Source organism: Colius striatus, chromosome 16, assembly GCF_028858725.1.
Source record: "Colius striatus isolate bColStr4 chromosome 16, bColStr4.1.hap1, whole genome shotgun sequence".
NCBI classification, from domain to species: domain Eukaryota; kingdom Metazoa; phylum Chordata; class Aves; order Coliiformes; family Coliidae; genus Colius; species Colius striatus.
Window position 1 is genome coordinate 16861371 of NC_084774.1, and position 286771 is coordinate 17148141.

General features: G+C 38.3%; 3 protein-coding genes and 1 long non-coding RNA gene across 23 annotated transcripts; 3 read left to right on the forward strand and 1 right to left on the reverse strand.

Annotated features, from left to right (window-relative positions):
• The first annotated feature begins 1890 nt into the window (after positions 1–1890).
• On the forward strand, positions 1891–132214 carry SULF2 (sulfatase 2). Of its 6 annotated transcripts, XM_062009247.1 has the most exons (24): positions 1891–2054; positions 7019–7097; positions 60512–60648; positions 70682–70863; positions 72284–72531; positions 77509–77748; positions 90472–90623; positions 93971–94140; positions 98113–98263; positions 100052–100227; positions 103258–103386; positions 104336–104392; positions 105092–105221; positions 115310–115517; positions 121609–121852; positions 123606–123702; positions 125390–125484; positions 127737–127796; positions 128224–128393; positions 128883–129025; positions 129233–129356; positions 130055–130085; positions 130372–130428; positions 131402–132214. In XM_062009247.1, exons 5-24 carry the CDS (start codon positions 72357–72359, stop codon positions 131430–131432), a joined length of 2640 nt encoding a protein of 879 aa, XP_061865231.1. In that variant the 5' UTR covers positions 1891–2054; positions 7019–7097; positions 60512–60648; positions 70682–70863; positions 72284–72356; the 3' UTR covers positions 131433–132214. The 6 variants fall into 6 exon arrangements, with proteins under 6 accessions (XP_061865231.1, XP_061865233.1, XP_061865234.1 ...); XM_062009249.1 differs by lacking the exon at positions 60512–60648; XM_062009250.1 differs by lacking the exons at positions 1891–2054; positions 7019–7097 and adding an exon at positions 50303–50331.
• Positions 132215–133609: 1395 nt separating this feature from the next.
• NCOA3 (nuclear receptor coactivator 3) lies at positions 133610–209503 on the reverse strand. 8 transcript variants are annotated; one of them, XM_062009241.1, is made up of 28 exons: positions 209386–209503; positions 208722–208864; positions 203659–203839; positions 197700–197821; positions 197516–197561; positions 189933–189974; positions 158146–158221; positions 155634–155741; positions 154488–154660; positions 153534–153634; positions 152634–152808; positions 151893–152081; positions 151541–151642; positions 150597–150737; positions 149781–149928; positions 148422–148810; positions 147330–148210; positions 146198–146333; positions 144905–145096; positions 144143–144382; positions 142651–142777; positions 141989–142160; positions 140812–141108; positions 139619–139723; positions 138943–139168; positions 138543–138717; positions 137786–137927; positions 133610–136862 (listed from the first exon to the last, which is right to left on the reverse strand). In XM_062009241.1, exons 8-28 carry the CDS (start codon positions 155720–155722, stop codon positions 136851–136853), a joined length of 4212 nt encoding a protein of 1403 aa, XP_061865225.1. In that variant the 5' UTR covers positions 155723–155741; positions 158146–158221; positions 189933–189974; positions 197516–197561; positions 197700–197821; positions 203659–203839; positions 208722–208864; positions 209386–209503; the 3' UTR covers positions 133610–136850. The 8 variants fall into 8 exon arrangements, with proteins under 8 accessions (XP_061865225.1, XP_061865227.1, XP_061865226.1 ...); XM_062009243.1 differs by lacking the exon at positions 203659–203839; XM_062009242.1 differs by lacking the exon at positions 197516–197561.
• A 10209-nt stretch (positions 209504–219712) lies between these two features.
• LOC133626966 (uncharacterized) lies at positions 219713–232457 on the forward strand. The gene is made up of 3 exons (XR_009819860.1): positions 219713–219791; positions 220961–221107; positions 231801–232457. It is a non-coding gene; the product is annotated as an uncharacterized LOC133626966 (long non-coding RNA).
• Positions 232458–235908: 3451 nt separating this feature from the next.
• On the forward strand, positions 235909–284379 carry ZMYND8 (zinc finger MYND-type containing 8). Of its 8 annotated transcripts, XM_062008789.1 has the most exons (22): positions 235918–235982; positions 236265–236386; positions 245717–245787; positions 253868–254016; positions 258416–258634; positions 259465–259578; positions 260509–260601; positions 261721–261808; positions 262417–262472; positions 264106–264183; positions 265036–265151; positions 265397–265878; positions 266850–266990; positions 269886–270038; positions 270880–271383; positions 273145–273519; positions 273861–274051; positions 275081–275161; positions 276202–276280; positions 277766–278005; positions 278160–278317; positions 278622–284379. In XM_062008789.1, the coding sequence occupies exons 3-22, from the start codon at positions 245763–245765 to the stop codon at positions 278634–278636; spliced, it is 3357 nt and encodes a 1118-aa protein (XP_061864773.1). In that variant the 5' UTR covers positions 235918–235982; positions 236265–236386; positions 245717–245762; the 3' UTR covers positions 278637–284379. The 8 variants fall into 8 exon arrangements, with proteins under 8 accessions (XP_061864771.1, XP_061864778.1, XP_061864776.1 ...); XM_062008787.1 differs by lacking the exon at positions 236265–236386 and having other exon boundaries at positions 235909–235982; XM_062008794.1 differs by lacking the exon at positions 236265–236386 and having other exon boundaries at positions 235909–235982; positions 282950–284379.
• The last annotated feature ends 2392 nt before the right edge of the window (positions 284380–286771 follow it).

The following is a 286771-nucleotide window of genomic DNA, read 5'->3' on the forward strand; positions in this document are numbered from 1 at the left end:
ATGGGTCTTCTAAGACCTTAGGGATTTAAAAAATGTAATTATTCCAGCTAATGCATACCAATATTTTTAACTCTACTGAAAGTAAGAAATGGGAATGGCAAGAAATGTTTTCTGGGCTTATTGCAGTGATGAGCACCTGCTGCACGTGGAAACCACACTAAAATAGTTTTTGAATAGTTTTCTTGGAGGTAGCAGACCCCAGCCTCATTGAACTCTTATAATTAGGCACTGCAATATTTTTTTTTCATGAGGAAAACAAAGCTTTTCAGGGGTACAGTGCTCTTTATCATGAACTTTGTGGAAAATTGTTAATTCTCCCTGTCTTTAGTCTCCTGGCTATAATTGCTTACAGCTTTACCTCTGCACACACTATTAATGCACCGCTTGACCAATTAGAAAAACAGGCTTATTCTCTGACAGACTTTCACATAGGATCTTTGATGACTTTAAGATGTTTGCTATGATATTTGACAGAAAATACTGCTTATTTTTCAAACCTCATTTTAAGCACTACAGACTGCCAAGTATTTGATGCTTAGAATGAAGCAGGAGAAAATATTGTTATGATAGATAATGTTTGGGTGACTACATTCAAAGATGTTATTTACTAGTTCTTTGTTATGCACAAAATATTACTACTACTAAAGTGCACTTCTTCAAGTATGACTATGCCAGATCTCACAGATGAATGATTCACAAGCACGTTCAACAACTGCCCAAGGTCACATACTAAGAGAGTACCAAGTAAACATACAGAAGAAACCCCTAGCATGTTGCTAGTCTATTTCAATCCTGCCCTAATCACACCCATGACATACATGATACTGATAATGCATGTATAGAGAATTTGTCATATTTTAAAACTACACAAATAGTAGAAACTGTAATGAGCATATTTTTAAAAGGGTAAGCAACCTTTTTAGTAGCTGTTTTGCTTCTGAAATACAAGACTTCACAGTGAAACAGTACTTCAAAATTTAAGGCATAGCTTTTTATATTTAACAATAGTGTTCATTACAGCAGTGGACTGAGACATCACTTACCTGGAGGTGCTTTTGGATACTGTAAAAGTTTCTTGTACATCTGAACAAGTTACTCATATTTTCACTATTTCCGAGGCCAGTTTTTTTCCTATGGATCATTCTATTTCCAACCATCTTGACTTTTAGATTTGATGATGGCACGCAAAGAGCATATATTTCATACCTAGGACAACTGGTTTAAGACATTAGATGGAATTTCTATATAATAATAAAATCAATAACATTCTTAGACTAGCAAGACAAAACTTTGTGGTAATGTTAGATACAGTATCTCACAAAATTTTTATATTGAGCTTTGATTAGTATATACAAGGGAATAACTTAGGTTTGAGAATAGCTTTGTAAGATTAATGGAATATTCATTAACTAATTAGTCATTATAGTAATTATAACTGTATAGAAACTGTATTTGTAATGACAAATTGTCCATTCAGGCATTGCACATGCATACACAAGGGCAAATTCTCCATTCAGGCATTGCACATGCATACACAAGGGCAATTTCATCTGTCCGGAGTCTCCAAATAATCCAAATCATTTCATTTTGAGTACTTCTGAGATCTCTCTGTAACAATAAGATAAATATCAACTGTGTTGAGATCCTTCAATGCAGAGACACATGCTTCCTAGAGGGTTAAGAAACGTATCCCGTGTGAAGCTTTATCCTAGCTGCCCATCTCTCCGCGCGGGTGCCTGGGCGGGAGCCCCGCGCCAGGGGCGGCGGCAGCACGCCCGGAGGAGGCGCCTCGCAACAGATGGTTCCAGCCGCTGCTGGCCGCGGCGCATTGGCCGGCGGCGCGCGCCGGGCGGGAGGAAGGGCGGGAGGGAGCGTCCGCGCGCAGGGAGCGCGGCGGCGGCGGCCCGCGGAGCGCAGCGCACCCCCGCACCCCGCTCCGGCCGCTTCCCGCGGGGCTGCTGAGGCCACCAGCTTCCCGGGGCTGGAGGGCGCCTCTCGGCCGCTGGGTGCCGGCGGCTCCGGGCCACCTGTGAATTTTCCGCCTGGCGGGTGCCGTAAGTAACGCCGCCTCCGCGCAGCCGGGCTGCGGCCGCCGGGAGGGCTCCGCTGTGGAGGCGGGGGGCCGGGAGGGCTCCGCTGTGGAGGCGGGGGGCCGGGAGGGCTCCGCTGCGGAGGCGGGAGGCCGGGAGGGCTCGGCTCCCCCGCTGTTGCCCGCGCTTGGGGCGGGAGAGCCGGAGCTGCCGGCTTCTCCTCCGGTTTAACCCGTACCATAGGGAAACAGAGGTGTGGGGGGAGTCCTTCCCCTGGGCGGGAGGCTGAATCAGCGTCGGGAAGATTTTTATCACCTGTGAGGAAACCCCCCACGCCGGTTCCTTCCTTCCCCGCCCCTGTTCCTGCTCTGCCGGTGCAGAGTCTCCTGCGGTGAATAGTTACCGGGTTTTCGTCCTCGTTGCTCTGTGCAGGGGCAGAGCGAGCTGGGGAGCTGGGATGCGGGGAAGTGACTTGCCCAAGGTCACGCAGTGAGGCAGTGCTTGAGCTGGGAAATAGCGCGCGCTGTGCTAAAAACTTCTGGTTCCCGGTCCTGTGCGGGGCTGTTCACCGGCACTGCGAGGCCGCAGGGCTCCAGGTGTACGCACGGCAGAGTTGTAGCTTCATTCTTTTGTTTTGTTATTTGAAGCGTGATGTATGGATGTGAAACCATGTCAAGATGCAGTGTCTGTGGCATCTACTTTGCCTTCTCCAATCTGTAGACATGTGAATGAATGCACGTAGGCTCTTGCTTTTCTGTGACTAATGTTAAGTTTAATAGATTGGTGTTTAAAATATGATGGTTTTTCTTTACTTTTACTGTGGTAGTAAGTAATGTTTTTGCTATTAATAGTGAATGTCTTCTCATGCCATCAGACTGTAGTTGTGAAAAGCCCCTCAATTGGCTGTCAGCTGCCTTCCAAAATTAATCTGCAGCTTTTATGCTCAATGTATATGAGAGATGTTAAGCATGGTGGGCCATGCTTTAAGAACGTAGGCACTACAGTATGATGTGATTAAGAGTTCTCTGAAGGATGTGACTGGAGTGATTGTTTTACTGCTAGCTATATAAGTTTCCTCTTCTTCTCCCTCTTCAACTGTAATTTTAATGAGTTTACATAAAGATACATTCCCCCTAATGTTTAGTGTTTATATTGTTTCTCATTATATGGCAATGAAACTGACATGTGCAACTGACATGTGCAACTGACATGTTCTGATAATACATATCATGATGGTCCTCAAAGTCAATCCCCTTCATAGAATTTGGTTGATCCTTGCATTTCATAAGATGTCCTGCAACAGTGAAGAGTTGGTGTGCTGTTCAAAAACTAAATTCCCTACCATCTTTCTCAGTTTTATCTTAACTGTTCTGCTTGGTTTTTGGGGGTGGGGAAAAGGAGTATCAGGTTTAGGAAAAGTGTCAAAATATTAATGTAACTAGGACAGCCTTATTTTTAATCTATATTCAGAAGTCCAGGTGAACTCTGGACTGCCTTCAGCACAAATCAGGGAATTCAAGACAAGGTTCCTGGCATTGTGGGATTTTCTTACTGTGGATGTTTTTTGAATGTGGAAGGGTTTATATTTCTTTGTTTTAATCTCAGTCAGAAAAGGTGATATTATTCCCAAAGTACTTAATAGGTTTTTTTCTTTTCCTGGACTTTGATATTTGTAAAAACTCCTCTTTGTTATGCTTTTATTTTGGCTATGGAAAAAAAAAAAGTGTGAGCAAAAGGGTGAAATGGTCTGCACCAGTGAGCTATTCAATCCACTTGTTCAGATAAGAGCTCAAACAAGTTTGAGGCAAGTTCTGAATGGTAGTTGCTGCTTAGTACACGATGCCTTGGTTCCAGAGTATTTCTGGCTGATATTTTTGTCTTTGGTGTTTTTTGTTTTCTTTCCCCAGTGTTCCTATACCAGCAGCATTTGAAGGACTTTCTAAAGAATCTGGCTCTTTTTTTTTAATGACTTTTTTTGTCAGAGAAAGTGTGTAGAAGAGTTCAGTGGCTTAAGTGAAAATGTCATGGTTCTGCTCTTAAAAAGCTGTATTCTAGAAAACAGTGTGAAGACAAGTTAGAAAATACAGCTCAGCTGTGCATACAGAAGGTTGAAAGGGCAGAGTTACACCTGAAGACAACATTGCAATGTGTGTTCTGCCATTAATTCATTGGATGAATCTCTGGAACTTGCTATATGTCTAGAAATACCATAATGCAAATGTTTTTTGTGATCTACTTGGATTCTTTTCTGACTACTCCAAATCTTAACACATTGATAAAAGTGGAGGCAGCTCTAAGAGCGTAGATAAGTGAGTTCCAATTAGGGCCCCTAAATCTTTATCAAGTGATTTTCCACTTGTCTGATAGTTTAACTACAGAATCAAAGCAATCTTAAAACACTTGATTAAATTTTTCTGCTTGTGATGTTTGCATGGGTTATCTTCTTGGTGCTGTCTGCTGGAGAACAGACTTGCAACCGATAGAGTTTAGCTATGGTACAAGACCATATAGATTCTGTAGCTGTTCCCAGTAATGGTGTTAAATTAGCAATGTCAGCAATAGTAACAAATTTCCTCATTCAGACAGTGAGACTTGTTTGGTAAAAGGATCGTTAAACATATGCAAACATCCTATGTTCAGAAAAAGGTCTTTAGGCCCTGACAAATGATAAATGAGAAAATTACAGGTTGTAGGAAAATGTAAATACCATTATTTGGAAATTTGTCCTCTGGCAAGACAAAAATGTTCCCCTCTAAGCAGTGAAAGATTCATTATATTCATTATACATTATATCATATGCAAGAGATTAAGATAAGGGCTTACATATTACGTCCTTTTCCATCAGATGACTACATGTAATCCAAACTTGTATGTTAACTGGTGAATATATTTACTGTGGCTTTAGGGAAAGGCTTAATCTAGTTTCAGATGATCCTTGTGACTTTCTTACTCTTTGTTTGAAACTGTATAAAGATTTGTAGTGTCAAGTTAGAGTACTAACTCATCGGCCTCAGAACATAAAAGCTTCAACTATGCAATGTATTTGCAGTAGCTTGTTACCTACTGCAATTCATGAGGAAATTTTCTTGCTTCCTCGCCAATGTTCTAAAGTGTGATGGAGTACTGTACTTCAGCCACTGCTGTTTATCTCATTAAAGCCATGCCTGAAGTTTCTGTGCTATCCAGAAATAAAACTATATTGTGAGTTCAGTCTTGTACTGTTGCTGCAGTTTACAAGGAACCAGAGAAACTTGATATTTTAAAATTACATTCATTAATTTTCACAGATGCAAAACATTTTGCCAATCTTTGCAAGAATAGAGATATTGCAGGCAATTAAAGTAACTGTTATGTTAAATTTTAAAATCTTAAGAAGGTTGAAAGATTTAAGTTTTGATTAGCTACCAACAATATCTTTCTTCCCTTTCTCTGGAAGCCAGATTTTGCAGCAGCAAGCCTATAGGGTTGTTAAAACCCTATTGGAAAAAAATCCACCCCAAAGCACACAACCAGATTTTTAAGGGTTTTTTTTTTTCAAAATTTGGCTGATGAGTAGAATATCTGATGCCTCTGTTCTTGGATGTGTACTAAAGTAACTAACAGCCAAGCACAGTCTGACATGTTCATAGTTATTTGGATACCTCTGAGATGTGCAGCTGTATACTGAACTTTTAAGTCTGATTCAAAACCAAGTATTTTAAGCAAGCAAATATTCTGCAGCACAACAGGACCTTTAAAAAAAAAGGGAATACTTTGATTTTTAAATGAATGCTGAACTGGGGAAGGGGAGAGAGAATGGAAATAGAGCCTGAATTTGGCAAGTTTTGTGCAGGAAAGTGTCTTGTATGCCCTGTGATATTTTGGTACCAGGAGATGGACAGAGCACTTTGGCTCTGGTAATACTTAAAAGCTCAACCTGAAATCAAATACTTTATGTAAGTCTTTGGCTATGTGTTTAGAGATTGAACATCTGGTTTTCATCCCATATTGTTGGAAACTGTCAAATGTTATCATTCTTTCCTCTTAAGGATCTGTCCTGAAAACAATACAAGTACTCCCTAGGAGAAACCTAGAGGAAAGGAGTTAAATGATCTATGATATAAAATAATTATTGCCCCAATAAGGAAAGACCTAACTAGTCTCCTGGAATTAGATAAGCTAGATAAAATTTGTTATTTCTGTGGGACCTAAGACTTTGAGAGAGCCTGTCATTTCTTTCTGCTCCCTTACAAACAAGGTATTGTGTTGTGTTACTTGTTTCTAATGATCTTGAGCAAGGTGTCCTTATAATAAGCTTATAGTATTTCGAAGCTGGCAGGATGAACATGCACTATGTGTTTGCATTTTGCAATGAACTTGGTCTTCTACTGTGCTGCATTTCAAAGAACAGGAGTGCACAGTACAGTTGTGAAACCTTATGAGAAGTTTAACAGATTGGACAGACATCAGCAAGGGACAAGAGCTCTACACACCTCCTTTCTCCCCTAGTGCAAAGATGTAGGTTGGCTGAACTCCGGCAATCCCTTTTTTTAAGTCCACCCTCTCTGATCAGGTTGTACTTGATTGAATTGCTGAGGTGTAAATAGATAATGCCTCCTACATTGTTACTTTGAAGGTGTACTTGTTAGAACCCCATATCCCTCCATTACTGTTCAGCAGTTCAGGGAGTAGGAGCATTGTAGTGTCTTAAATATTAATTGCAGTCTTGCAAAGAGGCACTGCTACTATTCCTGTTTTTCAGCACATGTAGATATTCATTTATGCAGGATTTAGTGTGTTGTTTCTTTAATTTTCACTGGTATGAAATTAAGAGAAAGAGAGTTTCCAGAAAAATTCTATGTCATCTAAAAGCACCCTCAGAAAAGACAACTGGAAGTTCTGTACACAGACCATAGCATTCTAAGATGACTTGCTAAAGTACCATGAAAATGATGCTGTCTTCTGAATATGCTTTTTTTATTAGGTCTTTTTTTGTCTTTTTTTACTAGGTTACTTCTTACCTGATGGATGTTCCTAGACTGAGAATGACATGGCGTGGAGGACACTGCAGTATTTAGTCTCTCTTTGGTATGTTTTTCACTCTTCATAACAAAATGAATTGCATTTATAATGTGAGTTTTTGCAGATGTATCTGTGAAATAATGATGGGATGCAAGAATATGGGGCTGACTTCATTAAATGCTGTTATAAGTACAATGACAAAAAAAGGCTGTTGCATTTCTATCACATGAAAACTTATTTAAAATCATTTTGAGGAGGCAATGCCTGAAGCCTCTGCATTCATTAAATAATTACAATTAGCTGTTAAAATAAGTAACACAGTTCAATAAATCCAGTGATCTCATGAGTTTACCTGTAAGAAAACTTTCTGTTTTTCTCAAGGCATTAAAACTTGCATTTCTGATATGATTGTGAGAACCTATAGGGGAGCTGAGTTCCAGGTAACTTCTGAAATTCTCATACCTAGTGTAGTGGTTTAAAAATATGTGCATTGTTAATGAGGAAGCACGTATAAATCATCCATGTGAGGAAGAGTGCAGCTGTGGAGGTTGTCTCGACTAGACAATACTGAAAGGTGACTGAATTCTTTTTAAATTGTGTGCTTCTTAGTGGCCATAAAATAGATTCTTCAGTACAGAAAACTCTAAACTCCTTATGTAACAGGAAAACTTAATATATGCTTAAAGACCCTGGTGAGTTTCATCCCATTGCTTTTGTGGATGTGGAATTGTTGCCAAAAATATTTGAGTTCAGCTGGGTACAAATCTTACACCATAAAAGACTGATTTACGTGGAGTGAAGTGGAGTTTGCCATAGGCAACTGAAGGATAAGCATAAGTCCCTTACTTCAAGGCATTCTTTGATTCTGTTTTCAGTCAAATATCAGGTACTTTAGCACTGGTTGCTTTCCAAAAACCCCTTGCCACAGGTGAAGGCAATACCACGAGAGATAAAGTATCTGCAGGTTGTGTTAGATGAAGTTTATTTCTTTGCAAGGATCCAGCATATTGCCAGTTTTCTGTGTTTCATCCATGAGCAGGAGATAATGTTTACACTTGGGCAGTCAGCTGAGTTGCAGACATGGTCTCTACCTGTCAATTACCAACACAAATTCCATTAGGAACTGGGACTCAAAATCTAGACTTCCAGGGTAGGCTTTACTTGCCTGAAGCCTTCACTACTTCTGTGCTGTAAGGCAGTAATTTCTGAGCACTGTTTTAAGCCTCATGATGAGCAGCAAGGCTTTTTGCTCTTCTTCCTGTCACTGATACTTTAGCTTAGATTTATTACAGTGGGTTTAGAGCCAACAGCAGGACTTGACTAAACGAAGAGTGACAGGTGTCTGATTCTTACATTTTCTATTATTCAAATACTTCTAAAATAATTACCTCTAGGCCAGATGCTTGGCTATTTCCAGTCCCCTGCCATTTCTATTTTGCTTTAAGGCAAAAAATCAGGAGTTCCCTTGCATAGAAAAATATCCAGCATAGTTATAATGCAATCTCTGTGTTGAATCTACTGCCTCAAATCCTGTTTCCTGATTGGACCAGTTAGGTATCCAAATGGAATTTCAGATGCGAGTCACCTTCAAGTTAGTATCTTTATTTTGTTCCTGTCTCCAATCTACTGTTCTACCAGAGTTGGGGATTTTTAATAGTGTCTGTGGAGACTTTTGAAGGTAGCCAAATAAAGAATATAATGTCTGTGGTGTTCTGAAGAAATAAACCACTGTGAGGCTACTGGCTTGAAACTGGTTTATTTTTAAATTTGCTTTCAGATAACTAAAGATAAAATAGGTCTTTTCTGCTATTGTAAAAAAATCAGAAAACATTTTTGTTTTTGCATGTATAACGTAGTGTGGCAGTTGTTAACTGTTGACCCTGCCTTTACACTACATGGTTTTTTGGAACTGAGTGAGCAGTCAAGCAGAAGCCACGCTGAAGCAACGTCTCTGATGAATGACATCTCAAAGCAGAAAGAGTGCTTTTTAATAACTTAAGGCATTGCATGTAGAAAGGGAAAACAAAGGCTCTGCAGCCTGTACATAACCCTAATTTCTGAAAGTGTATGTATGTGCATGTGTGTGTGTGCGTTCCTAGTTCAAAGTTAAAGAACCTACAGAGAAAAGATGGTGAAGCTGAAACTTCCAAGGCATTTGGTGTTTTCTTTGACTGCTATGACAGATAAACTAGGTTCATTTAATTACATGTGTGAAGAAATTTAATGGAGACTGTGCTTATGTGGCAAGAAAACTTTGTATAAAAGCAGAGAAATTACTAATACTAAATTTGAGTTCTTGATTTACATATTAGCATATGATAAGATGTTTCATCCTTCATCAGCTAACATGCAGTTAGATACTAATCTGCATTACTAATAACTCAAGCAGCCCTGTAGAACAGATTGCTGGTGCTGAGCACCTGACACCCATGCTATGTGTTTTGTGGTATTTTTCTGTATACCAGTTGGGCCCTTTCAGCTGAATTTGAATTAGCTTTTGTCGTAGGTACATCTTCTTGCTCACTTTCATCCAAAAAGTGTCCCGTTTGTGTGCATTGGGATGACTTGGCAGCATAAGCCAAAGCACAGGGAGTGAGGGCAGCTGAGAAGTGTGTTGTGCATGACAGATAAATATTCAACTGAGTTGTTTAAGAATTTCTGCCAAAATCATGTTTTTCATTGGTGATATTTTGCCCTGAAAGCACTCCAGAATAGATTTTGTCTTACAAATTATCAAAGAAATAAAACCAGAAATACTGGCTTATCGAACAGGGTGACTTTTGCAAGTGAGTGCAGTGAAGGGATGATGTCATCAATGATGTGAGCAAAACTACTTCAGAAACACTGCATTAAAAATTACTTATGCTGCCAAATATAGATTTAATCTTCATTTCTTTACCAGCTTTGAGATGACAATGAAAGAAAGAATAGCAGAATTTCCCAACCACACCCCCCTCCCCCTTACTCTGTTGATGAGGAGCCCTTTCTGCACACATGGTTACATGATTTAAGTAACAAGAATCCACAAGTGCCCTGGAAAATGTGACCTATGAAGAAGGACTGAAGACTGATGTTTAGCCTAGGAAGGACAAGACTGGAGGTAGACAGGAGTTTTCAGATGCATCAAATATAAAAGAGGAAGGGAATAATCTTATTTGTTGGAAACAGGACAAGAAATAATGCCCTTAAGTTTCACTAGAGATTACATAGCCAGAAGAGCTTCTTATTCGCAAATGTGGAATAGATTTTTGCAAGGTATTTGAAACCTCTGGAGGTTTAAGGGGTAGATAACAGAGGCCAGAAGGGCTCAGTGTAGCTGGATGTGTCTGTGAGAGCTAGATGGATTGGACAGTTTCTTCAGGAAACCCCTCTAGATCTATTCAATGATGAATAATAAAACATTAGTTTATCTTACATGAGCAGTGATCCATACTTTTAATTCCTGATGTGCAGTGTACAATAGAAACAGTGTGACTAAAATCTTAAAGACAAACTATAGCCAGGGTTCAGTCTAGTGAACTAAGAAGTTGATTCCTTTTTTTTTACATGTGACAAATTCCCAACTATTGGAAAGTGATGTTGATTTAAAACAAACCGAAATGAAGCTCTCAGTTTTACAGTGTGCTGATTGTCCTCACAGAAATGTTTGTCAGCCATGTAAATTAAGTATCTTGACACTGGCATCTAGCACATACATCTCAGATCCTAAGGAATGCAGAAGTTATGTGATATGGCATTAAGCGAATTTTTAGTTATGCTTTTTAATTAAAATTCCAACAAAACCCAAACTTGAGAAAAGTTGAAAGTTTCATAGGTTGTTAAATGGTTTTCAAATGTCTGGTCACTCCAGAACCTGATTTTTAAAAATCCACTCTATGGGTTTGTCTGGATGACTCAGTTCATTTGACTGTTGATCACACTGTCTCATCAGAAAAAGAAATCTCAGAAGTAGCTGAAACAATTTACAGGCTAGAGTTTAAAAACATTGAATCATGATATGCCAGTTTCTATACTGTTGATTTCCTCTACTCCCCGTCCCTTCCTTAAACACTAAGAGAAAATTATCTGTCTAGTTTTGATTTATTTTGCACACCACAAACTAAGCTTGTTAAGTCCAAGTCAATTATAATGAAATGTTTGAGCATATGTCAGCTTCCCAGAAAATTGTATTGTGCAATCCAGCACTTGACTATTCTGACAAGCTGAAGAAATGTTTCCAGTAGAGGAATCAATCAGAGGAAATGAGTCATCTGTGGGGAGAGGGGGAAAAAAAAGGTAAAAGTATTGCCCTCTATTTATTAAACTTAATTTACTTTTAACTGAACTCAGCCTACCTCTAGAAAGATTGTAACCTAGAGTAGCCTATGACATTGCAAAACAATGTTCAAGTTTGTTGTATTCATTGACTGCATTTGGCTGACAGGGAAAGATCAGCAGCTGAGGAAGTAACTTCCTCTGAACCTTTGATCCCAGATTCTGTTGCTGCTCTTACAGTAGCCTTAAGAAGAATAACTGTCAGACTTCACTTGCCTAAGTGTATCTTTAACATTGCATCGTGTTGTGAAGGAAATAGTCAAAGTTTATTTGTTCCATTGTTTTATCCCTTGTTGACAAAAGAACATACTCAACTTGTTCTGTATTATCCTCTTTCCTTCATAAGCATGTGTTGTGTAGAAACCACTGATAGAAAAGTTATTGCACTTAAAGAGGAAGCCTCTGAAGAACATGTCAGCTGTTCTTTGTGGTAGCAGCCTTAAATAGAGTTCCAAGGTGAAACTATTTACTGCAGATATGAACTTGTCATCTTATTTCTAAAGTAGGATATGATCACTAGATTACAGTAAACCTATTCTTGGCACATAAATTGTGGGAAACAGAAGGCTGAGATAAAAAACCCCTTTCAATACTATGCAGTTGGCTGAATTCTTTTGATATGTCAAGATTTAAGTCATTTCTTTTGCCTTTGCTTCTTTAGAACAATGTGTTGTGTTACAATGTGTAAGTAGTTGGTCATTCTAAATTATAGTAGAACAAGAGATGTAGCTAGGAAAGTGGCTACTGTGGCATGCTACGTTCGTATTTGGGGACGGGAAATATTCATTTTTGCCTTACTAAGTAGGGCAATGATGTTGTGTAACTGTTTCAAGACTTTCTATTTTGAGTTGATTTTATAAGCAATACTATAATGCATATACTGAAGGTGGTGATGATGATACCATTTGAACAACAGAGTACCTCAGTTTGTTTCAATGTAAATTGGAAAATAAATTGCCATGTATTTTATTGGTCTACTTTTGAGGTTTCTATATAGATATTTTTAAAGTAAAAATAGTACCAAGGACACTGAAGATGGATAACACTGATCTAATCTGGTATTCTCATACTCAAGCAAGGCAGTCGCAAAGATCTGTCAAGTGCAGTATTTTATCTCTGATTGTGGCCAATAATAGACACTTAAGCATGCTCTCTACAAAGGTAGAGAGAGCCATGCTATTGCCAAGTCCCTCTGGCTCAGCAAGTTCTACAAGTTATATAGTGCTTACACTGTTGTGGTTAATAATACTTGATGGATTTTATTTGCCTGTAAATGTATCTTTCCACTAACTTGAACCCATTTTACCATTTTAACAGACTGGGGGCACTTGTTTTTGGATTGTGATCTTCACAAAGACTCCTGAAGCTTTCTTCTGAGTGGTAGTTCATAGCACTGAGTATGGATGAGTTAAGTGATATGAAGAGGCAGGAACTAGCTTTAAGATAGTTGAGTAACTGTGATTAGAATAAGAAAAATAAAAAGACAGCCGCTGAAAAAGTGTAAATTTTTTGTTAGGCACAAAACTGGCAGATTCAAAGATAACATTTCCACTAAGGTATATGAAAGTTACAGAGGAACTTTCTCCATGACTTAGCTTTCCATTAACAAGTGCTCCTTTATTTAATAAAAAAGCCTGTATTCTAAGTCCCATGTGAACTTTGTGTTCAGAAGAAGCAGCAATTAAAATTGCTTATCTTAGTACTTACACATGTACTAGGTATACTATGAAGGTGATTTTGTTGAAGTTGGAATATGGTAGGGGTTCTTTGACTCTTAGCAGGCAAAGAGCTGAAACAGACTGATTTCCCATGAATACCTTTTTGTAAACTTTGTTTCACAGGTTGATTTTCTGCTGTATTCTAAAAAGATGGCTATAGTTGGCTATAAGTTTTGGATATTACTGAGCATCACACATGATCTATTGGAGAAAGGGGGGAAAAGAAACTGCAAACAATTACAGTAAAGTAGTGACACTAGAGCATATGGTTTGGAGGCCCTATTGTATAGGGTGATGATTTGGTTGGTGGAACCTCTGATGTTGAAGTGCTTTTACATTTCATGTCATCTGCTCTAGACACCTTCCTGGAGAAGTTGTGTATTCACATGGTCATGAAGCTAGGATGGGTAGTACCACAGAAATCAGTTTAGTTAAACATTGATTTTATTGATTTTTTTTTTTTAATTAGGATCTTGTTACAAATTTCAGCATGAGAACTCCCTGAGCCACGTTTCTGTAGCTCTGTAAGGAGTCAAGAAGGAAAACATTAGGTTTACAAGCTCCTAGTGCAGATACCATCTATTTCTGAATTCTTGGAAAGCTTTGTGCTTATAATAAACATCAAAAAAATTCTACTGTAGCAAATCTTGTTTTTTAAAAGTACTTGAGCTCTTGCTTTTGTTCCATTTCATGCATGACATGGAATAAAAAGGAAAATTTTAAAAAAAAAAGACACATTTGGTTTGAAATCCATTATACTTCAGTGTAAAACCACATATGTGTTTTTGCTTCTGTTCTTTGAGCTGTTAAGGTACAAATTTTTGAGCTTTTTCTACAGTTGTGCAAGATAAGATTAAGTGATGCACAAAGTCATGTTTTTTAATCTTAGTTAATTTCTAGCAGATGTAGCTTTAAGAGAAGTCACCAAACAGCAATGCAGTCTACATTTGCAACAATACACAAACATCTCTGACACAAAACATGGCTCCTAATACTGGACTATTGCTTGACAGCTTTATTTTTTGAGCAAATATTTTGTTGTGCAAAACATGATCTAACATCCGTACACAGGCAGGTTTTTCTCCTAGCAAATTGCACATTTTGCTTTGTGCCTTCCAGTGTATACATCTTAGTGTTCTATTCATGACCATACAAAGCTCTAAATAGAACTTGTCGTTTGTGTCTCTCATGAATCATGCATTCATCAGTATGTGTGATACATTATTAATCTCTAATCTGAGGATTCAAGTGTTGTCATGGAAAACATGCATCTTAGCCTATTTTGATACTACTAAGACAGGAAAAAAATACCAAAATCACTCATTACAGTTATTTTTCTTATGAATGGCTTAGATGAAAATCAAATTGCTCTGTTTAAATACTTAAAAATATATTGGAACACAGATGAAACAATAATACCTAAGGAGGAAGATGGGGGTACACAGTCGCTTGATTTAGCATTGTTCTGCCTGTAAGAACCACCTGCCATTAGTTAAAGCTCATGCACTTGGATCATGAAGTGCACCTTTTTTTTTCCCTCTAGGTATATTGCAAGCACTGCCAACTGTAGGAGGAGGAAAGATTGCTTTGATTTTGTAAAGCTTCAGTGGGACGTGTTGTGGTGTACCAAACTGTAATAATGTCCCCCAAGTTTACCATTGTTTTTGTTGAGAGCTGAGATACAGGAAAAGAAATGCCAAAACCTACAAAATGTGTATAAAATTTCCAAGAAGTTGTCCGGACACTTCTAACTCTGATCTTTAGTTTACTGATCTGAGACAATCAATTAAAAAGAAATAGAGATTAGTTAGCTTCATTATGAAAGTGTGAGTGGCCGCTTGGACTTTCTGTAAGCTTGCGGAGTCTATAGAGAGAGGAAATAAGCTCAAATTCAAAAGCGGTAATGTAGCCAAATTTTGCATGACCATTTTCAGGCAGATGTTTGTATTCTGCACACTGATAATTTAGTGATATTTAATAATGGTAACTTAGGATTTCAGTGAAGAATAAATATGAAGAATCAAATGGAGACTTGATCATCACCAAAAGAAAATTCTAGAGAATGGTAACGCTTGTTCAGTGATAATGGAACAGAGAAGATACCCTAGAACCTGCTGGTGTAGTTGGTACACCTCGGACTGTTCTTAACACATGCTGTTTCAAAACAGAATAACTTTTGGAGGTAAAACTGGATATGTTTTTAAATCATCTTTGCAAGAAGTTAAAGGGAGACAGGAGTGGAAGGACTTGAACAAAAAAAGTTTGAAGCTTTTGGTCTTTTCAGCTGTCTTTACTGTTCTCAGCATACACCATCGCTGTCTGACAGTCTCACAGATTCTGATTTGCAGTGCTTGCCTCCTGATAAGACCTCTCAAAGTTCAAGGACTTGTTACATTAGAGATCAGTATGTTTGTGTAAGTAGAGTGTTTGAGGTGTGTGCTTCTGTGTGATTCTTATGTAGGACAAGCCATTGTGAGATTTCCAGGTGGAGGGGGGGAAAAAAGTTGATGTGGGAAAAATATTGCCAGGGATATTCAACTGAAAGGGAGCTGGGAGAATGACTCCAGCTAAAGCAGAAAATGTGGCTGCTATAAATGGCAACGTCTGTTCAGGGAGCTACAAGCAGATAGGACTGGACCACCAAATAGGTTTGTTCTAGTACTTCCTGGAGTGTGCAGAAATAATTCCTTTGGCTGCTGATAGGAAGTGTTTGAACCCTTAGCATTAAAGATCAAACTGATCAAACTCATGTTGAAACCCAGTGTTTTGGACCTTTTCTTAAGCCATGTCACTTTTTTTAGTCTTGTGTATTAATTACTCCCTTGCCAGCCGTGTTTTGGGAGAGAAACCTTACAGAAATATTTTCCAATGTAAAAAAAAGCAAACTGTACACAGTGGTAAATATTCTGTCTTTGTGTGTGTTTCCATACTTGCATTCAGAACAATTTTGAATTGTATGCCTGTGTGTGTATACACCGTACTTTGTTTCATCAGAATAATGTGGAGTTAGTTAAAAGTGGTATGAATCATAATGACAGACTTGGTGTCTTGGTATCCAAGATACGTTAACATGCTGATAAGTTACTTGTTTTCCTGCTGTGAGAACTGGTTGCTGTATTTGATTCTTTAGCTGAATACAAACTAAATTAAATCTGCAGTGACCTATATTGTGCTCTAGCTAATGACCCAGTTAACCTCTGGTTAATTTTCTGTCTCTTGGTGTCCTGGGAACAGGGACATGTTTACTTCAATTGCCACAAACCTTTAGAAATGTGCCACTGGCATTTATTATTCTAGAGCTGTGTGTTTTAATAGAAATTAGCTAATGGGCCATAGGGGTCTGCAGAAGTTGTAGAATGCCAATGAGGGGTTTTCTTTCATTTTTCCTCCGCCCTGATTTACATGACTAAGGTTTTAGCTTTTCTTGGTTTTGTTTTTGTTTCTTGAGTATTGATCTGTCTCCTGTGGAGGAAACAAACTATTTGCTTAACGTGCAGGAGGACATTATTGTTGGCAGCTTCCCAGAGACTCCTGTCTTCTGCATGCTTTAAATTAAACTAGAACCAGTACAGACACTGGTAGGGAAGTTTGCAACTAATTCAATTTCATTATTGCGTGGCTATATCTTGCAAATAAATCTGAACATAACCCTAAAATAGTAATAATCAAGTTCTTGTCTAAGAGCAGATCTGAATACCACTTTTCTGATGCAAATAGGATTCTGTGGCAACTGGGTGGGCTCATTGATAAAGCACACATTCTTTTTCAGGAAATGAAGTTACACTGATACACCAACTGGCTGAGCAAGGCAGAATGATTATCCACACCCAGTTGTAGTTACAGTCTGTATTGTAAATTTATTGGCTAATGCATAGTCCAAAACAACCTGAACCTTTTTGGATACATAGAATGTCTACTACTTACAGGCTGAGGTCTTGAGAATCAGCTGTTCTAGAGCCAATCCCTCCTGCTTTGTCTGTCGCTTCAAAGTTTTTACCAAAAATTTCCTTTAGAAATGAAATCCTTATTTTTTTTATTTTGCACATGACAGCAACAAGAACAGGTAGGAACAGCTTGTCAGTGCTCAGCCTTATACTACAGTCTAGCTGTTGGGCAGAGAGGAGAAGGAAATAGTGGTACAGGAATCTGGAGTCTTGTTGGCCATGTAAACAGGTTTGGAGGAGTATGGAAGCTTGGACTGTTTTGCTGAGCTATAGGATGCTTGTTTAGACACTTGTTTGTTTTATCTTGGGACATTTTGTGACCTAAGAATCACTTTCTGATGATCATATATTGCAAATATGTAACACTGAGAGGCTGAGGAGAATTTTCCATTACCAGATTCTTGGGAACTTACTCTGTTCAGCCAGGTGGCTTTAGAGCACCAGACAAAATAAGCAGGCTCTGTGCCTTGGGTATGCTCTACAATTTTAATACCTCCAGCTACCTCCACCAGCTGAGGGAAACTTGCATTCTCTTTTTTATCTGTCCCAGTTTTCTTGTTACCTGTTAAAACCATTAAAAATGGAAAAAACATTCCTGAGACAAGACTGTACAAATGTTATCACTTACTGTGAAACCACTGCCATCCAAATAGGACTTCATGTTTATTCTATCTGGTGTTAAACCAATTTCCTCATCTCTTCTAAGAGGCTCTGTGTAAAGGATCCATTACATCATATCCTACTGGGCACTGCAATCCTTCTCCCTCTTATTGTGAGGAAAATTACATGACTTTGTAGAAATAACACTGAAGTTATGATTAGTTATGTTGTTACAATGTGGCTTTGTGCCTGAACTTAAATGATGACAAAGTATCCTATATTCTCCTCGGTTGTGTTGGTTTTGTTTTTCCTTGTGGCAGAGGAAGAAGCAAAGGACAACCCTCTGTGCTGTTCTGTTTTTCTTGAAAGTAGTCTAAATAAATAGTCTAAATAAAAGCAATTTTAAATCACAAGATATTGAATCCCTCCCTCTTTACTGGAGCATCTTGCAAATGAAAACTTTTTCTGTTAGTCATCAGAAAGTACAGGAAATTCTATGTACAAGGGGAGCTACAGTGCCCCGCAGCTTAGTCCCTGGTCTTTTCTGTTTATGAGCTTATTCTGTCAAGGTCTGTTAGTTTTGGTATTGTTAGTGGTTTAACAGGATTTCAGACTTGTTGGTGGTCTCCATGGGTCCTTTCCCTATTTCACCTCTGAGTATTGCTACTGCCAGAAGAAAAAAGCAACTGTGACTGAGAAGATTGGAATTACACACAGTGTAATTCCCTTATTCATAAATTTATAAGGGAATTGCTTCTCTTGGTTAGTGGTTGAGAGGAACCAAATCACAAGCTTTTGTAAGAGAGGGAATGTGCTCTTCAGATACTTGAAATCTTAAGCTTAATTGTATCCCTTTATTGTCTTGTGTTTAAAAGAAAATCAATAAGGGAAGTTATTCCAATGTAGATGTATGTGATGTTTCTATTAATTTGTACAAATCTGCAATCAGTGCTATTGAACCAGTGTAAGAACATTATCAGACTGAAGGTCTAACTTGAGTTCTTTCGAGTCCAACTAAGAAAAATGTGTTTAGTATATTATACTGTTCTCTGGATAATGTTCTCCTGTGGTATGTGTTCAGATTAATTCTTGTGGTTAAAAATAGTTTTGCCCTCTTTTGAAGTGGCAGTCTGTATTCATCTGTTACAAGTATTTTCTGAAGAACTTGCATTGTAATGCAGTGAATTACGATCAACTTTTGAAGATGAAGTTATGAAAGCATAAGTAAGTTGAAGTAAAAAGCAAAACATTTCTGAAATAGAATTTCAGAAAGAAATTATAGAAATGCTGTTCAGTGAATATGGCTTTGATTGTGTGTTTGCAAAATGGGAAAAGAGCTTTCTAAAAAGTGTTTTGAATGATCACAATGGAGTTCATATAACACCTGACGAGCATCATCAGAAATAGCCTCTCTAAACTTATTTTGTTTATAGAAAAGCAAATACCTTCCCAGTGGTTCTTTATTTCAAATGCTTAACTGAAATTTTCAGAGTTTCTGTTGTTTGATTTCCTCTCTTGGTGTGCTTTTACATTGACACCTACGGGAAACTTAACTGTTGCTGCCTACAGTGGGAACACTTCAAGAGAATGTAGATAATACCTCTGTTTGCCTCAAAGACTGAAAATAAGTCTTCTGCAGTATAGGTATAGTATGAGGAAGGTAATCTCATACATTTGTGCTTGAAAATCATTCCTCTTGAAGTATAAACACTGTAATGGAAGAACAGTCCAGTACTAAATTTTTATTTAAAGACAAATGCATCAAAAAAAGAGGCAAACTAACAAAAAAAAAACCCCACAGAATCTTAAGAATTGCAAGGGACCTCAAAAGGTCATCCAGTCCAACCACCCTGCCAGAGCAGGGCCACCTAGAGTAAGTCACACAGAAACTCATCCAGATGGGTTTTGAGGAAATCTCCACAACCCATTTGGGCAGAAAAAAACCACCAAAAAACCCCCAAATAAACCAGAATTGGATTTTGGTCTTGCAAACATAACTCTGAATAGTCTGTTAATGGCATTTGTGAATCTGCTTGTTTAGACTGATGAATATCATTTCAAAGTCTGTTGTCCTGGAAGTTAAAATGTGAATTGGCATATAGCTTTAGATGTAAGCAACACAGGATGTTAGTGCTGTCTGGTTTTGCATACTGATTCCATTAATATACCCAAATTTAATGTATTGGAATCTATAATGTTACAGTTTTCTTTTTAAACAATATACACAAAATCTCTAAAACAAACCACTAAGCTTTTAATATTCATCTCCCCCTTTTTCCTCTTTTCACCTCTTGGTGCTCCCTGATTATTGTAAGCAGGACAGAAGTTCATTTGCCAAGTTTTCAACACATAATGCAGAATTCAAGCAACTTCTGTTAAGCCACTTTTCTATAAGGCAGAATTTAACAAGACATTAATGCCCTCTCGAGGTTGTGCAGGTGCTCAAGATAACACTAGTTAAGGAAACATCTCCAACAACTGTGTTTTCCTAAGCCACAGTGGTGCAAAAAAAATACCTTACTCAGAATCTTTATGGAAAGACTACAGCATGACTGTGTCAAATTTTGTTGAATTAGTTTTCATGGTTTCAGCTTTTGTATATATATAGAATAATTTCCATTTTTCTGTTTCCCCATCCAACTGTGTTGAAGCCTGCTAATGTCGCTTTTCTATAACACTTTGACTGTCAGAGTAAAACTCGGTAAATGGAGGTGATGATGTATGGAAAAATGTTCTTGGTTTGAAAGGTGGGAGGAGAGCTAGCTGTCAGGACCATGAGGTTAATACCACTTTTAGTCTATTTATGACATATTCTATTCTTGCCCTGGTATTAATTTGGAGTCGAGTGACTTCAGTACAGTTGCACTAGTATACTTAAATATGAAAAGGCACTTAGTCTTACCTCTTTAGATCATTTCTTTTTGAAGACTTTTTGTTCAGTGATCAGGAAGAAATCTGGCATTTAGGCAGATGTACTCTACTGTGTTTGTTGATGCTGGTGCCACAAGTAATCGTCTTCCTATGTGTCTTTGTGTGGGGTTTTTTTTTTTGTTAAAACTCAAAATGAGTAATGAGGAGAACCTAGTAGATCCAGGAGATGCATTGCTCCCTTCCCTGTTGTACAGTGCTGTGGTTTCTTTTGTTCTCAGATGCTGTATTTCAGATGCTGTGTTTCGGCTCTAGCTGGTGAATTTTCTGAACAGCATAGAAGAGACTGTGGTATACTGTAAATCTGAGGTCTCCTTTTAGGTCTGCAGTCAGAATGCTTGACTGAGCCACAAGTGAATGCATGTGTATGTTCTTGGCATTTAGCCGAGGCATGCTTAGTGCAGGGAATAGCCTTGCCAATCTTGTAGTGTTGCTGTAGCTGTGGTCATTTGTCCAAGCAATCCATATGTTTCCATGTGTTGATCTGTGTGTTACAGAAAGTTGGAATTCATTATTTTTAATTTATTGTGAATTGTTATTAAAGGAATGTGCATTTCCCATAAAAATTAAAATGCAGATGCTGATCATTCACTTACACATTGAACTTCAAACTTTACCTCCTACCTTCTTTATTCTGCATCTCTTTATGATACCAGCTGCAGACAAAAGTCAAAGAGATTTCTAGAATTGTATTAAAACATGCAATCAGAAGCACTTTTAAACTGGTGGTATTAGGAACTGCCCCAGTGCTTAGTTCAGATATGACCTTGCAATGCATAAGATATTAGATACACGCTGATAGAGAAAAAAAGAGATCCACGTTCAATATAAATGTAAAAAAGCTTTAGATACTTCTGATTATCTGTTGCTTTGCATGAACAACTACAGCAGCTTGCAAATATGAAGGATTTGGCAAAGAGAGCAAAATTGCAAATCCTTTGCAATAGCCCTGCACTCAGATTAAGTTCCTGTGAAATCTCCCCTCAGTTGCTAATTTCACACTCTGGGGATGGAACCGTGGACAGTTTCTACCATATAAATCTTGTTTTAATAGCGAGTTCCCTGAGCTTTAAAATTGTTGCTTTTTGATAAGGAAATATTATGTAATGCATTTGAAGTAAATATTGTAGGTTGTTAAATGTTTTGGTTGGTAGCTGTGGCATCCACAGCAATTTAGAGAATGTTGGGAGAATGAGACCCAAAACATATTCTAACAGAGCAAATTCTATTTACTGTGGCAGTTATGAGCGGGAGTAATACTTGAAGTAGCTTATTAACATCTGCTTTATCTTTATTTGGCAAATAAAACTTGATTTTGTAACATCATTTTATATGCCACAGGAAAATAATGTAAAATGAGTAAAGCAGTTTATGAAAACTTAATTTTTGATGTATAATTTTTTATGCAATCTTCACAAGCCTTCTGGATCCTTTTGTTTCAAAAGGATATTCACAGTGGTGGCAGGAGTTTGGAGCATCCCTTTTTGTGACAGTATCTAGCAACAGGACAAGGGGTAACGGGATGAAGCTGGAACATAAAAAGTTCCATTTAAACATGAGGAAAAACTGTTTCACAGTGAGGGTGAGGGAGCCCTGGCAGGCTGCCCAGGGAGATTGTGGAGTCTCCTTCCTTGGAGGGCTTAAAGACCCACCTGGACACATTCCAATGCGACCTGATCTAGGTGGATGTGCTTCTGCAAGGGGCTGGACTTACATATCTCTAAAGGTCCCTTCCAACCCCTACTGTTCTATGATTCTATTCTATGATAGAACAGTGCCCCTGAAGCCAGAGTTGGTAAATGGTATGCTAGTATAGCTAGCAGTCATACAGAGGAGGGGGAGGACGCAAACCTGGTACATGGGAGAATGGTGAAACTGAAAACTTTCTTCCCCATGTTAAAACATATGCTGTAATATAGCCCCCAACTACAGGAATGTTTCCATTTCAGCATATCTCTTTAAACTAGAGATTTGTTTTCACATCTTTCATCTGATCATTCTATGGCAATTTTTGTTCTTCTTTTTACTTGTCCTGTACTTGGAATGGCTACATAGAAATACAGAAACTTCCAGCTTTTGTAAGAAGCTGTGTTTCAATCAATTTCTTAAGAGGAATAATATTTATTTCTTTGTAAAAACCTGCAGCTAATTCCACTTGTAAGTTTGTGATGCCACCTTTTAGTAAGGGAACCTGCAGTGACATGTCTGTGCCAGAGCTCTGTCCTTTTTAAAGCTAATTCTTCATGTTTCTCTAGACTCTGCCTAATGTATGTTGTGTATGATGAACTATCACAGTCTGAATGAACTGTGCTTCATATTTAAGATGTATTTGTTTAACTGTGTAAAAATGTAAGAGACTGGAAAAGCCCTTTCTCTTGATAACAGGTCTGTTCTGAGTTCCTTCTGAGCATTTTGTAGTGTTACTGAAGTTGTACTTCTGTATGGTACTTTTTGTGTGTACTTCTCTGTCACAATATAATTTTAGTCTAGAAGGGGCCTATGGAGATTGAATTCTTTCCAAGCAAGAGATTACTTCAAAATTAAATTGTAATTCATTGCTCTTGTCCTTTTCTTATATAGAGATTGTCTCCTTCCAAGTTAGGTGCAGGTGAAGCAGTATTATGTCTGACATATCACTTCCATTCAGTCAGCTTCTGTTATGAAGATGAGCATCCCTAATGTCTCTGATACTCTTCTAATGCAGTTCTCCAAATGACCAAGTCTAGAATATTCTGCAAAGTATGTGCCAAAGAGAATGAGGAGACAATGTGGCATATGTGAAGGTACATGCTGTTACAGTTCATTCATTTTACTAGATTGTGTTGCTATACTAGCAGAGCTGACCTGTGTAATAGTCTAAGGTAGGACAGAGTCAGTCTCTGTAAGTTATTACCCAACCTGAAAAGAGAGAACTAAATGTGCTATAAGATGCAAAACAAGGGAACTGTGAGCTCTTTGTTTTGCTGTGGCTGGATGGTGGTTATTTACTAGTTGGGGGGATCAAGATGAGTCATCCTGTCATCTGTAACTGGAAGTTGCTTAAGGTGGTTTTGGCTGTCTGAGTCAACGATAATGATTAGACTATGGTTCCCATAGGCTGCAGAATATTTTATCCCCTTTATCCTTGCTTGAACTTATGTGCTGTTTCTTTAGCAGCTCTGTTTTTTGATGAGCATGGTTTCAGCTTTTGCTGAGTTCAGTGAGAGCCTGTTCTTATTGAAACTTTATTTTTTACTAATAATTTAGCCATCAAACATGTTGCATCCTGGTGGCCAAAAAAGGAGTTATAGCTGAAAATTTTTGGGAAGGATGTGAGATTGAAGATGTCCAGAATAATCTCTTCTCTGTTCAGTTATTCATGTAGAAGGGATGTGATGATTGGAATGAAGGTGGAAACTCTCCTGTCTGAATCTTGTAAGTATATTCCAGTTTAAACTGAAACTTTGCAATACAAAATTAGGGACAAGTATCGGACAGTGTACTATCGAATAATGTATGTTTAAGTTGTAACAAGAAAAAATGTGTGAAAAATGATAGACATTTGTTAGTGTCTACAGAAAAATACTGAGATTTTTTTCTACAAATGTACATTTTCTTTTCTTAAGGATTTTTTGACAACAAAAATACCATAGTCCATAATACACATTTATATCAAAATCAATGTGCAAAGCATGTGATTAAAAGACAAACACAGTTGGCCTTTCAACATCAGTTTTAATTGAGGCTGCTCCTACATTCTGTACACTTCAAGCGAACAAATGGCAGTATTGCAGTCCTTCAAGAATTAATTATCCCTGATGATTGCCATTCCTATGCTTCCTTCTTATCACCCAGCAGGTTTGGAGCCACTATTTATTTATATAGAATATTTCATTGCTTTGAGGGGAGGGTGGGTGAGGGCATTTAAAAATTTACCAGCTGTTTCAGGTCACTTACAGCTTAAGCAGCTCTTTTGTTTTGAATGATTTATTTAGTTGGCCTCTCATTGAATTGTCAGCAGTTTACAGAGACTGTAACCATGTGAGGAAAAGATCCTAATTTGTCAGCTTGAGAAAGGGAGTTGTTTGTAGACGGAGAGCAAAAGGAATTAGTTCATTTTTTGTCTGGCATGTTGGCTGTCCCCAGATGCAGTACTGAAAGGTTGCTGTCAACCATGCATTTGTGATTAGAAATTGAAAGGAGATGAGTGTATGAGGTTAAAGGAAGGCAGCAAAGATTGGAATAGAATATTTCTTCTGAAGACGTGAGAGAATGTACATCTGTGCACATTTTATGCCTCAGAGGGAAAACTTGAGGGAGTTGTCAGAACTATGAGCAGATATGAACCAGAAGCTGAGGTTTCCCCCAGCTTGAGAATAAGATAGTATATGATGTTAAAAAGAAATAACTAGAGAATGATAAATAAGATATGATTGTGAAGTATATACCTCCAAACTGACTCATCTGCTATGGCAGTTCATGACAGGTTCAGATGTATGCACAGTTGGCTTTAAAAAAATGAAAATTGAAGAGGGCAACAGTAAATAATAAATAAATGTTCTACAATAATGTTGCAGTAATTTGAGGCAAGCCTCAGAATTTCCAGGAATCAAAGAAGAATTACAGATAGAAAATATATTCACTTTAGTTATATGTGAACTACAGTGGTAATGTCTACAATTGCACTCCATCAGAGTGACTGAAAGCTTAGAAGGATGTTTACCTTTGCCTGTAGGGTAGCATGAGAGACACCATCAGTCACTATCAGAAACTGTACACCATACAAGCCTCTGCCTGCTATCTTGGGTGCATAAGAACTGGATGGCATTTCATTCATGAGTTCTTCACTTTTTTGTACAAGGTCATAGCTCCTTGCATGACTATAGGTGGTGATACAGGAGACAAAGGCATGTGGATGATGGCATGTATTACAACATGCAGAAAGGACAAAGAAGGGGAAATCAACTGGTGTGCTGAAAGATACATTGAAAACATCACCAATTAAATACTGTTTTATCTCTGAAAATATTCTAATATTAAGAGTTTTTAAGAATATGCAGTTGTTCTCAGATGTGAATAGTATTTGTTGCACCAGAAACAATTTTTGGTGCTATGGCCAAACTAAATTTCTTCAAATAGCCAAAATACGAAGGCTGTGAATAGCTTTCTTTAGTGTTTCAATGGCACAAAAAAAAAAAAGGCTAGTGCTGCATGTAAGTTCCAGGTAGTTTTAACGGAGATTCCAGCTCAAAACATATTCAACAAAAGTAGAATCTAGGAAAAAAAAGTGAAAAGTGGTTGCTTTAATGTTTCCAATGCAGAGTATTTTTTAAAATCAAAATATAAAACAAGTATCAAGGTCTATCTGTATGTGGTCCTGATGTGAGTCCTTCTCAATAGTATGCAGTGAAGAATTTTGTTTCCAGCAGGACTTTTTGCATAACTGAGAAGGGAACAATGTTTAATTTCAGTAAATACTAAAAATTAAATTCATGCTGTACAAAGCAATGGAGAGTATTAGGGTATGTATATAGAAATAGTTGTGCTTACTTTAAAGTCTCTAGTGGAGTTGGAGAGCTCTTGGGACTAAATTCTGCAGTGCTGTGGTGGTACAACACAGCTGCATAGGTGGAAGTAACGGCTTTGTTAAGTGCTGACTCTTGTTCTCTTGGCTCTGTTTAGTAACAGTGTGTTAATGTAACAGTATTTCTGTTCCTGGAGTAATGAATTGGTTTTGTTCTGATTAGGTATGATATTTTCTCTTTTTCTTTTCATCTCCTAATAATATTTTCTTCTTTGATTAGAAGCTCATGTATATTGTCCTGCATCCTTTTCACAGTTTCAAAATACAGTTTTTCTCTCTTCATTCCTCCATCTCATCCAACTCTGGGCCCTCCTTTTCCAAAAGTAAGACCAGTGCTTTTGTTTATTAATTTTCCTGATCCATTTCAGTGCTGACTTGTGTGCCCAGTAGCTGTTCTTTCCTCACTAGATTCACAGCCCCAGTCTGTCTCTACTGGATATTCTCTACTGATTCTAATTTCAAGGAACTATACAGTTATTTACAGTTTTATGGGTATTAAAGAGAGGTGCCTTGTAAAATAAATAAAAAACAAAGAGAAAAAGAAAACAAACCCATGTAACAAATACAATAAAACTGTTCTGTTGGGTAAATTGATATTTTATCTGAAAGACTTCATCACCTTCCTAGTTTTCAGAATTATGTAGGACTTGGCTGTGGAAATGTTGACCGTTCTGCAAGTTTTGTGGTATTTCAGTAAAGCTTGGGTTTTATCTGTGTGATTCTCACATAGCCTTCCATTTCATCAAGGTTTTAGTTTCAGCAGAATTGTAAAAACACTAAGGACAGTAAGCATTCCTCAGTGCTGGATGAATTATGACTTTCAAATGTTAAAATATTATCTGAATTTGGTTTTGTTTTAAAAGCTGCTTAATCATCTGGGCTACAACACTTTTATTAGAGCTTTTAAGTGTGGTCTGTCATGTGTGGGAATAACTAGGATTTCTGAGGTGCCACAGATGACACAGCAGAAAGCGGGAGTTACTTTTCTTCCATGAAGAAGCTAAGTATGCTCTTCAAACCAGATAGAAGGCAGAAATCCTGTGACAAATATTTCAGTTATTTAATATATAGCATCAAAAAGCTATGTTGATTGTGGGTCACAAGGAAACTGATACTATGGTAGAAGTCGGGAGTATTTTGGCACCAATCTGCTACAGCAATAAAGTTTTGAATGAATGTTGTAGTTTTTACAGGAGTGCTATAAATTAACGTCACACAGAGTCACTGAATCTCCTTTAATGACAGCATATTTCACCTTGTGAAGGCCCCTTTAAGAAATGATTCTTTTGAACTTCTGGTTTGTGATGCTTCCCTTTTCTCCTCACCAGGACTCTGGGGATCACAGAGGGCAAACAAGTAAAGAAATGCTAGCAGTTTTTCTAGGAGATAGCTTGTATTATTTTAATTTGGGTGGGGGCTTTGTGTGATAGATTTAGTATGACTACTTAAGGCAATGTATCAAGCAAAATTACTAAATTCTAATCAGGTTTGTCTAATCGTAGAGTCATCTGAAGCTGATGGAGTGGACCATGGTTCAGTGCTATTAGAGCTACAGAAATAGGAATTTATAATACAAAGCAACCTTTTTTGAGATTGATGTCAGTGTGGGCTGTCAAACTAAAAAAATATATATTCCTGAATGAACACGGAATTCTAGCAGCATGCTTGAATTTAAATTTCCAGTGATCACTCAAGGCATGGTAAATCTGATGAAGATTACAATGGTCCTATGCTGTGGTCAGAAAAATGTCGAATAATCTGCAGTAGAAACCAGTTTTCTGAACTCAAGGAAAATAGCAAGCACACAAAGGATGTAAGCCTTGTTTTACATTTGTGTGTATGTATAGACACACACGTGTCTGTATAAACAAAGACAAATTTCTGTTTGTGGAGGTGCACATGTGGATATATATATCTGCATATGCATTTATACATTGAAATATTTAAACAGACAATTTCCTTCTGCCTTTGTTCCCATAGTTAGTAGAAGAGGTTTCATCTGTTAATAGTTTCAGGAAATGTTGTGCACTCTGTCAGTCTGGGGATGGAAGTTAAGATCCACGTCTCTACCTGCCTGCACATCTGCCAAGCTATTTGAGCATACCTCCCTTCCTGAATGATGAATCAGCAATAAGTTCTGTAGTACTGTGTATGACATGACTGCGCAGTAGCTGATGGAAAGAAGCCTTCTGAATGACATGGCATTCCCCATGTATTGTGCTTGGGCTCAATTTCTTCAGTCTGAGGAGCACAGAGTAAAATCTTCCATTGTTAATATCTGGAGTGTAAGTACTACAAGTTCTCTTGCTCTTTTTTTGACTTCAGCTGCTACTACAAAATAGAGAAGAGTTAAAGAACTTACAGTCTAGATATGTGTGGCTCTATTTAAATTTGGTTCCTAAATTAGTGGTCCCATCTTTATTCCATTTCCTATACACTGAGTGTAACGTTACAGCTTGGACATCTAAAAAAGCAGGCTAATACAGTATAATGGACGAGTCTTCACACTTCTTAATATTGGATATTTTGTCCAAATTATCCTTTTGTGGCAGAAAGATATAAGAAGTTAATTATATGGAATAGATAATACCAGTAACAATAATAGTACTTTTATCATTCCCTTTCTTATGAGGAAGAAAGTGCTCAGTCAGTAACTATGTAGATGACAAAAAATATTAGTTATTCAGTCCTAGATAATACATAGATATTCCATTTCTTTTTCCCCTTTTAAAAAACTAAGTCTGTGCTATATGGTATAATCAAGTGGGTTGTTTTAGCAACTGTGGTAAATCACATGGTGTTTTGTGCTGTTTTGACTAGTTTGACTTCTGAGAAAATGAGGAGATGTGTACTTGTTCATAATTAATATCAGGTTTCAGATTTGATTATTTGATTGTAGTCAATACTATTATCAAATAGTATCATCATCAGATACTAATCATAGTCTGTGCATTTTTCAACTGCTACAGCTGTGGTTATACTAAATAAATTTGGAAGTCAAAAATATCATCCTGCTTAAAGATATTTTCATATGAATCATAAGAAAATCCTTGTTAGAAGTAACCTCAGGACATCATCTCATCAAGCTCCCTGTGCAAAGCAGGATCAGCTGTGAGGGTAGATGGGTTTACTCAGGGCTTTTCCAGTCTGGTCTTGAAGATTTCCAATGATGAAGAGATAAGTGTGTGGGTTTTAATTTTATATATACATATAAAATTAAAATAAAGATGTATTAAAAATTATCTGGAAATGTAATAAATACAATTAAAATGTATACCTGTATATACATTTACATACTTATAGAATCACAGAATGGTAGGGGTTGGAAGGGACATTTAGGGATCATCTAGTCCAACCCCCCTGCAGAAGCAGGGTCACCTAGAATCAGGTCACACAGGAACATGTCCAGGTGGGTCTTGAAGCCCTCCAAGGAAGGAGCCTCCACAACCCCTCTGGGCAGCCTGTGCCACTGCTCTGTCACTCTCACGGTGAAATAGTTTTTTCTTATATTTAAGTGGAACTTTTTGTGTTCCAGCTTAACCCCATTACCCCTCGTCCTGTTACTAGCTACTATAGAAAAGAGGGATGTCCCAACCTCCTGACACTCACCCTTCAGATATTCATAAATGTTAATAAGATCACCCCTCAATCTCCTCTTCTCCAGACTGAACAGCCCAAACAGCTTATAAATGTATGAATGCACAAATACAAATGTACCCATCTATAACTGTACACTTTAATACACAATACTCAAATGCTCAAAAAACCAGCTACAAGTGTTAAACAACTTCTGACTTCAAAGTTTGATGTAGAAGGATGGTCATTAGGAATCCAGTTGTGAAATTTGATGACTATTCATGATCTTGCTGGGCTGGGACTTCCCTGAGTAACTTAAGTTCCAAATTACTGCCATGTTCAAGCATGCTTTGTAATACTGGATTAACTGTCTAATAATTCTTAATACTTAGTGATATAACCAGTTGGCTTTCTCCTGCTAGTACTAGAAATCAGTGGTGGTTCTGCATCAGCAGGGATGTAGGTTTTTATACTTTTGCTGTGGATATGCAGTTAAAGCTTCATTTCAGAGTGATCTTCTGTGCATTGTTTACATGCAACATAAGCCTTTAGCACACCTGTGGCTTTTCCTAGAGGAAATAGAGGGGAAATTTTATGAAATCTTGAACATGATTAAAAGTTACTCTTGGAAACAACACAGACAAGATCCTTGGGTGAAAGAGAGAAGTGTTTACACCTGTAGCTACCTTTACTTAAGACAGGAGGAGCATATTCTGTTCATAAGCAAGAATATCTGCAGTACTGAAAGCAGAGATGCAATATGGTCAAATTTTGAGGAACATGATCTTCAACAGGTAATATGGCTTAAGGCTGTATGCTCTCATGTCACTGTTTATGGTACTACACAGCTTGCAGAATACTTGAAATATTTCTGGTGTTGGTGACACCACAATCTGGAATTGAAACTTCTTAGCTAAAGGAGAAGAGACAGCTTGTAGACAAGATAGTCATGAAACATAGTAGCCAGGCTCTAATACACATCCTCAATTTTATCATCCTTTTGTGTCTCCTTACTTTGTTAATTGAAAGTGACAGTAGCATTTAGAATGAAATCATGAGGAACTGAAGAAAGAATAGCATGCCCTCCCCATAAAAACTGCTATAGAAATCTTCTCATAAATTATTTTTATTATTGAATGTATCATAAAAATTTCCCCCCATTTCATGCAACTATTTTGCAAAATACTTCCCTGCAGATCCCTTTACACTGATGTGACCTTATAGTTGATCAGGATCCATGTTTTTAATGGTCTGACATAGTAAAGATTTCTTCATAAACACTTTCCTAATTAAACTGCAGGTACATTGGTGTAATAACACCTTGATAACACATATTTCTCTTTAGAAGAAGTTGGTTTTCTTAACTGCAAACATACTGGATTGTTGAGCTGTGTTGTTGATAGCTGAAGATGTCTTTGCATTGTTTATGTAAATGTGAATAGTAACTGGGGCACTGGGAACTATCCTTGACGTTAGAGAAAATAAAATACTTGAACTACTGTGCATAGCTTCTGCACATGTGAAGGACTGAAAAGTAAAATGTTCAAAGGTTTGCCCCAAAGTCAGAAGGACAGACTGTTGTCAAATCACATGATTTTTCTGGTTACATGTGATCAACATGAAAAGGGGTGCACAACAGGTTTGAATAGGGAAGGTTGTGTGTTTAACTTCAGTTAATCATATGGGTGATTTGTTCTTAAAATAGCTTTTTGAAGTTTTAATGTTTAAGATTCCCTATAGCAACAGTCTGGCTATAAAGCCTCAGAAAAAAGACAGTGGCAGACCTAGTGTTTTCTCCCATACCAGGTGCCTGAAGATAGTTACTTAAAGGGTGATAGAGAAGGAATGACAAGAAATAGTTTGTACTTTGGCCAAGCAAAGTGTTGGAGTATCTACTCCATTCGTTTCAAATGCATTTGACCTTTTTTTTGTGTTTGAATATTTTAAATAATAGCAGTTTTATGTAGTAGTTTCTCTAATCTCCATTATTAACTGCACTGTTATTCATCTTTCTTAGAAAAATTCTTTTTCCAGTTCATGGGTTGATACTAGTTATGATGAATTTACTGTACGACAGGCTTGAATTCTGATCACAGTCTGTGCTGCGTCTTCTACAACTTTTGGAAGTACAGCCTAAAGCTTTGGATGGAAAATTTCACTTTAATACAAAAGCAGCTTTTTATACATCTTCAAAGATGAAAAAGAAAGAGGCTCTCTAAAGACTCGTGAAACAAGAGGAGGTTTAGGGCTTAATTACATGAACATTCCTTGCATGTTAATCATTGCCATCTTGAAATCTCACCTTATCCTGTGATAAAGAATATTGTTAGAGAATAAAGATCACAGGAAGCCTGACTTTTATTCTGAAGTATTTAAATTTTTAAGATGTTAACTGATTAATTTCTGTCTATTAAATAATACAAACTAAAATCTAGTCAATAAAATTTCTGTTTATATATTTAAGTTATCATTAAGAAAAGTTCTTGTTTTCTGCTGGAATGATTTGGCCTTCTTGTCTGGGATACAAGCGAATGTGTGCAATTTTCTCAGCTATGTTTTTTCCCTTTCCCCAGTTATTAATCTGAGGAGAGTATCCTTTTTCATCGTGTCCCAGAACAGCCACCGTTTCTGTAGATAAGACCAGTGATGCGTGGTACAAACAATCTGAGCTCTCATAGATCATGTGCAACATCTGTTTTTATTAGAGATGTCTGAGGTGCAGGGATGAGCAGAGAGAGTCATACTGGGAAATAAAACATCAACAAGGAAAAATAGCTGCTGCTCTTAGTTTTTCAGTTCTAAATTATTTTATTCAATATATACTACTGCGTCAGAGGATGGGTGGATGTTAGATGCTGTATTGCTTAGAGTGTTTTGGACATGGATTTGATAATTTGTAGTAGCTTTTAAATTCCACACAAAATACTCTTCATTCCTTAGGTGCTTCTCCTGGTGTGACACTTGTGTACCTCTGTTTACTAATTCTCATTCTAAGCATTGTAACTCAGATATGACCATACGCTTCTGTACTGAAAAATTTGGAAATAATATCTGTTGTAGGGGGAATATCTAGTTGGAAAACAACACTTACTCTTGAATTGATATATGAACTATGTGTATAAGTTAAGAATATGCATCATTGGGAAAGAAAGAAAGAAAGAAAATAAGCACAGCGATTTGATTTTGCTTGCCATTACCCTTTCAGACCCTGAATTACAGTTCAGTGCTAATGGTGCCACTCCACAGTAAGAGTAATAAGCCTTTTGACTTCTGAGCTGGAGTTTACAGGTAAAAAAACCTGAGAAAACAGTGGCAAAGCTCAAGTACTCTCTTCTTGAGTGTAATGTAGCACATGGGTGAGCTATCTCATATTCTGTTGTAGAATTAATTCTATGAAAAGCTTTGAGAATCTTGGATTTTGCAGATAGATCCATCAAATCTGTAAGAAGCAACATTATGTTAATCTTGCCAGTTTACTGTGCTATCCTTCTTGATGCTGGAATGACAGACAACTTTCAGACAACTACAAACATTGTGTCATTCTGAGTCAGGTTTTTGACTCTCTGAGTTATCTTAGCTTTTCTTCTGATGCTGAGGGACTAATGGTAGCCCTGAGAACATCCTGGGACAAAGGCAGATGAAAGATTTTTAATTGCTCTGTAAAAATGCAGCTCAGCAACTGTATGAGAATCTGTGTCTATCTAAACAAACACACTTGGTTTTATTGTATTTCTGAGAAAGCAACGTTTTTTCCCTATCTTCTATTCTCTGTTTTCAAAATGTCATCTTGTGAGAAATGAAGGCTGACCTCTGCTACTTGATCATTTTCTACAGGACAGTTTTGCATGTTACCTTTTAAATCTCTTCTGTATTTTAATCTTGCATTCTAGAGTTACATCAACATGATTTACTTCGTGCTAACTCTATTTGCAAAGTGTGCAGAAACTCAGAATGCTACATTAATCTATCCAGGAGCTACGTAGGTTTCTCAAGCCCTGTCAATTTTAAACTAAGTGATATCTGGGGCTTCCTTGCTTATGACTAAAAAAAGAGATAATTTTTTGTAACAAGCCTGGTTTTCTCTCAGAATATGGAAGAGATCATAATTTACTTAAGCTGTTTGCCTCCCCGTCATTCAATATGTGATTACTGTTGGACTTGAATTCTATTCTGACATTAATGCCTCTGTGCTTTTATTATGAAATTAATGCTAGTGTTTTCACTGTCAAGGTGTCAAACTTTCTCCTGATTGTTTTTGGAGGCACCATATTCCTCCATATAAATAAACACTGAACATGAGTTAATCCCTGCTGCCAGAAGACTAAAGATGTAGGTGACTCAGGGCAAGACAGTGGAAATCCAATTTATTGGACTGTTCATGCATAAAAATAGTGTGACCTACATCATGCTTAGTAATTTTTAAATGAAATATATTTCTAAATCAGACATTTGAATGTTCAGAAAAACAAATATAATATGAGTCAGTGCAAAATAGGTTTATAAGAAGTGTGAATTCTATTTGCCACCATTATTGCTAAAAATTATATTCTTATTTTATTCTTAGGAGTTTTAATATACTCTGCCCCAGACTGCTAAAAGTTTTATTTTGGTGAGCTTTGCCACTAACGTGTTAGAACAATTCACTTACAGTGTTGAGATGAGAAGTACCAGAATAGAAATTACTGCCTGTGGTCTGAGCAGGTTGCATAATGCAGATCTCTGTGTAGGAATTTTTCATCATTCCCATTATACAGACTGTAATACTTGACAGAAATTAATAACTTTCTGAGACACTTTTTGAATGGAAAAGATTGTAGTTGCACTTTACAAGTGATGAATTTAGACGAAGAAGAGTCAAAATGTCCTTTGTTCATTTTTGTTACTGCTGCCTTTTTAGGTGGGAGACTGCTTGGGTGGAGTTAGTTTGCAATGTAGAAAGGGCTATATGAGAGCAAAGACACTGAGTTCAGCCACAGTTGGAAGTTGTCATTAACTTTTCAGAAGTCTCAGCTCAGTCCTCTCCTTTCCCTTTCCACTGTAGAGAGAATGAGGAGCACATAGTCACCACCTGTGAAAAGTTTGCAGTTGAATTAATTAACCATGCTCAGATTCAGGGCTCATTAATTGTGTTAAGCAATGCTTTAGCGTACTCCTTGTGTTCGCATTTCTGGAACTAGTGTATTACTGCACTGCATTGCCATCTAAACATATCAACCCAATTAGACATAGCAGATTGTAGCAACCAACAGACATGTCACTTAGCTCCTCCTAAGACATTTTTACTGACAGAGCTGGTAAGTTGTCATGCTCTGTTAGAACCAACACTAGAGGAGGATGAAATGCACACATTGCACACAGTGTGACACGTGTTTGCTGACAAGGGAATGGTGAGTCTCAGGAAGTGCAGGTTTGTCCTCTGCTTTTCTCTTGGGATAATTCAGCAGCAGAGTATCCAAATCTAATACAGTATCTTTTGTTTGCCTCCTGCAATGATTTACTGTAGTAACAACTAGTGAAATATATTACTGCTGGACAAAAATTGTGCATAGAATTTATGGACTCATCAATATGTTATATATTTTGTAGTAGTGCAAGAAAATAGCTGGGTACTGTTTGCCATATTGCTTATAAAAAGCCAAAAGTACGTATAATCAAACTGAGAGTACAAGTAGTAGGGAAACTTGAATTTGGCTGTAAACTATTTACCTCTTCCTTTGATTGCTGGGGAAAGTTACTAAGCATGTTACTTAATTATTTCTGGTTTTCAGTTATGCTGATTCAGCTTGATCTTGTTAAAGACACAAGAGGCAACAGATTTATCAGTACAATGCTGAGGTCATATGTTCTAGGAAGAACTGCTTTTGGGAGACAAAATATATGTCGTGGATCTTACTGATTTACTTCAGTATCTGTCAGTAGGACGGGACAAATTGCAGGAAAGCTCAGCAAGACTTTTGTTAGCCTTGCTTTCTGTAGAAATGGTAGAAGTTACTTTCAGTCCTTACTGAAAGAACACAACTGCAAATTCTTTAGGTTGTTTTAAGATATGAGCCCTTTGTAAATTAGTGTTTTTCTGAGGTTTTTCTTATTTATGTGGATACATAATTATTGATACATGAGTTAATGTGTTTCTTATTTTATTAGAAAACAGGAACTGAGTTTAAAGATCCAGGCTGAGTAGTTCCCTATTTGTAGGGTTTATGCTTTGAAACAGCAGCAGTAGCAGTGGGTGACTCTGCAAGTGCAATATGGCTTAACTGGGATGAAAAAACATGATTTATACAGGAAACATGCTGCTTTTGAATACATTGACACGAATCCTTGTGAATTAAACTATTTAATATATGAAATGGGAAATGTCCTCTAATCTTCCTTTTGAATGAGCCGTGAAATAGGATCCATGAACAGCCTGAAGTGTGAAGAGGTTACTATGGCTTAGTTACAACATTTTTTATAAGATATTGAAAGATTTGCACCAGCCAGGAGCTTAAAGGAGAAGTTATAATCTATAAAATAATGCTATATATATCTGAAAGTGTCCATTTTTCATGGCAAATTCTTTCAGTAGTCTTTCTGAAAGCGATCTTGACTCCCTAATAAATGCATAATGTACTCAACTACAAGGTACCACTCTAGTAAAAAATGGTGAACTGTGTTTATCAGCTGCACCTTTTTTTCAGAAAACACAATACTCACTGCTGTAATAGACACTGGAGTGACTACAGTTGTGAGTTTCATAGGTAGTCAACTTTTAAAAAATTATATATATGAAGTAGATTTAGATGAAAAGTCCTAAGTTTGTGATGCAAGCTTCAGGACAACTGAATTACTAAGACCTGTATCAGAGGGAAGGTTTAGATTAAATATCAGTAAAAAGTGCTTTACTAAAGGTGTTACCAAGCATTGGAACAGGCTTCCCAGGGAAGTGGTGGTGTCACCATCTCCAGAGGTATTTAAAAGACATGCAGATGTGGCACTGAGGGACGTGGTTTAGTGGTGGATGTGACAGGGCGGGGTTAATGGCTGGACTCTATCTTAAAGGTTCTTTCCAACCTAAACAATTCTGTGGCTCTATAGTAAACTATTTTTATAATGCTTTGATTTCTTAATGTGGTGCCAGTTTTTAAGCCTTCTTTTCCTTCAAGCAGCATGTTTTGTCTGACATGAAACTGTTGCTTCTGGCATGCAAATTAATAGTATTGGCTGAATAGTAACTTTTAAAACTTTTCTTAATACTTGTTATTATGATATTTTACATCTTCTCCACATAAGCAACTTGATTTAAAAGCTAAACCATAGCAAGTGAACAATACAAATCACAGTTTATTCTTTGAACGACTCTTTAATGATCCACGGGTTTCTGTTGTGTTCTGTTGACAACTGATAATCTGATGTGGGCAAAAGGGATTTAAAATTATGAATATAGTTTCTTGATACTGTTGCTTTTCAATCAAGTAGTTCTAAACTATGGTATGACTCAATAAAACTATCAAATTTGTGATTCCAGTGTTCTCTGCTGCTGAGACAATCTGCTAAGATATAATTGTTTGGCCATGTCTCATTTGCCTTGGATTAAAGAAAGCCTGTCTTCTGTCCCTCATCAATTTATGACCTGTGGTCCAAATCTGAAACTAAGGCAGTGGGACTCTGGCAGTAAATAACAGAACAGTGTAATGCAGATGTATCTCTTCTGATCTTCACCATTTGCATTAGATGCTTTTCTTCTTAGGTACTTCACTCTGGGAGTTTTATTGTTAATCTCTGACTCGTGGAAGGATGTTCCAGGAATGACTGTTATGAGTAAGATTGGTGCAGTACACTGGTCCTAAATGCTGGTCTTTACAATAAATGCAGATGACAGATTGGTGTAATTAATACTATAGCTGAGCTCTAGGCCAGGTTGAAATCTCTAAAGCATGTCCTATCAGTTCATTTACCCTTTATTGGAGCAGGGGAGCAAACATCTGTGCTGCTTTTTGCTAATTACCACCGATGTTTCTGTTTAGACAAGCTGTTCATATTCCCTCTCTCCTGTACTGCTCAATTTGTCTCTTGCATTTTGAGACATCTTTTGTCTTTATCTTTTCTCTCTGCTTTCTGAATACCCTAAAGTTCAGTTCAGTATGTTTTCTCTTTCTGCTCTTTGCTCTCTCTTTCCACCCTTTGCCCTGTTATTTTTGCGGTTTCGTATCAAAGAACATGGTGCAGGTTAAATGCACGTATGGAGGTAGAGAGCAGTAACCATCAGTGGGTGGAAGTAACAGTCTTCATTGTGCCTTTGTCAGTCTGAAGATTTGGCCATCTATTTTTTCATGTCTGGAAGTATTCTGTGATTCATTGTCCTCAGCAAAGGAGGAAAGGAAACTTTCTTGTTAAGAAGCAGCTAGAACCACTTGGTGTGGTGTTAAAGCATCTCATTTCATTTAATATAAACAGTTGTGGAGTACACTGGTGGTTGGATTTGTGTTCATGCTTTTTATTTGGTTAGTAGTAACAAACTCTTATGTCATAAAAGTTGAGCAACTCTACTATTAAAAAAGTTCTCTACTGCAAGAACTGGAATAAAGATGAGCAAACTTTCAAAACTTTTAGGTTCCACTGTGAGTATTTTGCACAGATTATGTTGTAGACCAAGGAAGTAATTGCACAGCCTTTGAAACTGATTGAACTTAAGTGTATGGATAATGAGAAACATTCTCTAATTAAAATAAGTTTATTTACAGCACCAGCAGCTGCTAGTTATAGTGGCTGTGAACTTCTTTATAGCTGTTCCAATCTTAGAAATTTGGAGTGTGTAGGATTTAGCTTTGCTACAATTCAGGCTTTTGGCAGTAATATAGAGGCTATACTCAGTCCTTCAGAATATGAAAAAATACACCAGAGTAGATTTAAGAGGCTTTTTAAGCAAAAAAATCCTGAAACCCTATATAAAGCAGTGTTAGGCATTGTCTTTGATTAACATACTTACTACTGTTCCTAGTCTGATAAAGCTAGAGAGGGAGAAAAAATTGCTTAGCAGTTCACATGTGAGCTAATAGAGAAACCCATTATAAGCTTAATTCTAAATCATACAGAGAGAACACTGCTGACCTTGCTGTTGTCTGTGGCTTTCAGTAGAATTACATCTTTATTATGATTATTTCCTCCACTGTCCTAAGAATCTAGCTTTGTCTCTCCTTTAAGTGGGGAGTTGTAATGGAAATCATTGCTACGTTTGTGTCTCATGCTTGGCTTTTCTACAGCTAATAATACTGCTAGTAAGAGTTACTCATGGATAAATGTGCTACAAATGCAATTTCATTATACTTCTGTGAGTTCCTTGACTGTATTTACAGTACAGTGTGTGGTCCTCAAAAACTGCGACTTTGCTCACTAGAAAATTAAGCTGAAAGGGTTTGGGAAGTGAAAACTGATTGTAACCAAAGAGAGGCTGATGAAAGAGATACGAGTGTCTTTGTGAGAGTTGCAATTTGAACTTCTTCTGAAGGGGCGATACAACTGTTTTAACAGCCGAGTTTCTGGGGGAGTGAGATACTTAAATGTCGACCCACCCCACGTGAAAGTTAATTTTATGCTTTTAAAGTTGAGCACTCAAGGGTTTCAACAACTGAGGGTTTCTAGGCAGGTGAAGTTAAGGGACTTGAATTCTGTTCTAGCCTACCTGTCTTTCCATCCCCCTTTCACCTTTCTGCCTATTATAATTAATTAACAACAAATGAGTGCTTCGGCTCTATTACAAGAGAGGAAACAGGTTAAGGATATGTGACATGTTGACTCTGTGCCAGTAAATTTATGGAGCATTTTAGATGAGTTCTGAGGATAGTATATAAGAATATAGTTCACTAGAGACTAGTTAAAGATGTGTACTGTTTGAAAGATTCATTAGTAGGCAGTTGGAAGTTGAATGATGATAGATGTTTTGTAAGCCACAATAAGTTTTGCTTTTCATTTTATCTTTAATTTAGTATTACCATGTATTAAAGGCAACACTCTTAAAGAGAAAGGATCATTAAAGGTGACTGGGACAAATTACACTGTCTGTGACACTTGTAAAAGTAAATGGATTTGATTGTTTAACAGAGTGCATATTTATTGCATAAGACTTACAGTTATTGCAGTGCTCGAGGTCAATAATTTTACACTTTTATACCCTATGAAAAAATAGTATTTATATCAATAATAGAGATACCAAATTATGTCATAGATCTTTAGTTTCATTTTGTTACAACATGGAACACTGGTAGAGTTAAATAGTCTCAAGTAATCTGCAATGGTACAATGTTTTGGTGAATGGGAAATACCTTATACCCAGCTCAGTAGCAGTTTGCTACTGAGATAGCAGGCAAGTGAGCTGTTTGACATTCTTTTCATGGTTTTCTAACCTTGTTGAACTTTTTATCTTTGGAAAGAGAAATATGATTTTGTCTAAAGCTGACATTTGTATTATCTTTAATGGCTTTTGACTCACTGGAAAAAGAAAATATTCTAGTACAGTACAAGGCTCTGCACAGTATAATCCACTCATTTTATATGATATAGTTAGATGCATCTCAATACAGGTTTTAGGCTGTCTTAATGCTTCTGTGTCCTTTGGACACAGATGAACAGGCCAATATGCTTGAGGAGGATTATTAGGGTGACTAGAGTGTGACGTGCTGGGCCAGAAAGATATTTAGCTTTGGAAGAAGAGTAGAAGCAAGTGGCACATGAAAGTTTATGGTTTTGACCAGGTGCATTGAAAGTAATAAGAGATGACAGTAAAAACAGAGAGAATGAACTTCACAGGGCTGTGGATCAAAGTAAACTGTACTAAGTGAAAGACTGGAATATGATTTGTGAAGCATCCCTAGTACTAGAAAGTGGATGAACTGAATAGTAATCAAATATGGCACAAACACAATTCATGGTTATACCCTTTATTTTGGGCTGTCTGTAGAGCTGAGTAGAGATTAGTTACAATTTTATTCTCTGTAAGCTTGTGTTTGTACCCATGAGCTTTGCAAACATTTTTTTTTTAGTTAACAAAATTGAAGTTGATATTCTGCATTGTCAGGCTTTAGGCAAGGAACTAGAGTGTTTATGCCACGATCTAACACTGCCTCAAAGGTGTTACATATTTCTGAGAATATCTGTGCAGCAGTATAGGCCTGTTAAAGAGGTGCATAACCTTTATCTTTGCTAATTTTGGGTGGATTTTTCCCTTTCAAACTGAGTTATTTCTGTAAAGCACAGTCTGAAGCTGTAATTAGTTATCAAAGCCCTGCTGGTGAAGCCCACTCTGCTCCAGAACATAACAATGATCTGTTTGTTACCTGTAATGTCATGACTTGTTTCCTTGAACAGTAATTGATGTCGATTGTAGATGATGTCTATGAACTTGAAATTGTGTTGTTTATCTGCTAGGGACCTTGACAGTGTGATCTTCTAACTCAGTCACTGTGGTATAGATTGCATCTGTAGTGCAAGAATTGTCTAGGGACATAAATTACAGCAATTAAAATTAGCTAGAGGAGAGAGAATGATGCATTATTAATTGGCATAGTCATTAAAAGGCTGCAAGGAACCTAAAAGAGATACAATGTCAATACTCAAGCACTAAAAGTGACAAGCAATGTGCAAAGACCAATGATTGTATTCAAAGCCCGAGGTCATTAAGACACAGGCAATTACATGGAATCTTATAACTATGGGTTAAGATCACTCCAACATACTAAAAATATGTAAAAATGGAAATTTTTCAAGAATGATAATATTCAGATGACTGCTCTGAAGACTGGAGTAGTGCAATTAATTTCTACCTAAAGAATATGTAGCACTTTCTTTTGAAGAAGCTGAAAACAACAAAGGATTGTAAGGAACTCCCATCACCAATTTGGTGGATTTAAGCAGAAAAAAACCCATTTGTCAGCATTAAATATAATCTGATGTAAGGAAAGATAAATCTTGGTACACTGAGGAATGAAGATTTAATTAAGAGTCTCTTTATACTATAGAAACAAAGTCGTGCCTGTGTCTTGCTGAGAAATATGGCAGTCTGAATAATCAGAGGCTCATGGTAATGCAGCTGTATATCAGCTACTTAATTATTTATAAACCTTCTTGTCAGTGAGTTTCAGTGATTTACCTATCTCAGCTAACATGCCTTATTAGAAATACTGCTTGTTTTATAAAATAGTTCATTTATAGTGCTGTAAATGAGAAATAAATGCTGAAAAATAAGTGTCTTTCATGAGAGAGAGCTTTAATAATTGATTCACAGTGGAAAATAAACTTTAAATACTGGAGGTGTTAGGACAGCAATGTATTTGTTTTGACAGCTAACGAGAGAGTGCCTGTCTACTAGGCAGAGTTGAAACTCAAAAGAAAACATCTGTTTCATTTTTTTTTTCTCATCTGAGGGATCCTTGGAAAGTTTTGTCTTTTCTTAACTCACCAATTCTTCCCTATTCTACTTGCTAAGAATTCAGATTTCTAATGCATCCTGGTCTAGGCCAACATTTAAACACTGAATGTGATTAGCTTTGCAGTGCAGATGCCGAATTGAATGGCCTCTGTTGATTCATAGATGCTGAGTAGTGTCAGAGTTCAGTTACTATGCTTTCAGGAAAACCTCCTGTTGCCAAAATGAGCTTGCTTTCTTTTTCCAAGTTGTATGCCAGAGTCTGCATCAGCAGGCAACTGGATTCAAAATCGTAAATGTATAGCCATTGAAAGTACAGCTACGTTTTCTCTAAGAGCAGCCACCCACGTATTAGTTCCTCCATTAGTAAGTTAAGAGTCTGTCTGTTTGCCTATATTAGATACATATCTGTTTGTTTAAATAGAAGTTTTTAACTGGTTAGTATCCTTCTGAGCACTGAGAACCAGATATGTCATAATTCTGGCTGTGTAGTCTTCAAGTTATGGTTAAAAATGATCATGAACTTTTCTCCTCTTATCTCTGAGGTTTACTCTTGTGATCAGAGTAGTATAGGAGTTTGCTGTTCCAAATACAGTGGTTTACCACTATCACCCTGAAATGTACCTGCTTCGTTATAACCAGAAGTTTATTATTTTGATATTGAATACTTTGCCTATGTGTTACATCCTTAAAACTCTGCACTGATTTGAATTAACTGCTTAGTAGTCAGAACAGGTATAGTATGATGCAGTGTACTTCATCATTGGTTTTGTTCTCTCTGGATGTTTCTATGATTCAGTGCACGATGCCAACCAGGAGCTGTGGAATTCAAGGTCTCTGGGGTCTAAGTAACTAGCAAGCTTCCATTATTCCATTCCTGGCTTCCATTAATTTTGTTGCTGCTCTTTTCAGACTTTTAGGCTGCTTGGGGAACTCATTGCTGGGAGCTGTAATCATGTCAATCATTGGAATTGAACTAGAATGGTTCAATATCCGTTGAATATTCTATGGTGAATATTCATTTTGAGTCATGTAGGCAAATAGGTTTGGCTCTTGTGTTAAAACTATGATAGTGAGTGAAACAAGTTATGGAGGTAAGCAACTGGGAAACAAAGATTTGAGTCAGACAATTCTGAAGAGAGTTTGTCTGGAGTATAGCAGTTCCAGAGGTTCAGAGAAGCACGATTTGTGTGTTTGGCCACTGCATAGAGATTGCCAATGTAGGATAATGATGTAAAGAAGTGGTGGTGACAGGTTATTTGCCCTGGGACAGCAAGTAATAAGCCACAAATAGCTTTTGTTTGCTTAAAGAAACATTGCTGTTCCTGTGTGATTACCATCTTTCCTTCTAGTAGCAGCAGTGAGCCAGTTTGGGAAAATCTAGGTGGTGTGCTGGGGTTCTGAAGCTGACCAGTGCTACGTGTGACTGACTTGCCGAAGTTTTTGGCAGTATGAATGCTGGGAAGTGGCTGTTGCCTGGGACAAATTATGGGAGTGTAATCATAAAGCAGTTGTCAGAAGCATTGGCTCAGGAGGCTATTGACAGCTTTGTATAGATGAGATTCCTGGTTGAGATTTGAGTCACATTTGTCCATCCTGTATGTCATCAGGATAGCAGGGGTCTGGTATTACCAAAAAAACACAGTCACCCACCCAAAAAGGAAATACATGCCCACCGACTCAGCCATGTTCTCCCTGCTCCTTTGGCACCGACTTTCTGCAATGCAATGTAAAATGAATTAAATTGTATAAAGCCAACCAACAGGCTTTACTATTTACACTTTAAATACAAAATAGCAGTCCATATTGAAGTGGCTTTACTGAGATTTACTGCTGCTGGTGGTACAAGCACTGAGAATTTCGCTTCAACTTACTCAAATTATTAAGTATGATATGGAAATAATTATGTTCTGTTATTGTAGTGTTGTGTACTTCACAACATCTGACTGCAACAAATATATAGTTTGCTGCATACTATCAGAAAAGTATTTCTTGTAAGCATGGTCTCAGTCTGCTTCCAGACCTGTGTTTTCTGTTAGTGGGGAACTGAAAATCATGCAGAACATGAACTGATAGGGTTGTTAAGATGAAGACACTTTTTTTTAAAATGAAATACATAATGCTGTAGTGATCAGTGACAAACATATTATTTATATCCTTCTTTTCACTGAAGGCAGAATAATGAAAAACTATACAGAACTTTGTCTCTTCCCGGTCAGTAGCTGGTGAATAATACCCCTTTAATCTAATTGCACACAGCTATGGAGGCAATTTTTACTTCCCTGACATTTGCTCAAAACTCCTCCATTGAAGTTAGTTACAGCATTACTTTGAGCAGCTCTGACTATCCAGACAAGTTAAGAGAGCTCATGAAACGCCTTGATTGAAGCAAGGTTGGAAGGTGATGCTGAGCTTCTGTGATGCCTGTCAGAATAGTTGCTTATTGCACTGTTTCTTTCTATTTGAGTAAACAAGAGGCACTTGCTCACAATTGCTGAAAAAAATAATAGTTAAGAAGAAAGAGATACCAAATAAAGTCTTTAAATGAAACATATCTTTTCAATGTTCTTTGAAAGCATGATTCTGATAACAATTACAGGACACTCTTACAGACCACGGGAAACAGAATACACATTCTTATTACAGAAGGAATAGGTGATATTTCCTGTAATTGCATTGCTCACTCTGCCTTGCAATATTTTAAGGTCTCTTTGACATTTTCTGATGATTTGACACTGTTGAATTTTGGAGGAAGACTCTATAAGTCTCTCTGTTTAATCTTAGAATTCTTTTTCCTAGAAATGTGTTTTGCTAGGCAAAAGAGTGATTTGTACTTTTTGGTCCCCTGGGAATATCCACTTTAATTTTCAGTTTACTATAATTTGCTATTTTTGTTGACTCCTAATTTCATTTCATCATAACTTAGTGTGTTGTTTAGCTGCTATTTCCCAAGATCTGCAAGTCTCCTGCCCTGATCATGTCACTTTTGATTAAGCAGTTGCAAAGCCCTTTACCCGGCTTCTAAAGGGTAAAAGTCAAAAATCAATAATGTGCCAGTCCTCCCCAAGTGCAGTAGCAGTCAGAGGTAAATGAATGATTAAACATGATGAATAACTGTGTAATGGAAGACGCAAAGTAGGGAAAAGTGCTCACTTTAGCCTAAACTCAGAGATTTATTGCTGAGTACTACAAATAATGGAATCATCAATCTTCCAAGGACTAAAAAAGGCATCTGCTGCAGTCAGTTTAAAATGCAGCAAAAGAAATCTTACCTCCTCATCATTGCTTGTTGTGGTCCAGTTGTTGTGTAGTAACAAATACAGGAAATCAGTGTGTAAACTTTGTAATAAAAATTGGGTGGTTTTTGTGCAGTTTAAAGTTTAGACTGCCAGAGACAATAAAAAAAATCAGTATCAATTACTCTGAGTGTGCCAATATGCCAAGGATGCCAATATTCAAATATTTAAATGGTACCAAATGACTGATACAGATTAGCTTTGCAAGGTGGGACTGAGGTGGTAATTGTATTTACTAAAGGGGGGGGGAAAGGGAATATTGCTTAAAGAATGAAAAGAGAAAATTTTCAAGGATGTTAGGCAAAGAAGATAGTTTAGAATTTAAGAGCTTCTGTGGAGTAGTGGGAAGAATTTAATGATAGATGCTCAACAATGCCTAGTGTTTCGAAGTTAACTCTTCACCTGATTATCAGTGAAGAAGACTAGCTAGTCTTCTACTAATTCATACTCTGATCTATTACTCTTCTGTACTCTTCTCACCCCAAGTACTTATTGGGGAATCCACTTCTTTTGCTATCTTCCGTAAATATATGGAATCGATGTATACAGCTCTCTTCTGGAGGATGTGTGTTGTCTCTGAGGAACTTGAGACACATTTCACTTTTAGTAATTCTGGTATTTAATACATGTTCACAGTGAGATCAGGAAGCTGGTACAGAGTGGCCTGGAGCCATCTTGGATCTCTTGATCCCTTGCCCACTGACACTTCTCAGCATTCTGGCAGCGACCTCTTTTTCATTTATTACACATACTATAAATTTGCCATGGGCTTCAGTACTGATCTTTTCATTAAAATCAGCTATTTTAATTTTAACCCTTCTTGCTTGAAAGAACAGAACTTGTGTCCTGCGGTGTTTCCCAATTACTGTCAAGTAGATAATCCACCTCTTTTTCTTCAGCATTCATGACTGAACCACAATGCAAGAAATAAAAAGCTTTCTTGAAGAGTTTGCAAAAGCATTGTCAGAAACTGTATTCTATCAGTAAAGAGAAAGAAGACAGCACAAACAAAGGCTGAGGCTCATTTGCTTCCTAATCCTGCTGAGTAGGGTGTTATCTGTGTTCCTGGGCAGTTCATTTATGTTTGATGTCATCAGTCAGGCTACATCATTAAACTCCTAGGTCCATTTGAGTGGCAACTGCACATATTAAATCTGATGTTTCTTAGTGGCTTTCATTCTGTGTCTGATTCTCATATTTTCTGTCTTTTTCTGTCTTTTGGAGCTCATTTAGAAGGAGTCTAAACACGTGGATTTATTTACTGTGTATGTGGACAGTTTAGATTGATTTGATCCATCTTTATTCCTGTCTTTCTGCCGGTCTGGAACACGGCAGGGAGAAATGTGTTCTGGCACACACTTTCTTGGGTTGATGTTTTCTCAGTCCGTGAACTAATACCAGCAATACTTTTGATGTAAGATGACTTAAAGAAACCAAACAAACAAAAAACCCAAAAGGCAAGCCCTAAATTTAGATTTATAATTTGAGAAAATAAAAGATTCACTAGAGCAGGGTTTCCCTCTCTTTTTCCCTCGTATGTGTGGAGTTTAGAGGCGGAGCGGTGTTTTTGCTTAGAGGTGGCCTGTGCTGCAGCTCATGCCATCAAATTTCTCTGCCTTCAACGGTGAAATAAATGGTCAGTTGAGCTTCAGTTCAATCTCTTAATCTGTATTCACTGTAGTGAGTACTGACTTGTATGAGTTTCCCCCACTTTTCTTCTGAGGTGAAAGTGACTAGGTTCCCATTCCATTTGGTACATCCCCTCTGTGCTTTACTGCAGCAGCAAGAAAGTGGGGGTGGAAAGCATGGAGCCAAGTCAGAAAGCTATGGGCACTGTTAAGATATGGACTTTTAGATTGCTGCCCAAGGAATTCCTCAAGTCTCCTGAGAGCTGCAGCTCCATTCTGTGAGACTTAACTTGCATTTGAAGCTTTTCACAGAAGGGCTTCCCTAAAGCAAAGTCTTGTGACATTGGGCCCTGCAAAGACAGACCAATGCTGCTAAGCAGGTGACAACAAAATGGACAACAGATTCTGTCTTCCTATTGAAATTTTTGTGGCTTTTCTTGTCACAGCAGCTCTTAAAGTGTTTGCATTAGCCTCTGCCACAAGTCTCACCTTTCACAAATGTTTGAACTGCTTGTGAAACCCAATATTGGGATCTAACAGAACAGTCTGACTTGCACTCCACAGACTCTAACTTTGAGGGCTTAGAGTGGGACCAGGCAAGAGGAGTGTATCTGTCTTTCCTCTCAGTGGGCTTGCTCTGTGTTTAAAGTATAAAGAGTGCTTCAGGCAATCTGTAACCAAATGAAAGGCACATGAACTTTTCATTCCCTATGCAGCTGAATCATTGGTGGATTGGACATATAAATAGGAAAACATTTCCTATGTTTTAAAGTGACCCTGATTTATCAGGGCTCAGGTGAATAGCATACTACCTCCTGTCTGAAACTAGCCAGGAATAATCTTTCACACTGCCATGAAAAGGTGAACCCGTCTGGTTCTTTCTGGAAAGGCTGTTAGTGCCTTGCAAGGGACCTCTTAAAATGCAGAATCTTCCCCCTCAAGCATTATAAAAGAAAAGGGTTTTTTTATTCAAACTCCCTTTGAGGATCTCACAATAGCTAAGTGAAAAGTATATAGTTTAAAAAAGTTTTATTAAAAGAAAATTCATTGTATTTTACTTTTCAGGTTTGAGGAACGGGAAGAATATTAGCTGCCTTTTCCTAAGGTCAGGCACTTTTCCTGTACAAACTGTCCTTTCTCAGAGACATTGAATAGCAACCACTATTTTACAGCCTTGAGACAGAGAGGTAGAGAGCAGGTTAGAGGACTTAACTCTCATTCCTGCTCTGTGATGCAGATGTTTCTGTGCAGGATCACTGTTTGTGTTTAACCCTGTGACTCAATGTCAGGAGCAGTGAACTGCAGAGAGCCTCTGACACAAAGGACTGTATGTTCAGCTCTGCCTACCGCTCCATATTGTGGGAGCATATGTCTGTTGTGATAACGATGTACTGGGAGGGAAAGAGACCCTTTTTTACCTATATCCTGAGGCTGCTGTTTCTCTTCTCTATGCATCTGAATTCAGAAAAGCACAAAGAAGTTCGGAGAAGTATTAACTAAAAACGGAGGCATTGCTCAGCCAAAGGCAGCATCCTGCGTTGCTTATCTGTGCTCACACTGAGGAGCATTGGCACGAAACCACCGTTTTACAGGGAGGTCAGTCTGAGTATCTAACATCTGTGGTAAATAGTAGCAGTAACAATTGGGTCCTGTTGACTTTCTTGGTCATGAATAACTGCAGATCTACAATTAAACATCTTAGAAACGTTGACACAGGTTTTTTCTTGTGTTCCTTGGGCAAACACGCATACAATGAAGTCTCAGGTGTTGGTAAATCAATTGACTTAATCATAGATAAACATATGAAATTATCAATACCTGTAAAAGTTGAATTTGATTCTTTTTCTTGTGCACATAAAGTACATTGTGTTTCTGTCTGCAGCAAAAGTTGCTTAATACCAAATTTTTCTCTCCTCAAGGCAAGTTCTATCTGTGCATACCGGAAAGTAATTTCTACATCATGTTAGAACCCTTATTGCTCTTTGGAAGGCTTGGCTTCATGAAATCTTGAACAATAGGGTAACCATGCCGATCATCCTGTTCATTTGCTCCTCTCAAAATGTCTCATAGTCTCAAATTTACTGCATGATACTAAAATCCCTCAGCAGCTGCCATACAGGACATCCTGGAAACTGCTTACATTGTAAGAAACAAATGTCTTTCCTAAAAGTTCCCTACTGACATTGGTGGAAGAGGCTTGAGACACATGAGATAATTTGGAAAGCAAGTTAGAATTTGTCTGCACTGACATGGTTTAGGTGGAAAGTTGCTGCTGGATCAGTTCTGGCATCATTCTAAAACATCTAAACTTCTGTTTGATAGGAAAGGTATTGCTATACTCAAGAGAAAGTTCTAAAAGAACATTTATTAGATAAGAAATTTCTCATTCTTTAAACATTGTTGATCAGTTCATCTGAAAGAAAACTTCTGGAAATTCTGATTGACAAGAGTATGTATTTATGTACTTCTCTACAGAGGAGAATGAGCCTTTGATTAGTTTATGCTGTTCTGTCCTCCTTGCCAATAACATTTTATTTACTCAATAACAATTTACTTGTCTCTTCTTAGTAGACGAGTCACTGTGCACTCTTTATGAGTCAACTTCATTTCAGTTCACTATATTTTACTGATATGCACCCACCTTCAATACTCAGAAAAGAGTTACAGTTCCAGGCCAGATGCCTTTTCCCCTTGAATGTCAACTGCATCTTCGCTACTGTTTGTCTCTTGGGAGCTGCTTCAGGAGTCCCTAGTGTTCACGTGACATCTTTCAGTGCTGACCTTAGCTGCATTAAAAACATGTTGGAACAGACATTGTTTCAGAAATCCTTAACAATAACAGCACCTTTCCACAAATGCAGCATCCATTAATCACACAGTGGACATTATTTCAACGCCAAAGGCTAGAAGGGGGTGGCCATACATCTTCATTGTTGCTTATCTGTTAGTGTCAGTGCACCGATATCAATGGTTTTTACTCAATATGCAACAGTAGGAACATGTATCAGGAAGGGCAGATCTGATGGTTATTCTCAAAGTTAACTTGTTAAGTCCCTTGTTTATTTTTTAAAGGACTGTAGAGGTTCTTATTCTTTGAGCTTTATTTAGTGAATGCTCAGTTCGCATTAGGATTTTTTTTAATCTTCTGAAGCCTTAAATAATTAAGAAAAAATCGTTTGAACATGCACCTATTGACTTTCTAGCTACTACCAATGACTTGAAATAAATAAATCATTAAAACATTCTGATACTTCACAGACAAAAGCGTGCATTGATGAGGAACGAAGGACTTGTTTCAGTTAGAGGAGCAGTGAATGCTGTTGGAAATGACAGGTATGTGCAAAAATGCAAGCCTGCCATATCAGACTCCACTCTAACAAATACCAGTACATTTCAAAGGGCATTTTAAATGGATTTGTTTGCATTACACTTACAGCTGTTAGAATTTCTTGTAATGTTTTATCTTCTAAATGATGAAATTGTATATCAGAAGAGCCAAAGGGAACTGTATTTTAATCAAGGTTCCAGGATGCTGCGTCCCACAGAAATGCATAAAAAGATGCAGCCTCTGTTCTCATCTAATTTGAATACAAACCGTAAGTGTGAGGCTGGAGGACAAACAATATGGGTTGAATTGTCTGTTTTCTGTGTGGCTTTCTACATAAACTAGCCCCCTAACAAGAGTTCCATGGTGTTTTCTGGTTTTCTTTAAGATAGCAAGACTCCTAATTATAGATACACCAGGCAAATCAGGAAATGTTCAATATAGGAAATGAATTTGCTATTTAAGTCAGAGTTTGGACTGTCATGTAGGGCTTCACAGTTGCCTCGTAAGGCCAGTGTATGTACTATGCCTACTTGATGCCTGCTCAGAGCAACATGGTTTACAGGAGTGTAAACAGATTAGTATCCTTTCTCTAAAGTATCTGCCACATATTCACCATGCAAATCCCTAGAGTGTTAAATATGCAATATCAGACTCATTTATTTAAAGAAGCATTAGCACTGAACTCTGTGCTGCTTTGAAATAAAAAGCTTTTCTCCTTAAGTTCTTTAAGAAAATGATGACCTCAAAAAATTTTTTTTGATATATTTCTTAAATAAATGTGACTGTTTTGTGACTTGTTTCTGTTGTCTATTTTCTGTTTATTTGGTTTAGAAATGAACAGTTTTGCTAAAGGGTTCAGTTTGGTGCTGGAATTTTCCAAGCCTGAGTTTAACTGAATATCTTGCATATAAACTTTGTCTCATTTATTGAGCTTCTCAGGGCATATTTCCTTTGAAAGCTCAAAGCCTTCTTGTAGATGCTGTATTTTTTCCTCAGACAGTGCAATATGTGATGATAGTTCTTCCTGGAGACATTCAGAGGACAAGCCATGATTCACTTTTTTTTTATTTTCACAAGAGATGTACAGGATTTCAAGAGAATTTTTTTAATGCCCAGTTCTGTGTCAATTCAAACACACACACCTGTATATACTCACATTAAACACTTCTAAAGCTGGAAGTACATTTGCAACCTGTACTTACATCTAGCTCTACAACTACCTAAGGAAATAACTTTGGGCTCTAAAAAGACAAGGTTGTATCTTGTGACCTAAATGAAGAGCAGTGGTAGCTGAAACAGGAAAAAAGCGCCACAGATGTATAGTGGATATGCTTACTAGTGTTACAGCAGAAAACTTTGTGCCTGGTGTCTTATCCCATTGAAAATAATTAATGGAAGGACACAGCAGCATACTGCTTACCAGATACAACCTACTTGTTTTTTCTGACATTTAAAATAATAGTATAGCCCTAGCTGCTTTGTCATGCTGCTCAGTTAGGTTTCCCAAGGAGCTTGCATGGGTAAGCCCCATAGTGTTTATTGCAAAAGTGGAAACTATATAAACAGAAACAGAATTTCAAAGTTTTCATTGTTAGGAATGTCAGTAATCATTATTTGGCCTTTCTAAAGTCATGCTAAGGCGAGTGTATTGCTGTGATGAATATATGCTGCTGCTATATAACTGTTAGGGTGGCTTTCATTTAACACCTCTCTACTGGCAGATACCTAGGTGAGCAGTTTCCTGCATGCAATCAAATTTTGTGTGCTAAGCTCTGCAGAGCTCAGAATAAATTCTGATCACAACCTTACTGCTTGAATTCTGTTATACATTAGAAGTACCTTCTGTAATGTTTTTTGGCTTTTCAGGTGCTTCTTAGTTTGGAAATCAAGTGATTGGGCCTTTTTTTCAAGCAATGGTGCAAGCAGTATCAGAGTCTTGAAATTTAGTTTTAAAGTATACTTCATATGAGGGGAAATTCTTGTGTTCTAGAAACTGGGAATGTAGTTCAGTTTAAAAACCTTTTATGTTCGTGCATAATTGTAGAGAAAAGTATTTTTATGAAGAGCAAAGGTACTTAGGGTGGCACACAGCTTTTCATATTAGGTGAGTCACAGTTAATTATTCAGAAACTGTAAGCTAGTGTTTGCTGAAATGCTGTAATTTGACTTAAGGTCTGACTGGAAGAATATGAGCTTACACAATGTAGGCTCTGTGTAGAATCCTTCTCTTTTTTTCCACTTCATTTTTTTTTAAGGTGAAAGTTCATGGATTCAGCACACTCTGAGTGTTTGCAGTGTACCAAATATGCTGCAGAACAATAAAGAGAGAACAGAACTGATGAATAAGAATAGAGAAGAAAATGTGAAAATACCTAACTAAATATGGATAAATGCTTGTCAACATGTTCTGATAAGGCCTTCATTTTGACAGGTAAAGATGAGAGAACCTCAGGGAGTAGAACTGATATGAGCTTTGTGCTGCGAATAGACAGTGCTCCAGTTTTGGGTGTGCTGTAAATTTACGACTCGTCTAGTAATCTGGAGCAAGGGTATTGGAAAGATGAGATCATTTGTCATATCCCAGAAACAAACAAGCCTGCTAGCCATCAGGTTCCCTGGCCTAAAGTGCCTCAAATTTTGGAATGGCTTTTTCAAGTGTTGACACTGTTCTGTTCCTATTTGGTTTTTATACCATTCAGATCAACATCATGTCCTCACATGTTACAGTGTGCTGACATGGAAGTAACAGTTGTCCTTTTAGATAATTCTCTTGTTCATCCTCAATTTTGGTAGTGGATGTGCAATGGAATCCTTGGTTTCAGTAGATTTAGTTTTTTGGTTTTAAAGATATGTTATATTAGATTTTTTTTAATTAAAAACCCTAAGTTTGGCACTCACTTTGTTCTCAATGGAAGTGAGATTGGATTTTTTCTGATTTTTTTTTCACCTGGAAAAGGTTTTGTGTATGGATATGGAATGGATATGTATATAAATTATATTTCAGTATGGATGTGACATGAAATGGATAGCATTACATGCTAATGTAATGTATGTTACTCAGCAGCTCAAACTAGACGACAGGCACTGCTGCTTTCGAATCAAGCACAGTGATTTTAAACAAATTGCCATCCTCTTATACTGGCATCCTCTGAAAAAAATGAGAGTAAGAGTGGCCAGTCACAAGAATCCCAAAGAATAGGGGAAAATAGATGCAACAGGGAGGTAAAGTGTGAGATGAATCACAGTGCACAGTGTAGTGGTATGAAATATCTGACATTAACAAGTCCAATTTTTTTAAGGAAGCTTTATGAGAGGGAGATAGAAACTGTTTTATCTGTTCTGTATATTACTAGTGGCCTTCACCTTTGATAATTGCTTTGTATTACTGTTAACATTTCTCAGATTTGTTGCATGCTTTCTGTTACCTTTCGGTCTTCTAAATGAGTAGTGGAAGAACAAGGTGCTTTTTGTGCTTATAAACATCTGAAGTAATTTAAAATTGTAATAAACAAACACATGTCTTCCTGCTTGAAGATGCTCTCTAAGGCACCCACTCAGGCTTCATTGAGTTCCCGAGAATTAGTTACTTAATCTGCTTGACCTTTGTGGTAAGTCATGGGAAGACTGTTCCCGTGTGTACTTCTAAGTCAGAAAAGGTGGAAAGAAGTATTAATAAAGTTGTAAATATCAAAGGTTCTGGAGAGTATTTGCAAGCTTTTGAGGCTGCATCGTGGTCAATTGATGGAGTTATTAAAATGTAAGAGATGCTAAGTGCTTGGGAGCATTGTCCACGTTTTTGAAAACCATTTCTTCATTAAGAAGAAGATAATTTGAGACCCGAGTGTTACCTATGTTTGTAGCTTCTGTGCATTCCTGTGTTTGTATCTGTGCATTTAATATGGAATTGCAGCATTGTCCAAGTATTGTTATGTTGTGAAAATGCAAGTTTTGAATTATACACATTTTAGTTTTACTTGAAGAATTCACAATACTTTATTTAGTTTGTCTATTGTAGTTTAGTCTTTTTAGCTTAGGAACTGCTGCAAAGCTGTTGAAGTCGCTCAGCACTTATTTTTAGAGCTTTAGGTCAGCAGGAGAACTTCTAATGCTCTGTTATAGCAGAGATAGTGGTATAATGCTTCATTGTAGCTACCAACATCAATCTCGTATGCAGCTAACGTTATGCCCCTAGGAATAGCCATCCTTACTGTAATGCTCACTCTTTACGATAATGTGTCCAAATGGGGACAAATATTTCATTGCTTAAATTACAGAAGGATTCATCATCACATAAACACAGATGTAGAATGACCTGTAAGACTGTTTTTAAATGCAATACACTTCAGGTTGTAAAAATTAAGAAGATTGGTTATTCTCATCTTACATAATAGTACTGCTAAACTGCAGTGCCTTTTCATGTACACTGCCTTTTCATGTACACTGCCTTTTCATGTACACTGCCTTTTCATGTACACTGCCTTTTCATGTACACTGCCTCAGAGCAGTGTAGTTGGACCATTCGTATGATGTCTATTTCAGTAGAAGTGGTTTGGGGAAAAGTACCGAGGTCATAGATTGTTTATATTCACAGAACCGACATGGAAAGGGGATGATTTGGGACAGACGTGTATCTCAAGTAAAATCAGAAGCAGCTAGACAACATAAGGTTTAAAAATCCAGCTTCAGTTAATAGTATCTATATACATGCCATAACTATTTGCCACAGTATTGTTCCTTTCCATTAAACTGATAAAGCTACTAAGAAACATAAGCTTCTGACTTACCTTAGTTCATCACTGTTACAGTCACTGAGGCAAATCTAATGATTTTTTTCTCTGAATTCAGCACGTTGCAAACTGAAGGAAAAGAACTATCTGCTATAAACTTTTTGAGAAGGCTTGATTGATATGAGATTACTGTTATAAAAGGTTTAAGGAGCTCCAGCTTTGTAACACAGACTGCTAAGTAGAAAGTTTCCATCTCTTTGCCTTGTGGTTAGGTCTGATAAGCAAATGTTAACACTCCCACTCTCTAGTTCTGTTTTAAATCAAGGAAAGTAACATTTGCAGATTGCATTTGTGATCATTAAGATTAGATCTGTGCACTACTGGATTATCTAGAAATATAAAGTACATTTAGATCTGTCTTTTTGCCAGATTGAACCAAGGTTATGATTTATTCTGGTGAATGGGAGACGTGATACCTCATCCAGTGCAGTCTCTTGAGTTGAAGTTATTCCAGCAACGTTTTTGAACATATCTGAACTAACAGGATGGTTTAGTGTCAGCCCTTTTCTTATAGGTTTGATCCATTCAGACCATCTTATAGTTTAGTAGGTTTCTTTCTTTTTTAATCATGGTTCCAGCAGCAAAGAATTTTCTTTCGCTTAACTTGTGATTTGTACCTCTAGATTTGTCAGTCCCATGCTCACAGCTGGGACTGTGTGTGGTAATTAGAACTTGCAGAGATTGTTCAGGAGAGAAGTAAAGACAAGATGTGCTATTTGAAGAAAAGGATTCTAGTCTAAGAAAGTAGTGTTTCCAAAAGTCAAAACAAGCCCTCGAGGTTTCTCTAATGTTCAAATCTGATCACAGGGTGAAAAATGATGAGCAAAGCTTTCTAACTTCAGATGCTGTTAGCAGCAGTGGAGTGTCTCAATAATTTGAAGAGAATGTACATGACACATATGTGTCAGCATCCTCAAGGCAATTCATAGTTAGATACAAACTAGTATAGCTATTGAGATTTTGTGAGCTATCACCATTGCCTGTTATGAACTCTGCAATGGACAAATCTGCATTATGCTTAAGTTTTAATAAACGTTTTAGTTTCTTAAGATCTCTTACAGCAGAGGCACCTGTTTAAAGATTGCTGGAAGGGACTTAGTTGGGACGTGGCATTTTCTTCTGCATCTTGAGCACTCGGCTGCAAATGTTTTCCGTCTTTCTTGGTTCTTGGGCTTGGCGCCTGTGATCTTGTTGCTTATTCCTAGCAGGCAGCTAAGCCCCACACAACCGCTTATTCACTCCCCCACAGTGGGATGGGAGAGAGAATGGGAGAATTAAAAAGCAAAAACTTGTGGGTTGACATAAAGGCAATTTTTTAATAGGTAAAGCAAAAACAGCAGCAAATGTGTGGCAGCAAAGGAAGACCAGGAATTAGTTCACTGCTTCCCACCATAGGCAGATGTTCAGCCATCTCCAGGAAAGCAAGGCTCCATCAGGTGTAACAATTATGTGGGAAGACAAATTCCATAACTCTGAATGTTTTCCCTTCCTCCACATTTCCTCAGCTTTTTACTGCTGAGCGTGATGACAGATGGTCTGGGATATCCCTTTTGTCAGTTGAGGTCAGCTGTCCTGGCTATCTCTGTGTCGCAGAGGTCCGTGGGCTTCAAGATGGAAACTGCTAACCGAGCAAATAGAACAGTGTTTTGGAGCCCAGAATATCTGTCTGTTCCTAGATGGATCACTGACCTGTTGAATTGACCTTGAGTGAGTAATTTTTCCTTTCTACAACTCAGTTTTTCAATTGAAATAACCAATATTCCATACCTAATTGTAAGCTCGTTTGAGATCTAGTTATGAAAAGCAATGGGTAAGAAGTTACTGTTAGAGAATGTGAGATACACAAAACCATTTAAGATAAAAATCTAACAATTATAACTATAATATTGGAAAAGCCAAAGATAGTCAAGTTTTAATTTAACTACAGCGTGACCTCAGATCTGAACTGCACCTCTATATGATAATGTAGTGTCCTGAGCAGATGTCATCACCGTTCTGCAGTGTCAGCCAAAGAGCAAGCTTGGGGATCGGATTGCAAAAGGTCAAATACGGTGGGAAATGGCTGGCCCTTCACACCTCGTACTCAGATCTGGCAGTCTGTAACAGTCACTCTGGAATAGCTTTCCCATTGTTTCTGTCTGTGGAATTTCTTTTAAAGTACCTGAATTAAGTCAAGCAATTCTGCATGGGCTTGTTCCAGGTGATTGGTATGCGCAGCTCATACACTGATACAGGTTGAATTTACAGTGAGTTGCAGAGGAAGAAGCCCAACCCAAAGGAGGAGTGAGCTGAGGGGAGAAGGTTCTGTCTTTAAAATTCACAGATACATTCACCTGTGACATCAAATGAATATACCATTGATTTCTAGACTCTTAAAGCTGGTTTTGACAAATTACTGACTGAAATCCAAGAACATTTTCAAAATGCTACCCAATTTTTCTTTACAGAATTGTATTTAAACAGTAGCATTTCCCTGATTCAAAAGATTGAGTGCTTTTGCTTTTTAACTGGTTTGAATTTTACTAGACTGGATATTTAGCTATGTTGAAAAGTACAAAACGAACATGCTATTATTTGAGACAATACTTTATCCACATTGTTAATGAAAAGTCTTTCTCAGTCTCCTTGTAGGGCATATGCAATGTATTGAAAGATCTAGACAGGAGATGAAATATTGCTTCTAATTTCGTACTCGGTTTTAGTGTGGTTCAAATAAAGATGGTTTTTAAGAGATACTTTATTTTAAGAGATATTACTATCCATAAAAAATTAATACATTTCCCACCGTTGGTAGCATTTGAAGTGTTATCAGCTTCCTTGTGGCAGATGACACACTGCTTTAAGTTTCAAATATCTACTAATTCATGCAGCATTTGAAAGCAAACATTCTAAATAGGTGCTACGTGATATAACTCCTTTTGATTTCTACTTGACGAGCCTGAGACTGGGATGTTATTTGCATATATTTCTCCATTTTCCGTGTCTTGGATGTTGGAACCATCATGTTTTGCAAGAATTTCATGCCCAAGATAGTTTTTAAAAAATTTAAATTGCCTTGGGCATTTTAGAGGTTTTAATCATAAAACTGGGAGTGTTGAGTAGATTCCCATTCAGCAAGTGTGTCGTGCTGCTTTTGCTGACTTTTTTTGTTGTTGTTGTTCACTTAAAATACTTTCTTCTTGGTAAAATATTGTAGGCTGCTTCAGTTACTTTGTATTTAACTGATGCAAAAGTTTGGTGGGTGATCTTACAAGCCAAAAGTCTGTTAGTGAGTGGGAAATCCACCTTGGATTACTACTAGAGCCAGAGGTCTTTGGATAAAACAATAAACTTTGAAAAGAGTTTGTGCCTTTTTAAAATCCATACATCTGGAAACTATGCCTGAAGTTTGTCTTGACCTATTTCTTTCCTAGTAAACAAAGTTCAAAATGTTTTAATACTGAGTTATAGATATTGATTGGTGCTTTACCATCCTTCATACTTGAAGTTCAGTGTTTTGGTTTTGCTACCGTTATTACTAAGAATCTATGTGATGACTTGAGAGGTACCTCCAGGAGCTTTTTGCTGATATTACATGATTTCACTAGGAAAAACCTAAGAGCCAAATCTGCAGAAATATATTTTGAGTTTGAAATCTCATTTGTAACAAATTGCTCTGTATCTACAGGTTAAAAATCAACTTTATGTATGCTAAGAACTCTTTAAAAATATATATATTCTTTTCCATTCCTGAAGAAATATACTCAGATAGTCTTATGTCAGACATTCCTCTTTGGCTGGGAGTAGTTCATCTCTGTTATACTTTGAGATTAGCAAGTTTCTCAAGAATTATCACTGTAATCAGCTGTAAGCAATGAGGTATACAAATAACGTGAAGCCACTCAAAGTACAAATTCAAAGGTTATGTTGCCAAATGTCAAGAGTCTTCAGCTGCAATCTCAGGACTTAAGAAAAGCTACATAAGTTTTCAGAACGGCTTCCTGGGGGTGCTAGTGACTTCTGAAAAATCAATTCACTCCATTGTAGGTGTGTATATGAGACTTAGTGTATGCAAGATATCTGATCTATAATCCGTTGCTCACTGATAATGCTGGAGCTTTACAGAGGTAGAAAGGTAAACTGTACTTCTACTAGTTAGTAATAAAATTCTCTCTGAATTCAGAATCAGATATAATTTTCAAGGAATGACTGAAATCAGAAATAATATATGTTCTGAGCCAGAAAGGGCAGCTGTGCTGTTTAAAAATAAAAATATCAAACATCAGAATGATATTTAGAGGGACCAATCAGGCTCAATTTGTTCTTTTCCAAATATAGCTGTAGCCAAAGATGCTTCCACAATGATGATGAGTTAGAGTTTTTTTTTTTAATGGCAAATAGAGAGGATGGTGCTTGTGAATCTGTAGAAAATGACACAGAGCTAAGAAAGAGGAAGAAACAGGGTTGCAAAGCACATTTTGGATGTCACTGAGTCACTGGCTGTTAGTAGCGTTGTATTGTAGTCATGATCTAGGTTTTCTTGCACACAAGGATCTTAATTGTTGGTTCATTATAAAGGATTGTAAACCTTAAAGGTGAGGACTAATGCTAAAGCTCATAGGTAGATTTAACTTTCTGGAAATGAAAGTAAAATGTTCTTTAGCGGGTGTGACATGTTTCTGTTTCACTATTTTTCTTGTCTTGAATGAAGTAGGAAGCATTTGGATGGCTTTAGTGTCCTTTAGACCTTAAATAAATAATCTCTGCCCTTGGGACCTAGGAGCAAAAAAATGAAATTGTTGATTTTTAATTAAAAAGCAACTTTTAAAAAATATAATAATTTCTATTTTGGAGAAAGCTTAATGTATGCATTAAATCTTTCAAATGACTGCACATTACCCAGACTGAGAGTAATGAAAGTACCATAACGCTATCAAAACTGCGTATCTACTCACTGATATATCTCTGTAGTCCCCAGAGGAAATAACCTGCATAACCAAATGCACCAAACGACCTTACAGAAAGTGAGTCAAGAAGCCCTCAAGGTTGTTGCAGATGATCAGTAAATGAGAGATGCCAATGACTAGTAGGTGAACATTTCTCATAAAGTAACCACTCTACCTCTGATGAATCGGTCCTGACCCTCAAGGGACATCTACAAAGCACCTTCAAAAGATAAGCCTCAATATTAAAATTCATGACTCTGTTAAATGGTAAAAATGAGAGGCTTGTTAGAGATACTGGTTTTATAGGTATCATAATTTTCTCAGCCTCTCTTCTGATTTCTCCTGTATCCCCACCTCAGTAATAAGTCTACATCTTTCAGGAGATGAGTTACTTCTTTGTTTTAACAGATCAAACTGTGTGTCGTCTGTCTTTGTTAGCAAACCTTCCTATATCAGAGCTACTTTTCTTTCAGATGGCATTACACATTAGTTAAACTCAGAGCAGTTTAACTTTGAAGATTGCTGCTGCTGTTACAGACCTGAAGAAGTGCTTGATATGCCTGAGAGTGTGTCTATTCCATCCCACATGCAGCAGTTGATCTATTAACAGGTATGACATTCCACCATAAGCTTCACCTCACTTGTGCTGTTGAGGCAACCGAACAAGTAAATAACTGGATCTTCTATGTGTGCAGAAAGCTGGCAATTGTTTAATTTGTTCTCCTAATATTTCTTAAAATTATGCCTATCAAGTCTGTCTTAAAAGAGATAAATATTCAGTGAAGTACTGATGTCTAGATTATTATCACAAGTATTTGAGTTAGAGTGGAACAACTGCTAAACAGCAAGAATTAGAAGACGAAAAGCAGCCCTAATGGTGGTGAAGACTAGTTGCATCCCTTTGGACTTTTTGCCTGCAGAACAGGTCTTTGTAGCTGAAGGTAATTCTGTTGTAGTTGCAGGAAATTCACCTGAAACAAAAGCCCACAAAGCTTTGTATGGCAAAGAGTACATAATATAGGCTGAATACTTGTTCTAATTTGGGAACTGTTCAGAGGCAGGACACAAAGGTGACCGTTCAGGGTGCCAGGAGATAAAGATGGTGTGGTCACACAAAGTGATCCTCAACTAATATTAAATACACAGTGGGCCCCTGGAAAGGGAGGACATGGTGGCATTACGTTAAGAGGAGGACTCCTGCTTTATCCATCCTGTATCAGCTGATTATAGAATTTTCTGCTTTAGTACTTTAAAGTTGGAGCACAGCTGGTTTTAGATAAGTACAGAGTATTTTATCATTACATACTTCACTATTTTCTTAGGAAATGTTATTCATATATGAGTCTTTTGCATTTTTCATCATATACCAACTTATGCTGAGATTGTAGCTAACCGTTAGTTAAACAATGTCTTCAGTTGATTATTGTCCTATTCCTCCACTCTGTACCTTTTCAACATCCAAGTATTGGAACAGGAGGCAGCCTGAGTAACACACTAGAATATATTGAAAACCTACAAGGGAAAACTGGGCCCAGGGTGTGTTTTAAAAAAAGAACAAAACCCCAAAACTTTATTGAAACAAATTATTAAATCATTGCTGGATTACAAGCAGCTGTTCTAAGGATAATTCAGAAATGGGCAAAAGGAGGTCTGCTTTTTTTTTTAAAGCTGTTCCCTTTTCTTCTTCACGTGTGCTTTGTGACCAACAATGATTCATTGAATTTACATCTTCTGTATAGATTGTCATATGCTTCTTTGAGACTTATTTTAATGTTCAGAACACATATATTGATTTTGTATGTAAACTTCAGGATCATTCCAATAGTGTGTTCTTACAAATTTTTGTTTGACTTCACAGGAAAGGTTTGTTTTGAGTTTATTGTCCAAATAGATAAGCCATCACTTTTATTGATGCACTGGGGTGTTACTTCTGTTACAGTTGCGACTTTCCCATCATCTTTCTTGATTCAGTATTTCATGAAGTAACTTGCATCTACTGTTATGAGTTATGATCAAAAGTAATTTGATTAATCTGAAACTAGAATTATATTACATCTTGACACGTTGTATACTCACAGTTGTAACTAAATTCATACAGTACACCATGCTTAATCTTTCTCTCCACACAGAAGAACATAATGCATTTCTTTCCATAGCATTTGGATCAGTCAAGCAACATGAATTTTTTCTTTCTCATTTGCTTTTCTTAGCACCTCAAAACATATCATCCATTTTCCCCCATAATGCGACTGTATATTTATAGAAAGTGCAGCTTGACTTTGAGAGTGGAGCAATTGCCCACAAAATCATATTGAGCTGCCATATAAAATGCATGCAATGTGAAGGATCAAGGAGTGAAGCATATTGTGCTGTTTATGCCTTCTGAATAGCATTTTGCTCTAGTGTTGTGAAGCAGTACTTACACATTTTATACAACCGAAGTGCAGTTGTTTAAAGAAGTAAAAAATGAAACTCTATACTGCCTTAAGGAGTCTGACCAGTGTAATTAGTGTAACTCAAGACTGATTCCTGTAAAATGTTACACTGATGGAAAGCAAAGGGATCTCAGACTTGGGTTCTGTTGCTGGCTGTACTTCTAGGTCTTTAAAGATGGTTCAGAACATGTGTATACATTAAAAATATGAAAGCAGAGAGAAGAAATCAAAATTCCTAATGATTTGAGAGATTTATGCATGGTGAGTTACTATAAAGATTAGCAAGTCTGAAGAAGAGTTGGAAGGCATTGACTGAAGTATGTAAAAATGTGAAAGCCAGCTCTTCTCTATTTCATGTAACATGAGAAGAGAACAATATTTGAGCTCTGAAAGCACAATGTATTTGGCAACAGTGAAAAAGACATGCCTCACACAGCATGTTGCCTATCTTCTATTTTTGGGTGGTTTTTTAATGACTTTATACTCTCTGTCATGTTGTTTCCCAGAAGTTTCTTCTCTATATCCCTCTTCCCATTGTGCTTCACTCTGGGTGGGGGCAGATCCCTATATGTGAGTGCTTGTTACACCCTGGGGTTTCAGCTGTTGTCTCAGAAATGACAAAAAGCTAACAGGGTGGATCCCCACTATCTGCAGACTGGAGCAAAGTAGTTCCCCTTTATGAGCCAACCTGTAGTTAACAGACCAATATGCATTGTTCAGTATCTTTTCCTGTGCAACACTACTTGAAAGTAAGGTGGGCTGAGGAACTGTAGGTAAAATTCTTGAAGGGGTTTATGTCCCTAATGGTACAGATAGACATGTGATGATATTTAAATACTCATGTGTCTGTTTTTTTCCTAATTTCAATAGGTATATTCTGGGATTTGTTTAGACAAATTATTTAGATGATAGGCAACATTTGTTATTTGAGGTGCAGTAAAGTAACTTCAAGCTGTCCAATGGCATACTATGAGAAGTAGATGAAATGTAATTGGTGATACACAGCGAGAAAGCTCTGGTGTGGGAGTGAAAGAGAATGATCTGGCTTCTTCATTTTATCTTTGGAACTCCTGATCAGTTGTGATGATCCATAGACACCAATGGAATCCTTTTCCAGTTAGTGAATGAAGAGAGTTTGTTTTATTTTAAAAGCAGATACCTACAAAGTTCCTTCCTCATTGTACCAATAAGTTTTCAGGTTGCCTTACATCTATATCCCTCAACTTTTGGCAATAGGAAAACTAGCTAAAATCACTAAACTGCTCCATCTTTGGAAGCTATTCACCAAGTATGCATAATAGCTGTTATCCACTCTGTTTTGTAACAGTGCCAGAACAAGTTCTTTTGAAATGCATGAGATGGAAGCGCCATTCTCTTCAAGAGGAAGCACCTTTCACTTTGCAGGGTTGTCTCAGACCAGGGGGTATATTATCCTCTTAATGCACTTGCATAACTCCCATTAACATTAATGGAAATTACATGCACTCACTGTGAGGTGAATATAGCCTTTTATTGAAAGGAATGATCTATTTGACAGATTTTCCAGTGTTGTTAAATCAAATTTAGATTGCTATACTAATGTCACTAATACTGGTTTTGGTATCTTTGTTGCTTGTAGTTTATATTAATCAAAATTAACAATGTAGCTTTATGTTGCATTTTGTGTTACTGATAATGAAAAATCCTATTTACAGTGCTCTAGGAAAAACCCACCTGCTTAAACAGAGAGCCTGTCTGTTGTCTTCTCCAATGTCAAATGTGGACCACTGTGTAGCAAACTGTATCTTCTTCTGTCTTGGTAGTTACTGTTTTCTTTCCCTTTGGAGAGAGTTAGTAGAAGTTGTGTATTGCAGCTGGCAAACTGTTGGCCTGTGGCTAGGACAGACAAATGCTGGCTTCCTGGCTCAGTTCCTGGCCTTGTTGCTGGAAGTCTGTTTGGCTCTGGGTGACTCAGCTGCCTTATCTGACTCTAATTCATGTTAAAATGTGCAGAATCAGAACACTGAAGCTCACACGTGTCATAAAAATGAATTGTCTGTAAATTGTTTTATTGTGAGATGAGAGCCGCTACCAAGAGGTCAAGTGTTATCTCAGAGTGTGATGTAACAATTTTATCAAAGTGTTAGCAAGGTGTAGCTCCTGTTTTACACACAGCTTTTGTATTAGTGTAACTCCCTGATAGGGAGCAGTTTATTTGTACCAAGACAGTTAGACTGTTGCAGCCCCTAGTGTGGACACAGTTGTACTGACAGAAAATTCTTCACTTGTGTTGTTTATTCTTATCTGTGCAACACTCTTGGTGCCTTAATTCAGCAAAGTCTGAATTAAGTCATTGGAGGCAATGCTTGTTGTAAGGAAAAAATTCAAGCAAGTCAAAGATGTGACAGAAGCTTAAATATATATATATATGTATATACACACACACACACACTCATACAACTTGCATTGCTTTCCAAAATACTTACTTCTGGAATGCTATAATTCTTCCAGTGAGTCTCCTCTGGCTTTTCCCATCCTTTAAACTACAGCTTGTCTTTTTCCTATGGATTTTCAGGAACCGTCATCTTTCTAAGCTGGTTCTGCAGCTGTGTGTGTATTTTGCCTTGAGTAATGGAAAGGATAGAATCTTCTTCTAATCTGTTTCTTACTTCTTCTATTCTACTGATTGTTTTCTTGCCCAGGAAAAATATATCCTGTCCATTTCTTCAACCACATAAACCACTTTAAGCTATTATTTTAATCACAGAATGATGCAACACTAAAAGTTCTTTTTTATTTTCAGATGCATGTTTTCTAATGCATATTCTAAAGATACAATTTTTAAAAAAAACAACCTTACAGATACATTGGAACTTGATCTATGGCCTCTTCCATGGATAATTCATTGTTAGATGTAATAAGTATCAGCAGTGTCTGAGGTAACGTGTGCTGCATGTGTGACTATCAGCATGAGAATGCTAGAAGAAAATGTTATACTTTGATATTTTATTCACATATTAATGTACCAGTATCTTTGAAAGATATCTGTTGAAGAGGTCGTGAATCAATCCACTGAATCTCTCATCTGTTTAGTTATTTATCCAAAGACTGTTACATTCCAGATGTACAAACAGTGTGGACAGCACCTGTTGTAAACACAATCCCTACTTCGAAGAGCTTGTTTAAGCTTTTCTTAATTGAATATTGTATCTAATTTCAACTGCACAAGTGGATGAAAGTACGTTACCAACATGTTAAGAAGGCATCAGCCTCCCCTGCTGAGGCCAGGTGTCGTGGTGCACCTCAGCCGGTGAGGTGTTTGCCACTCTCCCTCCTCCGCCCACCAGCGCTTAGAAGAACGCGAGCAATTAGCTGCGAGGGCCCCGCTCAGCAAATGCTGGCGCTAGGAGACAAGAAGAGCATAACATATGAGGGGCAATTAATTCACTCTCTCCACCTCTCCGTGAACTATCTCCTTTGCTTATAAAGTCTCACTGCAGCCGGCGGCAGCTCAGCGCCGACCCCTTCCCGGTGCAGGGGGGCTGCCGCTGCGCCCTCCCCGGTCCTCCGTGCGCGCTGGGGTGCGGAGCTTTGCTTCTGCCGCGAGGGCAGAGCCGCAGCCCGCGGTGCCGGACTTTGAACGAGCCAGGGGCTGGTGGAACAGGTTTCCTTTCTGCACGCCGCCGGGGCATTGCGTCAATCCCGGGAGGAGGATCCTCGAGGTAAATGAACTTTTTAAACGGGAAAAGGAGAAGAAGGGAGAGGAGGAAGAAGAGGCGGGGGCAGCACCCGCCCGAGCGCTTCCTCTAAACGCTCCTTCGGGAAACAGGCTTCGGATGCGCCGGAGGATGCGCTTCTGCGCTGCGCCGGGCGCCGGGCTCCGCGGGCGGGCTGCGAGAGCACCGGCTGTAGCGCGGCACGGCTGAGCCGGCTCCGCGGGTGAGTGCGGCGGCTGCGCTGGAACGCGCTGCCCGGAGCCCGCCCGCCTCACCGGCGACGGACGCGGGGGGCGGCTGGGCGGCGGTGCCCTGGCCGCTGGAGCTGCCGGGGGCCGAGCGCGGCTGCCAGAGCGGGGAGCCTGGGCGGAGGGTCTAATGCAGCAGGCAGCGAGCGCGTCTGGCCGCGCTCCCGCCGCATCGGGAACGGGCGGGGCTGCAAGTTGAGTGAGGTGTTACGAGAAAAGGGGCTTGGGATGGGGAGGACGGGTTGAGAGGCGCCGGGTACCGGACCGGCAGAGGCTGGAGGAGAGGCCGTTCGGCCCCGCTGCCCGAGGCCAGCCGCGTCTGGTGTGGCGAGAGCTCCGTCGGAGCGCCTGTGCCCCAGGCCTCGGGGCTGCTGCCCGCTCCGGCGCCGTGGGTGCCAGCCCGGTCGCTATTGACCCCACGGGGAGGGAGGGCTGGGCTATCGACCCGCAACCCGTGCGGGGGCGGCGAGAGCAGGGCTGTGGCGGGGGCGCTGCCGAAGGGGCTCGTTGCCGAAGGGGCTCGTTGCCCGCCGCCCCCTCGCCGGCTGTGTCCCCGCGGGCGGTGAGCGGCAGCCGCGCTGTGGCTGTGAGGGAGAGAGTTCCCAGAGACGACTGATGCCATAGCGCTTCGCTTCTCGTTTAGCAAATTACCGTGCGTATGCGGATAATCTATATCTGAATGTCTGTGTGTGTTTGCATATGTATCTGCACAGTGTGGTTTGGGTTTTTTTGGCTTTTAATTCTGTGTGTGGCTACAAAAAATTGTTTACTTGATCTGTGGGTGATGATGGCTTGCCTACTTTTTCTGTCTTAAAAGCACGTGCATGTATTCCCTTCTATTATTTTCAGAAGTGAAAGTCTGTGGTTATCACTGTACTTAATACAGGTTAATGTAATCACCTTTAAAGTCAAAGACACGTATCTTTATTGCTTATGAATATGTGAACATACTAAGTGTAATAGGGGAATTAAATTCTTAATCTTTTTTAAGTTGTTATTGGGTTATCATTGCATGTAATGCAGAAAAGAGTGTTTAATATTGTGGTTAAATAGCAGTTTGACCTATCTGAGGAGTAACTAATTTTGTGTATGTTACTGGGAAGCTCTAATAATAGCGTGCAAGTAGTGAACAGATAGTATGGATTAATGGAAAGTATGTTGTGCTGTTTAAAACACTTTTAAAATCCAAAATCCTAGGGGAAATTTATAACTAATTTATAATTCAATTTTATTTAAAATAAAGTTGTGGAATAGGGAACAGATTTTGTAAAACAAATAAGCTCCCCTGTGATAAATATTTAGCTTTGGTGTAGAGTTCATCAGCACAAGGAAAGAGAGTTAGAAAAATGTATCTGAATAGTGATTTGGTGATCTAGTAAGTCTGGAAGCTCTGTTCCTGACTTCTGAAGAAATTGTAGATAGTTGCAAATGAAGATACCTTAGTTTGTGTAGGTAAATCAGTACAACTGTAATCTTTGAGTCACGTTTAGGATGGAGGTTGGGGGATTTGATTTTTGTACTTTTCTCTTAAATTCTTGTCAGCCTGAGGAAAAAAAATTAGAATGTCTAAAACTGTAAGAAAACACAACATGTTGTTAGATTACAGCAGTAATGTTGATACCAGCCTTTCCCCAAGAACCTTTTTTGATTGCAAACAAGATTCTTCCCAATCCATCTATAAATGTGGTTTTCTTTTGCAAACAAATTGTCATGGTTTTAAATGATGGTTGACAGCTTCAGTGGAAAAGAAGTTACTACAACCAAACCTGGATATATAGGAGTGTCTTAAGAGTTAAAAGGACAGCAACACTGCTGAATCTATTTAGCTGGCAAAGTGGTTTTAATTGGGTTGGTTGCTAGGGAATGGCTCCAGCACCATGTATCTCAATGAATCTAAATGCTGGACAAATGGCACACCTAAGTCTGCTTAAATAATACACCTGGTGTTGGCTCCAGCTGTATTTGGAGCAGGTGTGCAGTGCTTCTCGTGAACTGGTTTCCCCTTATTGTAAGGTTCCTGTAGTGGCTGCTGAGCCAGCTGAAGTTCCATACCAATTCTGTATTTAGAGTTCTGCAGTATGCTTATTTTTCATTTTAAAAAATCAGTTAATATAAACACAACTAAAAAATTTATTGAAGGAGGCTTGAAGCAGGAATAGCTGAGGTGTTTGGTACAATAATTGATTTGTTACATGTTTGTGCCTTTTCTGTTATAAGGAGAGTCAGATGCTTACTCTTTGATTATACTGGAATAACTTAATTATTGGAGTTTAGTGAAGTTGTACTGGACTTATGCATGGGAGTGTTGTGCCAGAGCTTGTGTTAGCAGGGCTGGATATGCCAGGGTGTGCAATCCACTGGCAGTTACTAGTTTTGCACACAGTGCCTGTTACATCTGTGGCAAGCAATACTAATCAATAGCATGTTAGAAATACCATCTGGAGTTAGAAATGACACTAGGCATCACTGTGTATCCTGCCTGTGCTGCTGTAAAACATCAATTACTGAGGGCAGTATTAAACAAAGTCTTTCCGTGTGTGAATGCTACTTGGGCACAGAACTTGGCTCCATTCTTTTATAAATAAAATAAATGTGCTGAAGTCAGGTCTTATCTTTTTAGCATTTTTATAATGTGACTTACTGTAATGTTCTGTGTTGTTACACAGGAGAATTAAGTTTGGTTCTATTAACATTGCCCATGCTACCAGGAGTTAAGAACAAAAAGAGGCAGCTGTATCTAATTCAAGCTTTGAAGGGAGTCAGGGACTTGTTAAACTCAACCATAAACCATAGAAAATAAGAGGACCAGACTTTCTCTAAAACAGCCTGCTAGGAGGTTTCACAGGCTTAATAAAGCTCTACTAGATAACCTAGCTGAAGAACACTTCATAAATTTCTGATAGCCCTTTCTTAAATGTAAAACAGGAGTTACCAGACCTGTCAACTTCATATGTGTAATCTGGGAGTAAAGAAGAAGCGTACCTAATTCTCATGGGAGCCACTACAGATTTAGCATCTTTAGTATTGGAGGATGGCCTGGAGAGGCACATAAAGCAGTGGACCATCTGTACTGCTTGGATCAAAATGCGTTGTTAGAGAGGGTGCAATATTAAAAGTGAAGGCAGACTGGGGCACTGCTGTAGAATTCTTCTGGTTTGAAGTAGCAGATTAAACTTGTTGACAGAAATGGGGAAAGAACTATGAACAGACTTTGTCATATTTCTTCCCTGAAGTTCATCGAAGACTAGGGTTTAAAAAAAAATATCCATCTATATTTGACCACTGGCAATCCATGTGAGAAGCTCTTCTGTTGCTATTTTGAGAACTATTTAAATATGGCTTTTAGATTTTTACTGCATATATGCTCTTAGTTGTGGCATGTCTGCCTCTTATGAATGTATGCTCCAGGAAATAGGTTATTTTCCAAAATTGCTTTAATTTTCTTACCTAGTTATTGGTGTGAGTTTTGCACGTAATTACATACTTTGAGTTGGTTCCCAGCAGTTTACCCTGATAATAATAGGAACATAACACATCCGAATAGTTGAAAAATCTTCATCAAGAAGGCTGTGGAGAAAGAGGTAACAGGTTTAGTAGAAGATGCCTGTAGTATTTGACATGAAATCTCTCCTCCACCCACAGTATCCCCTCAAGAGATGACTAATTCTTTTAACTGTAAACGTACAAGCATGAGTAAAATAGCTGTGGAACAGCAGTTTATGTACATCATCAAATGTGTTAAGTATTTTATAGATTGATAAGGAGCTCTCTGAGCTGGGGACAGCTTCTATTTTTAGACACAGTGGAGTGAATGAGGGGCTATAAACTGTGAGGAAAAGACAGGCAGAGAGGAGAGAGACAATGAGGTCATGAGGTTACTTCCATGCAGTTGTTTAAAAGAAGTGAGAAAAATGCAATGAAGGATGTTATATGCACAATACTCCCCTGTGAATGTAATTATGAGTAGATATAACAAGAATGGACAGCCTTCTAAGTGCTGCAAGTGATGTCATCAAGCCCTGTTATTCCAAGAAGCTATTGACTTAGCATAGAGTAGAAAAAAAAACCACGTTAACTTTTGGACCTTCAGAAAAATGTTTGTATGTAGTGAAAACATCTGTGTTGTCAGTTTGTTTGGCTTTTTGGAAACAGAAATACATATAGAGTTATCTGGAAGAGAATAAGCCATTTCTCTACCCCCTCCCCCAAAAAGCTGGTGTCAGGAATATAACTAACTTTTTTTTTTCCTCTCCCTTTTGAAACAGATCCAGATTTGCCTCTCACACTGCTTTTGACTACTCTGGACAGTAGCAACACGTTGAATCTGACATGATTCCTGCCAGGTGTACTGCTGCAGATGGAATTCTGAGTATAAGGAATGAGAATTGATAGGACTTGTCAGTGTTCCTCCTGCTATAGCCCAGCAAATCTCTGAGCAGCAGCAAAGGTATTAAAGCTCTACCTGTAAACTTAGGAAGCTGGACTTTTCTCATACCTTACCCATTGGAACAAGTGCTGGGATAGTTAAAATCCATTTTTAGTTTCTATGAAAAAAGAATAATTTTACCTGCCTGTGCAATTCACTAGAGAGACTCGTAAGGAAGAAAGGTTTTGCAATTCCTCAAAAACCTATTAGTGTACATTTTTGGAAAGCAGCCTCAATAAATATTGCATCATGCTGTAGCTATCTATCTGTTGACTTATATGAAAATTCAATGTGCATTTCTTAAATAAGCCTAGAACGCCAGTATAATTTTTCAGACCAATGGGTTTGCCATTTTATGAGAACTTTCTTAATCAAAGTTTATCTCAAAAACCAGACGCTGACAGAGATGAAGTAATAATGTAGCTATGAAATAATCTGCTGGAGGAAAAACTGTTTTCCCAAGTGGCTTTTGGGACAGAATAGCCAATGTATTTCTTTGGGTAAAACACACTGTGCTAGGTTCTTTCTACTCAGGCATTTCTGGTCTTTACAAAAAGCAGATAGTCTCCCTTGTGTCACTTTTAATTGATTTTTCACTGCATTACAAGAGATTGTTGGCACCAGTCCAGGAAAAGGCAGACAGCAAGTAGGGAATTCATAAAAAACTGACTGATTGATCACTGGATCTGATGAAATAATTAGTACATAATATTTTTCAATACGGTTTCTTACTGTTATTGTAACTACTGAGAGCAAGAGAAAAAAACCTTTTATACCAGAAGATCACTGAGCAAAACTGATTAAACAAATTCTTTAGAATGCTTATTTAGTTTTTGGAATGTCCTTGTAGGAATTGTTAAAAATTTGTTACTGGCTCACACAGGAGCAGTACCAGTCAGACATGCTCTGGTTTGCAAACCAGTCAATTCTGGGGCACTGTGTGTATGATGAAGTCACAGGCATTGCAAGGCATTTTGGTGCATCCATTCTCAAACATCAGCAGTAATCGGCCTTCAGATGTGTTCAGATGTGTTCGTTAACAGTAATGATATTTTTTTAAACAATTACATTTGGAAACCTGCTGAAGGGATATTACTTCAATCTCAGCATTTTTGACACAATAATCAAAAATGACATCTCAAACCATCCCTGGACCTTAAGGAAGCTTTTTCTATGTGTCAAAGCAAAAGTAAGAGTTTGATACCCTGATAAATCCTTGAACTTGATAATGACTTATGAACTGTGAATATTTCAAGTTTCTGCTTCTAGCTGGAACTACAAAAACATTCAATTGCTTTCTTGTTGGTGCATTTTTTTTTCATGGGAGTTAGATTATTTTAACCATATTGCTTTTTACTTTCTTGGAGAGAACCTTACTGTTCCTTGTGGGGGCCAGCAGGGTCAAGGTATAAATAAATACTTATTTCCTTCTCACTTACAGGAGACCTGCAAACAAAAAAGAAATAGAAGCCCTTAACCTACCTTGTTCAGAGAGAGCACTAAATCAGCACAATATGGCACAGCATAGTATTGTCCTTGGATTATTCATGATGACTGTTTTATCACTGTTGGATGGAAGTTCGGCTTTCCTGTTAAATCAACGTCTGAAGGGAAGATTTCAAAAAGACCGTAGAAACATCCGCCCAAACATCATCCTTGTTCTTACTGATGATCAGGATGTAGAACTTGGTAAGAGCCCAACATAAAAATTGTAGCTAAGGAGTATGGCACTGCTTTTTCTTGAAGCTAGATTCTTGCATTCAAAACAATGACCTTTTTTTTCCAGTGTGAAAAACAATAGGAAGAACAAGTAGCAAAAGTTTAAACCGACCTTTATGTAGAAAATGCATTCCTCTGTATGCAGTTCAAAACCAGCAAAGTTAGTCTGAATTTAAAATGTCTAACTTCCTGTTTCTGTGGAAATCTGAGGTTCCTGCCTATCTGTCATCATCTAGACACCTGAACTATGCTTCTGGCAATTGCAAGTATAACCTGGGAAGCTACATGCCAAAGCAGTAGGTTTAAATTCATAACTGATTATTGCACTGTGTAATTACCCAATTTTTTTGTGTGTAATTGCAGACATTCATTATATATACAATTTTAATTTTAATTATTTAAATGTTACCTAACATAGTTGTACTACTCTTGCTATTGTCCATTTAGATGTGTAGTTAATTACTGACCAAAATCACTTAGTATGAAAAGGTTCTACTGTGTTATTCAATGCTATGGTAATTGTTGAAGAAAGGAGATGAAGATTAAATGCACACTTTGCCTAATGATTTGGAATAATGAATTTAACTGACAGAGTCTGGATTTTGTTCTGATACCTGGAGCAACATCTCGCTACCAAACGTTGTCTGTAGTTAGAAGTGATAAACACAAACCAATTTCTATTATTTTTTCTATTATATTACTTTTTGCATTGAAATTTTGTGTTTTGCATTGCACTTCTAAGTGAGTACAAAGCCTGGATCATCTGGAAGATGAGAGCTTGCATATGTGTGGTCTGGTGGGGTTTTTTGACAGGTAATGTATAAAATTTCTAGTACAGATGGGGAAAAAATGGAAAATGGACCTCCCAGAAGAACCAGAACACAACAGTACAGTTAATCAACGTGTATTACATATCCACTTACTCATCTAGTTCAGAACTGAATCAAAACAATGTGGCGATATTCTTACAGATATTTCATTTTTATCGGTATTAGTGTATGTCTGCATTATCCTAGATGTCTTTTCAAAGGCAGTGAGAAAGCCTGCTACGGCAGTAACCTCACCAAATACAGGTGTAATTCAGATTAGTCGGATCAGAAGATTTTGTTGTTGTTGTCACCCTTTTTTTAAAAAAAAAGGATTATATGGATCACAACTAAAGCAGCTTCAATAATATATATTCAAAAGAACTGAAGTCAATTATCTTGCAGGCTCTGGAGGTGGTCCTAAAATATTTATCATCTTCTATTTTATGCTAGTCTGCATGTTTCTGATGCAATTGTCTTAAGTCCTTTGGGCAGTGTATTTCTCTTCTCCCATAATCTTCCCATTTTAAGCATAACGGGCATGCGTCCACACAAATTAGGATCTGACTAAGGAAAATCTGTTTGATGAAGCTGAGATGTGATATTCACCATTTGTCACTAATGGCTTTGTGAGACCCAATATTTGTTTGAATTCATTTTTATTCTTGTCTATTGTCTGATGAGCTGTCCAAGTTAATCAGAATTGCCATTTGTTGGGATTGGAGTTAATGCATTTAAGAAAGATGAAAAAAAGATGTGAATTACAAATAAAAACTAGAGAAAACTTGGAAGCTGTGTCCCCTAAAAGTGTAGAGGAGAGAGCTGTGCATAACTGAGATTTGATCTATTTATAAAAGTGTTCTAGAACTGGTGGGTGTTGTGAGTTTCATTGATCTTTTGTGGCTAATATTGAGGCAAAAAGGAAGACAATGCGATCTCAAGTGCTCCTAACAGCATTTACATTATTTAGGATAGATTTAACAATATGCCAGTAGCAGGTGGAGTTTACCAGAAACAGAATGTCATCCTTTCAAGAGAGAAGTACCATTTTTTTTATTTCTTCATTTTTAAAACTTGCACTGCTATTAATCATGAGTTAATTTACTTGGGAAACCAGACCTTAGTCTTGTGTTGAAAAAAGGAGAAGACTGATGAAGGGCTGATGAAAAAGATGCAGAATCTCCAGATCAAAGGAGAATGAGTGTAAATTGTAATGGAGACAAATGAGAACACCAAGAACTACGGAAACATATGCACTCAGCTGAGTATCTAATCAAAAGAGTTATCCTGACAGGCAGAATATAAAGAAGAGGAATATACTGACAAGGAGAAATAATTAGACTTCCCCCCCCGCCATTAGAGCCATTTAAGTCCAACTTAGTATAAGGCTGATGTCCCATGTGTGATGGACTCGGCATCTCCAGTTTGATTAGGTTTGCCTACAATATTGCTGTGGTTTAACAAACCAATTTATTTCATTATCTCGTAGTTGGAGAAAGATCTGATTATTTAGAAGATACTTGAGCTATGTTAGAGAAATCTGAGGGAGAGGTGGTTTGTGTGTTCCTACATCTTTGTTTGAAGCACTCCTAGAAGTAGCATGGAAGATAATTTTTCTTAGTTATCGTACATGGAGTTTTTGGCCATAGAGCTTTGTTACAACAGCTTTCTGACAACAAAACACAATGATAAAAATCAATATTGTCTCATAAACAAATGGTATATTTTCTTCATTAAGATTAGCCAAAATATGAGTGTTATCCCTAACAGAACTTGTAAAGACATGCTAAGCAAAGTTACGGATACCACACAAATTTCAACATAGGTTTTGCTTCACATTGCTCAGGGAGCAGCTTGAATGTTTCAAGTAGATTGAACTTTCATATTTTCACTGTAGTCCAAGGGATATTTTTATAAAATAGCTTAGAAATTTCGCAGTTAACTACTAAATATTTTTTCTTTATTATCAGTGATTTTAGACAGGTAACAGAATATTTTCTGAGTTAAATATTGACACTTCAAAGCACGACTTCACTTGGTATATCCACTAATGAAACCCCAGAAGGTTTTCCAACTCAAAAGGTAATTTGGTCAAGTACCAGTTGCTGATTAACACATAACTAATCTTCTGTCACAGAAAGATCAATTTCTACTTTTTCTCACAATTATGTGTTTGTATTGGAGGTGAGGTGGAGAAAATAAGTTTTGGTTGGCTGGTTTAATGCTGTTTAAAATATTTAAAGCTGGCCTATTTAAGACTGTACTGAAGAGTATCCTGGATTTTTACCTTCCACTGATCTGTCACTCTGTGTTAGTTCTCAAGCCGGGGAAGCAGATTAGATCATATGTTTTTGTATTAAAGACTGTTGATATATAGGGCTTTGTCATTACAGCAATTTTATTAAAGGAGGTTACTGTCCCCAAGGGGAGTCTTAACATGTACTGTTATTTATGCACAGATGCCTCTGTCATTTAAAGAGGTTGTTAAATTGTATTTTAATATTGGAATGACAAAACATTCTTTCCCTCTGCCTGTTTATGCTTGGGCTAGCTCGTAAGACAGCACTCAGGAAATATCCACAGTTTTCAGGCTCACCTAATGTATAATTGACTGTTACAGTTGTTAACTGAATTGTTAGTGCCTTTGAGCAATATTTAACTCACTTTTGGAAGCAAAACATCTTGCTTTAGAAACTTATTTTAGATATGTGAAGTTTAGCAAATTCTAAAGGGAGAGTGCAATAACCTGCCTTGGTTCCTGTCACAAACTGATGTAACAGATGTGCTCTCACCTGAGAAATGCACAAACAGATGTTTCAATTTATTTTTATATTAATTCCAACAAAATGATCCCAAGAAGACTAAGACCATGGCAATTTTTAGATGAAATGACCTACAGTAGTGATTAACCTTCATGGTGCAAGAGAGTGATTTTTCGACTGTGGCTTATTACCATTTCCCCTCTAGGTTTTGACTTCTGGTTATATCAGTGTGCCTTGTATCAAATCAACTTACTGTTGCAATTTCATAATGAAATTTCTGCCTAAAGAGCTTAGAAGAAACCTAAACCTGTTATTGATAGAAACAACATACAGCTTGTGCCAGATGGTTGCAGGATATTTTGATTAAAATTGAGCTATTGATGCAACCTTGGGTAAGTTAACCCCAACCCCACTCCAGAATGAACCCCTACCTTCATCTCCATGATATTGGCTTTCCCTGCTCAAAACGAGGAGAGGTTTGGTGATGGAAAGGTTTACTGTCCTTTGCAAAGTCATGCTGATGACAGGTGCCATTACAACTTCTTTGGAAAATGGAGATTCTTTCTAGATCAGGTATAACACACTCTGATGCAGTTTTAACCGTCAGGCACTGACAGATGAGGGAAAGTAAATGTCTTTTGTCTTCTGATCCTTGGTGTTTCTGCATGTAGGAAGAACTCTGATATGGATTCAGATTTAACTGGCTGGATGTCTAAGATCCAGCCTTTTTCCAAAGTTTTGTCTTAAATAGCAAACATTACGGAAAAGAGTGTGAGAGCAACTCTGACAGACCCTGCTTGAGTGGGGGCTGGCACTAAATAATCTCCAGACATCCCTTCTAACCTCAATGATTCTTTGATTCTATGATGACAATCCTCAGCTTTTTGCAGAAGATTGACACAAAAGGCAGTGCATGAGGTATCTTCTGAAACCACAGATGAAATAATGCTTAAGGAGTATTGCAGACTTTGGTTAGAGTTGCTGCACCAAATGAGTTTCATCCTCAGGCCACGTTGTCTCAGCCTAACTCAGGCTGGTTCTTGTTTTGCTACTGGAACAGTACTAGTTGTTGCAGAAAGGCTGCACAGATGGTACAGATAGTTGAGTGGTAAATCTTGAGTTAAGAGAGAAATTAGAAAATTCACGAAATAGCAACAAATTTGAGTCAAATCTTAACTTAAGACTTCAATATCCAGCCCTCCCAATGGGAGAACTTCACTAGAGCGGGGAGAATAATCTCTTTGGATTTGGATTCACTGTGAGATTACAATGCCTTTACTACCTGTGCCTCTATTCTGGTCTCTGATTTAACACAAGTTCTTAGTTTGCTCTAGTGATTGAAACGAGAAAATAATTCTGAGATGTTTTCCTTCCTTCAGGTTCTATGCAAGTGATGAATAAAACGAGGCGGATCATGGAACACGGAGGCGCTCATTTCATCAATGCCTTTGTGACAACACCCATGTGCTGCCCATCTCGCTCCTCGATTCTTACAGGGAAGTACGTCCACAACCACAACACTTACACTAACAATGAGAACTGTTCTTCCCCATCGTGGCAGGCTCAGCATGAGATACGTACATTCGCAGTGTACCTCAACAACACAGGATACAGGACAGGTGAGGTCAAAGCTGGATTCATCTGAAAGCTTCCTTAGACTTATTAGAACATAAGCTAATGTATGTAATGTTTTAATTTGTTCTTGTAGTGGACCACAGCAGTGCAAATTGTCAGAGCTTCAGTCTTACGTGTAGGTTTAGCTTCCTTGTACTTGAGGAAATAATAATTAAAATAAAACAGAAAAAAACCCACAAGAAAAAATACAAAAGAAAACCCAAACTCACAAACTTTTTTCAGAAATCAGGAAGGATAGAATAACATGTAAATGCTTGAATCACTGGCATATCACATTAGAATATGCCCCACAATTACCTGAAGTTCACAGAACAGACAATAAAGCAAGAAAGATGCTGTGGAAAGGAATTAATGATTTGAATTTTTCATGGAAAAAAGTATGTTAAACAAAGAATGCAAGTGAGGAGATGGCTCTTCTGTGCTCTGGGGCAGAGGTATCAGCTGGTTTGGTTTCTCTAGTCAATCCATTCCCAGGAAGATGTTTAAGATAAATAAAGACTTAGAAATAATTGGCAGGATCAAATATACTTCTGAGCAACAAGCAATCCTCTTCACATGCAACGCTCCTTAGGAACAATATCCCATAGAAAGGATTTCAGAAAGTTTGTAGCACATGTTTAACATCCATTTCCTTTTACATTCTTCAGACATGAAATTAAGGTCCTTGCCCCTTTGAGTAGTTTTGTCACTTTTCTTGCTGTTGCCTTTTGTCATGGTAAGAAACCAGCAAAAACCTGGTTCTAGTTGTATTATTTATTGCATCTATACCACTGTATCATAGTATAGTTGTTATTGATAGTATGCTTTTTTCTTTGAATTTATAGTATTTGGATGGCTTCTAGAAACTAGTATAAATCTTGAATAATAACTGTAACAAGATCATTATTTTTTCCAACTGTTCATATCAGTTTTACATGTTATTGCTGGAAAGTCTTGGTCTTAAAACAGATAGGCAATTTCCTTGTTTTGTTTTCCTGATATAAAGGCCTGAATTAATCTGGAAAGAAATAAATTAAGGGAAGTGCACATACCTTCTTAATTGGTTGCCGTTTCCCTCTGTTTATCATTCCTGGCACTAACACCAATGATTGTGTCAATACCACACCAAGGTTAATGTTTTATTCTTCATAGATTTTTTTGTTTGTTTGTGTTTACTGATATGTCTGTTGTAACAATTTTTATGTTCAATGACTGCATTTTGAACACCTGCAATTTCTGCTGCCTTGCATAGCTATTGCAAATGTTCTGGTATTCATATGTCTTATATTTTTGCATTAACTTAATGTTTAGTTTAGACCCAAGATCTTAGTGAATCTGTTACAGTTTCTATCTACCTCTCTTAGTCTGTGAGGTAAATTTACTGGAATACACAGAAACAGTACAAATACAAAGCAATCTTCAGGTGTAAATTAGATCCTCATTCCTATAGTTAAATGTGATGTGTTCTTAAATCAATTTAAATGGGAAATTTGCCATCATTGGAGGCTGATGTTCATTTCTGATCTGTGGTTAAAGTCACTTTCTCCGAAAGGGGAAGTCCTTGAACAGAGGAAGATCTGAAAAGCACAGGAGTTCATTTTTAGGGTTTTATTTATTCTTTTTTTAAGGTCCATGGTAGTGCTGGTTTGCCCTGCAAACGTATAGTTTAGCTTCCTGACACACACACGTCCCCTTTTTTGAGGGGGGAGCAGGGTATTAAGAAAGATAAGGAATAGAGATAATGAGGAGTACAACATTTTTAGGCTTGCTTTTACATCTACATTCACAACCTTGGAGTTGTTATTTTGGAAAGGAGTTTGGTTTTAACTTCATTCATAAGCCAGGCCTTCTCCCTGTGTTTTCCTCTTCTGTCTTCTGTTTAAACTTGAAGACATTGTACTCTCCTATTCCACTTAACCTTCTCTCTGTTTTTCTTTGCTGCTGCTGATTTCACATCTCCTTGCCCTCTCTATTCTTTGTAATTTCTCCGGGTTTTGTTCTGTTGCAAAAGGTGATTGTGCTAGGGACCATTCTTTATGCATTGTAGTGTTTTCTGTGTGGAGGTGGCATTTGTGGTTTGAATCTGTACAAACTACTGGTGCTGCTGACACCTTTGGGAAACGTGCTGGTGGCGTGCTGGCAGGAGGGAGCAGTGTGGTGTAGGTTTCTCTTGCAGAAGTTGCAAGTAAAAAACGAGAGAAGATGAAGTGTGACTTTCCTGGAATCGTTTCTCAGTTTCAGCCTTGGTTGTCAGTTTTATATTTTTCAACCTTGGCACTTTAAAAAGTTTGTCCAACTTTGTTAGGCACAGAACTTGGCAGAATAAAGATGAAAGGAAGAAGCTGAGCTCAGAGGAAGCTCTGTCTTTGGCTTTTAAGAGTCAAGACTCTGATCATCATGTATAGGGCTCACTGTCAATTTATGTGTATCAATTAAAATAAATATAATGACAATGCAAAGGATGGTGTTTCCTTCCACAATGGAAGCCACTGAAGCAGTAGGTGTAATGGATACATCTTCCTCTACATTGACCTGTCTCACTTTCTAAAAAATGCCAGTGTCTTGAATAGCAACTGAAAGGCTGTGTTCTTATTACATAGCCACTGCACGTAGACAGCGAATTCTCAGCCTCGGTAGTTGAAGCAGTTCAACTCTGAAGAGGTTCTCACATCATTGTCCTATTACATATTGTGGGAAATTAGGCAAGAAGGACAATTTACATAAACAAACCAAGTCAGCTGATAAATTAATCTTTATAAAAATCAGTGTAGGCAAGATATAAATCCTCACTAACTTAAAATAGTGGACACTAGTACTTCAGCTTGGAGCAGGAGATTATTAGAATGAAAAAGAAACAAAGAGATCCCGTGACAAACATCTCTGAATGTCAGGGGATTTCTCTGCCAAAGGTTCCTGTGTAAACATTTACAGAAAAAAAGGGTCTGTTTTCTGTGAACATACACATCTCTTTCTGTGAGACTGCTTTTAAAATGCACAATGCATTGTTGCATGCTTGGGTCCTGTAGCAACAAATACCAAGATGTTTTATTGGAATACAGATTTAAACTTTCCCTTAGACATTACTTAATGAGAAAAGCTTCTCTTTTCCGTTTGCCTGGCTGACTGAATGGTTAGGTCTTAAAATTAGTGACTGATTCCAGAATGTTTTGTCAGCCTTATCTGCAGTAAGGAAGTGAAAAGACATGTTTATCTTATTAAATTCAACAGAATTAGAGATGGTGGGCCAAATTCAGCCTGGCAGAAGGACACTCTTGCTTCAGTGAATCTTCTGAGACAGTTCTGTTAATCCATGTTAAGGCTTAATGTGGCTCAGTATGTAACAAATGCAGTACATGTTGTGGCTTAACTCAGCATCCTTGTTCCTGCTGAGCAGTGGCCTATAGTACAGCTAACCCTATTCACTTAAATGAGCCTATTACCAAAGGAAAATCTGCTACTTGTATGGTAATATGTCATTGTATCACTCTGATCCTAAGTCCATACTTGAATTATGCAAAGAATTAACAATGCAGTTTTGCACCAGCCATATATTTTGAACCAAGAGCAAAGTCATTGTGGGAGGTCCATCTCTGCTGTTATAAAAAATTACTTGGGAATAAAAGTAATAATCATTCTTAGCACTTTCACAGGGCTTTACAATAATTAACTAATGAATTCATTAAAATTCAGTGACAATCTTCCATTTCCTCCCATTAATATTAGACGAAGAAGGTGCAGTGGCTGACTGCATTCAAATAATTATTTTTCCACTTCACTGTCTGAGCTTTTGACATTTTAAAGTGATTTTAACATTAAATTGTAAGAAGGAGGAGAAAGTCTATTGGTAAATGTTTATTAAATGCAGAATGAACCTGAAAAATATGTGACCAGATTTTAATATCTAGATACATGCCAGGATAACAGTTCTTAGATTATCAGTTCCCTGCTGTAGAATTTGCTCTCCACTATAGTTGCTAGTTGCTGGTTTTAATTACATAAATACTTAAAAACTTAGCTGAAGTTGATCTCTGTGTTCAATTGCCTGGGTAGGGAATGGTTGGTGACCTAAAGATTCAAAGGCTGGACAGAAGTAGAGACAGAATAGTGAAGTACGTTCTACAAGGTCGCCTGTAGGTGAAGAGCAACATTAAGAAGAGATGCAAGTTTTGATTCACACTCCAGTGGCCTGACCATTATGCCATGCTGCACTTCTGCCCTGTCATGTGACATGCATATAAAGAAAACAGATTATCCAAATTAGAGTAATATCCTTTATGCAGGACATAATAGCTTTTACAACTGATGAAGAACTGAAGGCCATTCTTAAAAATAATAACCAAGTGATTTCAGAGTAAGACTTCATTTCTAAAGTGGTTTGCACAATTAGGAACTGAAGTGTTATGATATTCACCTCCAAGACATCTAGGTGACTTTTCAAAACTGGATACCAGTTTCTGAATAGGTTTCTGAATTATTTATCTTGAAGGTAAATTAGTTTCCTTGGATCTTTTGCTCTCTGGATAGAAATATTATCTTAGCAAGGTCACTCTAATTATATCTGTTAGATGGTTTGAGACCATTAGACTTAAAAATGATGCAAAAGAAAGGTTCAGCTTAGTGGCTATATCGTGAAAAGCTGTTACTGCAAAAAGAAACCAAGGATTTGTGCTGGAAAGGATGTAAGAACAGTCCTGTTGCAGAGCCCAAGTACACTGACTCAGTCAATGTTGCTACTTCTGGCAGACTTTCTCCACGGAGGTGAATTATTGAGCTGGAATATCCTGAAAATATTCTGATGAATGACCTTTTCAAACAAAAGACCATTCTGGATTTCCTGTCTGGTGTATTAAAGTCTGGGTTTTTTTCCTCTCTTCCACTTCTAACTTCAGTTCAATGCCATAAGTTGGTTTCAAGTCAAACATGCATGCATCTTTTCCCTTTGTTTCTGTGAACTGAGTTCTAAGCATCAGTAATTTCACCTTAAACATAATGTATGGTAACTTAAAATGAGAAAACATTAAGTAGAGCTGTGGTCTCTTGAGGAATATAGAGAGATAGAAGAAGTGAAACTTTTCTATATTCATCACCTGTCTTTTGCATGTAGCTTATGTTACTTAATGTGCATTTTCATTATCCTGAAGAGAAGAATATATACACTTCTGTGACTAACCCACTGAGTAAAATCCACAAGATAGGCTACAATCCAGTAAAACTTTCCCAGGAACCTGAGATGAAGACATCCACAACAAATAAGCCAGTATCTCTGGGTCATTTACTTCCAGTCGTGCTTTGCTTCCTTTTTACACTTTCTCTTGTTTCTTCCTCCAGTCTATTTTCAACAAAATGTTGTAGATTCTGAGAAACACCCCTTTTTTTGGCAGTTCAAAGATAGAACAATAATATGGCATCTTTTAATGATGTGCAAAAGAGAGCAATGATGATCTCAAAGATTCACCAGTGCCTACAGTAGATACTTAGCATAGAAGTTCAGCTTCTGGGAGTTGGATTCCATTCTCTTTGAACTGGAACATCCTCATGTCTTTTTGTATGTTTGTGTGAGTACAGCCCTGAGACCTTGATCTCATCTTCCAAGTTAGAAAGAATAGCACTTCCCATCCTTGTGTGTATACTGTGCACAGGAGGACTATATACATTTTGAGGTTGATGTGTTTCAGGGCTGTTAGAGGTGACTGGCTGCTTCAAAAAGTGCCATTTTTTTCTTTTTTGCCAAAAGTAAAAGGTAAATGTACAGACAATAAACTACTGTAGAACCTACATTTCTTCTTTTTCAGTGAGTATCTTGCTGAAATGAACTTTGTGGTTATATTGAACGAGGGTTGGAACCTGTCTCCTATTTAAATTCAGTAAGATGTTATTGTTTTTATTTATGAGCTAACACATATAGTACTGTTCTTTCAAGTTTATTGTTAAGTGGAAAAAAGCAGCTTTATTGAAATAAGTATTTCTTCTTGCACAGCATATCTCAGTAGCTCCCTAAAACTTGGCAAAGTTTTTTTTAAATTCCTATGGACAAAATGGCTCTAAATTAAATTCTGTTGGAGTTGGCCCAAACAGCATGGCACAGACTTTGGTATTTTAGTAAAGATTCAGCATTAAGCTAGATAAGCTTTTGCTTAGACTGTTTGTTATTAAAAAAGGTCTGACAATCCACTGTTGAGGAGGTTTTTGGGATTTATGTGTGGAGGAGGAAGTGTTGCATGTGGTGAGAGGAGGATAAATCTAAAGGTTAGGACACTTCTGTGACCATGATACGTAAAAGAGGGGAATATGGTAATTTTTTTATGAAATGTTTTGTTGTAGTGATGATTTTGCCACTGGCATATGTTTTGTGGAAAATCTGAATGGTCAGGGTTGGCCACCAATATGGGCAGACTGACTAGAGATAGTGAGGTGTATAGTAGGGTATACTCTAAAGCACGTAGCCAGCCAGTACTCCTGCTTTCTCTTGTGCTGCCAGGGTAGGAAATTAAGCTGTTGCCATGCACTGTCCTCTTGCCCTGAACTGTAATACAGATTGACAATATGAAGATGGCCATTTCTGTTTTTCTTTTTTCCTTTATCTTTGAGAGGGAGTGTGTGAGGTGGATGTCCTGAAAGATACTTATGCCTTAAACATCTAACTGTGTTTAGGCTTCAATAAGCTGTGCCGTAGGCATTAGTGAGAGGGGGCTTTGGCCCAAATTCCATTGGGAATTTGCTCACCTGAGAAGGGCAAGCGAGACTTGGCTCACAATCAACATTCTTTAGTTTGATTCCTTGTTGATCATTTAAAAATATTTGGTTTGAGCCCTTTTGTTTTATTTTGCTTCATCTCTTCCCCATCAGCCAGTTCCCCTGATTCATTAAATAGATCTTGGCAGTGATCCTTGGCCCTGACAGTGGAATGTGCAAAGCAAATTCAGGAAGAGGAACAAAGGTGTCATAAAGATTACTGTGCATTGCCTTTGTCCTGCTAGATATCAGACTAGTCCCCTGGCATAACAAGAAAGCCTGCAGGCTATTCTAACTGCAGTGGTTATCAGTCACTGTACAACATGATTTTTATAACTATTATGTTTCATGAATTGTAATGATAATTTTTATTCCAGTTAGAATAAAAGAGCTGTGCATGTAAAGGTTCTTGCCTTTAGTATTATTCTTTTTATATCTCTGTGATGATAGATGGAGCATGTGATCTTTGAGAAAATCTTTTGCTATCAGTGTACTGTAGGCTAGAGAAAAATGGGGCCATCGTGTGCAATAGACTAAAATGTGTGTGTCTACAGCTGTACTTCTCTCCTTAGTCTAATTGTTTAAGTACTTAAATGAATTCATCATTTCCAGGATTGATGCAGACATAACAAAAGGAAAGAAACAGTAAAAGTACTTGAATCCCTGTCTTCCTTATCATCCTGGAAGTGTTAGAACTAAGGGATCTAAGAACAAAATGTGTCCTTAAGCCCCTCTTTTCCTCTTACAAATATTCTAACAGTCTATGTTACAAATATCTCAGTCTATGTTTTATGCAACCCATTAGAGTTACTTCAGTTATTGAGCTACTAATACTAATGTATCTTCTAATCTTTGCAGTAGTATCTATTGTCACTGAGAGTGCCAACTATGACCATTTTGTTCAGGTGACTTCAGAGTCGTTGAGTTCTAGTAACTTAAGAGTTACTGTTTTTTGGAAATATCTGGTCAATTATTTTGATGTGTAATGAGAGCTGATGTCTCTTGACAAAATTTAATACTAAATTACAGGATATCTCAGAGCTTCCCTGCTTCTGCTGTAAAGTCATTAAATTCACTGGGCTCATTCTGTTGTACATTGGCAGTTTGAAAGCATATTTGGCCGTGATGTGAATGCAAAGCTGATTTGACCTTTGGGCTTACTGCTTGTTACATGCATACTTAGCCATGCTGAGAGTGCTTTCTCATCTACTTTCCTCTGATTGTCTCTTAGAGGACAAAAAGTACTGAAACTAATTTTTTGTAGACACACAGCAGCCATAAAATCAGAAATGCCCACCCTTCCCCCAGTCAATAACAAAGATACTGCTGAAATGTAGCTAATTGTTTAACTCTGAGCTGGGGAAAACTGGTATCAGATACAGATGTAAAAGAAAGGTAAACAAATCCCTATAAGTAACTTGGACTTGCCAGCTCAAAACCTGGAAGTTAATACCAGAAAAGTTGGCTGTTGAAATGTGTCAGAAAAAATAGTGCTTTAAATACATCTTTAAAGTGCCAATGCACAACAATGGTGTTTAAATGTAGAGGGATAATAGGTTAAAACATGAGTTTAACTTCACAGTCATGATGGTAAGTGTCATTTAATGCAGTGCTAATAGGTGAATACAGCTAAGTAGCATGGAGGATTTCAAAAGACTCCAGGAGGAGGAATGCGTGGTATAAATACTGAGCTTATTGTTCAGGAGTAACAAAAAGCTGAATTTTCCCTTTTCTCAGCTTCAGGATTTATTATAAGAACATGAATATTTATAAATATATTCCTGAATTCTAAAGTCCTGGAAGTATGTATATTCAGCTGAAGACAGGCCTCCTAATTCACCTCATACATCATAGCACCACAAACTGATTCAGGTTGGAAGGGACTTCAGGAGGTCTTTTTTCCACCAGCAGCTCAAAGCCTGCCCCGGGCCCATTTGGTGAAGACTTTATCCCATCTTTAAAAACACCAAATATTGGAATTGCACAGTGTTTCTGAGCAACTTGTTTCACTCTGTGACTCTTTCTGAAAACACTTTTCTCTATATCTAAACTGAACCTCACTTGTTTCAATCTATGCTGATCCTTCCACCATGCACCAGCATGAGGAGCCTGGCATTGCCTCCTCAGTAATCTCACAGATGAAAATCCAGGCTAATGTTGCTTCATGGAGTAGGTTTTCTGGCACATAGCCTACCTTGGTTTTACATATAGCAAGACCTTTTATCTTTCACAGCTTTCCAGCAGAAAGGAACGTGTCACTGTCAGGAAGTTATTACCAGTACTCCTGTCATACATTCCTGTCTTGATTTCCTTCTTGCTTTATTTAAAGTGAACATAAGTGCTGTGATCATACTGTTCAACAGGTTATTGGTGGAATGGATAAGTGATCTTGGCCAATAATTAACAAAACTATGTCTAAACAGATGGCCAACCATGGTCAGAATCAGAGCTGCCGAATCAAGCAAACAGAATGAGAGACTGAAGTTCTGCCTCTAAGTCTGATCTGGCAGTTTTAGACTGGTGAATTTCTCTTGACTTTTACTGCATTGCTGTTTCTAGTTGAAGAACCAAAAGAGGTCTGTTATATCCATGTCCCAAAGTTGGGCAGTCCATACAGAATTAAAAAGGATGAGTGATCTCCTGCCTCATTTTATTGAAAAACCTCCAACGAAGAGACTTGTAGAGTTTGGTGGATGATACTGTCAGATGATAGAAGTAGATTGAACATTGTTATTGGCGGTAAATGAGGGTTTGATGTTTCATTCCTCTGACTGTGCTTTTACACTACATTTGACAATGTGCTAGATCTGCTTTCTAAGCAATGAGCTATGGCCTTGGTATATGTGTGGTTGTGTTACAGTCAGAACAGACCTTCATATTAATTGATAGCAAAGGGAAAATTCTTTTGTGTGCAATCTTTTTTCCTTACAGGAAGAGTTTAAAAACCAAAACCCCTTGTAAAAATTCCACTCTATAGCAAAGACTTTTCCAGGGTCTTATCGTTGATGGGTGAGATTCTGAGAGAAGAACTTTAGAAGGTTATGAAGCCCTTGTGGGAGTGGCAACAGTGTACAAAGGACTCAATTCTTGCATAGGTAGTCTTAGGAGAAACTATGTTGTGTAGTATTTAAAGCAAAGGAAAATCACATTCTTAACATACCTATTTAAAACCCACCAGTTGGATGTTTTTTAATGATCCCTTCGTAGACTGGATATAGGGAGGTGGCTGAGCATATCAACAGCAGTCTTTGAGAACATCAGTTAATGAAATCTTAAAGTGGTTTGAAGTTGGATGCACCAAAAGCCTGTGTACTCTAGTGAGCATCTCTCTCTGGTGGTGAACTAACCTGATGAAGGGAAAAATTTTGTTAAACTCTTTACAGTCAAAAATCAAAATCTTTCACCAGCATCAAGAAAGCTTTATTGTATCTCCTACTGCAGAGGAGCGATGCTTAAAAGTTTACAAACCTTTAAACATCTGAGAAGGAGGGGAAAAAAAGAGAAAGATGTGAAATGGAAGATTGGAAACGGCAGAGAAAATTATTTAAAGCCCTTTGACACCCATGAAAGATTATAAAGACATCCTGAGTGTACAATGGGGAGTATGCAAAAGGTGCTGGAAGGAACTTCTGCCAGGCTTTCCTTTAATTCCTCTGCAGAATAACAATGAAGTAATTCTTTACAGAATGCCTCTTTCCCTGGGTTCTTCAGCTGACTCAGCCAAAGGTTTTAGGAATGGATTGGCTCCTGCAAGCAGACATGCCAAATATATCTGTGTTCAGACTTAGTGTGGTGAGTGGGGAACATAAGGCTTTGGACTGCCTTGTGCATACCTGCTACTGTAGACAGTGGTCAGTTAAAATCCTTAATACCAGGACAAGAAAAAATGTGCATCTGTATTGTTGAATTACCCTGAACCACCCTGAGCTGCCAATTTAATAATTAGAAGTTGTTCATAAAACAAAGTAGTTTGAAAAGGGATATCACTGTACAAATACAGTCCTGGAGTAATGTGACAGTTTTCACCTGCAGTGGTGTAGATTTTGCTTTGTTCATGGCTGCTGGTTTACTTTGCTTGTTATGAGGTAATTCAGGACAGTGAAACAAGCTCTTTTCTGCAGCGTGCTTATCAGTCACTTAACCCTTTTGTGACTCATCTGTGAAGTAGCATAAAAATTAACCTGCTTTTGTAAAATATTCAGGAAACAGAATGTCAAGGAATGGATTGGTGTAACGTCAGGGAATTGATGAATCGTCAGGGAATTGATGAATCGTATCCCAGTAGGTGTGCCCTTCTCATCTTCTGTGATACAGATCTTAGTGTTGTTAGTGCTTTTGTCTCCTTCAAATCCTTCAAAAGATCTCAGACATTAACTTTTCTCTTTTCTCACCTGACACGTTGAATATATCGAAATTTGTTCGGGAGGGTGATTCAAAATGTACTTCTGCATTCTGCCTGAGCACTTTGAGCTGGATCTTACCAGCCTTCAGTACACAATGGATTTATTTAATTCCATTCCACTATATTATTATTATTATTATTATTTTACTAATATTATTTTCCCCAATTTTTCAGAAAGAAAAACTCAGTTTAGTAGTGACATGCAACTCTCTCATGTACTGCTTGCTATCTCCGTTTCTCACTGTGTCTATCTTTTGAACAAATAGTCAGCCTACTACAAAGAGGCATAAATACATTGACTTCAGTGAGGCAGGCTGAAAACCTGTTCTACTGTGTCCACAGTATTGCTAATTTTGTTTATATACATACAAAAGATGCAATATCAGATACTATAGGCTGCAAGCTTAAAAAAAATCATTAAGAAACTGGGAACTGTGAGTTTTGTGCTCAAATCATCTAGATTTTTAACCTAAGTCTAAGAATAGAATCCTAGATACTCTGTTGTCCTTAGAGAAGCACAGACATTCACTGATAGGTGACCAGTGTGAGATGCTGCAGATGCCTGTGCGTTTCTGGATTAAAAATATTTGTCATGACAAGTGGAACAAGGGTAACGATCCTTGTGCTAGTCACTATGGTAATGCTGGCTTGTATTGCCAGGCCGGTCGAAAACTGCAGTCTGAGTTCCAATCACAGAAAGTCAGATGTTGAATTGTGGTGCAGTCAGCAGACCCAAGAACAGAATTTTGCCTTTAGTCAAAAGCTAGATGAATAGAGTCAGTGGTTGCGTAGTGATGGGATAACACATAAACTAATACTGAAAAATAATTTCCTTTACATTATTTAATATTTTGCTGGGATGGTGTGAAAGCATCATTGAGTACAAGATGTACTTTAGAGAAAGCTAGTGCTTTTCATTTTCCTTAACCATTTTCTGGAAAATAATTCTTCTGTAGACTAGTGGCTTACAGAGCAAGGCTGGAGTTTACACAGCTCTTCTGGGAGGATGGCTCAGATACCTACCCTGTGTTCTGTAAGAATTCTTGTACTCATTCTGCACTTGTTCTGCCTGAAAGGCTGCTGCTTCATTTCTTATATGCAGCAGGTTTAAAATCTCATCATATTTATAGTCCTCATTTGTCAAATCTTTCTCCCTAGCCACCCTCCTGGTGTAGTGACTTCACTGCTTCTGCCAGTTCCTTAGGTGGAGATGGCTTAAGTGGGTGTAACCAAAATGAAAAAGGTAACTAAATTGAGTGCTTCAGGGTAGGATGAGATAGTGTGGCAACTGGCACTATTTTAAGGATTCTTTGTTTTATTTGCCTGACTTGGAATGTATCAGGCACTAAAGAAAATGTAATGGTAGTTGTGGTCCAGTTTCTCTCATGCATAGTCAGGTTGTAAATCAAAAGATCTGCTTTACTGATTGCTGAAATAAAGAAACACAGTCAAACCTAGAACTTATCTTAAATGTATCTGAATGAAGAAAACAAAGCCCCTCTCAGAAAAGACAGAAAGACTATGGTTAAATATGGTGTCTTGGAAGTTTTTCTGTTACACTTTCTTACTATGCTTCTGCTTTATCCACCCCTAGCTTTCTTTGGAAAGTACCTCAATGAATACAATGGTTCCTATGTGCCTCCTGGTTGGAAAGAATGGGTTGGATTACTTAAAAATTCTCGATTTTACAACTACACACTCTGCAGAAATGGAGTGAAGGAGAAGCATGCATCTGACTACTCCAGGGTAGGTCCTATTGATTGCTTTCTTTTTGATGTTTGGACGTGACTGCAAAAAAGCTGCACTTTATGTTTTCCGTTTAACTAAAGAGGTCTTTTCGTACCTGAAAGCTGCCACAACCCAATAGGCATGTTTGGACTTTTCACTATCTTCTATTCTTGGAGGGTCATGTTCCTGGAAATGTTATTAGCAGCAATGGAAACAAACAAAACAACCTGAGACTGTATTATGAGCTGAAGATGTGAAAACGGATTTAGGTGCTGCATGATAACTGTTTCTGTGCTTTGTACTGGGTCTGGTTGTCATCTATTCCCCTGGTACAGAACTAACTCCAGTGGAGTTACTCAAGTGTAAATGAGGTAAGAAGCTGGTTCCCTTCAGCTAGACCCCTCTTTTTATGTCAGCTTAAGGAACTTGTTTTACAGGCATAATATGATGGGGAATTCATTATGTCTGGATATGTCTTACAATAGTTCTGAATTAGTGGAGAATTTAACTATTGAATTTATATTTCCATGCATTGCTACACGTGCATGTGTTTCCTGATACCCTTGCAAGGCTGTTACACCCTGGTCAAAATACTAAAGTGCTTGATAGTCATTGTCTAATTCATTATATGTGCTCATCTAGCACATGTAACAATTCCAGCAGTTACCCATTTGCAGTCAGGAGTATGTTTGTTTCAGCCAAAAGGGTAAACTTTCCCAAGGATCCAGCTTTTGTGGTTGTTAAAAATGCCCTGAATTGTCTCCAAAGTTGATACATGGATAAATTAATTTATCTGTAAACTGCTTCAGTTTCTAAGTAGCTTATAACTTCTGAATTTGACTCTCTGGAATGATTTATGAGGTATTTGTCTTTAACCAGGGATTCAGTTTGCTTTCTCTTATTGAGCACAAATTCTGCCTCCATTTTTGTGTTTCATTAGCAATGTATTCACAGTCAGTTTCTCCTTTGAAAGGACGATGTCTGTGTGATATCTCCTCCCCTATTTGTTGTTTTTAATTGAATGTGCTTTGTGTTGAAAGATAAAACTTTACAGGTTTCTAGGCTTTTCCTTTCTTTTTTATCAGCTGCTAAGGGGAAAGGGCAAACACAACTATTTGACTTTTATTTCCCTTCTCATCTATGAAGAATGAGAAAGCTAATCTCTACAGCCATGTACCAAAAATGTTATAATGCAGATATATCTTAGATGGAACAATGTCAGGCAAGTGATTTTGTCCCACATTGTACCAAGAAGCCAACAGGGAACTTTATGTTCCAATATCCTCAGCTCTGTTTTGTATATGCAGTTTAGGTTTTCATTTGATTTAGTTTTTCTTACCAAGTTTGGCAATAAATAAAATTGTTGAAGTCTGGTGAAATTGTCAATATTTTCATAGTCTTCATATTCTTGCAAAATACACAGCCATGGTAAGAACAGATGAGAGTGTGCAGAGCAGCAGCACTTGTTGATGTCAACACTGGAGTTCAAGTGAACAAACAGAAACTGAAATACAAGACTGCTTCTCTTTCTTTTCTGCTGTTTTTTTGGTGTGCAAGTTAATTTTCCAGCGATGAGCAGTATAATCAGAATGTCTTTTAGCCCAATCTCCTTGACACGGTTAATTATGTGCCAGTGGAAAACTAGAAAAAAGCAGCATTACTGATTCATCCTCCAAAGCAACTGCTAAGTGCTTATCCTCTGCAAATCAAATCTTTACACATTCTTTCAGATTTTCTGACAGGGTGTATTCTGCTTTGATTTTTCTTTTTCACTTTCTGTCAACTTTTTGAACTGAATTGTAATTTTGTATGTACTCACACAGTCTGCTGTGAGCTCTGCAGTCTGGAGCTTTTTAAAGGACTAAATCAGATGTTCCTGTGGTCTTTTGACCTGGTGAACACTAGGTTTATGACATTGAATTTGAATTATTTTACACTTTGGCCACGTGAAAACCTTTGTCTTCAAAATGAGGTTTGAAACCTACGCTCTCATAGTGGCTAAATGCAAGGTGAGAAGAACATGACCAACCAGCTTAAAGCACAAGCACATTTTAGATAAATGTCAGTGCATTCTTGGGAGTCCTCCAGTGTTCTCTCTCAGCTGTAAGTATGGTCTTGGGTATTAAAAGCATGTTCAGAAGTCAGTTTTGCTTTGTCTGACTTACTGTTCATTGTCACTTCCCCTGCATATGCTTATGAATTGAGGTCTTTCAGTTGACTTTGATGGAATTATGCCTATGTACACGTGGTTTCATCGGTGAAATGCTGCATGGATATGTCATAATCATGCCAATTTCCTAACAGACATGCCTCATGTAGGGACCAATGTGTAAAATGATAAATGCAGACTTTACCAGCCTTGTTCTGGGATACGGTCAATGCAAAAGACTTCTTCTGATGAAGGATAATCTGACTACTCAGATCAAGGACATTGGCACTGGCAAAAATGGGCAAGTGCTCAAACCACAGACAGAAAGCTGCACTTAAAAGGAGATGCAACACAATATATACTACTCTTGTATTTATTGACTTGACCTGATGCAGACGTTTGTCTGAGTTCATATTCAGCTGTGACATGGCAGTTACTTTGTTTTCTAAAGGTGCAGTTTCATATCCTACCTGTGTTTGAAGAGTCTTCGTATTTTCAGTATTTCCTGTGGTGCAGCCTAAGAGAAAGCATGTCTTTGATCCATAGAGGTCCAGCAGATGTCAGAAGAATTATAGTGATAATTCTTAGAAAAGATATAGTCCATGTCTTCCAAAGGAATTTTTCTAAATTCTCAGTAATTTATTTGCTAGAGCTGCGTGTCTGTCAGGTTGTCACTGTGTCTGTAAAACTGAATGACATCTTTCATCCAGTTACACCAGCATCTTCTGCTTTTAGTAACTTCTAGATCAGAGGGAGGTTAAGAAAAATGAACATCAAACCATATGGATTTTCAAAGCAGTTGTACAGTGTAAGCTTGGATTATACACCTTGAAGATACCAACACCAAACAAGCAAATAAATTGACCCATAATTTTTGCATTTCTTTTATTAATACCTGATCATTGTATTTGGTATTGTGACCTTCATAATGTAATTACACACTGTGGGAAGAAAGAGCCCTATTTTTCTTCCTTTGTGTCATTCATTTCTGAGAAGAAGCTGTTGCTTTCCATATTTCTAGGCAGGAAGGCAGTGAAGAAGGAATTATTTGGTTTGGTTTTGAAATGTTAACATCTGCAACTTATTCTCTCCTCTCCCTTTCTGAGTGAAGTAGCTTCTTTTTCCTGTTTCTCATGATACCTCAGCCCTCCCCTTTCCATACCATCCTCCAAATTATTTTTCAGGCATCTCATTATACTTTTACTTCTACTTGCAGGATTATCTAACTGATCTGATTACCAATGACAGTATTACCTTCTTCAGAATCTCAAAGAAGATGTATCCTCACAGGCCTGTGCTGATGGTTATAAGCCATGCCGCTCCTCACGGCCCTGAAGATTCAGCCCCTCAGTACTCACACCTTTTTCCCAATGCCTCACAACACATGTAAGGAAAAATAAATCCCTTTCATTTCCAGGGTCAGGAGTATAGAGCTCTGGGGGAACAATGTTTGCTTTATAATAGCTTGTCACAAATATATAAGAAGAGTTTTGAGATGTTTTTTATTTTACCTCTTCAGACTAGTACAAGTATCTTGGGAATGGCTACTGCATCTAGAACTCAGAACTGTGTCTCACTGGGGGAAATGGAAAGGTTCATGTCTAATTCATAGAGCTCTGTTACAGGGTTTTGGGGGAAGTAAAGCATTGTTTCATTTTGAGCAGGGGGATCTAAATCTCATTCTGGGGCTGTAATGTCTTCAAGGAGAGAATCTCCCTGTCCTTATGTATATACTGTGTTATTTCATGGGTATTACTAAAAATCACATAGCATGCAACACTTCTTTCCATATATGAAAAACGAGTAGTAAAGGAAATGCAGGCTTGCAGCACCAGATTAGACAAGATATTTCTGAATTAACTGATATGTCTGTACATGACCCAGTACAGTGTCTTGAATGGATCCCAAAAGCAGTATCACCCAGTTCCTGAGTTAACATGTTCATAAGCTCCATGATGATATGGTTCTTGTTTATAGCAGAGACACTTTACAGATACAGCTCTGTAATGTTGCCTTACAGACATCTCCTCACGTGCTGACAAATGAATGTTTCTTCCAATTCACCTTTTGGCACAAATGAAAACCTTCCAATATTCTTCAAATTACTGGCTTCATGCCTTCCTCAGTGTTCACAGTTTGTAAGTTTCTTCCTACATGCCCTTTCGAAATCTTCAACAATTTTTTTGAAGAGGAATTCTGTTTTATTTTGGATTTGTGAATGAACTGGAACTGATGGAGATGTTAATCAATTGGTAGCCAGAGCTGCTGAGGATTAGTCCAAAGTCCAATGAAATCCATTTGAGCTTTTTCAATGTATTTAAAAGCTTCCTTTGTTCTATTGTCTAGGAATTACATAACTTAGAATTATATATTTCAGGATTTCATGCTGTGCTACCAAAGAAAATCTATGTCCTAGCTCTACAGTATTTTATGTTTCTTTGCCATCTTATACTCATTTATTTTAATGGAAATCAAAATTACAGAAAAGCCAAATAAGCAGCTTCTCATAGCTGATACCCAATATTGACCTCAGTCTTATTAGAAGTTCCTTTGGAAGGCATCCATATCTCAGAGATGATAACCATTTGTCAAGCAGCATTCTGTAGCAATTTAATTATGCTAGGCAAATGCAAAAGAATAGAAAGATTTGAGGAAGCCCAGCAATAAGAAAACTGCAGCTATTTTTCTTTTGCTCATAGTTTACACTTTGATTGTCACACAAACTAGATTTATCTTCCTGATTATATAATAGTTACATAAAAATCTTTAATTGTAGGTGGCTTCTCTTACAATTATAACATTCATTCAGGAAGTGTCACTTCCTGGAAACAAATTTTGTTTGTTAAGAGGCAAATTCTTGTAGCAGATTAAGGATCTGTATTTTTCCTATGGATTTGAACATAAAAGAGAATTTTATGTACATGGCGTGCAAAGAATCTTCCAGTCTTATTCTAAACTATTTTCCTGGCACTACATGATACTAATAATCTGTGAGACAGTTGAAGATTAAATGTAAAAATGCAGAACATGAACCATATTCCCCATCTGTATGTACAAATTAGTTCTCAACTTTCCATTCTTCCCTTGTTTTCACATCCCTGGGAATCCCTCAGTGACAGTTAAATCCGTCAGTGACAAAGAGGTGTAGGCACTTCTCACTGTTTTGTTGTCATGTGGATATGGTAGGGAAGGATTGGAACACAGGTAGGACTCCTCTTATGAATTGCCCTAAAGCAGTAAGCAATACTCTGGACAAAGTCCCAGACGCAGAAGGCAGTACACCATGTGGCTTGTCTCTGTACCTCCTCTTGTGTCAGTGCTGATGGAAGTCTGCAGGCAGATTCCTGAGCTACAGCCACAAAGTGAAGGTGTGACTGTAGTGCTTACACTGCCTGACATATAAACTGCATTGTGTAGCGTGGCTGAGAATAGCTGAAAGTTAGTGGGGTGGGTTTGAGAATGGGTTGGCAGTAAGAGTACTTCTTTGCTTGGGAACTCTGGTATGTACTTCTGGTGCTAATTGATGCTGTTGTTCTCTTGCTTCTGTTATTACATACGCTAGCTGGTATGACCATTCCACCTTACATTGCAGTCTCTCCATCTTGTTCTGTAGAGCTCCTTTTCCTGTGCATCTGCAGTCCTTTTCTGTTTGAAAATCATTCATGCCAACCAGCATTCACATAGCAAATCCCTAGCTACATGGCTGGTTTTCCTTTTTTGCTGCCTACGCTGATAGCTGCAGCGAATGCAACAGCTGGGCAGTTTAACAGTGATCAGAAATGTTATTTCTATGGAGGGTACATTTTACCACCCATCTTTTCCAAGGTCAAATGCAATCAGACTAGGACTTATCTTCTGAGTACATTTGAAGAGGTTATCTTAACCAACTTCTAGGAATGTTGTATTTGTGTATTTTTCCTCATAAGACAGACAAATCTGTTAAGTGTAAGAGGGTTGCATTTGTAGTAATCAAAGAAAATCACGGGCTTTGGTTGGATTAAACAGCAGGAGGTTTCAAATCAGCCAGGAAATCACAAAGTAAGCTGAAAAGGAGTTTGCCAAGCATTTTTTATTCATTCTGGGCATCACATAGCAACAGTTTCCATAACTGTCAGCATTTTCAAAGGAGCAATGTCATTATTTCAGCCACAATAACATTCTGAAATTCAAGAGGCTATTAACAATACAGAGAGAATAAACACCAGCCCTTTCCTCCCTATATGAAGAAGCCTCCGTTTGCCACCTACACACATTTTTCAGATAGCATCTAATAGATGCTTTTGCCATAAAACATTTCACTGTCAGATGATTAATTTCATATTTATATTAAAACTCTTAAGACCACCTGTCATATTCAAAGATACGTTAGATACACGGTATTTTGAGAAGTTCCAACTTACTATTGTTTATCTTAGTAACTCGCCCTGCTGCTGTGTTGCACACAGGGAAACAACAGCAGATACTGGCCAGATTCAGAATAATAATTCAGAAGCTGAATTTATCAGGAAATTGTGTGTTGGGAAGAAGAAAATAACTGAATGTCTGTTATTTTGTCCTGCGTTAGTGTGTCACCCTCTCAGCTTGCACATATGCAGAGGCTTGAGCTTGGTGCTTTCAGTGAGAAGAGGAAGCCTCAATAAATCATTTAGGAAAAATAAGTTTTAATATTTTAGACTCTGCAGGTGATGTGCTTGAGCCAGGGTTTGAGGAAATTGCCAAAGGCAGTTCTCAACTAATAACAAGCTTTTCAAGAACGGATACAGTAGGTAAAAATAATATTTCTTGCAAGTGTAAGCTATGGTACAGCTTTCTAGTGGGTTTTAGTGATGCAGAGAGTCAACATCATGGTAATGGAATGTTAAAAGAAATATTTTGTTTAGTTGATCTAGAGCAACATAATTAGGCACAAAAAAAAGTAATCTCTGGAAGTGCCAACAAGGTGAAATTATGGGCAATCAGTGATCCTTCTGCTCGTAGCTTTGATGGTGTCCTAGGATCATGAGAACGTGGAGGGACAGTGAGATGCCAGGAGGACAGCGAATCCGTATGCTTCGTTCAGATCATACTTGTGGAGACAGACTTCTGAGGCCAGTCTTTTGACCTTCACATGTAGCCATGTTAGTCTGAAGATGCTGCAAAAACAATATTTATTCTTTTAATAGATTTTATTCCCCATGGAGTTATTTTCATTCTCCCATCTTTCATATAGAGCATAACAGACTTATTCCATTGTAAATCTAGTATTGTGCACCTCAGAGAGCAAGTCTTCTAGTGTTTATCAAAAGAAATTATGGGTATACATTACTGTGGCTTTTTTCTACACTGCTAAAACGTTCTGATTTTCTCTCTATTCCTTAGCACTCCCAGTTATAACTATGCCCCAAACCCAGACAAGCACTGGATAATGAGGTATACAGGTCCCATGAAACCTATACACATGGAGTTCACTAATATGCTACAGAGAAAGCGCCTTCAAACGCTCATGTCTGTGGATGACTCTATGGAGATGGTAAGATTAGTAGTTACTTCTTTTTTGGCTAAACAATTGCTTGTTTCTTGAGTTACACTCCAATCTGTGCTGTCTATGAAGATGAAGGAAGGAGGAGGAGGAGGACTGCATCAGTTTTTTAGTAGTGTGTAATCCTCTCACCTCTGAGGATTTCATGTCTCTATTCAATGTGTAAGGCTCCTCCAATGGCAGTATGGTGAGTTGGGGGCTGTGAGTGAGCTGATTCTTTGCCACAGAAGGCACTACTGATAAAGGAGAGATGGATCACATAAAAGTATACATAATAAATTCTAAAAATGTATTATTTGATAGTAAAAAATCATCCTATTACCTGTTGGAAATAACTACCTAACTGTGGGCCTGTTTTGATGCTGTAACACCGAGGCTCTGAGAGAAGAGCAGCAGCAAAAAGTGATACTACAAGTGCCATAACTGGAATAACCCCATGGTAACACAGGCCCAAGATGTTAAATGTAGGGAGTAAAGGAATATAGAGATTTTTATTTTTGTAATGAAGTGTGCATTATGTAACAATGAAATCTTTTAGTGCAAACTGGGTGTGTTGAACAGAAACATTTTAATTAGCTAAGAGCTACTCTGAAAAAGAATGGCTTTTCAGTTGTAAGAAGGCAGATTTAAAGGTGTTGCAATTCACTGCTTATCTCTTGGCATTCTTACTCAAAAAAGGTAGAACATAAAATGAGTCCTCTAAGGCAAAGATGAGATTATCTGGATCACATTGCATCAACTTGTTGGTAATGTCTTATAATTACTGATTCAGGCAAGTATGATCCCTTCTTCACATTAATGAACCTGTTTAGATGGATTAGATATGAGCATTAGGGAAGATGGAGTATTTTACTACACTATTTTGATTTTCTGTTTGGTAAAATGGTTTCACTTTGGGTGATGCACTGCAGGCTAAATCAGTTGGGTTGTTTTTTAGTTATAATCACCAAGTTAACTGAATTATATCCATATAATAGTCTTTCAAAGTTTAAAACAAACAAACAAAGCAACCCAAAAAAAGAACAAAAAGCCCCCAACCTCTTAACAACCTAAACCAAAACAATAACAACAGAGTTTGTTTTCTTCTCCACTGGTGTGCTATGGATCTGTGTGAGGCACCATTTAAGTGGTGCCCCACAATTTTCATACCTCTACAAATGAAAATGTCACCTAAAAATTGATCTTTGGTGCTCAAGTTGGTACATTCCACATAAAGATTCTCATGTAAATCCATAGAGGCAGCCACAAACTGAATTAAGGCTCCTCTTAATTCTCCATGTTAGTTAGCTATTGAGAATATGACTAAGTGTATGATACTTACCTGGAAGAGATTTTGCAAAAAGGCAAAATCACTGAGTTGCTGAAGTAGGTGTGAGATTCAGAATGCTGTCTTCTATTAAAAGTGTTTGTTGCAGGAAAAAGTGGGGAGAAAACTTCAAAAATGCTTGTCACCTTGAAACTTTAATGGCTGTTTCTGTAGGTATTTAGTTGACAGCTTTCTTGCAGAAAACTGAACAAAAATGAAAATGTGGCGTCCTAATGTGTTTACCTTAAAACAGAAAGCAGAGGTTTGCTTTGGAAGACCCACAATATTCAGTTAGTAAAGTCATGATGTGATTATGAGTTATTCAGAATAGTTCAGGATGGCACTGAGCTACCACAATGAACCAGTGTTATTTATTTCTATATCACATGTAGGCAGACAGTTCTATCCAATGTTCTGTATGTAGTGCTACTCAGGGGAATGGATTTCATGTTTTGTTTTGCTTTTTCTTTCAGATCTACAACACGTTGGTTGAAACAGGTGAACTGGACAACACGTACATAATCTACACAGCAGACCATGGTTATCATATTGGGCAATTTGGGCTGGTGAAAGGAAAGTCCATGCCATATGAGTTTGATATCAGAGTTCCTTTCTATGTCCGAGGTCCAAATGTGGAGGCTGGGTCCTTGTAAGTTCTTGGCTATTGTCTGTGTAGTGACCAGAAAAGTTCCTTTCTGTTCATATCTCCAGTCATATTGAACTGGCATCCGAATGGAGGCACAGAGTTCTACCCATCCCAACTGACTTCCTGCTCATCTGTGTCAGAAAAGCAGAACTGATATGTGCAGGTCTAACGTAGCCAAGATGTTATACCATTGCCTTTTTGCTTGCATAGGTGTTCAGCACAAGCCACTACACTTACATGGATGTGGCTGAAAAAGTCGCTTTGAAATATGTGCAATCTAGGAAACGCTTATTTGCCTCCTTTCGAGGCATACAAATAATACACAGAACTGTGACATTGTGACAAGGTAAAAAATAGATTGTGCAATGTTCACAGGCACAGTGGATAATTATTGCAGAACATTAAAATGGAGTCACTTGTTTCAGTTTATGAAGAAGAATGTACATAATAGTTCATATATTATCACGCACAAAAGATTCTTTTTGGCTCATCCTTTGAGACTACATGGTTAGGGCTGTTTGTCGGATGCATGCAAGCATGCAGAGTGTGACTGTTAATTAAAATGGTAGCTTTGATCAGCTAAGAAATTATGTAAATACACTTTCTAAGCAATTATTTCAGTAGCAAATATTTGCACTTAAGTAATGATTTTGGACAGAGTGCCATAATTTGTTGCCTTTTATTTATATCAGTGTGCATGTTTTAGCATAATTAACACACACAAAGTCTTCCACGCAGTTTTTTTCTTTATTGCAGAGGAACAGATCCAGTGTGTAATACTGTAGCAAATAGAGAAAAAAATCTCATTGCATTTGCTGGTTAAATTCACTGATTCACATTATCAGTAGGTTAAAAAAAAAAGTTAGATTCTGTAGATATATCACTATGTATCCAATTTACTTACAGCAGTTATGCATGTGAAGTAAACAATGCTACTTTTCTAAAGAGCAGGGGAGAGATTCCTCAGGTGGGATTTAATTTATTACCTCAGCACTGAAAGAAGTTTTTATGCAGCAGCACAGATTTTCAACTGAGCTGGATTAGCCTTCTAAGGAAGTGCTTTCTTTCCCTTCAACTGCAGTTTTGGTTTTGCTGGAGAGGCAACTCTAATATGGCCCAAGTGGACTGAGCTGGTTTTTCTGCAACAGGCAGTGCTAGAGACCAGTCACCGTATGTCTACTCTAGTTCAAGGATCTTTATACTCAGACATATGTAAAAGCTGTGAAACCTTCCTTCTGAATTCTATTTTTCTGTTGCTTCTGAAGATGAAAAAATATTTGTTAGAATTAGCAGAGTCAACCTGACAGAGTCTGACAGAATAGAGCCCATCACAGTACACAAATAGGGAGAACAGGATGAAGTACCATGGAGGGGGGAGTATATTATCTAATAAATTGATCCTCCTTTTCAGCCTGATTTTCTTTAAATGGTAGAACTTCAATCATCCATGTTTTGCATGAACCTTATGATTTTCCTCCAGAGTAATTGTCATGACTCCCTTTGATACCAACGAAAATTTAATAGCAGTCACTGTAGCAAGTCATTACTAAGCTCTTATTTCTATTACTAAATATGCTACACCACAATTATTAGTAATTAAAATCAAATTAGGTACATCAATTTAATTCATCATCCACGCTCTTGTCAGTGCCTGTTTGCTCATTCACTCAAAAATGCAGTAATTTTTAAATGGTGTCTCATTAATTAGTGTGAATTTAGCAGCTTTCTTCTGACCTGTATTTTGAGCTGGAATGCTACATAGACGTGTATAGCAGCCCATCTGGTCCCATCCTTCCTTTGTGCCTGCAAATCATAGCGTGGTGATTCTTTATGTTCAGTGCTGTAGAAGACTCTGCAGCAATATCCTCACATTTATTTCCCCACTTTTAAGGAACCGGGTGCCTTCCTTGATGTTTTCTGTTAAGGAAACAAGGGATGTAATTAGTACAGAGCTGATAAACAGTGTGTGTATATGTGATATTGTGAGTAATTACACAACACTGGCACAGACAGATTTGAAATAAGTTTGTGAGGTTCAGCATAAACTGAAAACACTTCTGCTAAACAAGATGTGTAATACAACCAAGTCACATGATTAGAAGTTTGGGCATTCATTTAGCTGCTGAATGCTGGGCTGTGCAACCACATGCTCTGATCCGTGAACTCCTATTTAGCTGTGGCAGTCCAAGGGATTTGGGGATAGGAGCTGTCTGTACTGTTAGGGAGCTGATGCCAATGTTCTAACCAAATTTGAATTCAGTTTCAGCTGGAATATTGGCCTGTTAACTGTGGTGGCTGAGTAGCATATGCCATACTTTGTGAAGTAACAGGGCATGGTTGTTTCTAAGTGTTTGCAGAATGAGTGTCTGTGCGCTTGGGAAGATTGATATTATTTCAGTTAAAGCTGTGCTTTTATTTTCTCTCTTTTTTTTCCCCTCCATAGCTGCTTCCTCTCTGCTTTTTCTTTCCTGATCCCTTTCCTTTTTCTGTCTCACACTCTACCTTAACAACAACTTTTAGTTACTTATTCTACTGTAATATTTCTCCTCATGTTCTTTTCAGAACATGCTGTGATATGAGCTGAGGTACTTATTTCTATACCATATTTTGAAAGAGATAAAGCATGTGCTATCTGCCAAATCTGCTTTTTAATAAAGTCTTCAGCATATTTGGCAGACACTTTGGTTCTGTGAGACACCCAAGGAGCTTTTCCAGTGCCGCCTTGCGTTTTGAAAGACTTTTGAACCTTCTTTTGCAATAATTAACGAACTGTCTTACAAACTGCTTCACTTTCCAAAAAATACTCTGTGCTGAAGTTTTAAGTTTTCATTATAGTCTCTCTTGAGGTTATGCAACTTGCTTATATGTTACATTTTAATTCCTTTATGGAAAGGAATTGGATTGCGTCCTCTTTTCTTCTTTGCAGATGTCACAGAATAAACCTTTTCAGATTCCCAGTCTCTGTGGCCGCACTGGAGTTGTTTGATATCATTGCATAGACTTTAAACCAGATTCTCATATATGTTTTTTCAGGAATCCTCACATTGTGTTGAATATTGATCTTGCACCTACAATTCTAGATATTGCTGGATTGGATATTCCGTCTGATATGGATGGTAAATCCATTCTAAAGCTACTGGATTCTGAGAGGCCGGTGAATAGGTAAGAAAAGGAAATGCACATGGCAACATGCGTTTATTCAGGTGACCGAGCAAGTATTCAGCACCATGCAGCAAATTTAATGGAAAATACGAGAAATTACCATCTATGTGAGTATATGGTTCACTGGAAAATCTAAAGACCTATCCCATGGTATATGACCGACTTCAGTTATTTGTTCTCGTGTTATCAGGTTCATATAATGGCCAAATGGCAAATATGGCACCTAGATCTACTAAATGTAGTCTGTAGGAGTGAGAGAGCTACACGTGAAAGTCTTCACCCATATGAATTATAGACTTTAAATGTCTCTATGGCATTATTTGTGGCAAAGCATTTCATATTGAATACATTGTAGAATAATTGAGTTGAAAGAGTTGGTTGTGTATCAGACTGTACTACGAGGACAGGCTGGCACTCAGAATTGCACCGTTAATATTTGAGACCTTCCATCAATACCTTCCTTGGAAAATGGCTGAGGAAGAGAATTTGGCTGGATGCTTGCTAGAGGAAACCAACAAGAAAAAGGAAGAAGGAGATTTGCTTTACAAGTAGGTGGATGGAGGGAGAGCAGCTGCTTTTGAGTCAGATACTTTGTGGGTAGTATGCAGGTTAAGAGCTTCAACTGAAGTCAGGAAATCCTGATTTAGCTTGTGATCCTTTGTGATCAAGGACGATTCAGTTAATCCCCTGTGCCTTAAACATGCTTATGTTGAAATAGTTGTGCTGTGTGAATCTGTTGTGGATTTTGTCCCCGTGAGAATAAATCTGTCCTGTATTTGTGATTTGCTCTGGAGAGACATATGTGTGTGTACTTCATAAAGCTGGATGTCTCCTTTTGCAGTTATATGCAATGTTTCTCATCTGAGTTGGAGGTGAGAGAGAAAACTGATGCATGACTCGATTACTGCTTTTGTGTGAATTGCTTCTTCCTCTCCTCATTTCCTCCTAGGTTTCATTTAAAGAAAAAGATGAAGGTGTGGAGAGATTCATTCCTAGTGGAAAGAGGGTAAGGAAAGTGTTAATGACAAAACCCAGTCTTTTTAAATAGAAGGATACTGAATAGCTAAAGCCAAAGCAGCACTCTACCACAGCCCTAACTGAAGCCATTTAGCTGTGCCAGCAGGGACACGGCTGCAGTACGCCTAATGACAGTGATTGTATGATAGAAGGGAATGTATGGCCTGTGCCTACAGCCTGCATAAATGTGCTCTTGGGGTGGGGGAAGGGGAGTTTTACTTGGGACTGAGAGATGGAAAGGCATCCCATTTTTCTTTCAGCTACCTCCCTCCACCATTCTGCTTATCTCATGGGAGGATGACTAACCTTTCCTCTCTGCATGCTCATCAGCTGGCCGTTCCCACTGTGCCTCTGCCTTAATACGTAACGTGGGTCTGAAGGGTTTGCAATGTGCAGCCCAGTAGAGTGAGGAAGGTACAGTGTCTTTATATTGCCTGTCATTACTGCCTGCCAATCAGACATGAAACACACTGTCTTGGTGTTGTATGCTCCCTGAGAGCGTGATATGAGTAACTTGTGTGTTACTGGAGATGATGATAAGTGCTAGTTTCTACTGAACTATTGAGTTTTAGCCACCAGTGGAGTTATGTGCTTGGCAGATAACCTACTTTGCTGAGCCTTTTCAGCAAACTGTGTCTATCTTGGAATTAATAGTAATGCAAAAATATTTTCTTCTTTTCTTTTCCAGTAAACTGCTGCACAAGAGGGAGAATGAGAAGGTAGATGCCCAGGAAGAAAACTTTCTACCCAAATACCAGCGTGTGAAAGACCTCTGTCAGCGAGCTGAGTATCAAACAGCTTGTGAACAGCTTGGCCAGGTAGGGCATTGTACCCCTGACCGAAAGTAAGCGGTTGTAGTTGGGCTAAGCTTAACACCTTAACTGTGCCAATGTCCTTCACCGTGTCGACAATGCCAGCTTCTAAGTCAAACGGCTCATTTTGTGGCCTTTGCTCAAAACCATATTACAGCATTTATGAGATTGACTGTCAGTCAGGAAATTGCTGATTCAAGTGCCTCTGTATTGATTCCTGACTACTCTTAGGAGAACTGCCTGGGCTGTTTTAACATTTTATTCCTGAAATAGAGTGTGGTTTGGAATTCATTAGTGATGAGAAGCTAGTGAAGCTGACAGATTGGCCTCCAAATACATAGAACTCACTTTGCTTTGAATTCTTAATTTAACTCATTTTGTTGGTATTATTTGGAATTACGTGTAAGAAAAGGAAAATTATATGCTGTGAACTCAGTATCTCCCTCCTCTTAACAAAAATATACTGTGAAAGCACACATGCAATTATGACTGCAGGGGCTTTGTGCATATATGGACACAAAGCTCATTGATTGTGTGTCATTTCTCTTATTACGTAAGTGTTCTGGGCAGACATGAAAATGTGTTCAGTGTAGATCCGAATTATGTAGAAGAAATTCAGGAAAAAACCCTTGGAGTAGTGTGAATACAGGGTGTCAGTGCAGGAGAAGGTTTTGCAAATCTAGCAGAGCAGTGCAAAGGCATAGCAAAGCTGTCTCCAGCAGCCTCACCCTTCGGGAGATTTATCTGCTCTTGGGAGAATGTTCATCCTCTGGAAACACAGCAGAAATCGATTCTGTGCCATTGCTTTGTCATCCAGGTACTGGTCAGAGTAACCCCTTCCAAGGACTGTTATGCATTCTACCCGTGGTCATGTGGACAAAGAGGTGAAAGTAGATGGGTCCACATGCTCATGTGTCTGTTACTAGACTGGCCTTACTTCATATCCTGCCAGCTCAAAGAGCTGTGGGAGTAAGTCAGCCTGTGGAGTGTAACTTCTTGCAGACATGATCTGAATGGCTTACCAAGGCTATGGGCAGCAATGGCCTACTTGGGTTACAATAGTTCATTTTCTACCGTTGGAGGCCAGACTCCCTGCTTCTGGCTCTACTGATCATGTAGTTCAGTGCACCTGTGAAATGAGTCCGTTGTTCCTTAGGTGTATAGATCCAATTTATATGTATGAGCATTTTCCAGATGCTCCTTTCCTCCCGTGGCTTCTTTGTCAGATTTAGTATACACAGAGATTATAATGTCCTCCTCTTCCTGAGAATACTGAACTTAAAGAAGTGTTTTATGCAGTATTTTATTGTCATTAGATGTCTTGAGCTGAAATTTTACATGAGTGGGAGTGAGCCATTGCTTTTTGAATTTGCAATGTTATTTGAGAAACTGGGGGAAAAGTCATTGTTTCTGCTACATCATCATCCAGTAGGTTATTTGGGGAAAAACAGTTTTTCTTTTTCCATCAGTTTTTTCCTCTTGAGAGATCTTTCAGCTTCTTCCTTTTGTCTTCATCTTCCCAATTACTTTGAACATTATTGTAAGAACAGAGGGGAAGAGACACTCCAAGTCCATGTTGTCATAGAATCATAGAGTAATAGGGGTTAGAATGGACCTTTAGGGACCATCTAGTCCAGTCCCCCAGCTAAAGCAGGTTCACACAGGAATGTGGCCAGGTGTCACTGAAGCTGTCCTTTGCATAAGATAACTTTGCTACGTTCAGGCTTTCTTACTGTTAATTACCACGTCTCAGTTATAGAAGGAAGAAGGAAGGCCCCGTGTTGTCTGCTCACGTTCACAGGCTTATGTTTTCTTCCATGGATAATAAAATATCTTTGACATCTGTAAGAAGTGGGCATAAAATGTCAACTCTGTACTCAGAATTGCCAATAAATTGCAAAGTGAAGGTGTGCTAATAAGAGATGCGTGTGCTGCATCTTCATTGTCAGGAGACAGAGAGTAGGAGAATTGTTTTGAGCAGTTCAGTCAGACATAATTGGAAGTGATAGGATGAAATTGAGCAAAAAAGAAATTTAAGTCGGACATCAGGAAAAATTGCCTAACAATCAACTCAATTAGAGTCTGGGAAGGGCTCTCAAGGGAGTCTCAATCCATCTAACCCCTGCCCTAGAGAATCTGTCCTAGTAGTCTGTCTAGACAGCAGGAATAGTGGGAGATGAATGTGCTTATTAGAGGATAAATTGTGTCTAAATACGGGTGTACCCAAAAGTCTTTTCAGAGTGAATCAAGACTAACTTTTCAAATGACAAATGGGTGTTTTCTGTTTGTTTGTGCCGTTCACAGCTCTGCATAGTAAGTAGAATGAGCCCAAATGAATAACATACCACTGCCTTGGGGGAGTTTATGGTATACAGATACAGTGGTTATTTAGCAGATGTCTTCTGATTCCACAGGACACTCTATTATTGTGCATTTAACAGTATCTGGAGTGTTCAGTGGAAAAGGGGACTTTTCACATCCTGATGAGAATGAAGAGAAGCCTGGTTCAGAATTAGGTAAAAGCTCGCCAAAGTCATTGGGACTCTTGCTTTTGAACTAAGTTTTGGGGACCTGCTATTACATGCACAGAGAAGTCTGAGCAGTGCCAGGGAATCTGAAGTGTGGAGACAAGAAGCACAGATGGAGGACAAAGACTCAGAAGGGAAGTGAATGAGAAGCGACAAGGACAGAGCTCAGAGTAAAGGAGAGGTAAAGAAAGCTTTGAATGTGAGATGGAGAATTGGAAACTCTGCTTTGTGAGTGTGCAAGTTTGTGAATACAGTTGCAGCACCACAAAATGCTCTTCCTTTAGAAATCTCTGTCACCCTCCTTGACCTATAATCGTTTTGATAAGAGAGCACCGGGATCATGGAGATGAGGCTATTCATGCTGTTTAAAACCTTGTTTCAGAGTCCATTATGTGGGATTTTTTTGGCAACACTAATATATGTAAATTCTTCTGAGTGCAATGGGAATCTGTGTGTTGCCATGTTTTCTTTTTCAGTTAGTAGGGTTTGGTCTGTGTTAGTTATTTGCATCCAACAAAGGGTGACTGTAGGCTCAGATGAAAGAGCAGCTCAGCATTTATATTCAAGGATTTAAAAGAGATGAGCCCTTTCTTCCCACATGAAATAAAAAACATTTATCCTGCTACCTAATGGCTGCCACACACATTTTTCTCTTCGGCGCAGTTCGGCCTTTCATTCTCAACTGGCTGGTAAGTGGAAGCTGACCCACTTTCATCTGGCGGCCTGTATTAATGTGCTTTTGTGGAAGCCAATTATGATATCAGCATTGCTCTGTGGAGTATTCCCAGCAACTCCACAGGATCATAACAACAGCTGCACAAAATCTCCCTCTAAGTCATTTGCCAACTTTGTGCACGTTTGTTAAACATGTGTTACCTGCAGCACTGCTGCTTGCTGGAGGGAGTCTGTGCTGTGCATCTAAGAAGAGAAAAAGTTTTAAATACACAGATTTTGTCTTTTGCATAGTACAACAGTATTGCTAATTCATGAAATACAATTGTCTGAATTGACGTTATTTCCTTTTCAAGTCCTTTTTATTTCCAAAGCTCTATTTGTGTGCAAACCTGATACAAGTTGGATTTGCCTTTGGCATTTAAAATATAATTTTATATGACAGTTTTTACAGAAGAACGTTAAAAATGCAAAAAATTGCACTTTTTTTCCTTCCCATGTTCTTCAAATGAAAGGTTTGGTACATAATCCTTCCCTCTGATGGCTTTGTGCTGTACCAAGGTCATGCAGAAACATTCTCTTTTCTAACCAGCTTGAAGATATCATAAGTAAAAGCATGTCACTTAGCTGATCCCCTCAGGTCTCTGACATAGCATGGCATAGCAGCGATGGCAGCTGTTCTGATCAGTGTGTGCTTTCCTACAGAGGTTCTGAGTGGTACCTCTGGATCCCATTCCTGCCGTCATAATCATCATTAGCCATTGCCTGGTGCCAAGGGTGGAGCAGTAGAAAGAACGACCTGCGTGTTTTCCTTTTCCTGAGGGCACTGTAGCCTGAACTTCCACTAGCCAGACCCAGCAATCTAAGTCAGCTTTTATAAGGATTTTCTTTAAAAACTGGAAAGAAAGATTCTTGCTGTATCTTTTGTGTCTGTCAGGTTCTTCTGTACCTAGCAGAGATATCCTGAGGTTACTAAAGAATTTAGGTTCTGTTGATAAGTGAGGCATATCATGCCAGCTAGGGTCCAGATAATTTTAATAGCTCTTTAGGTGGATCTGTGGAGTTCCTCAATACCACTGCATGTGCTCAGCAACTTTCAGGATCAGGTTCTTAATCTGTGATTGCAACAAGAAATGACTTGTTGATAGCTTCATACATTAAAAATGTTATCAGCCCTCCGAGTGGTAAAATTAAGATGCAACAAACCATGAAAATTAAAATCATGATGATTTATTAAGGCCATTATTCAAGGATTGTATTCCTTATCAGGAACTACTAATTAACAAAACTGTTATCCACTTTCAGCCAGAAACAGCCTGTAATGATTTCCAGAGGCTATTTTACTTATGGGTGTTTTTGACTTGTTGCTTCACAAAACCAAGAAATTTCCATCTCTTGTTAGCTGAGATTTTTCGGCTGCTTGTCATTGCAGTAGTGGTGGTTGCAACTAGCATGCCAAAATCAATACCGACATTTAATAAAAACCCCAGGTTTTTCAGATATCCTGGTATGAAAAGCAGCACAGTTTAGTTCAAAAGACAATGAGCTGGATGTCAGGAGCCTGTCTTCAGTCTTAAAACTGTTACAGATTCCATGTGGGGCCTCAGACAAATCAATTCCCCTTTTGATGCTGCTGGTTATTTCCTCCTCCACTAAGGTAATTTCTGCTTAGGCTGCAGTCACTCCTTAGCTTCTGCAGTACCTAACACAGCACCTGGGACCATTTTATACCACAGTCCAATTATTATATTAATGATAAATGCCTTATGTAATCATGAACTTAAATTTAGCCGAAAGCCTGATTTTTTATTTGCGTGCTGGTTGCATTCTTGTGCTTGTCCCACCTGCCTCACTTCAGCCACACGTTGTGGCATTAAAAGGTCTTCCAAATTTTCTGTTAATAAACTGTTCATCCATCTCATAATTTTAAGGTTTGAGTGATATGTAGTGTGTGGCAACAGAAATTGAGCTGAGAGCCCAGAGGTCCAAATCTCCAAAAAATCACGAGTCAATGTAATGAAATAATGTCCAGGTGGAATGAAGACCAGGCAGTGCTGTTTCTATGCTGATGACATGGAGTAGAGGAAACCAGACTCATTCTTTGCCAATGGATAAACGGGGGTGGGGGGGTGGGGGAACCCAACAATAATATTAGAAGACTAAGAAAATAATACTTGTTGCAAAGAGCTGGCCATATTTGGTCCAAGGAAAAAAAACCCCAATAGCTGAGCAGAGAGGAATCTGTCTGCATGAGTCTCAGAAATGTTATGCAGAAGACACGAACAAATTATTTTCAGTCAGCCAGAACGGAGTAGTAATAGTATGTGTGAGGCAAACAATGGGAAATTCAAGGTGACTGTTTCCTGAATCCTGTAGCATGTAAGCAGTAGGACAAGCTGCCAGCAAAAGCATTAGAACTACCTCTTGTAGAGAAAGGAATTGCATGTCTCTGGATTTTGCTGCATTAGCTCAACAAAAAGTAACAGAAGGGGCAAACCACAGCAAGGAAGAGCTAACTAAAGTGTAACTGCAGTTGCTCCATACTACCTGAACTGTAACTGTACTGTTTCATATAAGAAAAGAATGTATCCTGGCTACTCATAAATCAAGTTAGGCAATTTCTAGCCATTAAATCAGTTTGTTTCTAGTTCAACATCCATCGTGGCAGCAGGGATGGGGTTCAGAAAGCATCTGCGTAAACTAAAGAACACAGATATCACCAAACTGTTTTTGTCAGGTTGCTGGCAGGCACAGGGGACTTTATTATTCTACAGAAACTTTGATTCCTAGAGCTTATGTTCCTAAAACTGTTCGGGAGGGAGCCTTGCTGGCAGACAACTTTCACTTTTCACTCTCTGTAAAAGGGAATGGAATCTCTTTCACTGAACAAAAAGAGGAGCTGATGAGACACAGCATGATGATTTAGGACTCAGCTCTGAAAGCTGTATGTTTCAACTGGAAGCTTTTCTTAACAAGGCTTGTGTGATCAGCCCTTTTCCCCCAAAGAAAACAATGTCAATAGAGAAGGGGAAATGAGTGAATTGGAGGAAAAAATATCCTACAGGGAAGGTCATGGCTGTTTATTTCTGATTGAGTCCTCAAGTAATGACTTTGAATTAACATCTGTGATTGCTTTAGTGGTAAGGAGACATTGGTGCACAATAATGCAAAAAGCACTTTGTGGTGATGGAGGCTGTGAAGGAAATAATGGGGTTTTTGACACACAGGAAAAATACATATTTTTTTCCTGCTAAGGGGTCATTTGCATGTTCAAGGTGAATAGTGCTGCTGGAGGGAAACAGGGCATCCATTCAACTGCTGCTGTTAAGATTCATTTTTCATAGATACTGAAGTCCTTGTTTACTCTTGTTGATAAATACAGCAGGTAGTTTGGGCTGGAGAGGAGAGTACATGTTACAAACTCTCAGGGGTTTTTGCCTTTGCAGTGTACTTTTGAGCACTAATTTCTCCCTTAAACTAAAGCCCAGACTCCTCTTCTTTGCACACAAATCACCGAGGAGCATGTGTTGTGCAGTGGGAGGTAAGCTGGAGGATGGGGTAGAAGTGTTAGAACAAGCCCAGCACAGTAGGTGGCAGAAAGCACAAGCACAGCAGCTAACTTGGCCTGCCCAAGGATGGTGGGGAATCTCCAGCTGGAACAGCTTTAATGATTAAACGAGGTGTCTGGAAAGTTTTGCACAACGTGAGCTTGATGGACTTCAGGACATATTGCAAAAGCCATTTGTTTGATGGCTTGAGTAGCTGTTCTAAAGGCTTTGCAGGCAGAGAGATTCTTCCTTTGAGTTTTGATGTGAGCTGGGATAAAGACTGTAGGGGAGTCTGGGTTTGCCACTGGTTTTTAGTTTGTGTTAAACTGCCCTCCCTTTCAGGACTTAGCTCTTGTGAGATGTTATGAGCTGTAGAACTGGATCACATCTTTTGGCCTGATTTTTCTTCACAACTTGAAAAGTTGTGGGCAAGTGCTGAACTAAGAGTGCTTTGTTTCCTTGACTGGTTGAGTTAATTCAGTATTTACATGGAATTACGTTTTGCTGCTGGATGATTATCATTTGTACCTGTGAGCCAAAGTATCTCTGGGGCACTCTAAAGTTCTTCATACAGGGATTTAATTAAGTGATTACCTTTTATAAACTATTTTAGTTGCTTCCAGGGTTTGTCACAGGTTTCTGCATGAAATTTAAAATGCTTAAATTCACAGTGTTTAAAGCTTATTGACTCTCAAGGAGAGGTTTGCACAGTTCCCTAGCAATTACTGCCCTTTTCCCCTAAGTTTGAACACATGCTGAGGAAGTGGCTGTGACTGATACAGCTATGATATCGACCTAGAGAGTTTACATTTGTACCTACAGGCAAACCAAGGGTAAATCCCAGACATTCTCACACATGCCCATGTCTATTTGGGGAAAAAAATACAAGCTTGAGACTTTCCTTCCCCCAGCCCCATGTGTTCATTGTTTGCTTCTAAAGTCATTTGTGTAGTTCTGCACTGCAGTCATTCAGCAGTGGGGCTGCTAATGCACACAATGTGCCCTTCCAGCAAAGCCTTTAAGATGTTTTCACTATAGCATACAGCTGCCTTGGAAAGATTTAAACTGCACCAAAAATTAAAGGATTTTTTTTTCCAGTTCACCTGGAGGGGGAAAAGGAGCATCACTTTCTTGCCAGGAGATGAAGGAAATAGAGAAAAATTAATTTTGGGCCACACATCAGAGCACTTATTTACAGTGTTTCTCATCATGGCATTTAACTTGCCCTCTGTTGAATCTTCATTTTTCATGTGTCAGACACCTACAGCATGGACCTCTCCTGAACACCAAATGCAGTTTGTTCATGTATTTTCAAAAGTAAAATTCCGATGAAGTGAAATAGGAAACAGCAACAGATGTTTTTACATCTTTCTTTTTAAATTGTGAAAGAAAATGTTACTTCAGTAAAACAACTTTCACATCAAACCTCAGCCTGTGCATCAGTCACTGTCAGGCATTAATAAAAATAGTAAGAAAATTAAGACTCAGCAGTTTATTCTTCAAGGGTTATTTTTGTTGTACAACTCGTCTAGGTAAGTCCTGCTTTGCAGATGAAGGCAGTCAGGCAAAGATACCCCATTCAAATGTCTTGTTGTCAGTATCTCTCATTGATTTCCTATGATCCCTTGTGCTGAAAGCCAAGACAGGTTTATCTGCATCAATGCAAGGCTTGGATTGTACAGGGGTTTGGACACAGTATCTGCACCTAAGAAGTAATTATAGCTCAGGAGACTTGGCATTTAATTGTCTGAGGAAACAGGTGCCCACACCATAAAACTCTGATCATTTTAAGTGAGAGGATCTCTCATTGACATAGATCCAGTGTAACTCACCAGTTCATTTCTGGCTCCTGTTAAATTCTGTATTACAGAAACACAGTGATACTGTTTTCTTTCTTTGCTGTCATGCAAACAATGGAGTGAATTTCCATGGAAAAATGTGGGCTTTGTTGTCCCAGCCAGGACCCACCTCTCTATGGGAACTGAAGTGCCTGAATCTCCCTTGTAGAGCTGCAGTAAAATGTCATCTCACTTGGGAGCTGTTGTGTTTTTCCCTTCTCTTCTTTTCTTTGGAAAATTCTCAATATTCCAACGAGTCCTGAGGGCGTAGACATAGAATTTTGTAAGAGGGGAACAGAGGAATGCCACTCGACTCAGCAAAAGGCTCAAGTGTTTCTGAGTCCCTATTTAAAGCAGTAGCAACTGCTACTGTGAGGTTTCTTTACATATCTCAAAGCTTAGCTCTGTAGCTAGTAGGGTGATGGTAAGTAAAGATGTAGGTGAAATGGTTTTGTGATATATCTGGGAAGTGGGCAAAACTTCTGTGCCAGCTTGAAGGTGGCTAAACACCCTTGCCCTCAGCACAGCTCTGTGAGCAGCACAAAGGAAGCTATAAGCAAGTTCCTTCAGGTTTTGAGTAACAGAAGAAAGAAGAGATTAGGAATGAGATTTTTCTCTAGTTTGAGTGGAAGAAAGAGGACATTCTCACTCCACAGGCATCCAGTACAGCTCAGCTTTGCTAGTCAAGCCCAAGGGTGTGGAATGGGAAAAGCTATTAAGTGAAACACTCAAGATGGAGATAAACTTGTCTAACTACAGACTTCCATAGCTGATCCAGTCATACCAACATTTTTAAAGGTCAGTGAAGAGAAACAGCACATCTGTTTCTGCAGGGCAATCCTTTCTTTTATCTCTCTTCTGTGGCTGCCTTAGGATGAAATGAATTATACCCTGGAAATGCCTGTTCCTCCTCTTTGACTGCAGGACAAGTCTAGATAAACAAGCTCAGACTAGATTTTTACAGTAAAGAAACCCACAACTCAAAATCATTCCACTATCAGACATTTAAACTAGGAAAGAGAAGGAGACTCTTCCAAAAAGTTTTTTTCCTGCTTGTAGAGTATGGAATGAGCCTGGAGCCCATTGTGAGTATGCAGGCCTGGAGCTTGGTGCTGTTTTAATGGCATAACAATGGCATAGATTCCTACCAGCCTGCCACACACACTTACTGGTACGTAGGTGGATAAGGCTGTAGATAAGGCTTGAACGTCTGTGTTTTGTGCCACAGTTATGCTTCTGAAAGTTGCCACTTGTCACCTCCATAATTTTAGCTGTAGTCTGATTTTGTTATGAAATTCCCATTGTTCTGCCTCCAAGAAACAAATGCAAGAGTGTTCCAAAGAGTTCCTGTTTGGTCTGAGAATGGAAGATTGCAGAAGCTGTTTTGGTAGTAGATGATGGATGAGCCCCAGCTTACTACAATGAGGAATCACTGATGGATCACTGGAGATGGCCATTAGACAAAGCACAGTTGGAACAGAGTTTTAATGACCACATTTTTCTTCCAGAAATGGCAGTGTGTGGAAGATGCCAGTGGAAAGCTCAAGCTGCACAAATGCAAGGGAATGGCAAACTTGGCAGCTGCAGGCAACACCAAAGGCAGCTCCGATATTTTGCCCAAGTATTACAACAGGAATAGTGAAGACTGCAATTGTGAAGAGAACGAATACAAGCTGAGCCACGTTGGGAGGAGAAAGAAACTCTTCTCCAAGAAAAGTAAGCAAACCCACTGAGTCTTCTGTTACAAGTTTGTTTGCTAACACACATCATTGTTCTGGTTTTCACGGTGTTGAGTTCCATCAGCATGTTTACTGTGTGTCTGACTATGAAACACTGTGTCTCATATTGGACAATCACATCTGAAAACATCTCTAGGAAGAGGAATGTTTTAATCCAAATTAAGGTCCTGTATTTGTCTTTCAAAACTGGGAAATGCAGTACCCACACTGAAGTGGCAAGTAGCACATGGTTACATGGGCTGTGGAACATGAGCAGTGCTTCACAGCAAACGCCCCAGTTTTCAGTAGGTGCTGCAGTGCTTGGAGCTGTTACTGCAGTAATTCATTTTTAATAAGGAAGGGTGTGCTGTGTTACAGAAGCTGCTTGCTTCTAACATCTTTTCCTTGTGCTCAGTCAGCAGAGGCAAAGCTGACTTTTAACCAGAGATCATGTCCGAAGGGGATGACTCTGTTCCTGGTTTCCTTGGCACAGGTCAGGTGCTTTTTCAGAAAGCCTATTTCGCTGGCTCTGTGTTAAACCTTAGTCAGACTAACATCTATATTTGAAGTACATAGTCTAATTATAGATTAAAGAGGCAAATGGCAGCACAGAATTATTTTTCACTTGCAATGTTTCTTTCGTCTCACTCCACAAATACAGAGCCTTAATTATTTAGCAGATTAGTCTTACTGTATAATGACCTGGCACAAGCTTCAAACAGAGGGTTTAAATTGATTTTCTCCCATTATATTTCCCTTGCAAGCTGATTAGTACCTACTAAGCTAATTTTTAGTTGAAAAAAAAATATTAGTTCCAGGATGAAATTACTCAACTCTGCTTGCTGTTTAAATATGTGGCACACCAGATCATCTTTAAACAACATTGGAACGTGCAGTTCAATTACATTTTTTTCTTTTGAAGTCATAGAGAAGAAAGTTCACTCCTGGGGAGTCAAACAACAGGAGTAGATCGAAGGCACTTAAATGAGAAGAGGAAAACCATTTAAGTGAGGGCAACATAATGCTATCTGATAATACTTAACACTTAAGGACTTTTCGTCAGTGTCTGTGCTTCCTAAACATTAACTAATTTTCACAGTATCCAGAGGAGTGGTTAAGTGTATAATTACCTTTAGTTTATGTATGAAGGAGGCTGAGGTAAGTGAAGGTTGTCACCTCTGGCAGAGGAATCAGAATGGTGGGGTTTTTTTCAATGTGTTCTGCTCAGAAGAGACAGAGTTTGTACTTTACCCTCCAGCTCACTCACCTCATCTCCTTAAGGAAACTCTTTAGCAGCGTGGGATAGGATCGTGAAAATTGTGTTGCCATTGCTCGTGTCTTAGGTAAAATAACCAATTCCACAGACACTTTGTTCTTCCTTCTGCCCACATCCATGCTGTGCCATACAGTGGAAGAGGTCAGCTTGGACCTTTTGACATAAGACTCCTTGATTTGGTGTTGGCTATTCTTTTACATGCACTTATCTAAGACACCACAGGCTGCACACAAATGAGCACAAGGCAATGCAAGCCAAGGTAATGCACCGAGGTTTTTATAAACAGCTCACCTAGGCGGCTGCCTCACTGCATTGCAAGTGCTCAGAGGGTGACCTGGATATTCATGATGTGTATTTGGAACTTTATGATGTGTTTCATGAGATCTGGGATAAAGTGCAGGCAGTGCTGGATTGCATAGTTCTAAAAGCATCTTTGGGGTATGTTGCTCTGAATTTGAAGTGTGCACAGGATCCTACTGCAGCCCTGCTGGAATGCTGCCTGTAAGTGCTATTGGTCAGGTTGAACAAGAGCTAAATAGGAAATAAAAGTTCCAAACTGGACTAGGGCCAGTTCACACTAATGCTTTAGTTCACAGGAATCGTGTAGTTTGGAAGGGAACACCCTGATCACTCCCTTCTGCCCTGCACAACAGAGAAGGATTTGCAGGGAGCGATTGAGACGGATTCTAATCTACAGTCATTTCAGGAAAGCTAAATTGGATGCCCTGCTTCTGGGGTGTGTCAAGTGTGCTGTAAACCCTGGTGGGGTATGAGGATTTGTCTTTTCAGAAAGATTAAAGCCAATCATGGTAGTGAGAGCATGTGGTCTAAAAGACCAGACTAAAGTGCTGATAGAGGGGCTGAAGCACCAAGTGTTTTGAAAAAATAATTGCTTTCTAATTAAGGCATGGTCTGGGCTCACTGTCAGGTGCAGCACTGCATTTAGTAGCCAGCCATGTTTTCTAAATACAGTCAATTCATTTGCAAAAGAGTCATGTCATGTACGTGCCATTTGGGCCATGTACAAACACACAGCTCCCCTGCAAAGCTAGGAACACCTAGGCGTTAATGTTCGGCACGTCTGGCCTTGGCTGTCAGGAATGTGCATTTCTCTGTCCTCCTGATTTTCTTTAACATGTTCTTATTTTTTATAAGAAAGATGAAATGAAGCTTTGTAGCAGGAAGAAGGTTTAAAGTAACAGTCAGCTCTTCAAATGTTTGGCTGTGTTGTGGTCTGTTACCTTTTTCTTGCTGTGGATTTGATCTCCTCCTGTGATGAACAAGTGGATGTGATTAAAGGAGTTATTAAGCTGCATGTGTGGAAATGATGATAGGCCACACAGATTTGTAAACAACAAACAAAAGTGTATACAAAGGGGCTGGTGCATTTTTATTCCAATTTTCATGTCATTTGCTTTTCTTTTGAGGTTGGTTTAATGCTGCAGCAAAAGGGCCCTCTTGGTTATTAGAAAAAATCACCAGCACAACCCAAAGCTGAGCCCTGCTCTAAAGAGAATGCATCTGAAGTATAAATTTTAATGGCAGTTTAGAGAAATTGGATGTAAGAAAGTTTTTTTTTTTTTAATTGGTTTGGGGTTTTTTTTGTTTTTCAAAATATCTGAGGACATGGATTCAAAATAAGTTCTCTAGAAATCTCTGGGTATGTAATGGCTGAGAGGAAACACCTCTGGGCTGTTGTCTGTATTTCTCTAAACTGTTACCTGTACTTCAAAGCATTGACTTCCAAGTGCCTAATTTTATTTTGGTATAGGAAAAAAAGTATCTTCTCTACAAAATCCTGGGAAATAGACATTACTGGAAGCAGGAATTCATGAGGCCAGTGATGATTTTCATTGTGGCACGTGTAAAAGCAGAATCCTTGCATACTGGCTTATTCTGTCATCATTGTGTTGTAAAATACATCAGGTACAAAATACCTGCACAGAGTAAGTGTCAACAAGAAAGACTAAGAGTTCTCTGTCTTCTGCAGTGTTCCCACTGAGCAGCCATGTCCCTGCTTTGGGGATAATGCTTTACAGTACTTGGAGCTGGTTACAGTCGTCCCAGCTCTCCCTGGGAGAGGTGTCATTTCCACATGATCTCAGTGTTAAACCATGAATTTGGTGGCTGCAAAGTAAGTTACAAGGCTTGAGTGATGAGGACGTGAGGAGAATAAACAGGAACCTGAAAGCTGAAACCTGTTTATGCCAGATATGAAGTTTATGGGTTTATAAGACATTTCTTTATTCAATTGAATAATAATTTTGGATACTGCAGTTTGCATTTTTGCCTTAGTGTTGAAACCTGAGATGCTACCACAAAAATAACTGTAGAAACTCAGGTATGTTTGAGTCTCTGGACTGGGGAAATGTGGACCACAGTAGCACGCTTCTTTTCAAGCTCCAACAAAGACAAACGTGCTTGTCAGGTGGTCCAAGAAGACACAGATGGATGAGTGGGGCACTGAAACGTTTCTTAGGCTTAAATGTCTCCAGGCTCCATTTCTGAGGATGCAACTGTTTAGCAGCACCATCTGTAAGACAGCTGGCTTCTGTAAGACCAGAGGAAGAGGGGCACTGGGACCCACAGAGCTCACCAAAGCCAAGCTTCAATAGCTTGAGAAAGACAGTGTAGGTGTTTTGTGCCAAGTATTTCACAACCCTGGATCTACTTTGTTTGTGGGTTGTGTACACAGGTAAATGAATTGGAGAGTAAAACTTAAATCTGGGGGAGGATTGACTGATGCATAATTGGCTGTTGGTGGTTATGCCTGCAGTGCTCTGTGCAGGTGGGAGAGCACAGCACAAATGAATATTGATCTTACTAAATATTTTAACAACTTCCTCTGAAAATAATGGAGTTTGGGACTAATCCCAGCACTGAGTCAGCAGTGTGGACAGCACGTTGCTATAAAGAGAGACAAGAAGTCCTTTATGAGCTGTCTCACTCCAAACCAATTTGTTCATTGTAAGGCTGGGTTCGTGTGGCTGCGAGGGAGGAGGAACTCCTGGCTTCTGCTTCTTCAGAGACATGTGTAGACAACAATTCCCTGCAGCTATCTGCTGAGATCCAACATGCTGGATTGGCATATTAGACTTGGAAGGAAGGTAAATTGTTAGTTGGCTGAGCTTAACAAGGTGAAATGAGGGAACAGTTAAAGAAATGGGAGTTTATACTTTGAATATAATTGTTAGGGTGTAGCTTTTTGGAGCTTCCTCCCACTTCTGAAAAGATGGGAGTTTCCTCCTAATTTAGTCAAACGTTTCCTGAATGGGTGCCTGAAATAGAGTTGGTCTTTTGGTTGGGTTTTTTTTTCCTTCAGCAGTGACTCACCTGGCTTTATATCATCAATAAACTTTGAACCACAGGTGGAAAATGTGCTAAGCCAGACAATCCAGCTGGTATTCTACTTGCTGTGTATGGTGCGGACAAGAATATAGTGCTTGGACCAGTTTCAGGTGGGAGGAGATGTTTGTTTTGATTCCCACTGTCTGCAAAATTCTGAGGCCTTGCAATGCATTTGGAATTAATGTAAGGCTTCTTAGAAAGGTCACTCTGCATTAATGCCAGAGCATGGCTGTTGACATGAATGTTTTGTCAGTTTTGGTTGTTCTACCTGCTGTTCCCTTTTTTCATCCCTGTTTTCCTGTGGAGATTATCCCAGAGAGAAAGTTGGTCTTTCTGTGGAGCTTGGGATTGCAAGAGAGATTGTCCTCCTCATTGACACAGATGACAGGCTGTGTGTTTCAGCTCTGGGTGGAGGAGAAGTGACCAGAGGAGCGAAGGGACTTGATTATTTCCACTGATGTCTTAGATGACTCCAAGCCTCATATGCACAGCAAGGGCTCAGGCCCTGGGCAGAGAGCAGAAGAGGCTGTGGTATTGGTTGTACCTTTTTCTCAATGAATGAGATGATTAAGCTTACAGTAATGAGTGACTCTCAGCAGTTGTTGGCAGTGAGCAGGAAATTCAGTCAAGAGATGCCCCCCATCATGCAGTAGGGAAGTTTAGATGTGCATTTAGTCTCCCTAAGTAGCATATATTTGTGCCATTCCAGACCAAAGAGATTTGGGCTGGGATAGAGAGCTTTGGAAAGCAGCAATGGTGGGAAGAGCCATGAGACTCTCATGCTGTGTAGTGACAATATGTAGGAAATGTTTCCTTTTGCCTCTGGGCTGCAAATGCAGAAGCAAAGTCTGAGGGAGTGCATAGCAGTGGAGAGTGGTGCTTCGTGGAGGAACTCACTGACAGGTCTGCACATCAGGAAAGTAAGTGCAAAGAAAAGAATTGGAGGTGGATAAATGAAAGTCAAGCATCTTGCCTTGAAGAATGAACATAGAGTTGAGAGAAGACTCAGGCTGAACACTGGCAATACTTGGGATAAGAATGAATCCTAGCAGGGGAGCATTGCATGGTGGACAGCAGGAATCAATAGCGAACTAGTCCGTGAGGATGACCCGACGCCTGGCCTGGTTAGTTTTTGAGGTCTTACTGACATCTAGTGACTCTTAGAGGAAGAGCAGAGACTCTTTGAGCTCTCAAAATGATATTGGACAAATTTTCTTCCCCCCTCTGCCATCCCTGTGCATTTGCATGATATCTGCCCTCTCTCCCATGCCCGAAGTATCCATCTGTCCATGCACAAGGTAATGAAGCAGCAGCTCTGAGGACAGCTGCAACAAACACCATTTGTCATCCAATTAATTCCAGTCGTCACAGTGTGGTGTTTTTCCTCTGGAGAACCACAAAGAGGACTAAATTGTAACATGCTGTTTCCATCCCTCTTCATCATTTCTCTGCCTTTCCCATGCAGAATACAAACCAAGCTACACCCGGAATCGCTCCGTCCGTTCTGTGGCTGTGGAGCTGGAGGGAGCTGTTTATAACTTGGGTTTAGAGGATGGCTACCAACCTGTCTTACCCAGAAACATCACCAAGAGACACAAGATGCAGAGGGCTGTTCTTCGAGAGGAGGAAGATAAAGACATGGGGGAATACAGTGGCACTGGGGGCATTGCAGAGTATCCAGCCCCTAACCTAATCAAAGTGACACACAGGTGAGTGCACGTGGTGGATTTCGGGAAGCTTTTGCTGCTTAAGTGACTGCTCACCCATGCTAGCTGGTGAGAAGCATGTTGCGTGCCTTCAGGATGCCTACCCTAGCTTCACTAAAATTCTTACAGCAGCTTTGGGGTTTATTTGTCATGTACAGAGGGACATGAAGCTTCTGAAGATCTTAACAGCAGGGCTTTTGTGTCTCCTGCACTTTGAAGACAGCAATCACGGGGCAGTGCACGTTTCTAGTGAGGACAAGTGAAACTGCAAGAGTTGTGTGCACACCTGTGTGAAACCAGGAAGGGCTCTGCCTCTGGAAGCCTCTGTGTGCAGCAGATGCCCTGTCCTGCCTGAAGACCAGAGGCTCCAGCTGGAGTGTGACTTAGCTTCATGTGATACTTACTATTTCAAACACCAAATTGTCCCTAAGGGAGGAAGCAGCCACTCAGAGCTTTCTGTAGGAAAGGAAAATGGGGTGGAATGAAAGTGGATAGAGCAGGGGCACTGGGAAGTGGAACGTATTGAGAGGTGAGGGAATTGTCCAGGCATTTCAGTTGCTAAAAAGCTTTTCCTCAGTGTGTAGTTCTAGGGACTGATGATGTATTTTCATCTGTATTTAATTAGTTTAGTCACCATTAGTGCTTGTGAGTTATCAGGAAACCCACCAGTCATTATTGATTACGTGCATTAAATTGTTTAACGACCAGCTCATGGAAACATGCAGCAGCCAGTTTGCTGCTGGTGGAAGCTGTGATGTCCATTTCACTTCTGGTTACACAGTGAGAGACTCGCCAATCCCAGGGAGTGCTGCTAGGTTGGCAGCAGAGACTTGTGCCCTCTTAGCCCAGCTCCCATGAGTGCTCAGGACCCATAAATCACTGTTTTTACTTTTCCCCTGGAACAAGTTAAATTGATTTTTGCTGCCTTACTGGGTAGATCCCAAATCCAGGCAAGGACCCATCAGGGCTGTTGTGCCTGAGGAGTCCTCAGGGACGTTTGCAGAAGAGAAGGCAGTGGGACAATGTGCATGAGGTGGTTTACAGGAGCGGGGGGGAAAAAAGAGTATTGATTTAAACAAGCACTCAAAACTGAGTGTGTGGCTTCTGTCTGAGCCTTCATGCACTTCTCAGGTAAATCTGTCTAGCGGGGTGGGTTGGTTGGGTGGTTTTAGAAAGAGCATTAAACCTGGATTGCATTAGAAGTTGGTGAGACATAAGCAATTAAAATTGCCAGAGAGTATCTTGCCTTTGAAGTCAGGGAGATTTCTTTGAAAAATTCTATCCCCTTTTTAGGAAACAGCAGCATTGCTTTGGTTTTGGTGGGGTTTTTTCCTTTATGATGTACCCCTGCATCACTTAATTATGCATTGGGAAATTGCTTCTGAGTAATGCTTTCAGTACTTGAGAGTTAGTAGAGATTATTTATGTAGACAGCCCAATGAATAGGCAAGAACTCTGTGCAGCACAATTTACATATAGAAATTAAGCAGTTAACAGGTTCTGCTTGATAGGAATATTCCCCTTGAATTTTCCCTACTTCTAAAAGATTTCCATGGCAACCCAAACCCAAACTCGTGTCCCTGCTCATAGCACACTTCTGTTCTCCCGAGTGAACATTGGCATTTTGAATCCTGCATGTCATTTCCAATCTGACTTCTCATCTGTCCTGGAGCTGTGTTATTAACACCAGCTGTTTGCATTGCTCTGTGGGTGTGTGTCCATTATGATAAACATGATTTGCTTTTTCCATGCCAAGGTGCTATATCCTGGAGAACGATACTGTTCAGTGTGACACGGATCTGTACAGGTCACTGCAGGCTTGGAAGGACCATAAACTTCATATTGACCACGAGGTCAGTGATGTTATCAGTCGTGCATTGCAGTGTGTGTTGTTCAGGGTGCTTTCTGTGGGCTGATAGGATCGTGCTGACTGTGTTTGTGTCTGTCTGCCTCTGGGTATCTGTCCCTCCCTGCAACCTTTTGAACTTGGTAGATGATTTCAGAATAGACACTTCAGAGATAATTTATTACAAGTTCCTGAAGATGCTGGGTGGAGAAGAGAGCTTCAACTGAAGGGACAGATGAGAAACATCATAAGCCTTTTGAGATAAATGAGAGATCTTTCTAAGTGTCCCCATCCTAGGAAAAATTTCATCTGGATCTTTTTCAGGCCACAGCCCTGCTCCCCAGTGCACCTCTCAGAAAGGGGCCTTCAACTGTCAAACACAAGCCCAAGGAAAAGTGAATTATTCTAGGTTTATTTTGCTTGCTTGTGTTTAACCCTTGCACTTCGGAATTGAATTTGTTCTCCTTAGCTTGTGTGTGTGAACATTCTGGAGCTAATTTGCCCTATGGAATTTGCCTGTAAATCTGACTCTTTTTGTCACTAATACGGAGGAACATAAACTCAGACCCTTCACACACATTGTGTGGGGAAGAGGCAGTCTCAAATCTAAAGATCAAATAATAGTGGAACAAATGCCAGAGAAGCACAAAGGAGACTCTTACCAAATTACATGAATTTGGGGCCCAGTCTTGTGTAAGAACTTGGTGGCCCCCTTTTATGGTACAGACTGACATGCAGCAAGGCAGGTAAGACACTGAAAACCTTTCTAACTCTGCTAGGTTCTAAAAAGGGCAATTTCAGTGTCAGCCATACTCTTGTAATTCTTTTTTTGTCAGAAAATGTAGGCTCCACAGAGTGCCAGAGGGAGTGAGAGCTCAGTTCTGCTGTGTGCCTGATTCTGGGCCACAGAGACGGATTCTTTGTGTTTCTGTCTTGAACACTGTCCTGTCTGTGCTTCAGCAGCCATGTGCTTCCACTAGACTGATGGTCACAGATGTCTAATGATAGTTTTACAGTGACTTTGTTGTTCACACTGGATTATTTAGCTTTTTTCTGCTGTGTAAAGAACTGAGGTAGAAGCCTGTGACACCCATTGGAGTGGAAATGGGCCACACTGTGTGTGAGGGAGACTGAGCAAAAGCAGGAGTTTTTATTTACTGAAAAAAATAGGTGGTTAAAGATAAACCAAGTGGGTGGCACAATTACCTGCTAATCCATAACCACACAGCCAGACATTGCAGAAGGCTGCTAGCAAAATGACAGAGCCTTGCTGCTTTTCTATTACAGAAGCTCTGAAGAGGGGACATCAGACTGCCTTCCCATCTCCTTCTTAGGCTTTGTAACAGGCTGACATTTAAGGGCTTCATTTTCTATGAGTAACCTTGCTCACCTTGCAAATGTGCTGTAGAGCACAGGAGGTAAAATCACAATGGAACCAGGAGTGGTTGTCTGAGGCTGGATGCCCTGCCATTCCCCCTCCCATTCAGCAATCAGGCAGGCTGCACCACCCCCTCCCCGAGCTTTCCTCATGTAGATTCGTTTTGGAAAGGTCCATCATTTGTAAGTGCTTTTTAGCGCTGAGTCCTGGGAGGTGGTGAAAAGGAAGCATTAGGTGACAGTGGAATGGGATGAGAAGGTGAGAATCAGATTAAATCCTGCTGTACTTTTAACATGCACCTTTCTGGCTTTTTTAGATTGAAACTTTGCAGAATAAAATAAAAAACCTGAGGGAAGTGAGAGGCCACCTGAAGAAGAAGCGACCTGAAGAGTGTGATTGCAACAAGATAAGGTATTTCTTGTGTAGAGTAACTGATTGTAGTATGCAACTGTAGCTGGTGTATGTCTGCACAGGAGAGGTCAGAATTGTGAAGTCCTTGCCCACTTACTCCCTTCTTGTGCAACGCTTCCTGGGGCAGTTGGAGCGCTGCAGAGGTACAAGGCTCACCTCACAGCAGCTGGGAGTTTAACTGCCTTTGTGTCAAGGGGTGGTGATGTATCAGGATGGGTAACACAGCTTATAAACCTATCAGTTTTGCTCTGGTACTGAAGATACTGCTGTTAGATACCAGAGATTAATATTTCAAGCTGCAGGCTTTTTTCCAGAACTTGCTTTGCAGAAGGGCAAATTGCCAATACAGTGCAGTGGTACTCAAAGCTGTTTTAAAAAGAATAGTGTGAAAAGCATGTGGAACAGTGGCAGAGGAAGAATTTCTTCCCATTCATTTTTTACCAGGGCTGGATGCATCCTATTCAGCAGCTCTGCCAGGTGGGAGGAGCAAGAATGTAGCAGTTGGTGCAGAGTAACTGTGTTTTTGTATCCACCACTTAGTACACAGGATCTCTTTTTCCCTCTAGTGCAGGTGATTCGTGACTTTTAAGTGCAATAGGCCATGCTAATACAGTGATTATGCATTAAGGTCTCAGCATAGCTGGGTTCTCATGTAGCCAAATATTTGCAAAATGGCTGTAGGGTCAGCTCATGGGAAGAGGGTTCAAGGAAGGAGAGGCAGCAAACTCTTGCTCTGCAAATAAGCACAGCAGCAACTTTCAAAATCAAATATTAACTCAAACAGGATTTGCCTCAGAAAGCTGTTCAGAAGGAAACCAGGAGCAGCTGCTTCTGGTCACAGTGATCACAGAGCAGTCTCTGAGGCTGCTATGAGCCAGATGTCACCAGGGTACAGCAACACCTGTGGCAGCAGCCATCTGAGTACCACAAAAGGAGCTGTACTTGAAGGTACTTGTAGTCCCAAAGCAGCCGTGCTGTGAGCTGTGGCTAAAGCAGCCCCCACTCTGTGAGAGGGCATGGACCATACTTCTGTTGTTGCTGTAATGGAATGAGCTGGGGTTTGAGCAGAACACTTAAATCCTTGGAGGTGCAACATACCCCAGTCTTCAGCCACGAGGCACAGTTGTCATGGCCTACGTGGATTCTGTGATGAAGCCTTTAGCAGCAGATGGCTAAAATATGGAGAACATCAATCTCTAGGGTTGTGCCACCCATGGAACGATGGCAAAAAGTGCTTTAAGTGAAATCAGTACAATTCTAAAGGGCAAATCCACCAAACATTGATATTGTTGTATAATCCACTGCTTTCCAAACTGCTGGTAACTGACTTTATTTAATGCTGTAAAGGTGAAGGTATTCTTATGATAAATGCTTTATATAGATGTAAAGCAGGTTACATTTTCATGCCCAATCTAGGAAGCACTTATACTGGTGTGTGGCATTATTAAGATAAATAACTGTAGTTCAATGAAGTTAACTTCATTTGTTAACTTCAGTAAAGAACTGAAGCCAATGAAGTTAATGATCTCAGTTGTATATGTTTAAGTGTTTGCAGAATTGTATTGAATTAAGATTTAGGATTAGTTAATAAAATACCCAGTGTCTGTGCAAGACTAAAACAAAATGACTGAAGAGAGATAGGTCTTTAATGATCTTGTGTTATTAATTTGCTGTAAGGATTAAATTTATCAAAGCTCCCAGTAGCATTAATAATTTACAAGACTTGTTTTGTTTTGAAGGGAGTTTTGACTTGACAACTAACTGAACTCTGATGCACTGTCTCAGAAACGACATTTATTGAACTTAGTTTGTCTCTGCTGAGTGGGTGAACTTGCTCTAGCAGGGGCTTGGACTGGATGATCTCTGGAGGTTCCTCCCAACCTCCACCACTCTGTGTTTTCTGTGGGTAGTATAATGAACTTTATCAGTCAGAAAATACTGCCACTGTCTAAGGCTGTTTTGTCTCAACTTTGCAAACTACACAGAAAGGAAACTTCTGCAAAATCTTGTAAGTTTCTGGAGACAGAGCCATAGCAGTAAAGCCACTCAGACACAAAGTGGATGTCTGCTTACACACTCTCTATCTCTGAATATATGAGATGCTGCTGTTGCTGGGACAGTTCCATGCACCTTGCTGAGGTTCTCTTGGAACTTCTCACTAGGACCTGCTTCAGATCCAGTATGGAAGTGTGCTAGGAACAGGAACAATTGTCTTTCTATTGGTCACCAACAATGTGGTTTTTATTTTCCAGTTACCATTCAAAACACAAAAGCAAACTGAGGCACAAGGGATCGAGTCTGCATCCTTTCAAGTAAGTGAAGATACGTTCCTTTGAAAGAAGAACTGAAAAAACCCCATTTGGTTCCTGCAGCAGTTACAAACTAAGCAGAAGTAGTAGTATTTAATTTATCCTGTATTAAAACAATAAGCATCCAGACACCTGGGCAAGGAACCAAGCCCACGGTGAGATGCCTGTAAATTTGGGAAGGGGTTCCTGGTTTGGGAAATGTCCCATCACAGACCTCAGACAAGCCTCTAGACCCTTCTGGCTTTGGGTTAGTTGGGTGATGTTGAATGGCACAGGGTTTTCTCCAGAGCCACCTGGAAGAGAAGCAATTTAATTAAAAAATACCAGTTATGCCTCTTCCCAGAGCAGCTTCTTTTATGAGCTGCTTCCTTTCTGTTAGGTGTGTCCAAGTGTAACCGGGTCTGCCTGACCCTAATGTTCCCGTGTGCAGGAAAGCCCTGCAGGAGAAAGACAGACTGTGGCTGCTTCGGGAGCAAAGGCGGAAGAAGAAACTGCGCAAACTGCTGAAGAGAATCAAAAACAACGACACGTGCAGCATGCCTGGCCTGACCTGCTTCACCCACGACAACCAGCACTGGCAAACCGCTCCCCTCTGGACACGTAAGGATGGCTTCAACTCGGTAATAGGCAGGCAAGGGCCGGCGAGGCTGGCAAGGAGGTTGGGGCAGTAGAGGGTACTGCTGTCCTTAGTGCTGTAGCCAGAGCCACGCAGCATTCCTCATACCAAATGACCTTGGCTTCAGGGTTGGCATGATCCTTGCACAAAGGGCAAAGGAGTGAAAACCAAAAAGAGCTGCAGGTAAAACCCTCCAGCTACCACGTACGGTACAGTTGGGTGAGGTACCCCACAGCCTGGGCTGTTCCCCAGCCAGAGAAGACAGGGACAGCAACTAGCTCACATGTTGCTTGAGTTAGCCATGCTGAGTGGGCCAGGTATGCAGAGAGCAAGATGGTGCTGGAATCAGTCTGCTTGAGAGCACACACGGCAGGGACTCGCTGTCTATGGATGAAGTGGTACCATAAAAAGTAATGAACTGCGCTCCAGACAGCAGGAGCTACCTCATGTCTTTATTGCTCTTCCATTTGCAGTGGGCCCTTTCTGTGCCTGTACCAGCGCCAACAACAACACGTACTGGTGTTTGAGGACAATCAATGAGACCCACAACTTCCTGTTCTGTGAATTCGCGACTGGATTTCTGGAGTACTTTGACCTCAACACCGACCCCTATCAGGTACAGCTCGAGAAACAGAGCCGTGTTCCTTACTGCTGAGACACTGACGTGCCACACTAGTGGTGCAGGATGGGGATAAGGCCCAAAGCAGTGAACAGAGGATGATTTTGGCTTCTTTCCTGGTACAGATAAACCACACGTGTTCGATACAGGAAAGTTACAGACTACAGAGCAGCTGTTGCTAACAAGAGCCCCTGTTTCTTGCAGCTCATTAATGCCGTGAATACGCTAGATCGAGATGTCCTCAATCAACTGCACGTCCAGCTCATGGAACTAAGAAGCTGCAAAGGATACAAACAATGCAATCCAAGGACCAGGAACATGGATCTGGGTAAGGGCCTCTCCTGCTACGCTCAGAAACTCCCCAAAGGAAATGGGGCTCTTACTGACCACTCTGACATGGGCATCAGTCAAAAAGGTCTGAGTCTTTATTTTCCTCAGATGCTAGGGGAAGCGATGAGGTAAAAATCTGATGAAAGCATTTGAGTACCCTAATAGCCACTTCCAAGTTCAGAGACTTGTGGGACAACTCCTGTGGGAAGAGACTTCTGGAGTTCATTCAGTCCAAACTTTTGCTCCCTGCAGAGTCAGATGTGAGAACAGACCAGGTTACTCAGGGCTTTATCCACTCCTATCTTGAAATCCTCCAAGGATGGACACTAAAACAGCAACTCTGGGCAACTACTTTGGCAGCTGAGTGTCAGCATTCCAACTGAAAGCACCATTTCTAGAAATATTTCTTTTAGAGACGGCACAGCCCTTGTGGTAAAGTGCCTTAAAAGTACCTTCCAACTTCAAAAGGACAGCAGTGCTTCAGCTGACTGGGTTTCCCCTGCCTGTGTTACTGCAAGGTAGTTGCAAAATAATCTTGTGTTGTTAACATTGCTCCAGTTAACATGTATGGAAACACCATGGCAAATACTCCCTGAGCTGTTGCTGGTCTCAGCTCTTTTGCAATCTCGTGCTTGGCCAACAGTTGATCCTGTTGCAGGCAGCGCTTAGTAACTTGTTATTTTTTTCCTCCTCTAGGACTTAAAGATGGAAGCTACGAGCAGTACAGGTACTTTCTTTTTTACCAGTTAAACTATCATCCAGGTGCCACTTTCATGCTGACAGAAGTGGGAGTGTGGGATTGGGAACCACATGGCACTTGCAAGATCTTTCCAGCCCAGTTTACTTTGAAACACTGAAAAGCTGTTTCAATGTTAACAGCATGTTCTCTTTGTTGTAGCCAAAATTCGGGCTTTCTTCCTCTCTCCTTGTCTCTCCTCATCTCTCAGAGTGTAGTGCTGGTGGGTTTCTTGGTGATGGTTAACTTTTTTCTCCTTTTGCTGCTTGAAAATTAGGCAGTTTCAGCGTCGAAAGTGGCCAGATGTGAAGAGACCATCATCTGCCAAGTCACTGTGAGTTGGGAGCAGTTCTCAAAAAGCATTAAGCTTTTTCTTACCTTTCTTTCCTCCACTTCTCTTTCTGCATGCAGCACCTTTTTTAACATCATCTTCTGCTCTCATGGAATGCTTCAGTAGGAAATCCTCCAAATTATGCAAGACATAGGATAGTGCTGACATTACAGGGAGCTGCTGCTGTGCACAACCTCTCAGCAGCAGTTCTCTGGGAATCCAGGAGCGCTGAGGTCAAGTCAGTTTCTAACTTGAGCAAAAGTGGATGCTCAGTTGAAGGAACCAATTATGGTTGACTGCCAGGAAAAATTAGAGACCATTATCTTGGTTTTGCCTAAATTTAACTTGTAGCAGCTACTTCATGGTCTCTCACACTTCCAGAACGAACAAAACTGAGTAGAGAGGGTATAATGTATTTTCTTGCTATTTATTCAACCACAGCATCAGGTACTGTGAGTAACAAAGGCAAATTAGAGCACAGATGAGACAGAGCTGTACCTTTTGTTTTATTCTGCCATATACTAAAATCTAAGGTTGCTTTTTGCTTACTTGACTGCCTTTTTAAACTTGAAGATGATAATCAGCTCCTACCTTGCAAGAGCCCAAAGGTGAGATGTGAATTTAAATGCATGACAAATAGTTACCTTTGCCAGGGCAGCTACTGTCTCCCCTTAAACAGAGGGTTGAGGCTTCAGCTCATTAAAAATCCTGAAGTGCTCTCCAGTTGTGCACTGAGAAAGTACATACCAGTACCTTAACAATGCTGGTCTCACATTCTTGACTCACCCGAGAGGATCTGCTCATGTACTGGTAGCATTTGATTGGCATTAGCACCAAACTGAAGTCAGAACCTGCTGTAGTGTTAGAAGTGGTCCACAGTGTTTAATTTTTTTCCTGCATGGACCCATTAAAGATGTATTTCCAGCTCTTCCTCTCACCACGTTACACACTAAAGCCTGTTTGTTTTATTTTAAAGAGGCCAACTGTGGGAAGGATGGGAGGGCTAACCTCCCCCACCAGCTGCACCTCCATGAGGATACAAACTGGCCAGAACTTGAATCCATGTACAGACTAAATGAAAATGTGTATGACTTCAGAAAGAATTCTACTGTTAGCCTGGAGGACTGGATCAACGTTGAGGCTGAAATAGATCCAGTGTTTGCACTGGTGAGCGAGTTCAATAGAGGCGGTGAAATTGTGGGAAATGCTGTCAAATACAGGTCTCGGGAATCCACTCTCGTCCTGCTTTTTGCTTTGGATTATACCTCACCTGCTTCACAAGGCATTTTACTTCAAGAAGACACCAGTACCACTCACCCAGGAACTGGAAGGAACGCAGCAGGCCAAAGAGGGGGCTCAGCCCCGGGGCAAAGCGGCCACACAGAAGTAAACTTGAAACGTTTAAAGTTCAACTCTAGCTTCAGTTGTCCTGACTAGACTTCCAAGCCAAGTATAACTAAAGCAAGGTTTAGATAACATGGACACTTTTGCTGCTAACTGGGATAAAGGTGGTGGTGGAAAAGAACTTTTCAGAGATTGATGAATTGAAGAGAGCAGCAGCGTTGAATATTCTCAGCACAGTGGTATTTCTCACAGTTCCTCTGAGGATCCATTTTAGTTCCACATCTTGTCCATCCTACTGCCACCTCTAGGAAAATTAGAGAAAATCTTGACTAACAGGATGCCAGGTTTTTGGAGGGGTTGTGTAAATATTGACTGATATACTGTTTGAAAGTAAATCCTTCAGGTTGTGAAGAGTTTTGTTAATAAAAAGAGCGGAATGCCCACAGCCCATCTCTCCACCCGTTACTCTGCGTTGCACAGGACATCTCAGAATTCATCCACTTTGAAAAGTACTGAACACACTTCAGTAAATGTACACCTGGAATTTTAATGCAATCAGATTTGTATGAAGTTTTTTATGTGGTAATATTCTATTGTATGTTCAAAACCAAAACAATTCCTTGGAGAAAGCGTTTGCTTAGTTGTGTAACTTTTACATGTCTTTTCTAAAAAGGCAGCTCCCAGCAGTCCAACACTTGTAGCCTAGAAGCTAGTTATAGTTTACAAAAAGTAGATCTTCTGAATGACAGTTACTGTTTAAAGGCTTTTAAAGGGAAAACCACATCACTTTACTAAGGAAGCACAGTGTACAGAGTCTATTTGAGTATTTTCATACACTACATCGCAGTACAGGCGCTACGCAGTGACACTTGTACGTACAGTTTCTTTCATGTTAATCTGGGACCTGTTTTAAAGGCAGATGCAGGAGGGAGCTCGTGTGACAGACTCAACCAACCGTGGCCTTCACTCTTAACAAAGAGGTACTTTTTTCAAAACACAAACATGAACTTGCACTTCTAAACACCACCTAAATACACACCTTGGAAGTTATTGTGATGCCCTTCCTGGTTTGGCACAGTAGGAGTTTCAAGCAGTGTTACTTCCCAAGGGATACCACACTCCTGTACCCAAAAAAATACACTTAAAGTTAGGAACCAGTTAAACAGACCCACTCAAGAAGTGGCAGTAGGGCCTTTGGGTTTCTGTGCTATACAGTAAAACAAGCTTGAGGTGGTGTTTGTATTGCACAAGTCAGTCACATGCACTTCCTAAACTCTTATTCCAAGGGAGTTTTTCTGTAATGGAAGTAATATCTGATTGCCAATTTCCATCAGCCAGAGATTTTGTTTGTAACCTCTCTCCCCTTCCAGGGACTATCAGAAACATCTGCCAGACGACAAGATCGATACAAATAAGTTAAAAATAGTGAATTTAAGCTTGCTAACAGAAACACATTTCTGCTGCATTCCAGCAGCCGTCTGCCATTCCCAGGAAGAGTAGTGGGTTAGTTGAAAACAATTTGCACTTACCTTCTTTCTGTGTTCAGCCTCTGGTCTGTGCAGCAGGGGGGTGAGGCTTTGGAGGCCTGAGCACTGTGACAGGACCAGGACACAAGGAGCAGTGGGGACTTTATGAGAGGTAGGTTGTTGCCAGGTTCCCACCCTCCTCCTCCTTTTGGCTCTGCTACAGGCTGTGAGTTCGGTTCAAAATGACATCAGTTCCACTCATTGGTTGCTAAATGAGTCTCAGAGGTGGAAGGTCTGAGCTGTTAGAGCCAACTAGGAAAACACTTAAATGCTCTACAGAGCTTTCCCCAGTGATAGCACTGGATTGTCTCTGACCTTTCTGGGATGCAGTTATCAGCCTTAAAAGTATTAGACAGCTACCAGCCCGTGTCACCGAGTTCCCATTTTAAATAGAAACCTTTATTTACATCATTATTAACATCCAAACACAAAAATCAGAAGAGCAGTAATACCTTACAACCAACTCTTATAAAATCAGTCCCCGTGATTTTTTCTCTTTTGCAAAATAAAGATACAGATATTTCAAGCAATACTTATCATGTAAACTAAACTTAACTGCAATTCTCAATACTGTATGCCTTCTCCTGAGATTTTTTTTTTAACTATTGCTCTCAGAATCCCATGGTTTCACTCTTGCTGTATCATTCTGTCATCTGGTAGCCTGCACAGAAATTCCAAAATAAAACTTGTGCTAATTGGTACAACATTCAAATACTTTTTGTCTTATGACTGAAAAAAAATGGTCCTGATTTTCTAACTTTTAAAAGCAGTATTTTGGGCCAAGATTGGCAAAAAATACTACATGTTGATTTTGATAAGAACATGGTTTCTGTGATCAAAACAACGCTCGTGATGCAGCAGTGACCAGAGGTGGCTGGAGGAGCTCATTCTTCTCCTACTGTTGAAAAATGGTTTTAAAAAACATTGAGGAAAAAAATCTGCTGTGATGGAACCAAAACAGAATTGAAGATATTAAATGCCAACAGAGTTCAAGGTCAGTTTGCTTTTCTGCAGTAGGTGGGATTTTCCAACTAGATGTATTATTTAGGATCAGTGCTGCCAAGAAAGGTGTCATCAATGCATTTTAAAATAAAATGCCTCCCTCCCCCCTTTAATCAAGTTTAAACTAAAAATCTTTGGATTCAGCAAATAAGTAGGTTCTGGAAAGCTCCAGCATTCTAAAAACAGATGAGAAAATGATGACCCATCAGTCAAGTCCCAGTTACACACAGATGTATAAACAGAGTCACTCATTTGAAAAGCATTCAAAGGGCAGGATGTATGAAGTGTAGATAGTCCAAGAGCTCACCTCATGAAAGCAACTGGGGTTTGTAGTTTCCATCACTACAACGAACAACTACAAAATATAAAGATTGCTCTACTCTGATTTGATATCAAAAGCCAGGGAGTGTTGCCTTTCCACTTCAGTGGGCAGCACTTCACAGATATGTTCTAAGAAACGAAAAAAGATAAAAGTTCCTCAGGCTTTGAAAAGTTTTGCCTTAAAAAACACAGATGAACTGGACTGAGGGTTTCAAATCAATACTGTCACCTAAGCCTTACCCTGAGGGCTGACTGCAGAGACAGGGCTGCCTGAAGCAGATCCATCAAATCAGCATTCCCTTTGGAAGGCAACTGGCTGTACAACTGTTCATCAAAGGATGAACTTCTGGAGGATATTTCTAGTTAAAAGTTATTTCTATTAAAATGGAAGATCAATGAAGAATAATTCACCTCTTGTTTACAGTACCAAGAAGCAGCAATCAAGGACACAGACGATCTTTTTACTCACTTGGGAGAAGCCAGTTTTCCATTACACAGTGAACAACAGATAGAATAAAAGCACCACACATCCAAAAAGCTTCTGAGTTGTCCCTTACAGAAGTTTAGAAGTTTGACTCAATGTAACTGCCTGAAAATGGAAAAAACTGCAAAGGGATCTTCATTTCAAGGAACCAAAACAGAGGAGGGGGAAAAAAAACACCCTACCAGCAACTAACAAGAATAGATTTGTAACCAGACTTAAATACTGATATGAGAGAAACCTGCTTAGAAAATACATTCATTCCCAGTAGAACAATCCAAGGAGTTGCAGACATTTGGTTAAAGTGTGGCTTAATATCCTTCAAGATTTCTGGATGTCATGTAACAACAAATATTTTGCAACAGACAAACTTGTTTGAAGATCATTTAGAGTTCATTAAAATTGACCAAAGACAACACAATCCAGATTCATCATCTGAAAAGGCAACTTATTCTAGTACGACATGACCCTCCCACATCACCCCTTACAACGCAGAGCCTTTGTGTCAAATTGCCTTACATGAAAAGAAATGTAACAAGGTGCTCACAAGGTGAAGAAAGCGTTTAACAACTGGTCTTTTATAAAAGCTATATGTTAGAGATGTAAAAATAAATGAAGTGTTTAAGACCAAAGAAGAGAAAGATGTGGGCCAAAGTCACCCAGCTTCAGTCATTAAAAAAAACCAAACAAATCTATTTGGACCTCAACTACACGGAGTTTACAGGAATCAATTCTGTTAAATATTTAGCCTCACAAACTCTGCAAAAATGAGTTAGTGACCTACAAAAGTCATATATATAATACATCATCTTAAAGATCGTATTTACAAAATGTATTCACAAAAAGACTGCAAAGTTCTGATTCAGACTGCAGTGCCTTGCCTTGAGTTTGCCGAAGTTAGGTTCCAAAAGATGAAAGATTATTGCTGTCATGTCCACACACAGAAAACGGAACGTTCTGCAGTCTTTGCAAATCATTCTGAGGAGCCCGTGTCTGAGAAGGAACGTGAGCACACCCTACCTTCATGTGAAGTCCTTACCAAAGATATTGCATTAATCCATTACATAGTCTTTTATAAAGTGCACTCAGCTGCACATCAATATGTAAATATTAGTCACAACTGCGTTTAAATAATTTAAGTTTATCGCCCTCTCCTTTTCCCCCTTGTCAATGGACAGGATTTGGGACTAGTACGTGCCAATTCACTTTGCACTGCCACTTTGCTGGGGAAATCCTGACTCTGGAGGATAAGAGATTAAAAAGCAGCATTTATAGTCGGGGTTAATATAAAAGAGTCAAGGCTAGGAACTACATTCTCTGTCAGATATTGGTACTAGAGAAATCAAAAAATTCTTACCACCGTGACTTCTCCAGGCACTTTTCTCTGCCTGTAGTTAGAGGGCTTTGGATAGCTGTAGTAACTGGATCAGGTATGCCAGGGGGCTGCCCCTCTTAGACCTGCTCAAATGGCATTGCCAAATTCACATTTCGAGAGGCAGAGCGCCAAAAATACTGATGACCTTTTTGTACACCACAATATACAGTAATACAGAGACTGCTCCACTAAAAGGTACTTTTTGGGGTGGGGTTTTCATCGTTGGGTTTTTTAGGACATCATGGTGATGAACAGGAAACATCAGGTCCCTGCCTAAGGCCAGTCCTCAGCCCCATGAAGAACGCAGAGCTCCTCCTGATGATCCCAGTGCATCCTTAACACAGCGCCTTTGCCTCTGAAGATACAGCCCCAGCTGTCAGCAGTACTTCTGCAAAAAAGAAACCAAGAAATAGTCAAAGGAAAATCCACCTTTGCTGAAGAAAATGGTCAACAGACTGCATTTTGAAAAGGAAAGTTTCTGGGCAGAAGAACAGCATTTTACTGCTCCACGTTATTTGAGGATCTTCACTGAAGGACACCTGGGTTTGGAACATCTGACGTTTCACCTTCATTTTCCCCTCTTTATAAATGGTACTTGGTAAACCAACATCCTCCAACAGCTTACTTATGCTCTAGATACTGTCAGATTATTTTAGCTGCTTCCTTAGGTACCTTAGACAAAATCTCATGAGGTACTTTTGAGTGGAATCAGTTTAGCTTATCTCAGTATTACATTGCTCTTCCCTTGGTATTTCGTGGCAAAATGACAGCAGAACAGTTTTTAGTATTTCAGCCTTGTGTACAGTGCCTCTGTTAGCTCACTTTTCCTTTAAATAAGGGGCCTGATTGTTCCAGACTTTCTTACTGTGCATACACAAGCAATTGTAAGGTATCATAAGGGTAAGTATCAGCAGCAGCTTCTGACATAAGGGGGATACTGTGCTGCCAGAATTCTTGATCTGACTCATGAGAGCGATTATACATAATCTTTTACGTCTGCTGAAGATACTTTTCACAATCTCCATGTTTTGCTCTCTGGGGTTTCTCCAGGCTCTGAAGTACTTAAGCATCATCCTTTGTGCAGTTTAAGCCTTGATCCTACCTAAGATACTTCAAAGCCAACCAGCTAATCACAGCCTGCGGCTTGGATTCATCATGGATTTGATTTAAATAGGGTGTCTCTTGGCACATGCATGTTGTAACTCCACAGATATAAATACAAACAACCCAGGGTAACTGAGAACAGAGAAATGGCTCAAAGCCAACTGTACTCAATGGGAAAACACTCAGCAGGCTTGAGGTGTGCCTTACCTGGTCCGGCCCCATGGGCATCCCGGCCATGGGCATGGCATTGATGGCCATCTGCCCCATGTGCCCGCTGCTGCCGTTCATGTGCATCATGCTGTACGCTGCCGGGGCACCCGCGTGGCTGAACTGCTGCTGGGGGAATGAGCTGAAGCACAGAAGGACAAAGGAATCACCTTCCAAGAAGTGTCCACATGGATACATTGCCTTTCCTGCACAGCTGTCAGCATGTGAGAAAGAAAACTCTCCTGACATGGACTTGTTTCTATCTCCTGTGTGTTTAAGGCAGGAACAGCAGTTTCCCTCCCCAAGAAAATCTGAATTTTCAGGTACACACAGAACTGTGTGTTTGCATTTCCTATTGTCCCCTTTTTGGAGGCACCTCTTAGGGCTGCACGTTGTAACCCTATTGTGAACTTTTGTATTTCCCCACCAAGTAATTTTTCTAGCATTCAAAGACTGAATGTTGCTTCCAGTCACACAGATCACAGAGGTCCAATATGAATCAATGGAGCTGGGTGTAAGGTATATTTAATTGGTCTTGTTTCCTAAACCAAAGCAGGATCAAGGACTGGCAGGGGGTTGGACTAGATGATCTTTCAAGGCCCCTTCCAGTCCTTAAGATTCTGTGACAATACTGACCCTAAAGATACAATTGTTTTTCTCTCTTCTAAATCCTATTCCTACTGTAAAGTCTTTAATGTGGCTGCTACTTTGGACAAACTGAGACAATATTTAAGCTGCAGGTGACAATTGAGCTCACCTGCTCCTGGCCATGCTTCCCGAGGGCCAGCCCTTCATCTCAGGGGACTGGTACATTGTTGCTGTCTGAGGATGCTGCATCATAGGATTCTGGGAGGATCCAATTCTTGATGACATCATTGGGTTGGGAGGGCTTGATACTCTGCTAAACGCAGGGTCAGATTGTTGGCTTATTCCTTAAAAGATGAAGAACAGAGAATATACTTCAGTTATCATCACCCAGTAATTTTAGTTTCTCTTGCAGCAATGGGAGGGAGGGAAAGTCATCCTTTGGTGCAGAAGTACTTTCCATTTTTCAGAACAATCGGTATTTGGGTAGTTCAGATGAATAATACATGAGGAAAGGGAAAGAACACCAGACAGACAACAACAGCAGCAACAGAAAAGCTTGGTGCTAATACCGTAATTAGGTGGATAGGTGAATTGCTGTGGGGGAACTTGAGCCATTGAAGGGCCTGTCAGAGCACTATCCATGCTTCCTGAGGCAGTCACATTTGGCGGTGGACTGAACGCCTGCGGTTGCTGTTGCTGCTGCATCATCATTGCCATCCTCTGTTGTCTAAAATGATGACTTATTAGCTCCCTGTTACGCTGAGCCACCATTTGAGCATTAAGAAAACCTTGCTGCTATCCCCCAAAGAAAAGAGAAATCATATTAGAAAACATTTTTACAAGTGAAATCATGTCAGAGTCATTCAAACCACCTATGCTCTAACTTAAAGAGCCAGCACATCCATTACCAGAACAAAGTTAAGAAAACCCACAGCCAGTACAAAAATCATCACAATATCGATGGTTTTCATTATGTTGTCATTAGTGCTAAACAACTGACAAAGTATCAGACCCCATATGGCAAAGACTATCAGCATGCTGTACTGATAATGTGACTTACAGAACAAATCCCCCCAGAAATCTTAGAAGTAAAAAAACACCTTCCTTTCTTTAATTGTGCAGGGCAGAAAAGATAAAAAGGAGTGCTGTGGAACCATGAAGGAAGGTCCATGTTATAGATAGATGTGTAAAAATGTGTTTGTTTAAAACTTGCTGTTTCTTATGGCATGTGTGGCAATGACTTACCTGGGAGCCCACCTGTGGCTGCATCACTGGCCTCATCACAGAGGTGTTGCCACTAACTGGATTTTCCATTTTCATCTCGAGTGTTTGACGGGTCTGGTTCATAAACTTGGAAAAAGACAGTTTAGCACTATTAGCTTGAAAAGACCAATATCTGAACAAAGTAATGGCAGCTCCTCCAAAACACATTCCTTACAAACCTCTTGAATCCATGAAGTGCAATGGCTAATTTTTGCCTAGTCTGATGTACCTGAGGTCCCACACTGTTTAAGCAGTTCAGATACACACAAAATAAAACCCCTCCATACAGTGCAGCACTACCTGGCTTTTTTTTTTGCCTTCCCTCAAAATGGGCATTTTTAAGGATAAATATATAGCAGGCTATCTGTTTGTTCCAAATCACGTTTTGGGCAGAAGGGTATAACCACTATCTGCTTAAAATGATAAAATTACATCTCTGTCTCTTTCTATCACAAAACACCAAATCCACTGAGATTGAATTAGTGGCACAGAATAACCATGAGAGACCAGAGTAACTCCTAAGGATTAAACATTGCCATTCCATGTCATGCAGCGCTGTCTCCATTTCCCAAGTCTTATTTGCACTTTGTATTTGATGTCAGGGCTGCAGTTTAACATGAGGGATCCAAAGCTGAAATCATGTGGCAATTTTTAAAGCAGTGCTTTCAACCCAGTGTTAAGATCTACATGGCTGTATCCACTCTCTCACCTTTCGTACTAAGAAAATACCAAAGTGACATCAAATCAATAAAAGGAAAGCAAACCTGTATTTCAAGAAGCCCAAACGGTTAGTCAGAAAACACAGGCTAAAAGACAGCTGCCCATTCAACAGTATCAGTGAGATTCAAAAGAAATACTAAACATTAACACAGATAAAGAGATCATCCAGAGCTACATAGTACAAGAGACTCTCAAGCAGCAATAATGTCATGTGCTGCAGGAATCAATCCAGTCCATAGCTAAGGAGACTAATGAAGGAGAAACACTTGTCCTAATACAGGTTCTTTCACTCCTACAGCCATTAGGCAGTCAGAGTGAAATGCACTCTCAAAGTGAATGACTGATCCTTTCAATCACCTGCTTTAGTGTCAATTTCCAATTTGTGAAGCACCACAGTTCAGTGTGCACCTCATTCCACTCTGAAACAAGAAGTGTAAAACAGCAGAGCAGATTACCTGCTGGCCCTGGAGCCTCTGCTGGAGCTGCATGCGGAGCTGCTTTGGTGTGTTGGTTCGAGGCCGCATCACGTTTGCTCTAGGATGCATACTTTGAAGGGGAAAATTGCTCTGTTGGCCCATCTGATTCATCACTGAATTAAAGGATGGCTGTTGTCCCTGGATGGTACCAAAACCTCCTGCCATCGCTGCCCCTTGCCCTTGATAGGGCTGACTGTAGAGCGAAGGCTTCTGGTCAAGCATAACTGAAGATTCCTGACTTTGAAATGAGTCTTGTTTGGGTTCCAAAGCTTGTCCCTTCAACAGATAAAGAATCTTTAAGTAGGAATTCATAAGAAACAATAAAGGAACAATAAAGCTAACACAGCATGCAACAACCAATAGTTTCTTGGGTGGAACAGATTGTTACCAGTTTTGTCTCCAGAAAAATGAAACAGCAGCAGTTATTAATAATAGATGGTTTTTAAACCAGAGGCAGCCCAGTATCATCACTCAAGCCCTTCTGCACTTTTAAGCTGCTGTTTGTATAAATGACTGTGATTTTGGGGTTTAGCAAGATCAGAATTATTCAGAGCATTTCTTTTTCCTGTGTGCTAGCCATGCAAAGTCAGGCTGGAACTGGCAGAGATGGAAGTGTCCTACTGACACATCACTGCCAGTCAAACGATTTCACAACCCAAACTCTCAATTCTTTAGTTCCATTTCAACTAAAGAAACCCAAAACAATTCTCAGCTGATAGAACTATAACGATTTACACCCAAAAAGACCTCCTGATATACCAAGGCATATTACAATAAACTTAGATGAGAAGATGCCATTTTATGTTTTTTGCAATGCACAAGGAATTCACATTCAGAATTCCATTCCATACCTTACATTCAGAATGGCTGGGGTTAGCAGGGACCTCTAAACATCATCCAGCCCAACCCCTGCTAAAGCAGGTTCCCCTAGATCAGGTCACACTGGAACATGTCCAGATGGATTTGAAAAACTCCAGAGAATTGATTCAATTCTCCAATGAAAATCACTACTCAGTGTAGTTGCTTCCAAAGGCAGATTTAGCAAAGTGAAGACAAGGAAAGTGAGGAGACTGAGAAGGCCCTTTCATTGTCTTTTTGAATAACAAAATAATGCAGATTTTTCAAACAGAAATGGCCAAAGTCTCTGTTTACTTACTTGGTTTACAAGGTCAGGAATTCCTAATGCTCTGTCAATTTCTTCCAGACTAGTGACATCTGTATTACTCAGCAATGTGTGCAGCTGATCCAAGAGTGCCCTTTCATCAGTCTGGCCCTCCATACTTGGTGCTGGACATAAGAGGTCATCCAAAGAGTTTCTAACCAATTGTCTATAAATGCAAAAACATTACAGCCATTATGGACTATAAAGGGATATATTTAGCTATTCTATAATACATTGACCTGGAGATGATTGAGTTCTATAATCTCCCAAAAGACTGAAGTAAGACTTAAGAACTGAAGTCCCAAATATAGGTCCTAAAATGTCCAGTCAACTGCCATGTATCCCTGAACACATGTAAATTTTGTCTTCTTCTGACTTCTGCACGTACCACAGACACATGCTTTCATGTTTATCCTATCTCTTTTCTCCATGCCTCCCTACTCAAGGACAGATTGGTTTCATCAGCCATGCCTTTTGTGGAGCTGGGTTCAAAGATATCCAGTGTCACGTCATCAGCAGATGTGGAGACAAATTCTCACTCTAATCTGTTTTCCTCACTGTATATGCTACATTAAGTTTTTTCCAGGTCTTAAACTGTTCTGACAAACAGTGAACAGTTGTAGCTACAGTTGTCTTCAAACCCTCCCCAGCCGTACCTGTTCTGTGGACCCCGCGCCGCTTGCTCCATGGACAGCATGTTGTCAGGCCACGACCCCGGTTGGGCAGATGGTCCTGGCTGTGCATAGGGATTGCCTCCCATGCCAATGTTCATCTCGTTTGGCCCTGCAAAAGAAAACATTTGTGTGGTTTTTAAAAACAAAAGGGCTAATCCTGCTCTCTCAGTGTTCCCATAAAGCACGGTGATCACACAAATTGTCAAGCAGCCCCACGAGCTTTCTATGGGCATGTTTTGGAGTGTGCACACGCAGAAACTCGTACTCAAGGTAACTTCAGAAACATAATAGACCACAGATTTAAATATGACTGTGACCTAAAGCTGCCACCCTCTTAGCATGGAACTGCTGTTTCTAATTCTTAAGTCCCTAAAATAGGACGTTGACAGACACAGCAACTATACATTCAAAAGTTAGTTTTCCAGCCAATAAAATCTGACAACGTGTATTTGCTAGAATCCATAGTGACATTAACAACACTGGGCATTTTTCATTCCAAAATAGGGTGAAAATCAAAAGGAAGAAGGTACATAAGAATAGTTTGCTCTTTGAGAGTACAGCTGTCCTTCTGCCTACTCTGAGACATACAACATGACATAGGAGAGTTTGCATCACCCCAGTATTGGTAGGAATCACCTCAAAATAACAACTTCTATGAAGCTAAGCTGTGGAATTCTGATCAGTCAGGGATGCAGAAGTTTCCTCCCAGTGTAGCCTTATAGTCACATGTCTGGCTAAGAGAACTGGTAGAAGCCTGTTAAATAACTGGTAACAGCCTTCCCTGATAAAAAAAAGGAACACCACTGTCTATTTTGGCCCTTCTGGGGCATGCCAGCTTTGGCACAATAGCATGATTTCAGCTCTAGGCTAAAACTTTCTTAAGAGACAAAGAACAGAAAAAACCCACAACTTTAAGACTCTTTGTATTTTAGATATTCAGCTTATTTTCTCCCACACAAACATGAATACTTAAAAGAGAACCTGTATTTCCAAAGTGATTGTATATGAAATGTGGACACTCCATATGAGAAGGACTTTTAAATACTTAAGAAAAAAGCTTAAAAAAATCCTGATAACCAAGAAATTAACAGAAAAAAGAATCGATATCAAGTACAATGAATTAAGTTGATCAGGATACCAGTGGCTTCAAATGTAATCACAGATGGCATTTAGTTCCTGGAATTTAACAGAGAAGTACTGCACTAAAGACATATACAGAAATTACCTCCCTAAAACTTGGCATGAGTTATTAGTGTATGAAACACATAAATATCACTAGAAGAAAACAAAAAGAACCCCAAAAAGTAATCAAACGTCCCAGTCAGGGAACAATAACAGTCTTTTTAACTCAAAAAGCCTTTGCACGAAAAGCTGCTGTTCTACCAAACCCAAAATGATTCATTCTGGTGATGGAATGCTTATTAAGAAATGAGAGAGACTGAGCTAAGAGGATAGTCAAAAGTGAACAACTTACTCATGTGAATCATTTGCTGCTGTAGCATTGGTCTTGTCCCGGGGATGCTGTTGGAGCGAACGGGCAGCGCTGGCACAGAGCCACCCGCCGAGGGCCGGGGAAGGGCCGTCCCGAACTCAGCTCCTGCCCTCAGCATTGAGGCAGAACCGGTGGGTTCCAACCTGTTCACCTTCGAGTTCGGCAGCCCCCAGTCTGCTGACTGATGCTGATTCATTGCTACATTTCTGTTAGGAGCACTTGCTATAACGAAAAGCAGAAAACAAAACACTTTTTTCATACATTCCCTGTTTTGGCTTTAGAAATATTTGTTATGGGGTTTGGTTTTGTTTTACCAACTGGGACACCTGCCAGTGACAGAGCAATTCAGTGAACTCCTACAAAAGCATCTCAAGCTTTCTGGGTCAAGTTCAAAATCATCAAATAACCCTATTCATCTGAATATATTTTAAGGTAATGACTGGCTGCCCCCCCATGACTTGTCCTTGTTCCTATATCTCAAAAACAGAGGTTCAATTCAACACTTGAAATGGTAAAAAACAATGTACCTACTAAACAAAAGTAAAGTGCTGGTAATAACACACAGATTAGCAAACACTTATGTTCTTTTAAATTATTACCCTAGCTAAAGCTCTAAGTATTTATCCTGATGGTAAAAGTCTTTAAGATTTCTTCTAACCAAAAGTCACATTAAAATTATGCAACGTTTTTAACAGAAAAGCTTTTTCCTTTGCAATGAGATCTATTTGTAAACAATCAACAAACCCAGATTGGCTCCAAAATTGTCTTGGTTTTCAATCATTCTTGGACTTCCACCCATTAGGTTTTGCTTCTGTAACATGGAGAAGGCATTGACATTCCTGACTGGAGCACCGGAGCCCACGGGGCTGTCCAAAGACATGGCTCTGCTGAAAGGTGGGCGGGTAGCCTGCGTGGCCTGAGGACTCCTCATCCCTGCTAATGAATCAAAAGATGCATGCAACCGTATGTTTAAAATAGAAAGTATCACTGATGACTTAAGTAAGTCTGATCTATTTATGGGCACGTAAATTAGACAGCAAACAAGCCAGAAATAGTTATTTTGCTTGTGTTCTCACTACACAAATCATTTTTGAGTCCAGGAAAAGCCAAATGCAGGTCCCTTTGGCTCTAGACATGAGAAGCTTCATTTGAAGTTCTGTAATCAACCATGTGTTTTTAACATCTGGGAACACAGCAGTATTACAGGCTCCTTGATAAATACAAGTGGGCTGCCCAGCCTTTGGATAACTGATATGGAGACAGTCACAAGTTAAATGGAGCAGGCAGAACACAGTGTGTTCCTCAGCAAAGTGTACTATGTGGACTAATTAACCCAGAAACCACTGTGCTCTTGGCACAGAAACATCGAGCCAATGGTGTCAGTGGCCTTACATGTTCTTGAAATGTGTAAATATGGTTTTACATATTTCATTATCCATGTTTCACTCCTTAGGTGACCTCAGCAATCTAATGTCCTACAGAATCCAGAGATGACCAACGTTATAAAAGGAAGTGACAGCTGCAATGACAGTGGTCAAAGGCACTTTCTGCTCTACTCAGCTGGCTACTAAGGAAGGGCATTCCTTTCAAAGTCAAGGAGTAATACTGAATAGAATTTGCAGGCCACAAGATGTTTTCACATAGAATTGGTGGGAAATCAAAAGCTTGCTAGCAATCCCATATTATTTCATCTATAAGGAAAAAAATACTCAATTTTAATTTACAGCTCACAAAACATTTTTCCTGATGTTTTGTCTCTGAGAAATCTACTTTAGACAAACCCAGAAGGAACCATAAAATAAGGAACTGAAGTTAATGTTATTCATTGTGTAGATGAGTACTGTGAAGACAGATAATTGTGTACAAAACAGCATATGAAATATTATGCCCGTGGCATAATTTGCATTGCATTTGTCCTTGAATACACAGGAGATGAAAAAGGTATTCTCTAAGGATTTGAGGATGCATTAAGTTTACATCAGGTAAGAGGAACACCCTAATTTTAAAACCAAAGTGATATTAGATGAAATTCCTTACCCACTAGGGCATTTCCTTGAAATAATGCTTGCTTTGTTCCAAGGTTATTTCCATTTGCAGACATACCATTATTGTAAAACTCTGAACTAGTCAGATCACCTAGAATTGCATCCAAATTATCCAAGTCTCCACTCATCTGAAAGAGGTAAAAGTAATATAACGAGGTTATTTACTATCATATGACTATCCTTCAGCTCTTATTTAGCTCCTCACTACTCTTAAAAGTTGTAGCTGTGAGACAAATGTTTCAGCATACTGACAGTGCCCTTGGGCTACCTCTCGACTTCCAAAGAACTTCAGACACCATTTAGCTTCATTTCTTTAGAGTATTTTGCTTGGCTAATTTTGAGAATTAGAGAAACTGGAGGTACACACAAACAGTGTAACCCTTCTGAGGAGAGGGGCTTTTTACAAGGGCATGTAGTGATAGGACAAGAGGAAATGGCTTCAAACTGAAAGAAGGTAAAGTAGAGATTAAAAAGAAGTTCTTCAGCATGAGGATGGTGAGGCACTGGAGCAGGTTGCCTAATTTATAATTTTCAGAACAGTTGTCCCTAACAAGTGTATGGTTGCTTTCAGGACAGATGTTCCATGGTGGTATGGTTTGCTATACCATGGCATTTCTTGGAATCTCAACTCTAGGAACACTGAAACCAAGAAATAAACATAGAATTATTTTCAGGCTGAATATATATGTGTTTGGAACAACACTTCCCCCTCATTTAAGGAAAAAAAGGGTGCTAAAACCAGTGAATGAACTAAAGCCAATCCATTGCTATTTTAACTATTCAATTTTTTGTGTATTGTTTATATTTTCAAAACAAAATGTGTTACTTTTTACTGTTGTATTGCCAACTAATCACAGAGGGAGTTACAGCTCCATTTCCTACTAAAATGTAAAACCAAACATTTGCTATGTGAAACAGCAGATGCTAAAGATCTGATGTTAAGGAATAATTTGTAAATATACGCTACCTTAATCGGGCCGTAACTTAAAGTTCTCTCTCCTTGTGCTTTTTCACTTACAACAAAACCTGGGCATACAGTTTCCCACCATTTGCACATTTTAGCCATTCTCTGTAATTAAAACCCCTTGGTTTGTTCACTACCAGTGTTTTATATCATACTGTACCTCCTCTGCTGGCTCTGTCTTTATCTTCATGTCTTTCTCCTGACTAGAAGTAGGGATTGTAGAACTACTGCACTGTCCCATTTTAGTATCCACACCTTCTACTTTAGGCTTCAACTCTTTGGAAAGAGGGTCTTTAACATCATCTTTATCTAACAGGTATCTTAGTAAAGCATTGTTTTCCCTCTTCTTTGGGCTCAGTTGTTCCTGTTTGACAGTGCCTTCTCCACAGGGGGCTGCATTGCTCGCATCATGATAGGTGTCTTTGCCAGTAGCTTCAGCTGTGATCTTGGCTACCTCTGCAGGAGAATTGCCATTCTGCAACAATTTATGTAAAATCCTGTGCTTCTCTTGCAGGAGTGACCCATGCATGTTTGAGGAGGAAGACACCCCTCCAGAAGTCGACGAGGAAACTCCTGAAGGACTGGTAACGTTGGTAGAAGGTTCTTTACAATTTGAATCTAAAGGTGAGTTTGATGCTGTGGAATGTCCTCTTTCATCTGAGGAGCACGTCAGTAGCTGAAGCAGTTTTTTATGCCCTTTGCTTTCAGATGGCCCCCTCTGACTTTCAGATGACTCCAGATTTCCCTCTTTACTGTCTTTTTCACTAAGGAGATCCCTGCTGTTTGACTGGCAAATGGAACTTTCCACTTGGTTTTGTTCACAATATAAACCAGAAGGGCTTTTGGAGTCCTGGGTACTCGTTTTGCTTTGCTGAGCAACACTCATATTTGGGGAATTATCCAATTTTGGGCCTGGTGAAGAAAGGGTTGATAGAAGAGAAGTTCCAACACCCTCACTGATGGCTTGAAGAGCGCTAAGAGAACTGCTAGAAAAGGTGCTGTTGCCGGTGTTGCTGGCAGATCCCATTGGAGAGTGCATACCTGTATCACATGGCAGAGATCAAAGTCATTAGACTACAACATTTTCTGTAGCTACTTCTCCTAAGGATGAAGCAGGACAGCCACATGGAGGTAACTATTTGAAAACAAACTTTTACCACGGAATTAGGCATACTACATTGAAGTAACATGAGCATGATCATGAAGAGCTGCTAAAGGAGATGGAATTCAGATAAAAACAAAAATGAAATACCTGTAACTGGAGAAAACTGGTGTGAACTCATTTTTGGACTCCCTCGATTTCTAGGAGATATCATTAGATTCTGTTGGTTGGAAGTTAAACCAGGGCTGCCATGTGGTGGGCTACTTATATTCAGCCCATAACTGTTGTTCTGATAAGCAGAGGACTGCATTCCAGGCCCAGAGTTCACCGGCCCCACATTACCAGGGCCTCCATAGCGAGTGCTGCTGAGCTGACTCACTGCACTGGGATCTCCCATACCATAGTTCCTGTTTTGCATTGGCATGCTTTGACCAGGTGACATGTTCATAAGGCCACCAACAGAATTTGTGTTTCCAGCCACGGGTGTTCTGATGTTCTGCCCAACTGAACTGGGACTTGGCCGATATCCATTTTGTTCTCTGTAAGTTCAACAACAACCCCAGAAATCCCAAGAAAACAAATTAAACCTGGTTTGGAATCAAGTGCTACAAAGACAGAATAACACTGTTAAATAATTTTTCAAATATTTTTTCAAACAGAGCTGTGAGGATTTAAGCTTCCACAGAAGCAGAACTAAACCATGCCACTCATTTATTCATTACAGAAGTGCTTGATCCTTTATATGATTTGAGTTATAAATACATACAGTATCACTCTTTCAAAAGGTTTTCACCAATAGTCATTATCAATGACTATTAGTCATTAGTCAGACTTATCAGTTTAAACACCTGCCATCTTTTACTGCCCAAGTCAATGCCTGACACCATTCTCCTGTGCACACTAATAATGCCCTGAACAATCTCAGCTACTTGATTTTCAGCATCTGGAGGCACTTTAATGCTAGAAGCAGACACATTCCCTCTAGAGAAGCATTTCAATTATTCTTGCAATCAACCAGAACAGGTCACAGGAAGTGCTATTTAAGGTACGTTTAATTTTGAGTCATCAATGATGCATCTGAGGGGAATTTGTCACCTTTTTAATTGGTCTGCAATTAAAAAAGGGTAAGATAGAGCACATAACTGAACATTTCTATTTTCAGTGTTTCATCATTATAGATGTTAAGCCAAAGGAATAATGAACACATAATACATGCTCCATGCAGGTACTGAGCAAAAACCTCTCTTTTGACTGACTCTCCTTCTGACACACAGTGAAGCTGGCAGTGTCAGTGTTAGGGTGACACATGTATTTGCATGCTATGCAAGTCTGCTTCCCAAGCTACTTCTCCTCTGTTTGAGCTTCAATCAGATATTTTTGTGTAGTATTTTTTTCCAGGTATCTTCAAGGTCAGATATATTTTTTTAAGCCATAACACTTAAATGACACCATACTATCACAGGTAAAATATACATCATAGTGCACTTGATTCTGTAATGCTGATTTTACCTTTGAAGAAAGTGAGTGGAGACAAATCCATGGCGGTCATTAGTAACAGGATTTCGAAACAGTTTACTCTTGGTTTGTGCTGTCACTATGGTACCATCCGCTAAAGAAAACCGATACAGTGGTGTCTCAGCATGACCCTGTGTATAAGCTGCAAAGGAAAAACACAAATAGGGTTCATAGTTAAAAACCCAGGCATTATTAATATGCACTCTCCAGATTTTTAACCCAATACCCTTCGTTTGCTGAAGATATAAAAAAGTAATTTAAAAAGAAACACACCCAAACAAAAGATATTCAGAAAAGGGAAGTATCCACATTTTCTCTTAAATTAGAGAGAAGATAAAAGCAAACAAGGTTATTTGGATGCTGCATTATTTTGTGTTCCCCATGCACAGCTCTCAAAGTTCTACACTTGTTAACTTCCACAGGCAGGGTGGTAAGTTTCCGTGGCTTCTCCTTGGGCAGAAGGACTAATCAACACTTGGAAACTTGGAAACCTTCAGATGAACTATTTTAAAGTTTATCAGTTTTAGTTCACTCCAAGAAAATGTGGAAAGCATTGCTTTTAATCTGAGCTCCAAATTTCTTGTTAATTTAGGATTTATTTAACCAGTTAAGTCGAAGAAGTTAAAGTGGAAGCGAAACTCCATTTGCTGCCAATATGAATTCCTCTGTTTCACATCCCCTCTACTTGAATCTCTTTGTGAATGCTTCAAGAAGAATAGAGTTCAGAAAACACAGGCACAATGTAGCACTTTTGGTTTTCAGGGGGGAAAAGAATGAGCCAGTTTGAGAAATGTGCAAACAGAATTTTACCTTCGTGGTAGTGGCGTTTGTTTGACCATGACTGTCCATCGTTATGGCATAAGAATCTCTGAATACATCGGCGAATTATATCTTCAAACCCAGGTCTCATGGAAGACCGTAATGAGTTTGTATCAATGTTGACAAGTTTGCCTGTAACGGGAAAGAAAATAGACAAGTTAAACTCTTCAGGACCATGCCAATCCTTCTGTATAAATATGGTACATTTCATAAGGCTCCAATATCACCATGCTATTTAACACCACGTTTTGAGTATGCAGAAGTTACATTTATTAATTATCTGCCATATGAGAATATGATACCTCTTGTTAAAACATCAGTATTCAAAGGGATTTAGGCAACTGAAGAAGAGGAAATCAAGCACCCACAGGTTAATGCCAGAGCTTTACAAAACATTAACTTTAGTCTCTGGTTTCTGGCAGCCAAAGGATACACGCACAATAAAATTATCATAAATACTGACCAACTACACTCACAAATGAACATCATAAACACTAAGTGCTGTCTGAAAAAGCCCCATCTAGATTATACAAGTATTTCAATTTAAACAGTGCAAAACGTTTAAACACGAGTTCACATACTGCATAAAAACACAACCCTTCTAAAGAACTCTCATTAGCTTCAGTTATAATTTTAAAATATAGAGGAAAGCACAATGACAACCACCTGAAATGCTGCCAAGTTAAAACACAAATAATGCTTTACACGAGCTGCCTGACAATAGCACACTAGCAGAGAGACAGAAAATGCATCCCATGTTGTTACACCCCACTGCCAAGGATGGTATATATTGCAAAAACCAGCTGGGAATTCTCAGTAAGATTTCTGTTAGTCATTACAGATATGCAATTTATTTACATATTTGATTTACTGAAAACAAGAGCACAAGGACAAAGAAGATACCTTCATACCTTCAGCCTGGGTACATTTCTCACCTGAAAGATCGTGTCTTGTAATAAAGCTCTCTGGGTTGGTTGGAAATACCCTTTCTGCAGTTGTGATACGGCGTGCCACACAAATCATACACGACTGTAAATCTGTATTTAAAAAAAGAACGTTTCTTCTTTCATTTGTCTCCTGTTTTATTCTATTAAAGCATCTAATAAAATAGCAGAAGTGTTTTTCATTTGTAAGATGAAGCACAAACAATAAGAATATTGCTGTTTTCCTGTGTTGTTCCTACTTCCTAAAAGCAGATTGCAGAAGCTGCAGATTTCATAACGCGTACCAAATACCAAGAAGCTCTATTCAGAGTTTTCTGCACAGTAATTCCACAACATTTCCTACCTTCCCCCTCTTCCATCATAGCTCGTGGTTGAGATAAAGCAAAGCACTGCATTGTTTCATATCTTTGACGTATATCCTGGTGGCTGCCCACATCTTCCAAAAGATCATGAGAGGTTTTCACCATCATCCGGCAATTGAACGTATGGCTCTTCTGTCTAGGAGTTTCATTGGTCCAAGCAACGCCATTAACTTAAAAAGAACAAGGTAAGAATTTATCAACATTTCCAGATCAAATCAATTCTTTTTTTTAAATTTAGGTACCTTGTTCCTAGATTTAAGAGAGTGAAGAATATTTTAAGGTGCTTTGTCAATATACCATCAAGTTTATACTTGGGTATTAAATAGTAGTAATGAGAGCCGAGTAGAAAACCTCTTTCCCTTACCTGACACTTTCAGTCACTTGAAGGAGAACTGAAAAGTCATTCACATAGTCAAAAAACAAGTGGTTTCCCCAGCTAGTCTCACGGTATCAGCACACATGTTCCTTTAGTACTGTTGTTAAAGTCACATGTAAACAAACATAGGCTAAAGCACAGTGTGAATTTCCAGCACGTCTATTTCTGGTGGTGTGCTTTTGTAAGAACACAGAAATATATTTTCAAGATAAAAATACTTTTGTAGTCAAACACTCTTTGTGTCAGTAATTTCTTTTTAAAAGTTATCCATTGGAAGCTATTTTCTTTTGTTCTCTGATTGTTTTCACATAGCCTAGTAACAGTGTAGTAAGTCAACTTTTATTACCTGAAGATTTAGGTAAGTTTTTAAGAAAGTCCTTCCGGTCCTCTTCATGCAAGATGCCATAAACACTTGTATTAACCAAATCTTCTTGTTTATATTGCAGATACTGTGTGACATTTTCTGACACAAACACTATGTTCCCATCACGATTTACAACAAACAGGAAACCGTCCAACGCCTAAATATTAACATGACAACATATCATACGAGGCACAGCACCCAATCCAGAACAATTTCAAAACTATGTGAGTGACAAATGTCAAGTTACAATACATGCATTTCTTTTCAAAGTTAGAGCTGAGATTCTCATTTTTTTTTCTGAGAAAAATCATGTCTGCTAAGCAGTTACTTCAGTATTAAAAATTAATCCGCTAATTTGTTATTCCATTGAGCTCACTGACAGTGACAACCAGCTTTGTCTGAATACAAGATAATGAATTTCTTGCATTATTTCAATAGGTGGCAAATTGAAACAAGAAGAAATTCAACAGAAACAAGTAGTAAGACATGAACAGGAAAACATCATATCTTAAAAGACTGTATTTTCTTCAATGCAAACTCTCTCTCTATGCAAAACAAGTTTACAAAGTGCTTTTCAATGGACTTGTAAAGGACGGACTGGTTTTCTGGGCATAAAGAGAGGTATCTTTTATGTATCTTTTTAACAATTATTCTTAGGTTATTTTACTTGATGGCAACATTTGTTTAAAATGGTTCACAATTTAGAAACAAATCCCAATATGCAGCACAAGTCTCTACTCTTTGCAAAACCTCATCCACTTATTTTAATACCTGTCCCCTAAAACACCCAAAATATTCCTTGTATTACACTAAGGACTGCTTTAGTAGTCATTTTAATGTCTGCTGTCCACAGGGATTTGCTAGGGCTTAATTTGTACTTGCCTGCAATAGAAGAGGTCCCAATGAATCCTTATCAATAACTCCCTGACCTGTAGAAGATACATCAGCTTTCTGGACATCATCATCATTAGAAACGGCTTTTCCTGAAAACCAAAAGATACATTTCAGTAAAGCAACATCTCACATGAAGACCACATTTTAGAATTGCAAGCCAGAATCTAGGAAGTATGTGAATAAGGGCCAGAAAAAGCAGGAAAGAAGAAGTCTCATACACTGTTAGCTGCTGAAGAACAGAAAAAAACGTCATGGCTACATAATGCCAAACTCTGCTCACAGATATTGACTTGACAGTTAAATCTGACAAGATCAACTTGTTTTGTGAACAATATTTCTTCTGCTGCTTCTGGGATCCTCTCCCTAATGAATGCCTGCTGAATCTTTCAATGGTCAATAAACAGAATCATTACACATATATCCTCTTTATTGGTTTTTGATCATCTCATCATTGTTGGTCACAGTCGTCAGATGCCATCATCATTGTTCCAGAAAACAGCTTTAGCTCAGATTAATACCTGTGTGTCTATGTATACACAGACGTGTGTGTGTACACAATAAAATCATGTTTTAAGAATCAAAGTATCCTAAATAAATTGATTGCAGGGGAAGGTAGAATGGGAATCCATGCCAGGCAGCAAAATTGCAGAGAAAAACAGTAGATTTTGTTCTGTGGTACTTGCTGACTGAATAAGCAGACCACAGAGGAGTATGAGATCCTTGGGGAAGATTATTAAATACTCCACTCTATAACAAAACAGCACTATATCATTAGAATACACTAGAAAAACATTGAAAACAGAAGTTAAGATAAATTTTTAGAATTGTTTTCATATGTCTTCAATAGATGTGGCAATTTACTATCACAGGTAAAATATACACCATAGTGCATTTGATTTTGAAAATTAAAAGCATGCATTTTAGCTCAGCAGGGAACTGTACCTTGCTCTTTTATCTGTCGAATCTGTCTCACGGTTTCTTTTAAAATAGCACATTTGTCTGGTTTGACATTGAAATTGTCAATGTCACTGAGATTGGCAGATATCAGTTCAGCCAGTTCTTCAATGTATTTGCTTTCCTGCTCACGTCGACGCTTCTCACCACTGCAGCTCAGACTAGGAACAAAAAACACCATTTCATTCACTTGCACACCATCATATACAAATGCTGTGCTCACAGTGTCATACAGTGTTCACCAAGAGCAGGAGAAAGAAAAGGGCAAAGAATGGTCACACGGAGGGAAGTTAGGAAAGTATGCATGGACCAATATTGGAGGAAACAAAGACCTGACAAAGCAGGAAGCTAATGAAGAGTGACAAACTGAAAAAACAGACTCGAATGAACAAACAGACACTGGAGAAATGGAAAGAGAAACTGGAATTGAGGAGGATCCCAAAGAAACAGGAATCTGAGGATCTCATACACAATCTACAGCATGACGGAGGTAGATAGCATGGGACAATGGGGGCATATACAGAAGGGAGAAATATGAGTATACATGATGCCTGGTATTTTGTGAAACTGAAGGTTAATACTCTGTGGGAACAAGAACATGAAAAGACAAAACAGAACTCTTAATGTGGTAGAGAACAGTGTGGTTGCAGTGGGACCGAAAACAGAGTCCCTCAGGTAAAAGATCTCTGACAGAGCTGTGTGAGGGGCAGAAATGAGCACAGAATGCCAATAGTCGAGATAAGCTTCCAAAGAAGTGGTCTGGAGAATAGCAGACTATAACCACCTGAAACGAGGCCTGACAGATCAAGTACCAGATATAAGACACTGCCTTTGAAAATTACGTGAAGGAAGAAGTTTTTCTTCTTTTCCCTTGCAATCACAACTTCAAACAGTAATTCCTTATAGATTCACTCTATTAAGACTTCTGCAAGAGTCTAATTATAGAGCATGATGCATCAGCACTGGCGTACCTCCACATACCAGTAAAGCTATATAACTTCCCAACAGATGCTAGCCTAGAGATTTTTTCCAGCTGAACAAAATTTTTAGAATTTACTCTAAATTGCAATGGAAACTTTAAAACTATTTCTAAAAACTCATTAATAAAACACAGAAAGGTCTATGTAAACTCACCTTGCACCTGGGGTATCACAGGGCAATGGCTTGCGCTTCCTTGACTCATTGGTCAAGCTATCCAAGGAGCTTTCTCCTAAACCACTCATCTTGACCACACATCAGCAACTAAAAAGCAATAAAACAAGAATCGTGAATGAACCCCTCAAAATAGTAACTCAAAATACAGATAATTTATCAGATTTATGTGCATTTTTACTGGAAATTCACAAAGCTTTTTACTACTAAGAAATAATAGCTGGTTATCCTTTTTTAAAACCTACTTTGTGTTTTCCAAAACATAGGTTTACACAGTTTTGTATCAATGTAAGCAAAAAGAATGTATAAAATGTATTCCATTTGATTCAGAAATGTTTAAAATTTTATACTGTAGTACTGTAAGTACTGTATAGCTCCAATTTGTCTGTAAACAAAGATTTTTTGGTGGTTTAATGTATGTTTAGATAACTCAAAGACAAAGTAGTATGAATACGTTATGGCCAAATGTAGTTACATACTAAGGATAAAGTTCAATACCACTAGAGAAACAGGCAAATGATACTCTAAGGCAATGAAGGATGGGTGACCAGAACACTGGAAATAGATGTTTCAGTAAATTTCCTTTTCTGTATGCTCCTTACATCTAAATATCTGATACGAAGCCAGGATGAATAAGACAAAACCCATACACAGAGAGACAGAAGGGCAAGCCTGAAGCCCTTCATTCAAACATACATTCCTCCAGGCCAAAACTCTCTCCAACACCTTTACAATGTTCCACCTTATGTGAAGCTCAAGAAGAATATGCTGTTACACCACTAGATGACAGTACAGTACTGAACAACTGCAGGGAGACTCTTGCTTTCAATTAAGCAGAAGAATGAAAACCTACTCATCTGAACAAGTTTCAAAATCAGGTTCTAAAAACAGTCTACGATTGTGCAAAAAGCAGTTGATTACTTGAAGCAGATACTAAACAGAGGGTTGATTCATAAGGCCTTACGTCTACAGACCGCACAGCTAAGGCTGAATCCTGAGTCATTCTGCAGGTGACACAAGCACAGACTCCAGGATTGGTGCTTCCCTCCCTGTAACCGCATTCACAGGCAGAGTACAGAGCTGCAGGGTTAAGAGCTACTGCGGAAAGAGAAAGGAAGAGCTTAAAATATAAGACTTAAGGATAGCTCAGGAAGGGTGTGGGCACATCAAGTATGTCAGAAGCCAAGCGTAAATTCTATTTAAGAGAAGGAAAGATTTAAACTGCATTAAATAGTTGAAAACTTGAGCTAGGACAGACACTTCCCCAGAATGTAATTTTGCGGGTAACAGGATTGCATTCAATGATTCAGAATGGAAATGTCATTTCTGGTTTAATGGCTACCTGTACTGACAGATAACTCATAACATGACTAAATAGAAAACGAAAAAATAGTACATTTTGCCTCAGAAATATGACACCTATCAGGGAATACAACCCTTCTTCTATTGATGCCTAAATATAGAAGTTGGAGAAGGAAGGAAGAATTAGGTAATTTGTGTACACCGTTTCACTATTACTACACCCAAACAGCTTGTGGTGGTTCATTCAGCCCTGTGCTGTGGAATTTCTGCACATGTATTTTCCTTTCCCTCAGAGTATCATTGTAAGCTGGGAAAGCATGTAGTGCCTAGAACAACTTTGTAACTGCTTAGCTGAGGACATGACAGAAGCTGCTTCCCAATACCGATGGATTTACAGTACAAATTGTTAAAACTCCAACTAATGTCCCTGCCACAGGAAATGCTCACAAAAGAAGCCATTATTCAATACTTAATAATGAAAGATATCACCAGTTAAAAAGGACCAGGTGTTACATTTATTCACTGAATATGAACCTATAACTTCAAATGGGTGGAAAATGTTTTCCAGAAAGAGATTTATACTGGGAGGCTCTGATTATTTCAAAAGGCATCTCCAAAACAAAGCTTTCAAAAGTCAAAACTTTTATGCACTTTTACTACTACAAGCAAAAAAGTTCAAACATAGGCATCACTGCTACCTTGTTTTCTGAGCTAACAGGCAATAGCATGGTTTCTGGCTCACGAACCTGTAATGCCTGCTAGAAAGACTCTTCTGATGGTTATACTGCACAGCCTACCTAGGCAAAGCACTTGTTAAAGAAAATAATTACTCAGTGAAATTCTATTATTTGTGAAATTAAAATAAATCTAAAAGCCATCTTAATGTGACTCAATGAATAACTCAGTTACTACATAAAACCAGGCAAATATAAGAAATTGTGTTCAGTTTTAGGTAAGTATAAATCATCTAAAAATGCAGGAGTGACGTTACAATTAACACAGATAGGAATCCACAAGAAAACATACTTAAAACAATTCACTTTGTCAGTAGTGAAGGCATTTTTTCTTCTTTCTTCTCTTCTCCCCATCTTTTTTAATAACACTTCTTATATACTTACATGTGCCATTTGTAAATTGTAGCTTTAAAAGGGATTAACTATTCAGATACACATAGTCCAAATGAGTCACTCACTTGTTCTTAGCAAACGTTCAAGCACAGTATACTCTTCAGAGGACCTTCAGAATCAGAAGTCATTTTAAATCACATCCTGAAAAACAAAAAGGGTTGTACTTTAAAAAAAAATAAAGACTACTTTTTAATATCAATAATCTTACCAAACAGTAAACACTCAATATTGACACATTTTAATATCAAATGAATTTCCAACTCACAGTAACTGTAACTGTCACCTCTGCTCTACACTAAACAGCTCAGAAGTCTGACTCTTAATACCACAAATGCTGTGGGTTTGGTTTGGTTTTATTTTCACTTTATAAGAAATAAAACCAAACCACTGTAGATGTTTGATCTTAGTATCTTCTAAATATTAACATAAAAAGCTGCAGCCCCAAATGAATTATTTTGTAAAGTTAAAACTGGCAACTAAAAATTAAGTGTGTAGCCACTCTACGGCAGCCTTTACACACTGCTTGGTACAGAACTATTATATGAGAAGAGCAACCTATTTTGAGATTTATGAACACTCAGGTTTCTGTTACTGTTTTTCTATTAAATTCTCAGAATGATGAATCTGTATTATCATGCATTTTATACAAGGTATGATTAAGTGTACTAATTAGCGAGATTCTGGGTCTCTGTAGAGAAATACAGTAACTTAGGAAAACTTTTAAACAACAGCTGTGTGATTGAATTGATTTACTGAAAACTGCTTAAAGCACTAAGTAAAGCAGAGGCTGTTCAAGATAATTAGAAAAATAAATTGCTCTTGGGAAATGTTTATGAGACATTCACATGTAAGCACACACCGTAGTCCTATCCAAAATCAAGAGTTTCAAAATTGATACTTCTACCCAGACTACTTCATAGATAATCACTCGCAGGCAGGTAAAGGAGTTTTGTTCAAGTAGTTAATTTCTTAAGAAATTAAACTGAAGCTTTTCATATCAACTGGTTGCATACACATTCATCTTCTGTTTTAACCATCCCTTTGACAATACTGATTGTAGCTTTATTTATATGAACTGGAATTACCAATTATGAGGTTGATTGACAATGTGGTCACGTAAGAGTAAGCATCAAGAGTAAATTGTCTCCTAATTAAAGACTTCTATAACACCATTTTATGCTAAATCGACCTCTGCTAATCATGGAAGGCAGAACAAAAGCACACTAAAAACAAAAACAAAAAAAAGGAGGAAAAATCTAACAAATCTCAAGATGCAGGTTTGTTTAGCATCTTAAAAATGCTAAATCAGACCTACACGACAGTGTGTGGAGTATAACTCACTATCTAGCTTCACTGGGACGGTCTTATACCCAACAAGGGGTATTTTCAGATGTTTCCTCTGGAGAGAATTTCTAAACCAAAAGCTAGCATGAATTATATTCACTGTGCAGTTTGATGTTCAGGTTTTTTCCTCAAATTTCTACATCAGCTTCATAAACAGGTGAATGCACCGGTGCAGGAGCAGAAGATACACTAAATCACAAATAAAGAGTCTCACTTAGAAGCTGACCTACAGATGAAATAAATAGCACAAACCCACTTGTAAGTGGAAAATGGAAGACCCACAAGTATCAAAAGGATTCTTTATTACTCGAAATGCAAGGGCAAGGAGAGGAACCCTGAAAGTATATTAAGTTTAAGACCACATAAAAATCTCAACATTATTTAAATTAGTTTTAGATCATCCCCTTAAATTCCTCTCAATTCATGCCAAGGATGTTAATATCTGAGCTGTTTAAAAGGAAGATAGAACACAACTTTGCAAAGTTGCAGTAAAGTAACGAAAAAATAACCTTCTGAATAAGATGAAGGCTCTTAAAGTGTTAGAAAAGCACCTAGAATAGAGTTTGCATTTATTTGATATGGCCAAACACTGCAAAGGACTATCTTATCCAAACTGGTAGGACAACCTAGGCAGATAACCTAAATTCTTTTCTGCGGTCCAGGATGAAAACAAAACAGCTTGAAGAGGGATGAAAATCCTATCCAGGAAACCAAAAAGTTAACACCAAATACACTATGGTAAAATTTTGCCATATAACAAAATTAAATTAGACTTGAAGTTGGAACCACTATAAATAAAACTAGATATTAAAATTCTACAATCTAATAGGTCATTACATTATCATCTACAACATTTAAATGAAAAAATAAAATACATCCCTCTTTTTCAATAATACTTGGTCTTTTTTTGCTAATGAAAACCCAGACTCCTTGTCCAACTCTCATCTGTCTCTAAATCTACATGTTTCCTCTTCTGAGTACAGAAGTGACACTCACATTCTTAACATTTTAAGTACAAACAATATTTTAACATTGTTTTCCATTCTGCTTTGCATTAATTACTTTGGGTTGAGAGCAGGTAGCAAAGCACAGTTGTGCATTAAGCAATTGCCAGTCTCAGAGCCAGTATTCTTCTAAAAATCTTGGCATTTGGGGCGGTGCAGTCAACTTCTCCATCAGCTCTCATCACACCCATGCCACTTTCAACACGTGAGCATGCTATTTCCTGTCTAAAAATGACTCAAAAACCAAGAGTGCTCAGAAACATCCTTCTGCAGGTTTTAATCTCTATGAGAGCAACATAGTGACCTTCAACTAATTTCCCAACCTTCAGGATGAGCTACAGAGATCCTCAGCTTACACCGTGCACAAACTAGGCATCCAACAAAGCCTGGCTACTGATTTTAAGTATAAAGACTATACAGTTTTCAATCCAATTTTTCAAATACATAAAAGAAAGAACATTATGTTAGAGATGGCTAAGAGCCATATCACTGTCTGTAGCACAGACAACAGTTATGATAGAGAGCTAAAGGTACACTGTTTCTAAGGTTAAAAAATACACATTTATATTCAGTTAAATGTACCAGGTATGGTAAACACAACGGTTATGGACAGTATCTATAATCTTCCTTAAATGTTTTGGAGATACTTAATGTGCTGTTTAAAAGAAGAAATCGAATACACTTCAAATACTTCAAACTACAGTACATAAAATCAAGATATTTTAAATCTCTTGGGAAAGGGAAACACACAGCAGATAAAAACGTCACTGAACTTTATCTACAGCTTTGTAAATCATGGAATGGTTTAGGTTGGAAGGGACTTTAAAGCTCATATAGTTCCAACCTCCCCACCATAAGTAGGGACACCTTTCACTAGCCCAGGTTGCTCCAAAGCATTAAAGAAACTATAGTTACATTACGAAGTAAACAGCAGATTATATTGCTAACTGTATTGATACATCATTATCCTAATGTAACGCTTTCATCAGCACAATAACTAATGAAATGCTATTTCAAAACTTGCACATTTGATCATTCTTTTTTCTTTCCTCACCCCCTCAGCCAAAAAAGGTCATTGACTAGATAATAACTAACTGACTCAGAGACCTCACTGAATCATCAAGGCTGTCAGGTTTTTGTTTGGTTTGGCTTTGGCTTTTTGGGGTTTGGTTTGGGGTTTTTTTTTGGGGGGGGGGTGGCTTTTTTTTAGGTGTGCTATGTATAATCTGGTAGCCAGCAAAATACACATTGCAACATGTTAAATAATCTTAACACAGCACACATCCTTTTTATATTATACGTTCCGTCTTAGAGAGACTATATTTTTTCAGTCCTTGTCAGGTTTCATTTACCAATTCCCCTGCAGTGTTTAGTAAGCACTGTGCACTCCTCTGCTATTTTTCAGACATGACAATTAACTTGAGCCTTGTTCACTTTGCATATATTAAATTGACAGCACACTTCCCGTTAAAGGATAGTCAGAGGTGGAACTCACTCAGAAGGCTTCTCCTGTTCCTCTGATAAATAATGCCTGTGCTCTATTTTTGGAACATCATTACTTGTTAATTTGTTTCCTACACATCCCTGTTTGGCGGTTGCAGCAATAGATACAGGGTCCTGTTACAACAACCTTGTATGAAAGAGGGACTTCCAAGGAACTCACTTGTTATAAAAAAGACCAGTCTTTATCCTTGTGCCTTCATCATACACTGCCAAACACCGGTACAAATTCCCCCCATCTGCTTCAGCACAATGCCCTGTGGTAAGGTGGTTACTGCATCACTCACAGGTCCAAAGACAAGTGAGTCACATTCTAGCCTCGGAACAACTGCTGCCCTGAAAATCCAGCTGCAAAAAGATCTTAAACTTAATTAACTAGATGTAGTTGTCAGGATATATAGCTCTTGTAAGTAAAAGACAACTGGGCACCATGCAGCCCCACCACCTACATGCACGATACTGATGCTCAAACACAGCAGGCCAAAATCAAAAACATGTGGCCTTTAATCTTGATTAATTTCCAAGCTACTGTACTGCAAGAAGTAATTTAGGCTTTCAATATAGCTGATGGCATCAGCTGAGTATTTTTAGAATATACTTAGAATGTTTTTAACATAGCTAAGTCCTTACAGGCTGGGATCCGGAACAGTTACTGAATAGTTGGGGTTTTTTTACTTAAAAAAATATAGAATTGAAAATATATAAAAAGCAAAAAACCTTCAAATACCAGGAAGAAAGAAATAGGACACGATGCCTGGGCTACTAAAATGGGACTTGGTAACTACTTAAATGGTGAGAAACCATAGAATAACACCATTCTTTTCTGTACCTTCAGATCCTTTAACAACAGAAGAAATTCAGGCAAGTCAGTAGTTAACTGAAATACATACGGTCTACTTAGGTTTTATATTAATACTTAATGAAGTTCTAGAAGTGGAAAAAACTTCTTCCCATCATCCTTGCCAAAAACAGTGGGTACTATGGAAAGAGATTATACTGTGACCAGTGCACAAACCTCTTTACTAACGGCAATAAAATCCTTTTTCTAAAAAAGGACATTTATATAAAGTGTTTCATTTACAAGACAAAATACCCTTGCCAGAGCTCACAAGAGAATACCAACAGAACAATATTGAAGAGTCACTTTCCAGCTGTACATACACCTAACTTGTGACTCATAATCCACAGGTTAGAAGAAAACTGTACAATGCATCTCTACAAATTACAATGTCATCTCAAGTTTGAATTCATTCACATAATTTGCTAAAATGGAATTACATAATCCTAAATTATTTAAAGATTAGTCCAAAGTACAAAATCTTTCTAAATTAGAAAAGGACATCAACCAAGAGCCTTGGAATATGAAACTATCAGTCTATATAGATTTGGAAACTTTAATCACTTCTGACTTTTTAGACTTTTTTTTAAAGTAGCTATATTAACTTACCTGGTGAAACTTGTTTCATGACTTATTAATATATGACTACCTGTTATAATGTGATCACATTTTCAGAACCAACTGTAATCACTGCCTATATAAAGTCCAATGCAAAGGGTTGGTTGTCTGAAACTAAGTAACAACACATGAAATGCAAATACAAAGCGATAACTGCCAGTTGATACTAGATGAGATTCAGGGTACAACTCCCAAAATTAAGACAACTATGGGGGGGAGGAGGGCAGTGGGCATCACACAGAAATATTTTTTCCTTACAAAATACAGTAGCTCCTGTAAGATAACAGAGTGACAGACACATTTCAACATGAACTGATAATGATACAAGAGTGCTTACCTTAATTTAACAATGACTAAGGAATTGGTTTTCCCTTACAAGGGAGGAAAGAACTTTTCTCACCTAGTTTCAGTATAGTAAGAATTCCATTTGGAAGTTTTCAGTAGCAACAACTATCATTTTCTTTGAAGCAGATATACACTGACTGACTTACAAAGTTCTTGGTGAGAACAGGAATGTAATTGTGTGTTTGACTAAAACATACATGATCCTTCTCCAAGTCTTTAACAAGTCCATTCCTTTTGCCGACTCTTTGAACACGCCATCAGTAAGTCCATTTTCCTTCCTAGGGGTCTGAGTGGGTTCACATACATTTTTTTATATATTATATGCATGTAGGTTTTTTGTTCTGCCATTCTACACTAACCAATGTCACATGGAAATAAAGACTGCTGGATTTCTAGAGAGAGAACTTAAACATAACTATAGTGTTATAGTTAGCATTAACTCACTTAGTGCTATGGCATTGTTATTGAATCAGATCCTATCATGCCAAAATCTTATTCGTTTTACAGAGATGACAGTTTTCTATGTAAAACATGTTTAGAATGAGAACAGTTCAAAATCGTAATTTTCCAAAGCCATGGTTAAAAATCAGGGAAAATACCAGCAATTTCCCTGTAAAAGCCTGTCCGATGCAAGCTTAAATTTAGTCATTTTACATTTGGATCAAAATCTCTAACAAACCAAAATGCCTTTAGACAAAGGGAAAAAATGACTGTTTTTCACAGATTGAAATGTTTCCCATAAACACTATCAGTTTCTGAAGTGTGATCTCTATCAAGCAGATGCCAAGCTTAATGCCGGCTTTTGAACTTCTACCAGCAATATTCACAGAAGCATTTGAAACAAATGAATTTGCTGCATTTTCTACAGCTATTATTAGCAATGGATGCTCATCCCTAGTATTTCCAATTTAGTCTTTGAATCAGGTGTGTGAATTGAAAGCATTCATCAGTTCTGTAGGTGTGCTGTTAATTTGCAGAAGTAAACACTTTGAAGTGTCAAGTTGCAGAGGAAAAATATTTTTTAATTAGAATTTCACAGCTGAAGAAACATTCTAACTATTCTGTTCAAATTTGCATATTTAAAAAGCAAGCCTCTCAATTAAAAGCTATAAGTAATCTAGAACTTTTGCAATGATCTAATAATTTTGTTCTACTTTGGGTAACTATTCATCATGGGACGTGAGATGTGATCTAGTTGATTCTCACATGCTTTGAACAGCACTGTCATGCATCACCCTGCCATACATTTAGCCTATCAGCCTGTTCACTTCATCTGCCATTTTCTAGCACTTGAATAATCACATATTAAGAAGCACAAAAGTTTATCAACAACTGGAAGCCACAAATCCTTGAAATGAACAATCATGATGCTTGAATTTCTACACAGTGCTGTCATATTTTGTCTCTGTAAAAATACTGGGGAACAGTAACATATAATTGTTTCTGTACTTGTATAGAGCCTCCTGGCCTCTAACAAAGCCAACTGTTTTTTGGGTGTACGCTTCAAAAAACCAACATTTTCAGCCAAATTGACCAAGTGAGGCAAGCTCTTACATTCAACAGAAAGACCTCTGAAGTGAAAATGCCTAAACATTAAATACATCAGATCAACTTCAGAATGTTCTGGCCATCAATAGAAAGAGCTTCTTTGATTACAACTATGAAAAAGCAAACCTTTCACTTTTACGAATGACACAAAACTGGGTCTGCAAAGTATGCAATCCAGCACTGCAATTTCAAGAATCTTTTATGTCAGCATCTAGAAAAGAATCATTTTTTCTGCATCTATAAAACAACTTCTTACACAATTAACAAATTAGTTTGTGACAGTAAGCTTGGAAAAAGCCCAATCTCTCAAGACTTCCATATCACAAATACCAAGAAAACAAAACAGTATAATGCTTAATGAAATATTTTGGTTCTAGCCTTTATGATGCTTTAAAGACAGATGTTGGTATTAGTTGTAGAGCTACACATCAACAAATTAACAGATAAATAAGCCTTGCCAGTGGTGCCCTGGGTCCTCAGCAGATACTTGGATACAAGTCACCGGAAACATGCTCCGTTTTGTAATTTCTGTCCCTCAAAGTCAGTTCTACAAAATGTACCATCCCACACGACCAAGCCTCCAATACTGGACAGAAGTGTTGATTATCCATGTAAGCATGTCATAAACTGTGTAGCCTGCTGTCATAAATTTGCAGACTGAGGAAACACACAACACTTTCAAGGGCACAAACACTGGAGAGAATAGTATTTTTTATTATAAAACAAGAAGACAAACAATAATGAGAAGCATCCTAACTAAGCTAACATGTTTAGATTTAATCCCAGCATCCTGTAAAACAACTAGAAATGATGCTTTATCGGTGGATTTTTTACCTTTTGAATGCTCTTTAAAAATAAGAGTACATAACAGGCAAAACTCAGCCTATGGAAGCGATGAAGAGTGTGACCTACTAGTTTTAAACACACCACCAGTTTTAACTGGAAAATAAAGTAGCCAACCATAAAAGGATGTTGGTACAAGACACTTCAGAGATGCAATGCAAGACACAAAATAGTTTCCTGTTTCTGTAAATGCTTGCTTTTTCTACACGCAAATGGCATATCTGAGGAGCATGTAAAGAAGGAATTTGTTTGCTTACAGAAAAATAATTCTTAATGAACACCACTGCTACTGCCTGTTCAACGTAACCATCTGTACATCTGTGCAACTAATATGATCCAGAGCAAAAGCAAGTAGCCTACCATGACACTGCAGTTTACAGAGCCAAGAGGCACAGCATCCCTTGGGGTTCCAGGTACTTCAAAGAAAGCTACATCTATGTTTGTAGCTAAATCCTAAATTCAGTGTCCTGACAGCCAGGGGATCTGGTATTGAGGGTGGCTAATCTCAAAATGGAACAAAATACCTATATTCATTTTGAGATGACAATACATAAAAGTATTTATTTAAAATTGGCAACTCCCCAGACTCCAAGTTGTTTTAACAGTACAGGTGAACACATCTGCTTTTAATCTCTAGGGCAAAAAAGGCTAAATATAGTTTCAATTGCACACATATTTTTACACTAAACCCGCACACTGCCTTGGTGATATTTTGAAGTCAATCATCTCTGAGATTACAAAATAGTATTTGCTGAAAGACGCTAATCTTGCCGTAAATTTCCAGTACATAAAAATATACAGTCAGCTAAATCTTCCTCTCACTCCAGTAGAATAATTTAACCATTATTTGTGAACTAAATTTCTTTTGGTATAGTCTATGCCAATTTGCCTGAGAAAGGAATCAAAGCAGTAGTGGTCATTAGAGCTGTAAGAAAGAAAAGAACCCAGAAGAGTGTACACATCTGTGACATCTCATGTGAACGGAGACAATAGATGCCTTATACAGCTACACTGGAGGGTGGAGGGGAGGAAGACTACCAGGCCTTTTTCGTTTGTAACATGAAGATGTGAACAACTCTGTAAAATGCAGTTAGGAAGCATTATGTGCCATAACTGAATTAGTCCATTTCTTACTGTATTTCTTAGCTGGATTTAGTTTTCAGAAAAAGCAGGCAAAAGCCAAGAGACAGACTCAAAAACAGAAACAGGAAAAGAAAACAGGAGTCTTCATGGAACAAAACCAAAAAGGAACCAGCTAGGTATGATGGACACATTCTATAAAAGCAATTAAATAAAAGCGCAAGTCCATGGAATAAATAAAGCCTAGCATTTCTATGGGCCTCAAAGCCATTACTGTCTGGCCATTGGAGTAAGTTGATCAGAATCTTAGAGAAATACTGAAGGAAATCGGAAGAAAAAAAAGATCAAATTCTTGGTAGAACTCACCAGATGTTCACAGATTAAAATGTAGGAGACTTTCCAAATTTGACATGGTATTAAGGGGACTTTTATAAGACCAACAAGAGTGCTACTTAAAATTAAATTAATTGGTTTTGAATACATCTACTGTAAGCTGAAAAAGGCCTTTCAAAAATTAAGCTTGATTTTTAATATGACATTTTTACTAGGAACATGCACTGGCACACTGAAAAGATTGAGTGTTATAATCAGCACAAGTTTAAATCACACAGCTATTTAAAACCTAAATTTAAAATTTAAATGTAAAACCTAGAAGTCCTGAGTTACATTATATGAATCGAGTTAAGACTTAATTTCCAGAATACTTTGAATTCTGCCAAAACACCTTTCTACACTAAACAGACATACAGACTGCATGACATATACTCAAAATTTCTAGTTCAATATTGTACTTATTTCTTCATTATATACCATCATCTGTAACTCCAGTTGAAAGTATTAAAATCAAATATCTTAAATTGTCTTAATGAGGAAAAAAAGAAAAAGCCAGAACACTGATCTGTTAATGCTTGTGCACACAAATTAAAGAAATTCTCAAAGATGATATTATTCTCCTATAAAGTTAGTTGTGTTTAACAGACAATATGCAGCTCAGAAGCAGTGTGGGATATAAATTTGCACATCTCTAGTGATATGCAAGGACACCATCGCACACCCCCAGCCCTCAAGATGGAAAAGTGATTACACTGTCACTGTATGACTGTACCGTGATAACAATAGTGTGAGAGGGAGAGAGAGAGAGAGAGAAGAGATGCTGGCTCTCAAATGAATTCTGGGTAATAGCTGCTACACCTACACAGCTTTTGAAGCACAGAAGAAAAATATGAAAAAATACCTATTTGTCTCTATAAGAAAGTTAAGGAGGATACCAGAGGGAAAAGAGAAGCATTTAAAAAGGGGAAAGCTTGTCTACATGGGAAGAACTGAAACACCCATAGAACACGGTAAATTGAATGTAAACAGGAAATACTGGGCTAAAAAAAGAACCAGAAGAGTGCCTTGCACCAAACTCCAACCAATAATAAAAAGATGTTTAAATAACACATTAGAAGCAGGAAGTGAGTGAGGGAGACAGAAGACCTCTTCATGACAAAGGCATTAAATAGGCCCTCAGAGAGGATAAAGAGATAGCTCTGAAAGGCTCTTCATGTTGGCCTTTACCACTAAAGATACTGGAGAGATCCTCACTTCCAGCATTTATTTGTAGCAAACTGGCTGGAGAAGCTAAATGAATGTTAAGGAATTACAGAGGAAAGAATTAATATTATCTTAAACTAGACACATGAGGTGCTGATCAAGATACTCTTCATCCAAAGGGTTCAAATGTGAATCTTCAGATACTGGTCAAACTGCACATCTGGCACTGCACATGAGGACTGTCAGCTGACTCTAGAGTGGCTCCTCCTGACTTCTTTGCCAGTATGAAAACTGATTTTACTGAGGTTTGTTGACAGAGCTTTACCAAGAAGCTTCCCTAGTAATAGATTTAGCCTAAGAAAAAGTCGTGGGATAAACATGGCACTGTCATTCTGAACATCTAATATTTTTTCAAAGTCAAAGCTTCAACCATTTATGAGCCAGAGGAGAGCTGAGTGAAACCGTGATTTGTGCAACTCAGCATTTTGCTGGGGTTTTTTTATTTCCTCTTTACAACTATATATAATTAAAACTCTGTTTCTCTCCGTAATTTTTTTTAAGTGGCTTCTAGTTTTAAGTTCCTTACTTCCTCATTTTCTTCAGACTTCAACATAAACTGTCAATATTTGCAAATTTCCTTTTACAGTGCTGGGGGAATGGAACACAGTTTTTCATTTTAAATGAAAAATGAGATGCTTTGCTAGTCATGTCACTGTCACAGCTGGGGTTTGAAGAGAAAGAGCAAATTTAATGATTAGAAAAAACTCCTAGCAATATTGCAGCCTGCAACAGAGACATACAAATGTGAAGAAAAAGCAATTGTATTTTCCTTTCTATATGAACGAAGAAGTATTTTAATATGAAAAATACTAAAACCAACTACATTACCTGTGACTTCTAACTGTCAAATTGCTTCAAGAAAAAAATAGTACAATTATTTAGGTCATCTGCAATTGATCCCAATTGAACTAAGAGAAGCACTTGACCATCAGTGCCTGTGAGAAACTATACAGAGAAAAAACTCAAAACTACATGCTTGTTTACTATCATCATTATTATACCAATGAGACACCACATCTACATTATATCTGCCTCAGAACAAAGTAACTGGACTGAAAACACCCTAATATTAGACAAATTACTTAGAGCAAACGTTCAGAGGGCCACGTTCAGCCACTATAATGAAAAAGTCTAAAAATAGTGGCACAAGTTCCATAACCAGGGAATGATAATATAGTCTTGGCATTATATTCAAAAACTACCTGTTCACTACTCGCCTCCTTCCTTCTCTATATCTGTGAAATATTTGAAAGCAGAAAATCTAAGATTAATCAAGCAACCCATACACTGCAAATACTGTACCTACACTGCAGTATACTTTTCAGAATTTCACTCATTTACAACAGTACAATGAGTTTTGCACTGGTAATAGTAAACTTCTTCCCAATACTAAAATGTTCTGCACATAATCACTGTAGCAACAGTACAGCACAAAAATTGATTTCATAACAGCATGCTAATTTCACCATGCTCTCTACTATAACTTACTGTCCAATATCAGTGACCAGCACTAATAAAAATAAAGCTACTCATCCATTTCTATTATAAAATGTTTTTCAAAACAAAGAACTTCTACCCTCAATCATTCTTAGCATCAATAGTTTTATGTAATGATGCCTAGAGCTACCTCACAAGAAAAATAATAAAGCATCAAACATTTTACAAGTAGAAATATGCTCCCCTCCAACATATACCTTTCCATATATATAAGCTTGCCTATAAAATGAACAAAGTACACCAAAATCTAACTCAGCAGTAAAACTTCTCACTTTTAAGATCTTTATGTGTTTGCCCCTCCATCAGTCTCACTTTTGCAATATGTGTTAAAATTGTGAAATAAAGACTGCAGTTCTACAACTGGGGCTAGCCAAGAAAGGACAGACAAGCCTTGAGTCACTGTAACAAACTACCTTGTTTGGTACCTTCAGAACAAAATAGATCAAACAAACAAAGAACCCCAAACACGAAACAAACCCCAAAGTATCGCCACCAAGATCACAGTGTGTCATTGCAGAGAGAAATCATAAAGGTTTCCTACAAAGTAACACAAAACATCTCAAGATTGTCATCTTTGACTTCTTTGGTGCCTATATCACTTCTAATGTCAGGTTCTGCATTAGTTGTATCATGAAACGATCCAACAAAAGTGACTTCACATTATAACTCTGCAAATAAATTGGGAGGATGTGAGGACAGTTAAAATTGTAACCACAATTTTAGCTGACGTCAGACCAAAACAATGCAGAAAAAAGAGTGAATCCATTCTGACTCTTAGCAGTGTTTGAGATCAACCGATGTTTAAAAACCTGCTGCTTCCAAACTGAAAGTATTAAAAGTATTTGGTACGAATGAACATAATGTTAGTATGAAGTATTTAGTAAGAATATTAGTCAGGAGAAATAAATGTACATCATGGCATTGATCAGCAATTAAAATGATAATGACCACAATCATAACCATCCATTTTATCTTTAGAAGTCACCTCCAGTTTTGACATCAGACCACTGTGATCTGTTTAGCCCTACACTGAGTTACTGAAGAAACAGGAAACTGAGAGTCTAAAAATAGACCAGCAAACTATGTAGAGTAGCAGAAAAATTATCAAATATGAAAATAATAATTCCTTGTACATAATTCTCTCTTTAAGAGGATTACTAAGTAAGAGTACTTATATACAGACTTTTGGATGTTTCAAGACAATCATGTCATTCTTTGACACTTAAAGCAAGTAGAACAAGTTTTTCACTATTTGGTCAACGCACACAAACTGTTTACAGAGATAAAAATGGCTATCAGACAATTTGCTCATCACTGAAAAGAAAATGCATCTTCTGGTTTTTTATTTTTTAAAAGAGTTTTAGCATTTTATTCTAATAAGAAAGAGCATTTTCACTGGATTTAATGTCATGGTTTTCAGAAAAATGTATTCTTCCAAACAATTGTGCTTACTTCAAGTTTTGTCTAAAATTCACTAAAACATTTTAAAAGGAAAAAGTATTTTTAAGCTTTAAACATTACTCTGACTTACATTACAGTTACAGTTTACGAAATGCTAACACTGTGACTAAAGCTAATAAACGAAAACCATAATCAGTTTATAGTTTGGATTCTAATCTTAATGGGAGTTAACATCTTTAGAAAATGTTCAAAGTTGAAAGACATATGCTGAACATGTGTATACATGTAAAGATTTGAAAGCTGCTTTAAAATGTGAGAATGAGTAAAGCTCGTGTTACTCTTGATAAATGTCAGCTGTCAGGCATCACAGTCCAATACACACTATTTTTTCCACAGACTAGAGCCCAGAAAAGTATAATTTTTACTTCACATGCTGAATATAATGCATTATACATGGCAAGATCTACCCAAGGTCAAAAGTTTAGCGTTTTCAAATTTTAACTTCCAAAGCAGGGTATTGTTACACAAACATCATCACACTGAAATTAACGGAAGTTTTTCCAAAAAGCTCTGCCAAAGTTACACATAATGCTCTAAATTACAAATTCAAAATGGACACATTCAACCTCAAATCAAAAAGAACCCAAAAGAAAAAGAAACAGTTGATCTTGCATCCACTACCAATTCTGTATTTTTACTGTCCAATTTCACTTGAACATTTTCTGCTGTAGTAAATCCCTCATTATAAAATTCTATTTCCATCTTGCAGAATTAGCCCAAGAAAGTGAGCAAAGCCTTGGAACACTAGCTGTACAGTAAAAGGGTGGAGTAGGGATCAGATTTGCAGAATCTTCCATTAAGAAAAGTTAATTTTTAATGTGATAGAAATATGACAATCAACCCCATTTACATCGTAGTCCACTTAAAAGCTGTCTGTTCCCCAGCTCCTCCATTTGAATCCACATATAAATTATCATTCTGTGTATATGAAAAACTGTTACTGTACTACCATTACCAGGCCAAATGCTGAAACATACTTTAAAAATTTCACTGTGAATGCAATGTTAACAACCAGGTTTCTTCTCCCATAGCTAAGTCTGAAGCTCTATCATAATCTTTGTGAATTTTTATTAAAAGTATTATTTAGTTTTCCTGAGCGGGTTAAAAGCTCAGTGTGTCAGAAGTTCATGAAACATGCGCCTCATATCAATCCCTTTCCCTCTCCGTGTTTAAGGAAATGTATTTTGATCCATTGAAATTTAATATACTTCTACTGGGATTTTCAGAAGCACTTATCTAAGTCTGTTTCTGTTAATTTACTGAGAATTCTGTCAGCACCTTGAGTAGAAATAACACTAAAGTTGAAAGTAGTATTTATTTCAAAATTTTATCTTTTATAGAAATTAAAAGAAAAAGACCTGAACGTCGTTATTGACCTCAAATAGAGAGATACAGTAAGTGGGGTTTTTTCCTATCAGAAGAGGTAAATTTCATTTAGAACTATTTCCTAAGTTATCTAGAAACATGGGTGTGCACTGTAAACACAGTCAAGAAAAAGGGTAAGATATCTCTGTTTGCTCAACAGACAACTTTTAAGAATGTTCTGGTAATACAATCCCTGTGTCTGAACTGGAGCAACTCCTATTTTAGTATTCTGTTCTACTTGCTGTTTTCTAAGAATGTCAATAATAACCTACTATGTTCACTTTTTTAAACTGTAAAAATATACACTTTCTACACACTAACTGTCCACTACTAATTTAGTTGAAAAGTCACATAAATGATCTTTAATCAGCCATATTAAATGCCAGTGCTCAAAACCAATATAGTAACTGCTGAAAGCAGTGGCAAGTTGACTGCTAGATCTACAACAAAAATTGCATTATTATCATTATTAAAAATCAAAATAACATCCTTTACCTGCAAAACTGATTATAAGCATTAATCAGAGTAAATTATTGAGTTTACACAGAACACCAAAACTCTTCACATCTTTTATGGCACAAGAAAGAATAACAGGTATGAAAAAGCTCCCTTGCACATTCCATTTACTGTTAATTTATTGCATCTGCTCTGAAATCAACATTGGTGAAAAAACAACACTGATGGAAATTAGAGCTGAACAATTACAGAATCATTTAGGTTGGAAAGGCCCTTAAAGATCAAGCCCAACCACTAACCGAGCACTGCTAAACTAAACCACTAAACCGCATTAGTCAAGACCACATCTACATGTCTTTCAAATACCTCTCATCATGGCAGAAAACCTAACAAAAACGTTGGAACCTAAAACAAGTTGCCTATTAATACTATCAATATCTAACATTACATACTTTTAAATACTGTAATCTACATATCAATATTTCAAACTAGGTACCTTTGAAGAGGAAGTTCAGTAAATATATCCCACATTTGTGTGAGACATACAAAAAAGAAAATGAGAGGTACTAAGAGTGGCCAAAACCGCCAAATTAAGGACCACAGTGTAACTACTACCGACCAGAGAAAACTTCCTGTGACTCCAAAACAGTTAATTCAAGTTAGTCATAACTGGTTAAGTCTTAAGTTTTAAAGCATTACAGAGTAAGTACAATACTTCATTAAGAAATCCTAAAATTCTTAGTCTTTAAATGTTATATTTTCTGCTACCCTCACAACTTTTAGGAAGATTGCTAGATCATTTAATTCATTCTCAAGTGAAACCTGTCACACTTAAAAGTAAAATGAAGTTTAGTTTGGATGAGAACAACTTCACCCATCTGTCAAGGAAGAGTTAAATGCCACCAGCTATGAACAACAAAAGAGCCTGGAGTACAAAAGAGCTACAAATCCTGCAATTTTGCAGTAAACACCAAATAGTTATTTTTACTGCTTTACACATCTTTCCTAGCTCTAGATGTTCTTTAAAATTCAAAGATCTTTGCAGCACTCTGGATAAAGAGTGGGGAGATTCCTTACTATCTTTGGGACACAGAAGGGATTATCACTTACTGCCCTGCTATTACTGCATGGCCATCTACTTATTGAGAAATTGCTCATTGTTACCTACTAAGACGTCACATGTGGAACATTTAAAGCAAAATTGAATGGTATTTTAAAACATTGTTCAAACTTCAGGACCGACAACTGTCACACAAGCAGGGCAGAAGTTCTTCAGTTTATCATGAGAGATCCTGAGCCACTACTAAAAAATTCTTAGGTCTTCTAGTTAATACGATCTTTAAAGCACCTTCAAAAAAGGCTGGCTTTTATTAACAACTGTATGTCAAAGACATGCTGAATTAAGTTTCCTAAAGGGAAAGATTAATTTTGCTTTTACAGCCAAGTAATTCAACACTTTCCAATGTATGACTAGCAGCCTTCAAAGTTTCTCAGAAGCTATCCTGACACTTTATGAAAATGCTCATTGAAGAACGCTATGAAGACAGCATGAATAGCACACCATGTAAAAAAGTGCCATTAAACAGTATTAATCTTGCTCTGACAGACTGTAAAAGCAAGCAGAGAGAATTACAACTTAGAATGTTTTACTTCTAGAAAGGTCCAAAATGTCTTCTGTATACCCGAAAAGACATAACTAACATTCACATTCTATACCCATAAAATAACCAAGCAACCAAAACAGAAGAGTTATTTCCTTCAAATAAAGATAGTATTTCTTGCTATCAATATCTGTTTGCCAAAGAAACACAGAATTCATTATGCCATATCGTATCAGAGCCTCACCTTACTCAATACTGAAAAACTACCAATGGAAGGTTTAGCTTCCAGGAATCGGTAGGAAACTAATGTATATCACAGAACACCCTTATATATATAAACTTTAATAAGTGCAGCTATAAACATTCTCCTACTTAAAAATACAAAATGTTTTTTTCCATATACTAATAACTTGTCTGGTATCATGTGCCTGCTAAGTGTGTGAACAATTTTTTCCTTTATCAATTTTAAATGGGTTTGCTTTTTGTTTAACAGCATACCCCCATTGTCCTACCCAAAAAACAAACAAGACTCCATCAGCTTCTGAAAACCTGAAACATTTGTTCTCTTTCCAAAATTCTTCTGCCTCTTTTAGCAGGATTAAGCTTAATCACATTGTTTGTAATTTCCTTAATATTCAACTTCAGGATATTTCAAAGTAAGATTCCTCTGACTGAAATGTTCAATTCTAATCCTGTCACAACAACATGCAAGCAATGTTGACACAGGACCCAGGAGGATGACATTACATAGGCAATAGAGAATCACAGTGAAAAAACAAAAGAAATATAAAACAAAGAGATAGAACTGGTTTTCCTACTTTAACAGTATTGAGGAGAAAAGATGGGGAATGACAGCGTCTGAAATAACAAATCATCTAATGAATACTCTGTACAAGAAGCTGGAAAAGAGAAAAAGCAGCATAATTTATCAACCAATTCAATATATATAATTTTAAAATATTAATTCAAAATTCCTAAAATTAGCATTATCCAAAAAGTACCTATCTACATGGTTATTTTTCTTACAAACAACATTCATGGGTCAATTATAAAGGATACTGTGATCATTAAGGAGCTTACAATTCCCCTTCTTCCTCCATGTCCACAGCCAGAATAATTCAGTTTTGCCTCCTCAATTTATAATTACATTAAATAGGTATTGAATAAAAAGTAACACTATTTCTCCCTCTGTAAGATATTAGAAATTCTTCCTTCAAATAAAACTTTTTGCAGTTGTCTGTGTTCCGTTCACATGGCCCTTTTTTCTCCCCAAGACAAAACAGTACTAGAAAAAAATTTTGATAGGCACCACTAATTTTCCAACTCTCTATCACATCACAGTCCCAAGGTTTATTATGAAAGAATGTTTACAGCTATCTGTTCTAGTGCTGGAAATGGGATTATGTTTAACCAGTAACATCCAAAACGAAAAATATTCATCCTCTATTTTCACAACATCATTACCAAAAGATTACAATAGTATGTGGAGACAGATAGACAAAAGACATGCCATTTTTGCTGAGATATTATTTTTATTCTGGATCTATTTATATTTGTCAGATCCTTGATTTATCAGGTTATTTCCTGTTTATACCTTGAGAACTGTAAGGATTATAATAATTATTATGATTATAAAGATTACTGCATTGTGCTTTTAATTTCCTTTGCTTGAGGAAAAAGATGCATTTCTAACTGCCATCTGACCAGAGAGAGTGAACAATAGGCATAGTGAAATGATACATCAAGAAAAAATTTTGACACTACACTCTGTAAAGTTGATCCCTTCTGTTGTCTCAGCCTTCAAGACCTGGACTTCAGCAGACTATTGTAAGGATAACTACATACCACAAATGAGCCAGTGCAGCAGTTAGGGAGTGCCTCAGCCAATCTTCTGTTTCCCTTTCTCCCTCTGTTCAGGGAGATGGGTCTCTCTACTATTTAAAATTCATGTGCTGCTTTGAGAAACAGCCAGATAGGTTATAATGATTATCATCCTAAACGACAATACTACACACTCAAAAAACATCCGAAAGAAAGTTTAGAGAAATAAGAGAGCTTTCCAGAAGCACAAAAATGCTGAATATGAATGGCAGAGTAGATTCTAAGTCAGCCTGTAGAATTTTTTTGAGCAATCCTGTCCTGTCCTACCTCCACCATAAGACCTCTCACCCAAACAACCTATAACTAGTTTTAAACTGCGCTGGAAATAAAGTAGATTCTTCTAAAAAGACTGCGGTTTAAATACCCTAAGTCTGTTACTTCAGTACAAATCAGTAAGGAAAGCTACTGTTTACTATCCCTGTGACCTGAGAAGACTAGCCTACACCAGAAGCTAGAACAACCTGGCTGTTAGGGCACATCAACACAGAAACATTTATGAGCAACAGCTGCAGAGATAACACAAGCTACAGAGATTATAAAGTCCTTTCGGCTATAGCAGCCAATGCCTGTATGTACCGCATTTTTCAAGTAAGCGCAGGAGGCACTTTGAGACTAACTAAACTGAGGAAGAAGCAAAGAAAAAGCCACTTATTGAATCCTATGGTGAAACACTTGGGCTGCAGACATCATCAACTGTAATAGACATAAAAACAGAGAAGACAGAGATACAATGCTAATGGTTTAAAACAAACAAAAAAATCTAAGTTCCAATTACTACAGGTCTACTCTTTTTCAGCATCAGTTGTGCCAACGTGACAGTTTGACGCTGACTGAGAGGGAAGTGGCAAGCTTTAATACTAGATACCAGAATCCGGCTCACCATATCACGCCATGATCAAAGTCAGAAGACTGAGGGGAAATGAGCCAGAAGAAATCTGAAGCATACAATAGAAGTACTGATGAAGTTTGGAATACAAAATAATTTTCCAAATTGAGATATTGTTCTCTAGAATTTCCTCTAAATCATCTTTCCATCCTTCAGTAAAACACAACAATGGGAATTTACCCTACCCTGCAGAAAGAACAGATGAAAACACCTTGCTGTGAGCTTTTTTAATTTCTCAGTTTGGAAATCTTGGTGGAGGGAGAAAATTCTAAAAGGGCAGCTCCAAAGCAGCTATCAAATCACCCCTGAGGAAACCAGGAGATGTTAACCAACCCCAACATTCATTCTGTGTGATTATTCAGAGTAGAACACTATAGAATTCCAGTTTATTTTCAGTTTGTTACTGCCCATTTAATGATTTCGGGTTGCAAAACACCTTCACATTAACCCTGATATCCCTCTTTCTAGCCATTTTCTTCAGAAGCAAAGGTTACACTAGTGATTTTGTCCTCAGCAGCAGTTTGCTGTTCTCAGCAAGTCTTCAATAACACTCACCCCAAAGCAGGATACTTTGAAGTTACATGATTTAAAGATCTGGTTAAGTTTGCTTCTTTGGCTTGAGAGTCAGTTTCCCTTTTTTTGGCAGTTTCCCAGCCTACTGTTGCCGTATTCAGTCATAGTTTCAAAGACCACTCATTTCTAATGCTAAGAGGCCTGTGCACCCAGTGTTACCACAATGCAATCGTGCAAGTGTTCAAAAGACGACTTTCAGATAGAGACATCAAAACGGCACGTTGGAAATAGAGTTCACAAACGATTCCTAGTTCCTAGCATTTGTTACATGCTCTCCTTTCCTTTAGAAGAACATTTACTCTGTTTCACCATGATAAGCAATTTGGTTACATCTTCACTGCAGCTCCACTGTGAGGGCAGAGAAACTGCCACGGAACAGACAACGAGAAGCGGATGGAGGCAGGCAGGCACAAGGGAAGGCAGACGAAAGAATCCTAAGGAGTGGGGGAAAAGAAACTGTATCACAGCCACTGCTCGGGAACACTAGCTGGAACAAACGGGGAGGCCACCAACTATCATTACAAGCACATGTTTCTTTTGCAGTTGGTAAGGAGAATTACACACAAGAGGGGGCAAGGGATCTGCTATTAATCATATTATAGTCATTGTTCCCTTGATGCTGCTGGCAATGCTTCAGGAGACTCCCTCAATTCCCAGATAAAGCTGCCAGAGAACAGCAGTGCTCAGAGAACAGCCTGCCCTGAACCTTCACCATCTCATCCTACAACGCTAACAGTACTTGAACCGAATTTTTTAAAACTCCAAATCACAGCAGTTGAGCATGTTTCTCCACCCTGACCTCTCATCAGGAAAACGAACACATGGTATGAATCCGATGAAACTATTTGCCAGAACAAGCCACTAGAGAGGTAGAAATATCAGCCTGAAGTCGTCAGGAATCAAGTTTCTTTGTTGAAGAAGACTTTTGAATGTTATCTCTAAGTAAGGTGCTGAGTGACTCCTTGATTAAGTGGCACTTAACATTCAGTAAGTTGAATATTGCAGCCAGAAGAGCAGGCCGGTACCTGTGCCGGGGAGTGGGGGAGGGAGGAAATGGCAGCTGATGCAGTAAAGTAACCAAGTCAGCTATTCTTTTGTCAGTGAAAAGACAGGCACGTTTAAGGGGAAAGAAACGTGGATTAACTAAATCTCGCGTTCATACTTCATTGAAAACGTCATGCTGCTTTAATTTGCCTGGTTTGGCAAATCTGCAGAGAGAAGGTGAAATTTCTTGACCACAGATACTCTGAATTTTTTTGTGACAAACTCCGCATAGTATGGAAGTGACACACACGCTAATTGAGACCAGAATTTGTTAGTCATCCTACCCAAATAAAGATTCAAAGCATCGGCTACCACGAGCCTCTTGCACTTTGCAAATTGGCAACGAAGTTCAGCTGGCAGCCTCTCCCAAACTGAGCAAACACATTCTTTTGTTTAAGGAAGACACAGCACAGAAAAAGAGTTGCAGTTCGGCAAGTCTGTATTTAATACCACCAACTTACAAACGCAGGAGTAATAATGAGACGTTTTTACCTCGGATTTCAGTGAGGTGAAACCACTTCACTCTTTCAGACACCAGCGCGTTTATGGAGCAGCAGAGCTGCCGCAGCCGGCGTGCCTCATGACTCACTCCCCCTCCCTTCCCCACTTTCTAATTAGCCCCGATAGTCAGCATCAATTGGGTGGTTGTTTTTTACTGGGTTGGGTTGCGGCTTTGTGTTGTTTTCCTTTTCAACCACACGAAAAGCATGTTGGAAGCTGGAAAATAGGACTCCTCCTTGTTTACTGACCGGAGTTTAGGAGAGAGCCGGTACGAGCAGTTAAGCCGTATTCCAGCTTCACCGTTATCTGGACGAGCAAACCGCTTGCTCGTGCCGGTCCCGCTGCCAGCCCCCGGCCAGGCCGCATGAGGCACGGCACGATCACGGAGTGAATGCAGCCGGGGGGAAGCGCGGCGCGCTCTGCGGGCGCGCCCGGCGCTGCGCAGCCCGCGCGGGGTCAAAAGTTTACCGTGGTTCCCGTTTCACCCCCGCGCAGCCAATGAGCGCGCGGCGGCGCCAGACACAACCGCGGGCGGCGGCGCGGCCCTTAACTCCTTACGGCCCGGCCCGAGCCGAGCCGAGCCGAGCCGAGCCACTGCCGTCCTCCCCGCCGCCATCCCCTTCGAGGAACGTGGGGAGTAGCGAAGCGCCCAGCGGCCTCTCGCGAGCTGGGCGTTTCTTTAAGGACGGAAATAAAAGAGAACCGTAAGAAAATGAGGCAGAAGTGTGTCCTCTTGTCACTGCTATAGTTGAAAACCAGGGCGCTAACCTAAGGGGTAGGACTGATAGTAGGCAGTATGAAAGCAGCGTTGAACTACGGCAATGTGACAGAGAGACTGGGCTGGCAAACAGGAACGACTGACCTTGCGAAAGAGGAGGGAGGGAGAACGCCAGCCCAGAACTGTCAGAAAGCATTGCAAATGCAGAGTCTGGAGCTGTAATGATCTGCTTTGCCTCTTGCCAAAGAACAAACGGGCCCTGCCCTGGCATAAGGCAGAACAGCCCAAGGAGTACTCCTGCCCGCTGCCCCATTCCTCTTCTGCCAGTAATAATACTCTGCTTCAAGATGTTGACATCAAAATTAGTCATCCACCACTTACTTCAAGAAGGATGGACATTCAACGTGCAGCTCTTGGGTATAAAAGTAATCATCTCTTCACAGTCTTCATAGGATAAACAAGTAATACACAACCACAGAAGTAGAAAATTATCTGGACACAAGATATTTGTGATAGATTGTTTTGCTTTGGAATAAAAAAAGAAGGTGCTTGGCAGTTTGCACTCATACTAGGATTACAGAACTAGAGGAGGAAGATGGAGCAGCCTTCTTGTTTCTCTGCTCTGTATTAATGGCTTCAGGCTCTGTTGTCTCCTAATGTGTAGTCCTGGTTTAAATTTTTCATGTCAAGAAGATTATGACACAAGCTTTTCAGAGTCAAAATACCATCACTAGCAATGAGGTTTCATCTCGGGTACCACTAACTCAGTGAGCCTGTCCATGGTGGCATATCCCAAAATCTGTGACCAGTTTTATTCTCTGTGAGACTTGTGAAAATGCTGACAATAGCAAATACTGAATGACATGAGGTATGATTGTGTTTTGGCATCCACTTCATCTTGGAATGTCAGTGTCAACTACATGTAAGCACAGAGAGCAACAGATTTACAACCCCTTCATTGGCCTTACAGACTATAAGGGAAGAGGACTAAAGCACCCTTAAGTGAAGTGGATGAAGAGTTCTCAGTTTGGTGCAGTAACAGACAATATAATGAGGCAGCATTAATAGAGGTGTATAAAGCATGTAGTTAAGGCAAATTTAGTAGCAAAGTAACCTGAGATTTTATTCAACACGGCAGAAAGGGGTAGGGTTACACAGAGATCTTGAAGTGAATGATTAAAATTCTGACTTGATACCATGTAGAATGGCAAGTCACCACATACATTTGCAGGGTACACAACATGGAATTAACTGTTACGAAACAGGCAGCAGTCAAGTCAGGAAACACTGGAGAACACATATGGTACCTTAACTCAAATCTCCAACACACTGCAGAAACAATTACAAGAATCTAAATGCAATTGTGAAGAGGTAAAATGAGTAAATATGCCATTGATATGCACAAGAGGTTTATGCTGAAGATGCCAGTTAAAGTGGAGTTCAGTTTCCCGAACCCTGAAACCAACCAGATGGTAAGAGTATTCAAGACAATGCACACAACAACCTAAGGGAAAAAAACATTAGTCAGGTGGCAGATATTACAAATTCTCTAGAAAGATGCAGTTGGAAGGCTAGTAAATTATCTTACCCCTGAATCTTAAAGGCTTTCACAGCACTTTGTAAGGATGAAAGATATTCTGGTCACAGCTCTCTGTATAGGTCCCCAGAAAGACAGGTACTCTTACATTATGCTAACTGAAAATAACTGCAAACAATCATATTTTTGTAACTCAATTCACAAAATTGTTTTAGGCAAGAAAGTGATAATACAAAACTCCTAAAACCTGCTTCAGGAATAGTCAGCCACTCAATTTAAGAGCAGCCAATGGAAGACAATTCCCAGCTGGTGGGCAAAGTCAGACACTGATTTCTTGAACCCGCACAGGTAGACTCAGCTCTCAATCCATGCAAATAGGCATAGCAGCTCAACACAGCTACTCTGAGGTTAAGTTTAATGCCTTGAGAGCTACCAACAAAAGATGTAGTAAGTGATAAAAATACATCAAGTCAGAAAGTTAAAGATCATGAGAATCTTAGCTGATTGTGATCATGCCCTAATAACCAAGCTTTTCTACTCTAGTTAAAAAATGGTAAGAAACCAATGAAAATGCTATTAAATAACCCTGTATTTTCATAGTTTAGCTAGGTTAAAATAGAATTTTGTCAATAGTAATTTAGGAATTAATTACATATATAAAAAGCTCTTTTCCTCTCAGTAAAAAAGAGCAGTTTGGTTTTGTTGTTTTACCTTTTCTAAATACCATGCCATTTTAAAGAAATTCTTTTAAATTGAGATGTCATAAATAAGTTCCCTTTTTATAAGATGGCCTCATTTTAAAAGAAAATGGATGCTATAAAATTTTACATCAAGTCAGCATGTTACCAAGAAGCTTTTCTGTGTGTTCTGAATTTGATTAATACAAGCCAAGGTCACTTCCTGAAAGATGCCTACCACTGCAGCTGCAAGCAAACTAGACTCGTCTGAGCTCAAAAGCTGGGGGATGGGAAAACAGCACTAGCAATTTCTAACACTGTCTCCAAAAATACACTAATTGCAAAACTTCAGTAATTTTTAGAAGTATTTACCAGATCACCACATAAGTAACATATTAACTGAAGTCTCAGTCTGTAAAATCAACATTTTAAAGCAAAAAAGATTCACAGTGATGCACCCACATGTCTGCAAAAAAAATGAATAATGCTGAGGACCCTGCACTAAACTTTATGCAATTCCCTTGAAAACATACTTTTTTTTTTTTTTACTATGTATGTTTTTATTATGCAGCTCATGAAGCTAATAAGAGACTGCCCTTGAATTAACAGCATATCTCTCCTACTGAGACTGTGAGGCTCCACCCAAGCTACACTGTGTCCTATTCTGAAGCCATTTAGGAAAAACATATTTCAGGAAAGCATGCAAGCTCCTTCCAGAAGCCTGCAACATGCATTTTTCCAGATTCTGAAGACTATACCTACAAAGCCAATTAGAAATTAGCTGAGTTCACCTGTAATTTTAAAGATATTTTTGAAGTTATTTCTAAAACATGCAAGATCTGCATTATGCATGAGACCAAACAGATATAGTTTCTTCCCTTCCCAGACTCAATTAAAGCTGATGTACGTAAGACCCATAACAAACAAAAGAGAGTATACTTTGTACACACGAAAAGTGAAAAATGAGGATTCTACAATTGGGGAGTACCACATGATGGGGGGAAGGGGTATGAACACAACAGGACAGAGGTAGGACAGACAGATGGACTGACACACCACCACAGATTGCTGGAAAACATTTAATGCAGCAACAGATATTTCCACAAGGGCGTCTCTTAGGCTAAGAAAGGGGCCACAGTAACTTTATGAACACACACTCAATTTAACATACTACATCTTTAAAACAGTCTTGATATATCCAACATTGCAACTCATACAAAGCTAAAGATAGGAGGATTTAGTGCAAGAAAGGGAATTGCTTGTTTTGGGTGGGCATCTTTGGCTGAAATAGAAAAATATAGTAAAGCATATCATTACCTCTGCAAGCACAGCTACATCTGTGGCTAAGGATGCCTAACATTTTCCACCACGAAAACCTGTTCAAATTCTTTAATGACTCCTTCACACACCCCTCAGAATTACATTTTGTGGAAGACTTGCATAAAATTGGTTCTAATATTTAAAAAGAGTGGAGAAGTAGTTCAACAAAATCTAACCTTTTATTCAGTTTTAGAAGTTAAAACTTGAGAAGATAAATTGAATGTCTGAACAAGCTGAACTTCATCCTGCTGCTCCAGTGACAATTTCTGTACAGACAGCAAGTGCTTTTAAAGTTTTTGAACATGCTCAGTTCTGTTTTAAACCACTTGCCAAGACCCTCAAGTACTTTATCTAACCAAATTCACTTTGTCGCTGCACAGCTCCTCTGTGCTGACAGGACAGAACATGCTTTATCGCCATATTACAAAGACCAAGAGCAGCTTCTCTATAAACCTGCCAGCTACGAAGCAGTTAGTGCCTGGCAGCACAGCAGCTAGTGACCAGCGACATTCTTCTAGGCTGCACTGCCCCACCCATACACAGCATCCACAAAACATGAGGCAGTAGCAGCACGGGCTTTGCAAAGATCACCCTTCTCCTCCACTCCAGTTCAAGATCTCAGTGGAATCCACAGATGGAGATGTAAGCCAGCAGTGCCAAAAGACTCTAATGCTCCTGCCACACTCACAGCAAGCCCGCGAGGAAAACACGCCAGCCCAGTGACCAAAGCGGTGCCTATCTGCTCTGCGGGATCTCAGACGGCAACCTTGCTGGCAAACAGGGTAGAGCTTTCCTTATGCTGAAATATACACTTTTTTATTTTTCCATGTGCTTTTTAAAGGCAGACAACAAGATGCAATGAAAACACTAAGGTTATGAGGTCATTCAAAAACCTGAAAATAGCATTGTCAACTCCAACTCTCAATACTTCTCCCTTTAACCCTTGGAGCACATACTTAATTGGACATTGCTTAAGGACGTTGCTTAATTGGACACATACTTAAGGACATTGCTACATAACTGCTTATTAGACACTATGTGGGACTGGCACCCATCAGTTCACAGAGAAGACTGTAAGAGACTTAGATCTGTTGTGTCATCTCCAAAGTGCACTACTATTTCCACAATCTTGTCCTCTTCACTATGCAGTGCTAGATAATGGTCTCATAAATGGACAAATAAAGTTTGTCAAGGACCTGCATCCTATCTCAGTCTTCACCTGTCATGGGTAGTATGTAACGAGTTTTGGTGATATTTAAACTAGGACAGAGGAGTAACTATGAAGAGTAAAGAACACTCATACATACTGTCTTGATTGTAACAGACTGCAGCTTCCGATTAAGAATATTCATTTAGAGCTGACGCTAAACCAACACAAATCACTGATTTAACTGTTGGAAATATTTACACCCATCAATACGGAGAGGCATATGATCAGGAGAGAAACACAGTCCATAAATCACAGTGACTTGCCTTAGGCACATTTTGCTAGTCAGCAGATGCTGTATTTATGAACATTTATTAATGTTTTTGCACAAGAACTAAGCTATAGAATTAATGTCAGTAAACATTATTTCACACTGTAAATCAACTCATTTTAATCAAAGCACTGGATACATTACCATATTAAAAACATAGATTCATATTCTGAAGAAGTGTGAGAGTGCTATGGGGAGAGGGCAGGGGGAAGGCAGTTATCCATTAGGTTTTCCATATTACATTTGCTCAGATTCACAGAGTCTGCCTTCAACGGGAGGTAAATACCCATCACTTTGTGGCACTTTTGAGAATTCCTTGTGGTATCTCTTTTCATCAGGCTACTAAGCTGTTGTGGGTTTGGGGTTTTTTAATTTGTTAAAAAACACACATCCCTTTTGCTTTTAAAAATAGATCTTGTTATCACCTTATCTAATAATAACAAAAGCCCTGTTAACGAAGTTTCCCGAGTTTCTGGTATAACTGAACTCTCAAATTTGAGAGTGCATGATACAGACTGAAAACTGAGGAAGTCGCTGAAGAAAGGAAATCAAAATAGTTGGTATTTTTTTCATGCATAGTATCAATGCTTATATACAATTTACCTCATTGTAAGGAACAGGCACAGCTACTTAATACAACAATGACATTTCTAAAACACATTTCAACCTTGAAATATGAAAATGTTCCTAGCTCAATGGTGCAATTAAATCTGATTAACTTTAAGTGTACAGCAGTACACTTAGTACAGCTGCAAGAGGTGTTCATTTAGTTCAACACAAACCTAATCATTCTAAAATTGAAGTAACAGTTGTCTATCTATAGTATACAACAAATCTGAGCATCTCATTAATTCAAAATGCCTTTCCAGTATTTCATATTCATCGTGACCAGAGCTTAGTAGAGAACCTTCAGTTAAACTGCAAAGTAAAGGCGGAATAGAATTCCTCCCAAATTAGGTTAATTTGTCTCTCCACAGTACAGTGAGGTTATCTTGTTATACTTCAAGTGTTGCCCACCCACTGTGTACCAGTGGTTGTAACACAAAGCAGCTGCTCAAATTCACTGAACAAAACTGTAACATAATTTTCGCATGTCATTGGTAGAATCAAATCTTATATTTCAAGGGTCAATTATTTAAAAATTAAGCAAAAAGGGAGGAGTGAAAAACCACCTGAAAGGTTGGTGTCTTTGTTCAACACTATACATAACAGAAAAACAGCACCTAGAGAGACATTATGGACTGGAAAGTCATAGAATTTCCTCCAAGGCCTACAACGAAAGGGCAAGAGGCAAGCTTTACTACTTGCAACAAGCTAAATTCAGTTTTCAAATAGTGGTTAAACACAGTTCCAGAGAGCATTTGGAATCTCTATCCTGAGACTTTCAGACCTTGACTGAACAAAACTCTGCTTAACCAGCTCTAAATTTGTTTGCAGTGTTTCAATCAATGCTAGAGTCATTTCTCTATGATTTTCAGTAAAACACTGTCATCAGATAATTATGTACTGCAATCTGATGATAAACTGGTACCATTATAACAATAGGCTACTAAGAGAGTACTTTAGAATTGATCCTACCTTGTCTTAAAGTTAAGATGTATTACCACATGCTTTTTGGTACTTATTTAAGCAGGTATGTTTTATTGATCTCATGTACTTCTTACATTTTGCATATATCCAGTAATACTCCTATCATTACTGGACACAAAGACTGTATTCCTGACCACATTAACTCATGCCTCCAGGGATTCCCCCCCCCCCCAATTTCTGAGAAAAGGCAGCATGCTTCTGAGTAAGACTCTCAATGCCTCTCTGGATTTTTTTTGTCCAAAACTTCCTATACTTTACGAAGAATTTCCATTACATAAAAGCCTCATGCTTCTAGTTTTTAAAGAAGCAATACTTTCATTTTCATTAAAAAGCCTTCTTTGATCAAATCTCACAGTAAGCTTCCTAATATTCCTGTGGCAGGAAAGTATCAGTTTTGCTCATGAAAGTTTTAAATCAAATGGCACTTCTCAAACATGGATGCTTAGCTGCAGAACTCTCCAAAATGACACTACTATCATTAGTATGGAATTTCCAAGTAATTTTAGGAAGATTTGCAGCTATTCTGCAAGTTAGTACAAGAGGTCAATGATTGCCAAAAACAGAAGAAGGGATCACATCCTTCCCCTTCAAGTGCCAAAAGTATTTGTCATGTTTTGTTTCTGATCCAGTCGCTTCCTTGTTGGAAGCAATTTTATGTATTTTTATGTAGTGCAGTGGAGGAAACACCATGATAAAGCTGTGGAATATTTTTAATTATTAATTTTTCTTACATGCACTGTGTCTTTACTTCTCATGCAAGCAGAATGACTGATTTGTATCTTGCATTCAATGGACCCCTGAGCTGTGGAATCATTGTTTGAGCATTCGTCTGCCAATGAGACATCAAAGATGCATCCACCACAATTTAACCAACTCATTTTCTCTTTACCAGTCTTTCAGATCATTCCGTGGTTTAATTCAAAGTTTAACTTTAATATCAAGTTAGCATTCAGCCACACCTCTGCATAGCAAGACTCTTCTGTTAGCATCTGGTGTGCATATCAAACATGGCAATTAACTCATGAGCACCAGTCATGCATTTATGTCATACAACTGGAGTGTATCAGCTATACAGCATAGCTGATTCAATGTGTTTTCTTGTCAGGATACACCTCTCTGCATTTGTACAGTTAAGTGATCTTCTATTACAGCACATAACTTAAACAGAATTTTTAAAAGAAAGGGAAGTTATGTTTAGGTTCACAGTCAGAATCTTACATTCTTGGGCTCTGTCAAAATTATTAGGAGAAAAGTTACTGTGTCTAGGCATAGTATAGCTTTAACACTCTTTTCAAAGCTCACTAAACATTTCTAGTGTACTTTACAGTTCAGTAAAAGTTCAGAAAGCTACAAAACCTTACCTACCCCTTGAGGCTGCACAAGTAGGAAGCTTACTTTGTTAGATTCCCATATAGATGAAGCCTATAAATAACAGTGTACATACAATAACAGGATAAACACAACATACCATGGAGAGAACACAAGAAAGGAGTATACAAAACTTAAGCCTGATGTCATTAATTCTATCTTACAGAATAGAAATACCGTGATTTTTTCATTGCCAGTAGATTTATGATAGATTATATGCTTAGTCAAGTGTCTCCATCCAGACAAGAGCAGAGTTACTATCCCTTCTCTCCACAATGTATTGTTTACATCAATGTGTCATCAGTCGGCAAAGGATTGTTTTGTGATTGTAACAGCTTAATGAGCATAGCTATCTAAAACAAAGCACAAACTTTTCTGTATCTGGAAGAAAGCATTCTCCATTTCCTTCCACTGTCTCATTTTCTTCGTTTTGTTTAGCCTTACCTTATTCTAACCAAGTCAGCTCACTTGAATCTTATTTCAAGGCACCTGCTAAACTGCAAGGCAAAGAGGTTGATCTTTTCCCAAGAGATTAATTAATCTGAAGGAGGTGCTGCCTTTCGAGTCCAAAATGTCACTGAACAGAACGTTCACACAAGTTGCCAGTTTCATTGCTCTCCAGCAATAGGTATAAAGCTTAACACATTAATCTTTGAGTATTGAAGGCTAAATTGCTTACCCCAGAAGGTGTGACGAAAAACCAAAACAAACCAGAACAGTGGTTAGCATCATTATCCACTCTAGGCCCAAACAGCTTTAGCCAAGAGATCTTACTTCACTACCACTGTTTCAAAATAACTGTTCTGAGCAAAGTATTCCCATCATCATCAGAGAATTAAAAACTAAAGATAGACATATATATGTGTAAGGATGCTACCACTCCATCCCATAACCGTTAAGAGCAAAATCCTTTAATGCTCTAAATATTCTCCAAAAGCCTATTAGCATTAGATACTATCCCACATACCAAAGTCAGGTCATACCATGCATTTCCTCAAGTTTAAGGGAGGTGGAGGAGAGCAAACTATAAACAGTATTAATGTAGAACATACAAAAATATTTTTCTAAGGGAATTTTATTTCTTTTATCCCTTTTCCTAAATCTGTCAATATCAATGTTTTCTCTGGATCAGATCTCATAAATCAAAGTAGTCCCAGACAATTACGTCAAACAGAAAACTTACCCAGTGAAGCGTTGTCTTTCCAACAGAAGCCAGTAGGAATGCCTAGGAAGAAAAAGGTAAGCATATGAATGCATTTCAGCATACTCTCAAACTTCACAACCTACAGTTCGGGATCTTCCTGGTTCAGAAGGACTGAGTTCCTCAGCAGCTGGATTTCTCTTCTTTATAAGCTTCTTTTGAACCATGAAAATTAACCCAGCTAAAATATTCTGTGTCAGTTCTGTAGTTAAAGCTCTACAGTATGTGAAAGTAGCAGGGTTTTATTTTTAACTTTGCCATCTGATAATAAGGAGGAGGAGAATAAATGAAATGACTGAAGAGGAAAACACTTTCTTCCTGTTGATTTTCCATGACATTTGTGGTTATTTTGTATAGATTCACCTCATACTCTCAAGTCTAAAAACAAAACAAAAAGGCAGAGAAGTGCTGGTAAATTCCATTTCTCATTAAAAAAAACTGCACTTTGATCTTTAAAAGAAAATATAGATAAATAGGTCCACTACACTCTTTTTTTATATGACACAGAACAGAATTACTTACAATCAAGAGGAAGGCATAATGTGACTGCATAATGATAAAATCTTTTCAATTTTGTATTCTTTTCTTCACTGACGACACTCAAGTTATTGAACACTACTTAGCACTGGTCTGTCCTTTTGACAGAATAATTAATTCAGGTTCAGGTGGTTTTTTAATCAGTGGAAGAAAATTGTGCTAAAAGTTATTGGTTATAGTGGGCCTTCTTCTCCCTTAAATACATCACATAAAGACAAAGGCATCACTAGGAATAAGGACAAGTCTCCTAAATCAAGTGGTAGAGATATATGCAACCACTCATCCAGAAGAGAAAGTTCCCTTAAATCATCGTTTTTCCTTAATAACCACTCTGACAGTAACTGTAATTATTACCTGTAGTAAGCTAATCTACATTCTTAGAGGACAAAAATAAAAGACCAGAGATAAGTAAGCCACTATTAGGCCCTACTCCCAGAACACGAAGTATTAGAGAGGTGTTTTCTTTGAGAGTTTTCCAAATCTTCGTGCAAGCTTTGCAGAATTGTTTTAGTCAACATCAGTCTTATGTCTATAGAAGAATTAGCAAACTCAACTGATAACTCAATAATTGAAGTTACAATAAGTAGAATAAGAATAATTATTTTGAAAAAATCTATGTAAAAATCAAGCTCAAAGAACACTGGAAACTTCTGAAAGGCTGTAGTTGCAAACTCTATATAGTGAAATATCTGATCTGCCATCCTTGCTTTATCTAAAGCCCAAGCATACAAAATAAGCTTGGTTTAGGATTTGACCACAAACACATTTCAGTTGCTTTGTCTTCAGCAATGTATTTTGTCTTTAGAGAAAAAACTGTCTTAGACTAAGAAATCCTACCCCCAAGCTTGAAGCTGGTATCCAATTTGTAAAGTGACATTTAGATAAGATAGCCAAAATGTAAACAAAGTGATAGCAGCTTTATTTCACAATACACAGTTTATTTCAATATTTTTTTGACCAGTGAGAAACCAACTAAACAATACACAATTCACAATACAATCCTTGTAAAAGCTGGAAAAGATATTAAGGTTCATGTCAAGTTCAACATGCTCTATTTTTAACTTAAGTCAAGTCCCTTCTCATTAGCAGTAACTTAATACTTGAGAAAGGATTATGAGTAGCTAGGAAGTTAGTTTGATGTAGAAAGTTATTTTTAAAATGTATTTAAAAAATAAAGTTTTGTTCCAAAATTTACAAAAATAATTTCAGGGGCCCTCCTTTACTGTAGCTCTGAGAAATGCAGTCTTCACATCCATATAGTTCTGATACTAACGGACCAATCCCTTTAGCATACGTTTTTAATAGTGAAGTTTAGGACACTGCTGCAAGACCTGCTGAAAATACTTTTAAAGCATTTCTTAAGATCAAAACAACCCAAAGTATTCCATAATTGTCTTGCTAGGAAAAAAAAAAGTAGAGTGTACATAACAGTGAACTGAAAGACAAGACAATGTCTTTAAAACTAAGCCCAATAGTCCTGCATTTTAAGGATGCTAAGAAATATGGGAGAGGCATGCGTATCTGCTTGTCTGTAAGAGATAACAAACTGGTTTGGAGCCATCCTGTGTGTGAGCACCTGTATCATGTGATGGATGGCCTTGTTTGAAGGTCAGATCTGTTCAAGAAGTCTACCTGTTTTTTGCAGAGATAGATTCAGCATTAGCAGAGATCATGACACATTTGTAAGCATATGGCCAATATTTAAATAGTTCAGATAGCTGTCAGCCAAACAGTGAATTAGTGGCCATCTCCGTGTTATTTTACTGCACATAAGCAACAGCTTAATCATCGCAGAGAAACTAAGTTAAATTCTGCCAATTCTGAAATCAGTAACTTCTGCTGTGTTGTGGTAAATTGTAACTAGTAAGGAACTTAACATTTCCAAGACAACAGTAATATCTTTGTAGCTAGAGCAATATAAAAGTGTTGTGGTAAATTTCTGCCTGGAGGCAGTTTAGTCACATCTGGTTACATTACAGCAAAACCAAGACAAACAAATCACCCCAAACAGAAAACAACCAAAATATCTTAATTCCAGAAGCTGTATTTTCTGCTTACCTAAAATTATTAAAGCATTTAAGTAGTCTTTATTTTATCTGACTCAAGACTTCTGCTTTGTCCTTTTGTTTCTCTAGCTTTTTAACAAACAGATACAACCTAGGACTGCAAGTGTTGAGTGCATGGAGTGAAGTAGATTCAGGATAATGCCATGCAGGGGTTCTTCACTATGCGAGACGGGAGCGACCAGACACCAATATGATGTGCATCGACTCCAACTTTATTGTCACATCATCATCACTTATATACTTTTCCCAAATGCTGTATACATGCTACAATTCATGACAATTAGTTAAAACTAAGGATCATGCGCTATGCATAAGGCCTCAAAGTTTCATTTTTGTAACAATTTAGACACCAACCTCATTGTGTTAAAACACCACCCTTATTGTACTCAAAACATCAACCTTATTGTGCTTAGAATATCACCCCATCTATTTGGCCTTCAGTTTGTTTTCTCTCACACTAGACTATGGTTATGCTTACCTTACATTTTACTTAACTTTATACTACTGTTAGTTACATATGTTACAATTTGTTAGTCACATACATGCCATCACACAGTGCTTAATTGAATGCTCTATTCTATCTTCGAACAATGCTTAATTTAATGCTCTATCCTGTCTTCTCATTTTGACCTTGTCTCTGTTACAGTCTGTAGTTTTGGTTTCCTCCCTGCTCAAGCTTGCTGTCACATAGGCATTCTTTTCTTTTTCTGCTGCCGAAGATGATTCAAAGATGAACTGCTAACTTTCTCTTTGTCTAACTCCATAACATTCATTATAGCCCCAACAATGCCACATTCTAGCAGTCTAAGAAATTCTTCTTGGACTTCCAATGAGGAAAGAACTTCTAGGACAGCTGCCAATGGAGAAATTTAGGTTGTGAAATAAAGTACATGTGATAAGCTTTACACCTTAGGCTTGTTCTAGACTTGCTTCAAAAAAAGCAGTGCCAGGGGTATAACTTCTCTGGAAAATTAGCCATTTTAGCCCAGTCTACTTGATGTATCCCCTCATAAGAGTTAATGAAGTTTTAGTATTAAAACTGCATTGTCTGTTATGAAAAATATGTTTACAGTATTGTTTTTTGTAACAAGACTTAATGAAAATTACTCTAGCTACGAAATATCAGCTATAAACTAACTGATGGTGGCCAGCCTTGTCCTAAGAACTTAAATTGCTTAACTGTGCTCCATGCCCCCAGGCTCTTGAAAGTACTACAGAAATGTATGAGGACTATATAGAGGAAACTCAGAGCAGTCTCTGAAATCCCTGATTTGGAGGTGAGCTTTTTAAATTTAGCATACATATGATATAAGTGCTACTAGACCAGCTACAAGAAGTCACTTTTCAGCTGTATTCTTTTGTGGTGTTTTGTGGGTGGGGTTTTGTTTTTGTTTTAGACTAACCAATAGCCCTATCTGTAACCTTGCTTCAACTGATGCAGCTAAAGTCTCTCCAGGGCTGTTAATTACTTAAGTTTTTTCCACTGTTGATACTATGGAGCCAGTGTAACTCTAGAAGAGAAACATTCCATTTCAAGCACAGCAATTTTTTTTTGTTGGCAGGGTGGGGGTTTTTTGTTGTTTTTAACAATAACAGTACATTAAAATCTTTTCTAAATGAATCAATCTGTGGTGAAGTGCCTTGGTAACTTTATTTGGGGAAGAAGAAAAGCCTGAAAGATTTGCAAGTTTTTTATTATTTCAGAAAAAAGCAAATCTAGACTGGATTGGATTTACTAAATAGCACAGCTCCATAACAAAAGAAACTTTCAGGAGACTGAGTATGACTATAGGACAGTATCCAACCTTTTGTTCAAAATATGACGTTAGAAAGTTGAAACAGTCTTTTTACTGCAAAGAAGAAAAATAACTTTGAAGTAGCTGAAACAAGTAGCGTGGCTAAGCTTAAGTCTGATTAGGCTATAGTCAGTATGTATACTTGGAATAAAACCTTGCCACTGCCTAGGATCTTAACTCACTTGCTTTTGGTAAAAGACATCAACTAGCTGCAAACTCAAGAAATCTGCAACAGCTCTGGAAGGTCAGATTATTTATCTCATGAACTCTTGGACAGTTCTTAAATAGCAATAATATACCGTAAAATACTATGAAAAACACAGGTGTAAGGGCAATCCACAAGGGTAGTCTGTTTACGTTCAGTAAACCCTTAAGTGCACAGAAAGTCAACTATAAATCTGATTTTTTTTCTTAAGCACATGATAGTGATATCTACTCCACAATGGTTTCCTTTAATGAAATTTGCATGAATGTGCCTTAGGCAGCTTTGAAGTTACCTTTTACCAGCAGTGTAACCAAGATGTTGCATTCAGCAAGAATTTAGTTTACAACCTGGATAAATTTACGATTGAGCTCGGCACAGGCTCCCAGACCAGTGCAACAAGATAGCCATCCTGTGGTGGCACAGCTAAGGGACTGCACTAACAGCTTTGGGGTGATAAGCCTGCACCTTAGACTGCAAGCATCTCCCTAGCAATTAGGGATGCAAATACAAGCCCTGTGGCTCGAATCATCTCTCAGTAAATTCTTTCCTACATGGAATTTCTTAGTTGCCTGTGTAGGACTGTTTTGTAGACAAGGAAGTGCTTCTATATGTCCCCACTTCATATCTTGTGGAAATTATTTGTGTATCAAGCCCTGGAAACTTCTGCGGCACAGGTGAAAACTGCTCTTCTCTTGCTGAGGCCTCACACTATAGCCATGGATACAGCATTTCATAGAATGCTTCTGGGGACAGCACTGTAAAGTATATCTTTGTATGAGATACACACATCATGCATTTGTAAATATGAAACAATACTCCCCAAATCTACAAAGTAACCAGAAGTTAAAAACCAACAGGTCTTTGTGGAAAAACAGCTAATACGTATTTTTGAGAAAAAGATGGAAGAATTTGGTCAGTTTAGCTTAAAAAGCAAAAGGAGGGATTAAATTGTCTTCTGAATACATTAAGTTCTCAAAACAAAAGCTACCAGTTTGTGAAATAGGTTCGAAATTCAGTCAACCATAAGATCAGCTGCTGAATCTAATGGCTACTTCTGTTGCTATCATACCACTATTTTAGCCCATGAAATGATGCATGAGGAAAGAGGAATAGCAATTTTAAATCAAAGAAGGGAAAAAAAAGTATCAAACAAATAAAAAGTCACATAAAACACGGCAGCTTTTTACTAGTCAGGTAACTATCCAAATCAAGGAAACAGCACTTAGCCATCCTAATCAACTTTTAGTCTAGTGGATTGAGTTTTATGCATGCAGTATAATTAAATCTCTTGTAATCTCAGATGAAAGATCAACATCATAAACTACCTCATCTCTAGCCTTATCTCTGAATTGCTGTGCATTCAACTGAAAATGCTTTTAAGTGTATTGGACATTCTTTAACTACATCAAGAAGGACTGAGATGCAATAATGCATCTGGATATCTCATAAAAGAAGCCTTTAAGTGTAAGAAGCTCCAAGTTCTCAACTCCGCATAAGTTTTCACCATCTTGTCTAAATTTTCACCAGTGTAAGCAGTCATCTTTGCACAAGCTTCAGGCCTGGTCACCAATTTCTATTAGAAGATCCTAATTTCTACAGGTTCTATTTTTTTGTCTTATTTAAAAGCAAATCAAAACAATTTTCAGCTCATCGATAGCAGGTTACTTATGATTTACACTTCCACTAAAATTCATCCCATACTATCTGATGGACAAATACAGAATCATTACAGACAATCTCCTTTTTCTCAATCCAAAAATAAAATACTGCTTTGCATCCCTATTGTTGCTTTCTCATTTCCTGAATTGTTTGGTATAGATATTTTGCTTAAGCAGCAAGCACTCCAGGCTACAACTGATGAGTGACCTTGAGACAGCTCTTAGAAGGCAGTTGCCATAGTAACACCACCACAAATGTGGTACATCCTCAGCTGACACCACCAATCTGGTGCAACAGATCCATAATAAGTACATCTATCCTGTATTAGTGTCTCAATATTTAAGGAGGAAGTTACTAGATTATTTATTTTTACAATTTCTAAAATCTCATGTGCTGTGGAAGACTCTGGCTAACCTGTACGAATACAAGTGACTAAGCCTATACAAGTCTACATAGTGCAAGAGTTAAGAACCCTAAAATAATGCACTACTGAAACTTAAAGCTATTCAGCGTGTTCATCCAGAGCAGTCTTTAATCCAGCAACTGAATCTAAAGAAGAAACTTTGCAATAACACAAAGCTAGTTTTTTTGTCTTTTCTCAACTTCTCCAATACAAATAAACTTTGTGGTACCTTGCTGTGTCAAACTTATGCAAAATAAGAGCACAAAGGATTGTTTTGGCATGCCAGAATATTCTCTCTCATCTGTGGAACTTCATCACCTTGAATAAACTTCCAAACCAACTTGGCACGATGGAATAGTGTTGCCCTAAAGGTTTTTTCTGTAGGCAACATGCTGCCAGTGCTTGTGAGCTCTGAAGAAGGTGATAAATCATTACTGAAACATCAATAAAATTTAAACATGCAGAATAAAGAGTGCTAGTTACCAGAAATGTTCAGTAGAAGCAAAGACAAAGGATTCATGACCAGATTAAGACAATTATAACAATGTAGCAGTGAGATATAAACTAAACAGTAGTTTCAAGACTCGTCTTTTGAACTCACATAAGGGCAATCACATAAGTTTCATAGTTTGCTGAGGCTAAAGAGATTCTGTTATAGGTAAAAAAACCTGTGTATTCTACGTAGAAACAAGAGTTAAGACTGTTCTGCTTCTGATAAAGTCAGCTCACTTCATAGGACTGCTATGGAAAAAACATTTGTTGAATCTCCATATCAGTGGAAACTGTGTCACCCCTAAGAGTTAATTCCAGTTAGAAGTGAAGTCTTACAATTTAAAACAGGGATTTGAACACTCCATTCTAAAGAGTATGGTCCACAGGTAATTCAGTCAGTTGAGTACCTGCCCTGAATCCTAGACGAGGAGCTCCTGCCTCCATAACTGTGACCTAAACATGGACAGAAAACAGGAAAAAAGTTCCCAGACAATATTAAGCAGACATTCAGCAGTGCCCTAAATTAAAAAACCAAACCAAAACAACACAACAAAAAATTGTTTTGGCAACTGTGTGTTATAGTGCAATTACCAATCCAAAGGGTTCAATTGTGTTGCCTCTGGAGGTCTGGAAACACTGTGACATTGGTATATAACTGCAGCTGACAGGATCATCAAGGAGCCACTCTTCCCACTTCCATCACTTCTGGGGATCTGCAGGTAAGACAGTTGTATTCTAAATTGACCTGTGTCCTATCAATCTGTGTACAGGTATTGACAGATTCCTTTTGAACAAATGTTCATATAAACATTTAATATGTTTCTATTTAGCGATAGCTTCCTATAATAAACACACTTTGATCAGAGTACAATAATTTGTCTTCAGCTTTGCACGTAGTTGTTTATTTTGGCCTAGCTGTACAGGTTAACTTTGGAAGCTATCTAGACCTAGACACAAGAAGCACTCTTGGTATAAAATATGACACAGCTGTACACAAAATTTGTCCTGTACTGTCCTCACCATCCCTTTTGGTTTGTTTACATAGAAAAAAAAAAAAGAACCTTCAAACAAAAACCTTTATTTTTGGAAGTGAAAGCTAGAGCTTAGGTGACACTACAGATTATTAAGTACTGATTCTATAAATGCTGCCACGTACGTCAATCTACTCTGCAAGTTCTTTTTGAAACATGTATCACCAGCTATTAAAGATCTTTACTGTTCACAGTCCTTAACCTCAACCTAGAAACCACAAAATCCCACATCACCTATGAGAGACCTCTAATTACAACAGCATAGGAGAAATGAACAATAAAAAGGTTTTCATAACAAAAGCTAATATAATCCTACAGTCCTGTTAAAAATCCTTCAACCCAATAGCATGAGGGTGCTGATCTGAATCTCTAAAGAAGTTAACCATTCGGTAGATTAATTCTACCCCAAAATGGAACTATGCAATACCCACCCCTTTTAGTAGGTTATTCTGCTCAGCATAGGTGCTACACTAGTAACAGATATGCATTAAATGTAACAAAATGTAACAAACACATTAAAGGCAGGTTTGTCAGCATCACTTTTCAGATCAACACTCAGTGTATCTACTTAATCTCTATTGACTTAAGCAAAATGATTTTTCCAATGCAGATACAACAGGCAAGGAACTACCGGTAATAACATCTAATCAGTAACTCCAACCACTCTTGCAGGTTACAGCCCCAGGGTAGACAAAGGGTAATGAATGTCTCCCACACCCAAGTACCACTTGAGTCTGTTTTGTGTAACACATCTGTGTTACAGGGACTGCATCCATTTTACATTTTGAGAGAACTGTGGCTGCTGTAGTACCACTCACCATTCTCTTGCACTGTTACTGGTGGATATTCAACTATGGGTAAGCTCAGAGCCAGAAAGTTAGACGTCTGAGTGGTTTTGTTTGGGTTTCAGGTTTGGTGGGGTTTTTTTTATTGGCAGAAGGGAGGAAATGGACAATTTTTACTGAAACCTGTTTGCAGACTGCAAGGGCCTTTGTCTCAGAGCAAGTGGCTGAGAGGTAACAAAAAGGAAGTACAATAGCCCTTCCTAGCTATGGAAGTGTACCACACAGCCTTGGAAAGACAGCATTCTAAGGGAATGCTTTAAAGGGTTTGAGGTTCATATCTTCAATGAATACTGGAAGAAGTCAGTTTGTTGTGTTTGTTGCTTTTTGCACAACACATCACCTTAGCTCCCACCCCAGCATCTAAGCAAAATAACTCTCAACCCATTACATAAAGGATTCTTTAGGTCCAAAAGAGCATAAGTCAAAAACAAATATCAGTAGTGACAGAAAGACAAGGCACATTCAAAGTACAGAGTCCTCCAGATCCTGAGGAAAGGTCAGGGAGCCTTTTGCTAAACAAGAACAACTTAAACAGAAAAGAGCTTCAAGGTAGACAAATGAGGTTGAACCTCTAGATCCCTTCAGCTTGATTTTCACCAGTGTATTTGAAGCTACAATAATTTTATAAATAATCATTAAATTGGTTCTAAAGTTAAGTCTTCTACAAAATAATCTAATTAGAATGGGATATGTTTCCTGACATCTTTCTTCCTTTACTGTATCAAAGACATGACAATTGAAATTTCTAGTTTAGCAACATACAGTTCTTACTGGGAATGTTAGTCTAGAAGTACTATCAGAAACAAGAAAAGATGGATTGTCACCTGGCAGCGATCATCTAGTAATAGTAGCAGTTAAACGGTAGAATGAAGGCAAGATTAATATAATGAATAGTTGATATCTAGCATGGGGGTGGTTTCTGCATGTTCTTACAAGTAAGAACTTATTTTTCTTGACAACTCATTTCAGAGAGCATTTGCTCACCAAGTAGCTTGAAGTTTCAGACAGAACAAGACTTCTAACTGAAATTCCAGCAATATAAGCAAGCCTGCATGTTATTAAAGGAAATAGTGGAAAATTTCGCAGGCTGACATCCAGAATGTCTGCGGTTCCTTTTCATATTTCTCTCTTCTTGCAAAGCAGTTATTAGACCAGTTTTTTGGTTTGGGTTTTTTTTTTTTTTTTGTGAAGCCTGGAAATTTCCACTGTTCCAAAGATTTTTAAAAAGCCTTCTCAAATGTACAGCTCAACCTTACACTTCTGCCTAGACAGAACCTTCAGTTTAAGCTCAAGTTCCATTGATATAAAGCAGTGCTAAGATGGCAGGGGAAATGAAAAAACTCTGCTCATATAACAAAAAACATTGCTTGGCCAATCTGAAATACTACCTTAACACATGTTAATCTCTTGATAGAGGTCATTTGAGGTCCAGCTAGAGACAGATGGGTAAAAGAAGATGAAGTAGTTCAGGATGAAGCTGTAGACTGGAACAGAAAATACAGTGGGTGGCAATGCAAGCTATTCTGTCCCTATCAAATGATGGATCAAATCTCCACTCATTCTACATCTCACTGGATGCTACTCATCACCCCTACTACCTTCTTATGATTTCTAATGCAGTCAACACAAGTCTGGCAAGTTTGCCAGCATGGGTTCTACACCTCACCTCTACAAGTCTTGTTCAGTAGATATGAATACACATCACCAAAAGATTAGGGCCTTCAACAGAAAACCAACAGGTCAAATACAAAAGTCTTCAAAACTTTCCCCAAAACTATTGCCTTCATCATAAGAGGGGATCAAGTGGGTTAACAGATGTGTTGGTTTTGTTCCATTTTAATCAAGAGAACAACTTGCAGATAAAGTGGTTTTGTTGCCTTTAGAGCTATCCATGACTAGATAAACTGATTAAGGAGGGAGTCTATCAACTACTGCCTAAAAATATTATTTTCCATTCACAGAATTTAGTGGGAAAGTAAAACTTTCGAATAAGGAAATATAAGATATTTACAAAACAACACATACATCAGCACATAGCAACCTGGTACACAACCAAGTAAGATAGCTTTACAATACCTTGAATCCATTTTTCTTTTTGACTTCCTGGTTTAAACCACTCCTACAAAGTTATGTTTAAATGAGAACTACATCAGAATAGGACTTCAAGCAAATATTTTTCAACTTCCCTCTTAATTAGTTAAATCATAAGGATTCTCTATTAAAACACTTAATAGTTACAAGTTAGCCAAACACATGGTATTTTATAAGCACTAGTTAAAAGAAATAAAAATACCATGCACACCTAACAGCATTACCTAAAGCATAGCCCTCTAGAGACTATATGCTGAGGTCTGTCTGCCCATTGAGCCAGAAATCCCTACTCTGAACATCAAGAAGGCTTTCATAGAAGATAAAACCAATAGAGTACTACAACAGAAGATGCTGCTATATCTGCTTTAGTTCAGTGCAGCAAGGACAGCCAGAGCTCAAAAGGACGTGCAACACAAGCCCTAATTCTCTATGTCCCTCAGACCTCTGTAGCCCAGCCTTTACAGGGTGAGGGGGGGAAAGTTATATAGAGGAAGATGTTTGAAGAGTCTATCCAAGTCACTGGCAAAAAGAAGATGCGCATTTTTCTTTTAAACCTTCTCCTTAAGATGTATGCTTCTAAGAAAGAAGTCATCATTACCATTAAGAGGAAGAAATTACTTTTTGAACCTTTACTGCTTCTTCAATCAGCTTCCAAGAAACAATACAGCACTTCCACATAGTGACAGGGTGTGTGTCCATGCAATCATGTGTATGCTCACAACAGTTGTCAATTTTAAACTGTTTTTTAGAAGTTTATCCAAGTCAAATACATTATGTGTGTGAGTGGGTAGCAGCTATAGTAGCAAAAAGTCTGCTGCACAGAACTTTCCCTTTTCCTGAAACTCATTAGCCTCCACACATGAAAACAGCTGGGGTATTTAACAGCAACATCAAGATACACTGGGCAGTGAGGTGTTGGAATTACAATCTGAGTGCATGAGGCAAAACCAGAGGAATGCTACCTTTGCTTTAGGTTTTAGTTCTTCACACTGGTGCAGAAACAACACCAAACTACCCACTTGGTTGACTGTTCTGAACAATTAAAAGTTTCCTCAAAATACTGGAATAGAGAACTTGAGTTTCATTGGCAGGGAGAGGTGAAGTAACTTACTTACATCTTCTGCTTAACACTTCCATTAACAGACATGGTGACAAAGCCCATCCCATCCACTCCCTGCTCCATTACCTGTTCTATCACATTGCAATGTTGCAGTGAGAGAAGGGATTTTGTTATTAGACATAAGGTAACTACAGGGAAAAAAAAGTACGTAGATCAACACAACCAAATTGTTATATTTGATATCCTTAGGTGTGCACGTATAACAACTTCTAACTGGATTTCATTAGTGACTAGTTTCCTCAGATGCATTTGAAAGACATTTAGGATTTCCAGGATCATTCATATGACAGTTAACCAGAAGCTGATTGATGTACTTAGAGCAAGTCAGTTCATGAGTGATTTTACAACCAAACTCTTCATGCTAAATCAGCCCTAGATAATGACGTGAAGTCAAATTTCTATTTGTAAATGGCTCAGCTCATCAATATTTGGCCAATGAGAACTAACAACAAAACATTAAACCCATAAGGTCTAGAGAAATTCCTTTCTAGATCTACAGCAATAATTCAAGTCTTTTGAAAAGAACATTAAGAGGTCTAAAAGAAAAAAGTGAACTATTGCTTATGCAAGTCAAGAAAGCACCTCATCTATACAACAGAGGTTTTGTCCTCACAAGATTAAAAGTTACATTTCACTCATTTACACAGGAAGTGAACAGTAAAATAGCATCCTCAGAACTTACTAGTCATTTGCCAGTGTGAGGCAGAAATAGCTGCTCAGTTGTCTTATTCTACAAGACTTCATACCTTATGCTCTAGCTAGAGCTCAGAGCAGTAACAGACATGCTTAAGGCTTAAAAAAAACAAATTCAGAGGCTTTCAGATGAGCAAAATGGAAAAAAAAGGTACATCACTACTGTTAGCTTCCATTGCTTAGTCATTCTTTGGCACAATGAAACATCAGAAACACTTCAATTATTTTTCTTGAAGTCTTTTATTAAAAGACCAGTCTCCAAAACAGCACATAAAAGAACTACAACAGCAGTTTTGCAGTGGCTGATGCTAGTGAGCCAGCTTTGCATCGTCCTTGCAGAACAAGTGCATATATTTACCTACTCACTTTGTGCAGCTCAGAAAAGCACCAGTGTCCTGGTTTTGCCTCGGATAAGGTTAATTTTCTCCCTTATAGCCAGTACAGGACTGTGTTTTGGATTTAATATTAGAATAATCTTGACAACACATTGATAGTTTAGCTGTTGTTAAGCACAAGCTGGGAGGGAGCATGGCCAGGACAGCTGACCCAGACTAGCCACAGGGCTATTCCATACTATAGGACATCATGTCCAGTACAGAAACCCGGGGGAAATCAGCTCAGGGAGGCGGATCAGTCAGCAGGTGGCAAGCAATTGCATTGGGCATCATTTGTCTCTTCTTAGGTTTTAATTTAACCCTTTGTTATCTTCCTTCTCATTAATATTTCATTTCTATTATTAAATTGTTCTTATCTCAATTCAGAAGTTTTACCTTTTTTTTCCAGTTCTGTCCTCGATCCCACGGTGTGGGGGAGGAGTGAGTAAGCGGCTGTGTGGTGCTCAGTTGCAGTTGCCAGTCAGGGTTAAACCATGACAATGGGATAAGAAACAGTCTGCTTGATTTTACCATGCAGCCCATTGCTAGCAGATTCAATATTGCACCACCTGGTAGACTGGGAACATCATCAGCAAGTTATAGCTTTAAAAATAGATATATACACATATATACTAATTCTCAAGTTTGTCACAACAATTAAGAAAGTTCATGTTTCTAGAAAAACAAGCATTTTAAACCTTCACATTGTTTTAAAACAATGAGGAATAGGGGGTAGGGTGAGATGCTGGTTGCTTTTAAAAATCACCAATCCCTCCTCAGGGCCTTGATATCTCATGAGCTGATATTATGAAAGCATAGATGAAACAGTCAGTTTGTATTTTAAGGCATTACCTGAAATCACTGAGCTAAAGCTGTAATACAGGCAACACATTTAACCTAAAGCTTACATTGTGAAGAAAAGCCACCAATAATCCCTTTCTAAAGTTCCCCATTAAGCACTATAACAGATCCTTTGACTTAAAGACAACAAGCATTTGACACTATTCAAACTGTTTATAAAAGCATACTATTATGATCCAGAATAAAGATACATTTTTCCTTTAAAGTTCAAAATTATCTGTTAATGAGTATAGAGAAGGAAGAACATTTAGCACATTAATGCTCATATAGAGGTGGCCTGCTCTTACTTCAAAGAAAACATAGATGTAACAAAGCATCACACATCACAACTACACCTGATTTGGTTCGGTAACAGTAAGAGATGTGCTTCCCAAGACACAACACAGTGACAACTGAAGTCTTGGCTAGCTTGGGAACAACTACAAAGATAAATGAGTGTTCTAAGACACTTGGAAAGAGTGCAATAGATGAATTAACAGTTTTGTTACAGTTGCTTTTAGAAAAAAAAAAAAGTACTGCAACACAAGTCAGCTGCACACTACCCAGCTAAACAGTGGTATTGAAAAGAAATGCTTAACATTATATGAACTGGGTAAGCTTTCAAGAAGGTCTTTGACAAATTGTTCTGAATACACATGCTGATCTGCTTTATTCTACACTGGTACACTGAAAGTGGCAGGCAAACACCTAATCTGCTAGCTGTTTTCTTTAAAGACAACTGGCAAATAGTTGTTAGACAGCAGATTTTGGCTTGCATTTTCCTAGTCTGGGTGGTTTCTCTAAAAATCATTTTTTCTTCCCGTTCCCGCATTCACTAACTGCTCTTCTGCTCGTATTTCTAACTACTGTAAAACTCAGGCTGAAGAAGACATTAGAAAGGATTTCCATTAAAAGCAATTTAATAACTATATTTGTTGAAGGGAATAGCCCATTCTTAATTCTTTGGTATTTGTAGTGTCCTTCAAAATAATGTTTATTTGGCTTTTTGATAAAATACTCCAGAAAATCTCAGTTTCGCCATTTTTGTTTTCTGAGAGAAAACTACTGGAATCACAAAAGACAAAGTATCTTGTTCCATTCCACCTCATCTAAAAAGTTCATGAGAAAAAGCACACATGTAGAGATTCCAGGCAAACAAAGAAAATCTCAAAGAGCAAGTTTCATCCATACATTCCAACACCTTACAGTCTTTGAGGACACAGAGAAAAGTGTCTCTGCCTTTTTTTCTGCCCTATTCTACTCAGTGCCTCTTCTACCACTGCCAAGGGAGAGAGGGAGAAAAAAGGAAAGAAAGAAAAAAGTTAGGATACAACTACCCAAGAGAAATGCATTATATTAATAAGATTTTTAGCCATGCAACCTGTTTTGATGTTGCCTTTGAAAAATTAGATAACTCATTTTCTCTCTTCCGTGCAGCAGAGAAGGAAGAAAAAAAAAACTTCTTAACTCACAGATTATTCCTTGCAAATACACATACAAACCAACCTTGAAAATGTGCCTCAAAGGCCTTCTAGGTATACCTGTGATACTAGATTACCTCATTCCATGGCTCTGACACATCCTGACATGCATGGAAGTGTGGTATCTATAAGGGGTTCAGGCTTTCTGACAAAAGGTCATACTCAGCCAAAGCTAATGCAGGTGCTAGTCATTACGGCCAGCAGTATAACAGTGATATTGTTCTGCAGCCTTCCTCTTCTCTCTCTCCTCCCCCATTTTCAGGTGCAGCTGATAAATCAGGGCAAAAACACTATGTAGTTTAGCCACGTGTAACAGCTTTGATGAAAAATTGCTTGCCCTGACCTAACACCTACAACACTTTCTGTAGAACTTCTACAGCATTTTCATCTTTCTAGAAAAATCTTGTTCATAAAATGCAGTTATGATGGTTTTACACTTCAAGTCATGACACTTCATGTTTGCAATCTTCAAAAATGAACTTAACTTGATGTAAGAAAGCTTTTAAAATAAGATTTCCAGTAGGGCAATGATCCATAACCTAACAAAGACTGTTTGACAAACAGTTTAACTACACCTGACCTGAACAGGCTCACACTTAACAGCAAAGGTTACTGGAGGGGCACATAACTGAAATCAAACAAGAGCAAAAATATCAACAGCCACACACAAGGTCAGGGAATACTTAAAGGTAGATTGATACCTGTGGAGCTGACCTTATCACTTCCACTCTTTTAGTGTACTGCAAAAGCAGTCACAACCTCAGAACTAAGCAACTTACACCATATCCTAAGGTTATCGTCAGCAGTAACAAGCCTGACTTTCCAGGCTATAAGCAAGATGAGCAGTAAAACCACTGGCAGCCCCCTTGCCCTCTTCTCCCTCTCATTTAAATAGCATCCTATCTTAAGCAACTCCCTTTTTCTTACCTCTGTACTGTGTCAGGAATAGGCTGGCTCTAAACAACATAAAAGCAAAATATGTGTCTACATTTAAAGCATAAAACCTCACCAACAATTCCACACACTGCACACAAAACACTAGAAGTCCCTCATGAGAATGGGTTTGGAGACAAGGTAATTTTGTTTCATTTCAAAGAAAATCAGCTTATTGATAACTGTCAACTAAAAAGAAAAGTCACCAATTAAATTAAAAGTATTGTTATTCAAGTAATAAGGTCCCTCTGAAGTATACCTGCCACTTACATAGGGTGAAAAGGGATTTAATGCACCTTCTCTTAATTAAATGCAGCATACAAAATCAGAGCAGAAACATATTTCATAGCAGATTTAAATCAGTAACAGTTAAATTCTTTCACAATTGCCTCTTCCCTAATATGCCATATTTAGAAACGCCAATAGACCTAGCCAGAGGAAAAAAAAAACCAACAAAACAAAACCAAAAACCACACAGGCAGGCTGCACCAGCATTCAGGTTTAGATATTCTTCACCACTCTATCATATCCTTGGCATATAGAATACCATTCTTCCCCTCTCAGCTCCATTTTAAAAAGTTATGTCCAAATACTCATAACCAAAAGCTTGCATGAACATAATGCAGAATATCCTGCATCACACAGTCATTCAAGATCACCTCTTCAAGGGAGGCTCATTTAAATGCACGAGTTGAAGCAACCTCCAGTGTCAGACTGTAGTGTCCAATATCATTTTACATGCTACCAATGGCTTGATTTTGCAGACAGATATAAGCAAGACACCCTTTCTTTCTCAGTCTTTTAAAACAAAACCAAAAAAACCCACCCCGTTCTATTGAAATATAGCAGAAATTCATCTTGAATGTTTTGACTGTGATTTCTTGTCCATTATTGATGAAAAAATGCCCATGATATAAAAAAAATGTTCTAATGTAAATTGGATTTCCTTCTTTCTACTCTGCATTTTGTCTCAACTGTACATTAGTCTCAGTAATACTATGCAAAAAATGACAACCAAACAATGCCAACTTCCAAGTAATAAAAAATGCCAGGATGAACACAGGTATCAAATGAAGAATCAAAAAAAAACTCCCAAAAACCCCAAACCCACACAACTCATATGCCAAATAAAAACAGATGGGAAACAGCACATTGTCATCGGGAAAGGTACTTAAAGCAAGGCTGAATTATGGGTTTATTCTGCCTGCTATCACTTTCCCTATGCCCCAACCTCTACCTTCATATCATAGCAGCAAAAAAAAATTAGTAGTAAAAGAGTTGAATGAAATTCTGAACACCAGTCAGTTATACAGCCTATTACAACTACTGCTAACAGCAAATACAATTGCTGTATGTTATCATGCATAGTCTCAAAAACATATAGAATAAAATACACCAAAAAAGCAATCCACAATTTGATCTGTTCCCTCTCAACCCAAGCTCTCAAGCTGGAGCTTTCACTCAGATACTATTTGTTACTAGGAAGCTATCTTGTATTTATATTTAGAACACATACATCTTTGTCTCAAGTAGCAGTCAATTAAAAGTCAGAAATATTTCAGGAGAAAGTATTTCTATACAGCAATGACAGAATTTTTAGCTCGATTTACCTGCACTATAGATACTATATAGCTAAACATTACTGTCTCTCACACTTCCAGGTTTACTTCAGTTTTGTCTTGTTATTCTGGATAGAAACCAATATACTATTTGCTGTTAACTTTCACATAAAAGACTAAAAAGGCAGAATCAGATATTTTTCATAACAGGGCAAAGAGGAAGAAGGTACTGTCTGAATGAAAGATTGATTTAAAATCGTGTTCATTGGATGAGCTGACAAAGTGGGAAGCTTCCCTTTTGAAAGAAAACCTGACTGTGCTTAAAAGCAGGAGCAGAAACCACAAACAGAACCAACTTTAGAACCAAACAAAGAGGACTCTGGGAATTTTGTCAACCTCAGACAACATCCCCACCCATATTCACCCCCTTTACACCCCAGAATCACTAACAGCTACAGTGCTATGTGACTTTAGAAAAAAGAAAATTGGACATCTCATCTCCGTTCCTCAACAGTGCAGTTTCGTTGCAGCTGTGAAGTAGAAATAGGTAAGAGGTGTGGAAATCAACCTCTTATTCGACGTACTTCTCATTCCTCGCATTATTATCAGAGACAAGGAGACAAGAGAAGTCACCTCCGAAACTTACCGAGGCTACAGGATGATCAGAAGAATGCAGATAACGAGGTCTTTGGAACCGCCTCAGTATCAGATAAGCCCAGATGAATGGCAGATGGGGCCATTCTAGCCCAGGGATTTCACTCCCACACCGCCTCCAGTCAGGCTGGGAAACTGAGGATCGGACGATTCTGAACACAAATCCATAGCGACCCCAAGTCTCTCGCTTGTTATAGGCGGAATCTCCACCCAAACTCACCCTACTTAGATCTGCATCGCACAGCGACACGGGAAGCCCTCCGCTAGCACGCCAGCCCCCCGCCACCGCCTCAGGAATGCCCCCTTCTCACTCAACTCCGCACCGAAGTTACAACGGTCAGGAGGAGGTAAAGGCATCCACACGCTGCCCTGGGAATCCCCTCGCCCACAGCCCCGCAGTACTCCTCACACACGGCCAGTCTACGCTCCCTTTTCTCCTCCCCCCTGGGAGACACATCCATACTGGGGAGGGGGGCGAGAGAGAAGAGGCAGTCGCCCCTCAGAGCCAGCGCCAAGCTCCTCGCTTCCCCGGCAAGGGGCAGCGCTCCCGCCCTCCCTCCTCCATCCCAGTCCTACCCCAGCGCCAGAAGCAGGGGAACAAGAACGAGAACTCTCCTCCCTCCACTCGTCACTCCCTCCCTCCGAACCCCACTCACCTGGGAAAGCAGCCAAGGCTCAGCCACGGCTCCTTCTCGCCGGCTCCCCCACGCTCAGCCGCTCGCCGCCATTTTCCTCGCTGCCTGGGTTTAAATAGGAACAGGCTCGGCCAGCGGAGCCGCCGCGCGCCCCGGCGCACGCTGGGACCTGTAGTACGGCCCCGCGCGGGCGCTCACGGGAGCCTGCCGCCCGCCCCGCGCGGGGCATCACGGGCCCTGTAGTACCCGCTGGGGCCCGGCGGGTGTCCGGGCACCGCTCCCAACGGCGCCGTGTGCCCGGGCCCGGCGGCCGCCCGCCTTCTCCCCGCGCCTAGGGCTGGCCGGGAGCCGGCCAGCGCTCTCCCCTGAGCGGGCCGAGGCAGCGGCCCGCGCCGGGACCCGGCCATACTGCTCGTCGAGGCCCGAGGGTTGAGCTGGTGGTGCAGAGCCACGGAAACAGCGGGTGTGACAGCAGGCCTTCTGTATGCACGAAGGATTCAAGTACAGCAAGGTGTCAGCCCTGCACACAGCACGCGCCGTACTGAGCTGAAAGGCACAGCTCAATAATGGTGGTGGAGCATTTGCTACACCAAGCACCCTTTTATCCATTTCAATTAAAACCAACCCAACCCAGTCTATTCCAGGGAACGTTTAATAAAACACAAATGGGTTTGGGTAAAAGAACATAAATAGCTTCAGTTATACATCAAAGACTTCAAACTAACTCCCAATAGCAGTTCACTTGCCATCTGTAAAAAAAACACAGCAAGGAGATGGAAGACTGAGGGCTTAGAGACGATAACCTTCCTCTGCCACTGGTTGCTTGCCTAAATACCATTTCCATCAACTTTTTTAGAAGTACTTAAAACTTAGCCGATTGAAAGAGGATGTGTGGAGAACACTACACCTCACCTCAGTTTCAGGTACTCACAAAAGCATATAAAATGGATTTCTTGGTTTTGAAAAACATATAAAATGTGAAATAATGAAAATGCATGGACTCAAGTCCTGCCAAGGCCATCACACAGAGCTCATTACAGGATGATGGCCACAACCGACATTGAAGATCAACAGACAAGGAAAGCCATTAACTACACCTTCCAGTAATTCCCAATGTTACAGGTCCATTATGAGCCTTCAGCTACCTCTGAAATCAGCATTACAAAGAACAACAATCAAAAAATCCAAAAGTAAACTCAAACAAGTGAAGGTTTGGGAAAACAAGCTCGACCTAAGATTTTACCTTGCAGTTACACTGCACAAGGACTTACCAATTATAAATATCTGTTTATATTTATGGACTTGAGATTCAAGCATCTGGTAGAGACAGATTCCTTATCATGTATCACAGCAGTTAGGTACCTCAATAGGAATGAAGTCCTGTTGCATTTCCTGAAAATGTGAGGTCTGCTGTTTAACATTCTACATCCTCCACTCCAGGTAATCTTTTTCAGCAGGTTGCTCTCTTCTTCCACTACAAATGGCAACAGAGCATTAACCATGGCAAAACCAAAGGAAGTGTGCAGATAGCAATAGGTTAATCAGAAGCAGTTGTAAAATATTGTGTTTTCTTGATTTAAGCAAACTGCATGTCATTCATATGTCTTCCATTTAGACTACAAGGTCTTGAAATTAGACTTCCATTGCATCTATGACACCTTAGACTCAAGAGATACAGAATTTCAAGTGTCAATAAAGTACATATATTGTGTATCTCTTTTCCCTTTTCTGATAAAGCAATTACAGATAACGTCACAGCTCTGACTTTATATAATGAAGGGGAGAGTGATAAAGTGCTTTCATTCTTCATTGATATGTGGTGCTCTACAAAAATTAAGACACCTCCTCAAATTTTTTGTACTTGCCTTAAAAGTCGATTGTACATTAAAATGTTAAATGTACAGTTCTACAGCTACATTTACTATTTGCTCCACCTGCTGGTGCATATTCCCTTTAAAACAGCCTTTACAAGTCTAAATGTATTTGCATTTTGTTTTATTGACTTCATAACAAGATGCCTGGAATGACTTCAGATCTTTCTAGGACATGAGGGGTTTGGAATTAGTTTAAGTATTTGGTTAAATAAAAGTAATTTCAAAGGCAAAGACATCTTTGGCAATGTTTCTGAAAGCTGTAATTCAAAATAAATTGTTAAGCACTTGGGAATTTGTGATTTATCACCTAAATCTCATACCTTCCATATAAAACATTGTGCTTAACACATGGAATGATCACTGAATGTGGCACGTTTTTTATAAACATGGAACAAACCAACACATTTTAAATTTAATGGTACAAAAGGATTTTTAAAAAGTAATTGGAGAGAGAACTTCAGAAACATCATCTTGTGAATTCTAGGAAAAAAAGGAAGTTACTTAAAACACATCTAAGCAAGTACAGCTGCGAGTACTTTTCACCTGAGTTCTACTTCTCTGACTTTTCATCCCCACTCAGAAAAAAAATGTTAAAGAAAAATAAAGCTCTTCACTCTTATCTGATTTAACCACCGCTTTGCATTTCAGCCCTCACAAATTCTCTATTAGCAAACCAATGAAAAAAACCAGTAAGAATCACTGGCTTAATTTAATTTACTTCTAAAAGCAGATACACTTGCTTGTTTGTTATGGAACTAATTCTTACACCAACTTCCTGATTTTCTTTATTTGTATATTCAGTGGAACTGTCTTTTCAGCTATAAAGTAATTAGACTTGAAATCTGCAAGAACAATGTTTTAAACAAACTAAACCAGACTTTTTGTTTCAAAGTTTTCTGAAACATCATAATAACAAGCCTATTAAATTAATACCTTTGTTGTTACTGTAAGTATGTATCTAAATATTTAATATAGAGACTAATTTTCAATTTAACAAAATATTAACTGTGCTGTAAGGAGGAGATTCTTACATCAAATATATGTGTACATGGAATACAACAGTAGCTATACAAACACCTGCATTGTATTTGTATAAATAAAATAAACTATCTTTAGAGACAAAAAGCTTCTTTCAAATGGCCATCATTAATGTCATGCAATAGAATATTTAAAAACATCATCAGTTTATTCACACATCAGTATTAGGAATGTACTTTTTTGTAATGCTGAAATAAAAGTGATCCTAAAGTTCAAAATTGTCTAATTTGATGTGCTTAGAATTGGATATTGACACCTAAACCATGTTCTGGATTTGCTTTTGAAAGCCTGGTAACATAGTTGTGCCCAAATTGAAATCTACAGGGATTGTAAGCTTATAGGTTCAGTATACATCAAAGAAAACATAATCATCTTCAAAACACATAATCATCCTGGGTTGTTTTATTAAAAGATACTTTTAAATGCCACATTATACAAGCATGAATGTCTACCAGCTTTCTTATACCTCATAGGGAATACATTGAAGCTTCCACTTGCAACGGTAAAACCTGGATTCTCTACTTTTGCCAGATCAAATCCAAATATGAGGACAGATGAAGTTTGGGTCAATAGACACATCATTATGAAAAGTAAAGCCCAAATGGTGAGTCTGAAAACAAAATACTTAAGTTAATGTGCTTTCTCTGTTTAGTCCATTTCTTTTCAATAAAGAGAAGTTTTTTGAATGTTTGATATTAAAATTCTCTCAGCAGCAACACAGAAGTGTCCATGGAAGGGACCAGTAATTACAGAAATACTTGGTCATCTGCAAACATTCAGTCCAGCCTCATTATACAGTCTTTTGATTAGAGAGCACAATGAAATAAAAGGATGCATCTCAAGTTGGCATTCATGCTGCAAGCCATTTTTAAGTAATGGTGATGCTATAAAGCCAGAAATCTGATGCTAAAGTTATAATACACATTTATTAAGCAGTTGGAAGATCACAACAATATATGCAATTTTTAACAGCCAGATGTTTATAGGACAAAAAAAGGAAGGTAATCAGATAGTTAATAAGTAACAACTGAAAATCATTTCACTTTATAGCTAACAGAGAAAGATGCTATCCTGCAGATTTTCAGCATCTAGAAGTTTTTTATATAAGATGGAGAAAAAACCTGAAGAATATAGTTCTATTAAGCTGACAATAATTCATTTAGGAAATTGGTATTATTACTGTCATTACATAAAGATTTCTATAGGAAAAGACTCTACATCATGTGACTGATGAATGGCTTAAAAAAATACACTATCAATGTGGGGGGAAAAAGCATCTTTGCAAATTTCCATTAAAAAAACCCAGCTTGTTAACTGACTTAAAGCTTACAGAAAACACAAGTCAAATCTCTCACAAAATAAACGCAACTGCTTAAAAGCAATTCTCCTCACATCCTTCTCCAAACAAAAAAAAGATTTGGGGAAAAGCTACAATGTCTGGATGTAAACCTATAAGAAGAAACAATAAATTCTGAGCTAGGAAAAATACCTTGTATTTGATATTATATTGTTTCTATAGTTTACATAAGTACCACATGTTATCATAGAAATAAATTGACTCAAATACTTCTGCAATTCACCAGCCATGAAAACCAAGTTCCATTTCCAGTTATTTAAACCATGGTTGCAAATGGGATTACAGATTTCCAGCCAAAGATAGACACAGTTGCTTATCTGACCATTGGAGTCTTCATAAGACAGGAAAATATGTTCTCCTAAAATAATCCTATATAAATAACTGAAAATATGAGTATGAATATGTATATATTTATATAGTTAATATAAACAAAACAAAGTTAATGCTAATATCTGAAAATAACACACCTTAGCATACCCTTTCAAATTTGGGCACTCCCAATGCACTTTATCCCCAACTGCTCACGCCTTTGGAATGTCTGGCTACTCTGGGATGTGACTGATGGCTGCTCATCATACACAGGCATCACACATGCAGCCTGCTCTTTTGCAAACTAGCTCTGGCCCTTAAGTGTCATTATCACCCACCTGCTTCTTTCTTCATCTCTACATCCCTGAGGTTGCTCTGGGTATAGTTACCTTCTCTGGGGTGCCAGATCGTGGTCATGTACTTTATAGAAATCATTTTTCCTTTAAGCAAGGACAAGGAGGATACCCGTGTATCTTGGGAAACAGGGTCTGGTGGTTAGAAGAAGGGGTTAATGCTGAGACTATAGAGACACTGTTTAGGGTGGGATGACCATGAATCAGCAGCTTCATTGTGTGAACCCGATTACCCTGTATCCTTGAAAAGGGACAGAGACTGATAAGGAGGGAATCTCCTGCCTCAGAAGGTGACAATGGCTGAATGGTTGCCTAATTAGCATGAATTCAGCAAAAAGTCTGTGGTAACTGAGAAAGGTAAAAAGCAGCAGGGTGAGACTGCAGCCACCAACTCAAAGACCAAAAAGATCCACCCTCCCCCACACAGCTGTAGAAAGCATCCCTGCTAATGTACATAGCAAATGAAGCTAATTTAAATATAACCAATAGCAGAAGGAATGGCAATTATCCATGAGTGTAAATTTAAGCAGGATTTTGCTAATCAAGTAAGATAAATACACGTAAGGTGTTTTGTGTGGTGTGCTGTCTTTGTGGAATTACCAGGTGGTATAGGTGACATTGTACTGCACAGCAATAAAGATGATGGTGTGCTTGGCTAGGGCCTGAAAATCAAAAAGAAACAAGGAAAAAGGATCAGATTTTTCAAACCAACTAGACTATAAACACTCAAAACTAGAAGATTATGCCATCGACAAATGTCCTACCGCACATGATTTAAACCGAAGAAGTCCTGAAAGTGTTATTCATCTCCACAAATGTGGAGGCTCACCTTGTTGCAAATCCTTTAACATCTGCTACATAGGGTCAGGATTTGAGTTATGTCCTTTTAGCTAAGGATCAAATTACTCACTGTTCTCTTAAATAACATTTTAAGTGTTTAGAAGTGTAAATAGTCTTCATTTATTTCAGAAGTTCAAATACACTTTAAATCAGGTGGAAAGTTTGACCTAACTTTGTAAGGTATTTTAAAAAGTGATATTCTGGCTAAGTGTTCATAGAAGTAGAGGATTCAAAACATCCTGGTGGAATTATAAGAATCATCAATTTCTTGCATGATAAATAAAGCAAATTCTATATAGTATAACCACAGTAAACAATGGTATACTTTTATATTACTTTTTCTCTAGTGGCAAAAGAATTTTTAGAAAAACAAACATGCAAACCAAAAGAAACCAAACACTTTCAGCCATCCCTTCCTCTTCAAAATGTCTTCTCATGCTGTAGTATATTTAGCCCTTAGCTGTAACAGTTTACAACATGGATTACTAAACGACCCTACAACCAAGTGATAAGAGGTAAATATGTTTGCTAAATTTAATTGAAAAGATTTCATTATGTGATTTGCACAACTTCAAAAACAAGCAGTTGTGCTGATGTAACTGAAAGAATGGTAATTTAAAGCACAGGGATATAAGTGGAAGGGGAAAGAACCCCAAAACACTCTGGTTCCTTCCTACAAAAGAAATGCAATATGCAATTACATCCTACACTGCCAATAGCAAATACATTTATTATCTAGTTTATGAATCAGAGAAGTACAACAGGCATAATCTGAAGACTGATGTAAAAAAAACCCCAAACATTCCTGAATCTTTTACACTTTCTCCTAAACTGATCTTCATAGATATTACTTAAAACAAAGATATATAAACTAAAACAAGAAAGCTACCTTCCTCAGACGGTACTCCATCCAATTTCTGAAAATGTAACTAAGAAAATTAAGGAGTATATAAAACAAGGATTAATTTATCCATCTGCAAAAAAACAAGAGGAACAACAATGCAAAAGAAGATCCTCTATAGCAAAAAAAAAAAAAAAGGGAGAAGGCAAATCACTTCAGTGAACTGGGAGTGAACCTGTGAAATTAAGCAGCAGAGAAGTCATAATACTGAAGAGTGCTTTTAAGAGGAAATCTCATTAAGGAAAACAAAAGTACCAATTTTTCTGGCACACAAAATAGACTTTCAGACACTGGAGTTCTATGAACAATTTAACCTTTTGTAAGCCAGCAATACCTTCAAAAATAACATCCTGCCTTCCTCTACTGCCAGTTGCTTCTTGTCTCTGTCCCACCATTTGTGTCATCAAAAGTTGCACTGTGGTGAATTGGACAGGAAAACTATAGAAGTTCAAACTGACCCAGCAAAACAGGAGAGAGGAGAAAACCCTGTTAATTTTAACACAGATGAATTTCCTAATACGCTGCACTGCTCAGCTACAGAAGTTTTTGTATGCTGGATGGGAAAAAACAAGTAGCCAAAACATCAATGTCAACTTTAAAAGTTCATTAAATGAGTAGGAAAAAATCATTGCCATCTGCTCCTGGAAAGACAGGGAAAAATTAGACAGTTTTACAAAAGCATGTAATGATAGGACAAGTGCTAATGGATTCAAATTGAAAGAGTGTAGATTTACATCAGATAACAGGAGGAAGTTCTTCACCATGAGGGTGGCAGGGCACTGGAACAGGTTGCCCAGAGGGGCTGTGGATGCTTCATCCCTAGAAGAGTTCAAGGTCAGGTTGGATGGAGCTTGGAGCAACCTGGTCTAGTAGAAGGTGTCCCTGACCATGGCAGAGAGGTTGGAAGGAGATATCTTTAAGGTCCTTTCCAACCCAAACCATTCTGTGATTCTATAGTAGTTACATAGGTGCTGGTGGCATCAATATCTAACTAAAGCAAACACGCTTGCTTTCAGTAAGTCATCACTCTGGAACCTCAGCAACAATCTCTCTTGTAGAAGAGCATTCAGGCAGCACAACATATGTAACTTCAAGCAGACATCTTCATTTGAGAACTTTCCTGATAATAAGCCTTTTTTATATGCTCTTTGGGAGAAGATAGTAGTAAGAATCTTTGCTAGAGCCAAGGAAGTTAACTTTTCTGTTTGTCTGTGAAGCATATAACATAAGTGTTTCACTCTGCTGGAATTATAGAAGTCCCACTAAGTGATATCCTGTGGTAAGATAGTCACAGATACAAACATGATGTAAACTGTTCTAGAAGAAAAGAAACCACATGAAACTGGAAAGCCATCAGTAGTTTTGCTTGTTAGGCAGACTGGACTACCCATTACAAAGATGTTATAAGAGCCAGACTGAGAGGAACAGAAATATAGATTTCATTCAAATAACTCCAGTATGCTTCTCTGCAGTGAATGAGGCAGAGGTATACTATAGAGGTCTAACCTGTTACACTGTTTCTCTGCATAATAAATGAAAGATATCTCAACCAAAAAAGCCCACATTTTTTGCATCAAAAGAGAGATGCAGATGTTTAAATTACGCAATATGAGGTATAATAGTATATATTCAAGCAAACACAATAAAAACATCACGAGCTACAATAGTCTACTCTGCATTTGAGCTTTTAGAATTATGCTGACTAGAAATGACATAATTTGCTGATTATCCTTAGTACCATCAATATAAACTCATTCTTTTTCTTGTAAAAGAAATCACCTTCATCAAAATAATGCTGCTTACCTCGGGAGAGCTGTACAGTCCTTTCCAATACCTGTAGAATTACAGAATTACAACTTTCATGATGCATACAAAGCCTGAGTTAAAACAACTGTAATTCTGAGACAGAACTCCAGAAAACATACTTGTTTTTAAGAGCAAAAAGACATAGAGCAATATATTTTTTTAAAGTCTCATAAAGATAGATAAAAAGTTCCATTTGAAATCCCAAACTGCATTTACTTTATCCCAGGGGCAGATATTTACTTTCTTTCTTAAAGCCTTTATTATCTATTAAGCTCCTAGCTATTTTTCTTTATCCTAAGTTTGATTTCTGTGTTTAATATACAAACTTTTATGACATACTCCTCCACACATGACACAACTTATTATACCTCAACCCTGCATTTGTCCACCATTTAGAAGGAAATTATCTGACCGCCAACTGCTTTCTCTTCTTTTTTCTGTTCAGTATCTTCAACATTTTCAGAAGTCACCAAGATTATAAATTATATACATAAATTTCGGTAGACAAGTTGTTAAAACAATAACATATCAGTATTAAGAAGTATTTGTCTTTGCAGAATTTAAAGTCTATTTACCAAATCTTATCCCATGCTCAACACCAACATAAAATATTCATGTAGCAACACACACACACAGGCTTTCTCTGGAAAAAGCAGGGAAAAGATGATTGAGATGCCCAGCCCCCCACCACAGAAACTGCACATGGAAAGAAACTTTATGATAGCTCTTAAAAAGGCAAAGGGAAATTCAGAAGTTAGGCTATACCTGTCTAATCCCACTTTTTTTCTTCAGATTATCCACTACTAAGAAACCGAGCCAAGAATAGCAATAGACTGAGCAGTGATTCAAAAGGGTGACTAGCAGTTTTTCACTACCATCTGGATAAGCGTGCTCAAAACAACCGAGACTGTCTGCAGCCTTCTTTATAACAGTGTTCCTAACTGCTTTACCACTTTTGAACAGAGAGTGAAAGAAAAAAGTAAACAGACACAACAAAGAGACATAAAAAGACTCTGTTTTAAGCAAGAAGGCTTGAAGAGCCTTGTAACTCAGGAGACTGAAACTGTGTGAAAGGGAGCTTATGGGAGGGTGCTAGGAAAGAATTATGTGCAGAGCTGAAGGAAAACCAGACGAGAAATGAAAAGCACAGCAATCTGACAAGAGAGGGTAAAAGATGATCTAACAAGTGGGATCTGGCAAACACAACTCAGTAGAGCCGGCATTGAGAAGTATGGGAGCCAGCGCAGACGTATCACTGGCTGCACTCAGAAAATAGAGAGCAAGGTGCCCCAGCAGGGTGTCACAGAGTTAGGTACCTCGGTGGAGAGAAGAAACAGAGACATGGGCCTGCAGGAAAAAAGGGAAAAGGCAGACGGAGCCGGAGCGAACGAGGCTAAGCGAGGGGGAGGGATGTACTGGGGACACTAGAGCAGGAAGCCAAAGGTGTCACGGCTGTCCCACAGCAGGATGAGGCTGCTGCGCGACTCGGCAGCTACCGGCGCCTCACCTCAGCCAGTACCTCAAACATGAGCACTACAAGAAGGCTCTCCACCAGGTATGATGCGGCATCCGCATGGTTCTGAACGGTGAACTCGTAGCCCAGCACCACCGAGCCTCTCGTTTTCCCTGGCAAGGCCTGTGACATTAACAACTCCCTGCCACCAGCAGCCCCCTGAGGGACGCAGCGCCTCACGCGCGGTAACCGCCACCCCTTCCGCAATCTAGCCAATCAAATGTAAGCTTGTTTATGATTGGCAGCGGCGGCACCCAATCCTGAAGCGGGCTAGAAGCGCGGTTTCTGGAGGAGGCGGTGCCTGAGTACCTGAGGCGGTGTGAGTGAGCAGGCCCTTGAGAGCCTTGTACGCGGGCTGGGGGGAGGTGGGTTGTGCTGGGCGCTGAGAAGGGCCCTCGCGGCAGTGCTGCAGCGGGTCGAGCACCTCTTGAGTCAGGTCGGTCCCGCCTGGCCCCTGTGGAGGCTGTGCTTGTCGCAGCTCCGGGGCGGTCAGGTAGCTCCGTTTTCGTGAAGCGGGGCCGTCAGCCGTCCTCATGACTCCTGGCACTGCGGCCCGCCCGGGTGCTGGGAAACGGCTCCTCATCGTGTCCCTCTGCGGGTGGGCTGTTTTCCTTTAACTGCGGCTACACAAAAGGGAAAATGCTGTTGAGAATCGTATTTTATCTTGTTTGTTTGTTTTTTCCCCATTAAAATCCAGAGAAAGGGGACTCGGAGTGCTCTGAAGTCCTAAAAATGCAGACATTTGGCTATCTGCTCTCTCCATCTGGAACTAGGGGGGAAAACCACATCAACGTATCAGCAAAAAAGAAAAGAGTTAACAAAGGAACGGGTTGAAGGCCAAAAGGTGTTATGGCATCCCAGAAAAAGAGAGTGGGGAAAGACAAATAAGGTCTTGTCTGGCAACTGGGTGTTTCCTCTGGTGCACTAAAAGTGGCTGCACCTGATTCCTGGGAAGAATCCAGTTGCCAAATAGGACCCACCATTTGTTTCAGCTGGATAGTAACTTTTGCTACCTAGTGCTTAGTTAAATATTTAATATTCACTGAAACATTTTCTTCATAATTGAGAGTATCTGATGTTTGGAAACTGAAATAACTGGATGGACTTGTGTGAGGACAATCCACTTATTTTTCTGGCCACCTATGTTCCTGCCCGGTCTGTAATTCTGTGTCTATATTATTTAAGCTCTAAGTCCCAAGTTTAGGACTGAAAGAGGTTTTTTATCTCTTTAATTCCACAGTTTCTGTGGGCCCATTTCAAATAGAGCCCGCAATGTCATTTCCATTGTTCTATCCTTGAATCAAACTTAGCAAACAGCTAGTCTTATTTTCATAGTTGCTTTTTCCAGTAAAAAAGGAACAAAACAGAACCCCATAGCTTCTAGCTAAGAAAAGGCTTACATTTTTCTGTTGGTTTGTCATTTTATGCATTTCACCAAGGAATTAAATAGAAAATTAGGAAGTTATGTCTCACCAGCCGCCTAGATTGAAAACAGCTGCACAGGATTTAATATTATTTATTATTATTAAATATTTAGTATGTTTCTAAGTTTTGTTCTTTTATTCTTCTGTACAGAAAACAAAATTAAATTAATGTCTTTTGCAGAGTTGTAGAAATCAACCAAATATCTGCCCGACAACACAGAAGTAGCTAAGAATGACTCCTTTATTTTATGCTTCAGTTAAACAAGATGAGCTAATTCAGAATTTGAATGAATTCAGAGAAGAAAAAATACCCAGTCATTGTAATGATGTAAGTAAATCTGGTTTAAAAATCACGAGGCAAATACATTCAAATTGGTTATATAATTCCTTTTTGAGTGTTAAAAGACCATCTCAGATTGGTTTTGTTTTCATTGAGGGGTGGGGGGGGCATTGTATGAACACAGACTAGCATGGAGACTAACAAGGATCAAGTAGACTATACAGTTGAAAAGAGGTAGTGTTGGACTGAGCTTTCAGATCACAAGAAAAATGCCATTTTTTATTGCTGTTTCAGTAAAAGCTTTTCATTAAAATTTGCTATTTATAAATCCTGTAAAATGCTATCATACTGGTTATCTTAGTTAATTTTTACACTGCAGTTAGTGTGACATTAAGATGTTTATGGTGTCTAAATGCTTAATTTTTTCATATTTATGGCAAAAGCCTCTGTTGGTATTAGTTGGGTTGTTCTTTCTATGGTATTTTAGAGGTCCACATAACTGAACAAAAATGGAGAGATTAAAAGGATTTTGCTAATTAATGTAGTAAGCAGATTTTCTGGATACAGTCAAATTCTTATCTGAATAGAATCTACTTTAATATAAATTAAAATAAACACACAAACTTGTATGCTGGTTTATATTGGTTGCAAACCTCTGTTTTCATGTTTAGTGCATTTCATATGAAACTGCTTGGCACTAAACCTGCATTGTTTTATATTTGTCATTTTCATGTTAATAATTGAATCAACAGATAGATATATTATAAATCTATAATTAATTATTTCCACATACATCTTTGTGAACTTATGGGTTGTTCTTATTTTCTTATTGTAATGTGTATTTCCCTTTTGGAATGGAGTTTGTATCTCTGGATATGCAGTTCTTCAAAGAGCAGTTTCCAAGACTACCAACTGATTAAAGCTATTACATTAAAAAGTGTTATCTCAGAAATTGCATTTTAGAAACTAGACAATGTAAACACTTCTATTTAATAGAATACATAGGATACATGAAGACTGCACAACAATCCAGCGACTGGTATCAATTTGTGAATAACTTTTTTTCCTCTATATGTCATCCCTGCCTGCCCCCACCTCCCCCTCCCCTTTCTGAATAACTAAAAAGTGCCACCAAAACATAAATAGGAATGAAAACATAGGTTAGAACTATTATTTCCTTTTGCAAGGAGAAAACCTATGTTTCAGGCTTACCTTACCTGAATTTTAAGAAAGTTTTATACTCTTTTGCAAATCATAGAAACACTCAGGCTGAAAGGGGCCTCAGGAAGTCTGTAGGCCAACCTCCTGCTCAAAGTGTGATCAAATTATGAGATTAGACCAGATTGCTTGTAACTTTATCTAGTCTGGCTTTTGAAAAGCTCAAGTGCAATCTCACCTACACAAAGAATGAAGGTAAGCCAGCATGATGTTCAGCCAAGCCTTTATGAATCTGCTGCAACAAGAACAAGGAGCTGTGACCATTCATTAGTAGTCATCTCTGTTTACCTTTCCCAGACTGAAGGCTGTGAAAGCCCATGGGGCCTTTAACAGAACAAAAAACAAGGTGTTGCTTTCTATTAAGACCTAAATTGAAATTTTGGCAATAGAATCTGTATGTATCACAAATAAGCACCATCCAACCTGGTTTGTGAAACTATGTTGTTAAAACTCCCAGCCAAGCTGATAGTCAAGGTTTCTAGAATGATTTAGACTGCTGAACTTTCTACCATTGACCTTATTTCCAAAGAAGCCCTTGTCCCATCTTAGTGCAGTATTGCTTTCGTGCCTAGAGAGTGCATACCTGTATTATCCAGTGCTAACATTATGCAGAAGCAACATACATTACTGGTTACAGAATGGAACTTGAAACTGAAGTTCTAGTTCAGTAACCCTACTCAAGCCCATTAAATTCTAAAAATGACATTGTCTAACTTTCTTATTTTGGCTTGAGGGTGTCATATATTTTAACAAAGGAGTGAAAAGGCTTGAATTTTAAGGCCTTTTTCCTGCATCTTGTGATTCACGAAGGAATCATGAAAACAATGAGCTTAAGAAATACTGGACAATTTCCAGAGACTTTTTGTTTGCACTGAAAAATGAAGAGGGAATGCACACCCTTTCCTTCAACTCAGTGTTCACTTCTATCACATTTCAAACTGATCATTCAGGTCATAATACTGAATTTACCTGGTGATTTGAGGGGGTGAAAGTAGTTTACTCTTCCTTCCACATTTGTACCATTTATGAAATGGACAGAATAATGCTTTTATAAGTGTTTTGCATAAAACCCAAAGTATTGATAGTTGCAAAGTAGTAAAAGTAATATAAGAAAACAGACGAATGAAAAATGAAATATGACACTGCATTTGGAAAAACTGTTCCAGTTTTCTGTCAAGGTTTCTATTAACTGTTATTGTTCACAACTTCCTCAATACACACAAGAAGGACCTAGGTACATTAATAATTTTTAATTTGCCTAGAAAAGATTTTATTTTCCTTGAAAGACTATCATTTCCCTGCATTGAAAAAGCAGATTAATGTTCTAGGTGAAACTCTGGACTCATGGGAGCTAATAGGGCCTGGATTTCACCCTAGGGTTTTATGTAATAAGCTATTAAAGTGACATTTAAATAGATGACCCTGCAATGTAAAGACTAATATTTCATTCATGCATTAATACGTTAAGTAGTTAGTCAAGGAAAAACTAATGACTAGAAATAATTGAAACTGAAAATACAGTTGGCGTTTTTTTAAAATGTGATGTTTCTTTATCTTTTATCTGGGTGGATAAACTCCCCCTTTTTTTCCCACATTCTAAGGATTGTTCTACCTAAGGTAATATTTATAAATCTATATTATTATGTTTTCTTGGAAATTTGCTGAGCTATGGTCTCTGAGGTAGTGTATCAACGTACTACACTGGTATTCCTTAGATGTGGAACCACCTAGCAGCAAGTCTCCTAAAATATGATAAAACAATTGAAAAATGTTGAATCAGTTGTTGGCCTTTATCACTCCTAAAAATGCAATAAACCACAAACTTTAGCAGAGAACTGTTTGGTTTTTTTTTTTTAAATCCTAGATTTATTGTCATGATTTACTACTATTAATATTACAAATTGGAAGTTTATGTGAGACTGTTGCAAAGTATGAGTCTGAGATCACACATACACAATTTGCCAATTGAGCCTGGGCAGCTCAGATAATAATAACTAAGGGCCAGATGCACAGAAACCCTGACATCCTTCTTTCAGGAATATTCTTCCTCCCCACCCCCCCTCTTTGTTAGTTTTTATCCTCTAACAGCGAATATTCTGTCACAGCTGTTGACCAATAATATATTCTGTATAAGCATCTGTTCTTATTCTCTATAAATAATAGCATCTTCTCTCTTCTGTGCAAGGGTTACACCAATTAAGCATTGAAGAAAAATTGAGAATTAGTAATTAGAAACTGTAGAGAATTAGTGTTCTTATAAATACAACTTGCATAATCTAAATCCACAAAAGCAAATATGGAAACAATAAAAAAGGATCTATATTCTTAGCTTTTCTGTCCAAAACCAGATCTCTTGCCACTGTAATAATATCAGAGGGCAAGGCTGAACAGTGTAAGCAGCCTTATTTATGTTGTGTTGTTTTTTGCTGTTTCCCCACAAAATCTATTGGCAAATTGTCTTCTCCCAGCTTAATCACTGACTCTGTCAAACAGCCAGGGAGGTATTAATGTTGGGAAGAAATGTTTCTTGATCATGTGCATGTACAAAACAGTGAAAGGTATAGCCTATAGTATTTTAGTGGCTGAGATAATGTAAGGAGCATGCTTGGGATTGTAAGAGGAGAAAATACTGTATGTACTGTTAAGTGATACTCTTTTATGCTTCTGTGGTTTAGTGATGTGCGTATTTTAAACATGAATTAGTGGAGTATGGTACAAGATGTGTTTATTGTGGCTTCTACTATATATATGTTAGAATTTTGTAAAGAATTTTCTATGGGTTTTAGTCATGGAGAGATGTTTTGCATCTACTTTTTCTTTCTTACTTTACTTGCATTCATCAGATTAGTCTGTTTTGAAAAGATATTGTTCTTTCCTGTTATATGGTAACCACATAAAACTAATTTGCTAATGAGTTCAATGAGACATCAATAAAGACATTGCTCTGTAAGTAGTGTTGCGGAGTAGAAGCTAGAAGTCACACGGAATATCCTAGGACATTTTGAATATTGCTAGATGTCTCTCTGGTTGACTGAATTATTTTGTTGAGATGGGAAAATTTTTTGGGGTAATGGGACTAAATGAATTCCTTTGTTTTTCTAATTTCAAAACTGAGCTGCTCTCTCATGCTGCTAACAAGCGGAGAGGTTTATTTCTAAAGCAGCACATTTTTCTACCTGGAAAGGTTGATTAGAACTGTTTGTAGTGCAGCTCTTTTCTATTAGTTTAGTTGGCAAAACAGTGACAACGTATCATCCAGAGGGTGCATTTCGTATTTTGTTTATATGCTCAATGTTACCAAGGTGAGATGGCAAACTCCTACCATCAGGAAAAAAAAAATCTTGAAAAGTTGTCAAGAAAACCACATAGAGGTAAAGAAAAACATGTTTGTGACTGGAAATTATCCCATCTCTAAGCTTAAAGCACACTGTGCATGGCATTTGTAGGTGAATTAGATCTCTAAGTCTATTGGGTTACTGCAGAAAACAGACACTCTGAACTAAGCTATTATGTCCCTTCTTAATTAACTTGCAAAACCATAATAGTGTGCTTGTCATACCACTTGAAAGAAATACTTTTGTTTTTTTCAATTTTCTAAGATATATGGGAATATATTCAGTTCAGAGTGAATGACATTCTGGTTGCAATTGCTCACTTCTAATGTAAATAAAAATGTTGATCCAAAAGCTCAGACACATCTGTCTGATTTTTAGTGAGCTTTATAGCACAATAGAATTTAAATCTGACATATCAGAGCTCAAAAAAAAATACATACACTTTGTACAAGACTACAATGACACTGAATGTTGACAGAACTTTGCAGAAATATGGTCATAATTTGTGATGAAATTAGAGGTGTGTTTTGAGGGCCCATATGCCTTCCTTTTCTCCAGAAAATGTTGTCATGTTCAGCTCTGAATAAATTATTGGGGTTATGTGTGTCCCCTGGTGGTGGTTGCCTCATACATTCAGCTAGAAGAGTCTCAATTGCCTCAGTATTTTCTGTCTGCCTGCATCCTACAAGAACCACCTTGCTTCCAGCCTTCGTCTTTTTATTCATGTTTACTAAGATTTGTTTACATAGCACTACATATTTAACTGTAACTTTTATGGCAAAAAACATGTCTGGACTAGCACTTAGCAATGCTTTGCATTTGCCTGTTTGTCTTCAATTAGATTTACACCATGAGGTGTTTGATGTGGCTAGGGGAAGACTATGCCCAAGTTTAATTAGAGGTACCTGAGCTCTTATTTTCCATCAAAGTGTAAGACACATTGTTCCATGGTTACCTCATTAAGAAAGCATTGAACTCTGCTGGCTAGGGCTCTTCTGGAGGCCCAGAATAGTGGCTGCTGATATAAAAACCATGCAGGCCAGTGCAGGATGGCTCGTCCACAGTCTTGGTGTTGACACTAACCAGTATATGGGTTTAAACATAGAATCATAGAATGGTAGGGGTTGGAAGGGACCATCTAGTCCAATCCCCTCTTTAATTGCTTCTCGTCATGCTGCTACAATAGAGATATCTCTGTTCCTTGAGGAAAACTTAATCCTCAGGCTTTTTTTATAGTTATCAGGCAGATCAGTGAGGTCCATCTGCTAAAATCTTGACATGAAAATGAACGTTAAATCATATGGCAAAGACTGTTCTGAATAGCATTCGCCGAGATATTTGCCCACATTTTTTTTCCGGTGTAATAACGGACAAATGAACGCTAGGGGATGCCACACTTCTACCAAAGTCAGCGAACTAGGGACTCAAAAACCACCACAGCTGTGCAGTTATTTCCAGTCCTTTCCACACAAAAAGTAAGGAAAAGAAGTTTTGGGCACTTTAAATTATAGGAGCGTTTTATTGGGACATATCTGAGTGAGTAGAAGTAGATATTTTTAAGATTATTTACTAAATATCTGGGGGAAATATCCTTATTATTTATACATAAAGAAGTTTATTTTGAAGTATCTATCCCATAGAAACATCCAAATCAAGATCAGGATCCCATTTCCATAGACTAAATGGAAAACCAGGTGAAGAGCAGTTCGGATACACTATAAAAAAAGCTACAGAGACCTTTAGTCCAGGACTGCAATCTTAGAAACTCTCATTTGATAACAAATACAGAACAGCTTGTGGGTTTGAAATTTGTTACAGGACAAGACTGGTTGTTCTGCACCAGAACTAGTTTTTCCTGTAAATAATTTATGTTGTATTTAAATGTTTATATAAACCATAGTAAATAGAAATATTTATATGTTGGACAATTATGTAAATGTTATCATATTTTAACATGAAGAACAAAATAATGTAAAAATGTATGTGGACTACTTTTTTAATTAAAAAGAAAAACACAGCAACTAAGACCAAGCAGGAATGACAACCTTACCTTTCAAAGAAATTGCTGTTTAGGAATTACATGGTACAGCACTTGCTTTAGAAATCATTGCAAATAGAGGCAATGTTAAGAGAATTTTTAATTATAATACATGAGCTACATAGGACCATTTTTTTCTACTTTAAATTATACAGATAGTTTCATTTCAAGTGTTCTGCTGATAGCCTTGCCTTTTACAGCCGTGCTGCTCAGCTTTGTAAAAGAGAGCATAGTATTTGGTCATCATACATGCCCTTGGTTCTCTTCTGGTCTGTCAGAAAAAAACACCAGTACAGTTTTTGAGTGCCATTTTAAATGCTGGCGGCATTCTATGCTATATGTCCATCAAGATCTAAGTTTTCCTAAACGAATTCATACACACGTAAATAAACACAAACACAAAAGTGTTTGCTGCAAATATGCTCTGGGATTTGTGGTTTATGGTTTTGTTTTGATTCTAACATAGACTGTCAGAGAAGAAGAGGACAAAAGCTATGAGGTTCATTTTGCTCACAGAAATGCAAAGCACTAATCTTACCCAAAACACTGCAGATGAGTGAGGAACATTGAGAAGTCAAAACACAGGCATTCAGAGAACTGGACAATATTTTTATGGGGTTTTGTTTGTTTGGTTGGTTTTTTTGGGAAAAGCAGGATGTACAAGTTGTTTTCAGTATGGATTGTAGCACTTGGAATGTTATATTCCAACATATCTTTAAAAGCCAGGATTAAGCAAGACTGTTACACAAGAGGTCAGTATAAAAGGGTAAATCGACATTTGAGTTCTTTTTGGGCCTATAGTCGCTTCAACACAGAAAGGTATTTATTTCCCCTATACTTTTGTTCTATTGCTCCTTATGTGTTTAAATGTGCATGCAACTTCACTTTTGAATACCCTAAATTCTGACATTTGTCCATTCTAATGACCTATGAGGATTTTGTTGCTTTAAGAATAGTATTGAAGTTCATTTAGTAAAAAAGTTTGCAGACTAGTCACATGGTGTAGACGTATTTGTACATTATAACTTGGATTTTATTGTGTTATTGCCAAATAGAATAAATATAGCATCATTTGTTCTACCCTTTCAGAATTATGGGGTTTGATGTAGGTATAGATTTCTTTATGGTAGGCTTCTCTTTTGGGAAACAACTTTACAGTGGCATTAGCTCAGGAATGTCCTCATTTCTGTCACCTGATAAGAAGGGCTTAGTAAACATTGTCCTTAAGTCCAACAGTACATGAAAAATAATAATCTGTAAAGGTGCTAAAATGAATTCAACAGTTTATGCAGATGTTAGTTAATGTGAGTGAAATAAGTGCTAATTATGAGCAAGTGTTTCACATGGCTTCAAAAGACAAAGCCACAGCTGGAAAATGTGTTGGTTTTTTTCAGAGACATGATTATATTTCAAAGGCTTTTTTTCTTCCTGCCCTTTCATAAGATTGAAGAGACCCGGACAGATTTACAGTGTCATTTGGGCAAAAGAAAACATAGTTAATTACGTAAATCCAGTGAAAATATGGATACAGTGCTTGATTATGTAATTTCACAACAATTTCTTTTAATGGTGGTGATTCACTTATTTTGAGCTGCTCATTCCTGCTCCCTCAGTCATGCCTTTACAATTGTTATTGCAGAAGTGTTGTGAGCTGTTGTGAATTGATGCCTTTCTTGGGTTAACACAGTAAATATTTGATTCACTGTTCTTGTCCTCTGTGTAACCATACTGGCACTGTGCTCAATGTGTGACTCGAGCTGAGTACTGTGGCTGGAAGGAATGGGCAGATGCTTATGCTAGTGTGTCTCATTTTAAAAAAGAAGAAAATTGTTGGTGAAACTATGGGTTAAGCCTTTGTGAACGTGATTGTACTGCACATTTGTGGTGGAAAGAGAAAGAAGGGCTTTTTTGCTGATGAGAGGCAAACCACAAAAGTAAGGTGAATATAGCAGTGGAAATAGCAGATGGTGGGGAGAAAGGTGTAAATATGCAGAGTCTTAAAGCTGACTACAAATTTAGAGTGTGGAGGGACAGGAAAGAGATTAAAAGTGAGAGTGACATAGTCTAAATCTGTAGTGGATTGTAATAAGGTATAAAAGGAAAGAGGAAAAATCACTATAATAACAGTACATTTTTAACTCCATGTCTGTACATATTTGGTATGAGTTTTAAACTGATGTAGTCTTCTGTGAGATAATCAAATTTTATTTAAAAAAAAAACAACCCAAAGAAACAAAATAACAAACCAAGTGATGTATCTCATTGGTGAGAGATTTTAATATCTTTATCAATGATCTGGATGAGGGGATCAAGTGCATCCTCAGATGACACAAAGCTGGGCAGGTGCATAGTTCTGCTTGAGAGCAGGAAGGCTCTTCAGAGGGACCTGGACACCTGGACAGGCTGGAACAATGGGCTGAGACCAATTGTATGAGATTTAACAAGGCCAAGTGCCAGGTCCTGCACTTGGGGATGTGTAGCTGGAAAGCTGTCTGCAGGGAAAGGACCTGGGAGTGTTGGTTGACAGCAGCTGAACATGAGCCAGCAGTGTGCCCAGGTGGCCAAGAAGGCCAACGGCATCCTGGCTTGTATCAGAAATAGTGTGACCAGCAGGGCCAAGGAAGTGATTGTGCTTCTCCACTCAGTACTGGTGAAGCCCAACCTGAAATACAGAATCACAGAATGGTTGGAAGGGACCAACCTCTGCTAAAGCAGGTTCCCCTTGATCAGGTCACACAGGAATGCATCAAGGTGAGTTTTGAAAAACTCCAGAGAAAGAGACACCACAACCAATCTGGGCAACCAATCTGACAGTGTTCAGTCACCCTGACAGTAAGGAAGTTTTTCCTCATGTTCAAGTGGAACTTCCTGTGTTCCCAATTATGCCTATTACCCTTTGTTCTGGCACTGGGCACTACAGTTCAGTTCTGTGTTCAGTTTTGTGCCCCTCACTATAAGAAGAACATTGAGGTGCTAGAGCATGTCTAGAGACAGGCAATGAAGTTGATGAAGGGTCTGGAGCACAAGCCTGTTGAGAAGCAGCTGAGGGAACCGTGGGTGTTCAATATGGAGAAAAAGAGTCTGAGGGGAAACATGATTACTCTCTGCAACCACCTGAAAGGAAGGTTTAGGGCAAGGTGGGTGTTAGTCCCTCCTCCCAAGTAACAAGTGATGGGACAAGAGGAAACAGCCTCAAGTTGCAACAGGAGAGGTTTAGATTTGAGATTAAAAAGAACTTAATCACCTAGAGAATTCTTAAAACACTGGCACAGGATGCACAGGTAGGTGATGGAATCATTATCACTGCAGAGATTTAAAGGCCATGTAGATGAGGTGCTAAGAGATACGGTTTATTGGGGAGCTTGGCAGTGAGGTTAGTGGTTGGACTTGATCTTAAAGGTCATTCCCAACCAAAATGATTCTATGATAACTGCAAATGATTCCTGAATGTGAAAAAATCAGAGAAGAAAAAGAAACCATGGTAGTAGGACTAGAGTTTGGCATTATATGGACCTTGTCCTAAATAATTATTCCCTAACAGTAGTGACATTCTTCTGTTTTCTTGGGAAGGACTTTGATATCAGAATAAGTGTTATATACCAGGTGTCTCACACTTGGCCATTAGAATCCCTTGGTGAACCACAGACTTCCTTCAGATTTTTGTATCTAGTTCTCCTTCAGGGTATCTACATTCCTGTAGCCACAGACCTTGCATGTGCAGCGAGTTGCAGTGAGTTGTGTGTTATCACAGAGTCAGCATGATAAATCCACTTGCTACAGAAGTGCAGTTCAACTGCACGGTGGTTTACGTCTGGCATGCCGTCTATCTGCATATGTCTCACAGCTGCTTTCTGGGTAACTGAAAAAGTATTTGATTGCATAGGAAATATGAAATAATATATACCTGTTAGGCTTTTAATGCAAAACATATAATTTAAATATGTAATAATGAAAATCCTGGTTTATATAGGATATCCAACAGCCCTGCTCCCAGTTGTTAAGTCATGGAGAGACTGGTTCAAACTGAGGGTGAAAGGGATAAAATATATGGACTTATGCCTTAAGATAACATAGTCTGTAGCACCTCTTTTAAAAAGCTATAGCTGCTAAATGAAAGGGCTCAAGGGTGCTTTTTTTTTTTCTCCCCCAGGTACTTTTGGCAGATGATTGAACATGAATGGAGACTTCTTTTAGAAGGAAATGCACGAGGCAGTTGCACAGCATTCTAAAAATGCCTGTCAAAGGAAACTTACATAATTCACAGATAATCAGTGTATATTACAAATAAAAGCAGCTTTTCTATTTGCAGTCAATGAGTGACCATTGTGATCCACAACAAGTAATGTAAACCAACAGTATTCAAAGATATTATTCAGAAGGACAAAAGCATGCACACAGATGGCCACAAAGCCTTTTAAGCTTGTGAGCAAACCTGCTACTTACTGGGCATAAACACATTCTACAGTAGTTTCTAATAATTTTCAAAATTAGCAACCTTCTTGGGCCACTAATTTTAACATCCAGCCTACTTTTAAAAATTTGGAAATTGCCTTTATAGACATTTGTTGTTAGATTCCGTATCAGATGGCAGTAATCTTTGGGTCTTTTGAGCAGTTATTGATACTGCAGCAGAATCAGGATAAAGGGGAAAAGGTGGAAAAATCTCTTAAAGACACTGATTTGCAATGTTTTATATTCTCATTCTAGTAATTAGAGTCATCAGCCAATGATTTGTAAATCCAGGATGAAGCTACAAGCCCTTAATGCAACTTCATTTCCTGAGTATTTTTTGGTTGGTTGGTTTTTAAAAATTGTTTGGTTTGGGTTTTTTTATTTCTTTTAAAAAAAAAAATCATTATCCTTAGAAAAGATGACATTCCCCCTTACCTTTTGTGTATTTGTTTTTTAAGCTCCATCTTTTGTCCATCACCTACTGTTTCCTCTCTGTCCCTGGTAATTCACCCCCTATAGGGGTGCATATCAAAACCCATTTGTCATGCAGACAAATCTCTTCCTTACTGGTATTTGTTTAATTTTGAGGCTTTGGGTATATATGAGTAGTATAGTCCCATACAGCATTGTGGTGCTTGATTTATGCGCTTTGTGGAGAGTCTGAAAAAAACCCTTTAAATACAGTACATTGTACTTCTAACATTTGTCTTTTATTTTCCTCTTGACTGAATTAATGCTCTCCATCTTCCCTTTGGTTTCTCTCTTTAGCTTTTTTTTTCTTTTTCCTGACTCACAGCCCTGCTTTTCCTAAACATCTCCAAAGCACTGAAAAGGACAAACACTAGCTAATCTCTCTCCCCCTTCTCCTTTAACAAAGCTTTTAGCTTCCCCTATCTCTCTTCTTTGTTTTCTTTACCTTTTTTCCCTTCCCCCTCCAAACAATTCACCACTCCTATTTAAAAGAATTGGTCAAGCTGCAGTAGGACATGCAATTATTTTGACTTAACAGACAAAGTCTTCTGAATTTACCAGATGTTCCTCTGTGCATTTATACCAGACTTGTACCTCCTGTTGAAAAATAAGTGTATGGACAAGAAAATAAAGAGTATTTAAAGCATTCATTTCCTGATTCCTGACAGAATTCTTTTGTCTGTTTTAGCAGAGCAGCCTAGTGAATACAAATGCTGTATTTTGTCTGATGTGCTTTTGAGATTTTTGGTTTTGTTAATGACTAAAGATTTGTTAATTTTTCTTTTGCATTTGGGTCACCATTTCTTTGAATCACCAGGATAGGACCTTAGGCCTTTCCTAAGGCTGTTTCTATCTGCTGCATACCGATTCTCTTAGATAGGTCCAAGTGTGTCAGTTTGGCAGTGTTCCCAGTCACCATCAGCATCACTGCATTCTGACTCAGGTCTTGCTTAGGACAATGAACTGGCAAATTCAGTGCGTTTGGTTTTGTTCCCTTGCTGTACCTCATAGGGATTGGGCTTAATTTTTTAAAAAATAGAATATTAGAGTAGAGCAGTTAGTGAATGAGCATAAATGACTGACAATCCACACATTTAGTGCATGGAGGAATCAAATTTGTGATGTTTGTGTGTTGGATGGCAGAGACTTTTAGGTATGCAATTTAGGAAAAAACCCCAACCTACCTGGAATGGTTTAAACTGTTAAAACCAATGCAGGTATGCACGTGAATGTCACGTATTTCCAGTGAGTTCTTGCTGCTGTAGTGAGCTGATGAATCTCTTTGTAGCAGCACTTTCTAGCTTTTGCTACATTCCTAAAACAGAATAGTCCACGAGCAGGAGCCTTCCTGCTCCCTGCCCCGAAGAACAGTGCCAAAGCCAAAAAAGGAAAACGCTTCCAGCAGGGACTCCAGAATTACTTATGAGATGAGAATTTTTACTCTGGGCTGTTAATCTGATGTTGCAGCCTAAAACATAGGAATACAAAAAATGTAGGCACAGTGAAGGATGATTTGGCATTTTTCCTGTGATAATGATATCTCAGGAAATAATCTGAATGCAGTATGGGTCAATGCAGAGAAGGATTATTAATTTTACAGAGCTGCATATTTATGAGTCATGTCAGATCTCAAGCAAAGAGGTTTGTGTGGTAAAGTAGTTAAGCATGAAAGGTGCTGGTTGGAGCTAAGGGAGGGTGTTAGTTTTATTTGTGGTGATTGTTTCTGGGATCATTAGCGATCGCATAGAGGTAGAGTGAAGTGCATATTCTGTTTGCAACTGGCCTTGATTTATGAGAGAGGGTTTTCTATAATTGTTTTTTGCACAATTCTATATCTTGCAAGCCAAATTAGAAGAATCGTTATTTTTCCTCAGTTATTTTAACATCATTATTTTAAAAATATTGTTTTAATATTAAAGCTTTTCCTCTGCAATTCCTTTTGTTTTGTTTTTAATAAATAACCCTTTGGTAATACATGGTATGCTTCAGAAACACCTTTTCGTCTGCACTTTCTGTTGCTATTTGTTGATGGCCGTAGAAAGATAATGCCAAGCTACCTAATACAGATGCAAGATTTTGCATAAAAATGTAAAGGTTTGTTCGGCCTTTATAAAGTTTTGAGCTTTAATATCTTCATAGATGAGTTTAAATTAAGACTTTCTTCCTTCCTGGCATAGCAAGAAATCATCCTGCTTTCACTGCACCAAGGAAGAGAACTGAATCGCATTTCTGAATCAAATGCTTGGGAATTGGCCCAAGATCAAACTGGCTGCTCACATGTCGTTTTCTCATTTTGTTTCATTTGCAGAATTTTAGTAGAAGATAAAAGTTAAACCAAAAATTTCTGAAAAGCTATGTTAATGCTTCTGTGAAAGCAGACAGGCAACTTGCCACACAGAGAGACCTATGTCTTTTTAGGGGCCTGTATTGTATGTTAAAAAGTACCAAGTGCTACAGGGTTAATAGACAGGAAACTGCAGCTGCAGCCGACTCATACGGAAGTCAGATTTTTGTGTAACAGGCAGCCTGAGCAGGCCGAAAGGTGGGGGCTGAAGGGGGGCGGGGGGCAGGGCAAGGTTTGAAAGGACAATATCTGGTGTGATACCGGTGTTTTTGGTTATGCTCTGCAGGATTTTTATAAACAAGGAGTGCATGCACTGAATGGCAGCAGCCCTCTGTCAGGATCCAATTTTAATTGTATAATAGTTTTAGGCTTGGCTTATGATAATACCTAAAGAAATCACACTGTCAGTACATGGTTGCTGCAGCAGGTGTTAAATCCATTTAAATTCTGGAACAGGAGAATTCTATCTGAATTTTCTGTTATTAGTTTCAGTCTCTCCAGTGCATGATCACTTTCGGTATGTTTTGCTCTTTCTGTGGCCTTGCTTTCTCCGTGGAGCACACTGCAGAACACCAGCCAAGTGAATTCAGCTTTTCATTTATAAAGAACAGCTTTTGTGACCTGGGCGAACTTGTCCTCCTTGAGGTTTAAAATACCCAAATGCCTTCATCAGCGGCCTGTTGAGACACATTTGCTTCGGCAGGCAGTTTGTGATCACTCCCCTCTGCTTGGAAATCTGTGTATTTTATATGGAAAGTGCTCGTTTGAGGCTTCTTTTCAAGTTTCTTTCCTTGAAACGGGCCTAGCTTAGCCTGTGTTCCCTGTGCACAGGATGGCTCCTGCCTGCCAGAGCTGCACAAAGATAATCGCTCAGGAAGTGTTTCAGCCAATCCCCTGAAGCTTTACATTCAGATTCAGCAGAGCAGCCAATCCGGGATTAGCTTTTATTGGGCAGACAGATCATCAAGCTGAAGTGCCAAGCCCTTTCTGCCTGAGTACTGAGAGCCTGTCCTCCATGTTTTATAAGTATTGACATAACACTGTGTTAACAATGCATCCACAGAGGTAAGCCTTACTTTTTACATTGTTTTTTCTCTAAGACCTATGAGTTGTGGGTTGAGAGTGTGATTCTCTGTGATTTGTTGTGCAAAACTCACACCACAGCACTTTATTAAGTTGGAACTGTTTAAATTTGCTTTCTTGGGTCACATGGTTAGTAGCCATTAGCCACAGCTTTATTTTGCAGACTGGCAAAACCTTGGCATACCTACTTGTTCACAGGAGGACGGTGTGTTTTGAGTTTATCAAGATGCTGGTATTCCAAAGAAGCTTTCTCTCTCTGAGCAGTTTGCCAGCACTATTGTCTGTTGTGTCACATGCCTGCTGAAGAGAAAATGGAAGCTAGGGAGCAGATGCATTTAACTGCCCTACAGGGAGTCAAGCAGGGATAATGGCAGACAGAAGAACAGGCAAGTTTACCTTTCTAAACAGTGAATGGAATAGCTAAGATAAGTTATCTCTGAGAAAATGTGGGATTTTTAAAAACCTAGACATCAGCAAAAAGTGCTAATGGCAGATTGTAGATATTGGGCCTAGGTGGTGGTGTGCTGTTGCATCATGTTTTTTATGCAGCTTATCTTAACTTAAAATGATTATTGAACGTTTTTTTCTTGCAGGAGTAATTAATACAATGTGATTCTCTTTCTGAGGGACAATGTATGGTTAATATTTTGTTCCTTTTAAAGGGAGTTTTTAATGCTGCAGATTTTGGAAATGGATTGCTGCTCAATAAAATGCAGCAGTACATCTGTTTACAAATCTGATTCTTTATGGAAAACGTTTTTGAACTGTTAGCTTTCTTGTTTTACATAGTTCAAATAAACTAATGTACCTTTTATCTGTGCCTTTTTGTTTTACACTGTATCAGCCACAGTTCTGTGTTGTGGAGTCCAGAGGATATAAAATCATGTGTGGTTCATGACAGTAGTACATGTTGTTCGTTCTTGGTTTTTTTTTCCCTGTGGTTTTTTTTTTTTTTTTTAACTTTTGGTTTAATGCTACGTAATTATTTCAAGAAATTCCTTTTTGATCAATTCCCAAATCTGCCAGCCTGTTGTATCTTCTTAACTGGAAAAATGAGATGGGTGCTTGAACAGTTGGTAAGTAAGCAGCATGCTACTCTCTGAACATTTTTAATAGTTTTTCAAACATTTTGTTTTTACTGGGTCAGTTAGTCTAGTAGGTAAAGTAATGTTAGTGGCTAGTCATATAAAAAAATCACATTTGCTTAGCGTCCATTTTAAGGGACTTGCACATGTAAACATGAATGCACTGTGTTTTTTATAATATATATAATTTGCCTCTAAAGTTTGAAGCTTATGCTTCCTCTGTACCTCAGGCCAGTGAAAAATATTGTCCTTACTGTTCATTCATAGATCATTAGTTACCATGTTTGCAAGGGAAAGCGCAATTTTGTTGTTCCTTAGGCTTTTGAGGTGTGATGAAAGTGCTAGTACTCAGCAATGAAGTGACCTTATGAAGTAAAGTAAATAATACTTAACGAGCGTATGTTTCTGATACTTTAGAAAGTCAAACTTGCTTGATTTATTATTTATTATTTATCTAATTTAGAACATTTTGTGCCCTTCATTAAGATTTTAACTGTAGCACTTGCATGCTTGTTTTAACAAGCTGTTTTTCAGTGATCACCGGAGTTGTTACAAAAGGAAGGCTGCTCTTTTGTGCTTTTAATATAATTTTTGCACTTGTTTTAACAGTCCACACACATACATGATTTTTAAGAAGGAACTTAGAGCTAAGGTAGCCTTGCAAATAACTGCACCGAGGCACAGTTATGTGCTAACTTTTGTAGAAGGTTGCCATGTATTTGATTAACATTCGGTAATGTAGCAATTTACCTTTGGTTACTTGTTTGCCATTACTTTGAATGTCTCACTTTGCCTAACAGCCGCCCCCCCCCCCCGCCCCCCCCCCCGCCTCCCTCCCCCCACCCCAATGGATTAAATTATAAGAACGTCTAGTTCAGTTTGCAGCCTGAAACAATGCTGGGTTGGTTATACCACAGTTTCATACGATAGCATTTTTGTGCAATTGTAATGCATTTTTCAGGATACATACAAGTGGTAACACAGCTAAGAAGTTATTCTGGTTTCTGTTCTTCAATTGCTCAAAACAGAAATTACATTTGGACATAATTTTCCTAGCAGTAGTTTATGCACATTAGCAGTTTATTTTCAGTCTTAAGTAGTGCACAACATAGTATTTGTTTAATATGAGGAAGCAGGAGTAAGTGATCTGCAATCAGAAGGCTTGTATTAAAATGGCTCCCACAGGTTTTGTTAAACTAGGATCTGTTTCAAATCTACACCTCCAGACACACCGCTGACAGTGAAGCGCATTTGTGTAAGCTGCCCTTCTGCATGTAATGAAACATAGCATCGTGAGGCTGTTAAAGTTCACAATTTTTAATCACTCAAGTGTAATTCTTTTATAGTTCACAAAAAATAAATGTCTGCATTGCAGCAAGATGTCTGAGGCAAGGTAGAGACAGCAGTGTTGTTTTACAGATCAGCCCAATCGCGCTGCGCCATGGAGCACTTGAGCCAATAGAAGCAGAGGGTAGGTTAAAGATTGACAATTGCAGGGGCAAGACTGAGGAAGGCCTTCTCGAAATTTCTACCATCTTTGTTCCATCTAAGTAAAGCAAATTCAGCCAAGCTGAAGAATTTCATGTATTTTTGGTGCTTTGTCAAGGTATGATGTTATCACTCACTTTCATAGATTGCATAATAAGAAGCTCTCTGCCGTTTTTTCTACTGTTCAGGACAGATGGAATGTGGGGGTTTAAGTGATAGACGTGGGGAAAAAGCACGTATTCTTTCTATCCAAGATTGTACAGGACTGGATCTTGTTAATATCACAATTAGACAAGGAGGTATATGAAGCAATGTAGCTGAGGTTTATTCAGCTTGTAGCAAATGGCCATTATTGTAATGTAACTAGCAGTTAATCGTATAATTGCACTTTTAAGTTTTCTGGCTACTAAAGAGTAATTTGAATTGCCCAGGATGAATATGATTAGCCACTATTATTTAGTGCCAACATCCAGTTACTTTTGTAATTGGCTGGACAAAGAATGCAGTGGGGGAAAAACAAAGGAATGATCTGGATTATAAATTATGAAAACAGTAGCTTTTTAAAAGCTACATGCCTCTTTCATTCTTTGCAAACTGTTTTAGTTGGAAGCTAAACAGTGCTGGGGAAAAACTGAGTGATTTCTTTAAACTATTGACTACTTAACATACTGAGACTGAATAAAATGCTGAGTATAAAGCACTCCAAATGTGACTTTTCCTCTCCTCACATCAGGCAGGAGTACTGAAATGTAGGGGAAAGCCTCCATTGCTGCTAAGAAAGCATGTCATAAAGGAAACTTCGTGTGCAAAAACCATAAATAGGTAGATTACATTACAAATGTGGCCCTTTATATCAGTGTCCACAAGCTTCAATTGGATCATCTTCCTGAGTGTCTTCCATTTTGTGATATCACTTTTTCCCTTTTTTTCCCCTTTTGTTGTTTTTTGTTTGGTTGATTTGTTTTCTTTCCTTCTTGCTTTGTTTTCAAGTGTATTTACCACGTGGTTCCAGTAGCTGAAAAGTGATAGGTCATGGTCGATTTTCCATAGCAATGGTGCCACTCCAGCATAATTGGCTAAAGGATGATAAATCTCAGTAAAAGCTCTCTTCTGTCTGTAATTCAAGGTTTTAATTTGAATTTCCTAAATATCTTGGAAGTTGAACATACCTTTGCCCATGTAGAGTGTAGCAGACAACAACTTTCAAATTTTCTTATTTCTGGATCCCTCATATTTTCCTGTGGACACATGAATCCCATTATAGTGAATTTAAGCCTGCTAGACTAGATTTGATTTACTTAGTTATTGTCTGCAAACCCCTTAGTGGTATTACACTGCTTTGAGGGGTCTGCAAACCAGAGACTGAAAACTGTTGTAGCTGGCCATCAAGCTTGGCCCTTTAAATTGAATTGACAAAGTATTTTAAATCTATTTATTAGTAAACATGTCCTGTATTCCTGAGTTAAGCTCTAATTTAGTAATAGCTACATGGGAGCTGAGTTTTATTTATCTAATAGAAGCTGTCTGTCGTTCTTGTATTAACCCTTTGTTGCCAATTGTCATAGCATCTGTGTTTCATACTGTGAGATTAAAAACATACTGTAACAAGATGTTAACATCCTTGATTTAGCCAGTATAGACCTTTACTTTCAGACATTATATGTTTTTAGCGTCTGAAATCTATAGCTATTCAGCCTTGCTTGGGCCTCAACTGCATAGTTTACGATCTTAAAGAAGACAGTATGATACCAAGGATCTCACTTCCCTGATTTTCTCTTTTGTGGAGCTGTCTTGAATCATGCTGAATATGAAGAAGGTTTTAAAAAGAACCTAAATGTTCTTTAAAATAAATACATCTCTACACACACACACTTTGCTTAGTATCAGAGGTAAGGAGCTTAAACATTACTGAATGTAGATATCTGAACTGGCATTTTGTATATATTAATTTCTTAATACACATTGAGCATTTTTCAGGGAGCTCTGCAAAAGGAAACATAAAGTGAGGCACTCAAACTGGAGAGTGCATCTAAGACTGAGTGATTTCCTTAGTAACCTGTGACTTCACAAAACCCCCTTGTCTTGTGCCTTTTTAGTTAAACATTTGGATGTCAGGTGTCCTTTTGTCACACTTTCCCAATTCTGTTATTTAGATGCTTGCTTCCAACGTAGCACTGCTGTTTAAACAAGAGATAGTGTTATTGAATAAACTGCTACCATTTTAGCTACAGTACAGGAATGAGGCAGTGCAGTGCTGTCAGACGCCATTTTAAGAATCCTGCATAAATAGCATAGCTACCGATGAGTAAGAGACTGTTATAGGTGAGTGCTTATACAAAGCTGCTATTTCTTCAGCAATGGCATGCAAATATTTTTTTTTCCAATTTTTCATTGAATGCAGTTTTTTGAAATCATTATTTAGAATTGCTACTCACAGATGTAATATAGAAGAGGCAGGGATTATCTTAAGGATGAAGTTCGGTTTTAGTGCTTATAGTCTTAAATCAGGGGCTTTTTTTGTTTTGTTTTCTATTAATGAAAAGGAAAAATGACCTCCAGAAAGATATGGTTCTTAATTTTATATTAATGTGTTTATTCCCGAATGTAGATCTGGATTGTGTATGTGAGCATTAGCTGTTTCGAGTGGTTTTCCATATCTGTCAGTTTTTCTTGGTTAAATGTCAAGGTGCAGTAGTTCATCTGCAACTTTTAATTGATCTTTGTAGTTAATATAGGTTGGAGCAGCTTTAAGTAATTTTGTATACGTCTGTTTTTTCTACTAGTACAGGAATGATCTTCCTAAACAGAAAAGCCAGTATTCTCCTTACTGGTCTGAAATGTCAAAAATGGAATTTAGTATTAAAAAAACTCCCTCTCTCTTCAGTTTAACAGAGAAGATATTTGAAAATTAAGCAGCTAAGTTTTTTTCTGCATTTTTACCTAAGTATCAATAAGCCCTATATGTTTGCAATCGTTATTTTTTTTTCCTTTCTGTCCCCAACTATCCTCAAAGGAATAATCTCCACCCTTTCTCCCCTCATTCTGACATGTTAAAATAATTTGTATAAAGCAAATTGATTTAACATTTTAGAAAACAATTTCTTCTCTTTTTTTGGTAATTTTCATCAATACAAGTAGAGAAGTTTTAAATGATTAATTGATGTTCTAGTCAATTGACAGTGAAACTGGCAAAGCTGAGATTTCAGTTGTGTTCTTAAAATATGTTCCTCTGTCTTCATCTTAGTGAAGAAAAGAGAGTAACTTTCAGAATGACATCAGGTATTTATTGTATTCATCTAGTTACTTGAGTATATATTAGTATTGTTTCTGATCTACAGCCTCAAAGCATCACATTCATAGTCGGCATGCGTGATAGTAATGCATGTTATCTGAAATAACAGCTCTGAGCCCTGCAAAAATGAATTCTCAAAACTCTAGAATAGTCTACTTGGTCACACAGTTACTGTTTCCATAGAACTAGATGTTTGTACGTGATTATTTTGATGCTGGTTTTAATTTTCTTTTTATTTTGTTGTGGGTAATTGTAAGGTACCTGTTATTAAAGACTTACTTTTCTTCAGTTATTTAATTTGAAATCTTTTGCAAATGAAATTTCTGCATTTGGAAGCCTGTGTGTTTTCAGAAGATGGCTTATATTGATGGAAGGTGCAAAGGTGAAAAGATCTGTCAGCTTTAGAAAAGTTGCTGTAAACTTACTGTGAATTGCTAGCATGTATTTCCAAACTTGAGCCTTAAAGATTTCCACTACAATCATCACTGCAAGCATTCAAACAATGTCATGTTGTGCAAGTCATAATACATTACACCAAATAAAACAATAGGAGATGCTTCTGAAGAGCTGTGACTTTGAAGTACCTTTTATAGCTATTTAACTGTTCTTCCCCAACCTTTTTTTTTTTTTTTCAAAACAACCTCAGAGATTTTCTTACATACTTGAGTGTTTGTGCCCTTAAAAGATTGAGGGGGCTTAATTACAGTAGAGAATATGGAGATGCAATCTGTTCCTCTAGGGCTCAGCTTTCATAGTGTAGCAGATAATTGCTGAATTTTCTTTTAGTTGTGGGTGACACACTGTACATATGTGTGTATAGGATATATGCACCTCTGTTGCTAAGAAGAAGGAAGGAGCTTTGTGGCAAGTGATGAATGCATTTTTGACTTTGTATACTTCAAGTCTTTGGGAAAGTTGTCTTTGGGCATCTCTTATGATCAGATTAATTAAGTCAGGATTCTTTGTTCATCTGGGATCTGTTGATGAAGAATGAGTTTCTTGTCTCTATAGATTTATTGAAAAACACTGGAAAAGGTAACACAGGAAACTGGCTGAACTTCCTAAATTAAGCTTTTTAGATGGAGTGAGACAGATTTAGGGCTGAAGAAGCCTCATATGTAATAATACGAAAGACTCCAGACCTGTGACATCCTGTGGTGTTAGGTTTTGGCCCTCAGGTGCACAGCAGCTCTAGCTTCCACTGCTTCTTAGGTAGGTAGCTTCCTTCGTAGGAACCATTCCTGCTGCTGTGTTGCTGTATTGATCTGTGACACCCATTTCTCAGCCAGGATTCATGCACAACTCTGGGTCTTTTAATACTGACTTGTGACAACTACTGTCTTTCTTCTTGTATCAAATTCCCCTGAGATTGTGATTTGAACAAAGCACATCTGAAAGATTTGGATTAGTGTGGAATATTGTGATTGCTTTAATGTAACTTAAATGTGAGCTGCTGCTAAAGGATATGACCCTTTTTCCCCTTTCCCCATATGTGGCACGCTCCCATTTCCTCCTTTCTGCACATCCAGCTGCTTAGTGAGCTAGATTGCAGAACTAATTCAGTTAAAATTGACATAGTTTCTGGAACATGAAGTTAGGGATTGACGAAACCATTTCTTTTAGTAACAACCTATGTAAAATGATCTTAAAACTTCAACCCAAGTCTCGTAAAGACTTGTGTGTTGTAGTCTGTGGCTGAAACTGGATCTGTATTTTAAAACCAGGTAATGTGTACTGCCAAATTACTTCACTCTTGATATTATGTTAATCATATATACATGATGGTTTAAAAATATGGGTTTTGTTACAGGTTGGTAATAGTGCAATAGGATTTTATGAGTGGGGAGGGGAGGGAAAAAACAATGTGACATTGGAAGAGAACAATACACCCATCCCCTGAGCCCATCCCTTCCCTTTGCTTAGGAAAGAGAATGGGTAGAGGCAAGTGATGCATGAAATGTTTTGGTGTCTGCAACACACTGCCAGTTCCTCTTTGCTGGAGGCCCTATGGGAAAGGGTGTAACAAATGTGCAGTATAATTGATCTGCCCATGCATAGTAAATTGGTGAGCATTGTAGAATGGGCAGCTATGTTATGCATTTAATCTGCCCATGCAAAATAAACCTGAGAAGCATTGTGCTATGGTCAACTGTGCTACATATTTACCATAATTCTGGTCACATGGGTGCCTTTCGTTGCTACTGAGATTAGCAGCATAGTGCATGAACTGGGAGATCGGATGCATGAAGGGAGATGAACTTCCCTTCAGTGTTTTATGACTTTAAAGAGCTTAATTTTTAAATCATTGCTATCTGCAAATGAAAAGTAGAGAATAATAGTTTCTGAAGTTCAAGGGTTTTCTCAGCTTTGGGTCTTCACATTGAGCTCAGTTAATTTGTATTTAAAATTTTTGCTGACATAACTGTCCTGTTTAGAAATGTGAAAGGAATTTCAACCCAACCCTCTGGTGGTTGATAATTGATTAAAAGTAGTTTTGGCAAATACCATACTAAAAAGCCCTTCTGCTGGTAAGTTCTTTCTTGTTTAGGAAGCTCTTTTAACCTATACCAGTAACAAGACTCTTGCTAATTAATATAAACTGTTTGTCAGGCTGAAGAGTTTTGCTGATATAAGCATAACCAAGCCCTCAATGTTGTTTCTGAGCTCTGATTAGTCATCTCAGGTGGATTTAACTACTAAAGCTTGACCTCCCTGGTAGAAATAGCTGTCCCTAGAACTGGAATGGCTGAATGGAATCTCAGTCTACTCCATAGCAGCAGTAGTTTGCAGTCTGCCATATCAGTGTAAACCGGTATCAGCAACAACTTCAACAGACTGAACATTAAAGTGTTACTACAGAGAAGAAGATCTACATCCCGCTTGGCTATAGTGTTCTGGTGATATTCATGGACAACTACAATCCCTCTTCAGACACCATAACGTCATTTGTCTATCATTTTGGGTTTGAGCTTGCTTCAACATCATGTGTTTCCTTTTATCTTTCATTGATGTTAGTTGGATCTCCAAAACTGATGTGTAACTGAATATTAATTCTTCATTTTTTCCCTCTCCTTTCCTCCTTCCTACCCCAAACTAACTTAACTAGCGAAATTCATTGGTTATTTTTGAATGGCATCACTGTAAGAAAGTAGAATATCAGTAAATCTGATATAGTTTGTCATTTATTTAATCATTTGGTCCTGCCTGGAGTTAATTAAAACTGTCTATGTAATGTTGAATGGTTGAATAATAGTTATCAACTCTATTCTGTTTAGTCTTTATTATAGTTAGTAATTGGTGGAATTATATTGCCAATAAATTATAAATATTTGTTTTTCTGTTACATAGTCTAGTTACAAAATCCTTGAAATGATATATTTCATAGGTTTTAAAATTGCATTTTACCTTATAATATTGCAAGCTGTTCTGTGTTGCTAAATCTGTTACTTCAGCTGATCTGTTCAATGATGCTGGTGTTTAAATGTTATCAGGCATCTGTCCACATAGTTTATATAGGCCTTAGATTAGGAGCTACAAGGAACAAAATTCCTGTATGGCTTTACATACAATTTGTACATCCAGTAACAATCTTCTGTACCTTTTCTAAGACTGTCATTAGTATGGAAATGTTGCCTTTGTAATAGGTAACACACAGCATGCACATGTACCTGGATTGTTTCTCTACATGTTATGGTCAATGTTATACTCTGGCAATCAGCAGACTTTAGATTTCATCAAAAATTTGAATATAGTTGTATTTGACAGTGTTATGTTGAACTTTTATACATGAAGTTAGACATGAGAATAATACAATCTATAACTATTCTAATTCACCTTTTTGAATCCTGCAGCTTGGCTGAAGAGGAAATAAAGGCAGAGCAGGAGGTGGTGGAGGGGATGGATATCTCCACTCGATCCAAAGGTAAGAAAGAATATTTCATCTGTGTTCTACAATATTCAAATATTTGTAAACCAGGGTAGTGAAACTTTGTAATTACCATGAAGCTGCTCTTGAGTGAAGAAGCAAGACTCATTGTATTTTTTACAATGACTATTGTGTGTTAGAAAGTGTTTTAATTTTTGCTTGGTTTTCATTATATTTCAAACCTACCCCCTACAGACACTCCATTGTTATTTTTGATTTAAGAATAACTAACAGAGGTTAAATTATGAGAAAACATCAGTCTCTTGTGACATCTCATTTGTCATGGATTCTTTAAGGTACTTCTAGATTTGCAGTGTAGGAGAAAATAGTAGTAGTAGTAATAAGGTAGTGATGCCTATAGTAACAAATTCTAATTTTCTTAAGAAAAAAGAACAACAGTAACATTTCTGTTTCCACAAACATTGGTCTCCTGAGCAGTATGTATTCCAGGGACATTATATATCCATTCCTGATCTGGTGGAATTGAAGGTGATGGAGAATTTCAGTCCCTCTGGTTTCTGAAGTTTTCGCCATGAATGAGTTACTACAAGCAAATAATGTTTTGTCTTAATATAAAATAAAGCCAAGTATGTAACCATCTATGTCAATGTAAATATTCTCACTGTCTTTGGAGTAGGGGAACAGAAATGCCCTTCAATCAGAATGCTTCCACTTAATTGTTTAGTCCAGCTCATTGTAATTGACCACCAACTGTCTGTCCATCTCCTTTTGTACTTGCAGCTGACTTAAAAAGTTTACTTGAAAGCCATTTCTGTCATATGGCAGCAATGGTTAATACCATCTTCTAAAAATTCTGGCACATACCCACTTACTGTTCACATTTCAACTAAAGAAGTCATAAATCTAACTCTGAAAGTGCAGATGTAATTGTCTTGAAAGTATGGCACATCATCTGCATTCCTTTAGTTTTTGATGAGATAGCTTGGGTATATAACATAGTTGCAAAATTGCATTTAGGTCTTATTTGTACTAATGGACAGTAAACTTCTTGTTTCAGTTCTCATGGTATGATTGGAAGATGTAGTACATATGACCTGACATCTCAGAAGAGGTTGATGTGAAATGATGTGGGTTGTAACAAAATCTTGAGACTTTCCCAGAAGCCATCACACTTTGTTGTGTTCCTAACCTAATCTATGAATTAGTGATAGAACTGTATAGGAGTTGAATATGTAATTTTGCATAGGAAGTAAAAGGATCATAAATGTCATATTCCAGGAGCTGGCCATGTTATAGGCCTGCTATGATGAATCTTTCTGAACTACTGTTATTTGGATTGAGACAAGTTTCTCTATTAGTGCAATGTTTCTGCAGCAATCATGAATCAGAATTTTAGAACTGTTGCTGTGCTCAGAAAAGGTGCAGCAAGGTTCTAAACTGGTGGGAAAGTGACAGCTATGTTTCCTTCTTGTAACATAAATCTTGTTCAGAATTTTGCTTTGTGTTTTAGAAAGGATGTAAATGAGGAAGTTAACCCTATACAGACAAACCCTTAAGGGAAGCTTACAGCTTTTCTTGGTTTGTTTGGGTTTTTTGATGATCTCGGAAGCTGATGTGCTAGATGGGTCAGTGGTACCATGTAACTTCATACTTGTCCCAGAGAAGTTGATATGCTGCAACTTTGTAACCTAATTTACTCTGCTACAGTTTGTACAGCTCACCTGAGGCAATGTCTAAAGACAGTTGTAAGAAAATAAATTGCTTTAAAACCAACTCTTGTTTTGTTATAAGCATTTTGGTGTAAATGTTCTTGTTTTGGCATAAGCAGTTTAATTTTAATTGCAATAAATCGATTCCAGTTCGGTTTAAGCTAAACTGAAACATGCATTGTTTAATCTGTAACAAGGGTGGTAACACAGCCTTTGAATTGGTTTAAGTAAAGTGATTTCAAAGCAGCCTAAGCTGGTCAAACTGCTCAGTACAGCAGTTTCATCCACTTCCTTCCATACCTACGCTGCCAGGAAACTAACTGAACCATAAAACACAAATAGTTTTCTACTAGCTTAGTATGCTGAAATGGCTTGGCAGACTGCCAGAACGGGTGCAAGAGAGAGGGCAGGAATATACCTGTTGGATGTGAGAAATACAGAGCTTTGTTACCAAGCATTTAGATAGAGTTAAGCCATGATTAAACTAGAGCTGAAAACCATAGCTGATGTCTCTTGCTTATGCATTTTAATGTCATATGTAACAATGAGTCTATAGCTGTGGTCAGAGCTCTGCAGCCCTACATGCTCTTCTTCAGCTGCATTTTTCTACCTGGCCTCTTAGACGGGCACCACTGCTGCTGCTGTTGCATAGTAAGCTATATTGAGCATCTGATGTAGCAGAAAAGTGATCATTTTTTGTAGCATAGTTTTTGCCTGAATCATGAACTAATGAACCCTGCTATTACACACAGTGCCAGTCTGCAAAAAGTTGTTGAGGACAGACACCTGGTGAGGTGGGGAAGGGGAGTAAAGTTGCTGTAGCAGTTATGATTTAGATCTGCTTATAAAATGTGTGTGTGCAGCTTCATGGTTTAGCAAGGAGTAACTTTTGCTTGGTATCAGGGGGAGGGGGTTGCAGTGAAAACCTGGTAAAGAGTTTTTGGACTCTTCCTCCGCTTCTGGGTTCAGACCCACCTCTGGCCCGGCTGGGCCAATCTGGCGCCTCTGCGATCACTATTTAGGGGATGGGAATTTGAAGTGCTGGCAGGAGGTATAAGAGTGATACAAGATGGAGGCGACCACGCGGACCCCACAGCCAGAGAAGGAGGAAGGAAGGAGAAGCAATAGACCAGAGACCCCTCTGCAAGCCGTGGCGAGAATGCAGCTGTACCCCTGCAACCCATGGAGGGCAATGGCAGGGCTGAGAGCCACCAGCAGTTCCCTGTGAGTGAGCCCGGATGGACGAGGGACTGTGTGGGGAGACAGCCATGGCCCAGGCCGTGCTGGAGAGCCTGCACGCCGCAGAGCAGCCCCACACGAGAGGCAGAGAGGAGCTGCAGCCTTTGGAGTCAGTGGGCATCGGAGCAGCCCGTGCAGGGCTGCCATGCGTGTGAGTTACCCCATGGACTCGCAGGGAGGACTGGTGTGGAGTTCATCCGTCCTGGGGAGGGACAAACGGCAGAAGCTATCAGGAATAGACTGACTGAAACCCCTACTCCCTGCCCCCCGAGCCGTTTTTGGGGGGAGGAGGTAAAAACACTGGGATCAGGACTCTGAGTACGGGAAGAGGGAAGGAGTGGGGAGAAGGTGGTCTTAAAGGGCTGGTCAGACTCTTCATTGTTGTACCACTCTGTGTTGTTTTATTTTGATTATGTTTTGGGGTTTTAAGTTTATGTTTTAGTTGGTATTGCATTAAATTATTTTATGTTTTCTTCCCCAAGCTGAGTAGCCTGCTCTGTTTTGTCCTGAACCTTAAGCAGCAATTAAGCTCTCCCAGCCCTTTGGCAATCCTCAGGTCTTCGGTACTTGAGGCTAATCATGGTCTTTTGTTCCCTGATGGGCCTAAACCAGGACAACTTTAAACTACATTAGTCCCTTGATCAGAACAAGAAGGCATCAGGCATTTGAGAACTGAAAATAGGAAATGACAGCTTAAAGACTATGCAAAGCATCCAAAAACATAAATTGGAGACAACAGAGCATTGCTGTTTAGCATGAATTAGACTGTTAAAATATTTTGTCCTCTGCATATATGTTAACATGTCTGACAGAAACATCTTGTATTCCTGTTCCAGTTCTATAGCCTACTTTTTAATCTTGTTTATTAAATATTTCAAGATGGGACTTGCAAGGCATTCTGGAGAATTTTCTGAGTGTTTCCGGGTTGTGGTACTGGAGCAGCATGACAAACTTGTTTGTTTGGTACAATTCTGTCTTCACTTGCACTGTTCTTGTTGTACAGCAGTGAACTTTCCACTGGGTGTTTTTATCCTGTTATCTCAGAAGAATTTTTTAAAATTGGCAGGTTAGTTTATCTTTCCTACCTGTCAACAGTAGTTAGCTATGGTGGCAGATGGACTTCTATGCAGGTTCAATATGTTTCAGATAGTACTGTAACCATTGTCTGCTTAGTGACTAGTCAAAAGGAGCTCTTCAACTATCTGCCTCCCGTCATGAGGCATAGACCCTTACAGCCTTTTCATCTATGCTGCCTCTTGGCCAGTCCTCTTCTGAGTCAGTTAAGGACTAGGGTATAGAAGTTTGGTTTTTTACCTACATATCTCTCTGAACCAGATTAACTAGCTAGTTGGACAGATGTCATTGCTAGGAGCACACTTGCCCCCATCAGTGACAGCTATTTATTAGATGACCATATACTGAGACATTACTGCTTAATGGTGAGAATTCTCTCTTTTACTGCTTTTGCATTGGTGCAGGTTTGGTCTTGGGGGCTTCTCTCAGTGGTAAAAGGTTTGAATGTTACAAATATAAATACAAATTGCTAGTAAAGGGGAATTTCCAGAATACATTATATATTTTGTAACAGTTTCATAGCAGTACATGTGTATCACCTTTCTTTGCAATGCTACTGAGTATTTAATCACATAGAGATGAGATTCTCACTCCAATGTGAAATGTAATTTGAGAATCCTCCCCTGCATAGTAGAATAGCAGTGCAGCCTGAGGGTGTTCTTTCTAGTGCAGAGCCCTTGTTACTTAGAAATCAACAGAGGGTCTTCGGTAGTGCCTTGGGGCAGCAAGTCCCCTACAGCCAGGCTCTAGCTTGCAAGCAGCTTATATATCTTATACTGCAAGTCTTTGGGTAGTGTTTCTTTATCTTCTAAAGTCCTACAATGAAGAAACAAATAAGAGTGTCCTTCTGTACTTCTGTAAAATTGTAATGTAGTAGGAGTTCAGTAGGATTTACACAACCATGGTTAACCTCTGTTATTTATTACATTAAGCAACTGGATTGCGTTAATTGCACCAGTTGGAAGTTTCTGGAATGTAAACAGGGCTTTAGTGGTTGATTGCAACTGCATCATATTTCAAAATTCTGGCATCAGATTAAAATGCGTCAGAGCTGAGTGTAAGTTCTAACAGATTTATCCATGATTCTATTAAGTGTTTTAAAGATAATTAAGCTTGCATGATATTGGAGGTAATGGATTTGAAAAGTCATAAATCTATTAGCAACTATTCAATATCACTGGGAGAATTCATGTTTCTGGAATCCATATAAACCATTAATTGAAGCCTGTTCTGTCAAATCGGGCTGTAATGGTGCCGACAGTGGAATTAATGTTGCTGCCTTTTCTCCCAGAATTCTTCATTATTTTCCCTCAACACCATTTAAAGTTCATGCATTCAGATCTTTTGAGGAAGAGGAAAGAACTGAAAGTCTAGGTGGAAGTCAGTTTTCTGGTTTTGTTCTTGTCCCTTCTAAGGGCATAGTTACACATTTCTGTGCGGTAATGACAGCTAAAACAGCCTTTTGTCACCTTTATATCCTTGTATCTTCTCTTATACCACCTTCTTTTTCAAGCTAGCCTAGCTGTTTCTTAGACCCATCAAACGAATTCTTCATGAAGGTACTTTCATGACATTTTTAGTTTTCTGTTACATTTAATCTAATTCTTTGATCTGGTTCACCAAATGTTTGCAGAACTGTTTGTGTTGTAATAAAAAGGATAGCATACTGGTAACCAAAGAAGCCTTGGGCTGGCTGTGTTGAGTATCACTTCTGCTGAATGGCTAACTTAAATACAGCAATTGACTAGGTTCACTTGGAAACATTATTCAGAATTTTGCATTGAGATATCATAAACCTACTTAAATCACAGAGAACTTTTATTGGTGTATCTAAGTCTTTTAGTTTACTGGTATCTAATGCTTTTCCTGGAAGACTAAAATAAGGCTTCCATTGAAAAAATATATTGCTGTTTCTGGCTCCTGGAAGACCAAAATCACTGCTAATTTCACCATCTTTTCACAACTCATATTGAAAAGATTTTTTTTTGTTTGTTTAAACAAATATGTTTCTTATATTTCTCACATCTCACTTTCTGAAAATTTCCAAATCAGTAAAGTTTTGTTCTACAATCACCACTTTAGAACAGCTCATTTTTCATAGAACATGTGTTTAAAATGTAAGAAATTTAGGTGCAGAATTTGAATAACTAATACCCTTTATGAAAGTGCAGTAGTCTTGATGTAGTTAAGATAAAGATATATTTTTTTAATTGTGAATTTTTAAAATTCTGCAATTGGTTCCCATGCTGAGTAAGCTCTGTTCTACTCTGATGAATCAAAGCTTGTTTTGGTTTTAAGGTAAGATCGCTTTGATTAAGTTGTGGGTTTCCATTTATCTGACCCTGATGCTGCAGTGTTTCTTCCAGGATAGCTGTATTGGCTCAGCTGTCTTGGGATATATGAAGCACATGTCAGCCAAAGGAGTTCTTCTGCCACCTTCTGTACATAATTAGCTAAACTGGAAAAAAAAAAGAAGAAACTCCAGTCTTCTTTCAGCAGACTTGTACCTGTGTTGGGATTTTTATTGTCATAATTGCTTTAGGAGGGAAGGAGGCAAACACTATAATTTTCACACATTTAGGTGACACACCTTACATGGCAATTGTTTGTATTGTCAAAGCAATATGAATTTTTAACCTTAATGGAGTGGGAGGCAGGTTTGCTTGAATTGAAACAAATTAAGTAACAATAATGATCTCAGACATATTCTATTGGTTTTATTCAGCCTAGGCATGTCAGGATATAATCAGTCCTAAATGCTGCCTGCAAGTATAAAAGAAAAGGAAAAACACATTCTTTAGTGTCAAAACTCAAAACATGAAAAGTTTTTATTTATTTAAACCAACTTAACTATGTTTTGCCAAAATTGTATAACCCATGTCAACAGAAAAATTCCTCTGAGAGTCAGCACTACTTTTGTGCTAGGAAACACTTTTCTTGGGGTCATTGAAATTACATGTTCTTAGCCTAGTGCAGCTATTCTAGATCAACGGTACATTTCTCTTTCCTCCTTCAGTTATATCTTCTTCCATCCATATTTTCAAATGTTTTTCATATTTATTTATAGTTTTCTTAATCATTATCTTGACACACGTTACCAATGCACCATGTTTTGTATGGAATTATGTAGAAAGAAACCAAAATCACTGCGTTTTTTTTTCTGTGCAGTTATGTGTTTAGGGAAAAAAAGATGTAGAAGCTCGAGAAACTGAAATAAAGAGCAATGTTCACAGCTGATTAGGTAACAGTTACATATTTCATGTGTTTGGACCCATCTGAAAAAAGTGTGATGCTAATTATAGTAGTTAAGATTGGTATTTTCACGAATTAATGTGGGCTAGTATATTTTTTCTTGCACAGAGGTTCTTCCACTACACCGTTTCTATCTTTATATTTTCATCCTTACATATAAATACCATATGCTCTGGAAATAAATTGTAGTCTAGAAATACCTTTTCAGATCCCTTCTTGAGCTGCATCATGAGTACGTTTTAGTGGCATCATAATTTTTTGGGGGCATTGTGTTTCAAAATGTTGTGCTATGTTAATTTTGTGGCTTCTTGATGTTGTTCCACTCTTTCCACTAAATACCGTCTTTTCTATAAGCTTAAGCACATAGGCAAGCATTCTAATGCTGTTATTCTGGTTTGAACTTCAGTACTGCTTGCCCTTTTCCACAACACAAGTAATTTGTACATAGTCAGTTCATGCTCAACTACTGTTTGAAATACTTCTTTTTTCTATTTAAAGGACATTGGTTGTTGAACTTACCTCCATGTGTCCAAATCATTATTGCTGTCAATTTACCTTATTGACAGTTGTTATTATGCTTTAAAACATACTGAAATTTGAGATGAGATGAGCAATCAGAACATTGTGGGAAAATGGGGAAAGAAAAGTTAATCTAAATTACTGTATTGAGAATTCAGTGTCAGTGATTAGCAAGGTTGTGCTTCCAGTTTTATCAGTGACTGGATGAAGGACAATAGAAAATTTTTATACTGTTCAGTGAAGGAGTGTGAATGACAAAACCTTGTTTTGAATGGTTTTCGTTGATATGTGCTCTTCAACCACATTGTTTGTGTCTGTTGCAGATCCTGGCTCTGCTGAACGCACAGCACAAAAAAGGAAATTTCCCAGCCCTCCACATTCCTCTAATGGCCACTCACCACAAGATGCATCAACAAGTCCTATAAAAAAGAAAAAGAAACCTGGTCTATTAAACAGTAATAATAAAGAGCAGGTAAGAGAAGGCATGATGTTGTTATTCTAGAATATGAATCAATGAAGGATGTAGAGACAGCTAACCAGGAAGTCTGTCCTCTTTAGGAAGCTCCATTTTTGTACTCTTAAGAAGTAGATATTAATTTTTGAATGCAATGAGTGTAGGAGTTGGCATTGTAAGTTGGATTTCAGTGTTCTTTAATTTTTATTTTCCATCTGTATGAGAAAGACCTCATGTTTCCTGGTTTTTTGTTTTGTAAAGCTAATAAGATGTATCACCAATAAATGCAATTTTGAACAAAAGAATTATGAAGGAATGTAACAACAACAATAAAAGCTGTTATTAATTAAAAGGAACTGTTCAGTGGCATGGTATCCAAGATTTAAGAAAGATCTCATAATGTCAGTAGAAGTCCTTTATCTGCTTTCAGTCTTACCACCAATTATTAGCAAACATCCAAGCTTCTTCCTGGTACCCCACACATTCCCTCCCCTTCCTTTGAATTGCTTAGCCGAGTACACTCTTACCAGATTAGTAAAATCCAAGGGTCACAACGACAGTTCTTTTCAGTCTTTGTGCTTGAAACCTTAATTTCAGTGTCTTCTGGGTACTGAATTTATTATCATTTTTTTGTAGTTCTTGGAAGAACTAGACTCCAGAAGACTGACAATTTCTGATTCATTGTATGATGCAAGTGAAAGAATTATATAAAGTGTGTTGAATAGCAAATGCTGTAAAGCACCCCTGTCATCTTGGAGGAGACTACGTGAAGGCAGTCTTTAGCCTTACTGAAATGATTTCTCATCTAATTTAATAATGATATCCCTTTGTATATTTCCAAGTACTTTTGTGTGTCAGTGTTTTTTGCCAGGATCATATAAACACAGGATTAAGTTCTGAGGATTTAAGGCACTTTTTCCTGGTGTAATAGCATCCACATTAAATGTCATCCTAATACAGTTACACTAGTTAAGAAAGAAAATGAAATTCCTAATCACTGAAGTTGTCTTGGAATGAAGACTAGGAATAAATTAGACATTGCTAGAGAACAGTCTTACAGTGTCAAGTGTAATTTACTTGAGGATAATTAGGTCTAGTAATAGCATGTGTAGGCACTGTTCCACTAGTTCAGTGTAGTCAGGTTGGCTTTTACTGAGCTTTGCTGCAGGCTGTATAAATTCCTCTACATCCTGGACATTTACTATGGAGCATAAAGATAATTTTACAAACAGTGGAACTGAATCTTAGGCTATTTTTTCCACTTTTTGTTCATGCATGTTAAAATATATGTGAAAGCACAGTTGCAGTTGTTGAATTTGATACAATCCCCTCGGTAAATCCTTTTCTGTTTTCCAGGTATCTCAGACCTCAAATATTACAGGATAGAATAAAGTTGTATATCTAATGAAGAAAAGCAACCAGGCTTGCTTATTTTGATGCATTTGTTACAAGTTAGCAAGAAAATGCCATTTGTTCAATTTTGTTTCACTTTCACAAGTTGTTTTTGATTTAATATGCATGTCAAATCTGAAATGGGCATGCCTGAAGAGTGTTGTTTCTAAAGTAAGTGCAAAACTCTGCTCTATGTGGTAGCAGAAGCTGGTAAAGATTCTTTTGACTGCTGAACAGCTGTGAGCTAAGCTTACAGTTACTTGGTCTGCTCTCAGGTTAAATTTCAAGTGTAACATAACTGGTAGCTGGGGTTCTAATTGGCTGGTAAATCCATTTTGAGGTGTGACAATGTAACTGGAAACCTCTAACTTGAATATTCTACATTATTTAAATGTTTTGTAATATTTGAGTATTTCACGATGCCATTACTCAAGTTATAGTTGCATGAAGCTTCACTTTACATGTTGTAGATGTAGTAACAGAACTTCAGAATTGTGCCAACAGGTATTTAAAGTGTTGAAATACAAGCACAGAATTTTGGAATAGTAGAATGTAGCTAAGATAGGTTAAAAAACAGGAATTTCTGACATTTAACTGGTCAGTGATAATGTAATTGGAGTTGGCAGCATTTTTTACTACCAGCTTCAATATTAATCTAAACTCAATATAAATAGTGACCATTTCTCACCAAAATAGGACTATAATACTGTTTTTTTTTCTCAGTTTTTTCTGTCATTTTACACATCTTAAAAAATTTCTTAAAGACTTTAAACAAACTACTACCTATTTGAGCTTGAATTTACTTGTTGCAAAACAATTGAGAAAACAAAGCTTTTCTTTCATAATTGGTAAAACTTAAAGTATTAACACATTTTACTCTAATTAGAACAAATGAAAAGGTCCTTTGATGCAGTTGAATCATGCATTTCTAGTCCCTTAGTTATGGTTTTTTGGGTCTTTAGAGTCTCAGAGTTTGTTGGGTTTTTTTTCTTCACATGTTGTAGCAAAAATGGACTTCAGTTTGGATGTTATGAGCTGATTTCTCTGGAGAGGTTTCACAGGTTTTATATTTGTCTTAAAGCAATATCACTGATTCTTAGGAGGTTAGTGTGAATATTCTGCTTATACTCCCTTCAAAGTCAGAATATGTATTAAATTCTTCTGGTAGTTTCCTTTATCTGCAGTTAAGGAAATGCCCCATGGCTGCATCTCCACGTATACAACTATTGAAACTTTGGTCTCAGCTGTGGTGCATACAGCTGCAAAGAAAACGTGTTACTCCACTGTAAATTGCAACTTTCTCTTTTTCACTCTGGGTTTCCATATGCCTTTGTATCTGAATGATTGTAGTAGCAATACATTTGAAATGCAGTTAAAGCCTTATGCTGTGCTTCTTATTCCACAGGATCTCATAGAACCTTTCTTCTGAAAGTCTTGGTTAAATATATGTATACAGAGGAAGTACAGAACATGTAACATTTTGCTTATATCTGTGGTGGGAACAAACCATCTTTTTAGTAGCTGTATCATTTGTGGAATAGAAAATGGAAACCATCCAAACTGATCAAAATTCAAGGGAAATTTTAGGTAGCAAAATACTTTTGGAAAGTTTGTGGGCAACATCCTTTTTTTCCCTGAAATACACAGATAATTGCAGATATATCTCTTCTGGTGTATCTTTTGAGATATAGTATCTTCAGCTGTCTTGTCACTTCTGCATCATCTTATTTGACCTTGAAAGTCCTCTGTTCATGCAAGTAATTAGCCTTTGTCCTTGGTAGCTTTAGAAATCTAGAAATGTCGCGTTCCAAGCTTGCATATGAGTGGTTTCTGGTAACATTAATTTATGCCCTGTGTCACTTAAATTTGTATAGGATGCTGCAAAGGTATGGAAAATGCATATGGTTGCACTGTTCTGTGAGTCATGTGGGCACAAGTGCAGATGTGTATATGGTGTAGAATACATACAAAATTGCCTGAGAACCAAACAAGATGGTTCTGCAAACTACAAGCATTTGGATAGTTACAAGTAATGCTATGAGCAAATGATTTTACATCTAACAAACAAAAGTCCCAGTATATTAATTGCTTAAAACTCAAGATTATTTCCCTCCATATCCTCCACAGCAAGCCACCCCTGTAATCAATTCCAAACAGAAAACTTCCGTTAATAAATGGAATGTAGCTACCCAATAAATTATAGGAGTTCTTCCAAGCTGATCTACCAAACTTTAGATTTAGAAACTTTAGGTGCATAGGGCCTCATTTCACCTATCCCAAGCTTTCTACATCCTGTGTTTTGGCTACATCATCTTTGAGTTGTCTGGGACTCAAATGAAAGACTAGTTGGTACAGTTTACAAAACTAACACTGTTTTCTAGTGCAGACAAGCCAGTGGAGATTGTGAGTCTTAAATTCAGATGTGCATTTAAACAGTGGTTTAAATGTCTCCCAGTGTTCCTGTTCCTGTAGCAGAGCTGGCTGTTCAGGGTGTGACTTTGCTCCTTTATCATCTCACTCTACCATTTGCCTTATTAATAAAAATCTGCACTGGCTTGCTTCATTGTATAAAGTTGTGAACTGCTGCAATGTAGGGCAGTCTTGCATGGTGTTCAACTTGTTTCAGGACTAACTTCTTCAGTTGTCCCAGATTTAGCCACCACTAAATATTTGAAAATTTAATTTGCACAGCCCCATGAAATTCTGAGTTTAGACAACCTAATAGCTTCTGTAGCAAGCTGTAGAAGTGTCTGCTGCCTTTTGTTGAATTGCATGTCTTGCACTCAATGCTCTCTCTTGCCACAAGAAGTTGTTTTCAGTCTTGAGTGCAAACTGGCATTTGTCTTCAGAATAAGAAATAACCTTCCTTATGGATGATTTTGTGCAATGAAAGAGATACTGCTCTTGCATAAATGTTAATCAAGCTCTGTGAAATGCTGTTTGCTTGTTTATTATTAATATTATTATTTGAAAGATTTGCAAATTTGTTTTGAAACCAAACCTGTTTTTCTTGCCTACATTTCAGTCAGAACTAAGACATGGTCCGTTTTACTATATGAAGCAGCCACTCACCACAGACCCTGTTGATGTTGTACCACAGGATGGACGGAATGATTTCTATTGCTGGGTTTGTCATCGGGAAGGCCAAGTCCTCTGCTGTGAACTCTGTCCTCGGGTTTATCATGCTAAGTGTCTGAAACTGACAGCGGAACCAGAGGGGGATTGGTTTTGCCCAGAGTGTGAGGTTAGTTGGCTGTAAGGAGTGGATTTCTTTCTTGTTTGTGAGACATGAGCAGCTTTTTTGCTTTCTGAAACATTTCTGGTTTATTCCTATATTGCCTTATGGCAAAGGTACCAGAAGAAGTTTGCATGGAAGTGGAGGCATCCATTGCTGCTTACCACGAGTCTTCAGTTTCCTTTGTGTTTTCATTTCTAGAGAAGGCACCATTTCAAAGAGTGATCTTCATCAGGCACCTCAAATTCTGAAAACATTCTGCGGTTTTGACTAGTTTAACTTGTGCTGCTTCTAGTGGGCTGATCAGCTCTGCAGCAGTGCAGGGAAAAAATGCACTGTAGGGTCTACTTAAACAAGTGGGTATTTTATTACTTTTTCTTTCTGCAGGGCTGAGGAAGAATTTAATTATTCCTCTCCAGTTTTTCCTGAGGAGAGAGAGTACTTGGCATCAAAGTATCTTTAATGAAAGCAAACTGGTTTATCGCATGTTTTTGTCTTTGATCACTTATTCTGTTAGAGCCTAGGTAACCTTCTCACTCATGTCGCTGTGAACCTTCATTGTATCAGGAATTTTATGTACTTGCCCATCCACTTTGTGTGATTTTGAAGATGATGGGTAATTTTCTAGTTTTTTCCTTTTCTTTTAATTTATTTTTTTTATTAACATACCCAGAACAAAACCCAAGTAAAACAAGCATCTGAAGTACTTATACTGCATCGTTGGAGACCTTTTGTGTCTTCTAAGATAGTTACTGTCTTCCATTTGAACACGAGAATGTCAAGTGGAGAAGAATTTACCTAGAAATGTTTGCTGACAAAATATTTATCTTAACTTTTAGAAAATCACAGTTGCAGAATGCATAGAAACACAGAGTAAAGCTATGACAATGCTCACCATTGAACAGCTATCGTATTTACTGAAGTTTGCACTACAGAAAATGAAACAGCCAGGGGTAAGGAAGATTTTAAAATTTCTTTCAATGTTTGGATCATATGTTTGTCATAATCCCAGGGTTTACTTCTTTTTGTGGATTATGAACCTAGTTTATTTTATCAAACGTATGTGACAGCTTCTGTGCAATCTGCTGCCGGTCTAGTACAGACAGATTAATTTAGACTGTGTAGACTTTTTTTGGAGTGCGTTTAAAAATGTATTTTCTTGATGTAAATTCTGGAGTTTCGGTCGATCTAGTGAAAATACAAGGTGCTAGTTGAGATACTGTGGTTTCTCACTCTGAAAATGGACAATGCTATCTCTGAGACAAAAGAGGAATGAGGAGACACGATATCTTACCAAAACTAACTAATGCTTAATGAATGTTATTGAGATATTTTGCCCACCAGGCATTTTACTAATAACCTGTTGTTTTGGTGCCTGACTACTTCAGTTGTTTGTGTTCCAAGGATTACAGTCCCTTCACATGAGCAGATATGTTGTGGAGTCTCACTGATAAAAGTTTGAATGCATTTGTATTACCAAGCCACCGTTGTCTTGAAAGTTATGATTCTGATGAGAGTCTTAAAAGGAAGTATTTCTGAGTCTAGTCAATCAGAAATTTAGTGTCTTTATTCTGCTAAAAATCTGTTGAGCCTCATCTGATACTGCCCATAACCACCCCTACAAATAATAACAGTATATTTTGCAAGCCTCCTACTTTTTTGCAATTCAGAATTTCTAGCACATGCAAAATTAGTTACATGAGACCTCTTAGTTCCTCTTGTTCTGCCAGTACTTTATTACTTCACAAAATGTTATAATTGCCCTCAAAACTTTTCTCTGATATCAGAAGTAGAAAATGAATGATTCGAAAATGAATGAAGAATTGTGTGATTGATTAAGGTATTCAGTATTAATAAGCAATATGGTTTTATTCTCCTAACAGACAGAGCCATTTCAAAAGCCAGTTTCACTGGATCAACATCCAGATTATGCAGAATATATCTTTCATCCAATGGACCTTTGTACATTAGAGAAGGTTTGTATTAACCTGAGAGGAGGGTTGCTTGAGTTTGATTGGTACCTGTAGAATTTATGAAGTGTTTGAGAGGGAAAGAGAAGTTGCTTGAATTTTTTTTTATGCCTTATTTTGTTGTTTTTTATCATTATGAATGCTAGTTCAGTTACAACTTAAAAAAGATGATATGCCAACTGAACAAGTCCACTTCAGTAACAAATGCTCAAGGAGAACAACATGAAAAAGAGAAGTTTATAGTGATATCTTCCTCCTTTATAAATTCATCTAATTCCAGGAATGATTCTGTGGGGAGACTTCGTTGACCACAGTCTCTATTAGATCATCATGTTCATAATGGATCATGGGTCCATTAATTTGGGACTGTTTCAGTGTATATCCAGAGATCATTCCAGACTCATTTTACTACTCATTCAGGAAGATATGTAGGGAAAAAAAAGTACCAGTGAAGAGATGGATAATGGGACTTTCCTTCTCAGTTCAGTAATAATTTAAAAGTTTCCAATCGTGAAGAAGTTCTCCATTCTCCAGTGCTCACTGAGGACTGAAGCACTGCAAATCTGTGCTCTGCTAGGAGCTGATGAAGAGACAGCAACTTTTCATTCACCATGTAGAGGTTGACGTCTTTATGGTATAAAGATGTAACAAAACCATATGAGTAATTTTATCTAATAGAGTTACTTTTCCCAGTGGGTGGACTTGAATATCAAACATATTGTCTTATGTTCTGTGACCAATATTTTTTTCTGGATCTTGTTAAAATTAAAAAATGGAAATGTGGAGCAATGGTATGTCAGTAGAAGAAGTCAAGGACTCCGTTTTCTGCAGAGGCAACAAATAGAACACTGCTTCAGGAAATTAACACTTTTTTTGGACGTGTTGAAGACACTGATCTAAGTAATTAATCATTTTGAATTAATTTGTTCAGTTTATACATTTTCAGGGCAGTCAAAAGACACCTTGAATTTGACAGATTCCTAAGTATTTAGTATCATAAATCTTGCAGTAAATAAATAGGCAGTTTTAGTAATTGTATGACTGATAGAAAACAACGTTCAGGAAGACTGTGTCACTTTTTACACATTTCTGTTTCTTGTTACATTCTTATTTTTTTCTTTACAGAATGTTAAAAAGAAAATGTACGGTTGCACTGAAGCATTTTTGGCTGATGCCAAATGGATTTTGCACAACTGCATTATTTACAATGGGGGTAAGTGTTGATGTGTACTTATGGTCCTCAAATATGAAACTTTGCAATAAATAAAGTCATAAAGCCATTTGTAGGCTTCTGATTGGGAAATGCTGAAAGTGTCTCTGTTAATGATCACAGCGCCTAAACCTTACAGATTAATGTTTTTTTAACAACTGGCATGCATAAAACTGTGGGACAAAATACAGCTGATGCTGTCATTTACTCATTCCATCTTTAAAAAAAATCAATCAAATTAGAGTCATAGAATGGTTTGGAAGATTAAAGATCATCTGATTCCAATTCTCATCAGCTGGTTCAAACCTCCAAGTTGCTTTAGTATTTTGCATTGTGCAACCCTTGATAGTAGAGCTAATTGAGGGGATCATAGTCACTCATGGAAAGAGAGTATCAGTGGTGGGCAGGCTGCAATGGGCTTCAAAAGGGAACAGTTACAGATTGTTATGATGTTACGCTGAGAAGTGCCTACCTGCTGCTTTTGCAAGCACGCAATTGATACTTATGTGTTTTACATTGTTTCTTTAAATGTTCTCTTTTGACTTTATGGTAACTTCAAGTCTAAAGAGTGTTGCTTTTATAATAACTGTAGCATTTTGTTGTTTCCTTAGGAAATCACAAATTGACACAAACAGCAAAAGTCATCATCAAAATCTGTGAGCATGAGGTATGGGTGCCCCAATTAACCGAATTGTTCTGTGTTTTTGAAGTGTTCCATTTCATGTGAGTGAAATACGTGTTTTCTAAAGGATGTAGTGCATAACTATAATTTTTATAGGCTTTCTTATGATTAGAAATGCATATCCATGGCCTACTGAATGATCTTTTTTTTTGTCAAGGGCATTTCTAATGTGTTTTCCATTAGGATATTCACTGTCTGTAATTAAGACGTGCAGTGTGAAGGTGAGGAGTGAAGAGAAGAAAGTGGACATATGGATTCTGCCCAAAGACACCTGTTTTCTAGAGTGTTTGAACTTGAAAAGAGACCCACATCTTCTGATTCCTAGATGCAATTTTTGATGCTTCTTTTCCTGTACCAATATGAAATTCCTCTGAAGAATTGTGAAAATGACAGTGTGTATTTGCACTCATTTCAGTGACTATCCATAATGTTTGGTAGTACAAAAACTTGTTATTCTAAACATAATATATTTGAACAATATTTCATTGATGTAAATTATATGCTGATCTGACCCTTTATATTTATGGAAGTGCTTTCTCCATCCCCAGGTTGACACAGCAATATTCACAATTCAGATGAATTCTTAGAATTCTTAATAGAACAGAATACATGTATAAGCTGAGCCTGACATAGAATCATAGAATGGTAGGGGTTGGAAGGGACCTTTAGAGATCATCTAGTCCAACCCCCTTCACTGATTTGCATAATATCATCTGGAGTGCAATATTTTATTTTTGGTTTTCAATAATTATGAAATTAAATGCCCATACATTACGAAACTCAGTGCCCAATTGAGGTTTATTTTTGCCATTGGAAGAAATTGTGGTAAATAATTCTTGATCACTGGAATAAATGAACCATCAAAACAAAAGATGTATTTTTTTGACTGGGTAAACAGCAGTAGCATACAACCTGAAGAGGAGTGTAAAAGTGTGAGTGCCTTAACTGAAATGTATATATTACAGAGTTAGAAAAATACGAATGTCTGTCAAAACAGTGTTGATTTCACAGCAAGTAAATCATAGAATCATTTAGGTTGCAAAGGACCTTTAAGATCATTGAGTGCAACTGTAAGGCTAACACACCAAGCCTGCCACTAAACAATGTCCCTTGATGCCACAACTACATATCTTATAAATACCTTAGAGAATGGTGACTCCACCACTGGACAGCCTATTCCAATGCTTGACTCCACTTTTGGTGACGAAGTTCTTCCTCATATCCAGTCTTAACTTTCTCTGGCACAACTTGAGGCCATTTCCTCCTGTCCTGTTGCTTGTTATATTTGGGAGATGAGACATGCCCACCTCACTCCAGCCTCGTGTCATGTGGTTGCAGAGTGCTCTCCTGTATCCCTTCAGCCTCCTCTTCTCCACATTAAACACACCCATTACCTCAGTTGCTCCCCATCACACTTGTGCTCCAGCCCCTTCCCCAACTCCAATGCCTGTCTCTGCATGCACTCCAGTACCTCAGTGTCCTTGTAGTGAGGGGCCCAACACTGAACACAGCGCTCAGGGTGCATCTTCCAGGAAACTGGACAGACTAACATAATAATACTGATCACACTTTGGACTCTGTTTAAACTCTCCAGTAACTACTTGCTTTTTCTTTTCAGATGAATGAAATTGAAGTATGTCCGGAATGTTATTTAGCTGCTTGCCAAAAACGAGAAAATTGGTTTTGTGAGCCTTGTGTAAGTTAAGGATTATGGTAGTCTAGTTTATTTGTTAAATGAACAGTTCTTGTTTGACTGTTGCTTGTTGCCCTCCTGTTGTTTTAAACCTCCAGTGGTTACTGAGTCAGGGAAAACTGCTGTCATCTACCAGGTGACTTATGTTCTCACATCATGCATTTTATGGTCTCAAGACTATGTCCCTGATATTGCATGTTTTCACAGAAGGATTATTTCAGAGATAACTGTAAAAGATGTCAGCAACCAAGTTAGCAAGTTCTCTGTCCTCAAATGCTTGTGCAAAATTTTGGGTCATCAATGTGTGCATGTGGTGTTTGCACTCAGGCTAAAATTTCTGAGAGTGAACATCTGCTTTTCCCGCAGGTGTAGATCTGAGAATTTAGATTTGATTTTTATTTCATGACCTATTAGTAGGTTGGTTTCTTTTTTTGTTAAATACTGCATCAAACTTGGGAAGACTACTTAAAATTCTTAAGTAGAAGTGTATAATCCACCAGAAGTGTATAATCTTGGACTTCAGTGAAAATTAGAGAATTTGAAAGATTGACCCTAGTCTAACTTACTTTATGCTACATATTTGGGGAGGAGTAATGAATAAAAAAGTGGAATTACATTGTGTTTGAGATTCTAAAGGTTTTATGGTTGGTTTTAAAAATTATATTTTGTTCTCTTGGGATTTATTGTGTATATAACAACCATGTAGTAAAATGGAATCTTGTATTTGACAAATGCTTTGTGCATGTTGAAACTTTGTTGAATCTAAGTAATATATACAATAAACAAAAACCCATATTGGTTACAGATTTGAAGATGATTCTGCCTGTAATTTCTTACGGTGTATTTTTCCTGTAGAGCAATCCTCACCCTTTGGTCTGGGCTAAACTGAAAGGCTTTCCATTCTGGCCTGCTAAAGCACTGAGGGATAAAGATGGGCAAGTTGATGCTCGCTTCTTTGGCCAACATGACAGGTAGGAATTTAACCAAAGAATGTCTTTGGATGTGATAATCTGAGTCATGCAATTTAGTTACTTACCAAAACTAAACACTGAACTATTGAAAGACAAAGGTAGAGATGGTCCTTTGAAATTATCTGAGGAGTGCATATCTTTATGATTAGGCTAAAATGAACTAGTGTATGCACAAAAGTTGCCAATGTTAATCCACAGTGTGAAATGCAGTTATAATATCTTTTGTTTTTCTGTTTTATATGTAGGGCCTGGGTTCCAATAAATAATTGCTACCTCATGTCTAAAGAAATTCCTTTTTCTGTGAAAAAGACTAAAAGCATCTTCAATAGTGCAATGCAAGAAATGGAAGTTTATGTTGATAACATTCGTAGAAAATTTGGAGTGTTTAATTACGCACCTTTCCGGACACCATATACTCCCAACAATCAATACCAAATGTTGCTAGACCCTGCAAACCCAACTGCTGGAACTGCAAAGACAGACAAACAAGAGAAAATCAAACTGAACTTTGATATGACAGCATCGCCGAAGATTCTAATGAGCAAGTCTATGCTGAGCAGTAGTACTGGTCGTAGGATTTCGTTGACAGATATGCCGCGGTCACCAATGAGTACAAACTCATCAGTTCACACGGGATCTGATGTTGAACAGGATGCAGAGAAAAAGGCAACTTCCAGTCATTTTAGTGCCAGTGAAGAATCCATGGACTTTATGGAGAAAAATACAGGTAAAAAAAGAGGATAAAGGACTTTGGGTAATGCACTATTTATTCCACTATTTATTGCATGCACTTTTTAAAGACAGACCGCATTATGACTCGATTTATGAAGAAAACTTGGGGAAAAAAGATGTGTTCAACTTTCAGTGTCACATCTAAGAGGTAACAGTCATTTCTGTGACCTTGAGATGAAAGAAACAATCTTGGAAAGTGACCAAACCCTTTCAATATAAATAGCAGGAAATAGTTATAACTATCAAAATGAATGGAACGTGGAAGTAAATACAGAAACTTAGAAATGTCATGAGTAGGAGATATTGTGTTTAAAAGTTGATAGCTCTTTTTCAAGTCAGTGAGCTTAATATATAGTGTTTCCAGCTGAGTAGATAAAGTGTGATAAAACTACATTTCCAGAGGCAGAGTGGATAAAGAGTAAAACGCGTATAAAATACAGAATTTTGACTTCTTAAACTTATAAAGTAGTCAAGTTTTCACAGAGACAAACTGTTTGTCTTTTTTTTCATCCATAAAAGAAAGTTCATTGCTGTCTAAAGAAAATGATGCAGTATATTAAGGAATGTACTTTAAAACTTTGGTTTTGGTGAAAACAATATTTCATGGATGTTTTAAAGGTTCAGGTTTTTGCTTAAACTCTGTATAAATTAGAATATTCTGTTACCTTTAGAGTGTCAAACCTAGAAACTTTCTATCTCTGCAAGCAAGAGTGCTTGTGAGGGTAAGCACACATTTGGCCCAACATTTTAACTGCAATAAAATGATTTTCTTTAAGTTTCCTTTTTTTAAAAACTAAAATGAAAGGTGTAGTTGAAAGTCACAGTGGAGGTTTGACACAGAGTTGAAATTATGAAACAAAAATCCTTTCCTTGCTTGTGTAGATTTAAAAGCTATTTTGTCCCAGTGAATATGGCTTTATTCTGACTATTTAAAAATATGTCTTTATTAATTTTGTACATTTTCAGCTTCTCCAGCACCAACAAGACCAGGTCAAGCAGGGAGCTTGTCAGGCAGCCCCAAACCTTTCTCTCCTCAAGCATCAACACCAATTTCTGCTAAGCAAGAAAGAACTTCCACTCCAGGAAGCATTCTGAATCTTAATCTTGGTTAGTCTTTTTCTTTGAAAACCTAATACTGTTATAGCTGAATAAATTACAGTGCTGGCAGAGCAACATAATATGAACAAACTTGCTTGTATGTGACTTTTAAGTGAACAAAGGGCTTTAAATGAGGCAGGTGTGTAATTATTGTTTCATCACATGCTATTTTTTTTTTTGTTTGGAAATGAAAATGCCTCTTATTGTTTCTTCTTGTTGGTAAAAGTAGGCAGTTAAAAAAACCCTTTTTTTTTTTAGCTGAACTCTACAAACAATTGTTTCTAAACAGTCAGTACATTTCTGAAGGCTGTAATTACATTGAACATTGCTGCTCTTCACGCCTCAGTCTCTCAAGTGAGTTGCTGGCAAGGTTTTCTTGTGGTCTTTAGGATTTAGGATTTACTAGGGCTTCTCTCCTGCTGCCTTCACATCACCTCTTCACTGACCATCCCTCTCTAGGGAGAGAGATGGATGAAAGGAATTAGCAGATGTCTTGAAACTCCTTAGAAGTAAATTTTGGGATTGTGGAATTTTGAAAATTGGAATAGGTAAGTACTAAATTGATAAAACAGTTCTGAAAGCCAAATGGATCTAAATTGGTTTCCTCAGTCATGATTAGTTCCTGTAGGTGTTTTGATCCAGTTCTAGCTACTTTGTTACCTCCACATGGAGAAACAGGATTCTGCCCCTTGGTGTTAGCCAAATATTTCAGGAAGGCTTGATAAAATAAAAATAATACCATAAGGACGAGAAATAAACCCATAAGAAATATATAGTGCTGCAGTGTTTGAGCCACAGATGGGAGGCATCATCTGGAGTGTAGAATATTTTGAATAAATAGTGTGGATTGGAAAATCTGATGTTGCAGTCTAAGCAATACCATAAAAGACCAGCTAGTATGCTTGCCAATAGAAGATAAATTATTTTTTCAGCTTTAGGGGAGTTTCCTTTGCTAAATATACTCTTTGGTGACTTTGGAATGAGAATGGCAACCCTTCTTCATTTAATAGTGTCAGCTTTGCCAGCCATCGATTCATTTGTGAGTCCTGTGGTTTTCAGATATGACTTACTGTGTCTTATTATCATACACCACGTGAACAGGGTTTCTCTCTGAAAAAACAAATTGAAAAGTCCAGAAAACCAAGACACGTCTGTACCTTGAACAGAGTATTAGGACTCTATGATCGTCTTCCAGTTCAGCAATAAGGAAGGAAAAATAATGAAAAAGAGCTGTGTGTTGTATCTGGCAGACTGGCTAAAGTGAAAAATGTAGGTGTGAAATCTAATTTTGTAAACATTTCCAATCAAGGAAAAAAAAATCACAAGTACTTAAGTAACTTAGAACCTTAATTTTGATTTTCAAAACTTACACTGTGCTGAAAGTGATAGTGTTTGTTTTATGGTTAGTCTCTTCCAGTATGAATATGTGACATGAGGAATATGAAATGCAGTATTGTTTTATGACCATTTCTCAGATACTGGAAAGGACAATTGAATGTTACTTAGGGTGAACTTGTGTGTGCTGTAATGCTATATTACAAGCCAGGATGATTCAAATTACGTCCTGTGCATTTGGCTTTGGGGATTGAACTACAGAAGTTGCTGCCTCTGTCTAGGAAGAGATGAGGATCTGCTATTTTAGCAGTAAATAAACCGAGTGAATACTTCAATGGTTCCTTCTTTACCTGCTCTATCTGCAATATAGATTCTCTTTGCAGCCTAATAGGCAGTAAGAGGATGGCCAAGGCTGATTGAGACAACTGTACTGCTGAAGCTGAGTCATTGTGTACTATGGCTCTTAAATTTTAAATGTGAAATGTACCTTGATATTCATTTCAAACTTGTAGAGAATGTCTGGTCAGAGGCTAAGCCCTTTGTATTTATTTCACTTTCCTCTGAGTTGGACATCAACAGAAAATGTCCTGTAAATATATGGTGCTTTGGTGGGTTTTTTGGTTTTTTTTACAGGGTAACATAAGTCAATACGGTGACATCTCGTAACTGCTGTGGAATGAAACTCCAAACCAAGCAGAGATGCACATGGTGCCAGTGTTGCTTTTTGTCCTCTCCATGGCCTTTGTCCTTTTCTTGCATATGGCATCGACTCTTTTGATCTTACTGTGAGCCAGTTCAGGGAGCTCAACTGGCCAAACCTAATCCATCTCTCTGTTCCTTCCCACTTCCTCCTGTCCCCTTCCTCTGGCCCCAAACACCAGACTGGTTTAGTGCCCTCAGGAGTTTCAGCACCCCTGGTAAAGAGTAAAGGATACAATGCTTCAGAAAGAAAACCTCTGAAACTGAAAAATTGAAGCAAAAATGTGGAACTTAGTTGCTAAGACAGTTTGACCTTTAGCACTGTGGTCTTTACTCTCTGCAGACAGGTTTATATGTTTCAGAGTGAAAATCCTCTACATGTATAGAGCTTGAGAGAAGATTTTGCTGACAAACATTGAAAAATCTATCATTTTCTCTTAAATGTATTCATCTAGAGTAACTTTCCACATTTTTATTCCTATTCTCATGACTTATCTTTTGTATTTCAAGTGATGAATGTAAAGATTTTCATTCCTATTTAATTTTCTCTGTGAAAGTACTACTGGTAGTAACCATCAGCAGTAGCTTACTAGAAGCACAGCTTACGGACCTGAATGGTGATTTCTTGCTAATTTCACATTGAAGAAATCATGCATATAATTGATGCTTGTGTTTTATACATGAAATGTTCAGTGTTAGAGAGGAAGAATCAATTGTTTGTAGTCAATTAATTTAAAGTTATTGTTTAGCCCATAATCATGGAGTGCAATGCATTTCAGATTGTCTGCCTCCTTACTCGCTAGAATGTGTGGGTAGTGATCTCTTTTCTGTTTGTAAAATATTTTCCTTAGTTCCTTTTTCTTTCTCTAGATCGTAGCAAAGCTGAGATGGACCTGAAAGAGCTGAGTGAGTCAGTCCAACAGCAGACCACTCCTGTGCAACTCATTTCACCAAAACGACAGATACGTAGTAGATTCCAGCTTAATCTTGACAAGACGATAGAGAGTTGTAAAGCACAACTTGGTAGGTATATCTGGAGAACACAATGCTCATTTGAAGGGTACACTTGGGGAAATTTTGGAGTTTAAAAGAAGTTTTTGAACAGTAAAATGTCAAATATTTTGTGCATCAAAACAAGAGTAGAGGATATTTGAACTCTTTGAGGCAAGTAGAACGCACTGAACTAGTTTAATTTAAAATACAGTGAGACCTTTCAAATTTTTGCCTGAAAGCTTTCATCTTTTAATCTGGTTTTGTACCATCCCAGGGTAGGTAGTGTGACAATTATGGTCTTACTGTTTGCTTTATAAATGGAAAAGTTGAAGAATTGTGCCTGTATCGGTTGTACAAATTAGTGTATCCCAGGCACACAGGAGCTGAGTGCTGTTAGAAACACTAGTGTTGTCTAGTGCTTAATTAAAGACATTCCAAACATTAAAAAAAGGAGATTCTCCTCACAAAACTTGCAGAGTCTAATACTGATTCTGCAAATATACATGTAACTTCCTTTAGGTGAATAATATTACTGATTTTAAGGTGATTTGTTGTGCATAAAAGGGATTCCTCTTTGTGTTTGCCAGCACTGAGTCCTAAGTTGAACAAAACAGCTTGCAGGTAGTAGAAGAAAGCAGTGAAAGGAGGGCTACTCAATGAAATAAAAATACAAATTAGAATATGTCGGAATATGTTTATTCCAATACATTCTGATATTGAGATAGAGCACTAAGGGATATGCTTATAGCTTAAGGACTGACAGTTAGGATAATGGTGTGTATACAGTTTGTTCCAGTATATGGAGTGGGTTTTTTTGTAATGTCAGTCAGTCTGATGTCAGCATGGAATGTACTTTCCTCCCCACAATTAGGAATAAATGAAATATCTGAAGCTGTTTATACTGCAGTAGAACACAGTGACTCTGAAGAATCTGAAAAATCTGACACCAGTGACAGTGAATATAGTGATGAGGATCAGAAATCCAAGAATGATCAAGAAGATGGAGAGGACAAGGAAGGTACAAGAAGTGACAAAGAATCATTGAGCTTGAAAAAAAAACCTAAGCCCCCAGCACAGAGTGAAGACAAGGAGGAACTTAAAAGCACAAGTCCAGAAGAGGAGAAAACAGATGACCCAGTCAAGGAAAAGGCAATCACAGACACTGAAAAAGAATTTTCTGAAAAGGGGAAAAGTCTACAGCATCCTGCAAAAGAAAAACTGAAAGGTAAAGATGAAACAGACTCTCCAACGGTGCATCTAGGACTGGACTCTGATTCTGAAAGCGAACTCGTCATCGATCTAGGAGATGATCATTGTGGCCGTGAAGGAAGGAAAAACAAGAAAGAATCTAAAGAACCTCCTCCTAAACAAGATGGTAGGATACAATTATTTCCTTCCTTCTTTTTCTTCTGTTTTTCAGGGCTGTTGTGGAAGCCAAAGTTGTTACCTTTACTTTTGTATGAAGATAAAAATACTTTTACTGAAAACTAGGTTTAGGAATGATTCTTCATCTTTGTGACTATGAAAAAAGGTTTCAGTCCTCATTGTAGTGTCTCATTTAGATAAAATATGTTTCACTGAGTTTTCATTCAGCACTGTAGAACTATGAATAACTGTAGTATTTGTTCTGTGACAAATGTAGACTTTATTTTGCACTTGTTAATGGCTCTCACTTGAATCTTTAAGTTTCCATAGACTTCCCAAAATTGTAAGTATGGGAGATGTTGGAACTTATTAAACATATAGATTGCATTGAAAAAACTGTAAATGCTCTCAGTAATAATCAAAAGAACAGCTAAATCACATGTATTGTCTCTGAGATACTATCCCTGGGTTTTGTGTTGAGAAAAGCAGTCTCAATGAATGAGTAAAGTGCTTTTGCTAAGCTTGTCCTGAGTGTTACTTTTGACAAAAGAGTAGCAGATTAAAATGGTTAGATTGAAAATACTTTGCTCTTCACAAACACTCTCTTTCTGTCTGTATTTTATAGGCTGTTGACTCAATCATTTTCTTTTTAAAACGTGTTCAGTCAGTTACCTAAGCATACTTTAGAAGACAACTGAATTCTGAGATTTGAATCTTAAAATAGAATTTAATGACTAAATGTTACTATGAGATAATCAAGAAAATAGACTTATAAATGAAAAACAGAATTGTAATTGGGGGGAGCTTATATTCATTAATTGCTGTTTATTGAAAAATTGATTAAGCGAGGCATTGAAAAATTGATTAAACAAGGAACTTTATGAATTTCAAACCCACCGTTTCCTGTATTACTGATGACCTAAACCAGTGATGGGTGGAATGATATGGAATCCAAAATTTTAATGTAGAGGCAAAAGAATAGTGTATACCCTGAGTGAAATTGCAAGTGGATTTCAATAGTCATGTATATGTTTAGACTTATAGTAATATATTCTAAACATAATTTGTGTCCTGTCTGTGATTCCAAGGCCTCTACCTTTACTTGTGGCTATGAGATATTAAAATGCTTTGGTCCAGAAAAGAGATGCTGATGCATATAAATCCAAACATCTTTGCGTCCTTTCCAGACACCTGTCAAGGCAGCAGCATTCTCTTTTAAACATCTTTTTCCTGTCCACAGCTTTGGAAGAATTATGCAATTCCTAAATTGATCTGATATATGGAACAGTCAACTATAAACTCTAGAAGATTGTTGAGTAAACATAGATATCTTCAATACACTGTATAGTTGATATAAATACACTGTATAATTGGTTGCCAGCACCAGTACCCCTGTGTTTAGGAAGTCTTTAGTATGCTATTCTTTCAGTTACTGTTCAGTCATTGTTTCTTTTGCATGTGTTTTTCTCCTGAAGGAAATTGGGAGAAACATCCTACCAGATGCTAACCTCTCACATATCTTTCAGGAGGTCAGGCCACTTTTTCTGGGTTTTGTATTTGTGGTTTTGTGTTGCATAATGAGTGGTGCTTCTGATTTACCATCAACTTCAACTAGACTGAAATGGCTTTACTTGTAGAAAATCAATTACCTTTTGAGGGAAATAATTCAAGTTAGTTTGGAAGGTGGAAATGGCTTTTCAAAAAAATGGGATGGATAATTGTGAAGCAGATGCCTTGGTGAAACCTGGCGTTACATTTTCCATTTGTTTAGTTGTAGGTAAAACTCAACCTTCCTCCAGTGCAAGCACCCAGCCTTTACCAGAAACTCCAGTACTGACCCGCTCTGCATCCCAGACCCCACCAGCTGGTGTGACAGCAACTACCAGCGCTGCTTCTACTGTTAGTGCTCCATCTGCAGCCAGTGGAAGCCCTGTGAAAAAGCAGAGGCCTCTGCTGCCCAAGGAAACTGCCCCTGCTGTGCAGCGGGTAGTGTGGAATTCTTCAAATAAATTTCAGACATCTTCTCAGAAATGGCACATGCAGAAGGTGCAGAGACAGCAGCAACAGCAGCAGAGCCAGCAGTCTCAGTCACAGCAACCGCAGTCCTCTCAAGGGACAAGATACCAGACAAGACAAGCAGTTAAAGGTATACACTTTCTAACTCACTGTGCCTATGATGCCATAATTCCCCCGTAGTGATCTCAGTGCTCCAAGGCTGCCCAACCAGGAGTTCTTCCATATAAACAAAAAAAGTGTGGTTCTACTCTGATGAGTGACTTTAAAATGCAACAATTTACCGTATGTGCTTTCTGGTGTGTATTTAGAGCCATGTCTGCTTGTTTTAATGACAATAAGTTTGTGTGTGTTTATCTGTATAAGTATTTTTTGCCATTCTTGGCCATCACAGATTTGGGAGAGTGAAATGAATTATTTTATGGATTATTGTCATGGTACCCCACTGATCCCTTGTATGTTCTTTTTCCTTAGCTGTGCAGCAAAAAGAGATCACCCAGAGCACTTCCACATCCACAATAACCTTGGTTACAAGTACTCAACCTATTTCTATGGTTACCAGTTCTGGATCTGCAAGTACACTTTCTTCTTCACTTAATACAGACTTACCAATTGCAACAGCTTCAGCTGATGTGGCTGCAGACATTGCTAAATATACTAGCAAAGTAAGTTCTTGAGCAAAGTTTCATTGAAATTGTATTTTGAAGTGAACTTTCCTATTTTTGACATTTCAGCTTCTGAAATAACTTTAATCTCAGACTGTCGTGTGTTGCAAATTCGTTCTGTTGGGTAGGAACAGCTAGATTTTTATGAGAGTGATGAACCATCTTTTGGAGCTGCCATTCCATGTCATACAGTCTATAATGTCTGAGCAGCTGAAGCTTTTCATATACTCTAAACCCTTCTCACGTTCAACCATTGGTGCATCTTAGTTACACTGCGTGGTGTTTTAGACCATTTTCTCTGTTTGTTTTCTCCTAAGGATGCAGTAGATATCTGCTCAGTATCCTGTTTACAGTAAAAAAATAATACATGTACAAAAATGTATTTTTGTTTTAAACCAGACATAATTGTGTTTCATTCACGTATTAAAATGTATTCATGTATTAAAACAGAAGCTGAGTTGTTAAGGACATGATGTATCATACTTGTATCATAGTAGTGACAGTGAGGGATTGGACATTAGCTTTTATTAGACTCTTTTAAATCTTTAAATTAAAAAAATCAAGGTGAATGCTCTATAAGGAAATAAGGTTGAATACCAAGGCAATAAAAGCACTAGAATTCATCTTAACTGTCAACTTTCAGTGTTCTCACTCAACCATATGGCCTTAGGGGAGTTCTCAGTGGTCAGTCAATGTCTTGTGGGTTTTTTTCTTTTCCATTGAGTTTCTTTCCTGGACTCATGACTTTTTGTTTGTTTGTAAATTGTATCAATGATAGTTTCTTGGAAAAGTAGAAGATCAAGGAGTTCCCCAGTTCAGGACACTGAAAAATCAGAGTCGTGATCCAAGTGTCATGTTCTGCCTTCTGAATAGTCCTCTAAAAGCAGACCCAGATGAATACAGAGAAAGATGCAGGGCATTGTTGATAGTAATTTAAATTCACATTAGAGAGGGTGAAAGGAAGTGAAAGTGAGTATCTATTAAAAATATATACCAAAGTGGGTTTATTTTCCCCATGTTGTCTTTCAGATGATGGATGCCATCAAAGGAACAATGACTGAAATATATAATGATCTTTCAAAAAATACTACTGGAAGCACAATAGCTGAGGTTAGTGTAAGGCTTTTTTAAGAGACTTAACTGCTTGGATTTTAACCTGGAAAGGTGTAAAATAATATTTGTATCTAGAACTACCATATAACTATACCTACAAAGTATTAGATATGGAGACTATCTAGAGATCGTAAGTTCTGTGCTGTTGTGCAAGTAACAGAGTGGTGGGAAAAAGCAAAAAAAAATCAAATGATCTCTACAAGATACAAGACAGAAGCAGTAAATCATCAAACTCAGATTCTTAAAGCTTCTGTCAAGGACTTTGATTTTGTGTCACCTTGTTTAAAATCACAAGGAAAGCAGGTTTTTTTCAAGTATTGTTTTTTAAAACCATGGATTTGTTCACCAGAAGAAGAGGATTTAACATACTTCTAGTGCAGTAGCTTATTCCAGTTATGTGATTGTGACCAGAGTTTTTAAGACCTAAAAAAATTAATACTTTTTGCATTTTTAATGAAATGCTGTACTTTGCTTCTCAAAGGGACTATCTTTTGTTTTCTTTAAACTTGGAAAAAGCCAATTAAGAAGTGTGAATTTAGTATAAATGTGAACAAATAAAGCTCAAAGTGTGAGGATTTGTTTGCTTGTTTTAAGTAAAATAGAGAAGTCACAGTTTTGAGCAACGATATTTGTATTCCCAGTCCACAGTGAATAAAAAGCTTGCTTTGCTAAGCCTCATCTAGTTAAAAAGGAAATTAAACAAATGTCATGGTAATAATTGCAAAGCTGATGAATAGGGTTTTTATTCCAGTCAGAGAAATTTGAGACTCAACTGATATCAGAGTAAGAAAGAGCAAGTTTATTAGAAGGGCTTTTTGTTGTCAGTCCTGTACTTTGCATGTGAAGCAAATCTAGCAAATAAATATTTAGAATACTTTGGACTTCGGTTTGGGGTTTTCTGTGGTCCTGTCCTCAATAGTTAGGAGCCTTGCTGTAAGTGATGATGAGGCTCTCTGCTCTGGGCATGCTTTTCTGTATAATATTTTCTGTACAATAATCATCTTTATTATTGTTACTATTAATTTTTTAATGTTTAGATTCGACGTTTGAGGATTGAGATAGAAAAACTTCAGTGGTTACACCAACAGGAGCTCTCAGAAATGAAGCATAATCTAGGTAAGGAAACAGTCCAAAATAATGTGTCAGGTCTTGTGTCAAACAAAAAAATCCAAATGCTTGTAGTACATATTACCATCATCATGTGATACTTCAGATTGTCCATGTGAAGAAGGACAGAATACCTTATATAATGTGCTGTGCTGAAGCTGGCAGACACCTTTTGAGTATATACACAAAGTTATTTTGTCTGTGTATTACAGAATCATAGAATGGTAGGGGTTGGAAGGGACCTTTAGAGATCATCTAGTCTAACCCCCCAGCTGAAGCAGGTTCACCTAGATCAGGTCACACAGGAACATGTCCAGGCAAGTTTTGAAAACCTTCAGAGAAGGAGACTCCACACCCTCCCTGATTTAAACTGCAGACATTCAGCTTTTTGAGACAGATTTAGACTGAAGAGAGATTTTGATAGGACAGAATAACTATGTTATGCATCATTGGATAATCTCTCATCATAAGATATTTTCCACCTTTTTTTTTCATGCTAATTGTTGTATGAAGCAGGTTCTGTTAATATAGGGAGAATCTGCTTCCTCTGGTGTCTCTGTAGATAGTAACAGGTATTTTGTTCAAGATCAGCTATTGGTGTGTGCACTCAAGTATGTATGTGCTTATTTAAAGTGAATAGACAATGTTGACTAAATCTTGGTGCCAGACTCTCAGTGAAATAAAGTCAAAGTACAACCTTAAACAGATAAAACAATATTCCTCCTAGGGGGTGGGTGGATTTTCATCTTCACATTCATTCAGCCATATGGACAGGAAATGAAATGGTGATTGAAATGTGATTCCTTTTAAACTGTCTTTTTTAATGCACTGACTGCGGGAAGAAGGTCACAATTACGTGATCAAGTCACCTTGAAGCTACATGCAGTCCAAACAGCCTTAACTGTGTAATACAGTGTCCTTGTCTACCTTTTAACTCTTTTTGCAGAGCACATCTGGAATCAAAGTGAATTAAGGGCTGAATAACTTAGTATTCAGACTCGTGTCTTTGCTTTGTTAGTTTGCTGTTTCAAATCAGGATAGACCAGTTTTTCCCCTGCTGCAGTCCAGTTATAGCATTCTTCAAAAGTACTTGGGTATGGCAACAACTCACAGAACCAAATACCTAGGTGTGGTCAGAAATACAAGAAACATCCTTTAAACCCTTTGTCATCAGCCTTAAGCTTCTGATTTAATTAAACACCTTCAGTGGTGTTTTGGAAGTATGTCAACTTTAGAGTTTTTTGAAAGACTCAAAGATTCATCTTGAGTCAAAGTGGTTACAGCTGGAATGCTCTGTTAGTATTTGCCTGTTTTCTTGAAGATTCTCTCAAGCTGTCTTTCACCCATAGTCACTCACAGTGATTGAGGTGTCAACTTATAACTGCATTAATAGTGAGTGGTGCTCAGAGCAATCTCAGATTTACGGCTTTATTCACATAGTGATGAGCTTTTACAACTTTATCCCTCCCTCTCCTGTCCTTGCATTTTGAGTAGAACTGACAATGGCTGAAATGCGTCAGAGCCTAGAACAGGAGCGAGACCGTTTGATTGCTGAGGTGAAGAAGCAGCTGGAATTGGAAAAGCAACAAGCAGTGGATGAAACAAAAAAGAAGCAGTGGTGTGCTAACTGCAAGAAAGAGGCCATTTTTTATTGCTGTTGGAATACTAGCTACTGTGACTATCCCTGCCAACAAGCTCACTGGCCTGAGCATATGAAATCTTGCACACAGTCAGGTAATCTTGCTTGGGGTTGCCTGTGTCACAGCTGAGGTGGGTTGGGGTGAATGGAATACCCAGTGACTCCATATCCTTCATTTGCATGTGTGCAGATATGCCTGTGGACTGGTACACATGTAGCAGCTACTTTCTCTTTTTTCCTTTATTTTAGCTACTGCAACACAGCAAGAAACAGATACTGAAATTAGCACAGAAACATTAAATAAATCATCCCAGCCCAGTTCAAGTGCGCAGCCTACAGCCACAGAAACAGCCAGCACCCCTAAGGAAAAGGAAGGTTCAGCTGATAAAAGCAAAGAGAGCGTTACAGTGAGTATCACTGTGATCACTTCAAACAAAAATAATATATAAGATTTCTCTGAAACCTACCCCTAAACGCTTGCCTGGGTCAGCCAGGAATTTATGGCCATTTGCATATTTCCAAGAGTGTGATTTGGAGAGTGAGGAAGTTGTGTGGGATTTTTCCTCATCTTGGCAAAAAAAATTCTCCTTCTGTCCTTTGGGAACACCCTTTCCCCTTCACTCATTCCCGACAAAACCTTGTGTTGGCTTGACTCATCCTTTCAGCTGAAGGGGACTGGACCTCTCTCTCTCTCTCTCTCTCTCTCTCCAGGACCCATCAGTGTAGCTTCTGGTCTGGATCTTTCGATACAAGTTGCCTTCTGATAAGCAATACAGACTGCAGCACTTCCAAGCCCTTCTTGCCTGGGGGTTCAGAGGCCAAGCTCAAGACCTGCATTCAAATCAACTTACTTTATCACAACAGACTGCCACTAGGGTACCACAATGTTCCATAACACTGATGCAACAATTCACCGGGATCTACAGTTGACGGAGCAGTGTGCAGTTACGAAATCCTCCATAGCATCTACTCTGATAGTATTCAGTAGGCAAGGATGAGCAAATGCTCTAATAAAGGGACTTAACATTGCATATATTAAAAAAAATGTTTATAGAGAAGATTCTGCTTTATAGGTAGGGCTTGACTATTAGCAATTTCAGCATTGTTTTTCTTCTGCCCTTGCAGGTTTTATTAAATGAGAAATTTTAGGGGGGGTGTAATCCTTCAAACCCTTGCACATGATCCCCCCACATCAGTAGGAGCCTTGTTGTATTTTAAAATATTAAAAGCAAACTAATTTTGTAGTATTGTGATTCCAGCATGATGTCTCATTGAGATAGTCCTATAGAATTGGGAAGCATAGTGTAAACTAGAGAGCTGTGTTCATTTCTTGACACTTTTGCTACTGTCTGGTGTTAGATCTCCGGGCTTGACATGTCATCTATGGCAGTAACTTGGGAAACAGATCTGAAGAGGGGAAAAAGGATGTGCTGTTCCACCTGAATGCTTGGGTGAAGTTAGTTAAGCTCTGGCTCAGGCAATGTTCATATGCATTGTTTGTGGCAGTACAGCCTTTGTCTTACTGGGGAAACAGGGGATGGGAGAAAATCAATTACCTAAAACTTTTGCCAGGGAATATTTCAGTTATACAAATGTGGAATTTCTTTCACATAGACGTTCTACCTGAAACATCATGCTGTATACATTGATCATGTTCATAATCTGAGGTTTGGTTTATTAACAAAGAAGTAACCTGTGAATTCATTAAGATGCAAATTTTTAACACAAAACATCCAACATAAATTTCCTATAATGAGAATAACAACTAGGTGGAATTTATGTAAAAGCTGAGACTTCTACTGAGGTTGCCTGTGCTGTCTCTGCAGATAGCAACAGGTGTGACAAGCAACCAGCCTATAAAACTGGTCCAGGTACCGCAGACCACCACCTATATTCCAACTACTCAACCCACAATTGTAAGTACAATATCATTATTTAACGTCTGCAGTAGTACTGTTCCTGGCATTAAAATTGCACAGTATTTCTGGGGGGTTGTCTTCATCTGCTGTTCTATAAAGATATGAATTCACCGGTATAGTCTCAACTTGCAGTGCAAAATGCCTTATTTTGCTGTGCAACATTCCACCCTTTCATTCCGTCATGCATTAAGACAAGGAATCAGAAATTGTCAAGTACAGCGAAGGCGCTGAGGGCAGTCAGGCTTCCATTTTACATTATGATGTTAGTTATTTGTCCATTTCATGTATATATGTGTCCACAACATCAATGTAAATATATAGCATTCATTTGGAATATCTTTTAAATATCTTTTTGTCGATGGGATCCTAAAGAGATTTAATTAATTCGCAGCTATGCTTGGTGTTACTGTGACATCTCAGTAACTGTGGAAGAAAATATGCATCCATCACTAGTGTATCTCTCATGCAGCCCTGCACATGAGCATTACGAAATTCTGAGGAACAACATTGGGATCAGACTTGTTTTTTTTTCCATCAAAGACTTAACCGAGGACACCTGAATCCCTTAGTGTCAGTCACAGGAGATGGGACGGAAGCGAGTTCGATTTCTGTATTTGACGCACCATGATTTCCCATTCTCTCCACTGGTTGTGTTCTGCAGTGCTCACTTCAGAGTCAGTGTGGCATCTGAGCCGACATTCTTCTTACCAGAAGGAGATAACGCTGGTGCGGCGCTGGTAGCTGAACGGTGTGCTCTGTCTCAGTGGTGGGTGCAACAGAAGAAGCCTGTGTGTGGGCAACTTCAGATGTTTTCTGACTAAAGTTAGATAATTTATTATAGTAACTATGTACTAATTTAACAATGTACTTTAATCACACTGTGATTAAGGCCTAATTTGCAATAGAAGTTACTGTCTTTCTCCTTGTGCACACCCCGCTCTCCCTGCCCCGCACGTGCGTGCGCACACCCCCAGCTGCAGGGTACACCGCTCGGTGTGTGTCTGTGAATACACACACACGTACCTACAGTATTGCATAGCTGTTATATTCCACACAAATGTTGCTGCTCTTAGTGGGGATCACGACTTTTCACATTCCTAGCAGCATTTTAACTCATTTTGTCTCAACTGAGAGCACTGTGCACCTTTGCAGCATTGGCCCTAAGTTGCTTGGACTGAATTATCACAAGAGCAAGGTTTTATATGTGTTTTAAAATCAAATAGCAACCATCAAAGACGTTAGGCTCTTCTGTGAATAGCTGAGAGGCTGTAAGATGATAAGGTGGTTTTGTGTAACATTCAGGACGGTAGTTACCTTGGTCGGTTTTCTGTAACACAAGGTGTAGTGAGTTCTGTAAAGCAGAAATTGGAACATCTGGAAGATTTCAACCTTTATTTGTGCATGTTTAAAACTTTGTACACATTTGCATTACTCTTGCACAGCTACAGACACCTCTGTATTCTAATGACCGCACGTGCAATGGAAATAGCTCTAAACCTTAGTGCATGTTGAATACGTATGCAAAATGTACATATGTGTAAAACTGGCAGAGGTGGAAAATTTACCTCTCAGGGAACGATCCTAACACAGTGAAGGAGTCTCGCACATTCCATATCCCGATCGCTGTAAGAACTGAAACTTGATTTCTTTCATTTGTGTGCATATATTTCAAAGGTGACTGTGGCCACCTGAATTTCCCCACCTGTACTACTAACAGTGACTTACTTAATGGCTTCTTTAGGGTTCAGTTTGCACTTTGTTTCCAACCAGGAATTTCTTTCTCTGAATAACTTCCAGCATATCTTCTGGGTGCCGTTTGAACACATCTGATATCGTTACAAAATGGCAGTAATCTTGGAATTTATTTAGCATATTGGTACCATGTTTGGTTTTTACTTTCTGCAGTTACAACAATGTGAAAATATGAACTCATTGTCTTTGCATCCGAGAGACTGGAATGAGTAGGCTTCTGGGAGGCACAGACCTTGTCCTAAAGGAGCCCATAAACACCCTAGGCCGTAACCCATCTCAGTGGGGACATGCTCAATCCTTGTTGAACACCATTAAGACACTGATGTGGTTTCTTGAAACAGTGTGGGGAAACTTTGGGCTTTGTTGAACTCGTATTTCTTCTTCCATGTTCTCTTTGGAGTGTCCCACTAGCATCAAGGGGAAGATCTGTGCATCCCTTTCAGACTCCTCAAAGTCTCACCTCCCGTTTCTTCCGCAAAGCATTGTGAACTGAAACGGATGCATTCGGGTGGGCGCTGGTCGTGCATCACTGGAATTGTATCAAAGCATACCGGCCGTTTGTGTGGGACAGACATTTCTAGACTTTCTTACATTTTTGGAGGAAGGTTAAGATACAGACATAAGATCAATAAATACTTTTCCAGATCTTCCAGAGTGATGTGACCTTGACCATATTGTTCTTGTGCCTTTGTCTCTGCATCTGTAGACTCAATTACCACTTATAGAGATGTCCTGAAACTTCATTTGTTGAGATTTATAAATCACGATCTGTATAATGGAAATGAAAACTTTATTCTATATCAGTATTTTTACAGGGTGTATAAGGCAGTTCCCAGTTTTTGTTATTGATTTGTGCAAAAGTTTAACTTAAGTACTTTTTTGTTCAGTTGGATGCTCTTTATTCTCTTCTGTGTAGTCTGAGTGCATGGAGGAGTTCCTTTTGGGGACAAAGATTTAAGTAACGTGTAACAAGAATATACTTATAAACAAGGGTATTTTTGTACTCAAGTTTGATTTCTCAAAACTTTTTCAAATGACAAAAGATCTTCTTAGCCCTTTTTCCCTCTTCCCATATATTAGTTTGGGGAAAATACACAACTGGATGTAACTCCAAGCACAGACAGTGTGTACAGTTATCTGTAGGACCACCTGTCACTGTAGTAATAGGAATACAGAAAAACTCTTGGCTATGGGAAAGTAATACACTACTTTCTACCCTGGAATGAGGTAATAGTGCGGTAATAAAGGTATTAATTAGTTCTTGCACAAAATTGGAACTCGTTCTGGATTTTCCCTGGAAAATAGTTTGTGGTCATGTTTATGTGACCTTCAGCATAACAATATGTTTCTCTTGGTTTTAATCCACAGACCATTCCTGTAGTGGTAAGTCCTTCTGCTGGGACAGTGACAATGAGAACTGGAGTTGAGTATGTTCAGACCACAATGCCAGTCCAAGTACGAAGAGTCTAACTGCTAACAAGAGGCCCATACAATTGTTGGAATAAATAAATCTAATAGAAATGTGAAAAATAAACACAGTTCTTTGGATTAACCTCAGAGGTTCAGACTTTAGCTTTGTATATGTGTACAAAGCATTAATACACTACATTAATGTAAAGCATTAGCGCTGGCTTAGAAAAGCTGAGGACAGGCAAGATCCGTGTTAAATCTATGCTTCTGTTGTAAATAATGTACAATTTGTGGATGTCATTAAAGTTAGAGTACCATCTCCTTTTTATATTTGTATTGACTTTAACTTATAAAGAGTGTTTGAAGTTGGAAAAGGACGGTTTAAAGTAACCTTATCACAAGTTAACACTGAAACTGGTCTTGGGAAACTGCAGTTACCCATCAAGTAATGTAATTGTGAGAGTCTGAGAACTTGGTTTGCGTTTGGGTTGAAACAATGTCTGCACTTTGAAACTCCATAGAATTTCTTTGAGCAATCCCATGATGAAGGGTATCGTTTTTCAGTTAATTGTGTTAGGCGAATTGTGGCATTTCCAATCTGTGGACCTGAAACACGTCAGGATTTCCGGCGTTGGGTTTTTTTACAGTGACCAGACTGTTAACGTTTATATTGTTTACAGGTTAAAATTAAGTTAACATTTTCTTCAGTCTAATATCAGAAAAGTTGAAAATACCAGCTGGTTGTGGCACCATTTCTGATCGTTGAAATCAAAGCTTGGGAAAAGTGAAGTTTGTTCCTGTGCTTCACAGTTCCGTTTTCTTTTTCTTTAAAATCCTCCAAAAGGACTTGGAGCAAAGAACTAGGTGTGGAGAAAAAAACATGGATCGGGAAACATGGGCAACGGACTTTTGATGCTGGGCCTGAGCATGTATTATTTATATGATGGAGTTTATGTTTTTATGTACGCATGAAACAGTACAGTATGAGCGAAAGTAACCCCTGGAAATGCTGTCTGTTACACTTATACTGTAGTACCATTTTGTATGTTGTGTAAAACGAAAGCGTTGAACAAAGCAAAGGTGATGTATGTATATGAGAAAATTAATTGTATGATATCATTCCAGTACATTCGGTTGTACATTTTTAGTCATGTTGATTTCTCCCATTGTTTATAAAAGGATGCGGTTTGTACAGTCTCCAGCTAGTACCCATGGTAGAGGGCAAAAAGTATTAGAAGAAAAACAAAACAAAGCGAGAACAGAATATTCGTGGATTGCAGTTGTGTCAGAACTAGCCTAGCTGGCCTTATTTGTGAAGCATAATTGCTTTTAGCATATGGAAGTATTTTTTCACATTTTCTTTGTATAAAATTTGTATTAAACTTAAATATCTTTTTTGACAATTGTGTTTCTTTGTGGCTTAAGGCAGGTGACACACGGTATGCTTTGGGTTCCTCCAGTCTTTCAGGAAACTTCTCAGTTTTTTTATTAAACTGCTTTAGAAGAATGTCCTGTGTTCCTGGATTTGCAGTTGCGTTTCAGTCTGGATGAGTGTTCATTTCTGCAGCCTCCAGCTCTTAGGTGATGTCACTTGTGTTGGGATTCTGTCTCAGAAGTGTGGGACCTTTGAACCCAAGCCTGTCAAATGTGAGGAAACGCAAAGCAGCGCTGGCAGCCTGTCAGTAAGAAGTCAGTTGGGTACAAAACTCAGCAGCATCCGTTTTCTCTCAGGTTTTAACAGCAGCAAAGGTCTGTTGCTGATTGTGCAACGTTTATTCATTGCTTGGATCGGGGTTGGACCGACATCTGTGGTCTCATTAGGTGTATTTGTGGGTTAGAAAGGGGAACGTTGACAATGGGTATGGTTGTAGCCCTCTAACAGGACACAGAGTCATGGAATGGTGGAGGTTGGAAGGGACCTTTAGAGATCATCCAGTCCAACCCCCCTGCAGAAGCAGGGTCACCTAGATCAGGTCACATTGGAATGTGTCCAGGTGGGTCTTGAAGACCTCCAAGGAAGGAGGCTCCACACCCTCCCTGGGCAGCCTGTGCCAGGGCTCCCTCACCTCACAGTAAAATTGGGTTTTCTTACTTTTAAATGGAACTTTTTGTGTTCCAGCTTCATCCCATCACCCCTTGAGTTGGCCAAGAGTGCTGTGTGTGCCTTAGTTAACTCTTAGAAGAACCAAGGTGCTAATGAGAGTGCTCACTGCAAAGTGTTGCTGTGAATATTATCCTGAGTTCTTGCTCCTGTCGTTACCTTGCTACGTGCGTTTGTAAAACAACTAAAGGTAATATTCCTAGTGCTACTGTTTAAAGAAAAGCACAAATCTGGAAAGTCTGAAACGCTGTTTTGTCGTTCCTCCTGTAATTTGAGTGCTGGTATCGCTGAAACAAGCTCGTGTTTGTTAGGAGAAAAAAGGAAAGCGATGAGCAAGTAAAAATGATTGTAGGAAGCCACGCTGCTGTGTTCGTCCATCCCCAGTGGTGATGTGTAGTTCTGCAACTATCTCCTTGGCAGTTTTGTGGTGATTTGGCAAGATGCTGTTATGCTGTCATTGCATCTGAACTATTCCAAGCTAGGCAAGGCCCCCAGGTGTGAGGTTTGTAAAAGCTGTTTTCCGAAATGGTTCAGATCTGGGTTCTGGTTTAACAGAATGATGAAAACTTTGAAGACTGTGACCAGAGAAGACATTCTGCTCTGGTGCATGTCATCTCCATGGTTTATTTGGTTGCTAAGAGCTGTACTTACTTTGTGTTGCACTTCACAGCTTGCTAGAAGTAGCAGTTGAGATCAGATGGGTGGAAAGACCCTAAGGGTAAGGTTAATGTGGGGGAAAAACCTAAAGGATTGTGTTTTGGTCCCGAAGAGGTTGTGGGGAAGAGCGCGTGTGTGAGGTGGGTCAGTCCCTGCAGAGCTCAGGCTTTGGCTAAAGGATCGTGTTATGGGGGTGCCGTGTGGCCATTCTGCTCATCTGATAAGGCACACAGCCAGGAAACTGGTACTTCAACTTCAAACTAGGTCAAAGCACAGGAGGATCTGAAATGTGACATGCTGAGCAAAGCAGCTTCAGAAAAAGGAGCAGCAACAACAGCTCCGTTAAATTCCCCTGGAGGTGACAGGAAAAGCAAGCAGGCCCAGAAGGGCCATTTCCCATCCCTGTCTGCTGGGGGACTCCTTGGCTCCCCGTGACAGCACAGGTCATGAATCTGTCCTCGCTTCTGAATGATCTGTGTGTGGTTGCAAGTTTCCCAGTAAACGTGTCGCTGCTTTTGTTACTTGTCATTTCAAGTGTTCAATACGCTCCCTGTTCTCAGGGAAGAAGGCTGAACTGGTTATGCCTTTTGCTCATTTGTCAACAATATGGGTAGCTGAAATGCAGGAAGAGGGAAAGAGTCTCTGTGCTTTGTTCTGCTCACAGTTTAGATACTGAAATAAATGTTATGTGCCTAAATCAAGTTTTATCTGTTAAAAATGTACCATCGTCTTCTTAGGATCCTGGCATGCAAGAAAACCTTATGGTGAAAAGTGGAAGAGAAAGGATACTGTGAATTAGTTTGATACTTTTTGCACAGTACCTTGTAAGTCTGTTGAGCATCCTTAGATATAAACCTGTGGTCACATTGAAGCCAGTTAAAACTTCATGGATAAAATCTTGGCTCTGATGAAGCCTATAGTGTATGGCTTAAGAACTACAGAATGTGAGGAAGATCCTTACCTGACAGAGAAACACTAGGAGAGAAGGAAAAGGTGATGCAGCAACACTAACCACTCTTGGG

Coding starts and splice junctions, on each gene's coding strand:
- ZMYND8 (XM_062008794.1), top strand. Junction 273,520..273,860: donor GACAAGACAAGCAGTTAAAG/GTATACACTTTC, acceptor CTTTTTCCTTAG/CTGTGCAGCAAAAAGAGATC. Junction 278,318..282,949: donor AAAGCAAAGAGAGCGTTACA/GTGAGTATCACT, acceptor TTTAATCCACAG/ACCATTCCTGTAGTGGTAAG.
- NCOA3 (XM_062009238.1), bottom strand. CDS start 155,722: ATGAGTGGTTTAGGAGAAAGCTCCTTGGATAGCTTGACCAATGAGTCA. Junction 153,635..154,487: donor TCGACAGATAAAAGAGCAAG/GTACAGTTCCCT, acceptor TTTGGTTTTCAG/GAAAAGCCGTTTCTAATGAT. Junction 146,334..147,329: donor AGACAGAGCCAGCAGAGGAG/GTACAGTATGAT, acceptor TACCTCTTTCAG/ATGAGTGGAGACTTGGATAA.
- SULF2 (XM_062009247.1), top strand. CDS start 72,357: ATGGCACAGCATAGTATTGTCCTTGGATTATTCATGATGACTGTTTTA. Junction 121,853..123,605: donor CTAATCAAAGTGACACACAG/GTGAGTGCACGT, acceptor TTCCATGCCAAG/GTGCTATATCCTGGAGAACG. Junction 129,357..130,054: donor GACCAGGAACATGGATCTGG/GTAAGGGCCTCT, acceptor TTCCTCCTCTAG/GACTTAAAGATGGAAGCTAC.